The sequence below is a fragment of the Lynx rufus genome, unplaced genomic scaffold (assembly GCF_022079265.1).
Source record: "Lynx rufus isolate CCGP_SWC_20201006 ecotype Redwood Valley unplaced genomic scaffold, mLynRuf1.p SCAF_4, whole genome shotgun sequence".
NCBI classification, from domain to species: Eukaryota; Metazoa; Chordata; class Mammalia; order Carnivora; family Felidae; genus Lynx; species Lynx rufus.
This window is the reverse complement of record NW_025814856.1, coordinates 12,146,309-12,418,873: the sequence shown is the minus strand read 5'-3', so window position 1 is coordinate 12,418,873 and position 272,565 is coordinate 12,146,309. Positions and strand designations below refer to the sequence as shown.

Genomic DNA, 272,565 nt, shown 5'->3' with positions numbered 1-272,565 from the left:
TTCTGCACCTGTGGTTCTTGGTTGGCCAACCTTGGTGGAAGCCACAAGGCCAAGATGTTGAAAGCCACAAAGTCAAACTGTTGTGCCCCCAGGCTTCTAATGTGTGACCTATGTTTCACAGCCCTTGCCCCCGCTCAGGTCTAACTAACTGCCTACTCCATCATTCCCAGACACAATTAGGTTTTTTTAATGAGATATAAAGTATTTAATACGGTAACATGCTTTTACACCCCTCTGGGGGGAAAATACGAAAAAATAGGGAACAAGGTATTATCTACTCTAACATATTTTTCGGTTTTCTGCAATATCACGGGTTGGCCCACTGTCTGGTTTTTATATGCATAAATGATTGAAGGGAGGGAAAAAAAATAAAGAGTATTTAGTGACGTGTGAAAAGTATGCCACATTTGAATGTCGATGCCCATAAGAAACAAACATCTTGGAAAAGATGACCCAATAATGAGATACAGGAGGAAACTAACCATGGCTCCCCTAGAAATACCCCAGTTTCCTAGTACTTAGGAGGAATGTAGGTTCAAAACCTGGAGAGTTCCCTGGGTGAAATTTGAAACTGGACCCCACACTCAGAGGGCAAGGAGAAAGAAGTCAACTACTCTAGATTGGTAGAGGGCAGGGTTTTTGTTGTTGTTGTTTTGTTTTAAGTTGTTTTTGTTTTTTGAGAGGCAGAGAGAGAGAATTCCTGCCCATGAACATGCAGGAGAAGGAGAGAGGGAGGGAGGGAGTGAGTCCCAAGCAGGCTCCACACTGTCAGCACAGAGCCTGGTGCGGGGCTCGAACCCATGAGCTGTGAGGTCATGACCTGAGACAAAGTCAGCCACAACTAACTGAGCCACCCAGGCGCCCCGGGAGATGGTAGTCCCTTAATAAGGAGGGGATTTACACAGGAGGCTAGTCTTCAGTAGCTGTAAGACAAGTAGATCTCCTTACCGCCCCCCCACCCCACCCCAGAATCTTAAAAGTTCATATAGAGGCCTTAACTGGGTTCAGTCACATACAGTGTCCGGAAAGGCTCAACAACACCTTACTCTCTCAAGGCAGATCCTTGAAAATAGCTCTCACTGTGGGAGTGGTGAGCAGAACATACATTCCAAGGACAGGGGAGGGGGTTAGGAGCCTCTGATTGCCTGGTTCCACCTCAAGGGTCAACTGGCAATCACATCCTCTTGGTGACCTCCTCTAACCCTCCACCCCTCCTGACCAGCTCTTACAGTCCTACACTTCCCCAAACCACAGATTTATTAAGTCCCTTAGCATGGGGGTGGGATCATTCAGGAGATTCACTTGTGTGTCTTCATCTGCTTTAACAAAGATGATACATTGATAGACTCATCAAGTACGAACACACAACATTCTGCTCGGATAATGGCACAGGTGCCTCTTTGCAAGGCAGTCATAATACCCAAGGCCATTCTAATCTGGAGGACAGATTTTCTCATTAGAGACATTTCAGTGTTCAATGGGACAGGCTTTGTCGGGTAAACTTAGTAAGGGCTTCTATGCCTGCTAGAACTTCCTTCAGGCCAGTGGAGGGAACAAATATGGCAGCCGAGGGGTCATACCAGTGGAAAACAACGTGCCCTTCTGGGCTTACGGAGAGAGAGATTGATAACTTTGGTTACTGTGGGTCAGAGTTTGGGGAAAACCCAGGGGGTCGCGGCCCCACCACCCAGGAGGAAGCCGAGCCAAAGATCTGTGCCTCACACCCCCTGGGTCCCATCTGGAATTATCCGGTTGATACCTGGGTGGCATAACAGTGCCAAACCAGCCGCGATCCTTCAGAGTGACAGAACGGCTCCATCCCAGGTCCCTGCTACACTTGGTTTGATTCTGTTTAGAGTGGTGTTTTTCTGTTCCCGAGCCCACGAGTGCTCCACTGTCTCTAACCCAGGGTAAGCCACATTGAAGCCACACGGGGCCATCCCACATCTGCGCGAAACCACCTAATGGCTCTGAGAGTGGTGTTTTGGGGACCCTTCCGGTCGGCGGTCTGATGGGCTGCCCGTCTGACTGACTTGACAGAAGAAGAACGCCCGTGCCCGGTGTTATTGATCGTGTCAGTAACCGGTCGGGTTTCTGGATCGGTGCTGGTAATATCCGCTGAATTATGAGCACCTGTCCTCGTTTGTGCTCCCTTAATGTACTGCTCTAATGCCTTCCGATCCCCTCCCTGGAGTAGTGGGGGGGGGGGCACATCACGGGCTGGGTACACCACGACAATCCTGACAAGCTAAAGGGCAGCCGCCTGCATCCCCAACCGTTTGGACTGTATTCCTTTGCCAGGCACGCAAGTGGGTCCTCTCTAGAAAGGTATTTCCATCAGGTGCCTATCCCGTGAGCGGACACCACGGGAGCAGTAGGAGTCTAAGGTCAAGAAGACAGATATTTTGTAGAAACTCGTATGGGGAACCCTTCTCGTTAATGTGACTGCAGCTAGGGGGCGCCTGGGCGCCGTTAAGCGTCCCAACTCTTGATTTCAGCTGCGGTCCTGATCTCGTGGGTTTGTGGGATCGAGCCCCCGCATCGGGCTGACAGCGCGGAGCCTGCTTGGGATTCTCCCTCTCTCCCTCTCTTTCTCTCTCTGCCCCTCCCCAGCTTGCTCTCGCTCCCTCTCTCTCAAAATTTAAAAAAAAAAAATGTTTTTAAATATGTGACTGTGGCTTCAGGAACTTGATCAGGTTGTGCGCACCATGCAGGTTGGCGGGGGGAGGCAGCACTGTCAGGCGTGGGGAGATGGACGGGGGGCAGGATGTGCTAGACCAGGGTCCCCGTCTTCTCCCCTTTCCCAGTGGGGACTGGGCAGCTCCCCCCCGACCCAGGGTGTGAAATAACTCTCCAACCCTGGCTGGATGTCCCATCACACATCTCGTAGATAAATGCCTCTCCCCGGGCGTGATGGGACTCGGTGTCCTCCTCAGCCCAGCACGTTGATGTACAGGGAGAGTCAGGGTGACAGCTCTCCCCTGAGACTCCCACACCTTTACGATATTGGGTGCTTTGACAGGGGTCCCCAGTCTGGCATATGGGGCAATTGGTTGTTCATTCCAATCCATTAAGCCTGGGACGGCACTTTGGCCACCTGGCCAAGGTGGTTTGACCTATTGGTAATTTCATCTGCTGCTTTAATATTTCATTCTTCCTTTTACCAATCCTGCTGCTTGTGGGTTACACAGGAGGCGGAACCTCCATTCGCTGTAATGTTCTTTTGCTCAGTCTCACACATCATGACTCTTAAAATGCGACCCCAGCCACTTGTCTGTTTGGTGAGGGTATCCACACATCATACTCAGTGTACTCAGTGTTCTCTAATCCCCTAAGGGTGGCAGCCTGGTTTGCGTGGTGACAAGGGAAAGCTTGGATCAGAGCAGACACAATGACCACACAACCCAAGCCATAGTTAAGACCCTCCCTCAGAGGGAAAGGGCCAATGTAATCAATTTGCCTGTCCCTTACCGGTTGAGAACTCTGATGGATGGCCCCAGACTTTTTTGTCAGTTGCCTTGGGCATTGTTTAGAACACACAGGGCATGATATTACTGCATTAGGGGCGCCCGGGTGGCTCAACGCCTCGGTGGGGTATTCGACTTCGGCTCAGGTCATGATCTCACAGCTCGTGAGTTGGAGCCCCGCATCAGGCTCCGTGCTGACAGCTCAGAGCCTGGAGCCTGCCTCGGATTCTGTGCCTCCCTCTCTCTCTCTCTACCCCTCCTCCGCTCATGCTCTGTCTCTCTCTGTCTCAAAAATAAATACACACTTAAAAAATTTTATGATATTACTGCATTAACCAAGTCACTGGTTCTCAGGAGCAATCTGGTATCCTTGGCAATACAGCATCCCACCCAAGTGCTGCCGTGGCCACTCTTCCCCTGCAGCCAATCTGCTTTATCTACCGAAGGGTCGGTTGCCAGGGCTCATACCTGGGCTAGGGCGTCAGCTTCCTGAATGCCAGGGGGGATTCAGCGCCTTACAAGCCCGGATGTGGGAGACAGTGAGGGTGCCTCAGGCTCCCGCAGGTGAACCCAAACGTCTTTCCACACACCCTGGCCCCGCAAAGGCGTACTCATGGTCATCCACCTCTCAGCTTTCTGTTGCCCAAGCCACAGGGTTCATCCTTTTAAAACAGCCCCAACTATCGGGGCCCCCCGGGTGGCTCCGTCGGTTAAGATCCGACTCTTGATTTTGGCTCCGGTCATGATCTCACGGTTTGTGAGTTCGAGCCCCGCATCGCGCTTTGTGCTGACAGCGTGGAGCCTGCTTGGGATTCCCTCGCTCGTGCTCTCTCTCTTTCTCAAAATAAATAAATAAACATTAAAAAAAAGAAAAATAAATAAAAGAGCCCAACTATCAGCGCAGAAGGGTGAACGGCCTGGGCTCCTGTGTGATCACCAGCCAAACGGCTCCGAGGTCAGCCCACTGGCTTCTGTGGTTTGTTCCCGTTTCCACCCAGATGGTGTCAGTGTTGAGCTGAATAGTGGCTGCAGCTCCCGTGGGTAGGTTGCCCCGACTAGACTAGACCCATCTGTATACCAGGCATCAGCAGAAATGTGCCACTCTCCTTACGGGCCTTGGGGCCACCACGGGACCAGGGGTGGGGGCACTTGGAAGATCTAGGTCCTCTACAGGGCCTAGAGGCACCCTCTTTCTGGTGGGCTGGTAGATAGGGTGCTCCAGCACTGTCAGTCGGCTTGCCTTAGTCGAAGTGGGAGTTTGAGCCAGGACAGAGGTGAGTCCGTGGGCCCTATTCTCAACCTGCCCCTTGACAGGCAGGGAAGTTCCTCCCACGACACGCTGTCCCTTCGTGAGAGGCTCAACGCGAAGGAGCACAGTGTATACACCTGGGAGCTGTTGCTCTTTGGGGCATATCGGATTTCTGCCCCTTCCACGGCCGAGACCAAAGTCCTAGGGCATTCTCTCCTTCTGTTGTCTCTGGCACAGCGGCCCAACCCAGACTCTGTGGAGTCACAGGCACGTCTAACTCAGACAGTAGCCTTGCTTGGGAGCTGCCCAGAGCCTTCGTTGGCTTCATGAGTAGCTTTGCCTTCTCCAAGGCCGCTTTTGCCTGGATCCCCAGTCCCACATGGGCCCTCTCTTTACCAGGCAGTATAAGGGACGGAGGAAAACGATGCCAGAGAGGGAATAAAGGTCCTCCTAACCCCTCCAAAGGCCTGCCCCTCTTTCACCTTAGGAGCTGGACCGGCTCGCAACATGTCAATAACAGCTTCTGGGACAATGCGCATCTTACCCAACCAAGTGACTCCCAAAAACTTCGTGGCGGTGCCTGGGCCTCGAGTTTCCTGTAGGTTCACCACCCATCCTCCCACTCACGGATGGTTCCAGGGAAGCCTGTAGAGGGTTCTGCAGCAGAGGCAGGTCTTTACATGTCAACATCATGTCATCAGTGTAACGGGCCCGTTTTCTGATGTGAGGAGCGAGATCGGGGACAGGTCTTGGGCTACCATCCCGTGACAGGTGGCGGGGCTGGCAGACAGCCCTGGGAAGCCGCTGCAAGGTCCGCTGTTGTCCCTCCCACGTGAAGGCAAATTGACTTCACGTCTAGTGGGCAGAGGTACACTGGGAAAGGCATTTGGTGAGTCTGGAGTGGCATGATACACAACCGGGACCATGGCCGAGCTAACATGGTGGCAATGTCGGGGGACAACGCCTTGTTCAATTCTCAACCGTCTGCCATGAGCATCTGGTTTTTTTCTACCAGCCGTACTGGACCAGTAGGAATCGAAATAGAAAGCGCTGGGGGCAAGGGGCACCATACCAACTTGGTGAAGTTCTTGGACAGTCCGTCAGGCAACTGACCGTTTCACAGCATCACTCTTTCCTGGGGGTGGCTGGCTTACTGGTTCCCAGTTGGTATTTCCCCTCAGCGCTGGTTTGGTAACTCTAACCCAGAGGCAGACTTCACTGTTAGAGGTTCGCAGACTTTGACCTTGTAGGCTGTCCGTGCCCAGGATGTTCTCTGGTACTGGAGAAATAAAAACCTCACATTCTCATGGGGGGAGAACTCTCAATCTGCAGGGTCAAAGAGAAGGAGCTGGAAAACACCTGAGGGTCACCACGTGTTAGAGCACCTCCAGCTCCAGTACCCACCAGAGATGTCAACTTCTGTTTGTTTCTGGGCGACCAGTAAAGAATGAGCTCACTATGGGGCCTCCAAGTGCCCCCACAACCCTCACCTAGAGGTACTCTTGGCCTGCATCCTGTGGCCAGGCTGTGGGAGGCAACCCACCCTGACTAGGCCTGTATCCCCGAGGCCTCTGCTGGAGCAGCGAGGGGCATCAAGGATGGGAGGGTCAGGCTGGGCAGATCCGAACCGTTGTTCGGGGTTGAAGGCTTTCCACAGGCCAGCCGGCACAGCACGATTTTGCCGACCCGTCTTTCCAGGTGGGGTCCTGACAGCAATGAGGTCAAGCCATATTTGCCTCCAGGTTACCTTTATTGGACCCTCTACTATCAATTGGAATAGTCTTTTGGCTTCTTGGTCTCCCTCTCTGTCTTGGGTCTTTCCCACACCCTCTACCCATTCTCGGGATTTGTCAGTTTCCCCAGATCAGCAATGGATTGGCCCAGTGTCATACATGTCTTGTCCCACAGCGCACCTGGGTGGCTCAGAGGGTTAAGCATCCAACTCTTGATCTCAGGTCGGGTCATGATCTCACAGTTCGTGAGATCGAGGTCCTGTGCTAATAACTCGGAGCCTGCTTGGGATTCTCTCTCTCTCTCTCTCTCTGCCTCTCTCTCCCTCCCTCAAAATAAGTAAGTAAACTTAAAAACTTTATCTTGGCCTACAGCTAGGCTCAGCATGGGTATCACTGTCCCATGGTAGGTTCTGGAAGGGGACCGGAAAATTTTAGCTTTCATTCCTGCAGTGACTGACTGGGGCCCGATCAGGGCCTTCAGAGAGAGGGGTATTGAGAGGCCTGAGAAAACTGAAACTTAAAAGCTTAAGTTACGGGAAACTGAAACCTAACCAAGCATAACCAGCTTGTTCCGATTCTGTACAATTGCTTGGCGCGCCCGTGTATTCCTGATCAATCATTGTTGCTTGGCACATCCGTGTACTCCTGATCAATCATTGTGATACCCGTACCCCCGGTTGTGGTCTGACCTAAAGGCAGGAACCAATCGAATACTGCTAAGTGTCCAACTTTAAACACCAACCAATCGCAGCTCTGTAACTGTGGAAAATTCCTGATTTCCCCATGACTTGTTTGTACCTGTCTATAAAAGGGGTGTAAAAACCTCTCTCGGGGCCTCTTAGCATCACCGGCAACGAGGGCGCAGAGGTCCAGGTTCGAACCTGCAATAAATGACCCTTGCTGCTTAGTTTTGACTCTGGACTCTGGTGGTTCGTTTTTGGGGGTCTCTTAGACTCTGGGCGTTTCAGTATAAATGTCCTGTCTCCTTCCCAACTCCCTAAGCATTTGCTGTACCTCTTCTACAGATTTCCAGGGCCCCGTGCCCAGGGAGGTCCCCCTCATTTGGCCGAGCCTCCCTGCAGGCTAGAATAATCTAATCTAGAAGGGAGTGAGTACCTGAGTTCCCTGGGCATCACCCAGGTGCTACCAGAGGGCAGGGAGTGTGCTGGTGGTGCTGCTCGTTTTCTCTGAGTCCTGCCCAGTAAGAGAAATGCTATCGCCCCCTGGATCTCATAGGCGCACCACCCATGCCTGGAGACTTTCCCTGGCCTTTTGCTGGAACTTGGCAGCTATACCTATAAACAGGCCCAGTGGGAGTATATTCGCTCCTTTTTTTTTTTGTAATGTTTATTTTTGAGAGTGAGAGAGCAGGGGAGGGGCAGAGAGAGGGTGAGAGAGAGAATCCCAAGCAGGTTCCGCACTGTCCTCGCAGAGCCCGGCGGGGGCCTCGAACTCAAACCGTGAGACCGTGACCTGGGCCCCAAACCACGAGTCGGAAACTTAACAGACTGAGCCGCCCAGGCGCCCCCAGAGTATATCCGCTTATCATGTACATTTCTGGAATTGGGGCGCTGCCCCACTGGCTGGGGCTGCCCTTGCTTTCCTTGGTGTTCAGGGTCCCCGACACGCTGCCTGCACCCTCCCAGCGACGCAAAACGGCTGCTAAGGCCTCCAACTTAAGTATCCTGCCGTCCCACCTCGTCTGCCAGCCCCTAAGCCGGCAGTCCCTGCGCATTCTTTAACCTCAGCTGTCCCTCCAACCTTGTGACTCAGGGGCCGGCGCGCGCAGCCGCAGTGGAGCCCAGCCCACCGCGCTTCCTTCCTCCGCCACCGCGCGGCGTGCCGGTCACACCGGCCAGCATTTTCGGGGCGTCCCCATACTCACATGACAGTCCACAAGCATCTGACAGAGGAGCCATGCCCCCCCCCCCATCCCAAACGGGTCGATGGCCAACTCTGGGTTGTCCCTGCAGGTGCCTCTGTCCCAAGGCCCATTGTTCTGGTCTCCTGGCCGCCTTCTAGCTGTTGTCTCCCCACCTCCGGAGCTGGGGAGCTGCCTGGGTGAGATCTGAAATGGCCCCCAGACCCGGAGGGCAGGGAGGGACTGAAGAAAGAGGCAGGCAGCTCCAGATCGTAGGAAGCAGGTTAAATAAGGAGGGAAACTCCCTCATGAGGCTTGTCTGGGGAGGCAGCGGGGTGGGTAACTCTCTTCGCCCGCCCGCCAGAATCCTAAGGGTTTCTACAAGAGACCTCAACACGGATACAGATGGATGGGCTCAACGACACCTTGCTCTCTCTCAAGGTTGTGTCCTCGAGGTGGTTCCTAATGTGGGGAAAATGGGCAGAAGGTACATGCCAGGGATAGGGGAGGGGGCGAGAAGCCTCCAAGTGCCTGGGCCCGGCTCATTGGTCAACCAACCTTCCCCTTCGTGACCTTCCCCAGTCCAACCAGCCAACCTTCGTGACCTTCCCCAGTGTGAAATGTGCTTTGAATGCCAACATTCAGCCCTGGGGCCAGGTGAGAGGCCGGGACTGAGAAGCTGGTGCTGACTGGACCGTGGACCCAGGGCAGTGGCCGCAGCGGGTGGGGGCCGCCTCGGAGCCGGCCTGCCCTGTGGCAGAGGAAGGCCTGAGAGCCAGGGACGGGAAGTGGCTGGAAGGACACAGGCGCGTCGGACACGTGGAGAGACGAGCATCCACTCCCTGCAGGGGCAGGAACAGACTGAATTCTGGATTCCTCTTTAGGGAAAGTGAGAGTCAGGGAGACACATATCCCCGGGGACCCACTAACCACATCCCTGGGAATTCGGTCTAAGGAAAGAACACACTGGATCCACAACTTATCAAAGGATGACACGGACGGACGGACAGACAGGGCAGTGGGGAGGAGTCGAGCGCTGAGCTCAGTGCCTTTTCACTTGCGCCTTGCCCCTGTCCTCAGAGCAGCTGGGACAGCCGCCGTCACAGCCATCCTACAAGCAGGCAGGCCCGGCGGGTGCAGGAGCTGGCCCAGGGCCAAGCGGGCCGAGCCCAGCGGCCTCCGAACCTGTACCAGGACCGGGCCAGGGCTTCTCCGGGGTCGTTCTCTGTGGCGGGGCAGTCCTGGGCGCGGGAGGGCACTGACCAGCATTCCTGGTCTCCACCCACCCGATGCCAGTAGTGCCCCTCCACTCAACCCTAATACGAAGTTTGTGACAATCAAAACTGTCTCCAGGGGCGCCTGGGTGGCTCAGCCAGTTAAGCATCCAACTGGATTTCGGTTCACAGTTTGTGAGTTCGAGCCCTGCATCTATCTCTGCACTGACAGGTGGAGCCTGCTTGGGATTCTCTCTCTGTCCCTCCCCTGCTCGTGCTGGCTCGCTCTCTCTTTCAAAATAAAGCAATAAACTTCAGAAAAAACAAAAACAGAAAACTGCAGACAACGCCAAATGTCCCCTGGGGGCAGAACTGCCCCTGAGTGAGGACCCTTGGGCCAGCGCCTTCCTACCGGGCTGGAGAGGACCCACCCAGGGCTATGCACAACTGAAAACACCTCAAAAGTAAGGCATTTAGTCAGCTCAGTGAAATACTTGTGTAGTTTAATGAACAGAAATAAAACACCTGAGGGGCCCCTGGGCGGCTCAGTTGGTTAAGTGCCAGACTTCAGCTCAGGTGATGATCTCACAGTTTGTGGGTTCGAGCCCCGCGTTGGCCTCTGTGGTGACAGCTCGGGGCCTGGAGCCTGCTTCCGATTCTGTGTCTCCCTATCTCTCTCTGCCCCTCCCCTGCTTGTGCTCTGTTTCTCTCTCTCTCTCAAAAATAAATAAACATTTTTTAAAAATTAAAAAAAAAAAAACAGCTGAGTGAAGGGAGCAGGATTGAAGATGACCTTAAGAAGTTTTTTTCGGGGCTCCTGGGTGGCTCAATCGGTTAAGCGTCTGACTTTGGCTCAGGTCATGATCTCGCTGTTCATGAGTTCGAGCCCCACATAAGGCTCTGTGCTAACAGCTCAGAGCCTGGAGCCTGCTTCGGATTCTGTGTCTCCCTCTCTCTGCCCCTTCCCCACTCAATCTCTGTCTCTCTCTCAAAAATAAAGAAATGTTTAAAAAAATTTTTTTTAATAAAAAAAAGAAGTTTGTTTCTTCAGTGTCCCTACATTATCCTGTCAAGATTAAGCACAAAAAGTGGCATCTGGGTGGCTCAGTCGGTTGAGCATCCAACTCTTTTTAAATTAAATGTTTTTATTTATTTATTTTGAGAGAGAGAGAGAGAGAGAAGGGGGGAGGGGCAGAGAGAGAAGGAGAGAGAATCCCAAGCAGGCCCTGTGCCATCAGCTCAGACGCGGGGCTTGATCCCAGGAAGCGCAAGATCATGACCTGAGCCACACTGAGAGTCAGATGCTCAAGCGACTGAGCCACCCAGGTGCCCCTGAGCATCTGACTCGTGATCTCAGCTCAGGTCTTAATCTCAGGATCGTGAGTTTAAGCCCCATGTTGGGCTCCATGCTGGGTATAGAGGAAGGAAGGAAGGAAGGAAGGAAGGAAGGAAGGAAGGAAGGAAGGAGAGAGAGAGAGGAAGAAAGAAAGGAAGAGGGGGAGGGAGGGAGGGAGGAAAAAGAAAGAAAAAGAAAAGAAAGGGAGGGAGGAAGGAAGAGAGAAAGAGGAAGGAAGGAAGGGAAAGAGGGAGGGAGGGAGGAAGGAAAAGGAGAGGAGAGAAGAGAAAAAAGAAAAGAAAAAGAGGGAAGGAGGGAGGGAGGAAGGAAGGAAGGGGGAGGGACGGAGGAAAAAGAAAGAAAGAAAAAAGAAAGGGAGGGAGGAAGGAAGAGAGAAAGAGGAAGGAAGGGAAAGAGGAAGGGAGGAAGGAAGGAAAAGAGAGGAGAGAAGAGAAAAAAAAGAGGGAAGGGGGGGAGGAGGGAGGAAGGAAGGGAGAGGGGGAGGGAGGGAGGAAAAAGAAAAGAAAGGGAGGGAGGAAGGAAGAGAGGAAGGAAGGAAGGAAGGAAGGAAGGAAAAGAGAGGAGAGAAGAGAAAAAAGAAAAGAAAAAGAGGGAAGGGGGGAGGAGGGAGGGAGGGAGGGAGGAAGGAAGGAAGGAAGGAAGGAAGGAAGGAAGGAAGGAAGGAAAAGATTAACCACAAAAAGAAAAAGTCCTGTTTGTGCTTCTCCCTCCTGCCCAGGATGTGGGCTTAGGCATGGGCTGCACACCCTGACTTCCTTCCACGGGGCGCCACACCGAAAGGGGGCAGAGAGTAACTTCACAGTGGAGACACCTGACGGAGGCCACCTCAGCCCGGTGGTCAAGGTCAACATCGTAGTGAAAAGTCACGCTGACGCATGTGCCCTGGACACAGTGCGCCAAGAAGGACACCTCACCTCTGCGGTCCTCCCCCAAACTGTCACCCCTAGGCCAACCATGGAAAAACACCAGACAAATCCCAACTGGGGAGCATCTTACAAAACACCTGACCAGTCCTCAAAACTGTCAAGGTCTTCAAGAGCAAGAAAGCCCGAAACTGTTTTTCAGCCCAGAAGAGCCTAAGGAGGTGTGGCAACTAAATGTAACCTGGGGTCCTGGGTCCAAAAGAGGACATTAAGAAAAACTGAGGGAATCTGAATAGCGTATAGACTTTAGTTACTAATAATGTAAGACGTTAGTTATCAGTATTGGTTCAGTCATTATAACAGGGGTGCCATAGACCTGGAAGATGTTAAAAGGAGGAGAAACTGGAATTGGAGCATATGGAACATTTTTGTACCGTCTTCGCTATTTTTCTGCAAATCCAAAACTATTCTAAGATAAAATGATCCTTTAAAAAAAAAAAAAAGTAACAAGGCTAAAATCAGAAAAATGGCAGCCCGTTTCCACTGGAATTTTAGAGGGAAAAACTTACTGTTTGCCAGGGCCAGGGCCAGAGCAAGGGGAGTAAGGCACTCGCATCAGCTGCAGAAATTAAGGGCGCACCAAAAGGTTCTATTATCAATCACACCCATTTTACAGCTGCAGAAACCGAGGCTGAGAGGAAATCACTCGCCCAGGTCCTACAAGGGCTCTTCGCCCACAACCTCGGCCTCTGACCTGCAGTTGTGGTCCCGAGCCGACCCCAAAGTTTGAAGGCCAGGGCAGGGCAAAGTCAGCTTTGCCAAGGGTCACGTGTTTGCACTTAGGGGCCTGGCCAGGGTGGGAGACCCCTCCTCAAGGGGCTTCAGCAAGATCCCCCCATTCTTTGTTATTTGGCTGCTGAGTCCAGCCCCTTCTGAGGCCTCTCCCTGGACCCCCGACACTCCCCGGGCACTTTGGGTTCACCGTATCCCAAATGGTCCAGGTTGTCTTTCCTCAGAATGGCCGTATTTCTGTGTTACCCACCTTTCTTCCTGCCCTGCATCCATTGAGCGCCTACTGGACACCGAAGCACTTTGCTAGAAACTCCTCACTGGCCCCTACTGACGAGGCCGCTCCTGTTATTGCCCCACTTTACAGATGACAAAATGGAGGTTCAGAGGGTTTACTTGGTGCCCTGGGATAGAGAGACAGAATCTAGAAGTCGGAGCCTATTTCCTGCTGGAGCCAGGACAGGGACCTGGGCGACTTTATTTGTTGGCTGTGGCGGCCCCTGGTGGCCAAGTTGAGAACTGCGGCCTGCGCGGAGGGCGGGGTCGGAGGGTGGGGGGCATCCAGAGCCTCTCTGGGCTTGGGCTTTCATTTTCCCAGCCTCCAGTCCCTCCTCAGACACCCTGCATGGTTTCCTATAGTCCCCTCGGTGGGCCCAGGGACGCTAAGTGAGCCCCGGCTGGGTCATCACGGAGACCCCTAAACACAATATCCAGCCTGTTGGGTCAGAGCCAGGCCCTGCCCCCAGTCTTCCACACACCTCTCAGCCTCAGTTTCTCCGGCTTGAGGCTGAATCAACGGCAGCTTCTGCCTCCTCAGGTCCTGGTACACGTGAACAGCAGGCTGGCATGCACCAGACGCCCCGTAACTGCAGCTGTCACCCTCAGTTACCTGCAGGGGAGGTGCAGGAACTTGAGATGGGGTGTCCCAGGCAGCCCTAGCTCTCCGCCCACAGGAACTCATTTGCGGACACCAAGCCAGAAAAGCTCAAGGTTTTAATTCAGCACAAATAACCCACCTCTTCCCTGGGAAATAGAAACTGAAAGCCGAAACTTCTGCCTGCAAATACCCACTCGAGAGCCTCCAGGTCAAAGGATTCTCTCGAGCCTTTGTCATTGGCCAGGACGGCCGTTGTGTTAATAAGGGGGCAGCCTCAGCCAATAGGACGTCCCAGCACCCCCCTAGCTCCTGCCCAAACTCACTCATTCAGGGGCAGATCTAGAGGCACCTGCTTTTTACCACTATTGGCCTGTGCCCAGGACTGACTACTCAGAGTCAATGGTGCCAGGTCGGAGTCTTGGGTGGCAGGGGTGGCTGGTGGGCTTGCTGATCCTGGCGGTGCTGGGTCTGACCGTGGCCCTGATCATCTTTGTTGTCAAGGCCAACAGCAAAGCCTGCAAGGATGGCCTCCTAGCAGAGGAGGAGTGTCACAGTGTCACCCGCCTCCTGGAGGTCCAGCTAACCCAAGCCTGGGAAGGCTTACTGAGGAACGAGGTCCAGGCTGCCACCTGCAACGAGACTGTGGTAAGCTACTGCAGTTCCTGGAGAGGCCCCCCCCCGCCGTGCTTGGGTGGTCCCCACCGGTCTAGATGGAGATAAAGACAGACCTTGAAACTGCCCCTGGACCCTCATATAGGGACCTGAGTCCCAATAACCCCCCATCAGGCTTTGGGGACCTCTGAATTCTCTCAGCAGTGCTGGTGTGGGGCAGGGCCTTAAAACTCCTTGTAGCATCCAAATCGGGTGTGTCAGTATCCCCTTTAGGATGTGCAAAAACCTCCAGCCTGCTGTGGGGGGGCTAGAAACTCCTCTTGGCACCAGTCCTGTGTAGCAGAGATCCCATCTAGGTGTTGGGATGGGAAGGGGCTCTTTATACATCCACTGAATGAGAGAGAGACTTTGAAACTTTCATTTGGGTCCGATATGGGGGACCTTGAAACTCCCGCTGACGTCTAACTTGGGCTCAGAAATCCCCCTGTGTTCTGGGCTAGAGGGGACCTCTAAATCTTGGGCAAAAAGAGGCCTAGGAGTTTCTCCTAGGGTTTGGGCATAGGGAGCCTCCAAATTCCCACGTTGGGGGCCTCAAACCCCCTATTTCGAGGATCACATCCTTAGCGGCCCTGGGAGGATGGGAGGTTGTGGCCATACTTGGAGGCGGAAGACTGGGGTGCAGGGAGGATCGGAGGTGAATCTGAAAGGGGTTTGGACCTGGACCCCTCTGAACCTAGGGCCTGGGGAGGGAGTCTGGGGCCCTGGTCAGCAGCCCCCCCTCTAGGCCAGAACCCCAGTCTCTAGCCCTCCCCTGTGTCCCAGGTAACCCTGTTGGCTTCCCTGGAGATGGAGAAGGCCCAGAGCCAGGAGTGGCTCGCGAAAGGGGAGGAGCTTCGGGGTGAGAAAGCACAAAACTTTCCAAGGAGACGGATTCGGAGGGATGGGTCAAGTATTGAAGAGGGGAGAGGGAGGGCCCCAGGGTTGGGGTCGCTAGGGAGCTGCCAGAAAAAGCCAGTGGAGGGTGTGAAAGGAGGACCTCAGGTTTCCAAGATGGGGAGGCATGGGGGCGGGGCGGAGGCGGTCTTAGGTCCCAGGATGGAGCCCGGTGAAGGACGGTGCCACTGTGCTGACAGGTTCCCCCCCACCCCACCCCGCCGTTTCTCTCCCACCTTAGGAGAGATTGAGGAGTTGAAGCACAAGTTGCAGAACGCTTCGGTGGAGGCGGAAAGACTGAGGTTGGCGCCACGCCCCCCCCGACCACGCCCCGTCCTACCCCCGTCCTACCCCGAGACCCCGGACCCCCTTTGCACGCGAAGTTTGAATCCCATCCTTGCCCCTCTGGTCCTACAAGCCCCTCTCCTCCCCACTGACTTGGTGCGGGGGGAGAGGGGAGATTCTGAGGGGCGACGAGGCTAGAGCTGGTGGCAATCAGTCCCGGGCGGTTGCCTGAGTCGTGCCCACATCTTCCCCCAGAAAAGGGGCTGAGACCTCGAGCAAGAAAAAGGAAATCGCGTCTGCCAGCTCCTTGAAAGCGCTCAGCCCCTTGGTGGTCTCTGTGCACCTGCTCCTGGCCTTCGTTGCTCTGCTGGCCTGAGGTCCCTGCGGGTAAGAAGGGGGCGGCCTGGGGTAGAAGAAAGCTGGGGACGGAAAGGAGGGAGTCCAGGATGAGCCAGGATTTGGGGAGGCGGCCTGCCTGCACAGGGAGGGGTTTGGGGGAGGGAGAGAGCGCTCCCTGAGTGGGGAGGAGGCCTGGGGCCCGAGGTGAGGCTTAGGGAGGGGGCGGGGCGTCTTTTGTTCCCCTTCAGTCCACCCTGAGTCCCTCTTATGATGCCTCTTAGGCCACAGTCTGGACTGGTCCGTTCCTGCTCTGCTTTTCCCTTGGAGGCTTGACCTGACCTGACCGGTTCTGAAGAGGCCACGCTGTGGCACAGTCAGGGGAAGGGGGGGGGGCAGGCAGCAGCTGGAGGTACACGGAGAAGCCTTGAGGTTGGACAAGCAGGGGAGCTGGCCCAGGGCTGCCTCCCCCTCGGGCCTCCCCGCCCCCTCCCCCTTGCAGCGCTGGGCAGGGCATGGGATGGGGAGACCTGCTTCTTGCTGTCACGGTTTCTGGAAGCTCACTGTCCTCTGAGGTCTTTGACCTCCTTAAAAAGTAAACACCCCTCGGGGCGCCTGAGTGGCGCAGTCGGTTAAGCATCCGACTTCAGCCAGGTCACGATCTCGCGGTCCGTGAGTTCGAGCCCCGCGCTGACGGCTCAGAGCCTGGAGCCTGTTTCCGATTCTGTGTCTCCCTCTCTCTCTGCCCCTCCCCCGTTCATGCTCTGTCTCTCTCTCTCTGTCCCAAAAATAAATAAAAGTAAACACCCCTTCCGGGGAGAAAGACATTGCTCTGAAGTTCTCGGAGTGCCATTGTGTCACCCCGCTGCGTCTGGGCCCTGTCCTGCAGGCAAATGTGGACACCCACAGACATCCACACCAAATGCTGCTCCAGAATGTTCCCAGGAACCCCTAGGGTTTGGGCAGGCAGCATCCCACCGCCTCCCTGGCCCTCCTCAGTGGGACTGTCTTAAAGGACTGTATGTACACCCTCACCAGCTGTGCGCGGGGCAATCTATTCTTGCTCTCCTATCTACTCTCACTTCCTCACTGGACTGGATCTTCCGAGGCGTGTCCCAGTAAGGAAACCGAGGCTGTGACGGGGGACATCCTTTTGTACTTTCCAACCCCATCCCACAGAAAATTCGGGGCTGGTACTCAAACCTAGATCTGCAGACACACACACGCCAGGTCTTTGTCACAAGGCTCGCCCCCGCCCCAAACTCCTATTCATCCTGCAGTGCCCCACTCTGGGAACCCCTCCTACAGAGAGTCCCTCTGCTTCTTCAACATTGAGAGCTGTTGTCCCGATAGACTCTTCATCTGCTTTCTGGGATCCTCGCAGGCTCTACAAAGCCTTCCTCCTCTGTTACCTCCCTTTCTCCAAGTTCTGCTGGAATCCCAACCGTTGTCCAGGCGGCTTCCTGCCCTTGGCACAGGAGCCAGGACCTTTGTGTCTAGCAGCACTGCTGACTTTTGAGCTGGATTGTTCTCTGTGGTGCTGGGGGATCTTGAACAACGCCCCTGGCCTCCATCCACCAGACGCCTGTGCCCCTACCGCCGGGCGGCGACGACACAGATTGCCTTCGGGCATTACCAAGTTCCCCATGGGGGTGCAGACTCCCTTCCTGTGAGAACCTCTGCTCTAGAAGCGGAGATTCTGGTCTTCCTCCTCTCTTGTGTCCCCAGCTCGCAGGAGGGCTCAGGAGGTTGCTTTATGATGACCAAGTCATTTCACCCGTGTGAAATGACAAGTGCCTGGATTTGCTCGGGATTTCTCAGCTGCTCGAGCAATCGAAACTCCCGATGCCCAGAAGCAAACCCTTCTCGCGGGACCCGGGGCCTCCCCCCACCTGTTACCGCAGCCCATCGCCGGACGGGCTCACATTCAAGAGACAAGTTTTGATTGGAAAGGAATATGAGTCTCGTTCTGGAGGCCGGCCACCTGGGGAGAAGGCCGACTCTTGTCCAAAAGGCAACTCCGAGGTTTCTGCCCGGCCCAGAGATTTTTAAAGGGATTGAGGACACAGTTAATCAGTTAAGGGAGTGCGGGGGCCTGTGACAATTCTTAATTATGTGCCATCTCGATGGTGCCAGCTACAGACCTTGCTAGTGTGGTGCTCAGAGGTTGTGCAAGGGATCCTGGTTCCTTGGTGCCCCGGGTGGGGGGGGGGAAGGGGAGCAGGGGAGGTGCTAGAGGGTTTGGGTCCTTGGTGCCCAGGGTGGTGCAGAAGCGCTCTGTTCTTTCTGGGAAAGAACGCATGATCTATAAATATACAAAGAAAGCCTTAGTTAATCATTCACATGGGCTCAGCATTCTCTTGCAAAAATTTAATGACTACTAGGGTGGCCTGCGGGCCCACCCACCTCTGTCCTCAACTCCCGCCCCCCGAGCTGCGTTTCGATGATAAAGGGGGACAGGCTTGCCCAACATGATGGACTCAACCCGTTCAGAACATTTCTCCTCCCAAGCCCCTATACGTGGCTGAGTATAAACTTCTCTCCCTCCTAAAGACGCCCCTGTAGGGGCCAAGATGGGCCACTTTGGCAGGAAGACTATTTTGAGATAAAAAGCAATCACGCGGCGCCTGGCTGGCTCCATCAGGAGAGCACGCGACTCTTGGCCGCGGGCTCGTGATTTCGAGGCCCACGTCAGGCGTAGAGCCTACTTGAAAAAAGAAACTAAAATAAAAAATAAAAAGCAATCAGGGGCGCCCGGGTGGCTCAGTCAGTGAAGCGGCCAACTTCGACTCAGGCCATGATCTCACGGTTCGAGAGTCCGGGCCCCACGCTGGGCTCTGCGCTGACAGCGTGGGCGCCTGCTTGGGATTCTCTCTCCCTCTCTCTCTCTCTCTCTGCCCCCCCACTTGCGCTCTCGCTCTCAAAAGAAATAAAGAGACTTTAAAAATAAATAAATAATAAAAAGCAATCAAAGCCCAGCAGATTCAGGAAAAGCTCTGTCCTCCCCCCGCCCCCCCCCCCCGCAACTGACTAAAAAGAATTTAAATAGAGGACCCGCTCCAGGAAGAGAGCTATCACCACAGATGAAAATATCATACTAGACATGATGTTCACTAGATGTGGTAGACAGGAACTGAGCAAGGCCTCTTTGACCCGAAATCCTCTGTGTCCCATTGTTTCTGAGTGGCCCAGTGCCGGAAGCCAAGCTCTCCAACCAGCCTGATGGCAGGGCCCGGGCGGTGGACGGATCGGTGGACGGATCGGGACTGCACGGCGGCCCACGGACAGTGAAGCTTCTTGTACTCCCGCTTTTTATGTAATTTGGCCTTAGCGTTGGTCAGGGCAGCCCCCCCACCAATGAAAGCACCTGGGGATTTGTCGGTTGGGGAATTGCCCGCGACACGCCCCCCCTTCCCCCCGGGAAGAGAACCATTGGGGAAAGAAACAAGATTCCGCAGGGAAATTATGCCGCCCCACATGCAGCCCTTGCCACCCCCTATAAAGACTCCTCTGCCTAAAGGAAGGATAGCCTCCTACATTTCCCAGCCGAGGAGGGGGACAAATGGGTTCGAAATCCCCACTCCGGCGACAAAGGAATGTATCCGTGGATACAAGTTACTCCAACCCCTAGGCCCACTTGGCCCCCAGGAGGCATTCCAGGTGATAGAAGGACCTGGTGGGTTGAGGTACAGAATGGTTCATTAGTTCCTAGGTATCCGTTGTCTCTCTGGGAGCGCATAAGGCGTGGGTTCCCGGGGCCCTCTTGGCTCCCTCCCGGCACCCCAGACCAAAGCGAATACTTCTGTTCCTTGTACCGCAAATGGTTCAAAGGAACAATCAAGAAGCCATGTCCTTGTAAACGCTCCATTTGAGGCGCTAAATGACCTTTGAGTGTCGAGAGCTAGATGACCTTTCGTGAAAACGGCAAAGCAAATGCTTTAGAGACCGTAGATAAGCGTAGATACATAATGAAAGCAGTATGAAGAAATCAACCAATAAGCAAAGGGCAGGAGGGAACGTTACAGGAAAATAATCATGACGTTCCTTAACGGGTGATCGCACAAAGGGACGTTTCTAGAATTAGGTCACGCCGAGAAACAGAGAACGCGCGCTACAAGGAAATCGCTAACAAACACAATGCCATGTTCGCCACAATAAAGCGGCCAGGCTAACACGCTGCTGTTGTCTGCATCCATTTGTTATTTTTGCCGACGACGTTCATCCTTCGGGAACCCCTGCACCTGCTGGGGCTGGACCCCGGCAGCCCAGCACGTATTTGTTTACTAAACGTTCACTCTTTTTCATCTTCCTGTGACTTGTGTTCCTTCCCTTTGAAGTCCCAGACCCCTACCCTCTTCCTCTCTTCAGTTTAGAATGACTTCTAGGGGCACCTGGGTGGCTCAGTCGGTAAAGCGGCGGACTTCAGCTCAGGTCATGATCTCGCGGTCCGTGAGTTCGAGCCCCGCGTCGGGCTCTGTGCTGACCGCTCAGAGACTGGAGCCTGTTTCAGATTCTGTGTCTCCCTCTCTCTCTGCCCCTCTCCCGTTCATGCTTTGTCTCTCTCTGTCTCAAAAATAAATAAATGTTAAAAAAAAAAAAAAAGGGGGCGCCTGGGTGGCGCAGTCGGTTAAGCGTCCGACTTCAGCCAGGTCACGATCTCGCGGTCCGGGAGTTCGAGCCCCGCGTCAGGCTCTGGGCTGATGGCTCAGAGCCTGGAGCCTGTTTCCGATTCTGTGTCTCCCTCTCTCTCTGCCCCTCCCCCGTTCATGCTGTCTCTCTCTGTCCCAAAAATAAATAAACGTTGAAAAAAAAAAATTAAAAAAAAAAAAAAAAAAAAAAGAATGACTTCTATACCCGGGACGCCAGCGTGGCTCAGTCAGTTAAGAGTCCAACTCTTGATTGCGTCTTAATTCAGTCAGTTAAGGGTCCAACCCAGCTCAGGTTGTAATCTCACGGGTTCGCGAGTTCGAGCCCAGAGTCAGGCTCCGTTCTGACAGCGCGGAGCCGGCTGGAAACTCTCTCTCTCTCTCTCTGTCCACCTCCCCGCTCTCCCTCTCTCTCAAATAAATAAACTTAAAAAAAAAAAAAAAAGGCATAGAATGACATAGATACCTGATTTTGCCTGGCTTTGGAATTTCCCTGTGTGGATTCCCCATATGTATGAAATTAAACTTTATGTTCTCTTGTTACTCTGTCTCGTGTCAGTTTGATTCTTAGTCTGGCTAGAAAGAGGTAGAAGGGGGCAGGAAATTCTTACTCCCTGATAGCCCCCTTTTTTCCCTCACTGCCTGTGACTCAGCGGGGCCCTGAGAAGTCAGTCTTGCAAGTCTGTGGGGTTCCGGCTTCAGCAGGAATCTCCCAGTGGTCAGCGGCTGCTGTGTGACCCTGCCCTGCGACCGGGCCTCTCTGGGCTCTGGTTTCTTTCATGTGGAATGGGGGCAACGGGGAAGGGAGGACACTGAGCTTCTAGTTCACAGTCTCCACTCAGCTCACATTTCACATTTACTGCATAACTACTGTGTGCCAGGCCCTCGCAGTGACAGTGATAAGGACACGTGCGTGGGCTTTGCTTTTAGGAGCTCACCCAGTCGGGTGGCGGAGGTGATGTGGTTTTTGGAGTGGTGAGCGTCCGGTGCTGAACGGCCAAGAAAGAACTCTTGAAGACGTCTTTGGTGCAAAAAGGTGACCTCATTAAAGCACAGGGACAGGACCCGCGGGCAGAAAGAGCCCACACTGGGGTTGTGAGGAGTGACTGATTATATACTATGGAGTGGGGGGAGGTAAAGGCAAAAGAGAGTCCTTTAAAAGGACTTTCACAGGCTAACGAGGGCTTTTTTGTTTTTTAATTTGGAGAGAGAGAGAGAGAAACCCAAGCAGGTTATTCTGAGCTGTCAGTGCAGAGCCCCATGGGGGGCTTGAACTCATGAGCTATGAGATCATGACCTGAGCTGAAACCAAGAGGTGACTTGCCCAACCGACTGAGCTCCCCAGGGCCCCCCAAAGAGGACTCTTAAGATACCAGAGGCCTTGCTATTGTCAGGCTGAGGTTGTGTTTCCTCTAGTAAGGCATTAACATTAAGACAGTAGGAAGTTCCTGGAGAAATGTTTCACTCTGAATTTGCCTCAAGTATTTGTCAGTGGGCTGCAGGTTATAAGGAAACTCAATTTTATTTACCATTTCCTTCCTGCCTTTGTTCCCCACCTCACTATGGAGGAGAGGGTGGTGTTGGGGCTCCAGGAAACGGAGTCTACAGTCTACGGGTTTCTGGAGATTAGGCTGTTGATAAGATTGCCTTTTTCTTGTAATTCACTAAGACATCTGTAAACCGATGGGGACTCCCGTCCTGCGGACTGAGATCGCTAGCAGTTAACCATCAGGTTTTCCCATTCCTTTGTTCTTGGGCAACCGGGGGTGCCCGAGGAATGTCACCCGTGTCCCACCCTGGGTTGTTGAGGGGGGGCGGTTTGCAGGGTGTCAGCGTGCCTTATGCTCCCCCATCGGCTGGGAATCGAACACCTAAAATGCAAAATTACAAGAAGAGCAGAGACAGTCGAAAGGGGCCTGAGTTAGTGATGAGGACGAAGGATCAGGTACTCCTGGCTGCCTTAAAGCGAAGAGAAAGAGAGGGGCGCCTGGGTGGCGCAGTCGGTTAAGCGTCCGACTTCAGCCAGGTCACGATCTCGCGGTCCGTGAGTTCGAGCCCCGCGTCAGGCTCTGGGATGATGGCTCAGAGCCTGGAGCCTGTTTCCGATTCTGTGTCTCCCTCTCTCTCTGTCCCTCCCCCATTCATGCTCTGTCTCTCTCTGTCCCAAAAATAAATAAACGTTGAAAAAAAAATTAAAAAAAAAAAAAAGCGAAGAGAAAGAGAAAGCCTGATGGTTAACTGCTAGAGATCTCAGTCCTGCAGGGCAGGAGTCCCCATCGGTTTACAGATGTCTTAGTGAATTACAAGAAACAGGCAATCTTATCAACAGCCTAATCTCCAGAAACCCGTAGACTCCGTTTCCTCGAGCCCCAACACCACCCTCCCCTCCGTAGCGAGGTGGCGAACAAAGGCAGGAAGGAAATGGTAAATAAAATTCAGTTTCCTTATAACCTGCAGCCCGTTGACATACTAGAGGCAGGCAGAGTAAGACATTTCTACAGAACTCCCTACTGTCTTCATGTTAATGCCTTACTAGGGGAAAAAACAACCTCGGCTTGACAATAGCCGGGCCTGTGGTATCTTGGGAGCCCTCTTTAAGCACGTGGAAGTCATTCTAGGTGTTGTTAGGAAAACGCCGTTTATTTACTGTTTAGCAAAACTTCAGTCGTGAGACCCTTCAGATGTATACCAGGGGCCGTATGCTTGGAGTATGATTGCCAGCATAGACTTGGGGGCTAAGGATATAGGAGGTTCGCGAAGGAATTTTTATGTGTTTAAGGAGCCTCACAGGATCCTGGGGGGTCAGGATAATGTGAAGCCAAGGTTGTCTTTTGCCCCCAGCAAAGTGTCATCGTCAAGGCAGCTGAGCTCCTAGAGGAAGGTCGCTCTGCCCGTTTCAAGGACTCGCCAACGGGCCGCAGGCAGTAAGGGAATTTCATTTTTCATTTGCCTTAGTTTCCCACATCGCCGGGGCAAGCACTTAGACCCCCCCTTACGTCTCGATGATATTAGGGCTCCAGGAAATGGAGTCTATAGGCTTCTGGAGATTAGGCTATGGATAAGACTGCCTTTTTCTTGCAGTTTATTAAGTTCCCCACAAATTGAAGGAGACACCTGTCCTGCATGCTGTGATGTCTATAAGTCAACCACTCGTTTCTCTTTCCTTTCCTTTGTTCTTGGGCTCGAGGCAAACGGGGCTGGAGCTGATTTACAGTGTCAGATCGCCCCCTGGCTGCCTAGTGGAGAAGGGGCTGGGAGTTGGGACCTATCCCCTCCAGCGTCTCACCCTCTCTGGCCCTCGCAGCCAGTCCCAGAAAGTGTGGCAGCTTGAGCCAGGCAGACCTCCGTCGGTCGTGTAGCCTCGCGTCTTTCAGCCTCAGTTTTTCCACGAAAAAACCCTTGCCGTGGGCCCCGCATGCAAATGGGCGCTTTGTGAGGATGGGCTCACATGGTTCCCACTAAGCCCGACGGGGCAGGAGCCAGAGCACCCCCACTTCAGTGGGGGAGACTGAGGATGAGAGGACAGCACGTGCTGTGCCGGGCACATGCGATGCGGAGGCAGAACTGGCCCTGGGCGCGGGTAGCCTAGGCTGGCCCCTGGCGGGGGTCCAGCCCCTCCCAACGCACTCGGGAAGCCACGGCCGGGCAGGGCGGAGCCGTGGGTGTCCCTGGCGCCCCAAGGTGCCAATTAAATGCTCGTGGCTGTCTGGGGCCAGAGCTGTGGACGGAGGCATGGCCGAGCTGGGGCCAGAGCCGGGACGCGCCTGGCGGGTGCTAGCCCTGTGCGGGGCTGCGGTGTTCCTGGCGGCCGCGGCAGCCGGCGGGGCCCTGCTGGCCTGGAATCTGGCCTCCTCGGCCTCCCGGGGACCTCGCTGCCCAGAGGCAGGTGCCAACGCCACGGCGCCCCCCAGGGACCTGGCGCCAGAGGTCGAGGAGCTGCGGCGCCAGCTGGCAGAGGCTACCCAACGCCAGGAGGCCCTGGCCAGACAGCTGAACCAGGCCAACCGTGTCCGTCGGGAGCTGGAGGAGGCACTAAGGGCCTGTGAGGGCCGCCAGGTAGGCGGGCAGGGTGGGAGACTGGGGAATCCAGAATCGGGGGAGAGGGCCTGCACACACAACCCCAGGGTTGCCCCCCACCCCCACCCCATGCATTCGTCTCCCTAATTCTTCACCCGAGAGTGGCACCGTCATCCCTTCCAAATCCTACTGGTTCCCCCTTAAGTCTCCCTGCTGACCAAGGAGGCCCCATGATTCTCTGCCATTTGCCTAGTAGATGGTGGTGGCTAGAAGCCCCAGACCCCTGAGTCCACCTGGGGAGACCCTGTGCTAACCCTCCCCCTGGGTGCCCACTCAACCTCCCCCAGCCAGTGTCCAGCAGCCCTATTTCCAGAGAGGGACATTCATGTCACCTGTAATTAGGAGGCTAAAGTTGGCCTCTTGGGGGAGGTACTGGCCAGGTCCTCCCTTTTCCTCCAGCCACCCCTTCACAAACTCTCTCTTAACCCTTCCCAGCCCTGGGCCTTGCAAAAGAACCATTCTCAAAGTCCCAATCTTTCATTTACTACTGTGGATCTCTGGGTACCAGGCCCAGCAGGGGCTGGGCAGTGTGAATTTTAGAAATCAAAACAGACCTCCACCCTTTACCTGCCTGCCCGAGGGAAGGGCCCCAAGCCGCCGAGGTCAAGCGCAGCCTGCTCTGGGTTCAAATTCTGGCTCTGCCCCTCAGTGGAAGATGTTCTGAGGAGGCCAGGCCAGTTGTTTCGAAGAACGTCTCACAGAGGTGAGGAAGCATACTCCAGAAACCCAGTCATTGTCAACCACCGGATTGGCTTGTGTTGGTTTGAAACCCCAGGGAGTCTAGATGTAGCTGGGACCGGGACCGCAGAGCTAAACGGTTTCCACATTCGGTGGCTTCAGGTGGGGGGCGGTGGGCCCCGGGCAGAGCAGCGGTCACCACTCGGAACCCCAGGCCACTTCTGTTTTACAACCACAGGAGCCCCAAAGGGCATTGCAAGTAATGCTCAGGGAACGGAGTCACCAGGGTCAGTTCAGTCCTCCCCAGAAAGAGGGGAGACTTCACTTCTCTCCTGGCACCCCGCCCCTCCTTACTTCCTCTCCACTCCCCAGGGCCGGCTTCAGACCCAACTGATGACCCTGAAGACTGAGATCGAGGAGGCGAAGGCACAGGGGACCCAGATGGGGGCTGAGAACGGGGCGCTCACAGGTGTGTTGGGGCGCAAGGGGTGGCCAGGGCTAAGGGTGGGAGGGGCCAAAAAGGTTCCTAGTTATGCAAATGACATGCACAAGTGCAAACGTAATGTAAACGACATGCAAATAAACGCGAAAACTTACGAGGGAAATGCACGTCACACTCACAAAGGCCACGCAAATGTCAGAAACACAACGCAAATGCAACCAAATACGCAAACGCCACTTACACGACTCCCAAAAGCAACACAAGCCTATGAAGAGCTCTGCAAATGACACGTAAAGGTCATGCAACCAGCGCACACACTTAATTCAAATAAGGCAAGGCTGCAAACAGTATGCAGACTGTAAAAAACTCCCAACGCCGGCGTTAGGCGGGCGGGAGCGAGGTCTCGGACCTGACCGGGCTCCCTGGACCCGCAGAAGCGCTGGCGCGCTGGGAGGCGGCGGCCACGGAGTCTGCGCGGCGGCTGGACGAGGCACAGCAGCGCGCACGCGCGGCCGAGGCCGAGGGCGAAGCTTGCGCGGCCCGGGAGGCGGCGCTGCGCGAACGCGCGTGAGTGAAGGGCGGGGCCGGGGGCGGTGGACGGGTGCGGCGCGTGGCCAATGGCTGCGCAAGACTTCGTTCTTTCGGCCCAGCGTCGCCTGGTGGGGAAGGAGGGGAAGGGTCCCCGGGGATGGAGCAGCAGCCTGGCCGTGTGGGCGGGGCCTTGGGGTGTCGCGTGACAAGAAGGTCAAAGACGGGATCCCGGAGTTGGAACCTAGGGGTGGTCAAGGATGTAGGCTGTCTGGGGGCTGGACTCCCCAGGCTGGGGCCGGCACTCCGGAGGCATGAGTCCCTGGGGTCGGGCGCGCGTAGAGGAAGGGCGAGGAGCGGAAGAGAAAGACGCGAGTAAAAGGAAGTACCGAGGGCGAGGACGGGGGTTCTGGAGGCTGAGCTCCTGGAAAAGGGGATGGGAGGCCCTGAGGAGGGGTCCCGGGAATGGCTGGGGGTGGAGAAAGGTTAGGGGAGCTGGGGATCTCTTGGGAGTGGGGTTCTCAGGAAAGATGGAAGAGTACTGGGGGGAGGGTCTCGGGGGCGGGGATCCAGGTGCTGATGGACCCCTCCCCACTTCCTGTCAGTAAAGCCCTGGAAGCCGAGATGGGCCCCCAGCGCAGAGTGCCGCACCCCCGATCCCGCTCCGGGTCCCGACCGCGACCCAGCCCCCGCTCACGTTCTCGCCCAAGAACTTCGGGGGGCTGCCGGCGGCCGGCGCGGCGCGCTCGAGGGTGAGTCGGCCCCTAGCAGGATGAGGGCCCGAGGCCGGGAGGGCACACAATGTGGCGGCCCTGCTGGGACCCATATAGAGGTGTCCACGCTGGATGAGATGCCCAGTCGACAGCCATCAACGCTCAGCTTTGGACCCAGGAGCCACTCTGAACGGAATCTACAGAAAGGAGACTCGACTCTCTCTCCCCAACCAACTAATGCTTTTTTTACAGATGGGGAAACTAAGGCCCATTCGATGACCCAATGAGATAGTGCTGATTTGGGACTTCAGTCCCTTCTGATGACAGTGTTGCTTCATCCCACAGGCATGAAGAGTTAGGGTCCAGCCCTGGCTCAGGAGTGACCTGGAAGGGTCACTTCTCCTCTCTGGGCCTCAGTTTACCTTGTCTGTGTATCGAGTGATTAGAATCATGTTTGGCGAGCCAGCCTATCCTTGACAACACAGACCGACCAAGATGGCACAATGGGAAAACTACAGACCCCTCTAGCTATGAGGAGGGTACAGAAGTCCCACATGGAATTTTAGCAAAAGAGAATTAAGCACCACATTTTAAAAATACATCACAACGAAGGGGCCTTATACCTGAGATGCAGGGATGGCTCAATATTCAGAAGTCTGCTAATAAGATTTACCATGGTGATGGATCAAACGAGAAAAGTTCTGAAAAGGCCTCAAAATGAGGGCGAACGTGAGGATGACCACTGTGGAGTATTTAATATTGTTCTGGAGGTACTAGCCAACGCACTTAGAGAAGAAAAAGAAAGAAGGGGTACGGATAGTAGGAGAGTGGTAAGGAAATTACAGTTTGGATCGTAGGTAAGCCCTGTTTACATAGGTCAAAAATAATAGAAATACCAACAATTCCATATGGCTCAATTTCACATTAATTTCGTCTTTTACCTTATATTCGACATACCTTCAGACTTACAGAAAAACTGGAGGATTAGTACAAAGAATTCCTGGGTATTCTTTATCCAGATTCCACAAACATTAGTTACCACCTTTGCTTTATTCTTCTTCCTCTCTCTGAACCTCTTCTGAAAAACACACACAAACGATGTCTCATTACCCATAACAGTTGAGTATGCATTTCCTAAAAACAAGGACATTCTCCCACATAATCACAGTACAATGATGAACATCAGGAAGTGGACATTGATAAAACACCATTATCTAATCTACAGACTTTAATCAGACTTTGCCAACTGTTCTCATAATGTCCTTTATAACAAAAGAATATCCTGGCTCACACATTGTATTTGTCAGGTCTTCTAGCTCTTTTAATCTGGAACATTTCTCAGTATGTCTTTGCCTTTTATGACGTTGGCGTTTTTTAAAGGCCCAAGGCAGTCATTTTCTGGTGTCCTAATTTGGGTTTCTGTGATGTTTCTGTAAGATTAGTTTCAGGTTGGCATTTTGGGCAGGAAAGCCTTGGAAGCAATTTAACATAATTTTACCTGCTGGTAGTATGGTTTTATATAGAGAAAACCCAAGAGAACTAACTGAAACTTTCTTAGATCTATTTCATATAGTTACTTATCTCCAGGAATAAACTAATTTCCTTCTTACATAAAGAGCTCTTATCAATTAATTTTTCAAAAAACAGCTCAGTAGAAAAATGGGCAAAGAATATAGACAGTCATTTCATAGAAATATGCAAAAAAAAAAAAAAAAGCGACCAACCTCTTTCCTAGAAAAGAATTGCAAATTGAAATGACAAGGTGGTACCACTTTCTACCCATTAGTCTGGCAAAAATGAAAACGAGCAAATCGCAAAGTACCATGTGCTGGCACTGCTGTGGAGAAACAAGTAATCCCACATGGTGCTAGTGAGAGAGCCCGGTGGTACAACCACTTGGAAGGGCAATTTTCTAGAACCTCTCAAAAAAGTAAAAATAGTATACATCCTTTGACCCATCAATTCCCCTTCTAGAAATTTTTCTACAACCATATTTACATGGGTACAAAATTACGGACCAGGGGCACCTGGCTGGCTCGGTCTGTAGAGCACACTCTTGATCTACAGGTTATGAGTTCAAGCCCCAGAGCCTACTTATAAAGAAAGAAAGAAAGAAAGAAAGAAAGAAAGAAAGAAAGAAAAAGAAATTAGATTGATGGACAAAATACAATGCAGAACCCTGGGTTGGATCCTGGCACAGAAAAACACTTAGTGAGAAGGTCAAATAAAGTCTAGAGTATAATTATTTTAATGCACTAGAGTTAATTTCTTAGTTTGGACAAATAAAATTTGGATGCCATGGTGTCAAAGAACTTGGCCATGGAAGAAGTTCAGTGATGGCTGTTCAGGGGCTCTGTTCTATCTCTGCAACTGTTCTGTAAATCTAAAGTTATTCCAAAAGAAAAGGTTTACTTTTTAAAAAGAGACTAAGGGGGGGGGGGGCGAGGACATTTGTTATCACATTCTTGGTCATTGTTAAAAATTGGAAACAACCTCAATGTCTTCCGGCTGGTGACTGTTATAAATGAGTGTCCATCCATCCATAGAGTGGGATACTATGCACTCTTTAAGGTGACAAAGCAAATCTCCGAGATACATTAATGTAAAAAGCAGGAGAGTGATAATTGGTGTGCATTTTTCAAAATGCAGGGACGAAGAGAATTTTACCCAAATAACTCTGAAGGAAACACTGGTCACCGACTTTGGGTCAGGTAGTACCTGCTGAGAGCTAGGAGCGAGGGGGCTAGAGGGCTGGGCTGGGGTGGAGGGCTGGGGGGTGGGGGGGACAGTCTCTTGTTTCTCTGTATGCCCTTTTGTAAAGTTTGCATTTTTTAAATTTTTTTAATGTTTATTTTTGAGACAGAGGGAGACGGGGGTGGGGGCAGAGAGAGAGGGAGACACAGAATCTGAAACAGGCTCCAGGTTCAGCACAGAGCCCGATGTGGGGCTCGAACCCACGAACCGTGAGATGATCATGACCTGAGCCGAAGTCGGACGCCTAACCGACTGAGCCACCCAGGCGCCCCCTGTAAAGTTTGCATTTTGAAAACCATGCACCTGTATGACATTTAAAATGATTAAACTTTGTTTTAAAAAATTCCTAAGAGGCTGGTAATTGAGGGCGGTAGAAGCCCTCGGAACTCTTTCCCCCACCTCATCCAGCCCTGCTCATTACCCCCACTACCACCCTGGGGTTTAGACGTGCCGGATCTGGGGCTTTACCTGGGAGGGGCCCACGTGGAGGGGGAATTGGAGGGTCAACTCCCGAGGAGCAAGTGCGGCTGAGGGGAGGAAGGTCCAATCGCTTAGTTCTGCTGACAGCCACCAGGGGTCGCCCCAACTTGCTCACCCGATTGCTGCCCTCGAAGGCTTCAGCGGGAGAGGTTAAGGGTGGTTCTGAAAGCTGCCCTCACCCCTCCCCCAACTCTGGCGTCAATCCAGAAGTGTGCAGGAAGTGGCTTCTTCTGGAGTCAAGCAGAGCTGGAGACCAGGAGACTGATCTTGCTTTGTCTGACTTAAGACCCCTTCACTGGGTCGCTGTGGGATCCAAGGGTAAAAGGGCTGGGCTCAGGGGTGTAAACGGCGCATAAAACATCATTATTACCAACTTACTCTGCGGGCTTCATCTTGGCCATACCACCAGACCCCTGAAAATCAGTTTTGGGGAGGGAGGGAAATAGGGAGCCAAGGCAGGTGTGTGAGCAGGAATGGCAGTTAGATCTGGTGTCAGAAAGAATTGGGAAGAAAGAGAGGACACAGACTGAGCGAGGGCTTTGAACCTCCAGGGTGTAGGTGAGGTTTGAGGGTGACTTGGGGAGAACAAGCCCAGTCCCCCGCCCCTCCTTGCGCTGAGGATCCCTCAGCTGCCCAGGGAAGTAAACAGCGCTCCTTGCTGGGACCTGCCTCCTGGACCCCCATCTGTTCCCACCTCACAGGGCCAGTCTTTGACCTGCCTTTGCTCTGTTCTGCCTCCCACTCTCTAATTATCCCTCCAAGTCTCTGTCTCTCTGTCTCCAAGTCTCTCTCTCTCTGTCTCTTTCTTTCTCTTTTTTAAATGTTTATTTTTGAGAGAGGGAGAGAGACAGCAGGGGAGAGGCAGAGAGGGGGACAGAGGATCCAAAGTGGGCTCTGCACTGACAGCAGAGAGCCCGACGTGGGGCTCGAACTCACAAACCTTGAGATCCTGACCTGAGCTGGAGTCGGAGGACGTTTAACCAACTGAGCCACCCAGGAGCCCCTCTGAGTCTCTGTCTCTCTTTATCTGTCCCCGCCCTTATCACCATCACCTCCTAGGTCCCTGCCCTGGCTTCCCATCCCTGGAGTCCCCCTCCTGTGGCTGCGGTGACAGTAGGAGGGGACAGAAATGGGAAACCTCGGAGCGGCTGCAGGAGAAGCAGGCTGGGACAGCAGGAGCCTGACTCGGTCAACCCCCCAGTCCCAGGTAAGAAAGTGGGGTGCCTTTTATCAGCCAGTAACAGGGAGGCCCAGAGGGGACGGGGCTCCTCCTCGGTCACCTCCAAAAGCACAAAACTTAATTTTCATTTGAATTTAACCAAACACACCGATAGTAAAAGTGGAGGGTTTTTTGGATTTCACTGAAATGGTTCTTCACTAGAAATATTATTTTCCTTTTTTTTTAAATGTTTATTTTTTAAAGGTTTTTTTGTTCTATTTTGTTTTAAGGTTTTATTTTTTATTTTTTTTTTTTTAATATTTATTTATTTTTGAGAGAGAAAGAGAGCATGAGCAGGGGAGGAACAGACAGAGAGGGAGACAGAGAATCCGAAGCAGGCTCCGGGCTCTGAGCTGTCAGCACACAGCCTGATGTGGGACTTGAACTCACGAACCATGAGATCATGACCTGAGCTAAAGTCAGACGCTTAACTGACTGAGCCATCCAGGCGCCCCAGGTGTTTATTTATTTTTAAGAGAGAGAGAGAGAGAGCACGAGGGGGTGGGGGTGCAGAGAGAGAGGGAGACACAGAATCTGAAGCAAGCTCCGGGCTCTGAGCTGTCAGCACAGAGCCCGACATGGGGCTCAAACTCACAGACTGCAAGATCATGACCTGAGCCGAAGTCGGACGCTTAACTGACTGAGCCACCCCGGCACCCCAAGAAATATTACTTTCTTAAGGACCTTCCTGAAGTTCTGTGAGAGTTTTTAAAAATCTTGCATCTTCTTGAGAACGTCAGTGTCAGTTTCTCGTAGTGACACAAAGTTGACTTCCTCATGACACTTCCCTTCTCTGCCCAAACCCACAAATAAAACCAAATGGATTGTTTTTAATTTAGACAACAACAACAACAGCAACAAAACATTGAAAATCCAAGCCTGATTTCGTGATGACCCTCCCAGGGGAATTCGGAAGGGTTCATGGGCAAAATTTCCTGTGAACATGACAAATTGTTTTTGGGAAAAAACCGAACGCTCACATCAGGACCGATGCATTTGACCTCTTGTGAATCGAAGGATCCGTCACTCGCTTCCTCCCTCTGGGATTTTCTGGCCAGGGACACGTGCAAAATGTGTCCAGAAAGCCTGTTTTTGGAGATTTTAGCCACTGCTGGCAGAAATGTCAATGGAAACAACCTTTGGAGGACAAACTGGTGACAAGCTATCAAAATAGAAGATGTGACTGCTCTGGGTCCCAGCAGTTTCATTTGGGGGGGATCTGATATTAAATCTTACTTTGTTCACAGAAGCAAATAATTTAGAAACAGTCTAAATGCCCATTGATAATTACCGTGGTAATGTATGCGGTGAAAACCTAAGCATCAGGCAAAAGGAATCAACTAATCTGGAAGATATTATGTTGAGCAACAAGAGGAAGTTTCATCTGTACTTTCTCCATTAAAAAAAAAAATCCAGATAATAGAACAAATTATTTGAAAAAGAAATATTGCAAAATCAAAGATGTGAGCTCAAATTACCAAAAAGAAACAGAACGTTGTTTTTGAGCTTGATACAAACGACATTAGTATGTCTATTTAAAACTCTATTCCAGGTCAGGGCACCTGGGTGGCTCAGTCGGTTCAGCGTCCAACTTCAGCTCAGGTCGTGATCTCGCGGTTTGTGAGTTTGGGCCCCGCGTCGGGCTCTGTGCGGACAGCTCGGAGCCTGGAGCCTGATTCAGATTCTGGGCCTCCCTCTCTCTCTGCCCCTCCCCTGCTTGTGCTCTGTCTCTCTCTCAAATATAAATGAAACATTAAAAAAAGTTGTGTCCAACTCTTGATTTTGGCCCAGGTCGTCATGTCACAGCTTGTGAGGTCAAGCCCCGCGTCCAGCACTCTTGACATTCTCTCTCCTTCTCTCTCTGCCCCTCCTCCTCTGTTCTCTCTCTCTGTCTCTCTCACTCTCTCAAAATAAATGAATAAAACATTAAAAAAAATAAAAATAAAACTCTGTTTCTTATACTGTGACACTTACTCAAAACTGTACCACTGGGTCTAGGGTGGCTTTTTCTTGAAAATTGTTTTAATGTTTGTTTATTTATTTTTGAGAAAGAGAGGGAGGGAGGGGCAGACACAGAGGGAGACAGAGAATCCCAAGTGGGCTCCTCATTGTCAGCGTGGAGCCCGATTTGGAGTCCAGACTCATGAACCGTGAGATCACGACCTGAGCCAAAATCAAGAGTCTGGACGCTTAACCGACGGGGCCACCCAGGCGCCCCTCTACGGTGGCTTTTTAATTTTCTGGGAATTTATGGTTTGCCTTCTTTTTCCTTGACAATAGATGTCAGGCTCAATATGTCATGAAGGGCAGCCAGGATCTCAAGTACCTACGGAGACTGTCACACCTGCTGATGTTGGCCCCACCACTGCCCCCCCCCCAGGTCTGAGCATCTCCCGCTGGACCCACATTCCCCGGGCCGGACCCCTGTCCTGCCCTTTGTCCCCCAGTGCTCTCACAGGCCCCGAGCACCTGTACTTGGAGGCAGCGCCCCTCCCCCGCATATCAGTTTCTCCGCCCGGCATCAGAGGTGACACAAGACCCAGCCTCTGTGGCCTTAAAAAAAAAGTCCCGCCACTTATTAAGGTTGAACGTGTGCCAGGCGCCGTGACAAATATTTCCACACCTGGCTGCGTCGCCTCCGCTTTAGACAAGAGGAAACTGAGGCTGAAGGAAGGAAAGTCACTCGTCTGAGGTCACGCAGCAGTAGGGGGCACAGCCAGACCCGAACCCCAGAGCCCTAAATGGAAGCCGCGGGTCCACTCTGCCGACGCGGCCTCCCACCCTGTTCCAGGGGACTCGGGTGGGCCTGGCCAACCCAGAGAAATAGCTGGTTGGGCACCACTTGCAGCCCCCAACCCTCCTCCCCCCCACTCGCCGCTGGGAAGGGTCCGGAATCAGGAATCACCGGGTAGCTGCAAAGGCCAAAGGTCAGACAGGGGTTTCCTGCCTCCCCCTGGGAACTTCCTCTGTCCCAATCCAACTTCTGCCTCTGTGACGAACACCACCCTGGAGGACCCCCTCCCCGCCGTCAACTACCCCCAACTCCGTTGCCCTGGCCGACGGGGGGGGGGGGATGGGTCCTTCCCCCCCCCCTTGCCCTCCCCCCCACCGCACGCACACGGGCAGTATACAGCGATTGTGTTGTGGTCCAGCCTTCTTGCCACCTGCCGGCCCCTTGCCCGCCCCCCTCCATCCCTCCCTCCTACCAGCCTTGACCCCATGGAGCCAGGGGGCCGTGTCCCACGGTGTCTCCCTAAGACTCAGGGTCCCTCACGGCCAAGCCTGAGGCTAACGCCTCATCCAGCATGGAGCTCCTGGTTCTGGGGGAATGGACAGGAGGATGCACCCAGAATCCTTTGCTCTTGGTCCCCGAATTCCCTTGACGCCCACCTGGAGATGACCCACAGTGAAGTTCAATGCCCACCTATCTGGCACTGCCCCTTCACCGTCTCCCAGAGCCCCGAAATAACGCTCCCAGCACGAAACGATAGTAATAATAACGATGGCAAACCCTTTCTTACGGCCGCCCCCCCCCCCCTCCGGCCCGGTGACCAACCGGGGACGCCACCCATACCCCGTCTCACAGAGGCAGAAACTGAGAAGGGGCAGCAGAAGCCCCTCACTGGAGCTCGCTTGGGCGAGCCTTCCCTCCCAGCTCCAAGTTCACTGCGGCTTATGCTGCTGCTCCCAGAGCACTTATGAAGCACCTATGGGAGCCGGGGCGTCGACTGGGCTGACAGCTTGGGGAGCCTGGGCCATTGCCATCCATGGGTCAGCCCCTCCCCGGCCCGGGGAAGCACTACTGTGACCAGTACCTACTGTGCGCCTGGCCCCGGGGGCCAAGCACCCCAGCCGACTCAGCTCCCCATTTAGACACACCTCTGCAGCCAGCCCGCGGGGTGGGGGAGGTAAGTCCGACTCTGTGCACCAACGGCGTGAGACCCCCAGACGGTCCCTTCACCTCCCCGTGCCTCAGTTTCCTCCTCCGCACGATACAGGGGCCACGACCTGAGATCCTGGGCGGCAAGCGCTGAGAACGGCGCTGGGCCCGGAGCAAGGGCAAGGTGGAGAGAGAGAGACCGAGGCTCGGAGCGGCCGAGGAAGCCCCCCCCCCCCTCTCGTCACCCGGCTGGCGCCCCCGCCCGGCGGGAGCGTCAGAAGTCCAGCGGGGGGAGGGGGGGGCGCGGCCCCTCCCTTCACAGCCAGGGTGGGAGTGTCGTGATAACCCGCAGCCCCCACTTCCTCCCGGCCAGGAAGGAGCCAGGCAGAGGAAGTATTAAGAGGAGTAATATAAACACTCCCCCCACCCCCCGTGGCAGGGTGCAGAGGGGGCAGCGGCCGCCACCCGGACGGAGCAGGCCACGCCGGGCGGGCAGCGGGCGCTTGCACACGATGGGGCTGGCGGCGGAGCACGGCGCGTACTCCCGGGAGGGGGGCGGCCCGAGGGGCTGCTGGTACTACCTGCGCTACTTTTTCCTCTTTGTGTCGCTCATTCAGTTCCTCATCATCCTGGGCCTCGTCCTCTTCATGGTCTACGGCAACGTGCACGTGAGCACGGAATCCAACCTGCAGGCCACCGAGCGCCGGGCCGAGGGCCTGTACAGCCAGCTCGTGGGGCTCACGGCCTCCCAGGCCAACCTGTCCAAGGAGCTCAACCTCACCTCCCGCACCAAGGACACGGTCATGCAGCTGCTGGGGAGCGCCCGCCGCGATCTGGACCGGATCAACGCCAGCTTCCGCCAGTGCCAGGCTGACCGGGTAAGGCCGCCCGCCGGGCCGGACACGCGCCCCGGGGACCCTGGGCAGGTTCCCGTCCGCTCATCCGAGCTGCGGGGTCCTCACCCACGCGCCAGAGACCGTCACAGACGCTGTATTGCACGTGAGGAGCCCGGGGGGGCTTGTTAGTACGAGTATATCCCACACGAGGTTCGGGACACACTTATACTAAGACCGTGGGCTCGCTCTCCCTCTGGAATTTAAGGTTACATTTTTTTTTAGAGGTTTATTTATTTTTGAGAGACAGAGTGAGACGGAGCATGAGCGGGGGAGGGGCAGAGAGAGAGAGAGGGAGACACAGATCGGAGGCAGGCTCCGGGCTCCGAGCTGTCGGCACAGAGCCCGACCCGGGGCTCGGACTCACGGACCGCGAGATCGTGACCTGAGCCGAAGTCGGACCCTTAACCGACTGAGCCGCCCAGGCGGCCCCTGGAATTTAAGTTTAACTGGGCATCCTCACTGAATTGGCGGCAGCAACCCTGGGCCCATGACTTAATACGCGCGAAGCGCTCGGAATGTTCCAGCACACACCAGCTGCAAATAAGAACCAGTTAGATAAAAACTCAGAGCGTTCGGTTCCTACTAAGAAGTACGAACAGCTCTGCCTTATGCCGGGAAATGTCCCTCCGGGGGGCACATGTGGGCGTCTAGTCAGGGAATTGGCCCACTCGTTTCATCCAAGACACGCACCGCCATCCGGTCTGGGAGCCGTCGGGATCGTGAGGTTTTAGACACACGCATCCCGGAATCTGAACTCCCCCGTCATAGAAAATTAGAAGCCTAAGAACGTGGATCTTTACAACGATTAAATTTGAAAAACACAGTTGTTGTTTTTCTTTAATCCCCTTCGTGTTGACAAATGCCTCTGGACTGGAACAGTTTAGGGTTTTCTCCAAGGACCCTAGGGTTTCCCTAGTTTCAGGTCCCCTGCCCCTCGCCCCGGAGGGGCGCCCTGATGCCGGGGAGTATCTCTGCCCCCACCCCCACCGTGGCAGCCCCAGGTATGTGACGTTGGTGTTTCTGGGTCCTGGCCGTGCTGAGAAACAGGATTTTTCTTAAATTCTCTTCCAGTGCAACTGCATTTCTGGCCCTGAGATCCCGGAAGATAAAAGAGAATTTAACTCACTGATATATTTTTTAAAAACGTGTTCATCTCCCCTGCTTGTTTCTTTTTTTCTTTCTTTCTTTCTTTCTTTCTTTCTTTCTTATCCCATCTTATCCCATCTTATGTTATCCCACCTCATCTTATCTTATCTTATCTAGAGAGAATGTGAGTAGGGGGAGAGGGGAGAGGGAGAGAGAGAGACAATCTTAAGCAGGTCCCACATTCGGCGACACAGGGCTCGATCCCACACCCTGAGCTTTCCGCCCCTCCTTGTCCTTGCTCCTTTGGAGGCTGGCCCTATGCTAATGGGATCGGGGTCAAGGCAGAAATCGCTCTGGGACCTCCAGTGACTTCTGTTTTCAGAAATCTTAACTGCAAAAGAGGAAAATCTGTAGAAATCAAGAGTCAGACGCTAAACCAACTGAGCCACCCAGGCACCCCTAACTCCATGATATTTTTAGGGTCCGCTCTGTCCTGTCCGTGTCAAGGCAACGGGACCCTCACCTGGCACATGGGGTCTGGAAGCAGCACCCCGGGACCCCCTTTTATCGCTTCCTCCAACTGGAGAAAAACCTCTTCCTCGTTTCGTGTTTGGATCCAACTCACTTTGCTGAAACGTGCAAATCTTCCTCTTCTGTGACTAAGATTTCTGTTCTCTGATCCCCATTAGCATAGGGCCAGCTTCCAAAGGAATAGGACAAGAGGTGGCAGGAAGGTAAACTTCCTGCATTCTTTATATTTTTACCTGTTATATTTCTGCAGAGGATTCTGGTCCAAAGTTTGGAAAGCACACCTTGTTAAGTTGTAAAAACCTCCTTTAAAAACAGCTTTATCGAGATATGATTCATATGCTCTACAAGTCGCACATTAAAAATGTACAGTTCGGGGGCGCCTGGGTGGCGCAGTCGGTTAAGCGTCCGACTTCAGCCAGGTCATGATCTCGCGGTCCGTGAGTTCGAGCCCCGCGTCGGGCTCTGGGCTGATGGCTCAGAGCCTGGAGCCTGTTTCCGATTCTGTGTCTCCCTCTCTCTCTGCCCCTCCCCCCCTTCATGCTCTGTCTCTCTCTGTCCCAAAAATAAATAAACGTTGAAAAATAAAATGCAACAAAAGTTTAAAAAAAAAATGTACAGTTCGGGGGCATCTGGGTGGCTCAGTCGGTTAAGCACCCGACTTCAGCTCAGGTCATGATCTCAGGGTTTGCGAGTTCAAGCCCCGCGTCGGGCTCTGCGCTGACAGCTCGGAGCCTGGAGCCTGCTTCGGAGTCTGTGTCTCCCTCCCTTTCTGCCCCTCCCCCGCTCTCGCTCTGTCTCTTTCTCTCTCTCTCAAAAATAAGTAACCATTAAAAAATCTTTTTAAAGCATACAGTTCAATAATTCTTAGTACCTTCACAGAGTTGGGCGATCATCCCAACTGATTTTGGAACGTTTTCATCACCCCAAAAAGATACCCCATCCCCATAAGTCACTCCCCCACCCCTCCTCCCCCAGCCCCTTGCAACCACTCATCTGCTTTCTGTCTCTGTGAATTTGCTTGTTCTGGACATTTTGTATAAATGGGATCAGACAACACGTGGCCTTTTGTGTCTGGCTCCTATCATCCGGCACGATGTTTTGAAGGTTCACCCGAGCGCGTGTCAGTGCCTCGTTCCTTTTTGTGGCTGAGCAACATTCCATTCTGTGGATGGACCACGTTTTGTTCATTCACCTGTTGATGGACACTTGGGTTGTTTCTGCCTTTTGGTGGTTGTGATAGGCGCTGCTGTGAACGTGCACGTGGAGGTTTTTGTGTGGATGTTTGCTTCAGTGTCTCTCGGGTCTACGCCTAAGAGTGGAATTGCTGGGTCACGTGACAGTTCCCTGCTTAACATTTTGAGGAACTGCCGGGCTGTTTTCCAAGGCCGCTGCCCCATGTTTTACATATTCCAACCAGTACCGTCTGAGAATTCTCCTTTCTCCACACCCTCACCAACGCTCGTCACTGCCCGCTCTTGTTTTCCATTTCATTGATAACCATCCTCATGGCTGTAAGGGGGTCTCTCATCGTGGTTTTCATTTGCCTTTCCCTGAGGAGTGATAATGGTGAGTATATTTTCATGCGCTTGTCGACCACGTGTGTATCTTCTTTGGAGAAATGTTTCCGTTGCTTTGCCCATTTTTCAATTATCTTTTTATTACCGATCCACAAGAGTTTACTTTTATACATTCTGGATACCCGGTCCTCTCATCAGATACACGCTTTGCAAATATTTCCTCCCGTCGAAGGGTTGTTTTTTCCCTTTCTCTTTTTTAAATTGGAGCATAATTGACATACAATGTTACGTCAGTCTCGGGTATACAACTTAGTGATGTGATGGTCTTTTCCTAAAAACAAAAGTTTTTAATTTTGATGAAGTTCTCTTTACCTGTTTTCTCTTTGTTTGTGCTTTGGGTGTCACACCTAAGAAACCATTGGCAAATCCAAGGTCATGCGGAGTTAACACGTACATTTTCTTCTAAAGAGTTTTGTAGCTTTAGGTCTTATGTTTGGGTCATTGAGCCATTTTGAGTTAATTGTTGTATATGGTGTGAGGTAGGGGTCCAAATTCATTCCTTAACATGGGGAGATCTAGCTGTGCCGGCTCCATTTTTGAAAAGACTCTTCTCCATGAATGATTTTGGCACCTGTATTAATTTTCTTTTTTTGTTTTCTTTTTTCTATTATTTTTTAAAGTTTATTTATTTATTCTGAGAGAGAGAGGAAGAGAAAGAGAAAGAGAGCGTGCAAGCGAGGGATGGGCAGAGAGAGAGGAAGAGGGAGAGAATCCCAAGCAGGCTCGGGTCATGATCTCACCGTTCATGAGTTCAAGCTCCACTTTGGGTGAACCCTGCTTCTCTCTCTCTCTCTCCCCATCTCTGTCTTCTTCTCTTCCTCTCTCTCTGCGCCTCATGGGATTCTCTCTCTCTCTCTACCCCTCGCTCACCTGCGCCCTCTCTCCCTCAATAAAGTAAAATATAGAAAGATAAAACATAATTCGTTGGCCGTACATGTGAATTAATGTTTTCAAGGTTCATCCAAGTTGCAGCAGGTGTGAGTGCTTCATTCCTTTCTATGGCCCAATAGTATTAACTGTTAACAACTTTTTTTTTTTAATTTAATTTTGAGAGAGAGAAAGAACAGGAGCAGGGGAGGGGCAGAGAGAGAAAATCCCACTCTCCACACTGTCAGCCTGGAGCCCCACACGAGGCTCGGACTCATGAACCGCGAGATCATGACCTGAGCTGAAACCGAGAGTCGGACACTCAACCGACTGAGCCCCCCGGGCGCCCCAGTTACCGACTTTGAAAGATGCGACCAGCATCCCCCATAAAGGAGTCACGCCCTTGCGAACTGGGTCAACCCAGGCCACCCGGGTGTGGGATCTGGGGCCCCAGCCCGGAGGGTCTGGGCAGCCCAGGAGCAAGGGGACCCGCGGGGGCTGGACCGTGAGCTCTGCCCCGTGTCCCGTCTGGTCAGGTGATCTCCATGAACAACGAGCGGTATATGGCAGCCATCATCCTGAGTGAGAAGGAATGTCAAGAGCAGCTGAAGGAAGCTAACAAGAGCTCCGATGGTGAGTCGTCTGGGCGGCGGGGAGCCAGGGTGGTAGACCCCTCGCCCGGCCTCTCGGACCCCCCTCCCCGCCCCCCCCGCCCCCTCCCCCGACCTTCCCGAGGTGTTTTCTCCTGCACCTGTAGCCTTGCTCCTGGCGCTGAACCAGAAGGCCAAGATGCTGGAGGTGGAACTGGCGAAGGAGAAGCAGGTGTGCGCCAAAGACAAGGAGGGCCTGGCGCTGAACAAGCGGCTGGTGGAGGAGCAGCTGGCCGAGTGTGGCAAGGCCCGGGAGCAGCAGCGGCAGGAGCGACAGCTGGCCGAGGATCGCCTGCAGAAGGTGCAGACCCTCTGCCTCCCGCTGGACAAGGACAAGTTTGAGACGGAGCTGCGGAACCTCTGGCGGGACTCCATCATCCCGCGCACCCTGGACACCATGGGCTACAACCTGTACCACCCTCTCGGCTCCGAGCTGACCTCCATCCGGAGGACCTGCGACCACATGCCCGCCCTCATGAGCACCAAGGTGGACGAGCTGGCCCGGAGCCTGCGGGCCGGCATCGAGCGCGTGGCCCGCGAGAGCTCGGACGTCCAGCGCCAGAAGCTGGAGGTCGAGCGGAGCCTGCAGGCCACTCAGGCGGCCAAGGAGAAGGCGGAGAAGGAGGCCCAGGCCCGAGAGGCCAAGCTCCAGGCCGAATGCGCCCGGCAGACCCAGCTAGCCCTGGAGGAGAAGGCGGCTCTGCGGAAGGAGCGAGACAGCCTGGCAAAGGAGCTGGAGGAGAAGAAGCGGGAGGCAGAGCACCTCAAGATGCAGCTGGCCGTCAGCCGCTCCACCTTGGACGCCTGCATCAAGGCCAAGGTGGGCTGGAGGGATTCAGGTTGTACTGGGGTCAGGCCTGCGGGCCCTGGTGGAGGCGATGTCGAACCCGGGCTCGAGGCGAGCCTCCCAGCCTGGGTCCGGTTAGTTAGGACTCACTCGAGAGATTCAATGACATAAGACCGGGGTGGGGTTTGGAGTCTGGAATGACCCTGAGAAAGGATTAAGGAGCGGGGTTGAGTTTTGGAGGACGGGTGGACCTCGAAATGGGTGCAGGGGGGAGAACTGGGAATTCACGGTGGGGGGGGGGTCGCTGTCAAGGTCGCGAGGTGTCTGAGGTGAAGGTTGCGGGGGTGATGGCTCAGGTTGGGAGTTAGACTGAAGGTTAGGGCAGGTCTGGGGGAAGGCTTGCTGTGGAGACAGAGCTTGTGTTTGGGTCAAGATGAGTTCTTAGCGACCGCTGTGTTTAGAGTCGGTTTGGGTTAACGTTAGGGTTCCATCGAAGCCTTCGGTGGTCTTGGAATTGGTAGAATTGGGGTCGTGCCGGATGCGGATTGTGAAGAAAGGTTAAAAGTTAAGTCAGGGGTCGCATGCAGGGCGGCCGGTGGGTCTCACATTGGGTGAGGGGTGAGTACAGGGTGTCAGTGGGTGGCTGGTAGGGTTGCTTGGGGTTCCAGGGAGAGTCTGGGGTCTCAAGTTGAGTTGGGGTGCGTGGGGCATTGGGAAACCATGGTGGAGCCCAGGGCTGGGCTGGGGCCATGGCTTAGGGGGCAGATTTTTCATAGCAACCAGGTCTAAGGGATGGGTTGGGGTCAGGGTTGGTTGTAAAGTTCCGGTTGGATCAAGTTTGTCATTAGGATTGGGTTTAGATGAGGCTTTGGGTCTAAGGAAGGTTCTGTTTTCCTGTTGGGATTGGATTTTAGGTGATTGAGTTTAGAGCTGGCTTTGGATTTCGGGTTCGGGGGGATTGGCTCAGTTGGGGTCATGGATTGGGATTCATTGGGTTGGCACTGAGGCAGTAATGGAGACTGAGGCAGGCCACAGTGGGGTCTCTGGGGGGCTTCTGAGGGAAGCCAGTCCCTGGAGTCCCCAGTCACTTGAGCGCAGGTGGGTGCAGGTGATCGGACATCCATTGATGTGAGGGTCCCTCTCTGGTATCGGTGTCCCTGCTCTGGAAGGAACTCAGCTCCAGGTACTACGGGGCATGAAGGAACAGGAGCCTCCCTGGCCCTCTGGTTCAGGGGGTCCCGGCTTCTGCCGACCTCCCTCTGTCTCTCTTCCCACAGTCGCAGCCGATACCTGGACCAAGACCTGTGGGCCCTGCCCCCAACCCCCAGCCCATCGGTAAGTGACAGAAGGCAGAGCCGGGAAGGGGTCGGGGGCGATCCTTTCCGCTCTTTATCCCATCTCAGCCCTGCCGGCCCATCCTTAGCCCAGGGTTGGGCCAGTTGGGTGGACCTGACCCCTTCCTCTCACGGCAGACCCAGCTGGCCTCGAGGAATTCAAGAGAAGGATCCTGGAATCCCAGAGGCTTCCCGCAGGGGCTGCAGCCCCATCCAGGTGAGGCACTGGCAGACTGGGACGGTTCAGTCTCAGGGCTTCAGAGGAGGATGGGAACAGGACTACGGGTGGAGGGAGGCTCATCTCACACTCTCGCTTGCTGCTTCCTTAATTGAGCGCCTTCTGTCTACCAGGTAACACAGCCAGGGAGTGGCGGGCCTGGGACACGAACCCAGGCTGTTGGACTCCAGGCAGGCCAGGGAGGGCCTTTGAGCTGGGGGATGGGGGTGAGCTGGTTTGGGGACGGGCAGAAGCCACAGTGCTCCCGGTGACATCTTGAAGAGCCAGGGTCAAGGCTCAGAGGCCAGACTAGGGTGGGGAGGGAGGCTGGAGCCGAGGAAGGGAGGAAGGAGGAGAGCGAGGTCAGGAGAGAGACCCTGGGCCTCTCGCCCCACCTCTCTGAGCCTCTCTCTCTCTACCTCTGCAAAAACGGAAGTCTCTGAAGTCAAGGGCACGGAGACTCTCTGCCACCTGTAAAGTGCCGTCCACAAGTGCCTAACACAAGGGGCCGGGGGTTGCAGCAGGGGCGCTTCAAGATACCCCGCACACGCTCAGGTCAGGGCCCGATGCCCGTGCCGCCCTCACCACCTCCCAGACCACAGCCGGCGCATCAAAGGGAAGGTGACTCAGACCCCCGCCCCAAGAACCATCCCGTGGTCGCTCCCAGGTGGTGGCCACGCTTCCGTTCAGGACCACATCGCAGACCAAGGAGTCAGCGACTGGCACTGCCGTTCCCAGTTTAGGACCCGGGGCTCCGGGACACCCCTGGGGGTTCTAAGTCAGATCCCACCGACCCCAAGCCGGCGTCAGGCCTTGGCGACCAGTAGACTTCTGGGTCTGTGGTCAAATCCCAGGGCTTCTCCGCATCCAGCTCTATCTCCACTGTGCCTTTTCTTAGCTACCCCCTCCGACGGGGAGCTCATCTTCTCGCAGAACTTGTCCCTTTGCTCCAGATGGCTCTCGGCCTGGGAGGGATCCCTTAGCCTCAGGCAGCCTGCGGAGAGGAAAGCAAGAGCTGGAGAGAAGACCCTGTTCCAAGCAAACAGTTTTCCTCTCTCCATCTTGGCCTAAAGCCATCATGGCAAGGAAGGAGGTTCTATTATTATCCCCACTTCTCAGAGGAGGGAACTGAGGCCCCAGGGAAGTGACCAGCCCCGGGGTTATGCGTCAGTGAGTCAGGGCCAGAGCCAGGCTCCGGGCCCAAGCCTGTCCTAACTGCAAAAGGGGAAGCTCTTGACACTGTTTACCCCAAAAGACATCCCCCTGCAGAGAAGACAATGAGTAGTTAAGCCAGGCCCCTCCTGTTTCTTTCTGCCCGGGCTCAGGAAGGGCCTCTTGTTCTGGGCTCTAGCCTTGATTTGCCTTCCGCTGAGAAAGAGGCCATCAGCTCTGGATTGGGAGTCCCAGTGAGGCCAGGCACATCTGAATTTTAATGTGTATTTATTTTTGAGAAAGAGAGACAGAGTGTGAGCGGGGGAGGGGCAGAGAGAGAGGGAGACACAGACTCCGAAGCAGGCTCCAGGCTCCGAGTTGTCAGCACAGAACCCAACACGGGGCTCAAACCCACGGACCGTGAGATCGTGACCTGAGCCGAAGTCAGACGCTTAACCCACTGAGCCACCCAGGCGTCTCAGGCACGTCTGATTTTTAAATCCGTCCAACCGGGGGCCAGGTCTGAGGTCCAGCATCAAATCATCCACCGCCTGATCGGGAGAATCACTTTCATTTCCACCCTTACTCCTTCTGAGCCTTGAGGAAGTCTCTGGGGGTGCTAACAGGCCCTAACGCCTCCCACTTGTGGGGATACCTGCGTTCCCAGGGCCGGGGCAAACCCACAGCCCAGCATCAGCTGGACCTGAGCACAAGGTCTTGCTTTTTCACTGGATGTTTTTTTATTTAAAGTTTTATTTATTTTGAGAGAAAGGATTCTGCACCGTCAGCACAGAGCCTGATGCGGGGCTCGAACCCACGAACTGTGAGATCATGATCTGAGCCAAAACCAACTGTCAGATGCTTAGCCGACTGGGCCACCCAGGGGCCCCATCCCTGGACATTTTTTTCAGTATTTATTTTTCAGAGAGAGAGAGAGAGAGAGAGAAACAGAGCATGAGTGGGGGAGGGGCAGAGAGAGAGAGAGAGAGAGAGAGTAAGACAGAGAGAGAGAGGGAGACACAGAATCTGAAGCAGGCTCCAGGCTCCGAGCTGTCAGCACAGAGCCCGACACGGGGCTCGAACTCATGGACCATGAGATCATGACCTGAGCGGGTCGGACGCTTAACCAACTGAGCCACCCAGGCGGCCCCATCGTTAGACATTTTTAAGTCACATTCTCTTGATGACAAGTGCACTAGTTTTCCTTTTTACCTGATGAGACTGTGTCCTGTGGGTGTCAATTGATTCCCACGCGCGCACACACAGTGGATGTGAAAACAAGTAAGTAAATATCGGGGCAGGGGCTAAGGGGCTGGATAAAGCGAAAGCGGAAGGCTGAAGATGGGAGTCCAGCCCCGGCCCTGAGCCGGGCACGGGGCGAGTGTCACTCAAGTCCATTGCCATCACTGTTGTGATTTGTTTCATTTATTCAACCCGGATGCCTTGAGCAGCGGCTGGGTGATGAGAACACAAGGAGGAATGAGGCATGGAAGCCCCCCCCTCCCCTTGTGGGGCTCACAGTCTAGCGGGGGAGACAGATCGCAAACCTGATGCGTGAGATGTCGTTGTGGGGCCCCTTGGCCATGGGCGAGGCAGAAAAGGGATGAGATGGCGTGAGGAGGTGAGAATTTTCCGCAGGAGGGGGCGCCTGGGTGGCTCAGTTAAGCATCTGACTCTTGATTTTGGCTCAGGTCACGATCTCACAGTTCGTGGGTTCGAGCCCTGCATCGGGCTCTGTGCTGACGGTGGGGAGCCTGCTTGGGATTCTCTGTCTCCCTCTCCCTCTCTGCCCCGCCCCTACTCGTGCTCTCTCCCTCTCTCTCTCTCAAAATAAATAAATAAGCTTTAAAAAAAATTAAAGAATTTTCCACAGGAGGCCAGGCAGGCTTCTCTGCCCCACGTGAGGATGATGACCTTTGGGCAAAGAACTAGAAAGGTGAGGGAGGAGCCATGGAGAGTGGTGAGCCAGGCAGGGAGCACAGCCTGTGCAAAGGCCCTGAGACAGGACCGACCGTGCGTGGTGAGGCTCGAGCACAGTGATCCAGGGGGTGAGTAGGAGGTGAGGAGGGGCGGGGGGCACAGATCAGGCAGGGCCTTGTGGGTGCGGTGAGAACTTCGGGAGCCCCGGCACAGCAGCGAGCAGAGAAGGACATGACCGGACTCAGGTGTTCACAGGGACCCCCCCCCGCCCCCGTCACTGTCGAGAGGTGGAGGCGGCAGCCGAGGAACGTGAGGCTGCTGGGGCCCCAGGGAAGAGCCAGGGAAGGAAGGGAGGGGGCCAGCGGAAGCAGGACTTGGCTGAGGCCCCCTCCTCCCCGACCAGGAAACAGCCTCTGAGCCAACCCCTGACCCCTCACGAGAACCTCACTGAGGCCAAGGAGGGGAAGGGCATCCCAGACGGCAGGATGGCTCCTGCCGAGGCCAGGCCGTTGGGGAGGGGTGAAGTGACAGCTCTTGAAGTTTCTGACGTGGGGGACTGCTGCGGACAGAGTGGGTGGAGCCCGGAATGCCAGGTAGAAAGGATCTGGCTTTGTCGTCTCGAGGGCACTGGGGACCAGGGAGAGCGTGTGAGTCGGGGCAGGCCCGCTGGAGAAACCTTGGGCCGCTTCAACGGAGACAAAGGAGGGAGACTGAGACCCTGTCTGCGGGGTGCGGGGTGTGGACAGGGGCTTTGAGGTAAACTCCCGGGATCCCCCGGGCCTTACGGAACAAAGGTGAAAGTCAGGCCGCAGCAGAGGCCGGGAGGCCAGAAGGTGGCTTCTCCGAGCACTGTCTCGGGAAGGCCGAACCCCAAAAGAGCTGAAGAATCCTTAGGAGCAAGAGCGGGCCTGGGGTGGGAGGAGGCCGGCCCAGGCGAGGTTTGTCCTTCCGTCTGTCTGACTATTGTATCACCCTCTCCTTCCTGCCTTAGTGGCTGAGGAGGCTCCAGGCCCTGAGGACCGAGGCGTGGCCCCGACTGGCCAGTCTGCGGACACGACGCCGTGAGCCACCCCCGGCACAGGCCGGGAGCCCGGGCCGCACACAGACCAAAGTGGGCGCCCTTGGCCTGCACCCCGCGCTCGCCCTTCCCCACGCCCCCCCCACCGCAGCCTCCGCTACTCCCTCACGGGCCCACACCCGCACCACGCGACCCCTCCCCCGCCCCTGGATGCTGCAGGATGTCCCGGACCCACGGCACACAGATGTAACCGTGATGTCACGAGCCGACGGCATCGCGCAAAAGCACGGCACAGACACCGGGAGGACATCATACACACACACACACACACACACACGCACAGGCGCGCACGCTTCCTGCCCCCCCTCCCCCCCCCGCACAATGCCACACCCCTCCGACGCACACGGGCCGTGGCACCCACAGCGCCCCGCTTGTCTGCACGTGCCTGTGTCCCCACCGCACCGCCCTCCCAATTTTCTTGTCTCCTGACTCTTCCTCACCCCCAGGGTGCCAGGCCTAGGGAAGTGAGAACGGGAAAACATGAGTCTCCATCCCCCCCCCCCCCGAGTCCCCAAGCACCGGGTCCCAGGGCAGATGTCACCCACTGGCCCCATCGTAGCCCATGGGGGCAGCTGTCCCTCCCTCGGTCCCTCTCCCCCCCCCCCCATACCCAGCGCTGCCTGTGGCCCATATAAATATGTTAGTGGCACGAAATAAATATTATTGAATCCTTTCAAAGACTCCAGAGTGGCGATTTCTGCTTGGCGACAAGGGAGGAAAGACTGAGAGCTGGAGAAACCCCTCCCCGCCGTCCCAAGGCCAGAAGAGCCCACAAACTAGAGCAAGCCTGGGGTGACACCACATTCCCTCAAGGTATAGGCATCACCGTGCGTGAAGAGAAATGGCAAAAGTCATAGTCAATGAGGGTTTCACGAAACGGCCACGCCGGCCCACACCGTGACAGCTTTGTGAGTTGTTTCTTTAAAATAGCAGACGTTTAAAAAGCAGTTCCTTAAAAACCAGATGACCCATCTGTAGCTTTCCTCTTCCTAGGATTTGCAAAGATGCCCCCCAAGTTACTGCCAATTTAGTCCGTGGGGGGAAGCAGGGAACAGTACGTTAGTGGAACACAGGGAAATCACGTTGTTCCCAGGAGACTGGAGGGAAAAAAAGCTAAAAAGCCGTAATACGCCCTGCTGGTGAAGATGTAGGGAAAGGGCACTTTCCTATGGGACTGGCAGAAAGGCAAATCTCACGGTGGCCCTTCTGGAAATCAGTTTGGTGACATTTAATAAAAGTAAAAGTGCACAAACCCTTTGATTCAGCGGTCCCATTCCTGGGACTTTATCCCTGAGGAGTAAAACCTCCAGGAAACCAAGCAAATGGCCATCAGTAGAAAAATGGCCTAAAAGTTGTGGTCGAGAATCTCAACTTGTCGGCTCATCCCCCCCGCCCCCCAACCTTCCCCACTGCCTCAGCCTTGATTCCCTCTCAGCCCACCCCCTGGGACCCTACACAGGGAGGGGATGAGTCACAAGGAACCAGGGCTGGCGACGCAAAGCTTAAAGCAGGCTAGTCAGGAGGGACAAAGGAGCGACATTTCCTGGATACGGAAACTCGGGTGAGAGACGACCTACTGCAGGAAACACTCGGCTGGGGCCCCGCCAAGCCAGGGCAGGGGGGTCAGCCAGGCCAGGCCGCCCAGACGGGCCAGTCTGGAGGCCCCAAGGAAGCGAGGACGTCCCTGACCCTAAGCCTACTGCCTGGGTAGCTAGAGACCTGGAGAGGACGCTGACACCCGCCAGTCCCAGCAACCACAGGATGTCTGAGTTTGGGTTCCGGGGCCAGACATCCCTGGATTCAAATCTTGACTCCGTTGGTCTCAGCCTCCCTCTTCTCATCTGAGAAATAATCATTCTAAACTTTCTGGACACGTGGGCACAGGTCTGACTTTTGGTTGGTCTCTCCCATCCAGAGCATCCCAGGATGTCATCCCTCCAGCTGGCCCCCACTCCCAGCCCTGCTGGTCCAGAGAGACCTTTCCATCATGGGATCTGACCATGTCCCTCTCTGGCTCACACACCCTCCATGGCTCCCCATTACCCTGGGAACAAAGTCCAGCTGCTCATCGGCTCTTATGTCCCTCCCCTCACCCTCACTCCCACCTCCAATGCGGCTCTTGCCTCCAGCTGCCCTGGACCTTTAATTCTCTGGCTAAAGAGTATCTCTTAATTTGTGCTGTCAGATTACAACGCCTTTTTCTTGGCAAATTCTTCTTTCTCCAAGGCCCGCCCCCAGAGATCCCTCCTCCGGGCAGCCCTCCTGATTGCCCCAGATATAGCCCTTGCTCCCCCTGGGGGAATCCCCAGCTCCGTCCCTCCTTTTTATAGACCCAGAACATGTAGCTCTGACTCCCCCGAGTTGGTGGCTCCCCCAGGGGCAGGACAGGGACTGAGTACCTATCAGGGAGCATTTGGCAGACGCCCTCCCTGACTCTGTGGCCCAGCCACCGGGAGAGGTTCTGACTCTTTAGGGATTTCCTGTGACCTCTATAAATAACCCCCATGGCTGCTTCCCACAAACCGCCTCACCCTTCTTGGAAAAAAAAGGACTGTAGCCAAGGACCTCAGTCCAGCTGTGTGCCAGGGCCCGGGGGAGGTGGGTGGGGCCCAGGCATCCTGCCCCAAGAGTGTCTCTCTCCCCACCCAGACCCCGCTCACGCCTCCTGGGAGCCCTCCAGCCCTCCCCATGTGGAGGACATCGGGACCCCCCACCCCCACCAGACCTATGGTATTGCTTCTCATCTCTGGGCATCGGTTCGTATTTCCGAAAAACAGGCATAATAGCGACATTCACGGACACCTAAACCTCACGGAGTGACCCTTTCCCTCCGGGAGCCTCCCATGCTGGGGCAGCCCCAGATGGCCACACAAGCAAACAAATCAGTAGTGACATATTGCAGTGAAGTCCGTGAAGACACGGGGTCAGGGGGCCCCCGTCGGTTGAGTGGCGGGAGAATTCTCTTCATACCCTGTGTTGGCCCTGGATACCTCCCAGGCTCTGCTCACGTGCCCCCTGAAACCTGAGAGCTAGTATCTTCAATCATTGGAGGCAGGACCCTTTCTCTGATTCTGGAGAAGATCCTGACCCTATTGAAGATTCAGTTTCTGCCAGTGGCAGGGGAAGTTAACCGTTTACCTGCTGCCACAGGGGTGTGGAAGCCTGGATCGCTGAGTCCTTAGAGGGCAGGAGCTTTGATAGGAGTTGCCAGGACGGCCTTTTGTTGGAGCAAGGCGCCCCCTGCTGGTCCATCACCAACATATCAGGCCGCTGGGCATCCCCGAATCAAAGGCCTCAACGCCAATTCAAAGGGACACATGCGGGGCGCCTGGGTGGCTCAGTCGGTTGACCTTCCGACTTCGGCTCAGGTCAAGATCTCACGGTCTGTGAGTTCGAGCCCCGCGTCTGGCTCTGGGCTGACAGCTCAGAGCCTGGAGCCTGTGCAGATTCTGTGTCTCTGACCCTCCCCCACTCGTGCTCTGTCTCTGTCTCAAAAATAAATAAACATTAAAAGTAAATAAAAAAAAACCAGCAACAAAGGGACACCTGCGCCCCTATGTTTATAGCAGCATTATCTACAGCAGCCAAATCATGGAAGCAGCCCAAGGGTCCATCCATAGATGAATGGATAAAAAGAGAAGTGGTATTTATACGTATATGATGGAATATCATTCGGCCACAAATTTTTGCGACAACACAGATGGAGTTAGAGATTACAACGCTAAGTGAAACAACTCAGAGGAAGACAAATACCACATGATCTCACTCGCGTGTGGAATCTAAGAAACAAAACAAACGAGCAGAGGAAAAACGAGAGACAGAGAGACAAAGTAAGAGACAGACTCTTAAGTGGAGAGAACAAACTGATGGCTACCAGAGGGGAAGTGGGGGAGGGGAGGGGAGGGGAAGGGTAAACGAGGGGATGGGGATTCAAGAGTACATTGACCGCGGTGAGCACTGAGTGATGTATAGAATTGTCAGATCACTATGTTGCACACCTAATATATATATATATATATATATATGTAAATATATTATATATGTAAATATATATTATATATGTAAATATATATATTATATATGTAAATATATATTATATATATGTAAATATATTATATATGTAAATATATGTAAATGTATATTATATATGTAAATATATATTATATATATGTAAATATATATTATATATATGTAAATATATATAATATATATGTAAATATATATTATATATATGTAAATATATATTATATATTATAACTAATATAACACCGTGTGTTAACTGTACTGGAATTAAAATGAAAAAACTTGATTCAAGGGGCACGTGGGTGGCTCAGTTGGTTGAGCATCTGACTTCGGCTCAGGTCACAATCTCGTGGTTCGTGAGTTCGAGCCCCGCGTCAGGCTCTCTGCTGTCGGCCTGTCAGTGCAGAGTCTGCTTCGGATCCTCTGCTCCTCCCCCCCCCCCCACTTTCTGCCCCTCTTCTGCTTGCACTCTCCCAAAAATTAATAAATTAAAAAAAAAAAAAAGACTCCAAGGCCTCATTATCAGTCAGATCCTCCCTCTCCTCCTCCGCCCATCTCCCTCCTCCTTCCCCCTCACACACTGCTTCCGCCATACCGGCCACCTGACTGCGGCTTGAACGCACCATGGCGCTCCTACCTCAGGACCTTTGCACATGCTGTGCCCCCTTTCACCGATCTCCTCCATCTGGCTTCCATCTCACCATTCAGCTGTCAGTACAAACGTCACCTCTGTACGGCGGCCTGCCTTCAAGCCCCTGACCTGGCAGGACTCGTGATCACAAGTTCACACAGCGGCCATCAGCCGTCACTGTTAAGGAACGATGGCTCTAACGAGGGCAGGGGCAATGACTGCAACAATTGTTCCCCTCTGTGTTCCCAGCATCCTGCACTCAGCCTGTTGCACAGAAGGCCCGCAGGGCACTCAGATCGGGAGTCCACCAGCTGGGTGCAAATCCCAAAGCTGGGGACCTCCAGCAACTAGCTACTCTTCTCTGAGACTCAGTTTCCTCGTCCGTAAAACTATAACAAAACACTCACCGCCTTGTGCTGTTAGGAAAACCCAATGAAATGATGTGCACGATTCTAGCACACAGCAGGGGCTTGATAAGTCACTGAGGGAATGAAGCTTTTGGAAGGAACAGGGACCCGGGACCTTGCAAGTCTCTTAACATGTAAGAGGCGGGGCACCCGGGTGGCTCAGTCTGTTAAGCATTGACTCTTGATTGTGGCTCAGCTCATGATCTCACGGTTGTGAGATTAAGCCCACATCAGGTTCTGCGCTGAGAGTGAAGCCTGCTTGGGATTCTTTCTCCCTCTCTCTCTGTGCCTCCTCCACTTGTACTCTCTCTCTCTCTCTCTAAACAAACATACATACATACATACATACATTTAAAATATAAGAGGCTAAGGGGCGCCTGGCTGGCTCGGTCGGTCGAGTGTCTGGCTCTTGGTTTTGGCTCAGGTCATGATCTCCTGGTTGGTCCATAAGTTCGAGCCCTGTGTTGGGCTCTGCGCTGACAGCGTGGAGCCTGCTTGGGATTCTCTGTCTCCCTTTTTCTCTCTGCCCTTCCCCTGCTCATCCACGTGCACTCGCTCGCTCTCTCTCCAAAATATTTTTTAAAAAGCGTCTTTAAAATATAAGAGTCTAAGCTTTAAGGTTAATACTAAATAAGGAAATGACAACTTCCAAAACAATAAACACATACTGTCTGTACAAAATACAAAACGTATATTTTATGGGTGTATCCACAAGTATGCAAAAGAGCAGAGAAATTTTGGGAGGACACAAGTTAAGCTGTGACCCCAAGGGATGTGGGGGGACGGAGTCTTCCGTGTTTAAGCATTTCTGAATCACCTGAATTTTTTATATGCCTTTGGTATTTGCAAAATAAATTAAAAACCACAAAGCAAAGAACTCTGAGGCCCTCCACCTCCATCCCAGCCTTCCACCCCTGCTCCTCCAGCATCAGGCACCCAAAGCGGTTCCACTCCAGAGCGGCTTGAACCCCTGGCATGTCCCTGCAAGGGAATCTGGCTGGCCGTAGCTTGGTCACCGCCAGCCACAGCGAGCTCACCACCTCTGAAGACAGCGGCTTTGCTTCATTGTTCTGGAGTCAGGTTCTTCCCCCAGGGATGGAGAGTCTCACTTGGCCTCAGCTATTCCCACATGCTTCAAGGCTTCTGGGCATCCACTCTGCCTGGCTGAGAGCTCCAGGGGTCCCCTCACTTGCCCACGCAGAAGTCCCGGAAGATGATATCCAGGATCTCCTCAGTGCCCCCTCCACCGGTGATGCGGGCCAGGTGCCCCCGGGCGAGTCGCAGAGCCTCAGCAGCCAGGGCCAGGTCCTTAGTCTGCGTGTAGTGGCCAAGAGCGTCCAGGCAGCCCTGTAGGTGATGCTGGTGCCTTGCACGCGTCAGGAGCGGTGGGCCTGTGGACGGGTCCCCACACCTAGAGGGGACAAAGGATGTGATCTCTCAACTTTCACAACTACCATTGGCAGGGGGAGGATCGTTTGCATTTTGTAGATACAGAAAACGGGCCTGGGCGTGGCGGGGTGGGCAGGTACACGTCCAAAGCCAGAAGCTCAGCCGTGACTTGAACTTGGGTTGAAGGAGGGTGTGGGAAAGGGGGAGGGGATGGGCGCTCACACTTGGGCCAGCTCCTTCCTCAGCGCCTCCAGGAGGCCATCCAGCCCCTCTCCGGTCAAGCAGGACAGCAGCAGGTGCGGGGGCAGGTTGGGACTGGGGTCGGGGCCGCCTGGAGGCAGTAAGTCCGATTTGTTCAGCACCAGCAGGAGGCGCTGGCTGTTCCCATTGGGGCTCCCAGCTCCTGCGGGGGCGACAACGGTGTCCAGGAAGTTGCAGCTGGACGGAGAGGCCAGGTCAGAAGCATCCAGCACGGCTAGAATGAGGTCAGCCTGCTCAAGCCTGGGGGAACAGCGAGAACCAACTGAGCAGTGACCCCAGAGTTGAATAATTAAGGGCACGGGGGGAGGGTGGGGCACGAGCAGAGGCTGAATTTAAATCGCCGTCCTCCCCACGTCAGAGTCCCCACTGAGCTGAGCAGCCTCTCCGGATTCGGGAGGGATATAAAATAAATGCAGCCAGGAGAACCGGGAGTGCCTGCTTCCCCATCCCGCCACCCTACCCGCCTACCTCTCCCGGGCGCGCCGCACGCCCTCCTGCTCCACGGGCCCAGCGCCCTCCCGCAACCCCGCCGTGTCGCTCAGCAGCGCCGGGAACCCGGCCAGGTCCACGGGGGTCTCCAGCACGTCGCGGGTGGTCCCGGGTTCCGGAGACACTATGGACACAGGCTTCCGGCCTGGGACGGCGTGGAGAGGAGGGGTTATCACCAAGGAGGCGGGGCGGAGGCGATGGAGCCCCTCCCTCGGGCTCCACCTCCTGGCGAGGCGGACTTTTCATCCTCCCGGCTCCTCCCCCAACATCTGAACAGCTCAGTTCCCCAGCTCCCGGCCCCGCCCCCAACACTAGGCCCCGCCCCCGCCCGCCACGCACTGAGTAGGTTCACCAGGCTGCTCTTGCCAGCGTTGGGGGGTCCTGCGACCACTACGTGCGCCCCTGAGCGAAGCCTCTGCCCGCGCCTGGCATCTCGAAGATGTGCGCCCAGTGCCAGCTGCAGCTCCCGCACTTCGCTGTTAGCTGTGGATGGAAGAAAGCAGAGGGGAGGGAGTGAGGGGGCCTCCGGGGGCTGAGATACCAGATGTCCCCATCCCTTGGAGGACCCACCTTGCTCCAGGACGCCCTCCTCCAGGTTGTCATCCTCACCAAAGTCGATATAGGCCTCCACATGAGCCAGGGCCTGGGGTGGGGGGAGAGGGGGCAGTGGTGTGGCCACCCAGGAACCCACCCTCCAGTGTGCCCAGGTCCAGCCTGACCTAAGGGACCGGATCGGAGACTCCTGCAATGAGGAAGCTCTCACGCACAGGTTGGGCAGGTCGGGCCGGAAATGGACGAATAGGGGGGCTTGCCTTAGTGAGGGTCCTGGCCCAGCCGTGACAGAGGTGGCCCAGTTCTCCGTCCAGCTGTCTCAGCGCCTGCCGCCGCTGCGCCTCGGTTTCCGCATGAATTAGATCCGCCAGCCCCTCCACCTCGGTCAGGCTCAGCTTCCCGTGGGCGAATGCCCGTCTGGTGAACTCCCCGGCCTCCGCTGGCCGCAGCCCTGGCACGCTACCTGCGGGAAGGTCCTGGGTCCTGAGCCTCCCGGCCCCCACCCTGGGTCCTGAGCTTCACTGGCAGAGCCGGACCTCGAACCCAAGGCTGCAAACTCACCCAGGGCCTGCAGGACGCCACTCACCACCGCCGGGCCTCCATGCACGTGGAACTCGGCGCAGTCCTCACCCGTGAAACTTTGGGGACCTAGTGCGGCGAGATGGGAGTCGAGGAGAGTACGGCTAGGCAAACGCCTGGAGGGGGGAAACTGGGTCACGAGAGCTACAGCAGGTTCGGGATCTGGAGCCCCTCACCTGGGAACCAGAGCACCAGCGCGCGATCCAACGGCTCCCCGGAACGGGGGTGGCTGAGCAGGCGCAGGCAGGCGCTGCGAGCCGGGGGCAAGTCCCGGGGCGCCGTGAGGCTCCGGAGGGCGTGGCCGCTGGCGGGGCCGCTGGTTCGGATCACCGCGATGCCGCAGCGGCCGTGGCCGGAACTCAGCGCGAAGATAGTGGCCCCGGAACCGGGGACCGAGACGCCGCTGCCCTGGCGCGTGCACGGTCTGGGACTGGAGAGGAGGAGAATCAGTGCATCTGGGAGGCTCTTGTGGCAGAGTGGGAGGTGGATAGAGGGCTCGACGGTCGGGAGATGCCCCAGGCGGAGGGTCTGCGGCTGGAGGATGGGCAGATTGGAGCGTCTGAGGCCAGACCCGATTGAGGTCTCTGAGAGCAATAATTGACTCAGATGTGGGCTCTGCGGCAGGGGCATGGATATATATTGTGAAGCTGAGGGGGCTGATATCAAAGTGTGACTCTGAGGCCAATGCGCGACCCAGATGTGGGCTCTGCGGCAGGGGGATGAACAGATTGGAGCTTGGAAAAATGCGAAAGGTGGTTCGCCGCAGGGAACTGGGCCCTCAGATCCCAGGGAGAGGGTTTGAGCCCAAGCAGCACCCCACGCTGTCACACCCCTTTCCCTTATCGCCCCACCTGCGAGGCCCACGTGCGGCCCGGGCTACCAGGGTCCACAGCCCCCGCCACATGGATTCACAACCGGCGATCCGCCTACCCTCTCAGCCTGGGTGACTTCTAGTCCTGACAGGAGGCCCCGCCTACTCCGCGGCGTGACTGGTAAAATGCTCAACGATTCCCGATCATCATTGGGCCCCTTAGAAGACGTACTGCCCACTCACTGAAGATCTTCGTTTCTATTGGCTGGTGACAGGGCAAGAGGCGGGGAGGGGCTGCACGCGGGGGTGCCGCGAAATGGCGTTCCCCCGGCAACCTTAGACCGAATTTTTAGGATCCTAGAATAGTGAGAATCCGAGACACCGGAAATGAAGGGTGGGAGGAAGAACCACGCATGGCCCAGGGCCGTGGGAATTACACCGAGACGAGGGTTCGAGTCCCATATTTTCCATTGGGCCACTCCAAAGCTTTAGGCGACGCAAGAGATCTCAGGGGCGCAGACGGAAGGGGTCCGGGGAACTCACGCCCTGGCCCTGGTAAAGTCTAGTCCAAATCTCTGGGAAGATTCCTACATGTGTTCTCAGAACTCTCCAAGTTTCTCGCCCCTCCCCCAGCTTTCGCTCCCGCCGTTCCCTCCTCCTCGGATACCCTTCTTCATTTGACAAACTCCTCCTCAGACCCTAGCTCCAAGGTCCCCTCCGACCGGACGCCTTTCTGGAATCCCCAGCACTGCTCTCTCTGCCCTCTGGGCTTTTCCGGCCCAGGCCTGCTCCTGCAGAGCTGAGAATCCGGTCTCCGGTGTGTCCCTGGCTCCCCGAAAGCCAGAAAGGGGAATCTCAGGGATTACTTTCAGGTTAACCCAGGACAGCACAGGACCGCGGAATAAAGCGCTGATGGAGGAATTCCAGGCACTGGCTGGGCGGGGTCTCCGCGGGCGCTTTCGCACGGCCAATTCTCTGGTTCTTGGACGGAGCGGGCGGGCGGCGCTCTCACAATTTTGGGAAGAAACTGTCGGACCGGCTAAACCCTGCCTCGACCCGCTCAACTTTTTCATTTGTAAAAGAGGGACGAATGCGGACACTCGCCGTCTCCGCGTTGTTCCATCTGTCACAAGTATACATCAAGCGCCACCTGTGCGCCAAGAACCAGAAAGGGTCCCTGCCCTCCCTGGGCTCTCCGTCTAACAGAAGAGGCTACACAGAATGGTCAGCGGTCTGGATGCCAGACAAATTACAGGACGCCCAGTTAAATGTAAATTTTAGATAAACAACCAATAAAGTTTTGGTGTAACTATGGCCCATGTAATATTTGGGACATACTAAAAATGTATTTATTCGTTTGTCAGAAGTTCATTCACATTTAACTGGAAAGACTGTCCTTTTGTTTGCTAAACTTGGCAACTCTATCGGGTCCTCTCTGAGGAGGTGACGTCGTCAGGGGTCCAGGGGTTAACTGGACGGAGAGGGCGCGACGAGTGCCCCATGTAAGTGAACGGCTCAAGCTAAGACTCAGAGGCAGAACCTGCTGTAACTACGTGCTCGTCTTCTGTGGCGAAGTTATTGCTACCTGGAATCTCCCCCGACCCGGCCCGCCCCCTCCCACGTCCAGCCGTAGTCAAATCACGCCCAACTCAGATTCCAAACCCCGCACTTGCAGATGGGGAAACTAAGGCTGGGAGGCGGAGAATCCAGGCCCGGGGCGGGCGGGGACGAGACCCAGAATATGACGCGGGCAGGGACAAGGAAGAGAATGCACCTTTGGTGCGGGCGGAGACGAGCACCAGAGAGCGAAGTGGGCGGGCGAGAACAAAATCCAGAAAACAACACGGGCGGAGTCGAGAACCCAAGAGCGACGTGCGCGGGGACGAGAAGGAGAATCGAGGTTCCGCGCGGGCGGAGACGAGAAGCAGCGCTCGGGCACGCGGGGACGGCGGCCGGCGCGGGCGGGCGCGGCCTTTGTCTCCACCTCCAGCGCGCTCCGCGGCTGCACCGGCCCGATGAGCCCGCGGCCCCCCGGCGCTCGGGCCGCCCGCAGCCCCTGACCTGACCTGCCCTCGCCATGGCCGAAGCCACCTCCAACGCCGGGGGCACGTCCCTGGAGGGCGAGCGTGGCAAGAGGCCCCCGCCTGAGGGCGAGCCTGCAGCCCCGGCGTCCGGAGTTCTGGGTATGTGTGCGGCGGCTGGATCTGACAGGGTTGCAGGTGCCTGGGGTGCGCACGGCGGTTGGACCGGGAGGGGATTGGGGTCAGCTGTCCCAGGCCTGGAGTCCAGTCGAGGGGCCGGTTCTCCGGGCACTGCGGCTGCGGCGGGGCTAGAGCGGCTGGGAAGATGCAGGGGGCGGGGGTCCCAGAGCAGAGACGCGGACACGCCCCTCTGAGAGCCCCGGCCTGGGGCCGAGCCCAGTCACCCCTTGAGCTACCGGATCGCAGCCCGGCAGGGGTGCGCTCGAAAGAGCCACTCCGCAGAGGATACAAAATCATACGGTCCTGGGTTCGAATCCCAGCTCGCCTTTGTGACCTTGGGTGCGTGACTTAAACGCCCCGGTCCTCAGTTTCCTCACCTGTGAAATGGGGATAAGAACCGCGCCCAGCTCTGAGGACGCGCTGACATGATGTGGTGTAGCGCTCAGGGCTGCTAGTGAGCGCCCCATCGATCGTGGTTTTGGAGGCGGAGCTGGGCCTCAAGAATGAGTAAGATTTGTAAGGGAGGACCTGGGGGAAGGGCATTTCTGGAGGAGGGCCTGGCTGGTGCAAGGACACGGAGGGAAGGAAATAAGCCGAGGCCAGAGCTTGCAGGCCACTGAATGCCATGCTGAGTGCTGAGGAGCCCTGGAGAGTGTATGAGCAAGGGCCAGGGCTGGAGGGACTGAACCAGAGGCTGGGGTCCTGGTCTGGGAGTGGCCTGACCTGGGCCCTGCCCCACCTGCCCCCTAGACAAGCTTTTTGGGAAGCGGCTCCTGCAGGCTGGTCGCTACCTGGTGTCCCACAAGGCGTGGATGAAGACGGTGCCCACGGAGAACTGCGATGTGCTGATGACCTTTCCAGGTACTTGTGCCCACTGCCCTGGGCTCCCCTGAGCCGGGCCACCCTGAGTAGGAGTGTGTAAGAAGCCTCAGACCCCTTGTGACAAGAGCCATCAGTCCCTGTGCCCCTTGGCAGACACGACTGATGACCACACGCTGCTATGGCTGCTGAACCACATCCGCGTGGGCATCCCCGAGCTCATCGTACAAGTCCGCCACCACCGCCACACGCGTGCCTATGCCTTCTTCGTCACCGCCACGTATGAGAGGCGAGTCTCTGTCCCTAGCCTCTCGCTGACCCGGCTCCCCAGCTCCCCACCCTTCCAAGCACTAACTGTGAGGTCTAGCGCCCTGCATTTGTCCCAGCTGGCTGCCAGGTATACCAACCCTAGCTCCAGGAAGGTGAGCCAGGGCCTCTCCATGATGCCACCTCCCTGTCTCCCTGGCAGCCTGCTTCGAGGAGCCGACGAGCTGGGTCTGCGCAAAGCAGTGAAGGCCGAGTTTGGCGGGGGCACCCGCGGCTTCTCCTGCGAGGAGGACTTCATCTACGAGAATGTGGAGAGTGAGCTGCGCTTCTTCACCTCCCAGGTGCGGCCAGCTCTGGCTCCCAGTGTGCATCCCTAGCCCTTGGGCTGCTGCTCCCTGTGCTCAAACCCTGTCCCCTGCAGGAACGCCAGAGCATCATCCGCTTCTGGCTGCAGAACCTGCGAGCCAAGCAGGGCGAGGCACTACACAACGTGCGCTTCCTGGAGGACCAGCCAATCAGTGAGTGGGCGGGACCAACCTCCAATCACACGTGGGGAGTTGGGTGGGGCTATTAGAGGACAGCCTATCAACGTAAGAGGGCGGGGCCTAGAGCCAACTGATCAAAGGCTAGTGAAGAGTTGGGTGGGGCCTGGAGGCATCAGTCAATGAGGTGAAGGGGTGTGGCCTTAACTAAGAGGTGGGGCTTACTCCCTGGGAGGCTGGTCCCTGAGAAACCTTTTTCTGGGTCTAGCATAAGGTAGGGGCAGGACCATGGACAGCACTCCATGCACTGGGTGGTGCGGCCCTGGGCCTCAGTTTCCTCTCCAAGAGACCAGCTACCCCAAGTTCACCTCCTGACGCCAACTTTGCACCAATCCTCAGACGTTCGGAGCAGTGACCTGAGGCCAAATGGCTTTATTTAAAAACAGGGTTCTACACTGGCCCCACCCTACCAGGTTTCCTGCATCCTCTCCTGCCTGCCTCTGCACCTCCAAATTCTGGAGGAGAACTAGATAATCTGTCCACTCAGAACTTCTCTCCTGGGAAGGGCCCCTGCAGACTTAAAAGCAGGGAAAAGCTGGGACATGGGTTTTGGCCAAGGGGGCTAGCCAGGTCAGGCAGAGGCAGAAGGGCGGGCCTCACGCATTCTTGTCCCCCAACAGTCCCTGAGCTGGCAGCCCGCGGGATCATCCAGCAGGTGTTCCCGGTCCATGAGCAGCGCATCCTGAACCGCCTCATGAAGTCGTGGGTGCAAGCTGTGTGTGAAAACCAGCCTCTAGGTGTGGCCCCAGGCTGGGGGGGTGTGTGTGTGCGGGAGTCTCCGGAGCAGGCAGAGCTGACCAGAACACCCCCCACCCCGCCCCCGCTGTGTGCCCCTGGCAGATGACATCTGTGACTACTTCGGAGTAAAGATTGCCATGTACTTTGCCTGGCTGGGTTTCTACACATCAGCGATGGTATACCCAGCCGTCTTTGGCTCTGTCCTGTACACGTTTACGGAGGCTGATCAGGTGCTGGGAGTGGGCTGGGCAGGGGCTGGGGTACCTGAGACACCCTCCTTCCTGGGCCAACCTGGCCAACAGCTCAGCCCTCCGCCATCCCCAGACAAGCCGGGATGTATCGTGTGTGGTTTTTGCCCTCTTCAACGTGGTCTGGTCAACCCTGTTCTTGGAGGAGTGGAAACGGAGGGGGGCGGAGCTGGCCTACAAATGGGGGACGCTGGACTCACCTGGGGAAGCAGTGGAGGAGCCACGGCCCCAGTTCAGGGTCAGTCGTGGGTGTCTGGGTCCAAGGACTCCCAAGAATGAGAGGTGGAGGTGGGGGGCCACTGCAGGGACAAAGACAAGATGTGAAGTGGGGCTACGGCATCAGAAAGGGTGTGCCACGTCCGGGGATCTGCATGCTCGGAAGGGGAGGGGTGGGAAAATGCATTTAAGGGCCTGGGAAAGGTGTGCTGGGTCTGGGGGAGGGGGGGGAAGCGTCACCACAGAGGTAAAGGCATGGTGGATGGAAATGGAGTTCAGAGCACTGGGAAGGGTGTGTGGGGCAGGGTGCACCTCTGGCCTCACGCTGAGCCCCACCCCCACCCTCTGCCAGGGTATCCGGCGCATCAGCCCTGTGACACGGGCTGAGGAGTTCTACTACCCACCCTGGAAGCGGCTGCTTTTCCAGCTGCTCGTGAGTCTCCCCTTGTGCCTCACCTGCCTGGCCTGTGTGTTCCTGCTCATGCTCGGCTGCTTCCAGCTGCAGGTGACCTCTGGCCTCCCCCCCCGCCCAACCCCAGCCCCGGCCTTGGCCCTGACCAGACAGCCACCTGCCCGGGTCCACCCCCCAAGCTGAGCCCAGACGCTGGGGTGACCTGTACAACCTCCGCCCCTGCAGGAGCTGGTGCTGAGCGTGAAAGGGCTGCCTCGTCTTGCCCGCTTCCTGCCCAAGGTCGTGCTGGCCCTGCTGGTCAGCGTGAGCGCAGAGGGCTACAAGAAGCTCGCCATCTGGCTCAACGACATGGGTACGCCCTGCAAGGGGAGGTCCCGCTGCCCTGGGGAGGAAGGTCCTCACTGGCCTTCAGGCTCCCCGCTGCTCTCAGGGGGCCTGGGCCACCTCCTCACTCACCCCCTCGGCCCCCAGAGAATTACCGGCTGGAGAGCGCCTATGAGAAGCACCTCATCATCAAAGTCGTCCTGGTGAGTGGCGGCCAGCAGGCGGGCAGTGGGGGTGGCCTACATGGGGCACAGGGGGGGCTCCTGGGGTCAAATTTGCTTGCCTGTCTGCTTCCCACAGTTCCAGTTTGTCAACTCATACCTGAGCCTCTTCTACATTGGCTTCTACCTCAAGGACATGGAGCGCTTGAAAGAGGTGAGACCCCAGCCCACGGCAGTGCCCCCCCACAATGGCGGCCAGTGGGGGGCCGGACTTGGCCAAGGGGTCCACGGGCTTTCCAGCCCCTCCCCCCCCTCCTCCATCCTTCTCTCTCTGTCCGTCCGTCCGTCCGTGTGTCCTCTCTCTGCCTGTCACCCATCCCCCATCTGTCCGTCCACCTGTCCGTCGGTCCCTCCACAGCTCCTGCTCGTCCTGTCCCTGTCCCAGAGCCTCGAGCGGCAGCTTCGGGCGGTGCTGGTCCCGCTCGCGGCCCTGCGGTTCCGCCTGCTCCTCCTCTCCCTCCGGGGCCTCCTGCTCGTGGCCCGGGCCAAAGTATGGGCAGGTGGCGAGCCCACAGGGTCTCGCCGGGGTGGGCAGTGTGGCTATGCTTGGGGCCTCACGCTGAGCCAAGGGTGCATGTTCCCAGGGGCTGGGGCTCTGCTGATGGGGTGCAGATGGCAGGGGCCTCTTGAGGCCCTGGGCACCAGCTGAGCTCCTGGGCAGTGCTGCAAGCAGGGGACCTTGAGCCACGGCAGGATGAGACATGCATTACAACCCCAGGAGGTTGGCTAGGAGCACTGGCCTGCCAGGCTGTGGTCTTTGGCAGATGAGTGGTGGTAGAGGCTGAGTGCTGGGGTCTCCATGTCCTGGGACATCCAGAGGGGTGGCTTTAGCAATTGGGCTCAGGGCATGTGTCTGGAAGCTTGCTCCTGGAAGGCGGGTGCCCAGTCCCAGCAGCCTGTCCCGGTGCCCGGGGCCTCGCCCGCCCCCCACGTGGCCTCTCTCCACCCCCTTCCTGCCCCCAGATGCTGGCCACTCTGCTGATCACCCGCCAGTTCCTCCAGAACGTGCGTGAGGTCCTGCAGCCGCACCTGTACCGGCGGCTGGGCCGTGGCGAGCTTGGCCTGCAGGCTGCCTGGGAGCTGGCCCGTGCCCTGCTTGGCCTGCTGAGCCTCCAGCGCCCTGCACCCCGCCGCCTTGAACCCCAGGCCGAAGAGGGTGGCGGAGGCGGCAGCGGGGGCCGCAGGTGCCTCAGTGGGGGCTGTGGGGCACCTGAGGAGGAGGAGGAGGCTACCGTGGAGCGGCGGCCTGCAGGGGAAGGTGGGGAGATGGGGGATGGGCCCCGGGGAGGCAAGGAGGAAGAAGAGGAGGAGGAGGAGGATGAGGAGGAGGAGGAGGAGGAGGAAGATGAGGAGGAGGAGGGTGAGGAGAGCGGCCTCCTTGACTGTGGGCTCCGGCTGAAGAAGGTCAGCTTTGCTGAACGGGGGGCCGGGCGGCGGCGACCTGGCCCAGAGGCCCTCCTGGAGGAGGGGAGCCCCACTATGGTGGAGAAGGGGCTGGAGCCGGGAGTATTCACACTGGCTGAAGAAGACGATGAGGCCGAAGGGGCTCCCGGCAGTCCCGAGCGGGAGCCTCCGGCCGTCCTGCTCCGCCGGGCTGGGGGCGAGGGCCGTGACCAGGGGCCAGACGGGGGCCCAGACCCGGAGCCAGGTTCGGGCGACTCAGCCCGGAGGCAGCGGCGACAGAATCGGTCATCCTGGATTGACCCACCCGAGGAGGAGCACTCACCCCAGCTTACCCAGGCTGAGCTTGAGAGCTGTATGAAGAAGTATGAGGTGAGGAGGGGTCTGAGGGCCCAGGTGAGGCCCTCCCAGGGGCAGGGCCTGGGGTCTGAGGGGGGAGGTGGGAAGGGTGCGATAAAATGGGGCCCTGGATGTGGTCAGGAACTTCCTGGAGGGGGAGCTCTGGGTCCATTCAGGATCATCGGAGGAAGGCAAGGCTTGAGAGAGAGGAAGGTAGTCTAAGGGAGGAGGCATTCTGGTCTGAGGGAGGGCCCAAGGCCACACCCAGGCACCGCCCCGCCCCCTGCAGGACACGTTCCAGGACTACCAGGAGATGTTCGTGCAGTTCGGCTATGTGGTACTCTTCTCGTCTGCCTTCCCCCTGGCCGCTCTGTGCGCCCTGGTCAACAACCTCATCGAGATCCGAAGCGACGCCCTCAAGCTGTGCACGGGGCTGCAGCGGCCCTTCGGGCAACGGGTTGAGAGCATCGGCCAGTGGCAGGTGTGGGGGCGGCCAAGGACTCTGAGCCGAGGCCCCGAGGGAGTCCGGGTGCGCTGGGGAGGGGCAGGAGGCCCCGGGAAAGGGCGGCTGGACCCCACCGGAGCCCCCCCACCCCCACCCCGCGTGTTCCCCTGCAGAAGGTGATGGAGGCCATGGGTGTCCTGGCAATCGTGGTCAACTGCTACCTGATCGGCCAGTGTGGGCAGCTGCAGCGCCTCTTCCCCTGGCTCAGCCCCGAAGCGGCCATCGTGTCTGTGGTGGTGCTCGAGGTGGGGCTGGTGGCCGGGGAGGGGGGCGGGGCGGGGGGAGGAGCTGGGGGGGCCGCAGGGCGTCCGGAGCCTGCAGCCTCTTCCTCGCCTGTTGTCTCAGCACTTCGCTCTGCTCCTCAAGTACCTCATCCACGTGGCCATCCCCGACATCCCAGGCTGGGTGGCCGAGGAGATGGCCAAGCTTGAGTACCAGCGCCGGGAGGCCTTCAAGGTACACTTTGGGGGGGGGGGACATTGGTGCGGCGCTGGGCTTGGTCTACTCCTTCACTCGGTGGGGCTTCTCCACCTCGCCCGGCTGGCTGGCGGCCGGGTTCTTAGCAGGAGGGAAGATGTGTGGAGCCCAGTGTAATAATTAGCACTCCGCACCGGCCGGTCCCCTCCCGGAATCCTGGTGGCGTCCAGCAGCAGGCTGGCACTTGTGAACATTTAGTCATCGGCCAGCTCACCGGCGGTGTCCCGTTTGGGGCCAGGGACACAGCTGATGCTTCCTAGAAGCCCGGCTTCTGCCACATTCCTCAGAAAGCTGCAGAGTGGGCCAAGGAGCTCACCAGCGCCGGGCGGCGCTCTCCACAATGACCGAGATGGCCTCTGTCTGCGCTGCCTGGGTGGCCCCTGGCTCCGGGCGGCCAACGGGTACTTGAAATGGGGCCGCTACAGCTGAGAGGCGGAATTTGCATCGCACTTTATTTTGTCTTGCCATTTTATTCGAATTATTGAAACCGACGTTGACAAAGCCACGTGGGGCTACAGGCTCCTGGACTGGCCGGCGTGGAGTCTGGCCTGTGCCACACATGACTCTATCGCTGGTTCTCCAGAAGGCAGGGGACAGTCAAGAACCAATATGTGTTTACCCCCTTTCTCAATTCTTTTTTTTTTTTTTTTAATGTTTGTTTCTTTAGTTCTAGAGAGAGAGAAGAGGATAGAGAGCAAGTGGGGGAGGGGCAATGAGAGGGAGACAGGGAATCCCAAACAGGCTCCGTGCTGTCAGTGTGCCCGATGTGGGGCTCAGACCCACGAACCGAAACCAAGAGTTGGATGCTTCACCAACTGAGCCCCCCCAGTCGGTTCTCCTGTCAATTCTCAGAAATTCTCTTCTCGATTCTCAGAAAGCACTGGCATGAATCCGGGAATGCAGTTGGTGCCTAATAAGGGGTTAGATCTCTCCCTACTACCTCAGAGAGCCACAGGGTGGGCTCGGGGATGCAAATGGTACCCAAAAAGTGTTTAGATCTCTCCCCACTTCCACAGAAAGCCCCAGTGTGGGTCCAGGAATGCAGCTGGTGCCCAGTAAGTGTTTGGATCTCTCTCGGCTTCTGCAGGGTGCACCAGCATGGGCCTGGGCAGGGGGGGGGGCTCACGCACCTTTTCTGCCCAGTCCCTTTAATGGCTCTCTTCTGCCCACAGAGACACGAACGCCAGGCCCAGCACCGCTATCAGCAGCAGCAGCGGCGGCGGCGGGAGGAGGAGGAGCGCCAGCGCCACGCGGAGCACCATGCCCGGCGAGAGCGCGATGCCAGCGGCCGGGAGGAGCCTCGGGCCGAAGGCTCAGGGCTGGACCCTGCTGCCCCTGAGAAGGCCTCTGCCAAGGCCAAGGGCAGTGGGGCAGGCGGCCACGGGCAAGAGCGGCCCAAGCGCCCGGGGTCCTTGCTGGCACCCAACAACGTCATGAAGCTGAAACAGATCATCCCGCTGCAGGGCAAGTTCCTGTCGTCTGGGGCCGCATCCTCACTGGCCAGCGCGGGGGCTGGCCCTGCCGCCCGGCCACCCCCTGCCCAGTCACCCACGGGTAGCGACACCCGCCTGCCAGCCTTCCTCAGCTTCAAGTTCCTCAAGTCGCCTGAGACACGGCGGGACCCAGAGCGTAGCCACTCACCGCCCAAGGCCTTCCACGCTGGCAAGCTCTTTCCTTTCGGTGGGGCCCGGGCTGACGCCGGGTCCAACGGGGCAGGTGGGCAGGCCCGGCTGGATGGGACCCCCAGCGGCGGAGGAGGCCGAGCCCAGCGGAGTGGGCCGGCGGACGAGGCTGCGGCTGAGGAGCCGGACGCCCCCCGGCCTGAAGAGGAAGGCTCAGGTCACAAGCTTTAACTCGGGGGTGGGGACTCTGGGCTGGGCTTTGCGGGAAGGGGTGGGGTGGCCAGGCCTGGGGAGAGGGGCTGAAGGGGACAGAGGAGGCCCGGTCTCTGTACCGGTTGGGAACCTGGGTACGCGGTACGTGGAGCCTCTCAGTCAAAGCCTGCTCAGTATCTCCGGGACCCTTGACAGCCAAAGCCCCCTGTCCCGGCGGCCCTCCCGGGGCACCCTGCCCTCCATGCTCTGGTGCCAGGAGAGATGCAGGAGGCTTCTTCCCCACCTGGCCCAGCCTCTCCTGCCCCTATGAGACCCCACACCCAGCTCATTCTGGGGGGACTGGACCCCCCCCCCAGGCCTCTATGCAAGTCCCTAACCTGCAGCCCTGCTGTTCAGGGAGGCCTTCCTTGGAGGTGGGGGCCAGGGCTGCCTACCCAGGGAGCTTGGCGTGCTCGGCCACAGGCTGCACCCGGATTCGCGCCGAGCAGAGGTGCAAGCCTCGTGCCCACCCGCCCCCTCCCCCCCCCCCCAGCCCACCTTGCTAGCCCCAACCCCAGCCCAACCCAGCTCCAGGCTCCAGCAGCTCATCCCCCAGGGAGCCCAAGAGGTGGCAGCTGCAACACCAGGGACGCAGGTCAGAAATCAGAGGGACTTCCTCAGACTGTCCCCTCCCCCCCGTGACGGGGAGGGGCCCAGTGCCCAGAGGCAGGGGATGCACCGGAAGACGCCCACCCCTTGTCACTGATCAGAAGCAATAAGGCCCTCGAGGTGCCTGGAAGCCCGGGAGGGAGCGCGGGCAGGGTCCGAGCGGGGTCCGGCGGCGGGGGCGGCACCCCCCCGGAACGGCCCCTCTCGCCTCCGCAGGGACAGCGCTGGCCCCCGTGGGCGCCCCTGCCCTCCGCACCCGCCGCAGCCGGAGCCCCGCGCCGCCGCCGCCGCCGCCAACGCCGCTGCCCCGGCCCCCGACGCCGCCCGCAGGCTGCTGGCAGTGGGACGGGCCGTGGGGCTGCGGGGGCGAGGGCGCCGCCCCCCGCCAGGCCCCCGCCCCCGCCGCCGCCGAGTGCCCGCCCTGCGCCCTCGCCGGGCCCCCGCCCGCCCCGCAGCCCCTGCCGGGGGACGCCAGCTTCTACAGCCTCCCGCCCCCGCCGCTGCCGCCCACCTCCGAGCCCCCGGAGCCCCCGGCGCCCTCGCCCAGCCCCAGCCCCAGCCCCCAGGCCGTGTGCTGGCCCAGCGGCTGGCATTAGCTCCACCCGCCCGCCCTGCCTTCCTGTTCTCATATGCAATATCAGTCGTGGACCGGGGCGGCGGCCGCCACCCAGAAAACGCGCTTCGGCTCGACGGCCCCCAGTATTGGCTGCCCCATCCTGGGGCAGGGCCGGGGGCCGGGCCCACCCCTCCCCCCCCATCTGCCGTTTTCCTTTCGACCGGGATGGGGGAAAGGAAACCCCCCAAAACCAACAGAAAACACACAGAATAGGCGATTATTTATTTGTTTTTAATTTATTTTGTCATATTTTTGTAAAACGGCAGAAATGCAATAAAAAGTATATTTCAACAGTGCCCGAGGACAGAGCGGTGGAAGGGAGGGGGTCAGGGGGCCCAGTGACTTGTAGTTGGCGCCGGCTTTTTGGGGACCTAGCAGGCCTAGGGTGGGTGCCCCTCCCATCCTGTGACCCTTGGGGGCCTCCTCCTAAGAACTGGGTCTTGAGGCCACAGATGGAAAACTCCAGACTGCGCCAACTCTGAGACGGCCCAGATTTGGGGGCCGAGTCCAGGCCTGGGGCCCCTGGGAGGAGCTGCAGAGCCTGAGGCCCTGGCTTCAGCTTCCTAGACAAAGGAAGACATCTCGAAAGTGTTGAAAGGACTCAGCAGTTTGGGTGCCAGGCCCAGGTCCTGAGTTGGCCTCGGCCCTGCAGGGTGAGAGGTGACACGGTCCTCTAGGCCGCACTTTCTGGGATAACTGCCTCCCAGGCTGCCATCTGAGGAGCCAGAGCAGTGAAAGGAACTTGGGGTATGAAAATCGGAAGGCACCTGGCACCCGAGTCTCGATGTTGAGGGGATGGCACTTTTGGGGATGCCATTGGGGAGTGGCCAGGATGCCCCACTGTGGGATTGCTGTCAGACCCAAGCTGCTGGGACTCTTTGTTGCGTGGTCAGGGAAGGGACGCGGCCCCTCCCCCTCAAGCATGTCCACATCCAAAGGCTCAGAGCTTGATGGGCCCTGCCCCGTGGCTGAAGGAGACCAGGGGGAGCCAGTGTGAGTCAGGGGCACTTTGGAGGGCTGTGAAAGAGAAACCGGGGTTCACTGGAGGCAGGAGAGCAGCCTGTGCAAAGGCACAGAGGTGAGGGAAGGCAGAGTTTGGTGTCTGAAGGAGCAGAGGAGTAAGGGGCGGTCCCAGAGGCAGGAGAGCTGGGCAGAGGCTGGCTGAGGGAAACCTGCACCAGGGAGACCACAGGGAGGCCTAGGTGGGCCATGGCCACGGGACCCCTGCCCAAGCCGTGGCTGACACTGACAGAGTAACCCAGTCCCTCACAGGGGAACCGAGGCCACAGAGACGAGGGCAGGGGTGCCACCGGCTCTCACTATCCCATACACTTTGAAGCTGGAGTCACCACGTGCCTGCCTAGGTCAGACCAACCCCTGAGACTGGGGATTCCAAGGAGTCTGAGAGCCTCTGGGGACTCAGTCCACCACAGCAGCACCGAGAGCAAGCTTGCATCTTGTGAGCACCTGCCTTGTGACCACAGGGACTCAACACAGGCGTAAATGCCACCCAAAGCTGGGAGGAAAAGCCCCTTGGCCCCACAGGGCACAGCTCGGTGCTGACCCCCAGAACCTTCCACCGTGGGAGGCGCCGGGCGGCCCAGGCTGGAGCAGTCTGGCTCAGGCAGGGACCTCCACGGTGATAATCTGGTGGCACCCCACAAAGCCTGGCATTCCTTCCAGCTCCACAGCCGAACCCCTCACCGCCCTCAAGGCTGTAGCGCTCAGCTCCCAGGCCACGGCCCCCACTTGGGGCTGGTGGGTGGGGAGAAGCAGCGTTCCCCCTGGCCTCAGGCCCAGTGTTTGAGGCCTCAAACCTTCTGCCTGGAGCCTGAATGCCCTCTACGTCTCCAAGCTCGGGCCCAAACCCAGCCTGGCTGACAGCCCGCCAGTGGCTGTGTAACTTGCTGACCGACAGCTCCGGGGCTGGGCATTCCTCAGAGCTCCATGTGCCTCGTCTCTGAACCAGGGGCGCTCAAGGCCATGCCACCTGGGCGGTCTCCATAGTGGCCGGTGGGCACACCACCCTGACTCAAGGCATCCAGGGTGTGGGGCTGACCACAGTTATGTCCTTGGCAACACGGACCATCTCTCAGGGGTGTCCTGGTCCTCCGGGACACCTTGACAGGTGAGGCATGGGGGGTGGGTCCAGGCAGGTCTTGGCTCTGAGCGAGGCGGCCACAGCAGGCCCGTGAGAGAATCCAGTGGGTCCCAGGGCCCCGGCATGTGGGGGGGGCCCTCTTGGCTCCTCTTGGTGGTGATGAGACGACTCTCAGTGACTCCGTCCTCTGGGGCTGAGGCATACGGAGCCGAGACGCGAGGTCGAGTAGGAAAGATCCTTTTATTGGGGTGGACACGGAGCACGCACTAGTCCATGATAAAATGACTTAAGAGAAAGATCCGGAAATGCCGACTTCTCCCCCTGGCACACATTCAGAGCAAAGCCTGGGCACGACACAGGTCCAAGCCAAGTCTGTAAGGCCCGGACTGGAGAGCAGGAGCAGAGAGAAGGGCTCCCACGCATGCTGCCGGGCCACAGCAGGGCCCCGGCTCTAGGCCCTTGCAGACACGCTCTGGTTTTTCCGGAGGAGAACTGGGGGCTTGTGGGGGCACAAAGGGGGTTCTGGGGGGGAGGGGTTGTGAATAACAATGTTTTTTAAAAAGCATCTACCAACATCACACTACTGGGTCTGACGTCCCCTTTAACCATCGCTTGGTACATTTTACAGCATAAATAAAAACTCAAGGAAAATAAATACATCGGCTCCTATGAGGTTGGAAGTGGTATGGATTGTAGGGCGGGGGGCGGGCCGGTGGGGGGCAGGGTGGGGGGCGCTTACACAAGGCGGGCGGGCGAGGAGCAGACAAGACAGGAGGCGCCTGTGGGGAGCGAGAGTCTTAAGTGTCCTCGTGCATGTCCGGGCTGTCGGTCCGTGCGACCTTGCGGGGGGGCGCCGAGCTCTCACCCTCAAGGTCCACTTGCTCCTGGTCTCTCTTCTTGGCGGCGTTCTGAGAGGCAGGGCAAAAGGGGGGGCGTGTAAGTCTTCATCTGGGTGAGCCCCTGAAAACCTGCTGCCAGGCCTGCAGCTGGGCACTCAGCCCAGGGCCTCCCCTGCCTGCCTGCCGGACCGCCCCGGGCTAAGCCACAGTCTTCGGGACCGCCAGCCTCAGACTGCCAGGCATTTCCCGGGCCCTGTGAGGAGTCACCACGGCCGGCCATGACCCACGCTCTGCACGGAACACTCTGGGGAATAAGCCACCCAGCCAGAGGGCAAAGAGCACCCATGAGCCACCCAGGGAAGGCGTGCATTGCCACGGAAGAGGAAAGCAGGCCTGTGTGGGAAAATCTCCTTTCCCCCACGGTGGGAACCCAGGTCTGCCGGGGCTGGGGAGGAGGACAGGGTGGGCCACGCAGCTGAGATTTTCAGAGCAGTCACTTCATCATGGGGTCCTCCTCCAACCTCACCCACAGCAGGCCGCTGTCTGATGCTCAGTGTTAGGCAAAACCCCCCAGACTGACTGTGTTGCAGAACGCACGCGAGTTTTCATTAAAGAAAAAGAAAAAAATGTCCTGTGTAAAAATGCAGCCTCGGGATGGGGGTGGCAAGACCTTTCACTGCAACTACACCCTGTTGTGTTGCCTGGAATTTTTTTTTTTTTTTAATGTTTAGTTATTTTTGAGAGAGAGAGAGAGAGAGAGAGTGCGAGCAGGGGAGAGGCAGAGAGAGGGAGACAGAAGATCTGAAGTGGGCTCTGTGCTGACAGCAGAGAGCCCAATGCGGGCTCGAACTCACAAACCACAAGATCATGACCCGAGCTAAAGTCAGACACTTAACCGCCCGAGCCGCCCAGGCGCCCCATATTGCCTGGAACTTTAATCATGTGACATTTCACCATTAAACAAAGATTTTCGGCAATAACACTGAAGTCTGTTTGCTGCCCGGGCCACGCTGGCAGGCTGTGGAGAGCCAGGCCTCAGCGGCAGTCAGGCCTCTGTACCTCCTGACAAGCTCCTACCCATCCCTGAACGCCAGAACCGTATGGCCTTGGCACGCCGTTCACTGCTCTGAAATGTTCTTCCCTCCCCTAGACTGCCTGGCAAACTGCTATTCAGCCACCAAACATCCCCCACTCAGAGCCCCTCTGCTGGCCATCACCGTTGCCATGAGTTCCGGCACCTGACCCCAGGCACCTTACCTTTTTGTCCCATTGCTGATGTAGGTAGCGCAAAAGGATGTTTGTCTTTTCTGTCACAATGACTGAGGAGAAAAGGCGGAGAAAGTTGCAGGAAGAGGCTGCAGGTGGCCCAGCCCCCACCCCGGCCTGCGCTGCCCCTCCCAGGACAGGCCCTCGCCCCTCCCTGGTCTCCAGCCTGGCTCTGCCTGGGTGACTGCGTGGGGACTCCGAGTCTGCACCCCCAGCACGGGAGAGCTCGGGAAGCCTGGTGCTTTTGCTCCAACACACAGCTACTACCGGGGGCCTGAGCCGGCTGCTCCAGCTGGGCCCCTGCTTCCTAGGGAGCCCCGGGACCTCCGCCGCACTTGGGGCTCCACCCCCAGGTCGGGGAAGGAAACCCGGTACACGGGTCCAGGCAGACCAGGAACACAGACCTATACAGCTGTGCCCCGGTGAGCACAGGACCCACCCAGCAAGGTCCAGGTAGGTTCCTTTCACAATTAAAATAAAACACAACCACGATAACCTTCAGGTCGTCCTGCTCTGCGCGCTCTGTGCCTTTCTCTGCGGGCCCCTCCACCTGGCCGCCCCCCTCCCTGAGCTGCCCACCCCAGGCTGGGCGGGGACCCCTCCCCACAGTACGCGGCTCAGGGTCTGCGACGCGGTGCTGGCAGGGGACACCCAGACTCATGGGAGGTGAAGGGGAGGGGGCCGGCGAGCAGCAGATGAGAGCTGACGAGGGCCCCCTCGGGGCCGCATGTGGACGCCAGCATGTGGAGATCAGGAGGCTCCCGGAGAAAGCCAGGCTTCCAGCTGCTGACAGGCATCCCGGAGCTCACCACCCGCACCGCCCTGGGGCCCTTCCCCTCGGCAGCCAGGCTGAGACAGGCTGACAGAGGCCACTTACTCTGTTCAGATGGGTACTCCCGCGTGGGCAGGTAGACTGAGGGACGACGGTTCTGCAGGAGAGTCGGGGAGTGAGGAGAGCAGGCAGGCTGACTGGGGTCCCCCACCCCTCACCTGGGCACCCACCCTCCCACAAAGACAACGGTGTGCAAGGATGTGGGCGGGGCTGGGCTCGAAGACCAGCCTGTGTTCCCGGTGGGACCTCACGGTGTGTCCACGTCGTGCCCTGCCCCCGCCCCCCCCCACCCCGGCAGCTCCAGAACCACTCCCGGCACCCGGAACGCGTACTCACCGAAGCTTTGCACACAGAGTCGGCGTGAAATCGACTAAAATTGCTTTTGTTGTAGACAGGCAGGCCTTTCAAAAAATCTGCCTAGAAGACAGGGAAGATGGTAAGTGAGACAGGGCAGCAGGTCGGGCCATCCCTGGGGTGCCCGTGGGACTGGACTTCCAGCTGACTTCCAGTTTCCTTCCTCAGGTCCTCCCGTGACGTTTTCCAGAATGCACCCTTAAGCTGGCTACCTGAGGTGCACACTGTTGGGACCAGAAAAAAGTAGCCCTGGGATAAGTGAGCGTTCTCTTCTGGGGTCCTCACAACAGCCCTGTAACCAGCTGAGAGGGGGGAGAATGGAGGCTGAGCAAGGAACAGGGCAGGGAGTCGAACCCGGGCCCAGACCTTCCCTCTGTGCTTGCTGAATATTAAACACCTGGTCTCGTTTCCACATATCCACCATCCCAGAGACCTGGGATGGAAAAGGGCTTGGCTACCCTAAAAAACCCTGTGGGCCAGAGTGACCGTAAACAGGGGTGGGGGAGCAGGGCCCTGGGTGAAGGGGAGAGGGCAGCCGGGACACAGGCTGCTGCTGTACGGACACGGGAACCCAGGGTCAAATGAGCTCCCAAGTCCTAAGAAAACTCAGAAATCCAAGTCTTAGCACGCCGTCACCAGGTTGTTCAAGGTGGCTGGGCTTTTCAGAAAATGCTGTGTGGACCGAAGCAGACAGGTCTGTGAACAAGAGTCAGCTTAGGGGTTGCTCCTGGGGTCCACCGAACTGGAGGCCACCCCGCGAAGGGAGAATGGCCCGTCCGTGGCACGGAGCCAGGCCCGTGCGGCTGCCGGGAGCCAGCACCAGAATTCATTCACGGCCCTGACCTATCGAAAGTCCTTCTTCTCTGACACTTTGGCATGAGCTGGGCAGGAAAGGGTGAGCTTTCTGGAGGGGAAAGGCCCTGATTCTGGGAAGGAAGTGACTCTCAGCCATAAGACGGGGGCGATAAAGGCCAGCGAGAGCCAGGTCCACCTCAGGAAACTGAGGCACGAGAGCCTGAGGGATGCTTGGGGAAGGATGATGGCCAAAAGTTTGGGGTGACTTCTTAGCAGAACAGGAGGGCGGCACTGTCATCAAGCCTGGAGTGGGGCAGGTGGGCAGGGGTCCTCACATGGCCCGCCAGGGGCTGGAGTCACCCCATAATAAAGACGAGGAAATGGAGGCAGAAAGGTCACGTGGTCCTCATCTGCGTTCACCCAGCCCCACCAAGAAAACAAGAAACCAGATTTTACCCAGGTTCACCCAACCTCAGAGGCCAAGCGCCTTGTTTACACGACATGCCAGTGCCTCAGTTTCCCTTCCTGAAAACCAAGGCCTCAGAGGCCCTGCAGGTCACATTAACCCTCCCTTGGGAGATCCATCCGCATACCTGAGCCAGAGCTCAGCAACGTCAGGGAAGCAGCTGTCCAGGTGATGCCCCCCACCCTCTAGGGCAGGTGAGAGCAGGTGTTCCCACCTCTGTAGGGCCCAGCCCTCCCTCTCCTGGGCCCTAGCGAGACCTCGGCGGCACGGACCAGCTAGGGAAGCTGGGGTGTGGGTCAGCCTCCCCCACCCACTCAGGAGGCGTGACGTCTGGGTGATCCACTGCCCCGGAGCCAGGTCAAAGCCCCTCAAATTTGCCTCCTCCATCCCAGGACCCCTGCCCCAATTCCACCCCAGACGGCAGAGCCAAATTCATCCATCCAGCAAGGTTTTCCTCAGGCTCCTACTATGTGGCAGGCCCTGCACCAGGCAGCGGGGCCCTGGGGGGGAAGGCACAACAGACCCGCTCTCGGCCCTGGGAAGCACGGAGTACACAGGGACACAGGTGAGACTCGAAGAGCTGGTGAGTGCTGAGTGGCCATGAGGACAGGGTGTCGGGAGGGGACTGTGAGATCCAGGACAGCACTGGGGAAAGCTGTGACTGATTTGGGGGCTCAGGAAGGGCTGCCCAGAGGCAATGATGCAGGCACTGAGACCTGAAGGGTGACGAGGGGCTCCTGTCCCTGCTCAAGCCCCTCCAAAGCCCTGGCTCGGCTTGGCCCATGCTGTCCTCCTGCCACAAAGCCCCTCCATCTGTGCTGGTCCTGGGCCACCCTCGCAGAGTGCCCCTCCCTTCTCCATGCCGGAAACAGCCACCAACCTCTCTGCTCAGCTCCAAACCCCCTCGGCCCCTTCCCTCTCCCCACGCCTTGAGAACCTCTGCTAGAGCCAAAATCACACCCCGATGAGGTCACTCGTTTCTATGTCCATCTCCCTCGCTGGACTGGCTCCTCCCTGAGGGCAGAGGGCAGGGCAGGGCTGTCTCCATCCTGGACCCCTGGCAGGGCTCACATGGAGCCAGGTGGCAGAGTGGTGAGAGGTGCAGAAACCCCACAACCTGCACTCAATCCTGGTCGGGGCCCTCATTGGCTGGGTGACCTGGGGCAAGTGGCCCCCCAGCCCAGGAAAGAGTTTCTCACAGAGCTCCCCTGAAGGCCAGCTGTTAGCATCAGTGTGTCTGTGCTGAATAAATGAATGAAGATGGGATGACCGGTACTTCCTGTCAGCCAAGCAGGAAAACAAGGCCTCGGGCACAGGAGAGAAATCCTCACGCCAGCCGGCCAAATCCTAGCCAAAGCTGGGCCCAGAAGCTGTGCACCTGGCTCAGCAGACAGTCACCGAACATGTGTGTGCCATCCCCAGGCAGGCAGTCCACCAGTGAACCCACCCAAAGAGAGAGGAAAAGAAATAATGTGCCAAGAGAGGAGAGACAAGGGGCCTCCTGAAGTCAGGAAGGGCTCCTCTGAGGGGGTGATGTTCACAGGAGAAAGAACATTCCAGGCAGAAGGAGCAACAGATGCAAAGGCCCTGGGGTGGAAGGGACTCAGAGTGTGGGGACATGAAAACAAGGACAGTGTGGCTGGAGCTGGCAGAAGAGATGAGAAGAGTAGAGATGAGATCACAGAGGTAGACGGGGCCTTGGGGGCGAGGGGGCAGCTGGGGTCTCATCTGGGTTACAAGAAACCCCCAGAGTGGGGCACCTGGGTGGCTCAGTCGGTTAAACATCAGACTTCGGCTCAGGTCAAGATCTCACGGGTTCCTGAGTTGGAGCCCCACTTGGGGCTCTCTGCCTTCAGCGCCGAGCCTGCTTCAGATCCTCTGTTCCCACCCACGCCCGCCCCTCCCCTGCTCAGACTCCTGCACAAACTTTCCCTCTCTCTCTCAAAAATAAATAAACATTGAAAAAGAAAGAAAGAAAGAAAGAAAGAAAAAGAAAGAAAGAAAGAAAGAAACCCCTAGAGTATCTTATATGCTAGAAAGTGGTATAATGAGATTTACATTTTAAGTTACAAGCTTGCTCTGGTTCTGGGTGAATTACAGGCTGCCGGGGCGGGGGAGGGGGGGTGGGCATGATGGAGGTAAGGTTACCAGGGAAGAGGCTGGGGCGGGCGTCCAGACAAGTGGTGGCAGGGCCTAGACCAGGGTAGGGAACTGTGGACGAATTCATGATGCAAAGATCCTAGAGGCAAAGCCATCAGAACTTCTTATGGACTGGACGTGGGGGACGAGATTGCAGCAATGAATCAAGGGACAACACCCAGGCTTGGGGACCCACATGCTAAGGACCCACTTTCCCCTCTCCTACTTCTTTTGCCTATCCCTCACCACATCCCGTGGGTTGTGGGCTCGGGCCCTGGGTCCAGGGACCACGGGGTTTTGACTTGCCCTGCAAAAGCTTGCATCACCTCTGTCAGCTCTGGGGTGGGGGTGGGGCCTTCAGCACAACTCTGATGCCAAGTCACCATCCCCCTCTGCAGGCTGGGGGACGGACCCCAAAGAACCACTATAACCAAAGCCAGGATGAGCGCATGGCCCAACCAGCTGGCATTATTCCCACCTCAAGATGAGAAGCCAGCTGGGAGAAGATGTCACCAGCCCCAAGTCACCCAGCTCATCTGTTGAGCGTTCACTGTCCTAAGCCCTTCACGAAATCAGTTCTCTCAATTGTCACAACTCTATCAAGTCTGCACTATTGCTACCTCCATTTAACGTAGAAAGGCCTGGGATCGGAGAGATGAAGTTGCTCCCTCCTAGGGGCAGGTCCGGGCCCGGAATCCTGGGGGTGGGATCAGGGCTCTGGGGGACCTGGGCAGTCTGTGATGTCGCACTTCCTTTGGCTACAAAGCCCCACATGTCACGAAGTCAAGCCCCCTCCCCCGCCCCAACGCCCAGGCCAGCTTCCCAAATCCTCATGAACTGGAGACACCCAAGCCGGGGAAGCTGAGGACAAGGCCTGAAATGGGGGGTCTCGGGAGACCCCATCCCCACCCCCACCGATTTCCGGGGGAGCACCGACCCGGAAATGAATGGGTTGTCAGGGCCTGGAAGCCTACATGGGGTCAGGGGTCGGAGAGAAGGAGCTGGGGTGGGGTCAGCAGGAAGCTCACAGCAGGGTCCCGAGGTTGAAGGTTATAGGGCAGAGCGAGAGGCGGGGCGGGGCCTGAGGGGGCCGGGCTGGGAGGTGAGGGGCTTCAGGGATTACTAAAGGTGGGTGGGCCCGCGGCGCCATTTTGTCGAACGGAGGGGGAGTACGGGCCCGGCAGCCTCTCTCACCATCTTCTGTTTCCTCCGTCGCTGCCTCAGCCACCGCCTCAGCCACCGCCGCCGCCACCACAGCCGCCTTCTTAGCCGCCGCCGCACAGTAACTTCCAGCCACGGCACAGCCCACACTGATGGCGCCGCCGCCCCCCCTCATTGGCTTGCACTCTAGCCCCGCCCCAGGGATAGCGGCCTCTGCGCGCTTCCATTGGCCAGATCCCACTAAGTCACGCGTCCATTGGCCACCACACCTCCTCCTTTGGTGGTCAAGTTCGGTTGAGGAAGCAAAACCCCGCCCGGGAATTGGAGGCGAAGGCGCAAAATCCGGAAGTGGGCGGAGGCCGTGCCCTCGAAGTCTCTTGGGATTTGTAGTCCACAACTCGGGGAGGTTCCGCTAGTCTCTCGACTTTCTAGCGTTTACTTCACTTTTTCATGTGGTGGCTCATGGAGTTTCCACAGCAGCCCCGGAAGACAGGGACCCACCGTAACACTCCCAGCCTCCTCCCCAGGGTCCTAACCTGTTAACAGATCTAAACTGTTCTGCACTTGCTGCTTAATATCTTTCAACTGACAGCTCAGATTCTCTTGTCCAAATGCCCCCGTGGCTCCCCAGTCCCCCAGGGATACAGTCCCATCTCCCTGGCCCCGAATTTTGGAACCCTCCGGCATCTCTCAGGCACCTTTTATCTTGACACCTGGGTCTAATCCCTTCTCCCTTTGGGCCCGCCCAGATCCTGGTACTTCTCCCAGGAAGCCTTCTCTGATTTCATTCTTCCCAAGTCTAAGCCAGGCACTTCCTCTAGAGTCCCACAGCCCTCGCAGTCCTCCTCTCAGCCCTGACTCCGCTGTCTCCGAGCTGCCTGGGTACAAATCAAGTGCTCCTACCCTGCCCACCAGACTGATAGCCTGCCAAGGACAAGGACCCGACACCCAGTACATAGGAAATACTCAGTAGTATTAAGTGGAAACTATGAAGTATTACTATTCCAACAACACAGCAAAGGAGAAACAAGCACCTCAATTCATAGAAGCCAAATGAGCCTCAGAGGGTTAAGGCCTTTGCTCAAGGTCATACAACGCATCCCCAAGGAGCAAGTGAATTCCAACACCAACCCCCTCCCCACAAGCCTCCCCAGACCTGTGGAAAATTATGACAGGTAGAAGACAAATGGAAATTCGGACATTTATTAGACACTTAATGGTATTAAGGAACAACGTTAACCATTTTTTTAGGTGTGAAAAGTTGTTTTGGTTATGTTCTTAAAAGGCCTGTCACCAGGCCTGGAGTGTTTAAAAAGGCTTTTTCTAGAAGAGATGCATTCTGATATACTTACAGAAGAAATAACCCGATGCCTGAGATTTGCTCCAAAATAACACAGGAGGGGGCAGGTGGGTTGTGGGTAACTGGTGGTCAGAGCTGTGTACAGAGTACACGGGGTTCACTGTGCTATTCAGTGGGCTGTTGCCGTGTGTTCAAAATTCTTCCTAATTCAAAAATCGTAGAAAGGGACTAGGTCTGACTTCCTACTCCCACTCTCAGTCCAGCCCCAGACTTCTCCCCCTGGGCCAACCCCACAATTTGAGGTGCACGCATGTCTGAGTCGTCCGGGCTCCCCACAAAAGCAACAGCAAGAGAGGTCCCAGGAGAGACAAAGGCTTTAATGGGGGTCCCGCGGTCGGCGTCGCAATCCTCAATGGCTCAGAGACTTCCGGCCTTTGTGCATGCGGCGAAGGATGACCTGGACGCCGGCCGGCGTGCTCAAGCGCCGGATCCAGCCGTGTTTGTGCTTGCGTTTGATGTTGCTCGGCTGATACTCGTTCCCGCGCGCCTTTCCCCGGTTCTGCTGTGCGGCGAGGAGTCCCCAGGCGTCGGGGAGTCCCAGCCAGGCCCGGGGCTGGAGCCACCTGCGGGGGTAGAGAGACGGTGCGAAAGGTCAGAGGGGGAGCTCTGTGACTTCGGCGTGACGCTCAACCAGTCTGGAGCCTCGGCTTCCCTATCCGTGCCGGGACGGAGCCTGGCTGCAAGAGGCGCTCCATAAAGGCGCAAGGCGTTGGCAAGTCATGTTGTCCGTATACAGCTGGCACCAGCGCCGGACACCGCCGTTACTTCCAAATTTGGGGAACGATCCCCGTAAGGACTCACCTCAGGCGGCCCAACTGGCGACCTAGGGATCCGACCAAGAAAGCCATGTCCAGCCGCCCGTCGCGCGGTCCCCACGCCGGCTATTCCAAAGCTTACAGGCTCTGCCGCTGCAGTGCGAAAACTTATGGGAAATGTAGTTTCTCCTACAGCGGAGCCCAATGGCCACCGGGTCCTCCTGGAGCTGCAGTTCTGCGCCTGCGTCCCATCTGTGTGCGCGTCCTTGCCGGCAAGGGAGTGTACTTCTTCATGTCGACCAACAGGTGGCAGACGAACGGCACCTCTTCGGCATGCGCCTGCGTACAAGACGTTGCTGGGAGCCGTCGTTCCTTCTCCCGTCGACCAGCAGAGGGTGCCGGGAGGTGACCGTGGGCGCAGCTGGGGGCAGCCTCAGGAAACGGCTGGTTGATCCTCCTTCCCCAGCAGGAGGCAGGCAGATGGCACACAGCTGGCTGGCAGCATTTCTAAGGGCCCAGCCAAGTCTCTGCTCTTTGGCGGGGTGCCCAGGAGACCTGAATTGATGTTGGCCGGATGTCCTTGGGGTGGTCCCTGCCCCTCTCGGGGATTCAGTTTCTCAGTGTAAAACTCATGCGTTTCAAGCTTGCCCTTGGTGGTGGCTCCATTCAGGCCCTAGAAAATTTTTTTCTAATACTCATATCTGAGCCCTTTCCCTTCTCACACAGCTTCTATGGCTCCCCATTGCCCCACGAAAAATACCCAGCTCCTCTGGCAAGCATATGAAGCCCTCCATACACACACACACACACACACACACACACACACACACACACACACACAATAAATTTCAGCGACACTTTCCAATGCCTGATGTTCCCCTATTCATCTCCCCCGTCCCCATTCATCTTTTAAAATCCTCGGATATTTTCCTCTTCCCCAACCCCCTCCCTCCCTTTGGCCCAACCGTGCCCCTGTATAGCTCTCCCCAGACTCTCCCCAAAGCCCAGGGACCCCTCAAGGGCCAGGCTTGGGGCTAAGTCGCTGCAGGCTCCCCAGAATCTCCCAACTTGGAGGGCCCAGAGAGGGGCGAAGGGGACTGTTTACTGCATGAATCAACTGTAGTCTCCCAGGAGCACCCTGAGTGGGCAAGAGTGGGTGGTGGGACCTAATCCAGCTCTGGCAGCAAATTCCAGGAGCTGGGAGTGGGCAAGGAATGGTTAACCCCTTGTCCTCTGAAGTCCATCCTACCTGCACCATCACTTAGCAAACCACTACTAAGTGAGTAGTATTATACTACTAAACCAGTACAATAATCGTGTCAATAATGTATTGAGCACTTATCGTGCTGGGTGTTTTTAGCTGCATAGCAAACTCAGGGGATTAATTTCATAGAGAAATAAGGAGTCTCAGAAAAGTGGCTGGCCCAAGGTCACATATCAACAAAGGGCAGAGACTGAATTTGAACCTTGGGATCTCTGACTCCAGCTGGGACCACGGAGTCACCGGTTAAATTGACCAACGGTTAAACTGGCTCGTCTGTGAAATTCCAATTCATCTGTTTAAAGGTTTAACGAATAATAATTTCCAGAACTTGATATCACAAAGCCGTGGTTTTAAGTCCACTTCTGCCCTACAGTCCCACATCTTGCCTTGTGACTTTGTGCCCTTCATGAGCCTCAGTTTCCCCACCTGAAATTGGAAAGATCTGGGAACCTCTAGAACAGAAAGGTCAGCACAGAGAGAGGACCATGGGGCCCCCTTTGGAGGGTACAGGGCAGTTTGGAGGCAGAGGCTAGCCGAGGGGATCCTCTTCGCAGTAAAGAGCTCCAGCTGCTACCTCCCAGGAGCTCCGCAGACCCCGGTTTGGGCCCCCTTCTCGGCCTTGGGGCCAGGCCCAATCCCTCCCTCCACCTTGTTAAGCCCCTAAAGGGGGCGGGGTCGTTACTTCATGAGCCCGCCTCCATCCCCGAGCTGCGGCCTATGATTGGCAGTCTAACTAGGCCAGGTCGGTTCATAGCTGTGATTGGCCGAGGTGCCTGACCGTCGGCATGCGGCCCTCCCCCCCGGAGAGAGAATTAAAGGGCCGGCTCTCTGAGCGGCCGCGGGATGCCCCCGCGCTGACCGCCGTGGGCCCGAGGCTGCCCGCGTAGACGCGCCTGGGTCGACCCCGTGCCACCATGTAAAACGGCGCCGCAGGCGGACGCAGGATTCTCCGCCCGGGACCCCTCCGCCCTGCCCTGGGCTACGGGGCCCTCGATGAGGTGAGCGGGGAGTGGGCTCTGGGAGGGGGGACACGAGGTCCCCGGGGCTTCCACTTCGGAAGGGGGTGTGCACAAAGCCAGTGCTCGGGCTCTTAGGAACCCACAGAGCCCCAGTGGCCTCAACCCCGCCGCAGGGCTGACTAGCAACGGAGAGGCAGGGATCTGCCTCTGGGGAGGGGACCTGGCGTGGCGCATTTGCGTCCCCCTCCGCAATCCAGGGTTGGGATCTCAGTGGAGTGAGAGGCGAGACCTGCTCCCCCTCTATCATCAAGTCTGGGCCATCACAGGCCGTGCCTTTGGCATGTCTTATCCCCAGGGCTCACAGGATGGGGACGGGGGTGGGGGGGGAGGGGTTCGTCCCATCTCCAGGCCCTAGACAATGGGGGTGCGCTGCACGGGTATCCCCCTTGAGTTATGTAACAGCCTGTGGTTGCCATGGACACGGAGGGGGGGGGGAGCCCAGGGAGCAGGATGGAGGCCTGGAGGCCCCCAGGGAGGGTTTTACCTTCTCCATCCTCATCACCTTTGGGGATTGTGTGTCAGACCCCCCAGAAACCAGAGCACTGACTGGGGGTCGGGGGGTGGGGGGGCGTACAGAGTGTCCGGGCTTCAGCTTGTCCCTCTGTGAAACAGACCCAGTCTGGGTCTTGGGGAGCTGGACAAGGCCTTTTGGAGCTCAGTCCCTAACTCCCTCCCTGAGGGCCTCACCTTTCAGGAGCCAGGTTCAGAGGCCTGGGATGGGGGCTCGCTGGAATCTGCACCTTTTTAGATGCCTTCAGAAGCATAAAGTAAGTTAGTGAGAGTGTGTGCATGAATGGATGGATGGATGGATGAGTGAATGAGTGAATGAATGAATGAATGAATGAATAGGCTTAGGAAGCCATAACTGCTATAATCCTCAACTGGGGGGGGGGGGGGTCCTCATTTGCTACAATGTCTCCTCCTCCAAGAAGCATCCCCTGACTATACCACCTTCCCTATGGACACCTCTTGGGGTCAGCCATAGCCAGGTCCTTCTCTCCAGGATAGACTAGGTTAGCCCAGGAGGGTGGCCAGCCACCATGCAGGCACTGACTAGACTAAACATCTTGGTGCTTGACTGGCTGTCGCCCTCCAAACACTGGGGGCCAGAAGGTACCTCCTAGCGCAGCTCACCTGCCCCAGGTGCAGGGATTGGGTGCTGTGGGGGTGGAGGGTTCCTCATGTAGATGACCCCTGAGATGGATGTGGCCCCACTTCCAGGACACGCCATGCTGACCGGGGTGACCGACGGGATCTTCTGCTGCCTACTGGGCGCACCCCCCAACGCTGTGGGGCCGCTGGAGAGCGTCGAGTCCAGTGATGGCTACACCTTTGTGGAGGTCAAGCCTGGCCGTGTGCTGCGGGTGAAGCATGCCGGGCCTGCTCCAGCCCCCAACCCACCTCCACCACTGCCAGATGCTGCCCAGGGGGACCGGTCTGGCTTGGTCCGCTGCCAGCGCCGCATTACCGTGTACCGCAACGGGCGGTTGCTGGTGGAGAACCTGGGCCGGGCACCCCGTGCTGACCTCCTGCACGGGCAGAATGGCTCCGGGGAGCCGCCGGCCGCCCTAGAGGTGGAGCTGGCGGACCCGGCAGGCAGTGACGGCCGCTCGGGCTCGGGCAGCGCCGGAAGTGGCAGTGGTGGCCGCCGGCGGCGAACCCGGCGCCCCAAGCGCACCATCCACATTGACTGTGAGAAGCGCATCACAAGCTGCAAAGGTGCCCAGGCCGATGTGGTGCTCTTTTTCATCCACGGTGTGGGCGGCTCCCTGGCCATCTGGAAGGAGCAGCTGGACTTCTTTGTGCGCCTGGGCTACGAGGTGGTGGCACCCGATCTGGCCGGTCACGGGGCCAGCTCCGCGCCCCAGGTGGCCGCAGCCTACACCTTCTATGCGCTGGCGGAGGACATGCGCGCCATCTTTAAGCGTTACGCCAAGAAGCGCAACGTGCTCATTGGACATTCTTACGGGTGAGCCGACGCTGGGGCGGGGACGGGGGTGAGAGATGGGGGGGGGGCGGGGGCGGCCAGGACGGGACACCCCCCCGCCAAAACGCTGCTTCCTCTCCTTGAAAAAATCTCGTTAACATCTGTAACAAGATAGGGATTGCCGCCACTGCTATCGTTTCATATTGTTTTAAAGCAGTGTTTCTGAGCCCCGGCACCGCTGGTATCTTGGGTTAGGTCTTTCTTCTCTGTGAGGGGCTTTCATGTGGCTGTTGGATGTGTGGCAGCGGCATCCCTAGCCTCTCTACCCGCTGGTTGCCACTGGCGCAACGGCCTGGTGATGTTCATGACAATCTGAAGCGTCTTCAAATATTGCCCCGGGTCCCCTGGCCGGCAGAATCACCCCTGGCTGAGAACCACTGTCTTCAAGTTCAAAAAGCAGTTGCTCTGAAGACCCCAAGGCCTCCAAGGAAGGGCTAATTAGAATCCTGTAAAGTCTTTTTCCAAGGACGCGGGTTGCTGTAATTTTCACTCTCCCTTAAAGGGGTGACAGATAATACCATCTAGCATTTAGGTGAGTGCTCACTCCATTGGAGACTGGACCTTGGTGCCTGATCACTGCCAAGGGGTACTATTCTCTCCTTTTTCTTTTTTTTAATAATTTTTGTGAACGTTTATTCATTTTTGAGAAAGAGAGAGAGCGTGAGCAGGGGAGGGGCAGAGAGAGAGAGACACACACACAGAATCTAAGCTGTCAGCACAGAGCCTGACGTGGGGCCCAGACCCACGAACCGTGAGATCATGACCTGAGCCGAAGTCGGACACTTACTGGACTGAGCCACCCTGGCACAGTTAAGCCCACCTCACTCTTGATCGCATCCTGTCCCTCTTTACAGCAAGGGTTGGCAAGTTTTTTCTCCATGGGCCAGAGAGTAAACATTTTAGGTTTGCAGGACGTATGGTCATCTCTGTTGGAACTTTACAACTCTACTTTTGCTATAGCAAAAAGAGCAGCCATAATTGTTTTTTTTTTGTTTTTTCCAACGTTTATTTATTTTTGGGACAGAGAGAGACAGAGCATGAACGGGGGAGGGGCAGAGAGAGAGGGAGACACAGAACCGGAAACAGGCTCCAGGCTCTGAGCCATCAGCCCAGAGCCCGACGCGGGGCTCGAACTCACGGACCGCGAGATCGCGACCTGGCTGAAGTCGGACGCTCAACCGACTGCGCCACCCAGGCGCCCCAAGAGCAGCCATAATTGTAAACCAATGGGTGTGGCTGTGTTCCGGTAAAACTTTATTTGCTAAATAATTTACAAATGTACCCAATGGTGAACTTAGTTACTAGTTTACTGGTTTACAAAACAGAATGGCTATAGCCCACAGGAACTGGGCCGCTGGGGGCTCTCTCTTCAGGCTGCACCTCTCCCCCTGCATAAGGCAGGCTGACGTGCCACGTTCAGAAGCTGGAGACAGACTATCCTTAAAGGGAAGGGATACATAGCAAACAGGGACCTTCTCTGGGAAACCAAAGGATTTCATCGGATTGCTTCCTTAACACTTGACAATAAGTAACTCTTACCCCTTTGGGGGTCATGGTGGCTTTGAGGATCTGAGGAAAGTTCTGGATTTGGATCTTCTCTCCAAAAAAGAAGAAAAAAGAATTTACCCTCAACACATATATAGTTTTACAATTTGGGGGCATTTCAAATGCCACACCCATCCCTCCCATCCAGTGCCCATGGGCCCCCGGGGAGGAATGTTGGCCCTCGAGGACCTGCCTCTGAGTGAGGGAGGGCATTAACTCCCTCACTTACTGTATCCTGCTGACTCCCACCCTTCAACCCTCCCCACCACCCCCCTCCCCACCGACAGTGTCTCCTTCTGCACGTTCCTGGCACATGAGTACCCAGACCTGGTGCACAAGGTGATCATGATCAACGGCGGGGGCCCCACGGCATTGGAACCCAGCTTCTGTTCCATCTTCAACATGCCCACGTGCGTCCTGCACTGCCTGTCACCCTGCCTGGCTTGGAGCTTTCTCAAGTGAGTGACCCTGGCCCTGGCCGACCCTGGCATCTCCCTGAGTTGGGTGGGAGGGGGGGGGCTGTACTGCTGGACTGGCATTGGGGGGCACCCCTGGTGGCCCAAGCTGGCATGAGGGCTCCAGGAATGCCTCCCCACCACCAGGGCCGGCTTTGCCCGCCAAGGAGCCAAAGAGAAGCAGCTGCTAAAAGAGGGCAACGCGTTCAATGTGTCGTCCTTCGTTCTGCGAGCCATGATGAGCGGGCAGTACTGGCCTGAAGGTGATGAGGTCTACCATGCTGAGCTCACTGTGCCTGTCCTGCTCGTCCATGGCATGCACGACAAGTTTGTGCCGGTGGAGGAAGACCAGCGCATGGCTGAGGTAGGGCCTTGGCACCCTGGCCCCCACACCCCGCAGATCCCCCTGTGTGTGCACCCCAGGTGGACTCTGCCTTGTGCTCCAGCCCCAGGAAACTGAGAGCTAAGATTAAGGGAGGAATCCAGAACGTGGGGCTGCCCTGGACAGGTATTAGGTTACGTGCTTTCCCCATTGCACATCAAAGGTGCTCTTTACCGCTGGGGTTGGTATAAGTGACCAGGGACGCAATACAGAATTCTGGGAGAGGGTGGGCCAGAGGATCTTTAGGTCAGAGACTACCAGGAAAGTGTTATGGGATCCCCAGCACTTGGAATAGCTCTGGACCAGCAGTTCTGAACCAGCAAGGATTCTGGCCCCCGGGGGACATCAGAAATGTCTGCGGCCTTTTTTTTTTTTTTTTTTAATGTTTATTTACTTTTGAGAGAGAGACAGAGCACAAGCCGGGGAGGGGCAGAGAGAGAGAGGGAGACACAGAATCCGAAGCAGGCTCCGGGCTCCCAGCCGTCAGCACAGAGCCCGACACGGGGCTCGAACCCACCTGAGATCATGGCCTGAGCCAAAGTCGGACGCCCAACCGACTGAGCCACCCGGGTGCCCCTGAAATGTCCGCAGACTTTTCTGGTTGCCATGAATGGGGAGGAGGGGCTTTTGCCATCTGGTGGGTGGATGCCAGAGATGCTGCTCAACATCCTTTGATGAACAGAATGGCTTCACGGTAAAGAATGATTCCCTAACAAGTGTCAGGAATGCCAAAGTTAAGGTTTCCGGCATGAGAGACCTTGCCTTTCTGTCTGTCTCAGGGATTATCACCCAGCACTGAATTTGCTCCCTACGGACATGAGGCAGTGTCTGGAGGCTTTTTAAAGTTGTCACACTGTGGACTGAGGGGAGTGAGACACTGCTAACTGGCATCTAGTGGGTCAAGGCCAGGGACGATGCTCAACATCCCACAGGGCATGGGACACAGCCCCCACCACGGAGAATGATCTGGCCCTAAATGTCAGTAGTGCTGGGGTTGAGAAAGCCTGCTCTGGACGTATCGTAGGCACCTAATAAATGTTGAATGAATACTGAGTCGAGCTCCACTGGGGCGGCAGGCAATTCTCTGCGTCCAGCTTGGATGGAAGTAGAGGGATGAAGGGTAGAGCATAGGAGGGACTTCCTAACGCTGCAGGCGTGGTGTGGGGGTGGGCTTGGGTGCCCCACGAGGCACCATTCTACGTTGGCCACCCTGAGCCTGTGCCCCTCCCCGCAGATCCTGCTGCTGGCCTTCCTGAAGCTCATTGATGAAGGCAGCCACATGGTGATGCTGGAGTGTCCGGAGACGGTCAACACACTCCTCCATGAATTCCTGCTCTGGGAGCCCGAGCCCTCGCCCAAGGCCCTGCCCGAGCCCCTGCCCGCGCCCCCAGAAGAGAAGAAGTAGCCGCTGGGCCGGCCGGGCATCGGGCATCGCTTGGTAAGCCGCGGAGCAGCAGGAGGAAGCCAGGAGCAGCCCCACGTCCGCCGCGCGGACCACCTGGGCGGGCTGTTCGCTCCGGTGGGCGGAGTCAGGGCAGGGAGACGCCCCCAGGCCGGCTGGGTGGGGCACGGCATTCTCCGGAGCCAAGTGGATACACCGGTCTCCGCTTCCATCCTGCCGGACCCATCGGTGTTTGGGGCCGCAGCCAGAACCCCCGTGGAGGATGACCTTGTACAGAAGTCCCTGCCCCTCAACGCCACGGCCGAGGCAGGCCCCCCCACCCCCTCTCTGTCTTCCGTGTCAGCCGTGCTTGATCCTGGGACCCTCGGGGCCCCGCCTCATTGCCCGAGACCCCCCCCCACCCCCATTTCTTGGCGCTGGGAGCTATTGTTGCCCAAGGGAGAGGGGAGGGATGGGGGGGGGGGGGCTGGCGCCACTGAACCTGCACATCTCAACTTGTAACTCAATAAAAAGAAGCGACAATCTGAGTCTCCGGACCTGTGCTGGGTGACCGCAGGGCAGGGTCGTCCTGAGCCTGAGTTTCCCCATCTTGCAGGCTGGGCTGATGAGGGTTCCACCCACTCAGAGATGAACTGCAGAGAAGTAAGGGCGTTGGCTGGCCAGGCTTACTTCCCGAGTTCTCCCTCCCTCCTCAGAATGCAGGGGCTTCTTGGGCAGTATTCCCAGAGCAGAGACAGGTGGTGAGCTCCCCGTCCTTGGAAGGCAGGAGGCCGTCCAACTGAGGTTCATACAGCGGTTAAGGTGAGGATCAGTAGATGTTGCGTGGGTTGCAGTAGCCATAATTGAGTGCCACCTGTATACAAAGCTCTGTGCCAAGTGCCTGACACCATATTCGTTGAGTTCCTTTTATCCCACGCTACAGGGCAACTTGGTACCTTTTACTCTCCATCCACTTTATCTTCCAACTTGGTTTAAGGCCACTTTTGTCGTGAAGAATTTTTATGTTGGAGCCAATGAATCTGTCTTTTTTCATTTTTGGCAGAAGGATTTCTTCTATATTTTCGTACTTTTTTCTTTTTAGTTTATTTACTTATTTTGAGAGAGAGAGAGCAGGAGCGGTGGGGGGGGGGGGGCAGAGAAAGGAGAGAGCGAGAGAATCCCAAGCAGGCTCTGCGTGATCTGAGCTGAAATCCGGAGTCAGATGCTTAACTGAAACATCCAAGCGCCCACTCCTCTATATTCTTCTTTTTTTTTAATGTCTATTTTTAAGAAAGAGCCAAGGCACATCTGCGCACACTTGAAGGAAGGAGGAGCGGAGGGGGAGGAAGAGGGAGAGGGAGAGAGAGGATCCGAAGTGGGCTCTGCGCTGACAGCTGAGAGCCCCACGTGGGGCTCAAACCCACAAACCCTGAGATCATGACCTGAGCCAAAGTGATTGCTCAAGGGACTGAGCCACCCAGGCGCCCCTCCTCTGTATTTTCTAATGTGTCTCGAGGCTTGTGTGGACGGTGAGGGGAGAGCATTGTCCCTTTAGTTACTGCATCTTTGGTCCTTTCCCCACTGGTTTGTGAGCCCACCTTTAGTTTAGCGTGGGGTTCTGGTTGAGACAGTGTTCCCCCCCCTAGCAAATTCTGGAGACATGTTTTATTGCCACAACTGGGGATGGGAGGAAGTGGGTGAAGCCCAGGGATGCTGTCCTGACATCCTACAATGCACAGGACGGCCCCTACTGCAAAGAATAATTTGGCCTCAAATGACACTAGGGTCCACCTTGGGAAACCCTGTTAGACAAAGCCCATCTCTTTGGGGTCTTTTTGGGGGGTGGGGGTGGGGTCTCTGGATTCTTTCCCAGTGACTTCTTGGTGAATTCCTGGGCATATGGCACACTTTTCATTGCTATCACTTTACCAAGAGACTTGGGTCTGGGAGCCCTCCGGGTCTTACACGTGAGGAACGAGAAGCTTAGAGAAGTTTCTTTGGTTCGGTTAAAATGGTTGAGTCCCCCCACTCACACACAAAATGGTAGAGCCCGACCCACTCCAGAGGCCCGGCCCCTAATTACCACACCAGCCACACCCCACGAGTAGCCAGGGGCTCAGCCCTCAGGAATCGAGGCGGGTGGGAACCTCAGCGCAGGTTACCTCCCGCCCCCTTCAGGACCTGGTTCGCTGAGCCACGATGATGGGCAGGGGAATCAACCCAATGAGGCGGCGGATCCTCCCAAATCTAAATACACCGAAAGCTTGAAGAAGCTACTTCTGGAAACTAAAATGATCCCGCCAACACCTCACCAGGATGACAGCTTGGCATTTACTAAAGCTCTAAGCATATGTGAAGTCTGATGTGGTACAGCATCGCCAGGAAGTGGCGGTTAGTTATTCCGTTTTACGGTGGAAGAAACAGTGGCAGAGAAACAATGTCCGGAGGCCCGAGTTGCACAGCTATCCTGGGGAGGGCTGGTCGCTCACCCACACACCCTGTCGACCTCCCCAGCTCTGCCCACATATCACCACACACAGCCGGCCCCTGGAGAGCATCATGGCACCTCCCTTCCCCAAGAGACTTTCCACCAGGGCAGACGGGCTGCCTCTGGCTCAGTGCCGGGCTCTGAACCACACATTGCACTGCATGGCTTCGTTTACTCCCATCTCCACAATGACCCTCTGAGGTGGCACTCCTCACTGTCCCCACTGTACAAAGTAAGGAAACTGAGCCTCAGAGCGACAAATTCCCCAGTCCATCCCACACGTGAGTCCCCTGCGTCTGGGAGATAAAATCGGACTGTACAGACGGGACCAAACTGCCAAAGCATGTTCGGAAGCACTAGAACATTCCAAAGAACTTCTGCTTCCCTATTTGTCCTCCTCCCATGACAGGAAGCTCATTACCTCTCCAGCAGGTCCATCTGTAACAAAGTCCTCCCTCAGCTTGAGGGGGGGATATGCCATGCTGCCTGCCCCCCCACCCTCCGGGCTGCGTGCTGGAGATGGGGGGCTGATGTCGGCATGGGGCAGCTGAAACATTCAAACACCCCGATCTCTACCTAGGCTGGAGGGTCAAGTCCCCAGTACTCCGCCGCGGGCCTGGATGTCCTGGGGCCGCAGCTCTCGCTCACCCTCGGCCAAGAAGACAAGGAGGGCGCGGTGCAGCAGATGCACCCCCAAGCGGCGTCGCCGGGTGGGTGGCCAGCTCGCCACCACTCCATAGCAGTGTCCTTGTCTCTGGTTGGTCAGTGTCTGGATGCCTGGAGAGATTAGGGGTGAGGTCACAGGGGCATCCTTGGAACCCCCTGGCAGAAGTGACAGTGAACCCACTGCATATTACCCTTAAGCAGGGACAAACCAAAAGAGCAAAATATGTGCACATGAAGGTACACAGTTGGTGCTCAATAATTGCTCTTTGGCTGAATGAATGAACAGCTCTGAGAGGAAAGGGGTGAGGGAATCAGTAGATCAAGTGCCCCTCATGTGACTCCCCCCACCTCACAAGTCAGGCACCTACCTAGAGCATCCACAAGACACGCCTCTCGAGTATAAGCCTCCACAGCAACCACATGTTGGAAGCAATGCAGGGAGACAACACCACGACCACTGGCCCAGATGTCCAAGATCTGGCGCACTTTGGGGCAGGCCTAGTGGGCCAGGGTGGGGTCAGGGACTGTCCTCCAATCCCCTCCTTCCTTAACCTCCCCAAGACCCAGCTGCCCCTGCCATGACCCTGATCTATATCCTCACACCTGCTTTCTTGGCTGTCGACGGTGGCTGAGGGCCTCCCAGAGGTGGACATCTGGCCGGGCCCGTGTCCCTTTCCCCACATAGAAGATGGCATGGACAAAAGTCCGAAGGCGTTCAGCTGGGGTCAGTGAGAAGGCTCGGGCTGGCAGGTCCTGAGTCTCCCTGGATGAAAGGGGTCACTCAGAGAGGAAGAAGTGATGACAGCTGCCCCGGAAACAGTTTCTAAGTTCGCAAAGCAACTCGAATCCGAGTCCAGTGAGCCCCTTCCAGGGCAGAGAGCGGTGGATGCTCTCCAAGGACACTCAGTAGCTTGAATGGGGTCTAACCAACCTTTTATAGATAAAGGAGCTGATGACCAGACAGGGCTGGTGCCCCTTTTAAAGATACAAAGCAGGGGCGCCTGGGTGGCTCAGTGGGTGAAGCACCCAGTTCTTTGATTTCGGCTCAGGTCGTGATCTCACAGTTTGTGAGATGGAGCCCTACATCAGACTCTGCACTGACAGCGCAGAGCCAGTTTGGAATTTTCTCTCTCCCTCTCGCTCTGCCCCTCCCCCACTTGCACGTGCGCATGCACTCTCTCTTTCTCTCTCTCTCAAAATAAACAAATAAATATTAAAGATACAAAGCAAAGGGGCGCCTGGGTGGCTTAGTTGGTTGAGTGTCTGGCTCTTGATTTTGGCTCAGGTCATGATCTCACGGTTCGTGGGTTCCAGTCCCACGTCAGACTCTGTGCTGACAGTGTGGAGCCTGCTTGGTATCCTCTCTCTCCCTCTCTCTCTGCCCCTACTCTATTTGCACTTGCTCTTTCTCTCTCTCTCAGAATAAATACACTTAAAAAGAAAAGGATACAAAGCAGACCAATCCCAGAATTTTCTATCCCTGCCCCAAGTACCTGGGGTCCAGCAGCAGATACGTGAAGCTGGACTTCACGACCCCCTCCCTCCACCTTCTCTTGGGGTCAGGCCGCTCAAACTGCTGGGCAAGCACATCCTCATCTGCCTGGGCATCTGGGATACAGCCTGTCCGCAGGGCTTCGGCCAGCTCTGGGCTGTGCCCTGAAAAGTCTGAGCCTGGGGCGGGCAGGGTGTGTGTGTGGGGGAAACTGAGTCAAGGCAGACAAATGAAGGGGTTGTTCCCAGACATAAAGTATAAAGGAGGGAGGACCGAGAGCCAGGGGTCTCCAGGGATCCCTGGAAGTTCCTTGGACTCTGGATGCCCAGAACAGACTAACCAGGAGCAGCACGGGCTTCTTCCAGCCGTCGGAGGCGGTACGTCCGAGTGAAGGGTGTGATGGGGCCAGGGTTCTTGCCAAGTGCTCGGAGCCCTCGAAGTATCTCCAGGTCTGTCATGGCAGGGACTGGAGGGCACCAGCGAGAGGGGACAGGGTCCCTGCCCCCTGTGGAGCTCGCCTCATCCTCTGTCAGCCAGAGGGCAGCCACATCACTGTCGGGGGACAACTCTTCGTCTTTCAGGAAGTGAACATGGGGGAGTCCAGGCAGTGGCTCCCGAGGGGGGCTCTGCGCAGGGCTCCGGTCGGGGAGGGCTACGGGGGAGGGGGAGGCATCTGGCGAAGTCAGAGTCAGGGCCTGCAGACAGGTATTTAGTTCTGCCTCCCTGTCTGCCGCAGCAGCTCGATGTACCAGCTGTGGGGTACCTGGGGACCTTGGCGTCCTCTGGGAAGGTCGAATAGTAGGCATGAGTCTCTGCTTGGTCTGGGGAGATGACCTAGCCCAGGAGGAGGTGTGCGGGGCTGGGTCTTCAGTTCCAGAAGCTTCAATCGCGGTGACAAAGGAGGCATCAGAGCTGCAGTCCCACTGTCCTGGGTGGTACTCCAAGCTGCTATCCTTGTCAGCAATCTCAGGGCGGGCCAGGTGGCGGGGGAGTCTGGGGCCAGCTTCCAGGCCTATGTCCCTGCCATCACTCCTGCCCAGTGCTATGAAGCCCAGCGTCACATTGGGAAGTCCAGAGGGGCTGGCGTCCAGCCCCTTTCCCCAGGGGTTTGGGCCTGAAGTAGGGGATGAGAGGGAGGGTCAGAGAGGAAGGGTGAAGCGAGCCAGAGCCAGAGATGGGGGTTGGATCAGACAGAAAGAGTCGCAGGGAGGAGGGAAAGAATCGGAGGCAGACGGTTTACCGGCCGCACCGCGTGTGAGCCAGAACCAGAGAGCGGTCATCAGAGAGACACGCAAAACTAGATCAGAGATTAAGCCCCGAGGACGCGCAGGCGCCACCCACCGCCAGGCTCGGGCTCAGGCTCAGGCTCCTGGCTCTCTGCCCGGGTCCGGGTCGATGTCTGCGTCCGAGTCTGGAGTGCCCGAAGGACGTGTGCGCAATCCTGGTGCCCCTGCTGCTCCGCCAGGTCCAGCGGCCCGAGTCCGTCCTGCGGCGGCTTGGTCAGCAGGGGGCACCCGAGGCCCTTTTCCCTCCCTTCCTCGCTCCCTCCGGGTCCGCCCCGCCACTGAGGGCGCTGGGCTCCCACCTGGTCGCGCAGCGTCGGGTCCGCTCCATGGCCCAGCAGCAGCTCCAGGCCGCGGCGACAGCCCCAGGCGGCAGCCACGTGCAGCGGCGTGAGCGCCTCGACCGATCTGGGGCAGGAGCGGAGGAGAGGTCAGCGGAAGAGGGAATGAGATCTCCGCCTCCGGACCCCGGAGACCGGGCTCTCGGCCCCCTATCTCCACCGCCCCCCACCCCACCCCCCAGCCTGAGACACCACTCTTGGATCCTAGACACTGCACCCTCGGCCAGACTCAAACCTCTGCTCTCTGACCCTAGATAGAGCTCCTACCGCCAGATCCGAATCTTTGATCCCTACTTGGCCCGAGCGCAACCTCCCATCCCACCCTCAATCTGGCACCGTAGCCTCCGCCCTTGGATCTTTAGGAACCCGCCCCCAAGTCCCCAAGCCCCACCCTTGGGCTCCGAGTCTCCGCCCCCGGGCTGTGAGATGCCCTCTCCAGGACTCCCAGTTCTCGCCCTTGGATTCGGGAAATCCCTCCCCTGCGCGGATCACTCCGCCCCGGGTACGGGCCCCGCCTCACCGAGCGTTAGCATCCCCGCCCCGGTGCAGTAGGGCCTCCAGGCAGCGCAGACCGCGCGAGTGCCGGGCTCTAGCCGCCAGGTGCATGGCTGCCACGCCATCCGCGAGCACCAGGTTGGGGTCCGCGCCGCGGCGCAGCAGTTCTTCCACGGCCCTACGGACTGGGAGGTCAGAGTGGACCACGACCCTCGCCCCACCCCCCGGCCCGCCCAGCCCTCGCCCTCACCGCGGCTCCTCCTCCCGCAGCGCTGCCCGCAGCCGTCGCGCCAGGCCGGCCGCCGCGGCCATGCCCGGGATGCCCCGGGGCCCTGCCGCCCTGCCCGTCAATTTCGAACTTCCCGCGGCTCCCTTGTGCGCACGCGCCGCTCCACCCCTCGCCTCCGGTCTCCGGATGCCTCCGGAGCGTAGTGTCCCCAGCGGAGCGGAGCTACGGCGCACCCGCGTCCACATCAGGGTTCGGGACTTCTAGTGCCTGCGGGGGCCCGCGACACCGAGTGGCGCTCAAGCAGGGTCTGGGGCCGCCGATAAGGACCCGGGCGGGTGGAGGCCACCGAGGGTGTCATTATCTCCTCTCAAAAGCGGGGAAATGCGAACGCACCCTGACGGAGGAGGTGGAGCTGCGTCCCGGGCCCAGAGGTGCCCACATGCCACTGTGTCTCCTGGAACGTTTTGCCCAGGCGGGCTCCACCGACGGACACGACCCAGATACCACGTAAGGTTTCAATTAACAGCTCCCACCTCCATGTCCGTGTCGCCCGTTTTCACTCCTGGGGAAACAGGAGTCCGTTACTTTGGAGTGCCGGCCGCTGAGGGCCTTCATTTTCCCATCTGCAAAATGGGAGAATAATCCCTTCCAGGCTGGTGTGAAATTGAACGGGTTTCACCACAGGGATCTGGTACATAGGTGCCCAATAAATGCTCATACGGAGGAAAAGCTGGGTTTTTTGTTTTTTTTCTTTTTTTTAATATAAGAATCTAGCTGCTAGGGGCACCTGGGTGGCTCACTCCGTTAATCGTGGGACTTTCAGCTCCCGTCATGATCTCCTGGTCAATGAGTTCCAGCCCCTTGGGCTCTGCACTGACTGCTCAGAGCCTGGAGCCCTGCTTTGGATTGTGTCTCCCTCGCTTTCTGCCCCTCCCCCACTCATGCTCCGTCTCTCATTCACAGTCGCTTATTATCCAGGAAGATAATTGAATCGTAGACCTGTTGTGTGTCTCTGGTCTCCCTTTCTCTGGAAAAAACCCGTATTATTTCTTGAAAGAGCAGTAATCCCGTGGCAGAACAGAGGCATGGCCAACCGGAGCATCTCACAACTCTGGCCCACGACTGGCCCAACTGTAAGGTTACCTAACCCAGGCAAGACCAGTCACATGGAGGTGTTGGGAGCCCTTGCTTCACCTGGGCTGTAGTTTGGGAAACAGTCACAGCCATCACATCCCTTTCCATGGTTTGGGAGAAGAGCAGGGCACACTGAACTCCAATCACGCAAGACAGTTCGGCCCACCCCAGTGGCATTATTGTCTCAACAAGTGAATGCAGCCTGGCCTGAAGCTGCACTTCGCTTTTCGTCTACAAGAACCTGGCCACTCCCTTCTGTTCAGTGGGTAGGTTTTCTGTCACTTGCAACCAAAAAGATCCCAGAACACAAGGTAACTGTTGTGGAGCTGGGTTAGGGATTCTCAGATTTTTACTTTGATGATCAAAACACACAAAGAAGAACAAAAATTACAGTTCACAAACTGGCGACGGGATGTGGGCTGGAAAACACCGGGAATGGGTGCCCAGGGTCCCTGGGATGCTTCCTGGAATCTTGAGTTTCTTGCCAGGGCCCCCAGGTGCCCCGGGAGCCTCCTGGAACCCTCCCCACCAGGGTGCCACAGAGCCTGGTTTGAGAACCATTCTCCAAGCCAAGGGTTTCGCTGCACAGGAAGGCTGAGAGGCACGGGGATGGTTCAGACAGTGGCTTCAACCTCAGTGGCTTCATCGTCCTCCTCCAGCAGGCTGTAGGAGGCGTGACTCTGGCAGGGCCGCTGCAGTGGGTGAGCCAGCAGCTTAGCCATACAGTTGTGCAGCTCAAGGGCTGGCCCAGCCAGCGCCACCTCATACTTGTAGCTGGTCCCCTTGGTGTCCAGGCTGCCCATGAAGGCAAACATGTCCTGTGGGGCCAGAGAGGGGCTGTTCAGGCAGAGGTTCCCCTGACGGACCCTCTCTGCCCCTGGAGGGCTTCCCTGAGGAGGGGGCATCAGAGATAGGTTCCGAAGGATGAAGAGGCGTTTGCCAGAAAGAAAGCATTCCCACAGTCAGCAAATGTTCCCTGCCACCCACCCAGTGTTAGGGACTCCAGGAGGTCTCAGGCCTGGAGCCCCCAGTCTGGAGAAGCACAGTTGGATGCAGACTACCGCCAGCCCCCACGCTAATCATCCCTGACGAACAGAGACTTTTGGTCTGGGTGCCGAGGCAGCAGTAGGAGCCAGTCTCAACTCCGCCTGTTCACAGTTGGGTAAACTGAGGCTCAGAGGGAAATAGCCTATTCAAGGTCCTACAGCTAGGTCAGGGCTGGGATATAAAGGACCAGCAGGGCCTGGGAAGGCAGGGAGGGAAGGGTGCTCCAAGCACAGGGCCCTGTGAGAGCAAAGGCAGAAAGAGAGAAGCAGGAGAAGCTAAGGATGAGGTGGGCAGGACCCTACGTGCTCAAGGGGCCACCGTCGCAACGGCCCCCGCTAGCTCACGGCAGCCAGGCAGAAATGGTTGTGGAATGACTAAATGACCACACGCAGCAGGGCCAGGGCTCCAGGGCTGCAAAATGGAGGTGGGATTCCCTAGGCCCAGGGCAGGGGGGTTCTGAGACACCCCATCTACACCGACCTGCCACCCACACGCACGACGGCCTCTCACCTTCCAGCTCATTTCCTCCTCTTTCTCGTCGGCGCCATTGTGGATGTAAACAACATCGAAGAAGAAATACGGGCACTGGAACATTTTCTGCAGCAGAACAGCAGCCTTCAGGCCTCGAGTCACCCCATGCCCCTATGACAGTTCCCCAGCCTCTGTCCTGGACTCTGAGAACCTGCCTATAGGCACCCAGCTCTCGTGATCAGGAAGTCCCTCCTCGTGGCTAGCCACCACTCTGGTGGCTGCATATATCCCTCCCTCCCCCGGGCCTCACTCACCTTCATGGGCTCCGTCAGGGAGAACTGGGGCTGGCAGGGCGGACGGCTATAGACCAGGATGGTGCGGACCACGTATGGGGGCGGAATTGTCTGCACATTCTCCGTGACTGGCAGCTCAGTCTTCTGCTGGCTGCGTAATGGAGGGTGGGGGACAGGTCAGAGCACTGGGGATCCACCCTTCTCGTCACCCTCAGAGAGCCCAGGCCTTCAATGGGCATGCAAAGCCCCACATGACCCTTCCCAAGTTCACTGCTGCCTCTGAGCCTTCCCACGTGTTGTTCCTTCTGCCTCCCCAGCCTCACCCTTCTGCCTGACCTCTCCTGCTCTATCAGGGAGACTTCGCTGACCCCAAAGCTGGAGCCTGCTCTGACCACCCTCACGATCCTGAACATCCCCCCCCGCATTGCTGACCTCAGGTGCACCTGTCCCACCAAGCCAGAAGACTCTAAGGCAGGGACCCAATCTTATCTGCTAGGTTAGCACCAAGGTCCCCCATCGGCCACAGCTGGATCTCACGTTAGGCAGAGGGCATTAGGCAGACAGAGGGCTGATGTCTTTAATATGTGAAAAGAAAATCTGATCATTAATAAGAAAAAAGCTGACACCTCCCTAGGAAGATAGGCAAAGGGGACCAACAGACAAATCACTGCAGGAACACTGACTGGCTTACAAATGAATGAAAAAAAAGGCTCAGGGAAAAGCACAGCGAAAGCAACAGGTGGCCTCTTGCCACCATCAGACAGAACCTTCAGCAGCGCGAACAACCCCGGTGCCGGGGGAGGTCCACAGGGCTGGTTTCCTGGGAAGGTTCTCTGGCAGAGCCTAGCAGGTTAAAAATACACACCCCTTTGATCCAGCATGACTTCCACTGAGTATTTACAGGACAGCTTCACTGGCAAAATTTGCTGAGACAGTTGTACCAGGTTAATCACGACGGAAGAGGCAAGACAAGGTCCATACCCATTTTAGGGGGCTGGGGAAAACAGGGGTTGGACTACTAGGACCCATAAGCTAAACTTGGTTTTTACGTCTTTAAAGGGCTGGGGGGAAAATTCAAAAGTAGAACATTTTGCGACACGTGGAAATGACATGAAATTCAAAGTCCAGTGTTCATCAGTAAGGTTTTTTTGGTACACGGCCACAGCCGCCTGGGATAGGTATGGTTTGTGACCGGTTTCAGATTACTCCAGCAGAATCAGAGTCACTGTGACAGAGACCACATGGCCTGCAAAGCCGGAAATGTTTCCTGTCTGGCCCTTTACGGACACTTTGCTGCCCCCTGGATTAAAACAACGGTATGGGGGACCTCAGGGCCGTCGCAGACTAAAATGGAAGGCGAGATGAGGGGAAGGCAGTACTTACATGAGGCTGAAGAGACCTTCCAGATCTGGCAGGGGTGCTAAGGAGAAGGCTGGTGGCAGAGCATGGGCAGAGCATCACCCTGGTGACAGGAGAGCCTGAGCACCTTCACACCTGCTGGGTACCACGGTGCAGGAGACATGCTGTGTGACCCTGGCCCAGTCACTTGCCCTGTCTGAGCCTGTTTTCCCTCCGCATAGATCACAAAGCAGACAGCCACCACTGGATGCCCTGAAAACCCTGGGTGACTCAAAGTTCCTCTTTCCCTCCCAGCCAGGGCAGCTGTCCTCACAATGAGAGCCATGGGTGGGGTGTCCCCATTCCCTATCTCCTGACACTCAGCATTGTTTTCTTTTTTTTTTTTTTAAACATTTATTTATTTATTATTGAAAAAGAGAGAGAGAGCGTGAGCAGGGGAAGGGCAGAGAGAGAAGAAGACACAGAATCCGAAGCAGGCTCCAGACTCTGAGCTGTCAGCACAGAGCCCGACACGGGGCTCAAACTCACAAACCGCGAGATCATGGCCTGAGCCGAAGTCGGACGCTTAACCGACTGAGCCGCCCAGGCGCCCCACAGCATTGTTTTCTAACTTATTTTCTATCTAAGTTTTGGGCTGCATGTGAGCCTTTTGTGTTCAAATTAACATAAAATGTGCCCAGGTTGGGGGAGTTATAACGGTGATTGTGACTTTTCAGTCACGTATTGCCATTTATTGAGCACCAACTGTATACTTGGTCCTGCACAGAATGCTCCACACCACGAGCGTGGTTTTGACATCTAGAGTCTAAATCAGCCTTTTTTTCCTTTTTCTTCTTTTCTGTATTATGACTTTAACAGCAGGGGAGCCTGGGTGGCTCCGTCGGTTGAGCGTCCGACTTCGGCTCAGATCTTGATTGCGTGGTTCGTGAGTTCGAGCCCCGCGTCGGGCTCTGTGCTGACAGCTCGGAGCCTGGAGGCTGCTTCGGATCCTGGGTCTCCCTCTCTCCCTCTGCTAGTCCCCTGCTCGCTCGTGCTCTCTCTCTCAAAAATACACACGTTACCTTAACGGCAACCCTAGGGGGAAGAAGGTTTTGTGCCTCCCGTTTTACAGAGGGATGAAAACACTGAGGTGCGAGGTTACTTGCCCAAGTTTGTAGTGACACAACCGGGGGGGTCTGGACCCGAGCCGGACTTCTGGGGGTTCCAAGACAACAGAACAGCCCAGCCCCCGCCACAGGGCACCCTGCCTGGAAGGATACCAAAGGTGGAGCAGGAAGCCGTCTCTAGGTCGTAGAGGCAACTGCAGAGTTCGCGGGGATCAGAGGTCAGGCCGGACAGCTGCGGGGAAGCACAAGCCTCAGCGAGGTACTTCCCCACCCCCGGGGAGCCCCTAGGCGCCCCGATCCCTGCCCCAGCCTCACCCAGGCGATGTCATCATTCACCACCACCAGTGCGAATTCGTGACTCTTGTCGATCTTGTGTTTTGTCCGCACAAACATCTCAATCATCTTCTGGGAGACGTTGAGGGCGTTGGTTTTGGAGCTGGGGAGGCAGAGAGAGTTAAGGCAAGGCCTCCTGGCCTGGAGGGTGTCGCCTCACCTGCCAATCCTAGGGAACCCTCCGCTAACTCCAGGATTAGGCACTGGAGGCCCAGGTATTGCCGCGGGGAGGAGGCAGAGCCCAGGCACCCCTCTCCAGCTTCTGCCCTCTCCAAATGGCTTCCCCTGGCCAGCCTGGGTCTCACAATGGATCTGCATGAGGTCTCCCCCAGACTTTCACTCGGCCACAGATGTTTAGGGAGAGCAGTGAGGGGAAGGCAGGCTTGTCCTCAATATCCCCCAGGACTCCTCAGACCCCATCCAGGCCCTGCCACCCAGCCCCACAGAGACTCAGTTGCTCAAGCCACGGGCTTCGGGGTCAGCTAGGCCTGGGTCTGAATCCTGGCTCTGCCTTTTCGCTGTGAGGTCTTGAGCAAGTCACTTTTACTTCTCAGAGCTTCTGAGTCATTGCTGTGACGTGGGTGGCACATGACAGCTCTCACATGCTTGAAACAGAGCCCTGACGGGCTGTGCTCTATTGTTATCAGGTGTCATTGCTACTCTGATGGCGCCGAGCCCCAAGCCAGGCCAAGCTGTGTGGGTCTCAGAGAGGAAGCCCTGAGTTTTCTGGGCTCAGCCCCAAGCCGCGGCTGCGCATTCAAGCCCCCAAATGCTCCTCTCACCCATTGAAGGACTCCAGCTTTGACAGCGACATTTCTTCTGACAGGTCCAGGCAGATGATCTGCAAGAAGGTTGGAGGGAGGTGACGGCACTGTGCCTGGACATTAACCCCGGCCCGCACGGCACGGGCCCTCTCTAAGCAGCTCTCTCTGAAAAGGTGGTATGATGGACCCGCCCCAGTTCTCAGCCAAGCAATCTACTTTGGAAGATAGCAGTTCAGGGGAAACTAGCCTAGGAGTCCGGGTTTATGAGGGCATCAATGAGCCAGCGAATGTCTGGTATAGCGGGTTGAATTGAGTCCCATCCCCCACAAAGACACGCCCTATAAGAATGTGACTTGTTTTGAAATTAGGGTATTTGCTGATGGAACGAAGACAAAGGTCTTGCGATAAGATAAAGATCCTGATTCAATAAGTGTCCTTATAAGAGAAAGAAGACTCCAACAGACAGGAAGGCTGTGTGAAAGACAGAGATTGGAGGGATGTGGCCACAAGCCAAAGAATGTGTGGAGCCCCCAAGGACCGGAAGAGGCAAGGAAGGATCTTTCCCTACAGCCTCCAGAGGGAGTATGGCCCTACCCATACCTTGATATCAGACTTCTGGCCTCCAGAATAGTGAGAGGATAGATTTCTGTTGTGCTAAGTCATCCAGCCTGTGGTAATTTGTTGTGGCAGCTCTAGAAAACGCCTACGAAGTGACTGTTTGCAGAGTGACTCCCAAAAGGCAAGAACGTTAAACCTACGGTTCCCTAACACCTCGTAGCCACAGGCCAAGCCCCACACTTACCACCTTCTCTGGACAGTTGACCCTTGGCGTCCGCACCTGGACTTCGGGGGCTGTCGGGGGCACCTGCCAGGGCTTGGGGCCAGCTCCGGGAGGATTGGGAGTCCCATCGTCAGCACTGGCCGCCTCACCCTCACCCTCGCTGCGGCTGCCCACGCTGGCCTGGGCCCCCAGTGCCCGGTCCTCAGCCCCCTCAGGATTGGAGCGTGTACGGGGCCTGGGCTCCACAGACTCTTCCTCTTCCTCTTCCTCCTCCTCTTCCTCCTCTTCCTCAGTGGGGCTGCTGGGCTCTGCCACCTCCATGGCCCCTGAGTGGCTGGATGGAGTAGGGTTGGGGGAAGCCAGGTTCCTCCCCTTAGGGGTTTTAAAAACATTTGGTTACTGGGCAGGACGCGGCACGAACTGCCTAATGACTAAAACTCACTCCTCTCTGGCCTCAGTTTCCTCATCTGTGGAATGGGGTGCCGGGCATCCACTCTGACTTCAGGTAACGATCTCCCATTTTTTCTGCAGAGATAACCCCGCCCCTCTCCTTGGCCAATGAACAATGCTGGCCACCACGAATGGCTCAGAGATGCGACATGACCCAACACAGGTCAGTGAGGGGCCTCTCTGGGACTTCCAATAGTGCCATTAGGGAAGAGGGATTCGTTAGAGTTGCAGAGCTAGGAGGGCAGAAGTCAAGAGCTGCCAGGAGTCTCTTTTGCCTCCAAGCAGCCCTCCTGAAGTGCTGCTCACCCAGAGAACGGCAGCTGTATCTCTGCCCACCCGGGTCCAGCTATGCCTGTGGGAAACTGAATACAGGAAACTTCATTTAAAATGGAGTGCAGAAGCCAAAAGGGGGCGCTCTCACGCGCTACTACAAAGGTAGACCCCAACCGCAAGAGAGAGACCTCGCATTCCCAACAGGAAGACTGCATTTTACTAACCCTGCAAGAAAATGAAAGATTTTCTCAGTGCCTGGCCAACAGCCCAGCCAATGACAGACTGTCATAACTTAGCCAGTGAAAAGCCACTAAACTGCAAATTCCCAGTGTACTCTGATGGATTTTGGGGTTTTAACAGCCCCCCCAATTCCCCTTTCCTCTATAAAAGAGCACTCCTCTCCTTTGTTCTGGGCTTGCCTAAGGTTTTGCTATAGCTCCTGTATTCTGCATTGCAATTCTCTGCTACTCCCAAACCTCTTTTTGCTGGTAAAATAACTGACAGTTTTCATTTTAAGGTGAAGAGAATAATTAGCTGGGGTGGGCCTGGCTGGCTCAGTGGGTAGAGCGTGCGTGCACTCTTGATCTTGGGGTTGTGGGTTGGGGACCCACGCTGGGTGGAGCGATTACTTAAAATTAATTTCTTTTTTAAAAAAAGGTTTATTTATCTATTTTGAGAGAGAGGAGGGGGAGGAGCAGAGAGAGAGAGGGAAAGAGACGGGGAGACAGAGAATCACAAGTGGACGCCACATTCAGCACGGAGCCGGTCGTAGGGCCTGATCTCATGAACCAAGAGATCATGACCTAAGCCGAAATCAAGAGTGGGAGGCTTAACCGACTGAGCCACCCAGGTGCCCCCTTAAAAAAAAAAAACAAAAAAAGGACAAAGAAAAATAATTAAATAGTAATAATTACCTCTGGGTTCGTCTCCAGGGGACAGTGGGCTGTCTAGAGGGTGTCTGCACAAAGGAAGGGCAAGAATCTAGTTGTTAAAGGTCCCTGAGGATGGACACCAACAGTTTCCCTGTCTGGGCGTGGGTGTGGGCTGATGTCCCTGTGGTCTCTGTGCGCCTTGCAACCCCCACAATCTCTAAGGAAAACAATGCTTTAGCTTCAGCAAGACAGATGGACGAGAAACCAGAAAACTGCAGGAGAAACCAGAGCTGAAGGCGGAAGCCTCAGGAAAGGCTAGGGGCTGGACCTCTAGGGACTGGACCGCAAGCACCCAACCGCTTCTCACCGTAGCCGGAGCCTCCCTCCAACTCAGTCGAGCGCTGGCTAGGAAGCCGCCATCTTTCGCAGCCCGGAAGTAGTGCTGCGCGGGCGCGACGCCTCCTGGGAAATGTAGTCCAGCAAGCCGTCAGGCGAGCGGACGGCCGAACTGGGGAAAGGCTGGTGAGCCTTGAAAGCTGATAGGCTGGGGCTGTGCTAGGGGGTGGGGCTTGGAATGTGATTGGTTAAAGGAAGAATAGCCAGAGCTTTTATGTTTCTGGCCGAATCAGGTACACTGGTCAGCGCTTCTACCTGATAGGTTGGAACAAGGCCTAGTGAAGTGGGGCTTTCAATAGAATCGGCTCACAGGGAGGGAGAAGGCCACTTGCAATGTGATAAACTGAACACAGGTGACTTGGGCGGGATTTAGAAGACGAGGTGGGGCTGATTGGTGATTTGTGGAGCTGACCTAGCCCTCAATGAGGGGCGGGTTTTTGCAGACCGAGGTGGGCGTGGCCCAGGCGCCAGGCCCTTCCCAGTTACTTAATTCTGTTCCTTATTCTACAGACCTTTGAGCCCAAACTATTTCAAACCACCCTTTCTTCTTCATGCGCACTCCTCCTCTTACCCCCATAACCATTTTTTTTTAAAAAAAGATTGTCATTTGCTTTTCTTTGTACTTTTTAAGATGTTTATTCATTTATTTTGAGAGAGAGAGAGAGAGAGAGGGAATCCCAAAGAGTCTCTGCAGTGTCAGAGCAGAGCTGGAATGGGGCTCCATCTCATGAACCGTAAGATCATGACCTGAGCCGAAATCAAGTTGGATGCTTAACCAGCTGAGCCACCCAGGCACCCCAGTCCCAAACAATTTAAAACCCACTTTGAAGGGGGGCGCCTGGGTGGCTTAGTCGGTTAAGCGTCCAACTTCGGCTCAGGTCATATCTCAGTTTGTGGGTTCCAGCCCCGCGTTGGGCTCTGTGCTGACAGCTCAGAGCTTGGAGCCTGCTTCATATTCTGTCTGTCTCTCTCTCTCTCGGCCCCTCACCCACTTGTGCTCTGTTTCACTCTCTCTGTCAAAAATAAATAAACGTTAAAAAATTAAAAGGAAAAACACGCTTTGAGGAGCACCTGGGTGGGTCAGTTGGTTAGGTGTCAGACTTTTTTTTTTTTTTTTTTTTTTTTCCTAAGCGTCAGACTCTTGATTTCAGCTCAGATCATGATCTCATGGTTTGTGAGTTCTTTGAGCCCGGCGTGGAACTCCTCACTGACAGTGCAGAGCCTGCTTGGGATTCTCTCTCTCTCTCCCTCTCTCTCTGCTCCTCCCCCGCTTGCACTCTCTTTCTGAAAATAAATAAACTTAAAAAAAAACAAACAAACCACGAGCATCAGTTTCTGTGTGTGTGTGTGTGTGTGTGTGTGTGTGTGTGTGTGTGTGTAAAAGGGTCAGTTAAACCTGCCCTCATAAGCCAGGCTCCAGTGATTGACATCCAGGAGGAGCTATGTAAGCTGAGTCTTCAAGAATGGAGAACTTGCCAGAAAAACAAGAGAATGAAAGGCATTCCGGAAAGAAGGAACCACCTTCGCAAAGATCCGGAGGCTTGCAAGAACTTTGGAGTGGCAGAGCCTTTAAACAGGTTAATATGGCTGGAGCAGAGGCTAAGAGCACAGATTTCAATGTGCCTGGGTGCCCCCAAGGAAGGGTGTTTCAGGCAGAGATTACAGCATAACCAAAGGTCCTGGGGTATAAGGATTGTGAACCTTCGACTGTTTACAGAGGAGAGGGGGGTCGTCGTGGCTAAAGCATGGAGTATACAAGGGTGCAGGCAGCAGGCGTAATTGTTAAGGGCCTCGAAAGCCAGGTAGAAGAGCCTGAAATATTTCCCAAGGGCAATGGGGAGTCATGGATGGTGTGTGAGCAGAGGAGGTGAACAATGAGGTCTCTGTCTCTGGGACCTGGGTAGGGAAGGGAGTGGAGGGGTGGCTGGAGACTCCAGGGAGGGAGCTGGGCTGGCATCCAGGTGGGAGGGGAGAGGCTTGGGCTCTTATAATGGATGGAGATGAGGAGGGCCTTTGGAGACGGATGCAGGGAAAATGGGCAGGATGTAGGGACTATCTGGGCTCTGAGGAATCCAACATTTACACAGGAGAAACGGCAGCTGATGGGAGAAAGCAGAGATGGGAGGGCCAGGGAGGTAGGGAACAAGTGGAAATATTACAATTCAGTTCCTGGGTGATTCTTGGCCATGCGCAAATTGCTTGTTAAAATTTCCATGACATCGTAGGAAAATGCTATGATTACTGCCCCCCCTCCCCGCACACATTTTACAGATAAGAAAACTGAGGCTCAGAGGTGGAGGAGACTCGAGATGAGATCAGAGGCTGAGGTGAGGAGTAGCTGACACCTCAGGAGCCGGACACGTGTCCCCAGCTGATGGGACGGGAGGAAGCTGATGCCCTTGAGGAGGAAACAGCACAATAACAAGTCACATGACCAGGGGAGGGGGCTTCCTGTTTCCTGGCCCCTCCCGAGCCGAGCCAGCCTTGGCCAGCCCAGGTCTCAGCAGGCAGTGGTCAGAGCTACCCCAAGAATGTCCAGGGATTTGGCCTGCTGGCCAAGGTGCTCCCAGAGGCACAGAGGACTACAATTTGAGCAGGCTGAGGGGACCCAATCCCAAGATTGGGGCCTCTGGCTCAAAAGAGCCCTGGGGAGGAGAAGCGACTCTTGAAGTTGTTAAGCCAGGCCCCGACTGGGGAGCACAGAGGGAGTGAAAGATAAAGGAGGCAGAGGAGAAGAGGAGGTCAGAACAATTTTTGGAGATCGTGAGCTGCCTGTCAAGGGAGGCATTCAAATGCGCCAAATCAACATCGATAACCCAAGATCCCTTCCGAAGGGAGGAAATCAATGCCCATTTCACAGAAGAAGAAATTAAGGCTACCCAGGAGAGCCAGGACAAGAGCTGAGATCAGGCGGTGGTTTTAGGGGGAGAGGAAGAAGTTAGACCCGGAGGCCTGACTTCTGGACAGCAATGAGTTTCCGGGCCACACGACCCCGAAGCCGGCGAGGGAGGCACGCTCCACCTGTAAGTGCTCCCCTCCCTGCCACACCCGGCTCTTTGGGGCCACTCGTAGCCCTGCCCGGCTTCAGAGCTTGGTCCCGTGGGTCATTTTCAGGGGGAGCTGGTTCCTGTGGCGGAGAGTTCAGAGGAGGCCGAGGCCGCCGGCGGGAGTCCTGAGCCGGGCCCTGTGCCATCTCAGGAGAGCTTCAAGCCAAAGCCGCCGGGGCCAGAGGCAGAGGCCAGGGGGCAGGGCTTGGGGGGCAGGTAAGGCCCGCTTGGTCTGTGCTCCCCACTCTAGCTCCGGTACAATTTCCCTACCCCTAGGTCCGCCCGTGTTCCTCCCTTGCTCACACACATGCCATAGCTTCCCATTGTCCTCGTCAGCCCAACTTTCGAGGCCCTGGATAATACAGCCCCCGTGACGACCCCATTTCCAGAATCTTCCTTGTCTCACCTGACCACAGGCCCACCAAAGAGGCTGAAGAGAACTCTAACAGAGGACCGGCCCCATCTCTCAAGGGACCCCATGGGCCTGCAGAGGAAGGCCACCAGGCCACAGATGTAGCCCCACGGCCCGGGGAGCTGGTCCCCCCCAGGCCTGGAGCCTCTGATGTGTTTCAGATTCTCCAGCATGCCCTGAGCTCGCTGGAGGCTGCTGCTGCGGCCTGGCACCGCCGGCCCCCAAGCTGTCCTGGGCCTGTGGAGGCAGAGGACAGAAGTGAGGCAGGACCAAAGCCCTGCCTGGAGGAGGAGGGGGCAGGGGCTTGCCAGAGGGAGGCAGCCCGCCTGGCAGAGAGGAATGCCTGGCTGCGATTGGCCCTGGGCAGCCGAGAAGAGGAGCTGATTCGCGTGCAGGCCTCCGTGCAGGCCATCCAGGCTGAAAAGGACACGTTGCAGAGGGAGGTGAGTGGGGGAGCTCTGCCTCCCAGAGCTCTCTAAGGGGGGTGGGGGGTGCGCCTGGCATAGGCAACGTTCAATCATTAGCTCCTTAGAAAAACTTTTATGGTGGAAACCAATTTGACAATAAATTTCATATATTGAAAAAAAAATAGTCAAAGGACAAAAAAAAAAAAAAAAAGAAAAACTTTTATGGAGGGGCTTCTGGGTGGTTCAGTTGGTTAAGTGACCAACTTCAGCTCAGATCATGATCTCACAGGTTCATGAGTTCGAGCCCCACACTGGGTTCTCTGCTGTCGGCACAGAGCCTGCTTCGGATCCTCTCTCTCTCTCTCTCTCTCTGCACCTCCCCCACTCGTGCGCGCGCATGCTCCCTCTCAAAAATAAATACCCATTTAGGGGTGCCGGTGAGTTCGAGCCCCGCTTTTTTTTTTTTTAATTTTTTTTTCAACGTTTATTTATTTTTGGGACAGAGAGAGACAGAGCATGAACGGGGGAGGGGCAGAGAGAGAGGGAGACACAGAATCGGAAACAGGCTCCAGGCTCTGAGCCATCAGCCCAGAGCCTGACGCGGGGCTCGAACTCCCGGACCGCGAGATCGTGACCTGGCTGAAGTCGGACGCTTAACCGACTGCGCCACCCAGGCGCCCCAAGCCCCGCTTTTTTAAAATTAAGAATAAAAATAAAAAGAAATAAACTTAAAAAAAGAAAAAAAGAAAAACTTTCATAGAGCATTGACTGCTGGGCCCTGAGTAAATAAAACTCCCTTGCCTTCTTAGTTCAGGTGATACCCCCTGAGCAGGTGACACTTGAATGAGGAGGTAAGGGAGGAGCCATGCAAGGATCTGGGGAAAGAGCATGCCAGGCAGAGCAGGAACCCCCTCCCTGGGGCAGGAGTGTGAGTCAAGGAACTGTGAGGAGGGGCGCCTGGGTGGCTCAGTGGGTTGGGCGTCGGACTTCAGCTCAGGTCATGATCTCACCATAGGTGGGTTTGAGCCCCGCGTGGGGCCCTTGTGCTGACAGCTCAGAGCCTGGAGCCTGCTTGGGATTCTGGGTCTCCCTCTCTCTCTGCCCCTCCCCCGCTCATGCTCTGTCTCTCTCGGTCTCAAAAATAAATAAAACATTAAAAAAATTAAAAAAAAAAAAGCAACTGTGAAGAGGCCAAGGGGAGGGCAGACTGGTGATGGGGGCAGATTTGTAGGGTCTCGGGGATGCTGGGAGTTGAGCTTTCGCTCTCTGAGCCCGCGGGGATCCTGGAGGATTTTTCTGAGCAAAAAGGGGCGGGACCTGATGGTGCGTTCACAGGCGCCCTCTGGCGGCCACGGGGGGAACAGTCTGTGGGAGGGGCGAGGGCGGACTCCTGGAGATCCAGGAGGCACTGGTCCAGACACCAGATGGTGGAAATTGTGGAGGCGGCCCGAAGTGGGCAGATACTGGGTGGTGTGGAAGGTGTTGCTGGCAGGTTTGGGTCTGAAAGCTAGAGAAGGGTTGAGGACAAGTCCTGGTTTGGGAGCCCGCGGGGCTGGAGAGGAGAAATGGGCATGCTGCAGGAGGGGCAGGTGTGGTGGGAGGGGGACCAGAAGCTGTTTGGGTCCTAACGAGCACCAGGCACCCATGAGCCACCCATGTGGGGCCATCAAAGAGACAGTTCTGTGTCTGAGTCCGGGGCTCAGGGGAGATGTCAGGGTAGGAGAAACACATTTGGGCCTCTTTAGCATGTGGATGCAATCTAACGCCATGTGGCTGAAAGAGATCGTGGGAAACAGGTCCTCAACTCGGGCAGGACCCGGTGGCAAGATGTGGGACTGCCAGAGCCCAGCCTGAGGGGTGGGGCCCACTTCCTGGCTGGGAAAGAAAATCCCCCCTCCACATTCCTCTCCCCACCCCCACCACCTCTGGCAGCCACCCCTCTGATCTCTGGATCAGTGAGTTTGATGTTCCGTCTTCTTTTGTTTGCGATTTCACATAGAAGTGAGGTCATAAAGTATTTGCCTTTCTCTGTCTGACTTATTTCACTTAGCATAATGCCCTCAAGGTCCATCCATGTTGTTGCAAATAGCAAGATTTCCTTCTTCTTTTTTTTTTTTTTTTTTTAAGATTTTATTTTTAGGGCCACCTGGGTGGCTCAGTCAGTTGAGCGTCCCATTCTTGATTTCAGCTCAGGTCATGATCCTGGGGTCTTGGGATCATGCTCAGCATGGAGCCTGCTTAAGACTTTCTCTCTCCCTCCCTCTGCCCCTCTTCCCTGTTTGTTTGCTCTCTTAAGAAAGGGGGGGGGGCGCCTGGGTGGCTCAGTCGGTTAAGCGACTTTGGCTCAGGTCATGGTCTCGAGGTTCGTGGGTTCGAGCCCTGCATCGGGCTCTGTGCTGACAGCTCAGAGCCTGGAGCCTGCCTCGGATTCTATGTCTCCCTCTCTGCCCCTGCCATGTTCATGCTCTGTTTCTCTCTGTCTCAAAAATAAATAATTTTTTTTTAAAAAGGAGGGGCACCTGGGTGGCTCAGTCGGTTAAAGCATCCGACTTCGGCTCAGGTCATGGTCTCCTAGTTCATGGGTTCGAGCCCTACGTCCGGCTCTGTGCTGACAGCTCAGAGCCTGGAGCCTGCTTCGGATTCTGTGTGTGTGTGTGTGTCTCCCTCTCTCCCTGCCCCTTCCCGACTCTCTCTCAAAAATCAACATTAAAAAATGTATATTTAAAAAAAATGGTTTTATTTTTACATAATATCTTGACCCAACGTGGAGCTCAAACTCACCACCCTGAGACCAAGAGTCATAGGCTCCACCGACTGAGTCAGCCAGACACCCCTCCTTCTTTTTAAGGCCAAATACTATTCCACTGTTTATACACCAGCTCTTTAGCCATTCATCTGCTACTGATCGCCTGGGCTGCAGTGAACATAGGGGCACAGATATCTTTTCCAGTTACTTTTTTCATTTTCTTCACACAAATACCCAGAAGTGGAATAGCTAATCGTGTGATAGTTCTACCCTTAATTTTTCTTTTCTTTTCTTTTTTTTTTTAATGTTTATTTATTTTTGAAAGAGAGCGCACGCATGGGGACATGTGAGCGAAGGAGGGGCAGAGAGAGAAGGAAACACAGAATCTGAAGCAGGCTCCAGGCTCTGTGCTGATGGCTCAGAGCCCGACATGGGGGTTGAACTCACCAGCCGTGAGATCGTGACCTGAGCTGAGGTTGGATGGTTAACCGACTGAGCCACCCAGGCACCTCTCCCAGGAACACTTCTTAAGGAGGACTGGGCCACAGGGGGTCAGTCCACTAAGCGCCCAACTCTTGACTTTGGCTCAGGTCATGACCTCGTGGTTGGTGAGATTGAACCCCATGTTGGGCTCTGTGTTGGCAGTGCAGTGCCTGCTTGGAATTCTCTGTCCCTCTTCCTCTCTTTCTGACTCTCCCGTGCACGAATGTGCTCGCTCTCTCTCTCACAAAATAAATAAGCTTAAAAAAAGGGGGGGGGGCTGCTGGGTGGTTGGAGTCTCCAGGCCTAACCTACTCCATCCTCCTTTCCCACTCACCCCCAGGTTCAGGAGCTCCAGGATTCCCTGATGAGGCTGGAGCCCTTTCCACTTCCCTCCCGTGGCCAAGCAGGTGGCTCGGGCAGTGGCTCCAGCAGTTCTGGGGTAGATGAAGAGCCCTGGGGGACTCAGGTGAGTGTGGGAAGCTCAAAACCACAATCTTGAGATCTGTGGGATTTGGAGCAGTGAGACTGAAATCCTGGTCATGCAATCCAGTAGCTTCTGGGCTTGCAAAAGGCCGAAATCCGTGATTCTGGGCTCTCAATGACAATCCGGGTGAATCAAGTAACCTCTTTCTGGCAGGACCCCTTCTCCCTGGCTCACCCCCTGCTCCGGCGCCTCCGGAGTGATTCCAGCACTCAGATGTTTGGGCCTCTCCGCACTCAACCCCTCGCCCCCGAGGTGCGCATCATGGAAAGCCAGACGGAACAGCTCCAGGGGTAAGGGCCACCCGTGCTGAGCTCGTAAGGGCACCGCTTCCTTCCCGGCTGACCTATAAGCCCCAGTCTGGAGCTGGAATGGAGTGGGGAGGAGGATGGCAGTCAGTTGGGTCCTGGCTGCCCTGCGGGGCCTCTCACGTCCCCCCTTCCCTAACTTCGGAGGCAGGAGCATCGAGAAGCTCAAGTGTTTCAACCATCTGCTGTCAGCTGTGCTGCAGGGGTACAAGGGCCGGTGTGAAGCCCTCAGCATGCAGCTGGGCCAGCGGGAGGCTGAAGCCACAGCCCTGCGTCTGGCCTTGCAGTACAGGTCAGTGCATCCCACCCATGGTATCACTGGTGTGGAAGGGAATGGGCACGCCCAGGAGGAACCCCCATCCCAGAGAGAGTCAGGACCCTTGCAGGGAAAGCACTTTCCCCCTTAGTCCCAGGGTGCTGAAGGAGTTTACATGCTCCCAGGGGTGGGGGCTGGGGGACGAAGTGAAGGATCCAGGAGCAAGTGGGGACGTCACCCACGCAAGATGGAGCCAGGGGTCCCAGAGCACTCAGAATCAGTGTCTCACAGTGAGCACTGTGAGGAGGCGTATGGAGTCCTGCTCACTCTCCGGGAGGCAGATTCGGGAGCAAGAGAGGAAGCCCCTATGAGGGACCTGGAGGTGGCTGAGAAGGAGGCTCAGAGGCTGCTGGCACACGAGGAGGCTGCCATGGATGGAGGGGCACCACGGAATCCACAGCCAAGGTACCCCTGGGAACCTTGAGAACCGGGAGGGCCAGTGAGTGGGGTTCTTATTAGAGAATGGGCCTCCCACAGCTGGCTTCGTGTTGGGGTTTGGCCTGGCCGTGCCCAGCAAAGTTGGTGTAGGGGCTCTCTGTGGTTGGTTGGCATGAGGCCGGAGTACAGCTGGCTGGTGGCTACTCAAGAAAGTTGGCATGGGTGGTTGACAGCCACTGGGATTGGTATAGGACCCACCAGGATGGCTTGTTGATGGATGACGGTGCCTACTGATTAGAACTGGCATGATGGTGTTTAATGGGGTTGGCTTGATGCTGGTACGCGTGGGGGTTAGCATGATGTTGCCAAATAGAGTCGGCCAGCTGAGCAATGGTACCCATTGTGTTGGCGTGATGGCATCCATCATGTTGGCCTAAGTGATAGGGCCTATTGAGTTGGTGTGGTGGCTTCCACTACGATGGCATGAGCAACAGTAATCATTGACACGATGGTGTTCACTACATTGTCTTGATGAATAATGGTGCCCATTGGGGTTTATATTATGTGTCCGCCATGTTGGTATAACAGCACTCACCACAGACGGCATAGAATCCATCACGGTCCGTAAGATGGAAGAAGGCAAAGCCCACCAGGGTTGGCATGAAGTTAGCACAACTATGGCCACAAGTGTTGACATTAGACCCCTCTTCGGTTTCCTGTAGCCCCGAGGGCAGCAGTGTGGATCGGCCCACACCACAGGAGCTGGCTACCCAGCTCTGGGGCTATGTCCAGCGTCTCCAGGAGCGCCGTGCTCTGGTGAAGATTCCCCCAGAGCCTGGCCCAACCTTGGCACCCATGCCCGCTGTGCCCCATGCGGAGGCCATGGTGCAGGCCATTCTGGGGACCCAGCCTGGCCCAGTCCTACCCCGGTTGGAGAAGATGCAGATCCAGCAGGACCTGGCGGCCACACGGGTACACATGGGCAGCGGGCACCGTGTCGGTCTTTTCTGGTGGGACAAAGCCCTTTGCTGAGGCTTAGAGGGAGGATTGGGGGACCAAGTAGCAAAGGAGAGTTCTACCTGGCTGGGGGCAGACTTCCTGGAGGGAAGGGAATTGGAGCCTGGGATTTTGAGGGATGAATAGGACTTTGTCTTCTGGAATTCAGTGTCTCAGAAGATTCTGAATGTAGCTTTCCCAAATTGCCTTCTTATGGAAAGGAGATGGTGGCAGGGGGACGTAGTCTGAGGTTTACACCCTGGCATGAAAGATCTGAGGTTCTAGAGTTGGAGAAACTCCAGACCCTTCCTGAGATGCCACTTGACCTCGTCTAAGATATTTGTGCTCTCTGAACGACGATTTCTATAGCTGTCGTTTTTAGGAGATGATAGTTCCCACCATACAAGATCATGGTGAGGGTTTGAGTTCTTGCCTGACCAGTCCTCACTGGGTGCCTCCTGGGCCCTCAGTTTCCCCAGATCCCAGAGGCCCAAATTCTCTGCCCACCTCTTGTTCTCTCAGGAGACTCTGGCAGAACTGATGCTGCGGCTACAGTTGATGAGGCGGGAGAAGCGGGGTCTGGAGCTGAAGGACGCTGCCCTCCGGGCCCAGGGCCCAGCCCATGTGCTCCTGCTAGAGCAGCTGCGGTGGGAACAGGCCCAGCTCCGGACCGGTGGGGCCAACAGTAGTGGTGGGGACAGCAGTGGAGGCGGGAGCAGTGGAGACGAAGAGGAGTCGTCTCAGGTGAGTGGCCCTTCCTGGACCTGGTGGGGATAGCCATATACTGCTGGCTATGTGGCCCTGGTCAATCCCAGACTCCTCTGAGCCTCGGCTTGCATTTCTGCACAAAGAAATGTGTTGAACGGTTAGAGCACATGTCAAAGTTTAGGGGAGCCTGGCTGGCTCAGTCGGTTAAGCGTCCAACTTCAGCTCAGGTCATGATCTCACGGTGCATGGGTTCAAGCCCCACATCGGGCTCTGTGCTGACAGCTCAGAACCTGGAGCCTGCTTCCGATTCTGTGTCTCCCCCTGTCTCTGCTGCTTCCCTCTCTGCTCACGCTCCGTCTCTCTCTTAAAAATAAATAAACGTTAAAAAAAAATGCATGTCAAAGTTCATACCTGTACCTTGGGTTTTTGTTTTGTTTTGTTTTCTCTGAAGGTCTGGAGCCCAATAAGCCCCAAGGCGTTTAGCGTCTTCCACTCAAACCTGTACCTCCTGCTTCCCACCCCCAGGGTTATTCATACTCTGCCGGCGTTGCCACTCCAACAGCCCCAGCCCACGCTTCGTGTCTTCTTAAATTTTTGGCTCTAGCCCTGAGGACTTCCCTTTTGCCCCTTCCTATCTAATCATGTCTGTCCTCTGCTTAAAGCCTTCAGCAGCTTATAGAACCCTCCTTTGGATCGTCTCTGCTACCTCCAAGCCTTTGTAGGTGCTGTGCCCCCGCCAGGAACACTGGGCATCTCCCTCTTTGTCTAATTAAGCCCATGATCTCTTGCAGGTCTGTGCTCAGATATCACCTGCCTCCAGATGAGATTCCCCGTTAGGGAGTCATTTTGTCCTAATTAGGGTTTCTCATCAGACTGGGGGCTTCGTGAGGGCAGGGGCTGTGGCTGCCACAGCCTGGGTGACTTCAACGTCCGGCCTGGGCTGAACACACGCTCCACCTGAGCCAATGTCACTTTCCTCCCTTCTGCCTCCCACAGGGCCCTCCAGCCGTTCTTGGTGGCAGCAGGGGCATTGATGGAGGCCAGGCGGGCAAAGCGCAGGGCCCGGAGATTCTAGCCCAGGAACTAGCAGCGTCACTTCACCGGTGTGTGTCTCGGTCCCGGGCTGGGACGGATGGGTTGGGCGGGTCTATGTGAGAATCCCCGGGGGCACTGTGTGCCGCAGAGGGCGGGGCATCCATCTGCATACAGGTGTGTTCACCTGGGAATACAGGTGGGTAGGTGGAGGGAAGGAAGACTGGATTGGCTCTGGCCATGAGCTCCTCTCTCCTCACCCCTGCACCAGGGCCCTGAGCCTGCGGGAGCAGCTGCAGTCTCTGCGGGAGGAACTGGAACAGGTGGCTCAGAAGGGGCGAGCCAGACGTGCTCAGAGTGCCGAGCTGAACAACGATTTATGCAAGGCTCACAGGTGGGTCTCCCTTCCCTGTACTCCCCCCCACTCCCCGCCCCGTGACCTCAGAAGTGTCCCTGGCTCTCTCTGGCCTGCAGCCTTCCCCTGTAAGGTAGGTGGCAGGTCCAATCCATCCCGTGTCTCTCCCGATACCCAGTGTTTGCCGGCCCCTTTCTGAACGGGACCCCAGGAACACTCAGGCTCAGAGAGCTCCCGTCTGGTGCTGGGAACACATACCTCCTGATTTGGTGGGAGGGGGGGCTGTTTCCTGGCTCAGCCTACTCATCCCCTCCAGTGCCCTGGTCCTGGCCTTCCGAGGTGCCCACCGGAAGCAGGAGGAGCAACGGAGGAAGCTGGAACAGCAGGTGGCACTAATGGAGGTTCGACAGGCAGAGGAATTGGAAGTGCTAGAAGCCACCGTAAGGGCGCTGGGGAGGCCCAGACCATCTTGTCCACCTCCCCGGCTGGGAGAGACCTTTCTGTAGGCCCCATTCTGGCTGTGTCTGGGTGTACCAGACAATTAGGGCAGGCCACATCATAAACTGTCCTGGAGTGATACTATATCATGTGTGACCTTGAATGTCGGGACGTGTTGGGTGGGATGGGACACTTGGGCGTCTGGAACCTGATGGAGGGGTGGCTGGGCATTTGGGAAGGGCTCCAGGTCTTTGGCCTGGCACCACGTGGCATGTGAATGTGATACGTCAGCGGGATCATGCCAGAGGTCATGACAGACCTAGGGCTGGCTCAAGGATTCAGGGGTCAGTGAGGCTACATTGCCAGAACTGAAATGCCAACACTCAGCTGCCTCCAGAAGCCCTGGGAGGGGTTCACGGGGAGATGCTGGGTTTGGCCTGGCAGATGCTCCCAAGAGGAAAAGGCCCACATCTCAGAAGGAAGACTGAGGGCCTATGGGTTCAAGGTGTAGAAAATTTGCTGGAAGAGTAATCGCTCCCAAAGGTGGAGGAGGAATCAGAGGGCTTTGGAACTTGTATTCAAAGAATACGGAGCTAAGTAAGATAAAGGGCTTTGGGGTTGGGGGCACAGCAAAAGCAAAAACCTGTAAGTGGTTACTCAGGGACAAGGACTAACTAAGAGAGGGCACACAAGGGTGGGCAGGGAGACACATCTCGCCCTTCAGGGACTGGAAGGCCCCTGGCCTGGCTAAATGCCAGCTTTCACCTGCCGGCGGCGTTGGGAGCTGTGTCAGGTTAATTGCAGGCAGCTAATTAGCATGTCGTTTGCATAGGCCACACCTCCTGGAGAGGGGGCTTAGGTGAGACCGGCCTGCCAGATTACTGGCCAGCTATTCCCCTCCTGGGTAAAGGCTGAAACCCAAGCCGCGGATTGGGAAGGTTTTCATCCCCAGCCTGGTGATGGTGATTCCCAGCCCACACCTGTGCAGGCGTGTACGGTGACCGCCTTTCCCAAGGGAGGGCAAGGTGGGCCCGGGACCGACTTCAGGCCCGTCAGGGGCCTGGACTCAACCCGGTCTTCCTGACACACAACTCCTCAGGGATCACTGGCGCTGGTGACCTTCGGACCGTGCAGTCTCTCTGGACGACACCCAGCTTTGAAGAAAGCAGGGAAACTGAGGAGGGCAAGGTCCTGAGGAGGGTCAGAGGAGCCGACCTTATCCCCTTTTGTCTGTGGCCAAGAGTGCAAGAGTGACTTCAAGCCCCCCAGTCCCACCAGTTTGCCCGCGGTAGGGGGAGGGCGCAAAGGGAGGCAAGGTCACCTGTTGAAGGGTGGGGAATGAGTTCGCGCTGTTGGAGGGGTCTGGGGCTGGTTCTCAGGCCGCCGGGAGCCGGGTCTGGCCGTTCCCACGGGTGCCCCCTCGGCAGATGGGCCCTGGCCTCTTTGTCCGCGGTCCGCAGCCGCCGCAAGGTCAAATGTCACCGCGGGGCCGCGGGCAGGGGTCAAGGGGGCGGGGCCGGACTTCGACCCACCCCCAGGAGGGCCCCAGGGGTTCAGGGGCCCTGGCGCTACTAGGGAGGGCCCAGGCGGCCGCCAAGCGGTTGGACCAACGGGAGGTTCTAGGATCTGCAGCGGATATTTCCCTAGTCTCCAAAACGGCCCCAGACGGCCACTTCTGAGCCTCACCTCCCCTGGACTCTTGTCCCTCAAACCCCAGGTCCCTGCCCCCTGCCCTCTCCAGCCCCTCTTCTGAGTCGCTTCCCGGGACCTTCTCTCCCTTCCGAGATGTAACCTCTCCAACCAAGAATCCTGGAAAGCCCAGAACAGGGACCTAGGACCCCTGCCCTCACCCCAAAAAACCAGCCAGCACCTCCACATTCCCAGGCAGCCCAGAAACAAATGGTCCTCTCTAACCATCCAGACCCTCTCCTCCAGCAGGGCTTACAAGGGCAGAGAATTCCACTCTAGTCGGTCCCACGGAAAGTCCTTGCTCATGTCTAACTCCAGTCCTTCTTGCTTCCTGTACTTGCTAAAACCTCCTCTAGCTTGCACCCAGCCAGATTCTCCCTGGGAGGTCCAGAGGCCCGGGGCTGGGTGTGTGGTGCCTGGCTTTTACAGAACCTTGGTATCCTCTTAAATGTTGCATGATCTCCAAGCTCTCCCCAACCCCCCACCCAAGGTGTCCCCTCAGATGTAATCTGGAGAAGGGGATACCCTTTCCCATGGCCCTTTCCAGCGAGGGGAGGGGAGGGGGCAGAGGGCAGTTCTCCTGCCCCAAAGCCCTCAGAGGCCCAGCCACGTGCCCTGGTGTCCAGCTCTGGGCCCAGGGCCCAGGGCCCAGGGCAGGGCAGAAGATAAGGCCTACAACTGGACCTGCGGGACTCCAAGGTGAAAGGTCACCGTAGGAAGGGCTTTTCCAGCTGGTTAAATGTTAACAGGCCCAGAGCTAGAGGCTCAGGCTTCCCCAGCCCAGGGCTGCCTGGGCAGGAGTTGGGGTGGGGGCACGACAAAGAAAGGGTGCTTAATAAATGTTGGCCGGCCCAACGGGTTGGGGGGGGGGCGGTGGGGTGGGGAGAGGAAGCCAGGGATGGGTGGGGGGAGTCTGTAAGCCAGCTGCAACTGAGAGGCTCCAGGGAGCCTGGAAGAGACATCTGCAGTCCAGCCGGTGGCCTGGCCAAGCCCTTTATGTGAAGCACAGAAAAGGAAATTAAAGAGGAAAAGGGGCAGGCCGCAGTAGGGATGGTGGGCATTCCTGCTGCCTCCTGCCTCCCGCCTAGCTGGGCGGGTGGGTGCCCTGCCCCCAGAGGCCTAAAATTCTGGAGGGGGCCCCTGACCTCGCGTCCCCGCAGGCCGCAGACCACGACATCCCTTGGCCCTGGAGATTTCCAGCACCAGGTGTTAGCTCAAGCTGAGAAAGGGTGGGGTGGGGGTCGGACGCGGCGACTTTCTGGAAGAGGAAGCAAACACAATCCATCAAGCAACTGTGCAAAGAAATGCCCCAGGGTGTGTGTGTGTGTGTGTGTGTGTGTGTGTGTGTGTGTGTGTGCTGCGCAGGGGCGTGCCCCCCGGGTGCAATTGGCCCCCCATTATTGCTTCTGCGGGGAATGGAGGGGTAAGGTTCTGAGGGGCTCCTCGAGGGCGGTTGAGCGACGCATCGTCCAAGGCCGGAGGTGGAGGGGAGGGCTTTGGAGAGACATCTTGGCGAGGCTGCGGAAGGGCAGAGGGCAGCGGCGGCCCAGGCTCCTGCCGCGGCCCGGCAGGGGTTAAGGCTGGAGTCGGGCGAGGGCGGGGGTAGGGGGAGAAGGAGGGGGGGGGAGGGTCAGGCCGAGCGGCCCCGTGCTCCGCCCTCGCCCCTCCCGCCTGCCCGGGCGCCGGGCGCCGAGCGAGGCCACCCATGCCCTTATAAGGGTGGCCGTCGCCGGGGCAACGAGCGCCCGCCCCCAGCCCGCGGCGCGCGCCCCTGCCCCCGCCCCCGCCCCCCGCCCGCCCCGCGAATGGAACGTTGTGTGTCAAACCGGCCGCAGCGCGAGGCCGGCGCGCGGGGTCGGCGGCGGCGGCGAGAGCGAGGCTCGGGCCCAGGCGCAGGCCCAGGCCGGGCAGGCGCGGCCGCAGAGGGGGCGGCAGCTCGGGAAGCGCCGGACCGCAGCCTTGCAGGCCCCGAGCGGCCGCCTGGGGACCCGGGGAGGCCAGGGGGCGCGGCGACCGGCCCCGGCGCGCGCCTGCCGCCCCTCCCCCGCGCAGCGGGCGGCCGCGTAACTTGCGGCCAAACTTTCCCCCCGGCCTCCCGCGCTCAGATGGCGGGCCGCTAAGTTGGCCGCAGCCCCCAGCCAAGCGGCGGCCAGGCCAGAGGGCGCCCCCTGCGCAGCCTGGGCCGGGCCATGGCCCGCGCGCCCCCGCCGGGGCCCCAGGGCGGCGGGGCGCGAGTCCCCGGGGCCCCCGGCTCGCGCCTCTAGTGCGCCCCCCCTCGGCCCCAGGCCCGGCCCCGCGCACGCGTGGGAAAGTTGGCCTGGAACCGGCCCGACCAGTTCTGCCTGGGCGCGCGGACCGGCCGCAGGAAGTTGGTGCAAAACTTTTTTGGGGGGTGCAGCCGGTGCCCCCCGCGCGCCGGGCCCGGATGCGTGCCGGGTAGGGTCCCCCCGGGCCGAGAGGGGTGCCCGGAGGGAGGAGCACGGAGGGGGCGCCCCGGCCCCGCTGCCCTGGGGCTATGGCCATGGTGACCGGCGGCTGGGGCGGCCCCGGCAGCGGCGGCGGCGACACGAACGGCGTGGATAAGGCGGGCGGCTACCCGCGCGCGGCCGAGGAAGACTCGGCCTCACCTCCCGGCGCCGCCAGCGACGCTGAGCCGGGCGACGAAGAGCGGCCAGGGCTGCAGGTGGACTGCGTGGTGTGCGGGGACAAGTCGAGCGGCAAGCACTACGGCGTCTTCACCTGCGAGGGCTGCAAGAGCTTCTTCAAGCGGAGCATCCGCCGCAACCTCAGCTACACCTGCCGGTGAGCCCCCTATCAGCGCACCGCCGCTGTGCACCCGGCCCCGGCTTGAGCCGGGCCTCTGACCTGCTCGGTCACCTTGGGCCTGGCGCTGACCTTCCCTGGGCCTCCACTCCCCCTCTTAGATAGGGGCACAGCCCCCTCTCCCCACCTCCATTCCATTCCTGGGATTGTGTATACAGTCGGCGCTGTATCGATGCAGGTCCCCCCCCCCCCCCGTCAGGTGGTCCCTTGCGGCTTCCGCCTCAGTTCATTGCTCCTTCTCCCTCCCTCCCTTTTCTCCGGAGAGGGGTGATCTCCGCGCGGGGAGGGGTTGGGGGTGCTGTCAGGGGTGGGGCCCTAACCCCAGGGCATCCCTTCTCTTGGGGATCTCGGTGCGCAGGGGACCCCTCGGGAATCGAACGTGGAACTTGGACTGTGGAGCTCGCAGCGTCCAGGGGCCATTGTCTGCGGCCGCGCGGATCGATACGGCGCGCCCTTGGGGTCAAATATCACTTCCAAAGTCGCCCTGGCCACCGAGGCGGCGGCGGCGGCGGGAGCGAGGCCGGGGTGGCACAGGGCGGCCTCTTTCGCATGAGGAGCCCTGCTGTGGGGAGAGATGGGCTTGTCCATCCGGGGGGGACTCCCCCCACCCTGCGCTCACCCTGGGCCTTGGGTCACCGGAAACCGCCGCTGCAGGGCTGGGAGGGCGGCGGGATTTGACCACACCTCGGCTGCTCCAACCCTCCCCCCACCAGGAGTGGGTGCAGACCTGGGGCTGCTGGAAAATCCCTGAAACTTCAGTCGTCTCTGACAGGGTGGGGGTGAATGTTTCCAAGAAGGAGCCCTGGGCTGTCCTGGGTTGGAGTCCCCGCTGACAGGGTGTGGCCTTGCTAGTTTCTTTGGTTGGCGCTGAGGTTGGGTGTCTAGCCCAGGGCCCTCTTCCTATCGCTCTTCCTTGAGTGCCCTTTTGCTCCGTTGACAGGCTCCTACTCTGCTTCCCAGCATGAACATGCATAGGCTCTGCCGAGCCAGTATGGAGAGTCCCATTTTCCAGATGTGCAAAACTGAGGCCCACAGAGGTCCCGGCACTGCCCTGGCAGGGGAGTGCACTGGCAGGGGAGAGACCCTGCCCCATGTGGGGCTTAGCAAGGGGAACTGGGGTTGGGAAGAGGGTAGGAGCTGAGTCCTGGTCAGGGTGTCCCCGGGGAGAGGGCAACCGATGGAGGGCTTGTTGGTGAGGCCGAAGGGCGGGGCCCCAGGTCCCAGAGGCTGGAGTTTGGCCCCAGGTCTGCGGTCAGGGCCTTGTCTGGGGTAGCTCTGTGTGTGTGTGTGTGTGTGTGTGTGTGTGTGTGTGTGTGTGTGTGAGCTGGCTTACTCCCTCCTCCAGTGCTAACTGGGCCACCAGACTTTGGCCTCATTCTTGTTGCTGGAATAACTGCCTGATCTCTGGCCAGGTCTTTGGGGAGGGCAAGGGAGGAGCTTAGGTGGTTTTAGGGTCCCAGGGGCTCTCTGAGGGTGGGAGCGGGGAGCACCAAGACAGGGGAGGGGGGAGTTGTTTGGGGCCGGCAGGTTCTTCAGAAGCTCTGCACTGCGTGGCCTGGTGAAGTCACTGCTCCTCTCTGAGCCTCAGATAGATTCAGCAAGGTTCCCTCAGGGCCTCGCCTGGGTGATTTGATGCCAGTCCCCCAAAGAGACCCCAGCTCCAATCCCAGCTCTCTTCCAGCCTGGAGGAGACACAGTGAGACACAGACACTCTCTGCCTGTGGAGTCTGGGCTGGGTCAGAGGGAGGGGACGGGTCTGAAGTCCCAGGACGGAGCGAGGGGCTCTACCCGAGGTTCAGGGAGGGCTGCCTGGAGGAGGCCCGTGGAAGGTGAACCTTGAAGCAGGAGGGGCTTGGCAGGTAGAGGAGGTGAAGGGCACTCCCGCAGAGAGCATGGCCCAGACACACACTCAGTGGCAGGTTAGGGGAGCAGCATTGTAGGTGGAGACCACCCAGGCATGGGAGAAGTTAGAGCTGAGTGGATCTGAAGTGCTGGCCTGAGGGTGACAGGGAACCAAGGAGGGTATGTGGGCAAGGGAGGGCAGTGATCAAATTGGACCAAAGGCCAGAAGCCCAGGGAGGAGGCTGAGCTGGGTCATGGGGTTGGGCAGAGCCTGTGCTCTTTAGGGGGGATAACAGGTGGAACTTACCGTTGCCCCGTCTGGAGGGACAGGAGGTCTGTCCCAACCCCACAGCTGGGGAAGTTGAGGCAGAAGCTTCAGGACCTCCCCTGAGGTCAGGGGCCCTGAGCTGGGCCCCTGCCTGCCTGCCCTAGGCCTAGCTGTTTCCACCCGGCTGCCCAGGACCCTCCCACTGCCTGCCTGCTGGGCTTTGTTCTGGTTCTGCCTGAGCTCCCTCCACCCTACCAGGGCCTCTTCCTGGGGGCTCAGGCCAGGCAGCAGACAGAGGCCCTGGCTTAGAAGCTGGTGCTTTGGGATCTGGGTCCTTGGAGACCCCCAGGGCCTCAGCTCTCCTGAGCCTGCCATTGAAGCGCCCCAGCACGAGCTTGGGTCCTGATGCCCTCCCCAAAGGCCCCCCAGATTCCCCCGGACACAGTGCATCCCACGTGGAGTGGGCATCGGGCCTCCCATTTCCAGATGAGGCAACTGAAGTTGGCGGAGAAGTTGCCGCCCCATGGTTGGGGCTGCGTGTCTTTAGCTGAGATGTGTTTGCTTTTCAACTCGATTGAACGTTTGTTTCACTCTGTGACTGTCGCTGGGTATCCTCTTGGTGCCCAGATGGGACGCTAGGGGTGTCTGCCCCAGGTCTGGGCCTTGGAGAGCCCTGAGTCCGGGATAGAGAGACACAGAAGGAGCGCAGGGGCTGGGGGCCAAGGGGAGGAAGTGCTGGGGAAATTTGAAAAACAAGGGCCCGAACCTTCCTGCTCGGGACTGACCCTGGATGGGGAGCTCATGGTCTTGCAAGGCGGGGCCACCTTCCCCTCCCTGGAACCGGCAGTTATCCCTGAGGGCCACCCAGAAGAAGCTTCTCAGGCTCAGCTGGGAGTTGGAAGGTCTTCCCAGAGGAGGTGTGGGGTCTTCAAGGGAAGAGAGGAGTTCATTCGTTCGTTCACTCATTCATTTATTCATTGATGGTGGTCTTGTGCAGGGTGATAATACTGGGGCCCTACTGTGCCCATACCAGGATCGGCCCTGGCCTGGCCCCTAGTCTCTTAGTTAACTCACAAAGCCTGGCTCCCTGTCCGCGTACCTTTGCCGTTCTGACATTGCCTTTGGGACAAAGACCCCACCCCTTGGGCCAGCAATGAGCAAGTAACTATGAAACTGGGCTTTGGTATTTTTACATTTCCAACCTTTTGCTCTTGTGCACTCTCTGCCTGGAGTCGCCTCTCTGTTCTGGGGAACTAACTTCTGGGCAGCCTTCACAACCCCGTGCCAACACACCCTCCCGAGCGGGCCATTCTCCTTTGCCATAGACTCCATTCGTCGCCACCTGCTCCCAGCTGCCCTTCTCCCCTTTGCAGGCTTAGCCTCTGTGCCCCTGTGGGGATATCTGCGCAGCCTGGGGTACGGGGGCGCTGGTATTTCTGGGGCGTAGCCCTCCACGGTGGCTTACGGGGTGGCTCAGGGAGCAGGATGTGGGTGTCACGGCGACCCTCCCGCCTGCCTGTAGGTCTAACCGTGACTGCCAGATTGACCAGCATCACCGGAACCAGTGCCAATACTGTCGCCTGAAGAAGTGCTTCCGGGTGGGCATGAGGAAGGAGGGTGAGTACCCGCTGGTGTGGGACAGGCAGAGGGTGAACCAGCAGCCCTCCCCTCTCTTCCCTCTCTCGGGGGCCTGGGAGCCATGGAGGGTGGGGTCTGGCGCCTGTTAACCTTGTTACCACCGATCCCAAGATCCTGTGGGCCTCAGTCTGGCCCCGGGGCTGGAGGAATCCGATTATCCGTGGTCACCTGGCGGCCGCGGCGGAACTGGGGACGCGAGGGACACCCTGATTCAGGCCCATGTTAGGACTGTTCTGCTCCCCAGCTCCTCTTCTCCAGGCCTCCTGGCCTCGGAGTCACATTCCTTGGTCCTGACACCTTGGTGGCTCCTTTGCCCCCTAGGTGGCCAACGCATTCCGAATAAGGATGTGTTGTTTGTTTTGTTTTGTGTTGTTTTGTTTTGTTTTGATTGCTTTCCTCCATCCTCCACTCCTGGCTTTGTGTTTGCCCAAGGCAGGAACTCGCCGATTAAGGCAAAGGGCAGCTTACCCTTCCGCCTGACCCGGGGCACTGGGAGCCAGAGGGAGGCTCGGCCCCTTGTTTCTGCCCTGGGGACTTGAGTGGACACGTGCCGGGCAGCTGGGTCCAGACCTGGACCAAGCACTCTTAGAATTCAGTTGGAATCCAGAGACTTCCACATGGAGCCTGGTGGGCTTGGGAGCTAAATCTGGCTCATTGGACCAGAATCCCAGGCTGGGCTTCCTGTCTCGGCCCCGGACTCTCATGGGCCAGTTTGGCAATTCTCCCCTGCATCTTGAATCTCTCCTGCTCTAAAGTTGGTTTCTTCTCTGCTGGCCTCCGTGCGAGAAGCTGGCAATGGCTGCTCAGTCTTTCCCTTAAAACTGATTACTCTCTTTGGTCCTGCTAAATTTGGAGACGGTTTGCACCACCCCCACAACCTGGATTTTGCCTCCACTTGTTCATTTGACCCAAACTGCTGATACACCTCAGATCTCCAAAGTCTCAGGAGTGGGAAGTAATCATGATCCCAGCTCATGCCCCAAGCACAGTCCTATCTCAGGGCCTTTGCACAGGCTGTGCCTTCTGCCTGGAGCACCCCAGATGCCTGCATGGCTTCCTTACTGCTTTTAAGATTTGCTTAAAGGACACCTCCTCAGAGAAGCCCTCCTGATTACTCTTCACCGGCCCCCTCTATTTTGCACCATCTGCCTTGCTCTGTAATTTACTTGCTCTCCCACCGGAATACATATCTACTCTTTGAGGGCAGGGACTTCTGTCTGTCTTCTTTTCTGACATATTCCCAGGGCCTAGAACACAGAGGGTACTTAATAAACGTTTTTTGGCTTGAATTTACTACCCGTTTAGCCCTTACTATATGCCTAGTGCTGTTCTAAGCAAGTTAGGTAGATTCTCATTAATTTAGTGATTGGTGTCATCACCGGTATTACCACCTGCATCGTACAGATGGGGAAACTGAGCACAGAGAGCAGAGAAGTGAGGCTGTTCGCTAGGGTCAGAGCAGTAGAGTTGGTTGGAGACTCGAACCCATGCAGTGTGGGCTGAATGAAGAGGAAGGGCTGGGGAAGGGGTTCTCAGGAAGTAGGAACAGTAAGTGCAAAGGCTCTGAGGTAGGAACAAGGCTGGGTGATGGATGAATGCTGGAGGTAGGGTTTAGAACTGAGCGAGCAAAGAGGGAAGGAGCAGGTCACTCCCTGGGGGCCAGGATGTTGAGCTGGGATTCACTCTCTGGCCTCATCCAGCTACACCCTTACGATAGTGGATCCTGAGACTTAGAAGTCACGTGGAGCCTCCAGCCTAAGCCCTCACTTCCCAGCTCAGCTCTACTAGCCCCTGGCTCCCACCCACATTCTGTTCCCCACTCATTCCATGGCTGGTTGACCAGGAGTTCATGGAGAGGAGACAGGGCATGCCAGCTCATTAAAAGATCATTACCTAGTTTCTGTCTGGCCCTCAGCTCAGTCTGCCCCTCCGTCCCACCCGTCCTGGCACAGGTCAGGTGAGCATGTGGCCGCCCCGCCTCCTCTTTGTGCCTCAGTTTCCTTCTTCCCATCTACCTGAATCTTGGGGACACTGACTGAAGCCAGCAGCGGGTTCTCCCCTCTTAATGGGCAAGATAGTAATTTAATATTTATTGAGCACCTACTATGTAGGGTAGGACTCCACTCCTGGGGTCACTGCAGACCAAGGAGACCTGCCCTAGGGAGCCATGACCTGGGGGTGGGGGTGGGGTTGGGAGCTAGAGAAAAGATCCCATCTCCATAGGAGAGATCACTTGCTTAAGGATAGGCTGGCCAGGAGCCCTGAGTAGTGTGAAGGTGACCCCTCTCTGGCCCCATTATCAGTTCCAGACTCCCATGATTGACAGATGGATGGATCAAGCCTCCATGGCTGCTGAGTGGAGCTCACACCGTCCAGAGGGAGGGGGCCAGGCATGAATTAGTCTTTATCTAATGGTCCCATCCCAACCCCCCCCATGCTCCTCTGCACGAAGTGGGGGTGGGAGCGGTGGCTGGACCGGGGCTTAGGCTGAGGGCACAGGGCAGAGCAGGGTGGGGCCTGCAGGACCCAGGACGGGGGGGTCCCTGGTCTCCCAATAAACTGTGCACCCATGGGGTGGGGTTGGAGGTCCAGGGAGAACCTGGGTGTGGGGAGCCTTTGAGGGGAGGGGTTGAGTGACCCTCTGATGACTTTATCTTTCCCCCTGTTTTCCTCCCCACCTCCCCCCCCCCATGACTCTGGATACCCACTTTCCCTCTTGTTCCTTCCCTCCCTCTCCTCCCTCTTCCTGCCACCTCCCTCTTCCCTCTCTGGCCTCTCAATGTCCCTCAATCCCTTTCCCGTACCCTTTGTCGCCATTCCACCTCCCGGATCCCCCTCCCCCCTCCCCTCCCGGTTCCCTGCGGCGGCGGCGGCGGCGGCTTGGGGGCACCTATCTCTCCTCCCTCTGCTCCTGCCCCCTTCCCTTCCCTCCTTCCCATCTCCATTCAATCCCCGCAGCCGTGCAGCGCGGCCGCATCCCGCACTCCCTGCCCGGCGCCGTGGCCGCCTCCTCCGGCAGCCCCCCGGGCTCGGCGCTGGCGGCGGCGGCGGGCGGAGACCTTTTCCCCGGACAGCCGGTGTCGGAGCTGATCGCGCAGCTGCTGCGCGCCGAGCCCTACCCCGCGGCGGCCGGGCGCTTCGGCGCGGGCGCGGCGGGCGCGTTCGGCGCCGGGGGCGGCGCGGCGGGCGCCGTGCTGGGCATCGACAACGTGTGCGAGCTGGCGGCGCGGCTGCTCTTCAGCACCGTGGAGTGGGCGCGCCACGCGCCCTTCTTCCCCGAGCTGCCCGTGGCCGACCAGGTGGCGCTGCTGCGCCTCAGCTGGAGCGAGCTCTTCGTGCTGAACGCGGCGCAGGCTGCGCTGCCCCTGCACACGGCGCCGCTGCTGGCCGCCGCCGGTCTGCACGCCGCGCCCATGGCCGCCGAGCGCGCCGTGGCCTTCATGGACCAGGTGCGCGCCTTCCAGGAGCAGGTGGACAAGCTGGGCCGCCTGCAGGTCGACTCGGCCGAGTACGGCTGCCTCAAGGCCATCGCGCTCTTCACGCCCGGTGAGACGCGCTCCGATGCGCTCCGGCTGGAGCAGGCGGTCTCCGAGGCCGCGGGAGGGTGGGGGGCGACCCGGACCTTGACCCCGGCCCCCATAGCCCTCCACTCCCTGACCCTCGGGCTGCCGGACCTGGCGCCCTGCACATGCCTGAGCTTTGATGGGGGACAGTGGAGGAGGTGATGCAGGCAGGGTGGCCCCCTGATGCCCCCACCCCCCTGATCCCAGGTCTCCCTAAGAACCCAGAGCTGGGCCTGGACCCGTGACTCAAGTCCCCACAGCCTCTCTCCCTGATTCCCAGGCTCCCTGAGACTCCCGCCTTCCACCCCCTCATCAAGGTGCTTTTCGTGCTGAGGACAGAATGAGAGGTGGGGGGGATGCGGGAGGCAGGTCCCCGACACCTGGTTCTGGCCCGAAGTCCCTGATCTTTGTCCTCCCCAACTCCTGACCCTCTTGTGCCCCAACTCCTGACCTTTTTCTTCCCTCTTACTGCGCAGCTGTGGAGGGCTGCCTGGCAGGGATACCCTGACAACTGGTTCTGGCCTCCCCTGAGCTTTCCACTCCTCGATTCCTGGGCCCCCAGACTTCTGACCCAGGGCTCCCAAACTGCCCCCGAGGCGCCTCCTGGCAGCCGGGTCGTCTGGGATTGCCTTGGGATTAGGCAGGGGCTGGTTTTGGAGTCCCTCCCACTGTAGGCGGGGCTAGGGCGGGGCTGTTCCAATACCTTCCTAGTCATTAGTTAACTGGCTTAGTAAAGTCCTACCTTAGTCCAAAGACTGGTGGCATAGCTGGCTCTGCTCTCTGGAAGGTTCCGGATCCCACTAGGTGTCTTCATGGGGTCAGGAATGCAAGAACCAGACCCAGACCATTCTGAGAGGTGGCTTTCATTTGATAAATATGGCTTTGCCCCTCTTTCCGCCAGAATATTCTTTTTCTGCCCCATCCTTCACGGGGCTCCAATTTAGATGCTGTCACATTCACTGACACCCCAGGCCCCCTGTCCGAATATTCTCCCTGGGCTTTGCCTTCTTTCCCAACTCCCCTCCCCAGCTTCTCTTCCCCTTGAGCCCGATTAGAACTTGTCACCCTGCCAAAGGCCTGTCTGAGCTTCTCTATCCTTTCTTGACACGTCACTGCCCACCCTCCTGTGTTATTGTCCCCAGTTGAGGCCACCTCAGTCTCTCTTGAGGACTGACACTGCCTGAGATATCCTATTTGTGCCTCAGGCCTCCGTTTCCCACCTCCTGAGTGCCCCCCTCCCTCCACACCCAGAGCCCTGAGTGGTACCCCCCAGTCACCCCCTGGAGCCTTGCGTTTTCCTGCCACTTCCCACCCATCTGACCTTGCCCATGTCTCCCCAGATGCCTGCGGCCTCTCGGACCCAGCACACGTGGAAAGCCTGCAGGAGAAGGCGCAGGTGGCCCTCACCGAGTACGTGCGGGCCCAGTACCCGTCCCAGCCGCAGCGTTTTGGGCGTCTGCTGCTGCGGCTCCCCGCCCTGCGTGCTGTCCCCGCCTCCCTCATCTCCCAGTTGTTTTTCATGCGCCTGGTGGGCAAGACGCCCATCGAGACGCTGATCCGAGACATGCTGCTGTCAGGAAGTACCTTCAACTGGCCTTATGGCTCAGGCCAGTGACTTCACGGGGCCCGGTGCGCTGTGGCTGGGTCTGCAGACCTCAAGGGATACGGATGCTTCGGCCTCGGGCGGGGCCCCCCAGCGGAGGACCCTGGCTTCTCTTCTCAGACTCCTATTTTTTAAAGACTGTGAAATGTTTGTCTTCTCTGTTTTTTAAATGATCACGAAACCAAAAAGAGAGTGCTTGTCTAGGCGCCAGCCCCGGCCTCCTCAGAACTCCTGGCCAAAATAAGAAGGGGAGGGACTGAGGGCTCCCCTCCTGGGACAGCCTGTAGCTCAGCGCCCCAAGCACGAACTTTTGGGACGGTGGGGGTTGGCTTCCCTGGTGTGATGGACAAAGGCCTGGTGGCTGGACTAGCTGGGCGGCCGCAGCCGGGCAGGGGTAGTATCTATCAGGCAGACCCTCTGGACACGTAATCCACGTTGGACACTACATGATGAATGAATCAAGGCCAATAATAAAGCTATTTCCTAACTGCACGGCCTCCATCATCTATCTTCCCGAGGGGAGGGGAGATTGGGGGGCGGCCTACCATGGCCACCTGCTCCCAGCCTCCTGGAACACCCACAGCCTAACGACAGCCCTACTTGCTGGTTTTTTTTTTTTTTTTTTGGTACGGTTTTGTGGGAAACAAGCCGGGGGCGGGGAGGGGACCCCCGTGGTCAGCTAGTGAGTCCGTAGGAGCTGAGTACTAAATACTGCAGATGGCTCGGGTTCAGATTCAGGCCCTGGCCTATGAAGGTAAGCCTCATAGATTCACACACGCCCTGGACCAAACACCTTACTGTTAACCTTTGGTCAGCCTTTGATCATGGTGTCTGAGCCCTGGTGTTCTCTGGAGAAACATTCGGGGTGGTTCTGCCACCTGATCTCAGCCTAGACAGTGCCCACAGCAGTTGGTTCAGGGAGGGCACGGGGCCCAGAACCGGCCACTGAGACTTGATGGCGGGATTTGGAAGCTGTAACTGAAAGCAGAGACAAAAGAGGAAGACCCAACTTCCCAGGATGCCTTTGAAGCCCCTGGATCAAGCCATTCCTGAAACCTTTCGGTGCATCCGTTCCACGATCCGAGATTTACTCTTTGGGGCCCGAGTCAGTCTGAGTTTGGTTTCTTCTCACATGTAACTAAAAAACTGTTTCAGAGATTGGCATTTGGAAGGTGGGACAGCCAAGGACAAACTGAAACGTGGACTTAGGTCGATGTGGGGAGAGGCAAGGCACCATGGACCTTGCCATCCTGGTCTCAGAAGTTTGTGGCTCGGCCCTGGTGGCAAAGGCGCCTGTGGGGTTGACTGCCAGGACTGTGGCTCTAGGGGTGGGTAGTTAGGGCCTAGATGGCAGAGGCAGGAGGGTGGCACTCTTGGCTCTGCTGAGGTCTTGTCGGGAAGACAAAGATGCCCCTGTGAAAACGGGGAAGAACTCTGGTCTTGCCCCACAGGCTGGGCCTGTGCTCAGCCCTTAAACCTCCTCCAAAAGGCTTCCCATTAGCACCCAGCCTCCTTCACATCCATATTGTTGGAGGCCTGGGAAGTTGAATCTGTCTCCTGTGGAATAAAGGAGGGTCTCGTGGGTATGCTCTGCCCTCCGACGGGACTAAAGTAGGTACGGGGTGGAGAGGATACTAGGCTCCCATCAGAGGGTGGGCTGTTTCGGCCCCGAGTCGGCATCTCCCATGATGTCCTGCAGGTAAGCGAATGTCACTCCCGTTGGGCTGGACAGCGATGCTCTGTTAGATTCACAGGACATCTGAGAACTGAGCAGGACCATTCTGTCCGTCCTGCTCTCCAGTCCCTGGGCCAGAGACCTGGATGTCTGTCTCGGCCTGACTGCAGAACTCCTACTCCTCTTACAAAACCCCACCCATATGGCCCTTGAAGACGACATCTTGAGGCTCTGGTTAAGACTGTCATCCAGCCTTTTGTTATTCCTCTTACCACACCGGGCCCAGGCCCATGGTCCCTGAGCGTAGAGACTCCATGACTACTGGTTCTGGGACTGAGGACTCGGCGACTGAGTGGCTGACCCTGCCTTCCCTGCCTGTAGTATGCCTCCCTGATCGTCCCCATCCCCTTTGCTCCCCTGGCACCCCAGCCCTCACCCACCCTACTCAGGGCCCGGCATGGGGTGGGCACCCTGCGACTCTCTCCCAGAGCCAGGCACAAGAGCTGTATTCACACAGTGCCTGGCATCAGTCACTGCCCGGCCTACAGTGCCCCGGTTGAAGCTGAGATTTTTAAGGGCTCATGTATCCGGGGTGGCCTCGGGGACTCCAGCAGGGCTCCTGGGCTGAGTCCGCCCCCTTCAGGAGGTCCCCAGTACTGCACCACATGAATTTTGTATCACGACCACGGAGCAAGACTAGGGAAGGTCCTCTGCCAGTCCTGCCTCTGTTACTGGACCTGCCGAGACTTGTGGCTCCCGGGGCTCCCCTAGACCAGGCCTGGCTGAGCAGGTGATGCCGGATGTCAGCCCCTCAGCTTCCCACCAGAAGACCACATGCGGTTCTTGGAGGAGAGGGAGCTCTCCGGACAGACAAGGGTTCACAGCCTGCCTGGACAAGTCTCTTTTCCAGAACCTTGAGTTTTTAACTCTGGAAAATGGAGTAACGATTGTTTTGGTGACAACTGAGTGAAATCAGGAATGTTAAACGGCTGTACACAGTAGGCATTTAATAAATGTTTATTACACTGGGATGGAAATGAGGAAAGACCTGCTTCCAGGGGATGGGCTGAGATCTGGGCTCAGGGCCTGGGGTCCCAGAGGAGGTTCTGGAAGGCTTCCTGGAAGAGGGGGCCATCAGAGCTAGGTCTCAAGGGCTGAGGCATTTGCAAAAGCTACCCCAGGAAGGGGTAGCAGCAGGAGCTAAGGCCAGGAGGTAGGAAGAGAGGCAAGGGCAGGGCGGACCCCCCACCCTGATGTGTCCCTCTGCCTGTCTGCCGGGGCGCTCAGAAGTACACGGAACTCTTCTGGTCTCCTTGCTCATCAAATTTCTGGATCTGTATCTTGAGGTGCCTTAGTTTGCCCTTCAGGTAGTGGCAGCGAGCCTGCTTGTCCAGGAAGCTGGGGTCCTGGGCAGGGCAAGAGCCAGGAAAGTCCTTGTAGCAGTCTGGCTTATGGCCTTCAGCTGCTCAACCCTCTGCCTTTTCCTCTCTGAGCCTCAGTCTTCTTTCCTTGAAACTGGGCACACTGAGCCTCATGGGAACGTCATGGGTGCAAAGCCCAGGCTATGGGATTCAGGAGGCATGACTCACCGTCTGTTTCTTCTTAAATTCCCTCCAGACTCGGGCGGCAAGTTGGGCCTCCTTCTGCAAGTGGAAAGGGGAGGGGTGGGGTGTGGTGGCTCACAGAATGCTGAACCCAAGGAGGGATGGGGAAACTGAGGCTCAGATGGACAAAGTGACCCGTCTAGTGAGGACTTCAAGGGCTCACTTTGGCCCCGTGCTGTGGTGCCCACCCAGCCTAGAGGAGAAAGAGGCCCAGGGACCTGGACCCAGGGGGTGTCCCAGAGGCCAGGGTCCATCACCGGGAAGGGCTGTGGGGCGGGGGTTTCTCCCGCCGCTGACCTGGCTTCGGGGCCTCGGCAGTGAGTTCAGCAAGGTCTCCAGCTGTCGGAGTTTTGCCCGGGCACAGCCCACCTCTTGCTGGAGCTCCAAGAACTCTGTGTACTGGTCCTGGAAGACTGCAACATAGCGGCTCCGTTCCCTCTCACTCCTCACTTGTGGGTACTTACTGCGGGGTTCAAGTGGGTCAGAGTATGAGTGTGAAGAACCCGTCCCACTCCCCCAATCCGTTTAATTTGTTTTCCTTTGCCCATGTTGGGCTCCCTGCCCCCCACACCCCTTTTCTTTTCTCTTCTTACTATCTGGTAAACTTTTATCCACTTGTCAAAGCCCCAGCCTCAGTGCACCTTCCCTGTTCCCAGGCATCAGGAACAACGTGGGGGACACTCACAGCTCATAGTCGGGCACTGGGTGGGGCCTTGGCCTAGGCCCCCCAGGGATGGCTTCAATAGGCTTCTTGGTGCCCAAGAGGGCCCGGGAGGGCAGTTCATCCTCAAACACAATCTTCTTGGGTCTGGCCCTGTGGGCTCCTGGTTGAGGCTCGCACAGAGCGCGGGGAGGGCTGGTATCCTGGACTGGAGGCACCAGTCGCTGCAGGTGCCGCAGGAATCATGGTTTGGAGTTAACCAGGGTATGGGGAAGCCGGAATCCCTCAAACGGCGGGGAAGGAATCTTTTGCCTAGGTTCGGCCTGGGAGCCCTCCTCCCGTCCAGACTCACCGGGGGTCCAGGGCCAGGCGGGCGGGTCTGCAGATCCCCCCGATAGCCGCTGGTCTTGGGGCTCTCCCGGGTAGGCATCCGCCTCGGGGAGGCGCCGCTCGGGCGTCCCTGGGGCGGCGGGCGGGTCTTGCGAGGGACGCCGCGGCCCGCGCGTGGCGGGGGTGGTCGGCGAGCTGCCTGTGGACGCGACAGAAGGACGCGCCTGGAGGCGGGCAAGGTCGGACGACGCACCGGCAGATGGACCGGGAGCGGCCAACTCTCCGCGGACCCGCGAGCTCGCAGGCTCCGTTGCTATTTGCATAGACGCGCTCGATTGGCTCTCAGAGCAGCCCGCCCCTGGCTGCGTAACCCGGAAAAGCACTACTCCCGTGACGTCACCGCGTACCCTGAGCCGGCCAGGCTCCAGTTAACCCCCGAGAAGCCGCAGCCTCGCCCACTACGGCGCGTGAAGCCCTCGGACACCGCCCCCGAGAAGCCCCCCCCCCCCCCCGGGACCTCCGCCCCAGCGGCAGTCCGCAGGGACCGCTCCCGTCCGGGGTCACCTGTCCCAGCGTCCGGGTCTCCGAGCCTGGGTCCGCTCCCGGAGAGGCGCCTGAGTCCCGGTTGTGCATTAACTTCTAAGGCTGGACACAACCGGAGGGGTCGCTTCACAGGGCGGGGCGGGTCCTAGCGGGATTGGGCGGGGTGGGGGCGGGGCCCGGCGATGAGGGAAGCGGATCCTCCTTTGTTTTTTTTTTATTTTTTATTTTTTTTTTTTAATTTTTTTTCGGATCCTCCTTTGAATCGCAGGTTCGAGTCCAACCGAGCCGGTGACTCACCTCCGACTCTCAGTTTTTTGGCCTGAAACACCGGTGGTTTTGGCAAACTTGTACTTATCTACTTACTCAGAAATTATATTTTAAAACTATTTCTCTAATCACTAGATTATTATTCTCTGACCCGCTGTAAGAGAAATACTGGTTTTCCTACAACTTTTGTAACTCCAGTGCTATTATGGTTTCCCACAAGTATGTTTTCAGAGTTTTAAGTCTTGACTCATCTGGTGAGAGAAAAAGCCCAGAAACGATTTGTCTGTTTTCTTGCAAATTTGTTGTTGTTGATTTTTGGGAGCTCTTTGTTTAGCAAGGATGGCGCTCAACCAAATAGCGTGTCTTTTCCTTTTACTATTATAAGCGAGGTCTTTCAATAAGTTTACTTTTTTTTTCCCATGAGGGAAACTAAGTATTCGTAAGTCCTTTTCTGTTTTACTTAATTCTCTTAACTGAAACAGCTTTTTTATTTGGGTTTTTCATGTAGGCAGTCGTATCATCCGCAGATAACTCTGCCTTTTTTTCTCATTTCTTCTTTCTTGTCTAGTTGTATTGACCAGCACTTCCAGACAAATCTCTGGGGGAGTTGGGTGAACTGTGGGCCTCCCCCCACCTCCCCCTTCCTCACTTTGATGGCAGAATTGCCTGTATTTATTCATTAAGTTCAATGCTGTCTTTGGCTTGAGATTTTTTTTTTTTTTCAACGTTTATTTATTTTTGGGACAGAGAGAGACAGAGCATGAACGGGGGAGGGGCAGAGAGAGAGGGAGACACAGAATCGGAAACAGGCTCCAGGCTCCGAGCCATCAGCCCAGAGCCTGACGCGGGGCTCGAACTCACGGACCGCGAGATCGTGACCTGGCTGAAGTCGGACGCTTAACCGACTGCGCCACCCAGGCGCCCCTGGCTTGAGATTTTTCAGTTAAATGAGGGGAATATCTATCTTTGCCTAATGTTTATTGAGAGATGTTGAGTAATGGACACCGTACGGTCCAAAGTGCCATTGATTCACCCCATGATTTTGTTTCCTGATGTGTTAATGTGGCTATGTTGACCCATCTCTGCAACTTAGGTGTGAGCCTTCTTAAGATCTGTTTTTTAACCCCCAATTTTATTTTTAAGTAATCTCTACACCCAGTGTGGGACTCGAACTCACAAACCTGAGATCAAGGGTTGCGTGCTCTACTGAGCCAACCTGGTGCTCCTTAAGATCTATTTAAAAAAAAAAATTTTTTTTTCTAACGTTTATTTATTTTTGAGAAGAGAGAGACAGAGCATGAGCGGGGGAGGAGAGAGGAAGAGGGAGACACAGAATCCGAAGCAGGCTCCAGGCTCCGAGCTGTCAGCACAGAGCCCGACATGGGGCTCGAACTCACGGACCGCGAGATCATGACCCGAGCTGAAGTCGGATGCTCAACTGACTGAGCCACCCTGGCGCCCCAATCATCTTCAGTTTCAAGGAAAGCCCAGCACTGACACTCCCTCCTCCAGGCCGACCTCCAGGCATAGCCCCATTTCTCCCCCACCTTCCCCTTGATCCCACAGGGCTGAAGGCACTGTTGGCCTTTGACTCTATCAGACCGGAGGCTCCTGGGGCTTCTTGGGACCTGGCCTTTTGCAGTGTGGGGTAGGTACCAGGGGGGAATACGAGGGGGATGGTCCTCTGAGTCCCTTCCCAGACTGACCTTCCTCTCCGGCTCGTGCATCCTCTGTGGCTCTCAGGAACCTCCAAAGACCCTCCCATATTGTTGCCTAGCCCAAAGGGCACCCGTGAACATGGGTGGAGGGCAGACGGATGCGGGGGGCCAGCACAGGTCTTTATTTGAGTTTGGGCATGATGCGGATGAAGAGGACCATGCTGATGAAGATGAAGCAGACGATAACGAGCATGGCCCAGAGCAGCCAGTTGACCGACTTCTGCGTGTGTTGCTCCAGCCGCTCCGACTCCGTCTTCAGCTTCTCCAGGTTCTGGTCAGCCATCTTGAGTGAGTGTGACAGGGTCTGTGGGGCAGGTGGGGAGAGTGTCAGCGGGACTGCAGCCAAGCGTGGCCTCTCACCACCACCCTGGGGTAAGTCCCCTCCTCTTGGCCCTGGCTGGTACTGCGCCCTCTGCTGGGAAGTCCCCTTTTGCCTTCTGTCAGACTCCTTGATCCAACAAAGCCCTGGCCCCCATGCCCCTCTGCTGGGAAGCCTTGTCTGGCGTCCCAGGGCGGAGGCTGAAAAGGCCCCACAGTCCTCACACCTGGTTGTCCTTCTTAATGACGCTCTGGGCGGCCAGTGTGTTGGTCTTGAGGCTCCGGGCCAGGCCTAGCATCTCCTCTGCCAGCTTCTCCTGGAGGTTCTGATGTCGCTGCAGGACGAGGTCTAGTTCGGCGGCCGACTGTTTCTCATCCCCTGGCCTGGGCCCTGCCACCCCACTGCCCTCACACGTGGGCGGACAGGCGGGCGTGGGATAGGAAGAGACCAACATGTTCCCAAGGAATCCAGAGGTTATGGCTCCGGCCACGGCCCTCCTTGGGCCTCAGTTTTCCCCTTCTTTACTTTGGCTTTTAGGAAGAACATCCCCACAAGTGGCTTCTGATCGATGGTTTAGATGCTTGTGGTGGCCCTCATGGTTTGGTGCCTCAGTGGCCCAAGGTTCATCCAGCCCCCCATACTGCCCCCCCCCCCCAGTGCTCCCCAAGGGCTGAAGACACTCACGTTCTCTTCCTCACATCCAGCTCGGGCTCTGTAAGTGAAAAAGGCCAAGCAGGAAGAAGGAGAGGATTGGTTTCCCGTTTTCCAACTTCTTGATCATCGCTTGTGCTGTGTCTGCTACTCATAATGTTGTTTCCTGTCTTGTCTGCTGCCCAGTGAGCTCCTGATCATGCTTCAAAGCTCTAGGTCAAATGCCCTCTCTTTTAAGAAGTTTTCCTCATCCTTATCTGGGCTCCCCCAGGCCCCAGGTCCCTCTGCTAGCCTAACCTGTGGGCTGGGTGTATCCGGCTTTATTTCCTCTGGGGCCCATCTCCTCTGTCCTGGCACCCCCATCAGGCTTAACTAGGTGATGCCCCTGGGGATGTGCTCCCTGGGCTGTGAAGACCGTGGAGGAGGCAGGTGAAAGAGGCAGCACATGTCTAGTCCCAGACAGTTAAGCCTCAAGTCCTGTTTTATTCAGGTTGACTCACCTCCAGCAGAGTCCTATGGGAAAAAGAGAGAGGTATGAAGAAGTCACCTACCTGGTAATGCCCCCAAACTGTCCTTTCTGCTCTCAGAAACTCCCCACTCTTAGTCAGGGCCCTGGGCAAGTCCTATGACCTCTGTGCCTCAGTTTCTTCATATTGAGGGTTTACCTGACCCACGTAAAGTGTTCAAAAGGACACCTGTCATCCTACTTTACAGGTGAAAAAACTCGTCCACTTGTGGCAAGATGAGATAAACTCAGTCTGTCTGTGGCAAACTTGTCTATCTGTTGCTCTGGGCCAACTCTGGGGCTTAACGAGATAGGTGCCATTTTCACCTTGTACCAAACTCCTAGATATCTAGCAAAGTCCTGTCTAGGCCCTTCTGTTGGGAAGCCTACTGTGGGCCCAGGGTGGAGGCTGTTGGGCCCCTTAGGGTCCCTGCACCTGCCAGGGTGGGGTTGTTCTGCTACGCACAGGCACTAATCTCCTGTCCCTGACCAAAGGGTTCCCAGGGATCAGGGAGAAAGCCCTACCGTGCCTAGAAGCTCACTCCGCATTTCGCTGGTGTACCGTGCCCGGGACTGCAGATGCACTGTCTTCGTGGCGGGTACCCGCTCCTTGGCTGTGGTTGGTACACGGCCAGGGGCCAGGAACTGGTTGGCTAGTGCTTTCTCTGAGGAGGAGGTCTGCAGAAGAGGGAAAAGGGGTCACCGGACGGGCAGGTCCTGGGCAGGTGAGCATGATGAGGGCGGAGGAAGTAGAGTACCCCTGCTCACCAGCTTCTCTGCCTGCAGCATCCCCTTCAGGAAATCTACCTTGCGGGAATATTCATTGATCACCTCGGAGGCCGGTTTGCTGGAAGGTGAGAAGAGGAAAAAGAAAACCTGCCCACTGCCTCCAGTTCTGGGAAGGGTGTCAGCAGGGGCTGGAGCCCAGGGATTCCCCAACAGGGGCTGGCCTTCAGGCCCCGACTCCCATCCCTGATTTGAAGCCCCTGTAGCCGCCGGCACTCACCTTGCCTGGGTTTTCAGGGCCTGCAGCATGTCCTCGAGAGCTCCCACGTACTGGGGAGGGAAAGTGGGGTGTAAGCCTGGTTCCCCCCCCCCCCACATCCTCCCACTAATAACGCTCAAAGGTGGGGTGGTCAGAGCCATCAAGGGGCGGGACCAGGACGGGGGCAGGACTGAAAAGGGAGGAGCCACGTCCCAGGGGGGCGGGGCCAGCTGAGCTTCAGGGAAGGGGGCGGGAGTTGCAGGTGGACGTGGCGGAGCCGACCGGAAGGGGCGTGGCCAGAGCGGCTGTTGGGACTGGAGAGTCGGGCCCGGTGGCCGTCAGCCCCGTAGGCCGCCTTCTGGGAGTCGAGTTGTACTCGGAAGTACAGGTTTCCCTCACCTTTTCCAGACGCCACTCGTCCGGGTCCCGCTTCTCCGCTGCCATCGTTTCGCAGCGGCAGAGCAGCCGCACCAGGTTCAGCTCCAGTCTCGACGCTGCCATCCCCTCTCGGCGGTACCCGGTCCCTTCCGCCGGCGCCATCTTGGAAAAGGTCGGAAGCGCCCTCGTTTTGACCTCTTCCGGTCGCGTCCGCCCCTCGCTCGCTGTTCCATCTTTGTTTGGGGCGGAAGTAACGTCTTATTTCAAGGAGGGGCGCTGTGCTGCCCATGTTTATTCAGGACTGAATCGCTTTTTTTTTTTTCCCCCTCGCAGGCGTCTTAGCTCTTCCGGGAGGGTTGAAAGGACCGGATCCTTCGAGGTCAGGTCCATGTGCAATATACGTCCTCTGCTTATTCTTTTCTTTCTGATCGGAATTCCTTCCCCCACACCCACTCCTGTTTGGGTTCTTCTCATACTGAGCTCTTCCGTATCCATGCAGCCTTCCCGGTTCTTCCTGGGGTACGGCCCTGGGACTAAGGAATCCAAGGCTTAGGGGCCCATCCAGTTTGTGATTATGTTCTTCCGGGTCTGACGCTGACTCCCCCCCCCCCCCCCCCCCGGGGCCTTGAGCGAGGTTTAATTTTTCTGGGCTCGGTTCCTCCTTTGGGTGGAACTTTGGGTGGTGTGACAAAGCCTGCCTCCAGGGGAACATTAGCTAGCCCTGGGGTGAGAGGTGGGGCGGGGTCGCCCCTAACCCACCTGGCCTCATGGAGAGAACCCCACCTGGGTCCCCAGCCCTCCAGCTGAAGCCCATTCTGTGAGCTCCTCCCACCCCAGGCTTGCAGACCGGGTGAGGAGGGGGGACTTTAGAGGGACTAGAGCCTGGCATGCAGCCCTCATCCATCTTCCCACTCCTCACGTCACTTGTGTCCTGTTCACACCTGTGGGCCTGGTGTTCTCGAGAAATACTATGGAGGAGAGGAAACCCAGGGTAGATGAAGGAATCCAGGGGGCAGATGAGGCAGGTTCTGAATCCCAGCCCTGTCCCATCCCAAATACGTGGCCTTGGACAAGCCTCTCCACTCTCCCTCATGTGCAGTCTGGACTAGGGTTCTTCACTGTCCCCCACCCCACCCCCATGGGCCCCACCTGCCAGCAGGTTCCCACAACTGCCCATCTGATTTGCAGCCTGGGAGCTGGTCTGAGAGGGGATGGTGGGGGTGTGTGGTTTCTAGCTCTGTTGGGCTCACCAGGAACCGATCCCTTCATAGGGCAGATGGCCCCTACAGCTGACATTTAAGCCCTACCTGGGGAGAGGCTGGGTGCTGAAACAGGGCACCAGGAGGCAGCTCCCAGGACAACAGGCTCTGCCAGCCCCTCACCCCCATTTCCAGATCAATTAACAAGCCCTTCCAGCAAACCCACCACTCTAGCGCCCGGAGTGCGTGTGAAATTCCAGCAGCAGCATTTGCGGGACAATCGAGGCAGGTCCTCCCAGACCGGGGGGCACATCCCCCTGCCTTGCACCCCTTTTGGCTGAGGTCACAGGGTGGACCCCTCCCCCGCCCCACCTGCCAACCCCTGCTCCTCCAACTCTGAACCAGTCCGAGCAGGAATTGCACGCAAACACTTTTCAGGCACTTTTTATTTCACACGGCTCGTGGGGCACCTGGGGCACCTCTCGTACCAGACCTGTGGCCGTGTGTCTGGGGAGCGACCCAGGCCTGAGAGAGGAAGCCCCACTCCGGAGATTCCCCAGACCGTCACTGTTGACCAGTAGGAATGTACAACCCCAGGCCTTGCCCTCCCTGCCGGTGAGTGGTCCTGAGTCGCGGCTCCTGTTCGCCACACAGAACAGGCGGCGTGCCAAGGATGGCCTCCTCCAGCCTCCTGAGTCCAGGGCGTGGTGGACAGAAGAGTGACGGCCACATTCAAGTCTCCCTGGGATGTGAGGTCTGTGGTGCTGCGGGCGGAGGCTGCCTACCACCCTGTGTCCTGACTCCAACCACCAGCCTTGATCCCCAGAGAGGCTCCAACGCTCCCTCAAGTGCATGCCCGCCAGGTGGCCGGTTGCCAGCTGGGCCACAGGAGGAGTCTGAGACGGACTTGGGGCAGTCAGGTGCCCCAAGGGTCCAAATCCCCTGTGCACGGTCCTGGCCCTCAGACCACGGGCCCCGAGCCGTCCTCAGTGCGAGTCTGGGCCTCCTCCGTGTGGCGGCTGTTGCGGGCTTTGCTCCAAAGACTCATGTCCAGGTTACAAGGGCGATGCAGGGCGTTAATATAAAAGTTTGTACATACACGTATAAAAAACAATTTGGTCTCTTGTTAAGGCTGTTACAGTTTGAAGTTATGTAAACCACGCACGAAGAAACAGTTACCATAAAAACAAAAAGGGAGGTGGGAGATGCCAGGCTGCCCACCATGATTTGGTGCTCTGGGTGGGCGTGTCTGTGTGATGTGGGGGCCCAGCCAGGGCGACAGGGCCTCGGCTGGCCTCTCCCCGCCTGGACTCTGCACTCGGAGCAGAGGCCCACCTCACATTGCTTTCGGAGCTTTTCATTCGGAATCCTTCTCGGCCAGATGCTGGCTCTGCAGCTCACACCCAGCTCCGGCACTGGGTCGTCCTCAGACACGCGGCCCCTGGCACTGTGTGGGCCCTCAGCCGTTGGCCTGGCCCGGGGTGGGGGGCAGGCAGTAGGTCGGGGGGTCCGAGTACCTCCGCTTGGCCCCGGGAGGCTGGGCGTCCTCGTCCGGGGGCTCCCGAGTGCCCCGCGCGGGCAGGTGCGTGCCGGGTGTGATATACACAGAGTGCACCTGGTCCGGGCGGCGGGCGGGCGGCTCTCGGCGCCTCACTAGGGCAGCACCCTCCTGGGCACCCGGTGCCCGGCCAGGGAGGTGGGAGGGTAGGCCGGGTGGGAGCTTGATGTTGGCTGTGGGCATGATGGGGGTCCGCCGGGGGGTCTTCACTCTGACCGTCACGAAGGACGACGGCCTTCGTCGTGGAGGGGCGGCTGCCACGGGGAGGGGGCTCAGGGCGGGCGCGCCGGGGCTGGGGAGAGCAGGCGCGGGGGGCCCTTTTGAGAGACAGACGGCAGGGTTACTGCAGCTTCAGGGCCAGTAGATGGACCCTTGCCCCAGGGCCTGCCGGTGGTGGACACGGGAAGGAGAAAAGCAGACGCCGCCTTAATACTGACCTTCTGAGGCCCCCCGCCCGGCCCGCTCTTCCAACAGGCTCTCGGTGCTGGCCGACGTTTCCGAGTCCAGGTTTTCCTCGTCGGAGCCCCGAGGGTCCAGCTCCGGCAGCCGGTAGGTGATGTCCTCCCTGGGGATGAGGGGGTCACGGTGTCTAAGGCTGTTCCCAAGGTGAAAGACCACCCCTCCAGAGTGCCAGCCGCCGGGTAGGGGGCAGAACAGGCCTTCCTGGTCCTGGATGGGAGTCCCTGCTCCCAGCACCCCCAACACCCGTCCCCAAATCACACCTGGCCCGGAGAAACTCATGGGAGGGATGTGTCAGGCTGCTGAGGGAAGGCCCTGTACTGAGCTAGTGACCTGCTTCTGCCTCAGGGCCTTTGCAAGTGTTGTTCCCCCTGCCTGGAGTGCCCTACCTTGTTCCTAAGACTAGGGTGGCCAGGTGGCCCGGGTCACACCTGTTCTCCTGGCATGTTAATGGTGCCCTATTCACACGTCTTGGCGGGACGACAGATTGGTTGGTCACTCCAGCTAAGACCAACTTCCAGGCAAAGTTTGGGCATTACCCCTCTGCTGCCCCTTCTTTCTTTGTGGGCCACCACGGTTCCCGCTGGCCAAGTGTGGGGTTTAAACAGAGCCCTAGGCTGCGTGTTAGGACAGCAGCACCCCACAAGGTGGGTACGGGATGGCGGGAACGAGCCTAGCCCGTCAGCCTCCTAACAGCCAGGTCCGCTATGGCAGAGGGGCCTGGGGCTGGGGGCCGGACGGCAGAGCCGAGGGCAGGAAGGGGGCGGAGACACTTGCTTCTCCTCCTTGATGGACTGGATCCGCTCAATGAGGATCTCCTTCTCGCGGTCCTCGTCACCGCTGGGCACTTCCTCTTCTGGCAGCACCCCGAGGTCCTCCAGGCCGCCCACACTGCTTCCCCGGGTCTTGGGGCTCTTGTTCTGCAACAGACAAACGGCAGGTCTGGCTGGCCCCTCTGGACGGTGGGCTCAGTGCTCACGGGACGGAGAGGGTGGTGTGAACGGCTCTGGGAGAGATTAGTTCTGATGTGGAAGGGTGGGCTTAGTGAGGCTGCTCCGGGGATCAGGTGGGGACCGAGTGGCTGGTGCTCGGCTGATTAGTCATCCTCAGCGCAGGTGGGCAGCAGGCGACGGGCCTCCCCCAGCATGCACTTCCAGAAGGTTAGGACACGCTCAGTCTATCCTAGGAGACCACGGGCACGAGGTGAACCCAGCATGCACCACGCCCGGAGACATGCAGGGTGGGCCCGCGGAACATGTACATACCAGGACCCCCTCATAGGGAGACGAAAACCCCAGTTTGAGAGGCCACGGCTGGGAAAGAGATGAACAGAGGGTGACCACACAGGGCCACGATCACCACACGGGTGTAAGTCACGGGCACCGGAGCCACATCTGGCTGCGGGGACAAGGATGGGGTCCTCCCCCGGGAGCCCCAGACCTGCCTCCCCCTCAGCCCCCACCCCCACTGTAGGGCCACTTCTGCTGTGGGAAGTCTTCCCCGTAGGCGGGGCTGGTGGATGACCTGAGCCATCACCAAGCGGGTGCCAGGTCCCCTGCTGCCCTTTGAGGGGCAGTCGGCATGAGGCTGGGGGGAGGGAGGCGGTCGTTTAGCCGATGTGGGGGACCTGGCTCCCAACCTTGCTCCCATGAGGCCCCTGGCCAGGCAGCTTGTGGCCGAGGGTGGGCAGGGAGCGCAAGGAGTGATGGCGTGAGGCCCCGCCCCACGCCCAAGCCCCGCCCACCGGCCCGCCCACTCCTCCACTCACAGTGTTCTGTTGCAGGAGGGAGAGTCTGCGGAAGGCGATGCTCTCCGCGGCTTCCAGCTGGCTGATCTCCTCCATCTTCACCTTGTACTTCCTCATCTGTTCCTTGATCAGCATCTCCACGCACCTGCGGAGAAGGTGACTCAGTCACTGCCCCAGGACGGCCAGCGTCAGGGCCTGGCGTCTAGACAGGCACTGGCCGGAGACTGGGGCACGGCGGCCAGGCAGAGATCCAGAGACCAGGCAGGGCCACAGACACAGCCGTGGGCTGTGTCATCTTGGTGCCAGCTCACCGTGTGACCTCGTGCGGCTCACTCCACCTCCCTGAGCCTGAGCCTCGGACTCAACCAGCCTGGTTTGAAGGAGGAAGTACAGTACGCGGATCAGAGTGAACCGATCCCTCGTAGTCACCCTGCAGGGTGGGGGTTCTCCCACCTCCCGTGGAAGCATGAGGAACGGGGAGGCTGGGCGATTTGTCACAGGGGCCGCGGGCAAGCAACCCCAAGGGCTCCAGAAGGTGCACTGTGAGTGGTTAAGTGTGTGGGGGGCTCAGCCTGCAGTGGTCGGTGGGGGGAGGGCGGGCAGCTCAGCCCGGAGAAAGAATCACAGCTCAGGTCTCCCGACATCTCGACCACATGAGGAGAAAAGGAGCAAAGAGTGTGGCGGAAGAGGCCGGAAGGAACTCTGTCAACACCACGCAGCTACTGGGGTAGCGTCAGGGCCACCCAAGAAACCGCCTAGGGTGACACGTTCTTATTTTTACAATTCGAAGCCTAAACAATGTCCTCTCGGTCGCTGATGTCTACCGACTTTCTTCGGAGTTCTTCTGAAGAACTCTGAAAACTTTTGAAGATCGTGCGGTGGGGAGAAGGGGAAGAAACCCCCAGGCCACTGCTTCTTTTCCTGACGGCTCTCGTTGCTAACCAGAGGCCGAGAACACGGGGCTTTGCCGTCTGCCCCTCGCCCTGCAACTGGAGACGAGGGCTTTCTCCTCCTTTTTGTGTTCTCCAGCCTCAAAGGCATTCGGAAGTGGTGCCCCAGCTGCCGGAGGAGACAGCGCGGGGGCCCTGGCGCCTGGCACTCACGTGGTGACCTTGAGGACATCCTTCATGCTGGTCAGTGGGTCTGAGTTGTCAGGGCAGCGCAGGAGGCAGGGTGCGAAGATGATAGCGAGAGCACTGGGCGACATGCGGTTCACGTCCTCGAGCAGGGCCACCCTGCGTGGTGAGCGGCAGTTAGGGGTGGCCAGGGAGCCCCGAGACTGGAGGCCAGGACCCTGGGGCTGCTGCCAGGAAAAGTGCCTCCAGACCCTGGAGGTGGAGGGTAGCACCTCGCTTCCATGGGGCAGAGAGCCACCGCAGGAGAGCGTGGGGGGCCCCTCCCCGACCCCCGCCCCCAACCCGGGCCCGGGGCCTGGGGTGCAACCACCAGAGAACGCTGGCCCAGGGAACACTGTGGCGGGGCTCCTGACGGGGACCCCCACCCCACGAGAGCAGGTGGCAGGCACTTGCTTGACGAGGTGGAAGATGAGCCGCTCCAATGAGTTGTGGTTGGCCTCCGGCAGGTGCTCCAGGACGGTGTAGATGGCGGCCAGCTGCTCCTGCTTTCCCGGCAGCTCTGGAAGGGCCCAGGGCGTCAGCTCCCCACAGCGCTGGCCCCCACCACGTTCCCGGGGCGCAGGGGAGCCCCCCGCCACGTGGGGCCAGAGGCAGGGCCACAATAGGGGTCCTGGCCCTGCCCTAGGCTGGGGACCCGCACCGGGCCGGCTGCTTTGAGCCTTGGCTTCTCAGCTGTGCCTCCCCGATTAGCCGCAGTGAGCGCGCATGGTTCCGACCCTGGCTGTGGCCACCTGCCCTGCCCTCGCTGCTGCCGTGGGACTCACCTACGGCTCGGAGGAAGTCGCCGTACTGGGCAAAAGTCATGAGGGGCTCAGGCAGCTCCCGAAGCCACTGCTTGAGCACTCCGGTGATGGCATGGATGGGGAAGTTCTCCAGCTTGACGGCCGCGGGGTCTGCGGGGAGGCGGGGGGCGGGGCTGGTGAGCGCAGGCAGGGGGGCTGTGCCCCAGCCCCCTCGTGCCCACTCCCCCCGGACACCCACCTGTCTGCAGTGCCTGTCGGAGCTCCCGCGTGCGGTTGGCAGCGCCCGACTTGCGGTAGAGGCCCTCGGTGTACAGGCCGTGCATCTCCACATGTTCCAGAAGCTTCTCCAGCACAACAGGCACTGAGGCCTTGTCACTGGTCAGGCTGTCCACGCACACGCCGAAGTGGCCCGGCTCGGCGCCTGGCTCGCTCTGCAGTACCAGAGGTGGGGGGGGGGGGGGGCGGTGGTCAGGACTCCTGTGTGGGCTCAACCCTCCCTGCCCCTCATGCCTCCCACAGGCTGCTGGGGGCGCCCGGCTGGGGAGGTGAGCTTGCTGGCCGCTGGGCAGGGGCTCCCCCTGCGGAGCGGCCCCAGCTGCCTCAGGGTGGTTGGTCCTGCTTCCGCTGCAGCTCCAGTGCTTGGGACCCTGCCTCCCTCACGCAGAGTTGGGGACGCCCTCCTGGGTGTCGGGCGGGGCAGGGCTGGGGGTCTGAGACGCACGTATAAGCCCAGTCCTGTCTCAGGGGACCCCGAGGGGCTCTGACAGAACAGGGGCTGCAAACCAGCCCCTCGTCTGACACCCTACGCTGGCCTGGCACCAAGCACACCCTCTCCTCCGCATCGCTCGGGAGGGCCTCCCCTAGGTGTTCCGGAAAGTTCCCGGCCCGCTCACCTTTCTCCTGCATGCGTAGGGGCAGTAGGTCTGAATCTTGGGCACACACTTCTTGTGGCAGGTCATCTTGCACACTAGGAGGTAAGGGGGGGGGGTGGTCACAGATGATGCATCGAGGACCCTGGTTTCCCAAGGCCGCCTGCCCTGTCGGCCAGGGACCCGCTGACCAGCTTCTAAATTGGAGTCCTACGAATCCCTGCCCTGATGCCCAGGCGAGGAAGCCACGTGGGCAGATGTTCACAGCTGGTGACTGCAGCCTCAGAGCCCGGCCGGCAGGACAGGAGCAAGGGCTCGGGAGGGGGGAGGTGGGGGGCAGGGGCATACTTGAGAGAGGAAATTGGCTGAGACCAAAAAGGAGAGGGCAGCCAGTGTCCTTGTCTCAGGACGGTGACAACTGCCTGGGTATTTTTTTTTTTTTAACATTCTTATTTATTTTTGAGAGAGCGTGAGCGGGGGAGGGGCAGAGAGAAAGGGAGACACAGAATCAGAAGCACTGCCTGGGTATTTGTGATGGACATGAGGGGACAGATCGCTCTTTACACAGGGACTGAGGAGGCAGGAGACCCCGGGCAGAAGAGAGAGAGGCCCAGGGAGAGAAAGCTGATCCCTGCAGGAAAATATAACTGCCAGAGACCGACTGACCCGGCCCCGGCCTCCTGCCATCTGGGTCATCCTGGGCTGTATGTTTCTCGGGGCTCCTGTGGGACTGACTGACCTCGCCTGGCACATGAGGGAGGGACTCGGGGGGCCGAGAGAGGCGCTGGAGTTCAGGCAGCAGGGGCAGTGTGTTGACGGGCTTGGAGGAAGGACGTGGGGTAACCTGCCGAGGTGGAGGGCAGGCTGCAGAGGTGGCTGGGGGCCTCAGGGCTGGCTGAGAATCGGGATCTGCCCCAGGGTGACAGTGGGAGGTCTGAGTGCGTGAGGTGTGGCGAGGGCAGTGTTCCAGAAAGATCCACCCTGTCGCTCGAGTGAAGGCCCTGGTGCAGAGTGAGGGGTTGGGGACATGGTGGGGGATCAGGGGGCTTGGTAGGAGGGTCCCAGGGCAAGGTGAGGGTCAGGGGGTGCAGCAGGTGAGCCAAAGATGTTGTGGAGGGTTCTTGGGCACGGGGAAGGGTCAGGGGCTGCAGTGGGAGGGTCCGGAGGTGTGGTGGAGGGTGGGGGGGAGACAAAGTGAAGGGTCAGGGGGAGTGGTGACAGCGTTAGGGGATGCGGGGGGGTTGGGGCACTCACCGCTGCAGAGCAGGGCCTTGTCCATGAGCCAGATGTAGGAGAGACACTGCTCACACGACTGAGGGATGCTCACCTGGTAGCTGGCGAATACGTGCCCATTGTGTTGCTGGACCTGGGGGCGGTGGAGGAGGGCGCTGAGCGGCGAGGGCAGACCCTCCACGGTCTCACCACGGGGCCGCCCAGCGTGCACGCGGCCCGTGGCATATTGGGGCCGAGGTTCCCATTCACGGCCGGGTTCCCTAGGGCTGGGCGGGAAAACACGCTCACACACACACTCTCTCGCACGCGTGCAAATACTCACAGCGCGGTCCTGCTTCCGCTTCTTCTTCTGGGCTTTGCTCGGCTGTGAGGGGGCACAGAGGCGAAGTCTGTGTGGGCCCCGGGAGCGCCCCCGCCTGCCCCCGTCCCCGAAGCCGCGCCACCAACCTTGGGCGGCTCGAAGTCATTCTTGGTGTGTCCGCGGGTGAACTCGTCGAGCAGCGACTGGAAAAGGTTGAGGACCAAGTTGGTGTCCTTCTCCCCCCGCTCGGCCGCCAGGTTGTTCACGACAATCTGGTAGTTCTCCATCAGGTCCTTGTAGCCGACGTGGATCTTGCCATTCTGCAGGGATGCAGGTGTGACCCGGGGGGGAAAGACAGAAGGGGGAGGCGCCCGGGAGAGGCCATGGGGATCCCCACAGGGGCCCTCGCCAGGGCTGGGGGCTGCACGTACGGGGACAGAGTACATGGTTTTGAGGTTGCTCCTGAACTTCTCGGTGGCTTCGATGAATAAACTCTCAATGGGGGTCTTCTGGGAGCGCAGGTCGTTTATCTGCAGGAAGAAAGAGGTGCGCTGACCCTGAGTGACCTCAGGTTTTGCATCTGATTGGTGGCTCTTCCGCTCTGTCCCAAGTCCTTCCCTGGCTCCTCTGGGAAAAAATCCAGGCCCTCTGGCTAATCCCGGTCTTTCCAGTCCCCTTAGTTTGGGTTTACAGCACCCAACATTTGGGGCTGGATCACACTAGGGGCTGTTGATCAGCACCCCTGGACCCCACGCCCCAGATGCCAGTAGCACTCCCCAGTCAGGACAGTCAAAAATGTCTGCAGATGTCCCAGAGTGTCCCCTGGGGCAGGACCATCTCTGGTTGAAAACCACTGGTCTAGCTGGGGCCCTTCCTGCCAGCCCTCACAGGCACTTAACACCGATTACTAATTCAGCTCCACTGTAGACACTAAGCACTCAATCAGCACCTGCCCTGAGACCCAACGTGTTTCGTTAAAAGTGTATTTTTTTTTTCCTTTTAAATTTCTAATGTTTATTTTTGGGAGAGAGACAGGGCATAAGCGGGGGAGGGTTGGAGAGAGAGGGAGACACGGAATCCGAAGCGGGCTCCGGGCTCTGAGCGGTCAACACAGAGCCTGATGCGGGGCTCGAACTTACAAACTGTGAGATCATGACCTGAGCCGAAGTTGGGTGCCCAACCGACTGAGCCACCCAGGTGCCCCGGTTCTACATTTTCTGTGCAGTCCCTGTATTAAGACCCGCTGACCTTTTTTTTTTTTTTTTTTAAAGTAAGCTCCATGCCCAACGTGGGGCTTGAACCCATGACCCTGAGATCAAGAGTCACATGCTCTACCGCCTGAGCCAGCACCTCAAGACCCACTGAGTTTTTACACGAGATGTAAACATCTGTGGTGAGCAACAGGAACACCGGCTGCAGGTGTTCTCACGTGAGCCCAGGGAGGGGGGGGGGGTCTCATCTCGTTTCCGGAACTTTCTGTGCCGGAACTGTGCACCTGGATTTTCTGTTCCCGGCGCACAAAGGGCTGTGGTGTGGCGGCTCAGAAAACGGCCGGGTGGTGAAAACCCTTCTGGGGAGGCCCAGCTCTGACACTGTGTGTCCCCCCCCGACCCTGTACGTGCCCCTGGGTAACCCACCTTGTTGAGCAGGAACTCATCCAGGTACTTGAGCTCGTTGGCGTTGGTGATCTGGCGGAACACCGACTCCCGCCACTTCTCTGACACCGTGATTCTGCCGATCTTAAGGTTTCGGTTCTTCTTCCCTTTGCCTCCTGGCTCCTTGGCGTGCTTCTCCCCGGCTGCGTGGCGGTGCTGGTGGCTGGAGGAGGCTGGAGGGAGAAGGAGCAGCTGGTGAGGTGGGTGCTGGGGGAGGCAGGGTCACACACACAGAGAACCAGGACCCTGCCCTGCCGTGAACCGGGGTCTGCAGCCAGAAAGTGCCCTGGTGGGGCTGGGACCAGCCCTGAAGCCCTGTGCCCAAGGCCCCACCTGGAGGTAGCACACGTCCCCTGGGACCCTGGCGGCTCCACCATCCATCCCTGAGGCTGCCAGCAACCAACCTTCTAGATTCTTCTTGGTGGCAGCAGCTTCCGGCACCGTGTGCCCTGGCACTGTGTTCTCAGTTTCCTCCACACCCTCCAGGCTGGCTTTTTTATCCTTGTTTTTGTGCAAGAAAAGTCTTTTAAAAGTGGATCTGTAGGGGAAAGTAAGGGGTTTCATTTAAGCCTCTGGAAATGACCACGGAAGCAAGGCTGAAGGAAAGGTCCTCTTACTTATAAAGAGAAAAAATAACGCTTTTCTTGGTTGTCAACACAATGAGATGCTACTAAAAATGAGATTGATTTGTGTGAACTGACAAGGGGGGGTCAGGTGAAAAAGCAAGATGCAGGGAAGCCACCACAACATGACCCCATTCTCATTAAAAAAAAAAAAAATAGAACTTACCCTCTGCCCCCTTAATGTGTTTTTACGGGCCCAAGTTTCAGGGGGAAAAATCAAATACATGCCAAATCATACACTGAATGGTGTGCCCCCCAAAAGATGTGTCCATGTGCTAAATAACGCTCAGGACCTGGGCGTGTGACTTTATTTGGGAAAAGGGTCTTTGCAGGGGTGCCGGTGGCTCAGTCGGTTAAGTGTCTCACTCTTGGTTTTGGCTCAGGTCATGACCTCGTGGTTTCTTTCTTTCTTTTTTTTATTTTTATGTTTATGTTTATTCATTTTTGAAAGACAGAGAGAGACAGAGCACAAGCAGGGGAGGGGCAGAGAGAAGGGGAGACACAGAATCCGAAGCAGACTCCAGGCTCTGAACTGTCAGCACAGAGCCCAACGCGGGGCTCGAACTCACAGACGGCGAGATCATGACCTGAGCCGGAGTCGGCTGCTCGACCTACTGAGCCACCCAGGCGCCCCAAAGACCTCGTGGTTTCTTGAATGTGAGCCCCGCGTCAGGCTCCACGCTGGCAGCAAGGGGCCCGCTTGGGATTCTTTCCCCGCCCCCCGCCGACTTGTACTGTCTCTGTAGATCTCAAAAAAAAAAGTCTCTGCAGATGTGACTAAGTTCTATGTGCCACGATCTGAATGTCTTTGTCGCCCCAAATTCGTATGCTGAAATCTAATCCCCAGTGTGATGGTATTAGGGGGCTGATTAGATCACGGGGGTAGAGTCCCTATAAATGGGACTAACACCCTTACAAAAAGGGCCCCAGGGAGTTCCCTTGCCCTTCCTGCCACATGAGGCCCCAGTGAGAAGATGCCATCTGTGAACCAGGAAGTGGCCCCCACCACATACTGCATCTCCTGGTACCTTGGTCTTGAACTCCTAGCCCCCAGAACCGTAAGAAACACATGTAGTTCAAGCCACTTAGTCTGTGGTAGTTTTGTTAGAGCAGACGCTAAATGAAGCACTTGGAGCTGAGACCATCCGGAATACCCAGTTGGGCCTTAAAACCAGTGACAAGTATCCTCATAAGAGACAGAGAAAGAGAAAACACAGAGGAGAGAAGAATGTCAGAGAGAGAAGACAGGGGCGGAGATGGGCTGATGCAGCCACAAGCCAAGGACACCCGGAGCCCCCAGGAACCGGAAGAGGCGAGGAAGGGCCCTTCCCCAGGGCCGTCCGAGGGAGCTGCCCTGCGGACACCCTGATCTCGGACTCGTGGCCGCCAGGACTGTGAGAAGTGAATTCCAGTTGTTGGAAGCCCCCCTGGTTTGTGGGGCTTCGTTCTGCCTGCCTCTCCAAGCCTGTGCCGGCCCTTCCTCCGCCTCCCGTCTCTGCGTTAGGATCAAAGCCCCGCCCGTCCCATGGCCCATCCTCTCTGCTCTGTGATGGAACCATCCGGAGCACTTCTGTGGAGCTTTCTGGGGACAGAGTCTTGGCCCAGTTTCTTCCATCCCAGGACCCAGGAGGGGTTTCTAAGGTAGGGGGGGCTGGATTTGGATACCATAACAAGTCAAACGGAAACCGTCTCTCTGTGGACCCAGAGGAGGGGACCCAGAGTGGCCCCAGACTTTAGTGGGAGTCATCAGGCTGGCGAGTGGCCACGCTGGCACATGAGGGGGGCGTGACCTGGGCTCTGTGAGGGATCTCTCATCCCAGGCTGAGCGAACACCTGCCCCACCGTGCATCCTAACTGCCGTCAGTTCAGGAGACCAGACTGCTCTGAGATGGGAGGCCGTGGCAGGGACCCTGGGCATCCCCTGGTGACTTGAGCCACCTCCAGACCCCACACTTACTTAGAGTCTGCCTGGGAGCCTGGGGACAGCCCGGAATCTGTGCCGGCAGAAGCGTCGCCCGACTTCTTCTTCTGGACGGCCAGCTTCTTGGTGCCGGCCTCCCCGTCCACCGTTTCTGTAGAAGGCTGCCAGAGAACAGTGCTGGGTGAGCAAAGGCAGGCAGGACCTGCTGGAGGGAAAGCGGGGGTGCTCCGCTCCCCGTGCACTCCACCGACTTCCCTTCTCTTTTACGTTGCCCTTCGGGCAGGGCCAGGGCGCCCCGGGCAGAAGCGGGTTTGGCCCCTGAGAGGTGGCAGCCGCAGCCTGAAGCTTTACCTGAGTCTTGGTGTGGGACGGGGACAGGAGGAGCTTGGAGACGTCGCTCGTGGATAAGGAAATGCGCCTCTCCCTGTGAGATCACAGAAACGTGGCTTTTATTTACAAGAGCGAGTTGGACAGTTTTGGTGGTCCCGACTTGGGTGGGAGGGGACCAGGGACGCCGCTGGGTGCTCCCCAGTGTGCCGGACGGCCCAGCCCAGACAAGGAGCCCGACACAGGTGTCAGTGTGCGAGGCCCAGAAAGCCCGACCTAACAGCCCACATCTTCCTCTGGCCCTTTTGCCCTCTGGCCAAGCAGGTCTCTGGGAGGTCGGGCTGGCGACTCGGGAGTCATCGGTATGCAGCTGACTAAGGGTCAAGAGTTGGGCCCCTCTTCAATTCCTGGGTGAGCGCGATCACCCCTAATCTCTGCCGAGGAAACAGAAACCCAGGCAGGCCTGGGAGTGGGGTGTTGCCCCGAGACGCTGCTTCCCACGAAGCCAGGGGATTTCTGTGTGAACACAGCTCGCTGTGGCGGGGGCCTCAGGGTCCCAGCTGGCCCCAGGCTCAGCGGCTCCTGCCAGATGCCTCCCCTCCACCTTCCTCTGCCCCCTCTCCCTCCGTCCTCAGGGCTCCCACACTCAGAGCCACTCACATGTTTTTGGGACGTGCGGCACTGCCCTGGTCCTGCGGCCAGGAATCTGCGTGTCCCTCCGCCCTGCCCGCCCAACCCAGCCTGGCACCCCGGGTGTCCAGACAAAGGAGGGCCCGGGGCTTACTCACTCTGTGGGTGTGAGAGTGGCCTCCGTAGCCCGGTACCGCTCGCTGAGGTCCAGGGACTGGCTCAGCATGGTGCTGGAACTGGCAGCCATGAGCTTCTTGCCCCGCCAGAGCTCCACGGCGCTGGCCAGCCGCTCAGAGTCCGGGTCCCGGTACCGCTGGATCTGGGTGGAGCCTCCGGGGCTCTCGGGCCTGTCCTGTGCCCTCAGGTCACCACCCAGCTTGCTCTTGTCCTTGGGAGTCTCGGGGGTGGTGCTGGGCGTGGGCTCGCCGACCCTATTGTCCAAGGCTAGGCTGGTTGGCCGTTCCACGTGGCCAGGCGTTGGGTCCCCACCCTGGGGCACCTTCGGGGTTTCTCCGGGCAGCTGGCCGGCTGGCACAGCCTGCGGTGGCTCCTCCGGCTGCTGCTTAAAAGCGTTCTCTGCCTCCGTCCCCAAGTCTGAAAGGGTTTCGTCTTCTCTGCTCTCCTTTCTGTCTTCTGTGAGGCTCTCTTGCTCGAGGATGGCCCTTCCAGAAGGCTCTCTGAGAGCAATCTCTTCCTTGCAGGACTGGATGTGTTTGTTCTGGAGCTTCACGTGCTCCAGCCCTCTCTGCCGCCGTGACTCGCGCTTCTCTCGGCTGCTGGGCACCTTCTCGTGACTTTCAGCCGTGTTCTTCTGGGGTGCGGGAGGTTTCTCCAGGCTGGGGACCTCCTCCGGTGGGGAGCTCTCTGCCAGGGGCTCATCGCTTGGCCACACCTCGGGCTCCACTACCGAAGGCTCCCTGTCCTCCGATGGTTCCGGGCCCTGCCTGGGCACCTGCTCCTGCTCGGCCACCTGGCCCGGCCCTCCCTCCAGGGTTTCTTCCCTCAGGGCTTGCTGGGCCTCCCTCTCCTTCTCTTCAGCCTTCTGCTTCTCTGCGACCATCTGCCTGAAGCTGGTGTGAGGCGTTAAGGGGGAAATTTCAGGAACAAACATGCATGCCACCTCCAGAACCCACGCAGGGCATCAGGGGCCCCTGTGCCACCCATGGGCTAGGGGCCAGGCTCTGCCTCTGTTAAATGGGGTAACCCTGGCCCTCGGAGAGGCTTCTGGAAATGTGGAAACTCCTCAGCTACGAAAGGGGGATACAGGAGGTGGCCCCTTATTGTCATGGCCACCTCTGCCCTGGGTCTCCCTACTGTGGGAAGGATCTGTTAAGAAATCCCTGAGTTCCTTTGGGGTCCCTGGCTGGGTGGACGCCTGAGATTCACGTATAAGAATGGGGCAAGGGGAACCGGCTATGGGCTGGTCCTAACAACCTGAACCCTCCACCTCTGAAGCCAAGTGTTTCATTAAGGGGCCCAGGGCGGGCAGGTGCAGCGAAGGGGGGGGGGGGGTTGGTCTCCGGTGGAGAGCCAGCCTGGCCAGCAGTGACCTCTGTCTTCATCTACAGGTGCTGCCCACCAGCCCTGGAGCATCTCTCTCTCTGGGGCCGCGCGTGCCCAGACGGCTAGACTCCGCCAGCCCCTCCCGGCTTCCCTGCGCCTAGAATCACGTCCTGATGGCTCCACTGGCCAGAAGCCATCTCAGGCAGCTCTCGGGCAGGTGGAACGTTCGGGGCTGGGGGGAGCTGGGGGGCGAAGGGGGGCCTGGCTCTGCTCACCTCTTGCGCTGCAGGTGACCCCGGCAGAGGCTCTGCAGGCGGACGATACTCTGTCTCTGGTGCCGGTAGGCCACCCGTTGCCGGTAGCCCCTCCACGCAGCCTGGAGGTACACAGCGGCCTGCGTCCTCTCCAGCGTCCGGCGGACACGGTAGGACCGCCAGCAGGCCTGGGGGCGGAGCGGGCATTCAGGGACCCGGCACGTGGGACCCCCCCCCCCGCCGGCTGCCCCTACCCCCAGCCCTGCAGGGGGCCGCCCGGTACCTGGATGGCGACGGCCGCCTGCCTCATCTGCAGGAAGTGGCGGCGTTCCAGCACCATCCGGAACCAGCTCTGGAGGAGCAGGATCTTCCGCACGACCTCCCGGTGCAGCGTCTCCTGCAGGGCTTGCCGCTCGGTCTCCTTCAGGAAAACCTGGCGGGCGGGGGTGGGGGTGGGGGGGCACAGGAGGGGTCAGCACAGCCCCCAGAATCCCCGTGCCCGGGAGGTCTCTGCACAGCCCACCCCGGAAGGGCGTGAGACCACGCTGGCGTGCTGACTGACCCGACCACGGGGAGCTTTTTAATACGGTGAGAGAATTCACGTAACGTGAAACTAACCATTTCAGTGCAAACAGTTCAATGGCATTTGGTACGTTCGTGACAATGGTGCAAACATCGTTACTGTCTGGCTCAGTGGAACATTTCCACCACCCCCAGGAGAGGCCCATACCCATTAGCGGTCATCCCCCTGGCCCTCTCCCCCAGCCCCTGGCCACCACTAATCTGCTTTCTCTGGATTTGCCTGTTCTGGATGTTTCATATACGTGGGATCACACACTACAGGCTTTTGTGTCTGGCTTCTTCTCTCGCTCACAACGTTGTCAAGGTTCCATCCATATCATAACCTGGATCAGAGCCGTACCACATTGCATTGTATGGATGGCCCGCGTGTTTTGAATCTTCTTTCTACCTTCCGGCTATTGTGACTCGTGCCCCTATGAACACGCGTGTATGAGGATTTGTTGGGACGCTTTGTTTCCAGGTCTTTTGGGTCCATACATGCGGACGGAATTGCTGGGTCACGTGGTAACTCTAGGACTGCCTTGCTGGGGAACTGTGCGGGGACTTTTCACATGAGATGAAGCCCTAACGGGAGCTGACCTTACCGCTGTTGGACGGGGACAGTGGCTGGTGCCACAACATTAAGAAGCGTCCAGCATGTACCTAGAGGTGGGAGACGGCGTCTGGAAGGAGCACAAGGGAATGAGACCTTCTGCCAGACATTAAGAGGTACCAACTGGCCCCTGAGCCCCCTGCAGTAACCCTAGGCTATGTGTGAGGAAGCAGGAAAACGGGAGTGATGTCTGGGCCCCGCCCCTTAGAGGCACCCTTTGCCTTCTGGGAAGAAATAGGCGCCGGGCCCCAAAAAAGACACTTCCGCAGCAGAGTCCCTTGTCTTTCAGGCCGTGGGAGGACCCTGTGGACGCTGGAAGCCCCCCCGAGGGGCTGGAGTCCTGACCTTGGTCTTCCCGATCTGGTAGCTCCTCTTGTCTATGTCCATCTTTTCCAGCAGGGCAGAGATGACCTCCCTGCAGGGCTGGGCGTTCTTGGGCAGCAGCACCTGGAACTGCTCCGTGAAATCCTGGGGGATTGGGGCCAAGAAAAGAGAATCTCTGCTGAGTGCTCCCGCCACCAGCAAGGATATGATGCTCCAGCGACTCCCAAATTTCCGAAGCCGGGACCTGGTTTGACCGGAATGGCACTGACCAAGCTAAAATCTCGGACTCTCTGCAGCAGCCTAAAGCTTAGGAAAGACTGCCACACACACAGAGCACCAGGGTCTTTCAGCCACTTGGTGAGTGGCTCTCCAGGGCCTACTGGGGGCTGGCATAGTTGGGGGGCATGGCCAGGAGACAGGGCTGCCTTTGGGGGGGCTCACGGTCTATGGCTCGTTGGAGGGCTGAGTCATAGCTGGAGATACAGAGCTTTTAAGTAAACAATTAGGCCAAATTTTTAGGAACAAAGCATTAGTGAAATACACTAGCATTTCTTCCCGCTTCTGGGATTTTCCTTTTTCTACTTATACAGGGTCAGAGAGATGCTATTTCCATTCTGCGGATGAGAAAAAGGAGGCAGGCCATGATGCAGCCATGTCCCCGAGGCCATATGGGGACAGCTGGATTGGGGACCAGGTGCCACTGGCTTCAGGCCCGGGGCTCACGTCAGTGCTCATACAGGTGGTGCCAGTTCAGGGCACGAGCGAGGGGTTCTCAACCTAGGCCAGCTTATCACCGGGGACATGTGGCGATGTCGGGAGACATCCAGGGTTCTCCCAACTTGGGAGCGGTGGGTGTTACTGACATCGAGTGGGTGGAGACCCAGGGATGCTGCTCAACATCCCATAATGCACAGGGCAGCCCCTGCAGCGAATGACCTGGTGGCCCTCAGTGTCAATGGTACCGCAGGTGAGAAACTGCTTTAGCAATTTGGTCTTTGCCAACTTGAGGTTAGTAATGATCCTTTGTGGGTTTTTTTCTTCTTGTTCTTTCTCCTTTTTTTTTAAGTTTATTTATCTTGAGAGAGAGAGACAGAGACAGAGAGCGCGTGCACATGCATAAACACACGTGGCGAAGTGGCAGAGAGGGAGAGAATCCCAAGCAGGCTCTGCACCATTAGCGTGGAGCCTGATGTGGGGCTCGAACTCAAACCATGAGATCGTGACCAGAGCTGAAGTCGGACGTCTAACCGACTGAGCCACCCAGGCGTCTCTGATCCTTTTGTGTTTCTCAAAAGCCCAGGGAGCCATCTATGAAGTCATCACCTCCTGGGGCTCAGTTTCCGCACTGGCAGAACAGAAGCCAGGACCGCCTGCTGTTGGTTTGGCAGAATAAAAGAGATGGGTATAAAAGCGTCTGTCGCCGAAGATGCTCAACAGAGGGCAGAGCTGTGCAGGGATCTGCTCCTGTCATTCCCTCTTCCCGGCTTGGCTTTACAACTCTGTATCCTTCCAGGCTTGGCCTGGGCCCAGCCACCTCTTCCAAGAAAACTTGCTCCCTCTCCCCACCCCGACCTCTGAAATGACTGGTATAAATGCCAACAGGGCCGGAGCGGAGAAGCTCTGGCACAGAGTAACCCCCTGGGCTCATGTTCCAGAGAAGCGCTCTCTCTCAAAGAGGGAGGTGGCCAGCCCTCTGCCCTGTCACGACGGCCACGAGTGTGTGGCTTACCTGGAACGTGTACTTGGCACTGTAGCCTGACCTCCGGATCCGCACCGTCTCCAGCATGCCCGTGTAGCGTAGCTGCTGCAGCACCAGCTCGTCGTCAAAACACAGCTCTTTCTGAAACGGGATATGAGCCATCAGGACAGGTGCCAGCTGCGGGACAATCAAGCGTCGGCAGCCGGGGATGGGGATCTGTAGGCACGAGACCCTGTAGGATTCTGGACATGAGCATGGTCCGGGAGCCCACACGGGCCCCCCCGGCTGGTCAGAATGTCCCCAGCACGGCAGCCGCGGGCACCTGGAGGACCCTTCTTTCCTTGTTCCAGACATTCTTTTTGGAATCAAGAGCTGGGGCTGCTCGGCACTGGTGCTTAAGGTATTCATCTCTTCTGGAAAATCTGGCGTCTGAGCTGCTCTATTCCCTGGTGTCTGGGAGACAGATGCCATTTCTCACTGCTCAATTTAGGATAATTTGCTGCGAAGAGTTATTTCTTAAGGACTCCAATCAAAACCTGCGTTGAGCTCGTACTCTGTGCCAGGCCCTGGGGTAAACACTAAGGATTTGGCCAAGAGGGGAATAAGGTCTGGAGGTGGGAGCCAGGCGCATACGTGAATGGGGCAGACACTGCCTGGGCCCCCCTGGGAAGTGTCCAACAGGAGAGGGGACCCTGGGCCAGGTCCTGAGGAGGGAATAGGCAGGAGGAGGAGGGCGGGGAGCAGCCAGGTAAGGGCCCAGGAGAGGACGGTCCCAGGAGCAGGGGAGAGCCAGGGAAACGGGAAGAGTAGAGACAAAGGGGGTAGGTCCAGATCCTGAAGAGCCCCCAGCCAAGCTCCCAAGGGGGCAGAATGGCCAGTGGACCCCTGGGGCAAAGGAAGCCTGGGAGTGAGGGCTGAGCGCACTACTAGGGCCCCCAATGGTGCTCCACGGAGTCTTTCCAGAAGCCTTCAGATCAAATGAACAGCAGCCTCTATGCTTCTGCCGTGTGATCTCACCCTCTCCCTTCTGCTACATTTTCTGCACTGGATGATCCGGGGATGTACTGACACGCTTGACCTGTCCCTTCTTGAGCAAACCTCTGGGGCCCCTCCATGTTCCAGACGATGTCGCTGCTTCTGGTTGGCCACCTGGCTGCCCTCGGCAGGCTATTTACCGTTCCTGGAACCTGGCTGAACACTTGGTTCCTTGAGGCTTTTCATGGCCCCCAAGAGGCCACGGCAACACAGGAATACCCCCCGCTGAGCCACCAGACCTTGGCCTTCACTTCCCCAAGACACTGGAGCTACTCACCTTCTCGGCATTAGAGCGGATGCAGCGGATAAAGAAGGGCTCCGCCTTCCCCAGTGTCTCCAGGAGCTTGTTAAGGGACGTCTGGGGAAAGAGGGAGAAGGTCTTGAGCTGGGACCGCCCCCCCCCGCCCCCAAGAGGCACGCTGCTCAGTGGGAGGGGACCCAGGTCACTTGCTGGCATCAGTAGTGATGCAGGACACGGGAGGTTGTAGGTGGACATTCTGACTAGAGGCTGAACTACCTCTGGGAGCCCCAAGAGAGCTGTAGGGTCCCCAGAGCTGACAGCTGTCATCTTCCCAGGGTCTCCTAGCTCTTTGTCTCAGCAGAAGTGTTAGGGGGAGTGGCACCAAACTTCTGGGCATTTAAAATGCTAGACAGCTTCAGAAAGAAACACAGATACAGTGACTTTGGTCTTTGGCCTGCTATTTACAAAAAGGATTTTCAGGAGCTTCCAGGTGAGGTAATTTGCCAAAAAGGCCAAGGTGGGCACAAAAGACTCAGATTGAAAAAGAGGAAAGGGACAAAAAAGCTGATGGTGAGGGTTAGCGGCAGCCATTGAGCCCCCTTAAAAAAAAAATGTCTCTGAGCTTCCTGGCAACCACGGAGAAAAGGGAAACATGATGTACCATCATAACACGTTAATCCGTTATTTTAACTCAATGGTTCAAAACAGGGGTGATTCTGCCTCACCTCCAGAGCACATGGCCATGACTGGGAACATTTTTGGTTGCCACAACTGGAAGATGCTACTGTGCATCCCAGAATGCACAGGATGACCCCCACCGTGGAGGAGGATGATCCAGCCCCAAATGTCAAACAATGCTGAGGCCAGGAAGCCCTAGGGTACAAATTTGTTGGGTCTGTCGTGGCCAAGTCACAAGCGCATCGGGTTGAGTCTAGCGTCACCTCTGGCCTCTCTAGGCTGCCCACCTGGAACTGGGCGCTGATGCTCGGCGGTTTCTTTTTCTTGTGTAGGTGCAGCAGGGACTTGGTGGTGCGATCGTGCAGTGTCATGCTGATGATGAGCTTCAGTGACTTGGAGTCCAGCAGGTTCTAGGACAGACACATGGGGGTCTGGCCTGCCCTCCTGGGGTCCCAGTGGGCACTGGGAGGCATCGTAGATGCCCCAGAGCCAGGACTGTGTTCCGGGGGGGGGGGGGGAGGGCAGTTCTTGGGATCAGTCTCGGGACAGGGCTGCTGGAGGGTAGGGGATGGTGGGCCTGGCGGGAGGCGGGGACCGCCCTGGGGCCGAACCTGGGCTTTACCCTGCACATGGTGCTGGCTCTGGAAGGACTGATTACAGCCTCTTTGGCAGCCCGAGTGCCCAGAAGCCAAGGGCTCCAGCGTGCCACCTCCCTCCTGTCGAGCTCCAGGACCGCCAAGTCTCCTGCACTTCTGCATGAGCTTATCCGGCTGGTCTGGTCCCCCCACACTTAGTAGCAGCTGACAAGAGGAATAGCACCGTCCCATCCGCTGGATGCACTGAGGGGTTTTTCTCACTTTTGCAGACTTCCCGATCCGTCCGCACACCGTGTGTGGAGACTAGACAGAGGCTGGGTGCACTTCGGCCAAGGCCGGCTACTGGGGTCTTGGCTCCTGGCCCCCTTCCTGGTGGGGCTTCCTCTCCCAGACAGGCCAGGAAGGTGCTGCACCCTGTCCCGCCCTCCGGAGGGGACTCGTAGCTAAAGACCCCCAAAGTGGGGGTAGGACAGAAGGGTCCCATTGCCTCTGGGCAGGAAAAGCTCTGTGGTGCTGTTCACACCCCGAGGCTCCTGTGGGATGAGGCCGAGCCCACCTCCTCGCTCAGTTCCCCCGCCCCAGCCTGCTTCTCCCCTCCACACGCTTCTGCAAATATCCTACCCCCATCACGTGCCCTGCTTCCGGGAAACCCAAAGACAGCTCCAAATCATTTCCACGCGAGCACTTATTTTTGGAGGGGAGTGGGGGGCAGGGGGTGATGGTGGGAAGAGGAAGGGACTGCAAAGCTGGAGAAGTTAAAAGTGCCTCCTCCCCCTCTCCCCCTCCCATTTTCCTCCCATTTTCCGGAAGGCAGGTTGAGCCAGGCGCTCTCAAGACAGGCAAAAGCAAGGAGGTGGCCTCGGACGGTGTCGCGAACGTTTACCTTTGGAATGAGCTGCTTTTGTTTGATACCTTTACTTTTCCTGTCAAAATATTAAAAATGGTTTTGTGAACAGAGGGAACACGGTGTCCATAGGTTTGGGTTAGTTCAGCAAGCCACGCCTTGCGGGTTAGAGGGAGTGGAGTGAGAGCAGAGAAAGCACAGTCGGGAGGCACAAGTGCAACGAGGCGCCCCCCCGCCCCCCGCCACCGAAGCCCCAGCGGGCCCTCCCTGCGCACGTGTGGGGTGCTTCTGTAGCTGGACGTGAACTTTACCGGGCCAGCGGCGGCCCCCGAAGCGGCAGGGGCATCTAGCCTGGGGCCACTCGGATGTCCGGGGGGCAAGAGGGGCTGCTGGTGATCGGTAGGGCAGAACGTGCATCTGTACGGGGCCAGCTACAGATCTCAAAAAGTGCCCCAAACGGAGCTTTGAGGGACCCCGTGTGATTCTGACGCCGTCCGGGAGTCCTGGCTTTATTCGCTACACGTTGGGAAATGCCAAGTAGGCCCACAGAGCCTCTTTGGGACCCCCTGGCAAGTGGAGCGGGGGGTGTCTGCCCTGCAAAGAGCTGCAATGGGGTTTGGGTAGGAGTGCTTTTCAGGCTCACGATGGTGGGAAGGAAAAAAACAAATGCCAATCTTTGGGGGCAAGGGAAGGGGCACGGTAGGCCCCTCACTCTCAGACACTTTACGGAAACCTTGCAGGCGAAAGAAAAGTTTTTTGTAACTTGCGGGGCGGCTCGCTTTGGAAAGCAGCCGAGGAGAGGGTGCCCCACAGATCAGCAAGACGCTTGGCTGTGAGCTTCGCTGTGCGTCAGGTGCCACCTCGATCCCCAGGAATGAAAACGGATTTGAAAACCGGTGCCCTTGCGGGCACAAGCTCTGCTCTCCGCCGGCTCGGGCCCGGAACGGCCACGGGCGTCCCACCAACCGAGGCGGCCGCCCGCCAGGTGCTCTGAGAGTCGTGACCCTTGCTTTGGACACAGAGGCCGAGACCTCAGAGCACTCAGGCCACATGGCGGGTTAGCCAGAGCGAGACCGCGTCCAAACCTAGTTTGTGTGGCTTCTGGGCCCTTCCTACCACGTCGCACTGCTGTCCACACAGAGCAGGGCCACAGAGGCTCCGCTTCTGACAGCTTTTTTACAAGCGTACGGTGGCAGGAGGTAGGGAAAGACGAGGCCTGCTCTCTGCACGCCTGGGTGCAGAACAAGAGACGCTTTGTGGGAGGGGCGTTCCTGCAAAGCTGCGCCGGGAGCTGGCAAGGGCTAGGGGCACAGGGCAGACGCTGGGGCAGGCGTGTTACGAGCGCCATTGAGCAAAGGCTGGTGTACAAACGGAGCCACGAGACGTCACATTGGCAGCGGCCGACTCAGCATTACGGGCAGCCCGCAGGCCGGGGGTCCTGGGAGAGAGGGGGGGGGCGGCCGTTGCACTTGTTGCGGGGTCAGGGGGACAGGGAGGGAGGCGCCGCAGCCTTGGGGGGGACTCACAGGATGAAGGTGCGGGGTTTCTGGAGCCGACTGAGGGACTGGAGAAGCCTACGGGGGTCCTCACCCTGCCAGGGCAATCCTTTGATGGTCTTGATGATTTGGTCATGCAAATCGCTGAGAGTGGGGAGGGGGAGGGGCGCAGTGACAGGGAGAAGACCGAGTTAGAGCAGCAGGCCCGCCACCTTGGGGTCCCCAGCACGGTCGGGACCCTCCCCAGGCCACTGGAGCCGAAACATGCAGCTGGCGAGTGTGTGCGCCACGGTCTCTCCATCCTGCACTGGGGAGGGGGGGGCGGGGTTCGGCCAAGAGTGGCTCCCCCTTCTCTGGGAGGGCCAGGGTCGCTCCAGGCAGAATGGGTTTTGCAACCTGGAGGCTCAGATCACTGAAAAAGGCCTCACGTAGAACAGGCTTCTGCAATCTGTGACGAGGCATCAGGGGCTACTGAAAAGAAAGGACCAGAGGGTGCCGGTGGGAGGTAGCCCCTCGGTTTTTCTTGATGATTCTGTGGCCACCCGTCAACCTCCGTGTCGGCTTCGAGAAAGGCCTCAGGAGGAGCGGACCAGGATTCGCACGGTGGTTCTCCACCAGCGGCTTGAGATGTTACCCTCCGGGCAAGGCATTTATGTTTTGGAGACATAAATGGTTGACATTTATGGTTGTCATGACTTGGGGCGGGGGGGGGGGGGGGCGGTGCTCCTGGCATCTGGCCAGGATGCTGCTCGACCCCCTCCAGTACAAGGGACGGTCCCACCACAGAGAGTGGCCCGGCCCAGTGGTGAGGGTGGGAAACCCTAGTTGAAGGAGATCTTTGCCCCAAAGAAGTCAATCTCATTCACTTCCTTTTGTTCAATTCCTGGGGGTTCAGGGCGGGGCATATGTTCCGGGCCCACACTTCGGCACCAACGCGTGAGAACAAGAATGGATCAGAGATGAAAATCAGATGCTCTGAAAGTGAGGATTCATGAAGGATGTCTAGATGACAAATGTCCTCATGGGGTTTCTGGGAACGAGGTGCCGGTGACTGCGGGAGGAGTCGGGAGGTTCTGGTTTTGTTTTGTTTCTTTCTAAAAATTCCTCATTCCAGTTATTTCAAATACATGTTTAAGCTCTGGGCAGTTGGCCTGGAAAGACCCCGATCGGCAGTCCCCTGTCTGTGTTCCATGCACCATGCCTAGGGCCTGGACAGCCACACTTACCTCTGCTCCCTCGCCCTCCAGGGAGGCACAGAGCAAAGACAACAGAGGGGTCACATTTCACCTCCACCCCCTGAGCGGTCAGCGCAGCGCCCAGAGCTCTGGACAAGGCCTATGGCTTCAACCCGCATTCCCCTCCCTGCTTCCCGACCCCGCTAAATCTGGCTAGAGTGCTCCCAGCAGGTCCCGGCACCCCCTTAGCCTGCGGATTCCCACTCCTGGCCCTGGACGCCACGCTGAGCGCCTGGGGACGGCGGCTCCTCTGTGTGCCTTCCTGGTCTCGGGTTCGAAGGCCCTTGCTTCTCCTTACTTCTTGCTTTCATAGAAAGCAATGATGTGTCCTCAAAAGCGTTAATATCGAACCTGTGTAAACTAAACGCGTTCCTGGAGTGGGGACCCGCAGCCTAGGGGCCAGGCCCTGGGGAGACTGGCGTCACTTCAGCGAATGTGGGTCAGGGGCCACGTTCGGTCTTTGTGGTGGGGGGAAAACACACAAGCAAATAAAGAGAGGTGTTCGTTTTTCTCTTGCCCCCTTTTGGGTGAAAAAGCGGATTTAAAAATGTACCTCGTAAAATCAGGAAAAGGACACGCGGTGCTTTCAGACAAATGACTTAGGGTCACTTGCCTCGGTAGCTAGTTCCACCTCCAACGCATACGTTGTTATGAATCTCTTGAAGAGGTTTTTGTTGTGAAGGGCTCAAACATAAAATGATCTTTTCAAGTTTCAATATTTACTGGCCTGCTCCTTGGGTATTTGTGAGTGTTGAGAAAGAGGTTGGGAACTTGGCTGCCGCAGGGCCTTTGCATGTGCCGCCCACACCTGCCAGCACACCCTGCCTGCCTCGTCTGGCTCAACTGGTCCCTTCTCAGTACAGCCTGCCTGGCTCTCTCAAGGCACCAGAAGTGTCCCTCCCCTGGCTTTGTCATTGCCTTGGATGTCTGTCCAGTATGGCCTATTTTTTTTTTTTGTAACCCCACCTTCCTGAGAGTACTCGCTGCTCACTTCTACATTCAGTACAAACTGGGGTATGTGGGAGGCCCGTGGCCACAAAATACCCTCATCCTCTTGCGTGCAATGACGGATACTGTGTTTCTGATGGCACATGAAGTAACTCGGCATATCTCTTTCAGGACACCCCGGCCAGCCTAGGGCAGGATGTGTTCTTCAATCAAGCCTGTTGCTCGGTGCAACCAGCAGCTTCTCGGCCCCACCCGCCAATGGCCATGACCGGCCGTGAAAAGAATCCTTTGTAAAGTGAGCCGTGCAACATCTCCCGAAGGCAGCTGATGCATGGAAGCCTGTCTTTCTGTGTGCAGAAAAGCGGCAACCAGATGCCATTTGTTTCTGCGTCCTTTTTGATTCACGTGGCAGTTGAGTTCCTTATCCAGGTCAACCCCAACCTGGGTTCAGGGTGTAGGGTTTCTGGCATTGTTTGAAACAATTACTGCCACGGCATACTAGCTTCGGTTTGGACAAATCAAGGTCTCGCTCACCGGTACAGTTTTTCCGACGGGGTGCTGGGTCCTCTCTGCTGCTCTCCCAGGTGACTGTGGGTGCCGGGGCTGCCCAGACCTGCTGGGGACACAGAGCAGAGGGAGTTGGAGGCGGGGGTTGCCTGGGGACTTGAAGGCCTTTGTCTTTTTCACAAAGGCTTTGATCCCGACTTAACTCATTAAAAACAAACAAAAAAACCCCCCAAAACACGGGTGCCGGGCTGACTCAGTCAGTCGGGTGTGCAACTCTTGATCGTGGGGTTGTGAGTTTGAGCCCCCACGCTGGGTGTAGTGATTACTTAAAAATAAAATCTTAAAAAAAAAAAACCCAAAACAAAAATAATCTCTCAAATTTGGGCAGAGCAGGGAACTATGAAGTGTTTGATCCCCCTCAAACAGCACTATTTAGTCCCTTTCTAAAAAAATGTTTTTTTACTTATTTTTGAGAGGGTGCAAGCCAGAGGGGGGGGGGGGAGGGAGGGGAATAGACAGCAACGAGCCCGACGCGGGGCTCGAACTCACGGACCGCGAGATCGTGGCCTGAGCCGAAGTTGGACGCTCGAGCCACTGAGTCACCCAGGGGCCCCTATTCCTACTTCTCATAAAGGCTCGATCCTCTCGATCCTCCTTCTAATCAAGGCCCTTTGTCAAATGGAACCCCGTGGCTGGGATCTGGGGCCGAGCTCCCTGGGGGGGGGGGCACTCAGCTGTTGTGGGCCTTGGGTCGTCCCTACAGAAGAACAGGAACGTGACTTCCTGCCTTGAGAGGATGGGGAGAATGAATTACACACCCCGGTGCGGAATTTCTGTTTGGGACGATCAGAGCTCTGGAGCAACACGGAGGTGGTGATGGCCACACGACACGGTGAATGTGCCAAAACACACACAACTGTACATTTTAAAATGGACTGAGGGTCCCCCTCTGGACGGTGACACGTGGGCCCCTCCTACCTGCGGCCTTCTCCGCCCTCTCGGCCCGCAGGCGCCCGGCCTCCCGGAGCACAGCCATGGCCCGGATGGCGGCCCGGAGCACAGCCCAGCGGAACACGGCCACGGGGTCCATGCCGATGAGCTCCCGCACGTAGGAGCTGTCGCTGCCCCGCAGGAGGGCCACGATGTCCGGCCGCATGTAGTCCATGTTCTTTTCCCGGAAGTCCTGGTGGGGGAAGGAGGTGGGTGGTCACTCGCCTGTGACCGCCAAGGTCCTGGGGGCCTGGTGGGGCGGGGCCCATCTCCACAACACACAGGCGGGTCCTGTCCCCAGGGCCTTTGACGGTAAGAGCCAGGGATTTGGGGCTGGGTCTGACGGTCCTGGACCCTCGCTCCGCACAATCTGATCAAGGGGATGGACCGAGCAGACGCCAGGAGGTAAGGGGCCTCCAGGGCATCCCCCCGTCCCTGTCCTGCCTCCCCGGCAGAGAAGGACCAGAGTGGTCACGGCAACGGACAGACGCGTACCTTGATCTGGTATTTCACTTTCCCCGCAAAGTGCTGAATGATGAACGCTGGCTCCATGACGGGGGTGCCAAGGAAGTACCTGTTGTCTTCATGCTGCTGCTTGAACTTGGCCAGCAGCGTCTGGCTCGTGGCATGGGGAAAGCTGGGAGGAGGATTGGGAGCTTTTAGCTGCAGGAATAGCGGCGATCGCTGGCTCTGCATCTCTCACGGGCCCTCTGTGGGTGAGGCCAGGGCCCTGGTGGCCCACGGGAACATTCGGCGCAGGCAAGACTGGGACGCGGGCCTCACCGCGGGCGGCTCCCAGGCATAATCCCAGGATGGGACTTCTGGTCTCAGATCTGTCTGTATCTGGATGCTGTGTTGTGGAGGGGGTCTTGCCCGCGCTCCCCTGTCATAGGGAGGGGCTGGGAGATGAGGGTGCCGCAGGGGGGGGGCAGGGAGGGCAGAATGAGGGACCTGTTGTAGCTGGCTATTTCTGCCCCCCAGGGAGGGAATGCTGCAGCTGGCTTTGACCCACCCTGCCGCTGCCCAGCCGCATCGCAAACGCAGGCTAAGCAATGTGGCTGACTCCCAGTGCTGAACTCCACGACTTAATGGGGGTGGGGTGGCGGAGGGGGAGGGTCTGCGGCTATGAAGCACATGGTTTCCAGGGCCGGTGAAAAGGTATGGAGTGAGGAACCTGCTCACCCAGGTGAAAAAACAAAAATACCGGTTTTGGGGCACCTGGGTGGCTCAGTCGGCTAAGTGCCCGACTTCAGCTCAGGTCACGGTCTCGCGGTCCGTGAGTTCGATCCCCGCGTCGGGGCTCTGCGCTGACGGCTGGGAGCCTGCGGCCTGCTTGGGATTCTGTGTCTCCCTCTCTCTCTCTCTCTGCCCCTCCCCTGCTCACACTCTCTCTCAGAAATAAACATTAGGGGCGCCTGGGTGGCGCAGTCGGTTGAGCGTCCGACTTCAGCCAGGTCACGATCTCGCGGTCCGTGAGTTCGAGCCCCGCGTCGGGCTCTGGGCTGATGGCTCAGAGCCTGGAGCCTGTTTCCGATTCTGTGTCTCCCTCTCTCTCTGCCCCTCCCCTGTTCATGCTCTGTCTCTCTCTGTCCCAAAAATAAATAAATGTTGAAAAAAAAAAATTAAAAAAAAAAAAGAAATAAACATTAAAAATTAAAAAAAAAAAAAATACCGGTTTCCCGTGCTATTTTAGAAAATCCCAACCAATGCAAAAAAAAAAAAAAAAAAAAAAAATCGACGATGAACAAAAACAGCAAGATTTTAAACAAAGACAGATCGGACCCTGCTCAGCCCAGCCCTGCCTTACATCCAGATCCAGCTCTGGGTTTCCCGGGAGTGACGAGCTAGCCCTTCCTAGTACCCTGTCTCTTCTTTCACCTAAACATTCTCTCCCTGGACCCCAGTTATGAACGGAGGTGTCTGTCCCCTGTCCCAGATGGGGACTTGGTCTGAGGCAGGAGGTGAGCCTGATTCCACCCAGCCCCGCAGGGGCTTCAGAAGCAGACGAGTGGTTGATAAGAAGTTGGTGACAGAAAGATGTGTCCACATCCTGACCCTTGGAGCCTGGGAAAGTGACTTTATTCAGAAACAGGGTCTTTATGAATATAATTAGTAATTCAGATGAGGTCTTTAGGGTGGTGGATTGGAATATCTATTTATTTAAAAGTTTATTTATGGGGCATCTGGGTGGCTCAGTCGGTTAAGCCTCTGACTTTGGCTCAGGTCACCATCTCGCGGTTCGTGAGTTCAAGCCCCGCGTCGGGCTCTGTGCTGACAGCTTGGAGCCTGGAGCCTGCTTCGGGTTCTGTGTCTCTGTCCGTCTCTCTCTCTGCCCCTCATCTGCTTACAATCTGTCTCTCTCTCAAAAATAAACATTAAAAAAATAGTTTATTTATTTATTTTGGGAGAGAAAGAGTAAAAGTGGGGGAGGAGCGAAAAGAGACGGAGAGAGAATCCCAAGCCGGTCCTGCGCGGTCGAGTGCAGAGTAAGAGAGTCGGGGCTCAAACTCACAACCCAAAACCAAGAGTCAGATGCTCCACCGAGCCCCTGGAATCTTTCTAAGAAGAGGAGACGAGACAAAGACAGAAGAGAGGGTGCCGTGACCACAGAGACAGAGATCAGGGTGATGTGGCCGCGAGCCAAGGAATGCCTGGGGCCCCCGGAAGCTGGGAGAGGTGAGGAAGGATCCTCCCCTAGAAGGTCTGGAAGGAGCACAGCCCTGCCACCACCTTGATTTCGGCCCACTGATGCTGATTTTGCACTTCTGGCCTCCGGGACTGGGAGAGAGTATGTTTCTGCTGTTTCAAGCTGCCTGAACTTTGTGGTCATTACAGGAGCTGCAGGAAGCGAATTCGGTGAGTGAATTTTGGGGACTCCAGCTAGGTGACCAAGCGGGAGGCACTTTACAAACAAAGTTTCCAGCATTCACTGTGTCCCGTGGACGAGGGGGTGCCAGGCTTATCGGTAAATCCGGCATCTGGGCCCCGGATTCCGTACACTGCCCTTTCCTACGATGCATCACCCCGGAGCCCAGTTTCTAGACTCGGGCCCCAGGTCCCTTTCTTAAGAACTCCCAGGTGCAGGTGTGTTTCAGAGTTCAGCGACTGCACGTGTTAACATTTCTGTGATGACCACTACGTGCATGGATAGGTCAGGATTTGTGGTTAAGTGAGTCGGACGAACTCAGAAGTTCTCGGGGACGGTGTGGATTCAGGGTGAGGCTCCAGGGGCTCGGGAACCAGCTCTGTGCGGGCACCGGGCCGTGGACACTTACTTGCTCTCTTCGTCCAGCAGATAGAAGAGCCCAGTGGGTTTCTTGCTGATCAGATGGATGCAGCCGACGTTATCCGTATAGTCAATGTTGTGCCATGAGATCCCTTCGCTCTGGTATTCCTCCTGCGGGGGTTCGGCGGTTAGCTGAGAATGTCACTATCTCATGGCTACGTGCGTGTTTACATAGTACACGTTGTATATACACATATTTACGTATGCGTGTACCTATTTACACATACACATGTAAATAACACAATACATGTTAAGATAGCAACGGAGATCTATTAGTTATTGCGAAAGCACTAGTAACAGGAAACAAGAATGCACGTGTTTAAACATCCATCACATAAGATGCTTAAGATTGCACTTAAAACGTCCCAGGGGGTCAGTGAACTTTCTCTGTAAAGGGCCGTGGTAACGTGTTAAGCTTTATGAGCTAGACGGAGTCGGTCACGATTCTGCTGTTACAATGTCAAAGAGGCCACAGGTGATAGGTAACCAAGTGGGTGTGGCCATGTGCCAATAAAGGTTTATTTACAACAATTGGCCGTGGGGCCAGATTCGACCTGTGAGTTACCATTTGCTGGCCTCTGCTGTGGAACTGCAATGTCCAATAATGCGAGTGACCTACGTTAACTTCAAATTTTCTTATCACAGTTAAAAATGTAAGGGGAGGCTGGGTGGCTCAGTCGGTTAAGTGTCCGACTTCAGCTCAGGTCATGATCTCACAGTTTGTGGGTTTGAGCCCCGCATCAGGCTCTGGGCTGACAGCTCAGAGCCTGGAGCGCCTGCTTCGGATTCTGTGTCTCCCGCTCTCTGCCCCTCCCTTGCTCTCTCTCTCTCTCGCTCTCTCTCAAAAATAAATAAACATTAAAAAAAAAAAAAACGTAAAAAGAAACTGGTGAAGTTAACGTTAATAATACACTTCATTTAGACCCAATATATCCAAACTACGGTCCTGTCAACGTGTAAGCAATGTAAAAGATACTGATGAGGCGTTTTGTGTTTATAATCTTTTTCTTCCGCACTACGTGTTTGCAATTGGCAGTGTTTCACTCTTGCCACACGCCTCAATTTGGACCAGCCGCATTTCGAGTGCTCAACAGCCAGAAAGAAAGTGTAATAGTAAAATCTGCTAGATATTTATGTAAACCCATCATTTTTTTCCCCCCTGACAGAATCATCAGTGTAAAGGATAAATACATGGGTAAAGACTGAGTGTTTGGTAGGGAAGAGACAGGTAAATACATGGTAAATGGCTGAGTGTTTGGTAGGGAAGAGACAGGTAAGCCAGACTGACAATATTCTTGACCAAAGCAGATCCTTCCAGGGCCACTGCACTGCTCTCCCATTGAATGGATTTTCGCATCTGAGCCGAGGGATGGTGCAAAATTGCCCCATGGACAAAAATATCCCTAAGGTCTGCCTCATCCAAGGCTGGGCAGGATTTTCCCACACTTTCTCTTTTGCAGAGAAAAATCCCAGGGCTGGTTCATCCACAAACTGGGCCCCGAGGGAGATCCCGGCTCTGGCTCCTTCTGTCCCCGCCTTGGGCTGCACAGGCAACAAGACGGCCTTTCCTTACCTGTTCCAGTTTGAAAATGTGCTGGTTGAAATAATACTGAAGCTGCTCGTTGGCATAGTTGATGCAGAACTGTTCAAAGCTGTTCCTCTCGAAGTCTTCAAATCCGAATATGTCGAGGACCCCGATGGACAAGCACTGGGAAGACAGAGAAAATGGTTATTGCTGGTGCATCCTCCCGTGAAGCGCCCTGTTTGGCTGCGAGGGCTCTGTGCTCGGCCGGACACTCTGCTGTTGCTGCCTTGGAATCCGTAACATGCGCACAAGGGGCCCCGTGTGTTCGTGGTGCACTGGGCCCTCTGCACTGCACCCCATCGGGTTCCTTGGGCCTGCCCCTCGGAGAAACCCGCCTCTCACCCGATACCACCCAGAGCCGCCTCGGTTCCCGACATCGCAGGCCATCTGCCGAAGATGTGCGACACTGAGCACGCGGCCTTCCCCGGCCCTGCCTGGTGGAGCAGGCAGGGGTGGGGGCTCTCACCGAGACACATTCTTCCATGTCTTTCTTGTTGAGGAGGGCGTGGTTGATCCGCAGCACGATCCAGTCGAACAGGGCGCTGTACAGGGACTTGGCCATGGAGTCGCGGGCAGTGATGGCCTGTGGGCACGAAGCAGAGAGTGTCATACCTTGATGAGGTGGGCCCCGGGCCGCACCACGCCGAAGTCTGCACTCGCTGGAAAATCCAGGATGTGACAATAAACGCCCAACTCATCAGACACGCCTCCTCTCACTTTACACACCTCAGTCAGCGTGGACTCCCTGAGGCGAGGCGTGAACTATGAAGCCGGCAGCCTAAGGTTTAGCAAAGGCTGTCTCTCCAGCAGCCTGGGGACTAAGGATGTGACACAGGCTCAGGGAGGGCGCCCGGCCTGCCCGTGGGGACAACCAGCCAAGAGGCCGAACTGGGCTTAAAGCCAGGTCCCCTGCGGTTCTGGGAGCATCATGGGGATGCCATCGTGTGCATAAAAGCAGTAATGCCTTTTAAATTAAAAAAAACAAAAGGGGTGTCTGGGTGGCTCCGTCGGTTGAGCGTCGGACTTCGGCCCAGGTCATGATCTCACAGTCCGTGAGTTCGAGCCCCGCGTCGGGCTCTGTGCTGACAGCTCGGAGCCTGGAGCCTGCTTCGGATTCTGTGTCTCCCTCTCCTTCTGCCCCTCCCCTGCTCACACTCTGACTCTCTCTGACTTTCAATAATAGATAAACATTAAAAAAAATTTTTTTAAATTAGTTTAGGGGTGTCTGGGTGGCTCAGTCTGTTAAGCGTCCGACTTCTGCTCAGGTCATGATCTCATGGTTTGTGGGTTTGAGCCCCGCGTCGGGCTCTGTGCTGACAGCTCGGAGCCTGGAGCCTGCTTCGGATTCTGTGTCTCCCTCTCTCTCTGCCCCATCCCCGCTCATGCTCTGTCTCTCTCTGTCTTAAAAATAAGTAAAACATTAAAAAAAAAAAGAGGTTTATTGAGGTCTAATTTGCATACGAGAAATAAGAAATTCCTTCTCTGTATGTACTCAGATCTAAGTTGCGACAGATGTACCTGGCTGCAATTAAGATATACAACACATGGCTTTCCTGGGTGGTTGTGGAAATGGGGCCACGAGGCCCACGCCTGGCACCTTGCCCTTGGCGTTGAGCCCCTAAGGGCTAGCGGCGCCGCTGGGGTCTCGGGTGTCCTGTAGCAACTTTCACATAACATTGCAGGGTACCTTTGCCCGTGGGGGCTCAGAATGTCCACGGTGCCTGTTTAAGATGCCCACGCGGCCTCCACCACCAACTAAAAATCCCCCCAGTGGCTAGGTACTTTCCTGCGGCCATCCAAGCGGCAGGTCCCATCGCTCTTGACATGTAAAAATGCAAGAAAACCACATTGCCGGGAAGATATCTTGGCTGGGGCAAAGGCCAGAGAGAGAGGTGCCTTATCAAGATTTAGGGACCCACGTAATGGTTGTAAAAGTCATGCTCTAGCCTGGGGGGGGGGTCAACTATCTTAAATGCTGGCTACAAGGTCAGTAGTTTCCGATAGGAGGGCCAGACGGTCTGTGTTGTGATGGCCCAGCTCTGCCCGTGCAGTAGGAAAGCAGCACCGAAAAAAATGGGTGTGGCTGTGTGCCCCTGAAACTTTATTTACAAAAGCGGGCGGTGGGCTGGATTTGGCCTGCGGGCTGCAGGTGGCCGTCCTCTGCTAGTGAAAACCAGCATGGGAACACCAAGACAAACACGTGCTTCAGATGGTGTGTCTCCCTCTCTCTCTGCCCCTCCTGTGGTCATGCTCTCTCTCACTCTCTTTCAAAAATAAATAAAAACATTCAAAAAAATTTTAGAGAGAGAGAAAGAAGGAGAGCATGTGCGCAAGCAGGGGGGAGGGGCAGAGGGAGAGAGAGAGAGAGAGAGAGAGAGAGAGAAAGAATCTTAAGCAGGCTCCGTCGTCAGCGCGAAGGCTGATGCGGGGCTCGATCCCAAGACCCCAGGACCATAACTTGAGCTGAAGTCGAGAGGCAGATGCTCAACCAACGGAGCCACCCAGGCGCCTCCTCCTCTGTCACTTTAAACATCGGAAAAAGACTATCCAGGCTGGCTGTTTCCAAAGCCCCCACCCTAAGTCATGGTTTGGGCCCTGGTGCCCCGTGAGAGCCCAGGGTGGCGCTCACCTCGCTGAGACTGTAGGGAAGGATGAGTTTGTCATTGGCCGTCACGGTTTTTCTTTTGGTCAGAACCTCCACCAGGATTTCTCGCTTCACCTGTTTCGAAGTCCAGGAGAGAGAGAAAGGGACGGGGGATAGAGGGCTTGTTGGGCAGGTCCTCCTGTCACCGAGGAAGGTGAGAGAAGGACCCCCAGCTGCTGTACCGAAAGCGTGCCTCCGCCCACCCTGTGCTGTGTGCTATGCTCGCTGGGTTTCAGAACCGTTACTCCCACAGGCTCGATGGCCCTGGGAGTATGGTCACACGGGCCCAGGTGTCACTGCGGGCCCGTGTGCAGCCTGCCAACCTGCATTTATAGATGTCGCTGAAGGCGTGGGCTCCTGGCCTGTTCCCTCCTGACCACCAAGCCCCCTCCACAAGCTAGAGGCGGGGGGTTGAGTGCCGGTGGATAAGGGACTGGCAGGTCCAATGAGAAAATGACCTTGCTGATCAAAGTATGGCTTTAAAGGGCCTTTCACAAGAGGGGCTGATGTGGGAGGCAGCCATGCCCAGGAGGCAGTCCTTTAAAAATAAAGAAGGGATGCCCTTGAGGGCATTACGCTGAGTGAAATAAATCACACAGAGCAAAACGAGTACCGTATGATCTCACTCGTATGTGGAATCTAAAAAAAAACAAAAACACACACCAAAAAAACCCCCCAAACTGGAATGATGTGTGGTGACAGATGTTAACGAGACTTATTGTGGTAATCATTTTGCAATACATACAAATAGCGGATCATTATGTTGCAACCTGAAACTAACGCGATGTTGGAGGGCAATTATACTTCACTTAAAGAGAGAGAGAGAGAAAAACAGAAACGAGGAAGAGGCTTTGTACAGATGGCGGGGAGGAAGCAGGCGGACAAGCCCTGGCTCACAGAAGCGCAGCCACCACGGCCGAGCCCAGCAAGCAGTACCTTCAGGAGCTGTGACAGCGTGTCCAGCACCTCAGGGGGCCCGACCTCCAGACCTTCGTCTCGGCCCGTGGCTCTCTTCTTGTACGTGACATTGCCCAGGTACAGGATGGCAGAGAGGACGGAAAAAATCCTGGGGGAGCAAAGGAGCCTGGGTTGGGGACGTTTCCAGAGTCGTAAGACGACAGAAGCTTCCAGCCAATTGGGCTGAATTCGTAAAACCAGCCAGGTCCAGTCAGAACATACGAAGTTTAAAAAAAAAAACAAAAAACGTCCAATCTCATGGTCAGGGACCCTTTGTGGAACGTACGTGACTTCGGAGGCAGATAGCACACCTCCCCCCTCTCCCCCCAGTGGGGGGGGGGTTGGTTACAAACTTTTTGTATGGAGGCCTAACATGCATGAAAAAAAAATTCCAAAAACTACGTCACCATGCATAAAGAACAGGCAAAGAAAGCAAACAACTCTCAAGCGCAGAGCTTGATGAACCGTCGCAAAATATACGCAGCCCTGTAACTAGCACTCAGAGCAAGGGACAGAACATTCCAGGCACTGGAACCCACCCCAGGCCCTGCAGAGGAACTGCTGTCCTCGTAGCGAATGCTGTCCGTGAACTGGATGTCACGGACACGACATGAACGGAACGGATGTTCCGTCCGCGAACGGATATGTACTTGTATCCGGCCTGTCACTGGAACACTGTGGTGCGTGGGGGGGGGGGAGGGGGCTACGCATGTTACCGCGTATAGACCTGGCTTGTGCATTCTTGGCATCTCAGCCTTGGCACTGCTGATGTGCGCGACCAAATCATTCTTTGCTGCGGAGGGCTGTCCCCTGCACCGTGGGGTGCCTCCGCCTACGAGATGCTGGTATAGCATTGTCCCTCCTCCCCCACCCCTACACAGTGTGATAACCAAAAATGTCTCCAGATAACGGCGCCCCGGGAGAAGACCAGTGCTGTGTGTGGAGTCCAGAGGTCCGCAATCTATGGTCCGTTATCGTCCGGCCTCTGAGCTGAGAATGGTTAAGTTTTTAAGAGTATGGTTAAGAAACTAAACACAACCCAGAGAAGAACGTGTAACAGGGACCGTCTGGCCCTCAAAATGGAAAATTTTACTATCTGACCCTTTACAGAAAGTTTGCCAACCTCTGCACCATATATAGCTGTTTATTTATTTAATCTCCTGCTGGTGGGCATTTGTGTGTGTGTGTGTGTGTGTGTGTGTGTGTGGCGGGGGGGGCGGAATTCAATCTTTTTGGCTGTTAATAACGAGCCTGTCGTGTGCGTGTTTTTGAGCACACGTGCGCATTTAGTTGTGCACACACAGCTCTGGTAGAGCCTGCAAACACTTTTCCAAGGTGGCTGGCCTGACGTGTGCCCTTCCAGAAGCGGGCAAGCGCTCCCGCTGGGTGTACTGGCCATCGGGCAGGTGTGGAGAAGGCCCCCGTGTGGCTTCCAAAAACAATCAAAAAAAATTTTTAATTGTGGCAAAAATACACGGCAGGGAACATTCAGGACCTTAACCACGTTTAAGTGTTGTTGGGAGAAAGCCCCGTGGTCTTGTGTCTCCCAACGACTAATGACGAGCGAGCCCCTCCTCCTGTGCCCATCATCACCAGGCAGCCCTCCTTAGTGCCTTAGTTCCTGCTGGGCCATCAGTCAGCTCTCAGGAAGTGCCCGGTAAGGTGTGTGTGTGTGTGGGGGGGGGGTGTCCTCGAAGGAGAAGGTGGGCCGGCCGGCCCACCCGCCCACTTACTGCTTCTTGGTGGCAGGGAGGAAGCCCACCATCTCCATGGCCTGCTTGAGTCTTTCAAAGTCATGCTTCAGGTCTTCTCCATCTTCGATCTTCAAGTTATGCTGGAAAACAGTCAGTGGCACGCTGGGTATTTCTGGGCCGGTGAGGGTGGCGTGCAAGAAGGATTTTGGCTGGAACCGAGGGGGCAGGGCTCGGGACACGGGGGATGAATGGGCCCCTTTATGCCGCCTCCCTCTGGGCCGCCTCGGAGTCTGTTCGGAGGCCCAGCGAGGGCCCGGGCAGACAGCCTCCGACCGCCCGGTGGCGCGTAAACAGCCCATGGGGAACAGAGGCAGCGTTTGTGGCCGGGGCTCGGGGCTGTTTACCTGGTTGAGGTAGAAATAATCTTCAGGCTGCTTGAGCTGAAATTCTTGACGCTCTTCCTCGCTGACCCCAAGTAACAAGTAATAAAACACGTGGTAGTTCCTGTGGGTCCGAATGGGGAGGAAAAATGCGTTTTGGGGGGCCAAGCAGCAGTTACGCTTCAAGCCGCTACTAATACCGTTTATGGGAAGGAGGGCGCCTCGAACACGTACAAATTTGAGACAATACGTCGACTCCCGTTACGTCTTGAGAAGAAAATGAAGCTGTGAGCTTTGCCAGTGACTACGTTTCTGGGGCTGGGGGGCGGGGGCATTACTCTGGGGAAAAGCCCGGGGGAGGCACAAAAATAAGGGCGAAAGGTGGCTTTCAGGAGGTAGGAGTGCAAAGCTCGCGGCCACAGAGCGGCTCACTCTGGGGAGACGGGCCGCTGCCTCCCGTGGGGCCAAGCCACCTGCTTCTCTCCTTTGTGCGGGAAGAAGGCGGATACGGCGGGTCACTGAGAAAATTTCCTCTTACCTCTCGTCCTTCTCTTGAGAGACCAGGCGAGACTTTTCCAGCAGGTATTTTTCCACCACAGCCCTGTCATTAAAAGGAAAAAAAAAAAAATGAAGGGAGAAAATGTTACCTTTTGATACGCTTTTCTGGAAGGAACGGGTGTCGTCTGTTACACCATCAAGACGCCAGCTGTGGACTAACTTCCTTTGACCCAAGGTAAACCACGGGCGCCTAAATCACCTCTAGAAATACGATCAGCCTACGGGCGCCCGGATGGCCCAGGTGTCTTGACTCTTGTCAGGTCGTGATCCCAGGGTTGTGGGGTCGAGCCCCTCGTTGCGCTCTGCACTGAGCATGGAGCCTGCTCGGGATTCTCTCTCTCTCCGCCCCTCTCTTCCTTGTGTGTGCACACATGCGTGTGCTCTCTCTTAAACATTAAAAAAAGAGAGATTCTCTCTCCGCCCCTCCCCCCCCGAAAAAAAAAATCTAACTATAAGATGATAACAGGTTCATTTTCTACTTTTTCTACAGCTTTATTACCGATACAGACCGCGCATGCTTCAACTGGGTGATTTTTGACTGGATCCTTTCGTAATCTACACATTTTCTTTCGAGAGCTTTACCAGCGGTCCCTGATGTACGACAAGCGAAAAGCGTGTGAACTGGTGACTGGTGGTGACACCTGTGTGCCCGCCACCATGACCAAGCTTCCTGGGCCTTGGTCATCCCTCCCTGCCTCCCACCCCACCCCGAAACAGCCACCGATCGGCTCCGCTCTAGATTAGTTTGCATTTTCTAGAATTTGAAAGAAATACGAGCATTCGGTATATATACTGTGTCTGCCTTGTCACCTCGGCCCAATGATTCTCGGATTCAGCCACATGGGGGCATGTACCAGAACTCCATTCCTTCTTATGGCTGGACCCGCCACATTGCGTCGGCCTGTTCATCAGCCCAGGGACGTTTGAATGTTTGCTGTGTGGCCCTAGGGCAGGGGCCAGGGACCTCTTCTGCCATACTCTGAATGCTGACAGCAGTAATGGCGAATTTTCCTTCAGCATCCTTCTTTTCTGTTAGTTTATTTACTTATTTTGAGGAGACAGAGAAAGCGCAGGCGCGAGTGGGGGGAGAGGCAGAGAGAGGGAGGAGAGAGAGAATTCCAAGCAGGCTCTGAGCTGTCAGCGAAAAGCCTGATGGGGGGCTCGAACTCATGAACCGTGAGATTGTGACCTGAGCCGAAGTCGGACGCTCAACTGACTGAGCCACCCACACACCCCAGCATCTACTACTTTCTAAGCACTGGTTTGCAAGGATTAGGTGCCCTGAATCCTTCCACCCGGGGGGGCGGGCACTGTGGCTTCCACTGATAGATGAGGTACTAAAAACTGAAGAGGCCACATGTTGCCTGGGACTCCACAGGAGGGAAGTGGCCTGGCGGGGACCCAAGCCTACATTGGCCCTGCTCCCTGCACACTCTCTGGGGCCAGAGGGGCTGGTCTTTCACGGGTTCCACCATCACCACGGGTGGGAGCTGGAGGGCTCTGCAGGCAACCCTTGTTTGAGCCTCTTGTGTTTTTAACTTTCTTTTTTTTTTAATGTTTTATTTATTTATTAAAAAAAATTTTTTTTTAACGTTTTATTTATTTTTGAGACAGGGAGAGACAGAGCATGAACAGGGGAGAGTCAGACAGAGAGAGACACAGAATCTGAAACAGGCTCCAGGCTCTGAGCTGTCAGCACAGAGCCTGACGCGGGGCTCAAACTCATGGACCGAGAGATCATGACCTGAGCCGAAGTCGGCCGCTTAACCGACTGAGCCACCCAGGCGCCCCTTTATTTATTTTTTTAAAAAGAGAAACAGAGATAGAGCATGAGCAGGGGAAGGGTGGAGAGAGAGAGGGAGACACAGAATCGGAAGCAGGCTCCAGGGTCCGAGCTGTCGGCACAGAGCCTGACGCGGGGCTCGAACTCATGAGCTGTGAGATCATGACCGGAGCTGAAGTCCGATGCTCAACCGACTGAGCCACCTAGGAGCCCCGGAGCCCACTGCGTTTTACAGGAGAGGCAGCTGGTGGCCGAGGGGTGGCAGGGTGGGGGGGTGGGGGCAGCACCGGGCCTCTGATCCAGGGCTTTCTGGAGGCCACCTGCCTCTCTCTTCAGGACAACAGTCTTCTGTCTGCAGCCTTGCCTGGGACACATGCACACAAAACATGCACGGGTGGGGCTCCACGGGCTCAGCCTGTGTCCTCTCTTCTTTCAAGCCCATGTTTTTTCTATTTCTTGCCCCAGCTAGTAACTATTTTAGTTATCGGTGGTTTGTTCTCCTGGGGAGGGAGGCTGCATCTGGTTCTAGAATCAGACTCCTGTTTGAATCTACCCCTGTGGCCAATTCCCTGTGCTGTGTCAGCGTAAGGGGAGGACAGTGACCCCTCACTGGCACTGAGTTGTCATTTGACGATGACAGCCCCTTCCCTTTCCTGATCATTTTTGAGGCCCCAGGCCCCTATGGCGGGTTTGTAGGGGGCCAGCGATCCCCCGACACGGAGCCACTGAACCCACAGGAAGACGAGGCCTTGCAGATTGGGGAACTGGAAGAAGCCTTGGACTGTCCCTGACCCTTAGCCTCCATAGGAAATGGCACTGAGAAGTGTCACCTCCCCAAAAGCAGAACCGGGTCTGGGCCTGCTCTTCTCCAGCTGGCCATGGCCACTCCCCGGACAGGAAGTGCACCTCCTCCTTGGAGCGTGGGCAGGCCATGGTCATGGGCCGAGGTGGGACTTCCTCTCCTGAATCTGAGGCCACACATACGACTTTCAGAAGTTGGTCTCTAAGATCCTGCCACCGAGGCCTCTGGCCCTGAGCTTGACGGGAGGCTGTGGCAGGAAGAGCAGGCTGTACCAGTTAGCGGAGGGCCAGCCCTTGCTGGCGTACTGGGGCGCGAACGGTGGCCCCCAGAAGCAATGTCCACTTGGACCCTGTGAATGTCACCTTATTTGGAAAAGGGGTCTTTGGAGATGCGATTAAGGGAAGGATCTGGAGATACGATCATCCTCCATGATCAGGGTGAACCCTGAATCCAAGGACAAATGTCCTGAAAGGTAGAAGAGAATCACCGAGAGACACAGAGGAGAAGGCCACGTGATGCCACGTGGAAGCAGAGATTGGGGTGATGTGGCCATAAGCCAAGACAGGCCTGGGGTCACCAGAAGCTGCAAGAGGGGCATGAAGAACCCTCTCCCGTGGCCTCCGGAGGGAGTGCTGTCCTGCCTACGTCTTGATTTCTGTACCTTCAGGGCTGGGAGACAACAGACTCCTGTTGTTCTGAGCCCCCGGTTCGTGGCACTTTGTTAAGGCAGCCCCAGGACACCAAACACAGGCCACACAGGGGAGTGAGCTGGGAGCAAGGGCTCTAGTGTCTGGCCCACGGCTGCAGAGCCAGTCTGGGACCCAGGAAAACATGAGGCAGCCTTCTGGCGTCTCTGGTCCCCTGACGGAGCCCCCAGGGCTGTAGACAAGGTATAATTCTGGGCATCTCTGGCTGCAACGTGGGTGGGTGGCGGTGCCCGTGGAGGGGCCCAGCAGTGCTGGGTGGGGGGACCGCTGGATGGTCTGTGGGGGGGGGGGGGCTGAGGAGCCACAAGAGAAGTGTCATTACTGGGGGGTCCCTCACCCATACCACCGGCCCCGGGAGCCAGTGGGAAAAAGCCAGAGGCTGAAGGACTCGGGAAAACAACATTCCTGCTTGTGTCTTGAATACGAACTGGCATTTGAAACGATCATCGGTCAGGTGAGAGGGACAGAAGAACCTATATAATTTGGACCCTATCCCCGGGCCCTGCCACTTGAGGACTTCTCCATTCCCGAAATGCCGGAGCCTTCCCTAGGCCTCTAGTCCTGCTGCTTAGCTCTCCCCACATCGAACATTTGGGGCTTCTCACCCCGCTGCTCAGAGCATCACCTGGAACGGGTGTAAATCTGCCGCCACTGCAGACCCTCACATCAGTATGTGGAAGCAGAGGGGCGCCTGGGGGGCTCAGTCGGTTGAGCGTCCGACTTTGGCTCAGGGCATGATCTTGAGGTTGACGAGTTCGAGCCCCGCGTCAGGCTCCGTGCTGACGGCTCAGAGCCTGGAGCCTGCTTCGGATTCTGTGTCTCCCTCTCTCTCTGCCCCTCCCCCGCTCATGCTCTGTCTCTGTCTCAAAAATAAATAAACATTAAAAAAAAATTAAAAAAAAGAATGTGGAAGCAGGGAGGATCCCTTTGAATAACCTTGGATTGTGCCAAGATGCCTTTTTTTTTTTTTTTTTTTCCACTTTGAGAGAGTTTTATTGGCAAGGGCGCCTGTGTGGCTCAGTCGGTGAAGCGTCCAACTTCGGCTCAGGTCATGATCTCATGGTTCGTGAGTTCAAGTCCCACATTGGGCTCTCTGTCAGTGCAGAGCTCACTTCACATCCTCTGTCCATCCCCCTCTCTCTGCCCTGCCCTTGCTTGCTCTCTCTCTCTCTCAAAAATAAAATTAAAAAAAAAAGAGTTTTATTGGCCCATAAGACCTTTGCATAGTAAAAAATACCCAAAACACTGTGTAGTATTCAATCACAATTACGTTTTAACCAACTGCAACTACCCAGAATGCTTTTTTTTTTCAGAATATATACTTAAAAAAAATTTTTTTTTTAACGTTTATTCATTTTTGAGAGACACAGAGAGACAGAGTGTGAGCAGGGGTGGGGCAGAGAGAGAGGGAGACACAGAATCTGAAGCAGGCTCCAGGCTCCGAGCTATCAGCACAGAGCTGGACGCAGGGTGCAAACCCATGAACTCTGAGATCATGACATGAGCCTCCCAGGCGCCCCCAGAATATATACTTTTTAAACAAGAAATCCTTCAGAACAGAATTCTTAAATGACATGGCTTAAATACTATGACAAAACAGATAATTCCTTATCACGTTAATTTGCTGCACACAACTGCCAGATATTTTCATAAGCATAACTGCTACACAGAGTGTAAATGAGCACGATTTCAACGTTGTACATATAGCTAAGGTAACCATGCCTCCAGAACTCACATTTTTGGCACAAAATGCTGGTCTGTTTTAACTTCCACCAGGCAATCAACTTCACAGCCCAGTTACCACCCACCCACTCACCCATCTACCTGATCCATCCATCCATCCATGAATCCATCAACCTACAAACTCAGCCACCTATGAATTTATCCATCTAGCAAGAGCCTATCCACCTCCCCACCTCCCCAATCCATGAATCTATCCATCCAAGCATCCATCCATCCATCCATCCATCCATCCATCCATCCATCCATCACCCATCCAATGAATCCATCCACCCACCCATGAATCTATGCATCTATCCATTCACCCACATACCCAAGAATCTATCCATCTACCCATCTACCCACACACCCATGGATCTATCCATGAATCTATCTCCCCTTCCTCCCTCCCTCCTGTCTAGCCATCTACCCACCCTTGAGTACTTCCCTGGACAACCGCTTCAACTCGCTACCCAGCATTACGTCTTTTACGTCTTCTCCTGGCTAAAGGGGCACACGTTTGGCAAACTCCACGGTCCGCATCAGCTTTGCCTGTGGTATCTCCAGAGCCACCAAATTCAAAACCTCACCAAGACCAAGACATAGCTTGGCGTGTCCTTGCCAGTTCTTGGCAGACTAGCACCTTCAGGTCATTGTACTTGCTTCTTGGGCATCGGGGCCCATGCTCCATGACCGGGGGACAGAGGTCCCGCCCCTCCTGCACCTACACCTCCCACTTTGACCCACAGTTCAGATCTTCACATCAATGACTTCGGAAAAAAAAAAAATCACATTTGCGTCTCCGTACGATCCACACGTGTCTGCACGGCCGTAATGTCAACACTGAGCTCCCAGGCTGGCTCTTCCTTACAGGGATGCCCCAGGACCCCAGACCAAGGCTGGTGGTACACGGCTAGATGCCTACCAACTCACCCTCTCACGATGCCACTCTCCAGGTAGTTGACTTGGATGAATTTCCCAAATCGACTGGAATTGTTGTTGTGGGCTGTTTTGGCATTCCCAAAAGCCTGTGAGGAAAACGGAAGCAGGTTTTCAGATCACGAGGATGAAATGTCTACACGCGCCTCAGCCTGGAGCCTCGGAGGTCCCCCTGGGCGCCGTGGACGCTCATTTGGCTGAAGTCACCCGGCGGCCCGAGAACTGGAGACCCCGAAGGTGTGAGGCCCAGGTGGGCTGCACCATACTTAACGCTTTATCTCTGGGTTTGGGTTGGGTGAGGGAGGTTCAAGTGTTAAGTCTCGGACGTGAAAAAGGCCAATCAGCGGCATCCTTTTTCAGTTACAATTGTTCATACGGTGAACTCTGGCCCGTGGGCTAAATCCAGTCTGCTGCTTATTTTTGTACTGCCTGTGAGCCAAGAGTGGTTTTTACATTTGTAAATCATTAAAAAAAGAACAAAAAACAAAAAAAAAAACCCAAGAAGAATATTATTTCCTGACACATGAAAATCCTATTCACATTTTCGTGTCTGTAAATGAAATTTTATTGGTGGGTAGCCAGGCCCGCTCATTTATGGATCTTTCACGGCTGCTTCTATACCGTTAACAGCAGAGTAGCCACGAGAGAGACCTGCGGGCCTGCAGAGCTGAAAATATTTACTATCTGGCCCTTTCTGAAAGGAGGTTGCTGGGCCCTGGGCTGAGATGGGCGCTGGGCTCCAGAAGAATATGAGGTTGGGTAGGAGGAAGCAGATGTGGAGACACGTCCCATCCTGGAGGGGGTTCTGTAATTCTGTGGGATGGCAAGCCAGTTCACGGCAAATTTTTTCAAAGTTTATTTCTTTTGAGAGAGAGAGAGGGAGCAGGCAGGCACAATGGAGGGGGAGGGGGAGAGAGACGCAACCCCGAGCAGGCTCCGCACTGTCAGCGCAGAGACCGACTTGGGGCTCGAACTCATGAACCGTCAGCCAAAACCGAGAGTCGGCCACTTAACCGACTGAGCCACCCACGCGCCCTGGAGAGCTTTTTGACTGGAGTAAAACTAGCATAACACAAACTTAACCGTTTTAAAATAAACAATTCAGTGGCATTTAGGACGTTCCCAGTGTTGTGTAACTGTCACCTCTGTCTCATTCCAGAACATTTCCATCACCCCAAAAGGAGACCCCATCCCCATTAGAACTCACTTCCCACCCCCCCCTCCTGCCTCCTCCAGCCCCCGACAGCCATCAATCTGCTTTCTGCCTCTATGGAATTGCCTGTTCGGGACATTTCACCTAGGTGGGAGCATACATACATCATGTGGCTTTTTTGTCTGGTGTCCCTCACTCCGCATGATGCTTTTGGGGTTCATTCTCATTGTGGCACGAATCAGGGCTTTATTTCCAATACATAAAGGAAAGTATGAATAGTGCATGGAGTCTGTGACTCAGTGGGGTCCCCCTGGAACCTCCTAAGGGTCCACCACCCAGATTAAGACAAAGCACACACCCTGCCCAGGTTTTTGGGGTGCCCCCCTTTCCATGAGGTATCCAACAGCCCTAAGGGGTGAACAGGCAGGGGGAACATATGATAAAACCTTGGGGGAACGCAGGGCAGGGAAGAAGAAGGTGCTGGGGGGGGTGTTTTCCCTGTTTTCAGGGAGAAAGACACTGGCAGAGGTGGGGGCCACGGGGCTGGGCAGATGAGGAGAGAAAGGCAGAACTGGTCATGGAGACTGGCGCTCAGCTGTCCAAGCCCTTGTGTCTCCAGGCGCCAAAGAAGGGGTGACATGGGGTGGGGTGATGCCCCACTCACACACAGAAAGGGAAGCCTGGTGGCCACAAGGAGGGTGTCAGGCCAACAATGTTCCAGTTTGAGAAGGCTGAGCTGTGTGGAAGGCTGGGAAGGCGTGAGGGCAGCGGGAAGGAAGTGGCGAGGCCACTGTCAAGGTCTGCAGGGGTTTGGGGGCGGAGTGTAGGTGTGTGAGGGTCCGGTGGGCCAGGGGGATGAGGGCAGGGCAGGGAGAGGTGGAGAGGCTCGCAGGGGACTCAGGGACCGGGAGACGTGCCCACACGGAGAGCAAGCAGGATTTTCTTAAAGGCTTCATTCTGCAGAGAAATGGATGTAGCAGATCTCCGATCAGAGCTTCTGGTGTCGCGATGTGAAGGCCCCACGAAGAAGCGTCTGCCAGGACACTTCCTTTGAGAACGGCTCCAATCAGCAGAGCCCGGAACCAGGACAGCGGCACCGGGCTGTCAGGTGCCTGGCAGATGGGGATCACAGGACAAGCAACTTCCTGCCCCACTGCCCCAGGGGCTCCAGACCCCAAGAATGGGCCCTGCTGAAAGACCTGAGGCCAAGTCACCCAGCAGGAGAGGAACGATGAAGGAGGTGCCCCAGGGAGGCAACCTGGCCCAGTACTGGAAATGGGGGCTCTGCTCGGGGCAGGGGTGGCGGCTGGGCACTTTTGGGGTTGGGGGGGCTCCCCACGGCCTCATGGAGGCAGAACCCAGTCTGAGGAGGCACTTTCCCAAGTCAGCGGCCACAGGGGCCCCTTCTCGTCTTCACAAATGCTTCCTTAGGACGTGTCCATTGGCCGGGTTTTGAAAGCCTTCGAGAGCTGAGTTAAACACACGGGCTCTTCAGCCAGTGGGAACCACCAGGTCCTGACGTGTCACTGAGCTGCCGGCCCAGTGGCTGGGTGACAACAGCCTGGGGCCAGGTCTGGGACTGCCTGCTCTCCCAAGTGTCTGTGGAACCCAGCGCAGGGTCCCCAGCCTCGGCACTGCTGATCCTCGGGGCTGGATCCTTCTCAGCGGTGGGACCGTCCGTGTGCTGTTGGGTCCTGAGCAGCATCCTTGGCCTCCACCTGCCAGAGGCCAGCAGCATCGGCGACAACCGAAAATGTCCCCAGAGCTGGCTGAACTGTCAGGTAGCCCTGCTATATACAGAGGGAGGTACGACGGGTCTGCAAGGCTGGGTGGTCGAGGGCTCTGCGGGCCCTTCATCCCGTCCCGAGGGTCCCCACGTGCACTGCAAGCCTGTGGAGTCCTGTGAGGAAGCAAACTGTCTTTCTAGGTTGAATCCCTTGCTCCCCCCAGTTCGGCCTTGGGATCGTGTTTTGTTTGTTTGTTTGTTTGTTTGTTTGGAATAAAGCCCATAGACTCCGCAAGTTCTGCTCTGGGAATCAGCGGGCAGTGGGTCCGCTGCCTCCCTTCATCCCTTACGAGACCCTGCGGGGTGGCATCGGAGCGGAGGACGGGCCAGGGCCCTCCCCCTGCGCCAAACGAAAACAAACGCAGTGAGCAAGCCCTCCTGCCTAACTACGAGCAGATGGGGAAGCGATGCCCGAGCCTGTGTGGGCTCCTTCCCCCGGGGACCAGGCCTCTTTCTGTGCTGCGGCCCCTGTAGTCGGGGCCCCGCTACAGAAGCTCACCAACAATGTGCACGCACAGCCCAAGAGCCCACAGCCGTCCCCCTTTTGAACTCGGGACAAGTCTCTGTGGGATTTCTAAGGAAACAGGGCTGGCGTCCTGGGGACCGCAAGAGGGAAAGTCTTCGGGATGTGAGGGCCCACCAGCCCCGTGCAGCCCAGGCTTTGGTGTGGGGGTGGGGGGGGGGTGGGCAGTGACCTCATGTGTCTGGTATGCGGTCTCAGAACACTGCGACTTTTCAAAGCCAGTCTAAAAATATCCGGTTGCCGCTATTATACGTCCGAGGAGGAGGAAATGCCGGCCTGGCGCGCGCGGCCAGGGGAACTATTATGTAGCTGCTCTGGGGGCTGGACCGGTGCACGCACGGGCTCAGAGCGCAAGACGGCACAAGGGAGGACGGTGTGCATGGTGGTCATGTGGGGCCCGGGGTGGATGGGGGGGGGAGGAAGCTGGATCAGGGTGCCAGCAATGATGCGATGTGATCTGGCATGGGGGCTGCGGAGACCACATGCTAATGCTGCCTTCCCACCAGGCCAGAAAACCCACAGCGCTGGCAAAATGCTATGGGAGAACAGGCCTCTCCTTTCCTGGACACATTTTCCACCCCCCTCCTAATATAACATAAAAGTACACATCTCTAATACAAGTTGCACACTTTGGGAAGAAAAAAATAAAAAGGAAGGAATCCTGATAGAAGAAGAAACCCATTAAGAGACGACTCTGTAATTTAAAATTCTCCAGGCACGGTTTTTAGGTCACACTAACAAAGGAGCAGCACCCCCGCCCTCCCTCTGATGGGGCAGATGACACCTGGGCCCGGGGAGGGGGGCATGGTGTGCCCACCAGGCCACCGTCCCCCCCCCCCCCCCCCCCCCGCCAAGGATGCCAAGAGCTGGAGGCCATCTGATTTTCTTCCAACTGTCCTGATCTTTGAGGTTCCTCTTTTGGGAAATTCAAAAAGGTTTCTTAATTTGGAGATATCGAGGCAGAGCCTCTCACTTAGGCAGAAATTTTAGAAGACACCTTTTCTATTGAAACAGGATGCCTCTGCTCCTGGCTGAGACGCGTGGTAAACATTTTAGGAAGGATGGTGATAGGATCACAGAACGACCCGTGGGGAGTCCAGTCCCACGCCAGGCGCGATTGGAGCTTCTGGCTCTTTCTTCTGCTCTAAGAGACACCTGTGCCAACCCCCATTTCAGAAGAGGAAACCGAGGCACAGAGAGGCCTGCCGACCTCCCCGAAGTCTGAGAGCAGGCAGGCGGTGGACGTGACCCTGGGTTGGAACCCAGTGTCCTCGTTCCCAGGCCATGCCCCATGCATTGGCCCCCTCAGTCCCCACAGCCTGGGCTCCCTCTTCAGACCTATTGTTGGTGCCTGCCTGTTCCAGCTGAGGCCGCTCCCCCCGGGCCTGGTGACCAGGCAGGTGGATTCCCGAGCCCCTTCTGAGCTTACAACCCTGGTCTCTTGTGCATCCCGCACAAAAACCAAACAAGTCTCGATGGACCGTATCAGGCGAACACCGTTTTACTTTCAGATTTCAAAACCTGAAAGCCCCATGCGATGAGCTCACGAAGGCAAACGCACTTGCCCACCTCCCGTATTGACAGGTGAGCCCCAAGGAGGGATTTCCCCTGTTGAGAAGTCCCCCAGGATCCCTGCCCGGGGTGGCTGTCCTTCCAGCCAGGCTGAGGCGGCCCAACCCAAGATAACTCTGCTGCTCCCAGATTTACTTGTGGCCATTCTTTCTCAGCGGAAAGTTCTAGCTTACTCTAACGGCTTTGTCTTGGTTGCGGGGTTGGCCTTCTCTGTTCTCCTGATCTTCTAGCCACAGGGACGACCTCACTTCCCAAGTGTTTGTGAGGCTTTGCACATAAGTTCTCATTCACTCATTCGTTCACCCATCCATCCACTTGACAATTTGTTGACTGGCTGCTGTGTGCCTGGAACTGTTCTAGCTTCAGAGAGCACCCTCCGTGATGGGGGTCTGAAGGGGATGCCTGCACGTCCGTGGATCGGGGGTCACCATTTCTAGGAGCCCCCCGATCCGCCCAAGCAGGGTGGGCTGCCCACCGCCTTTTGTGGCCTTCCTGCTGCCCCTCCCTCTGCAATGCCACCTCTGGGTGAAGCCTCCGTCCCTGCCTCAGACCACGAGCCACACAGGGCTTCCGGATCTCTCGTGTCCAAGCCAAGACTGGGCGTGGGGACGGAGGAGTGGCTGGGGTTGCAGGCAGAGGCTGAAGTCGGTAAAAGAACATCAGCGTATCTTAGGCAACAATGAAACCCAAAGATGGGGTCGAAAGAGACTGTCCCTCGCTTGCTGGCCTGCGGGAGCCGTCTTGATCGCGTCGTTGGTGGGGGCGGAGAACGCGACACCGAGATCAACTGGAAGCTGGTGCTGGCATGGTGGGACCAGACTTCTTTTGCTAGATGTTTCAGGCATACTTTCTATGTGAAACAGCGCTTGGCCTGCACCCACTGACGGGTTGTGCCCGTCTGGGGACACAGACAACAGTTATACATGGCAAGAGGCACCCGGAGGTGTCCCGTGGGCTCGACGGAGCACAGAAGTGCCACAGGTAGTGTCTCTGCCCAGATGGTCCATGGACGGAGGACCCTGGTGGGGACTGATCTGCCAGGTCTGCTGAGCAAACGGCCCGGTGGCGTCCACTTGAACCTGGGGCTTTCCGGTGTGGAAATGCTCGGAAAATAACCCTGCGTGGGGTGGAGGGCTATTGCTGGCAGAAAGCCCAGGAAAACAGCTCTGTCTGCAGGGGATTCCAGTGGGTCCTGGTGGCTGTGGGGGAGGGCTGCAGGCCCAAGGCTACCATCAGCAGGTGCCAACTGGGGGGGAGGGGCAAATTAGTTCAAAGCTCTTGGGTTTCAGATTCCTCTCCAATAAAATGAGGGAGAGAACCTCTGACTTCCCAGGGTGTTTAAAGATGAAGTGAGACTGTGCGAACCATGGGCAGGCAAACTTGTTCTGTGAGGGGCCACGTACTAAAGATTGGGGCTTTGTCAAAGCGACTCAATTCTGCCACTGCAGGCCGAGGCAGTGACAGAGGCTCTGTACACGACTGGAACATGGCTGTGCAGAGGACCCCCTCCTGATGCCCGGCAGGGTAGGGCGGCCGTGGGCACGGACTTCTCTTCAAGTTGGCAACTTATAGCCTGTTTCTGTACAGTCTGCGTGCTAAGAATGGTTTTCACGTTTTTAAACACTTGTTAAAAAGGGCGCCTGGGTGGCTCAGTCGGTTAAGCGTCCGACTTCGGCTCAGGTCACGCTCTCGCGGTCCGTGAGTTCGAGCCCCGCGTCGGGCTCTGGGCTGATGGCTCGGAGCCTGGAGCCTGCTTCCGGTTCTGTGTCTCCCTCTCTCTCTGCCCCTCCCCCGTTCATGCTCTGTCTCAAAAATAAATAAACATTAAAAAAAAATTCAAAAAAAATTAAACACTTGTTAAAACAAATAAAAAAGAACATTTAAGAACATGTGAAAACGATACGAAATTCACCTTCCGGTGTCCATGAATAAAGTTCTGTCTAGCGCACAGCCATGTCCCATGTCTGTTAACATACGGTCTGTGCCCGTTCTCGGACTACAGCGGCAGAGCTGAAAGTGACCCGGGGGTCCTTCATGAGACAAGCGTGCCGGCCACTGTTCTGGGGGCCCTCAGGCACATGGACGCTCAGACACAGGGTGGGTGAGCATCGTCTGGATGGATCGGTCTCCCCGGGCACAGCAAGGACACAGAGAAACAGGACCTTAAAGCACGGAGGGCCGGACAGGCCCGCAAGGTCCCAGGAAGTACAGAAGTAAGAAGTACAACTAAAGCGATTCCCACAGAACTGCCATGTGGGGAGCAGTGGAGGGGGTGGCCAGTTCTCGGGAGGGAAGATGCCAGGGGAGGACAAGGATGACGATGGGGGGGAGGGTGGTAATGCTGGTGAGAGGAGGGGGCCATGGGGTGGGAGACAGGAGCCTCCTCGTCACTGCCAGCCTGCCCAGGAGGCACAGCTGACTCAGGGGGCCTGCAGGTATGGGGCAGGAAGTGGAGGCTTTCCAGGTCCCTGCTGAAACCCTGCCTCTGCCTGGATTCTGTTCCCTTCCTGTTGCCCATGGGTCTTGGGGGCAACCAGCAGCTCTTATCAACAGCCAGCTGCTGGATGGATGGGCAAATGGACAGCAGGCATTTGCAGAGAGCCGAGGGATGATGGGATGTGACTCTCACCCTACCTCCGTGTCCCCAGTTTCTCACAGGCTCTGTCACTCTTATCTGGACTGGCACCAACGATCAGCCACAGACCTGGCCAGAAACACTGAAAACCAGCAAGGGCTCCTAGGGGGACCAAACCAAGGTCCTGGGGGACCGGAACAAGGAGGAGGAAGAACAGGACGAGGGGGAGGAGAAAACCAAGTATGAAACAAGTTATCGTATCTCATATTTCACTACATTTTTGTTTAGGTTATAATGAAACCATGTGCTAGATCACAGAAAGACTAAAGAACAGATCAAGCTTTGATAGGGAGAGGACTTGCTTGGTTCCTATTGCACCAAAATATTTGAGGAATTCATCAATTTCCCCGCAGGCTCATCTTATCTGTTGTGACAGCCAAATCATTCTCTTGGGGGTTTACTTGGTCCTTTTTCTCAGGTTTTAGAGCTGGGAAATTAAGTCACTTTCATTTGTTCATATTTATGAATGTAAAGTGCTTATGGCTATGAATTGTCCTCTTGGTACTGCTTTAAAGGGTCTTGTGGATTCTGATAATACATAGTTTTGGTCATTGATTTTTAGAAAATCTGTAATTTTGATTTATAGATCCCCCTTCATCCAGGAGTTAACAGAGACTTATGATTTATTTTTCAAAAAAATCTCCATGTGGAAGGGCCTTTAAAAAATTAATTTCTGGGGGTGCTTGTGTAGCTCAGTCGGTTAAGCATCCAACTTGGGCTCAGGTCATGATCTCACAGTTCGTGGGTTTGAGCCCCACATCCAACTCTGTGCTGACAGCTCAGGGCCTGGAGACTGCTGTGTCTCCCCCCTCTCTGTCCCTGCCCCACTCGCGCTCTGTCTTTCAAAAATAAACATTAAAAATTTTTTTAAAAATTAATTTCTAGTTTTATTCCATTGTTAAAGGTACTGCTTGTAGTGTTCCTACTTGTGGAAGTTCTAGATGCTTTCTCCGTGGCCTGATATAGGAATGAGTTTTGTGAATGCTCCATAAGTACTTAAGATTTACTCTCATATCACAGTCAAGGATTTGTGATATGGCCACAGATCTGTCTCAATACATGGTTTGGGCATATTACATGCCTGTGATTTGCTGTCCACTCAAATAGCCTCTTGCTATGTGTTCATATCTGTTTCTCCTGGTGTTTTCTATAATTTTCACTTTGTAATGACAGCATCTGTATTGTCTGGTGCAGACATTGGCAACTATTATACCTTAAGTGTAAACTGAGGCTTTTGGCTTTATGATGAATGTCGTCACATGTAACCTTCAGAGCCCCGAGCTCTGCCTTCTCCGTGTCCATGGACTGCAGCTCTCTTTGCTCCTGTTTCTATCTGCCTGCTACATCTGGGCCTGTTTTTTTCATTCTTAGCACCCTGAACCACTTTGATTTAGGCGTGTCTTCTTCATAAACCACAAGTCGAACTCAGCTTGGTGAGCCAAGCTGAAAATCCTCTCCCTTTAGTAGGCAGATTTCACCCGGTCACATTTAACAGCACGACAGACTCGTTTCCTCCTGAAGCTCAGACTGCCATCATTAGCTCCCTTCCCCACCTGCTGCTCATGGAGGTGACCGAAGTCACTCATGAGTGACTGAAGTCGGAGCAAAATCCGGGTCACGTGAGGACGTCCTGGAATCCTGAACCTTTTCAACCTCACTTTGCAACTGATTTGCATGGCGTTTGTGTAGCGGGACGTACCCAGGAGAGAGCACGCTGACAGGAGAGCGTGAGTAGAGGACTTGTTCTGTAAGTGGGCAGTTCATTATGGAAGGTTTCATCTTGGGAGGACAACGACTTCCCTACCCAATTCCCAAACAGCATGCACTCGGGTGGCAATCGTGAGAACAGTGAGGGCTTTTGGTACTTTTTACGCAGCAAAACCAAGCATTTGCACGCGTGAGGGAAGGTGAGCTCCCACGGGTGGGCTGGGGGGTCTCCGGAGCATCCCTCCACCCTTGTGGAGGCACTACGGACTCTCTCCACATCCCTGGAGAAGGGGTTGCCTTTGACCCCATCCCCCATCCCTGGGGTGGGCGAACCTGTTATCTTGGGGCTCCCCTGCTTATAGGAGGGGGGAGTTAGTCAGAATTGCCAATGAGTCACCACTACTGTGCCACTCTGGTGGGTTGGGGAGACGGAAAGAAAGAAAAAGTTGAGACCCCAAGTATGAGCTGTGGGAGCTTGGTAGAGATAAGAGTCTTGGGCCCCATCCCAAACCTGCAGAATTTCTGGAAAGGCCAAGGAATCTAAATTCTTAAGCCAGAGCCTGAGAGGGTTCTTCTGATTCATGGTAGGATAAGAACTATGGCTTTAGGATTTATTATGAAAATGACGTATCTCGGGGGAGAAACAAAGCAAGAGAATGTCTACTTACACTCCCCTCTTTCCTGGACGTCTGGAGTACAGGTCTCAAGAGTCAAGGGCAGAATGGAGCAAAATACTTGGGTGTTCAATGCACTTGGTTTAATCAGACTGCTTTCCTGACGTTTAGCCCTGAGAGAAGGGCAGCTTTCATACTACAGGGCTTTGCCAGGATTGGCCACTCCCCACCTGCACCCCGACCCCAGGCAGGTCCAGCCCCTGTCCCACTCGACAACCTTGTTCTGCCAGGCACGGTAAGGTGGAGGGGTGAGGGACGCCTTTGTGATGATGGTGCCCGAACAGGCACAGGAGGAGGGATCCTTGTTGAGAACTCCTGGCTTTGGACCCACACAGCTCTGAGAAGCAAGGGCTTGTCTGGGAAACACCCCTGGCAGGGGGCTGTGCTGTGTGCCCAGACAGGCCTGGATCAGAAGCCGCTGCTCGGGACGCCGCCCTGGTTGTCCGACACTGTCACCTGCAGACAGCAGCGGGGCTACTGTGGCCAGGGTCCTGACCGTAGCGGAAAATATTTCAGAGGAAGAGACAAGGATGTGGAGGCAGCGAGCATATGGGTGATGGAGGAAAGGACCCAAGAAGACCACTGGTGATGGCTCTGCCCGACAGAAACGGGGAAGCGGGAGAGGGTGGAGGTGCGTGCGGTCCAAATTCACTGTGCCAGGATCTTACCTATCTGAGGTTTACTTTGAACATTTCATTGAGGTGGTGGGAACTTATCTAAGCCCAGGGTCTGCAAACTATGTCCCACAGGCCAAATCTGGCTGAATGAATTTTTTTTTTTTAATTTAAAGTTTCTTTATTTTGACAGAGACAGAGAGAGCATGCGCAGGGTAGGGGCAGAGAGAGGGAGAGAGAGAGAATCCCAGGCAGGCGCTGCACCGTCAGCACAGAGCCCGATGCGGGGCTCGAACTCATGAAACCACGAGATCATGACCTGAGCAGAAATCAAGAGTCGGATGCTTAACCGACTGAGCCACCCAGGCGCCCCTGGCTGAATGACTTCTTACCAAAAATATGAACTTTTAATTGTAGAATAGTTTCGGATTTATGAAAAGCAATATAGAAGAATATTCCAGCAAAATTCCCGAGTACCTCACAGCTTCCCTGTTAACCCTACATTTGTCACAATTAACAAACCAATATTAAGTTATTAGTGATTAAGTTCATGCTCTATTCAGATGTCCTCAGTTTTTCCCTAATGTCCCTTCTCTGTTCCAGGATCCCCTATCACATTCAGTCATCCTGTCTCCTTGATGTCTCCGTACAAAGTTTCTCAGACTTTCCTTGTTTTTGAGATCTGACCAGTTTCGAGGAGGATTGGTTGGGTATTTTGCAGGCGACCCCTCAGTGTGAGTCTGTCTGATGCTTCTCTCCAGATGCACCACCTGTTTTTTATAAATAGCTCTATGGGCACGTGGCCCCACCCATTCATGTATGTATTATCTGTGTCTGCTTTTGCTCTTTGAGGGCAATGTTCCATAACTGATAGAGGCTGCATGGTCCTAAAATCTGGAAATGTTGACTACGGGGCCTTTGACGGAATCAGCTTGCAGAACTGTGGTCCAAGCCTCTCTACAAGGGCAGCGGCCTCATCCAGGATATGTACCCTGGAGTGACCACCGCTGACCCACTCTGGCCAATTTTACTATCACTCGGCCCCTGGAGTTTCAGCAATTGGCATAATGGGTGTTCAAAGTGGGCTTCCATGGATGGAAAAGTGGGCTGGACAACACATTTTTGAGACATTTGCCTCCCTTAAGAAATTCCTTCTAAGCGTCCTGTGGCCTCTTCTTGAGGGATGGGGCTCAGGGACATGGAGACACTCCAGTGTGCCCGAAGCCACCAAAGAGGTCAGAGCCAGTAGAACGACCTCTAGGATGTCTGGGCTCCTGTCTGCTAAGAAACGGTGTCTGTAAATTTCATCTGGGACTTGTGCTCATTATCACCCTCCCTGGTCTGGCTACTGATGGCAGCAAGGTGCGAGATCTATGGGAGGGAATCAGGGAGGGGACGTGGCAGGTCCCCATGGGGAGTTCCAGATGTGTAGAGCCCCACTCTGCATTTCTGTTTCAATTGTGAAGTCCCTATGACATAAAAGTCACCATTTTAACGATTTTTAATGTGTAATTCAGGGGCATGTGGTATGTTCACCATGTTGTGCAACTGTCACCTCTAGCTAGTTCCAGAACATTTCATCACCCCAAAAGAAGGACCCCCCACCCCCATGAGCAGTCACTCCCTGCCCCCCTCCCCAGATTAGCCGATCACTACTTTCTGTCCCTATGGACTTGTCTGTTCTGGACATATATAGATGGGATTACAGAATATGTGGCCTTTTGTAACGTGGCTTCTTTCATTCACCTTTGCTGCTCTCGTGACCCTTTCCACGGAGTCTCCCCACGAGGCATCCTCCTCACCTTGGTGTTACGGTGACCTCATCTCAGCACACACTTAATCCCTGCTCTTTCAGAGCTGGGGCTATCAAACTGGACTAGCTTGCTGTTAGAAACAAACAGCCCTTGGGGCGCCTGGCTGGCTCAGTTGGTTCGGCGTCCGACTTCGGCTCAGGTTATGATCTCACGGTCTGTGAGTTCGAGCCCTGCGTCGTGCTCTGCCCTGACAGCTCAGAGCCTGGAACCTGCTTCCGATTCTGTGTTTCCCTCTCTCTCTGCCCTACTGCCGCTCGTGCTCTGTCTCTCTCAAAAATTAAATATTTAAAAAAATATATTTTCTAAACAATAATAATAATAATAAAAATTAAAAAAGAAACAAACAGCCCTGGAACACCAAATGGCCTCAGGATGTGGGGTGGCGGGAGCTCTGCTGGCATGACTCTGCTGATCATGTGACATTCTGGACCTCTGGCTTTCCCAGAAGGCCTTGGGGTGGGACTCAGCTAGATTACTGGGGGCAAGAGCCTTCTAGACTGAGGATGTAATGCATGCAAAGGCCCTGGGGTCAGAGATCAGCAGGCAGAGCAGAGATGCACACTTGCCGCAGGTCACACAGCACGTGGCAGCTCCCGTCTTCCTGGCCTCCTGGCAGGGGCTGGCTCTGGGCCCTGAAGTCCTACGGGTGGTAAATTATGGTGGAACGGGGTGCGGTCACAGGCTGAAGGGCAGGAACTGGTCCGGGCACTTCGGTAGAACGAAAGGTGTTCCCTCAGGGGCCGCATGTCCTTGTCATCTTCTCTCTCTCACAATCTTCCCCACATTCATACCTCCAATGAGTACCTTTGTCCAGGTAGTAGCTCCAGAGCCCCAGGCTGGATTTTTAACTGCATATCCTAGAGGCCCCTCAACTACAGCAGATTCCTCGGCCTTGGCACTGCATTTGGGGCCAGATCATTTGTGTGTGTGTGTGTGTGTGTGTGTGTGTGTGTGTGGTGGGGGCTGTCGGGGGCTGTCCTGCACGCTGTAGGACCTTGAACAGCAGCATCCCTGGCTTCGACCCTCTAGATGCCGGTTTGCAGTGTTATCACACGCGCCCTTGGGGCAGGATCGCGCCAGATGAGGACCAAGCCTTAAACTCCATTAAAAAATCAGCTACCCCGGGGATCCCCGGGTCCCAGAGATCCATTTAGCCAGGAAAGGCTACAGGCCTGTGTCTGTTGCTGCCACGTGGTGTGCTAGTCTCCCCTCCACCTAAAAGGAAGTGGTCAGCAACCCCATGCTGGGGTCACAGGGCTGGTCAGTAGCTGGGCAGGTGACCGAGAGCCTCAGGCTCAAGGGGCCTCAGGTAAGTGGAGCCTTGCAGGGCTTGGCCTTGGAAGTTGGCTGTGGCCAGCGGGTGGCTGACCGACACGGGGGGAATTTCAGAGGGCAGCTTCCCAGAGATGCTGGGGATGGGACACTGGAGTCCCTCCATCCTGGGTAATCGCGAGGAAACAAATTGGCTGCCAGGCCATGTGGCTGCATTGCCCAGCTGTGCTCCCGCCCCAGACAGCAAGGCAGATGTAGCTGATAGATGGCCTGACACTCCCCTGCCCCGTCCAGTCCTGGTGCAGCCAAGTATTCAGAACCTTCCGAAAGGGCGGTGGCTGTGGCAGGGGTGTCCCGGGCCCCAGCTACGCTTTGCCTTTTAATCAACTTTTTCCGTAAATCCCAAAGAGGCCTTTCTGGGTGCTTAAAATACAACCCATAATTTTCACTTTTCTCTTAGATGCGGCGTTCCCAAAAATATATAAGTTCCCCTTTTGTCTAAAATACCCTTAGATGGTTGCAAAGGGTCAGGGATCTGCACTTTTTCTATGCAGAGACCAGAAAGGCAGCCTCGCGGGTCTGCAGGGCCCAGGGAGGACAGAGAGCGACAGCGAGCCCCGGCATCTGGATGGCCACCCCTTCCGCAGCATTCCCCCCCCCCCAAACCCTGCCATAGGACACACGGTCCTCTGCTGACATCCTCTTATCACTCTGCAGCTGGGCTGAGTCCCACCTCCCCCCCCCGCCGGGCCACGAGAGTCTAGTCCTCATGCTCCTCTCTCTGGCTGAGTCACCCCCACCCCCCACCCCCGCTCCAGCTGTGAGCTCCAGTGTGTCTGTGTGGGCACACATCTGACATCTCGGATGCTAGCTTCCTCCAGGGATGCCTCAGCCCTGGGTACACACTTCCGACCTGGCCTTGTCAAGCTCTAGCACCTTCCCCGAAACCGGGGGATCCAGGGGTTATGGGGGAGGGTCCAGGTGACACCGGGGTCTCACTCAGCGTCCTCCTCCCACTATGACCCTGGCAGGTGGTGTGGCCTTGCAGGCAGGGTGCAGGAGGTCTCAGGGCCTGGGGTGTGGCTGGAGACCCTCCAAGGGCCCTCCGTGAGGGTACAAGGCTGGGAGGAGGACCCACACAGCCCCCGGCACCCTCAGCCAGAGCTCAGATGCGCTGGCTGTAAAAACATGCCCAGTGGCCCGTGGGACCCAGAGCGGGTGAGGAGGACAGCAAGAAGCCTGAGCAGAGCGCTAGGGTGGAGCCGGCCCTGCTGGACTTTACGGGACATCTGCATCTCAGTCTTCCTTTCCCGGCCCCCCCAAACCGCTCTGAGACTCTACAGTTCTGCCTCCAACTCTGACGTGCGCGTCCCCCCCACCCCCACGCCAACCTAGCCTCCAACGCCCGCTGGGCCTCCTACAATTCAACTCAATTCTGATGCCGCTGACCCTGAGACAGCGTCACATCTCACGGGTTAAGGGCTCAGTCCCATAAAGGCTGCATCCTGCCCCCTTCAGATGCCAACTGAAAGCCAGGTTGTTATCCACGCTTCTGACCAACTGGTTATCAGTCAGAAGTTCCTACGAATCCCTCTTTGGGTCTAATTAGTTTGCAAGAGTGATTCACGGAACTTGGGAAACCAGTTTACTCACTCCATTTCCAGTTTCTTGTAAAACGATGTAACTCAGGAATGGCCAGATGGAGGAGACGTACAGGGCAGGGTGTGTGGGAAGGGGCGCGGAGCTCCCATGCCCTCTGGGTGTGCCACCCCCCAACCCCCAGCACATCCATGTGTTCACCAATCCAGAAGCTCTCTGAACTCCCTCCTTCTGGGTTTTTATGGGGGCTTCATAAAATACGTACGACTGATTAAATCACTGGCCGTTGGTGACTGTTCTTTTTTTTAATGTTTATTTTGAGAGGGACAGCAAGAGAGTGTGTCTGCGCAGGAGGGGAAGGGGCAGAGAGGGAAAGAGAGAATCCCAAGCAGGCTCTGGTGCTGTCGGAGCAGAGCCCAACGTGGGGCTTGATCCCATGAACCACAAGATCATGACCCGAGCCCAAAATCAAGAGTTGGACACTTAACCAACTGAGTCACCCAAGCCGGTTTTGATTTCAACTTCCAGCTCCTCTCCCCTCCCCAAAGGTCAGGGACACAGGGCTGAAGTTCCAACCCTTTAATCACACGGCTGGCTCTGTTGGTAACCAGCCCCCATCCCTAGATGCCTTCCAAAAGCCACCTCATTAACATAACACAACCGTATTATCCTTATCACTTAGGAAATTCTTAAGGTTCTAGCAGTTCTGTGCCAGGAACAAGAGGAAAACCAAATATATATTTCTTACTATAAATCACAGTATCACAGACCCCCCCCCCCCCGCGGGTAGATGTTTATGAACACGTGCTTATACCTGGTATGGATACAAATGCAGAAAGATTTGAGCTGGTGATGCCAGTTCACCAACGAGGGTAAGAATCTGGTTTCCTATATTTGGGTATGGGGAGCTGAGCAGAAGGTGAGAAGAGGGCATGAAGAAAGTTGTGGAAAGTTCCAGAATGTTCCATGTGAACGTAGAGGTATGAGGGGTCAGCAAACCTCTCCTATAAAGGGCCAGGTGATAAACAGTGTTGGTTTTGTGGGCTATACGGTGTCTCTGTTGCAAAGGCTCTGCTCTGCCTTTGTGAAAGGCAGCGTGAAAGCTACCACAGACTATAGGTAAATGAGGGAGCGTGGCTATGTGCCAATAAAACTTTATTTATAGAAACCGGCTCTGGCGGATTTAACTCGTGGGCTGGAGTTTGCCAATCCCCGGTATATACAAAAAGAAATTATACTTCAAATAAGGAAAATGATACTAATAAAAAAAAAAATGAAGCATTAGGCGAAAAGAGCAAAGACAAGCACCTACGGAGTAGAACCAAAAGCAATAATAAAATGCGTCACAGTTTTGCCAAAACGGGGCAGATAACCACGCATGCTCCCCAGCAGCAAAAACCACCATGGTGGCCCTGGCTTGTTTCCTGTCGGGGAGACGCTTAAAAGAGACATAAACCAAACCACAGCCAACACCTGCCATTATGTTCAGGAAGCCGCACCAGGAGGACAGGGGTGGAGGGGTGATAAAATTCCAGAGCTCTGGAAGCAGTACTAACTGCCTCGGGAAACTGCTCATGTGCTTTCAAGAAGTTCCTCTGCAGGAACACATAGGGAGCGGGTGACTTCTCCGCTCTGGGGGGGGCCTCAGACTGGGCAGCTCCATTCTTCGGTATCGACAAGCAGCTCTTAAAATATCATTTTAAAATGTCACTCAGAGTCTGCCTGGAAGGCCAAACCCAAGTGCTTGAGCGGCGACAAAGCCACGAGATTTCTGGGCGTAGGGCAGGGGCGGGGGGGGGGGATGGGGGCAGTGACCCATTTGCTTGGCTCTGGCTGTTCTCAGGGCAAGAAACAGCACCAGCCTCCTCTTTCCGGGAACGACTGAGAAAGCCAGCAGGAGACTGCTTCCCTGCCTGCCAGCCGCCCTCGGTGCTGGTGCTGAATATAGTTGGGTTGATGTGGAAGTACAACGACATAATGTTACCAAAATAATATCTGTAGCCATTTAGGCATGAAACGTCTGTGACACCGACACCGACAGTGTTCTTTGCATGCAATCAACCTAAAACTTATTCTCCATGGGGGCAATTCTGCCCTGCCAGGGGGACACTTCGTGAGGCCTGGACACATTTTGGGTTATCCTGACTGCCTTAGGGACTCCTACCCGCACGCGACGGGCTGAGACCCGGGCCGCTGCTCGACATCCTGCAGTGCGTAGGATGGCCCTTCCAACAGAGAGTGCTCTGGCCCCAGGTCGGTGGCGTGGAGGCACAGCCTTTGTCTCTGCGTGTTTCTGTCTGCGAGGTCTGAAGCCGACCCCCCCACGTGCCTTATTCGTCCTCTTGTCCCCTGTGTGATCCGCCCTGCCTTGTCTCCCTCCTGCTCTGGGTTCTGACTTCGGCTCCTACCTTACCTTCAGGCCACTCTACTGACCCGGGCCCCCCTACCCCAACTACTTCCCGAAACATCCTGAGGGAGGCCACACGGGGGACAGAAGCAGCCAGAGATTTGATTCCTTGCTCTGTGGAGTTGCCCAGGGTGGGCCCACCTCCCCCACGGGCTCCCAGTAGCTTGGCCTCCAGACCACACTGCACCTTCCCTCATTCTTGCACCACTGGATCTCCCTACGATGCCCATTTTCCCAAGATCCCACCCCTGGCTCTCCCTTTCTCTCCCCTGTTGATGGGTGACTCTGATGTTCGCATCTGTGACCTTCTAGCCACCCGGCCTTGAAGGTGGCTCAGGATAGCTCGAGCCTTGACTGCTGGCTGGGGTGTAGGGGATGACTTCTGGGAGATCTTGGTCTGCCCCCTCCCCCCTGGCCAAGCTGCACGCCCATTCCAGCTCACCCCCAGCTCAGGAGTGTCTGGTGACTCCAGCCCAAGGCCCAAGGTGGCCTGTGTACCCAGACTTGGCCTGGACTTATCTGATCAGCATACTTCCCTCCAGAGTGTTCTATGCTGCTGCCCGAGACCCTCTCTCACCCAAGCCCCACCCCCTACCAGCTGCTAACCTTCCCCTCAACACACCAAAAGAACAAGTGGTCTTAGGACTGTCTGAAACACCTGCGTTCAAGTAATGCAGACACAACCAGGCTTTTGGGCCCTGAGATCTGGGAACTGGATGGGCATCGGATAAAGACTCCCGGCCCAAGCACTTCTCTTGCTGCAAATGCTCTGGCTCTCCTTTGTGGGTGGGCAACGCCAGCGACCTTCCTCCTTCCTCCCTATCCTGAGCCTCCTTCCTGCTGAGGCCCATGCCCTGAAGCGGGTCCCTGGAGGCCTGTCCTTGGCCACCTGCTCCTTTCTCAAACCCTCATTCCTCCTGGCAAGCCCAGCTCCCCCCGTGGCTAACACACGCTAGGGATGAGCGCCTGGCCAGGAGGCACCCCAGCTGGTCATCTGCCCTTGGCCTCTCTCCCTGTGCTGCGTGCTGGGTCATGCGACCGGACAAACCCTAAGGCCCAGCAAGCCCTGGGGTCAAGAGGTCTTTGCGCTGCTTGTGCTCAGGTCTGCCCTGGGTGAAATACCCTGGATGGCAGTCCACACCAGCACCCAGCTCCAGGCAGCCCTGTGCGGCCGCTTCTGACCCTGTCCCATCCTGACACCTTGGCTCCGGAAGCCCAACAGCATGCATAAATGCTCTCGTCTGCTTCCGGAGGCCTTGGGCAGCTTGCCCTATGTGTTCACTGCCCCTGTTCCTGAGCGCCAGCCTCTCTCTGACTGCCAGCCTCTTAGCAGGTGCAGCAGGCACATAGAGATGACAAACACAGACAGGCCGACCTAGGCGTGTCTACCTGTCCTACCCTGCCCTCCCAGGGGAGCCTGCATTTCCAGAGTAGGCTGCTGGCCAGGCTTTGCTTGCCTCCCGTTGGCATGGCTCCGTCAACCCTGAGAGTCTCCAGTGGGATCGCCTTCACGTGCGCCCCTCCCCTCTACCCTCCTGTCACTGACGGGGTAACGCTGGCCTGGCCGGGGAGGAAACCCAACTGCAGACTCAGCAGGCACAAAGGAACGGAGCCCTGAGGTAGCTGGTGAGGGAGAAACACAGTGCAGCCTCATCCGCAGGATGGAAGTGCTGCTCGGCCACAGAAAGGAACGAAGCACTGACTCACGCCACAAGGTGGGTGAACCTCGGAAACACCGTGCCGAGTGAAAGAAGCCAGACACAAAAGGCCACGCGGTGTATGATTCCGTTTATAGGAAACGTCCAGAGCAGGCAGATCCATAGAGACAGAAAGCAGACTGGTGGTTGCCAGGGGCCGGGGCAGGGGATGGGGAATGGCTGCTCATGGTGTATCTTCTTGGGGGGATGGAAATGTTCCGGAACTAGATAGAGGTGGTGGCTGTTCAACACGGTGAATGTACTGAATAGTACCGAATTGCACGCTTGAAATGGGTGAATTATGTCTCAATAAAGAGCTTAAATAGAAACCCTAACTGCAGGGGTGCCTGGGTGGCTCAGCCGGTTAAGCGTCTGACTCTTGATTTTGGCTCAGGTCACGATCTCACGGTTTGTGAGTTTGAGCCCCACATCCGGCTCTGCACTGACAGAGGGGAGCCTGCTTGGGATTCTCTTGCTCTCTCTGTTCCTCCCCTGCTCACTTGCTCTCTCTCTCTCAAAAAAAAAAAAAAAAAAAAGAAAGAAACCCTAACTGCAGAGGCATACACCTGTTTCTGGAACCTTCTATCGGGGTCACCCTGGCTGAGTGGCTTCACCTGTGTGCCCTCACCACTGGGCTGGCCCATCCGTGCAATTGTGGGAATGAAGGATATAGTCTGGGCAGGTGTCCCTGAGAGCAAAGGGTAGGGAGGACGATGGCATGCAGTCCTGGGTGGACTGAACTGGTGCAGATGGATGGTAGTAGGAACAGACCCAGTAGTCCGGTGGGTGGAGGGGGGCTGGGAGCTGTCTGGAGTCACAGGAGACTGGGTTTGTGGGCCCCAAAGGGGGCTGGGGCTCAGGACTGAAGTGGGCATAGATGCCAGTCCCAGGACTGGCTCCTTCAGCGCCCCCGGAAGTGGGTGAGGGGCAGCAGTGAGCTCCAGGACCCCCTTGGTCCCACATCACGCTGAACCAGGTCACCGGCCTCCCACAGGTGTGCCAGATGGTTCAGGGTGTCACCATCTCTCAGCCAGGATCCTGTGTCTGCATGCATGGGCCAGGCCGCGGTAGCTACATGAAGGTCCCGAACCCCAGCAAGCAGCGGCCTTTGGCTGCTTGGGAAAATGGCCTGGCCAGCAAGCATCCTTGTTTCATTTCTGCTTTCAAAATTAAAACTCTGTGTGCATCAGCAAACGCTGGTGGCAACTGTCACAGTTCAGGACAGATGAAGAGAGCCGCCTCAGCCCTGATGCTGAGGTCTGTGGGCCCAGGGAGAGGAGCGTGCCTGGGCATGCTTTGTGGCCAGCCCAGTGGCCGACGCCTCAGTTGCCCGTGTCTAGAGTCGGCAGGTTCTCTGAGGGCACCCAGGGTGGGCAATGGACCCCGGCACACAGGAAGGAGGACCCCGGCCACTCGCTGCCCTAGCGAGCCTGCCTTCTGCAACTTCGGTGTTTCTTTCTTTTTCCCTACCTTCAGTACATCTGAGCCGAAACAACAGTCCTGCACAAATGTCACGCTTCTAGAGGCAGTTTGGGGGCCGGGCTGCAGGGGGGCAGAGCACGGCCGAGTGACATCGTGTGAAATGGTGACAATAAGTGACAGTAACAGTTAACTGCAGGGGCGGGCGGATCAGCTGATTGGAACCGGCTTTCCACAGTGCCCCCTTCCTGTTTTCTGGTCAGAATTGCATAGCGAGGCTGCAACCCACAAGTGGGGGGAGCGGCCTGGCGACACCCAAACCTCAAAACAACTCAACTTCTCCTTTCAGGGAGCTGAGAAAAAGTCCCAAAGGCCACAGGACGTGTCGATCTTTGGCCTTCTACAGCCCCTGGGGCTGAGGAAATCTCTCGTGAAGACAGAGACGTACCATGAACTCAGGCTCAGACTCAGGCCAGGTTCCAACCACGGTCCAGCCATGGCTGCCTGTGGTGTGGCCTGGGGAACCCAGACCGTAGCGGGTTGACTTGTGCCCCCTTGAGAGGTATGCCTGAGTCCTGATCCCTGGAACCTGTGAAGGAGACCTTATTTGGAAATAGGGTTTCTGCAGATGTAATTAAAATAAAGATCTTGAGGTGAGATCATCCTGGGTTTGGGGTGGGTCCTAAATCCAGTGACAAGGATCCTTATACGAGGAAGTAAATCAGAGACACAGCGACACAGAGGGAAGAAGGCCATGTGAAGGCAGAGGCAGAAAACGGAGAGGTGCTACCACAAGCCAAGGAACACCAAAGGACTGTCGGTGGCCACCAGAGCCAGGAGAGGGCCAGGGACAGATTCTCCTTCAGAGCCTGCAGGAGGAACCCACCAAGCCCACAACCTGATTGTGGACTTCTGACCTCCGGGACCGTGACAGAATTAATTCCTGCTTGTTTTAAGCGCACCCCCCCCCCCACCCCGTCCCCACACCCGTTGGTGGCGCTTTGTGATGGCAGCCCCAGGACACTTGCACACCAGCATGCCCCTCCGGGACCCTGTTTCCTCATCTTTAAAATGGGCAGAAGTGTTGTCAAGGACCCCAACGGATGGAAAGTGTACCCGAAGGCACAACAACAAATTATTCCTGTTATTAGAAAGTGACTCTTGGCGTTTTGCTCAGACTGGCTGGAACTTGTGAACAATTTCTCAACGGTCGGGGCTGGAAATAAACAGCTTGGTCTCGTGGGATCCGGAGCTGTGACTCTGAGACAGTTGTTCTCATCTGGGGGATAATCTGCCCCCATGGGACACTTAGTAATGTCTGGGGACATTTTCGGTTGTCACATCTGGGGGGAGACGGTGCCAGTGGCATCTGGGGGGCGGAGGCCAGGAGCACCGCTCGACAGCCCGCAGCGCACAGGATGACCCACCGGGCAGTGACCTGGCCCCGGGCGCCAGTGGTGCTTTGGCCGAGAAAGCCCAGCTCTACACTACAACAATCTTCTCCCTTTCCAAACGGTCGCCCCAGGAAGCACGTTTATGGCCGTGACGTGGACTTGGCTCAAGCCTGTTTTGGAAGCCAGCGTGGGCACCGCCCTCCAGGAGCTCCTAACCGCTGGGGAAACTTGGCCTTGCTGGCTCACGCCGCCGAGGCTGGAGGGAGGCAGCAGGGCGGGGTCGGAGGCATCTGACTCATGAGGTGCAGACACCAGGCAAGGAGGGTGACTAACGGCCCTCGAAGAATGTGCCAGAATCCCTTGGGGCAACTGCAGGGGAAGAGCTCCCAGGACAACCGCTGCGCAAGGGCGGCCCTCAGAGAAGAAGGCAGCGAGGCTGCCAGCTCTATGTCCAACAGGGGGTTGCTGTGGGTGGGCCTGTCTCCTAACCCGTCCGTGTGCTGAGCCCTGTGGACGTAGCCTTCTTTGGAAACGGGGTCTTTGCTGACGTAATTAGTTAGGGTGAGGTCATCCTGGAGTCGGGTGGGCCCCAAATCCAACGACTGGTGTCTTTATCGGAAGGGAAGGGCCACGTGACAACAGAGGCAGAGATTAGGGTGACGCGGCCACAAGCCAAGGAACGCCGGAGCCTCATGCTCAGGAAGCTGGAAGAGGTGACGAAGGACCCTCTCCCAGAGCCTTGAGAGGGGCCGGGCCCTGCTGGACACCTTGCACTCAGACTTCTGTGAGAAAAAGGCTTCCGTTGTTTTAAGCCACCCGGGTTTGCGGTAATTTGTTATGGCAGCCGTGGGACCTCACCCCGGTGCCGGGGATGGTCCTCAGCTAGAAAAGGAAATGGCACCGTGACGTCACTCCTGCCTCTTCACTGTGTTGCGCTGAGACCTCGGGGCTTGGCGTCCACACCGAGCACGGGCAGATCTACCTGCCTGCCCGGTTCAGTGAGGGGTAAATGCTTGATTTGGCCAATGCTGCGTCTGCCCTCTTGTTTACGTACTTAACTTCTAACATCGCCAGTGGCCTGCTCCATTCTACCTGGGACCGCAGAGCCAGGCACTGCTGCTTTGGCCTGGGGTGCCTGTCGTGGCCACGGACTGTCGCCACGAGGCCGCGGGATCACCGGGAGCTTCGCTGACGCTAAGTTCCGGAGCTGGGATGGAGCCAGACCGACCGATGGACGCCCTTCGTAGCTCCGTCACACGAACCCTCCCTGCAGCATACAGGGTCCCAAACGATCTGCCCGTCACTCCCCTATCACCTCCCTGTCCTCACTGCCTCTTGCCCTGGCCCTTTCTTGTGCCCTCCAGGCCCCAACACGCCAGGCTCAGTCTAGCCTCCGAGGCTTTGTGCTGGCCGTGCCCTCCGTCTAGATGCCGTGTGGCTCACCTGACCTCCTTCTGGGCCCAGCTCAGCACCACCTCTCACCCCCTGTCCCCTTAACCCTTCTTCCTTGGGCATGCCTGCCGTCCTGGCTGGCACTCAGCTCGCACACGAGGTCTGCTGTTTGTTTCGCTGCCTGCCGCCTCATTGCTGGGATGACCGCTCTGCGAGGGTAGGCTCTGTGTCGATTTGGGCCACCGCACAGCCCAGTGCCTAGAACGGTGGCTGGCATGTGGCAGATGTGCACGCAGAGTATTTGCAGAAAGAACAGACGATCTGAACAGAGGAGGCGACAACACGCGCAGGGTACACAGCTTTAAAAGGAAACACGCGATGTGGCTGATCCCTCAGTAGTTTTTAAAACGCTTGCACAAAAAACGATGGCTGGGGCGCCTGGGTGGCGCAGTCGGTTAAGCGTCCGACTTCAGCCAGGTCACGATCTCGCGGTCCGGGAGTTCGAGCCCCGCGTCGGGCTCTGGGCTGATGGCTCAGAGCCTGGAGCCTGTTTCCGATTCTGTGTCTCCCTCTCTCTCTGCCCCTCCCCCGTTCATGCTCTGTCTCTCTCTGTCCCAAAAATAAATAAACGTTGGAAAAAAAAAAAAAAAAAAAAAAAACGATGGCTGATCTCTATGTTACGGGTATAGGAGACGAAACAGGCCGGATATACGTGCTGGCACAGGGCCAGACTGGACAACCCCAATTAACTTCTTGCTGGTGATCTCGGACATCGTCAGGGGGGAAGAGGAACCGAAATGTGTTCGGCAGGTGTAGGCTAGATGCGCTTTCAGTGAATTTGCATGGCAGCAGAGTGGCTGTGTCAGGCCTTAGGCTTGGCGGGGAGGGAGGATCAACCAGAGGCTGGAGGTCAACACTTCAGGGTGGGTAGGCCCCCACCCCCCTACTCTGCGAAAGGAGGGTCTGGGGTCCTGTGGTTGGACAGACTATAACACACCCAGATGGTGCGGTATTAGTCCGCAAGATGAAGAAACGAGCTCTTAAGCCACGAAGGAACCTCAAATGTGTGTTACTAAGCGAAAGAAGCTGGTCTGGAAAGGCTACGGCCAGTACGAATCCAACTCTATGGCATCCAGGAAAAGGCAAAGCTATGGAGCCAGTAGAGGGATCAGGGGCTGCCAGGGCTGGGGGGAGGGATGAGTAGGCCGGAGGACTTGAGGGAAGTGGAGTTACTCTGTATGACGGGGTATTGGCACATAGTTGGTGACGCCGTGCCTTTCTCCAAACCCACAGAATATGCAACACCAAGAGTGAACCCCAGTGTAAATAATGGACTTGAGTTAATAATCGTATGTCAACACTGGCTCATCTACTACAACAAACGTAACATGCTAACGTAAGACGTTAATAACGGGGAAAGTGGGGGTGCCCGGGTGGACGGTTAAGCGTCTGACTTCGGCTCAGGTCATGATCTCCCGGTTCAGGGGGTCGGGCCCCACGTCGGGCTCTGTGCCGACAGCTCAGGGCCCGGAGCCTGCTTCGGATTCTGTGTCTCCTTCCCTCTGCCCCTCCCCTGCTCATGCTCTGTTGCTCTCTGTCTCTCAAAATAAATTTAAAAAAAAAAAAATTTTTTTTTTCCAATTTCAAGAAAAACATAATGGGGAAAGTGTGGAGAGTGAGGGGATAAGTGGGCATTCTCTGTACTGTGTGGCTCAATATTTCTATAAACCCAAACGCTCTAAGAAATATAACTTCCATCGTTATATTTAATAAAACTTAATTATTTAGAAACAATTCTGACACAATCTACTTAGAGGAAAAAAGAGCAGAGCCCTGAACTCCAAACCCACAGGCACAGACCCCCGGGCCCATGCGTTGTCCCAGCCCTCACCGGGTGACGAAAGTTACACCGTGATCTGAGACATGGATGCATCTGGCACCAAGACCCCAAGAGTGAGGTGGTCCTTGCCACTGCCCCTGCATCCAAAGGGCTCAGTCACAATGATGCACCAACGGCTTCTGTGGGGTCTGGCCGATGGAGACGTCAGATGGAGGGTGGAGGGGGCTTCCTCACCCACCGCCTTTATGGTGATGCCAGGAGGCCCCCTCTCTTGGCCTCACTGTCCCCTAGCCCCCCAGGCCCGCACCCCGCCTTGCCGGTTTCCTTCCGAACACAGGCTCCATTGCCGAAAACACCCTGTCACGAACTGTTCAGTTTGGACATGCCGTCCTTTTCTTTCTGGAACTGGAGTATAGATCACCGCCCGCCCGGTAGAGATTAACAGTGTATTAATCAGGCCCTTTATTCCCTACAAGCTGATGCTTTGATATCAGGAGGCCTGGCCGGCCCTGAAGGCACTGCCCCTCCCCTAGGCTAGCTAATTCTTGAGAGCAAAGGACTCACCCGTGAGTGTGCCTCGCCTAGGCAAGCCAACCATGCCAGGGCCCATGCTGCCACCACTTGTTACCAGAGCCACCTTCCCCCGCCCTGATCACCCCGGGGGCCGAGTACCAGGCAAGTAGCGCAGCCCCTACCTCCCGGAGCCCCCGGAATTCTCCAGCCTGGCTAATTCTAAGCCTGCCCACCCCGGCTCCCCCGTTGCTTCCCGTGAAAACCACAACAGAGACCGTGCCCATGGTTTCTCCTCGCTCCAGCCCCGGTGCTTCCCGGCGTGGCCCTGCGTGGCCGGCCGAGCCCACCCTCCCCGCCCCGCCCCATTTCCAGGACACCCGGAGTATAAGAAACGGTCTTCTCCACAGCAGTGGTCCTGGCGCAGCTGGACGGGAGTAACACCCACGCGTTAGCAAGAGCGACACCTCACCTCCAGCACGGGGCCGGCGCCCAGGATGGTCCTCTCGACGCCGCTGGCGTAGCCCTTCTGGCTGAGCGCGGTGAGGCAGTGGATCAGGAAGTTGGTGCTCTGCGTCTTGCCCGAGCCGCTCTCGCCCGAGATCACGATGCACTGATTGACGTGCTTCCGGAGCATGGCGTAGTAGGCCACGTCGGCCAGCGCGAACACATGCGGCTCCAGCTTGCCCAGCTGCTGGTTCTCGTACATCTTCACGTACTTGGGGTTGTAGATGGGGAGGAACTTGAAGGGATTGACGGCCACCAGGATGCTCCCCGCGTACGTGTAGATCTTCTGCTGTAGGAAGCGGTGCCTGAGGTTCTTCAGGAGGTTCTCCTCGGTCAGCTCGGGGAGGTTGCACAGGTCGTCAAAGTCCGCCTGCGGCCGGGGCAGGAGGCCGCGCTCCACCAGGCGCCGCGTGGCCGTGGCCTGCGACACCAGCTGCATGTGCACGTACTGGATGGTGCCGTCCGCGTTGCGCTCCTGCAGCAGGAAGTAGTAGCCGTCCTCCTGCGGGTGCTCGTCCTGGGCCCGCCGCGGCCACAGCAGCACGCGGTGCACGGGCGAGTCGTTGGCATCCAGCACCCATTCCTCCCCACCGGTCTCCTTCACCTCCACCAGCACGTAGCACTTGGTGCCATCCAGCTGGAGGCTGGCGATGGCATCCTGGATGACGTCGGACGTGGTGCTGTCCTTGGTGGCGGTCACGCGGCACGAGGCCTGGCTCTCGCTGGTGGCCAGCTGCGGGTAGATGTGCAGGTGGTAGGCCGCCTGCCCCCCGCGGCCGGAGCTGCCTGCCTCGTTCACACTCATCCTGCCGCTGGCCTGGCCTCAGCATGCCTCCCGGGCTCGGGGCGCGCGTCCTGGAGCTGGAAGGGAGAGGGTGGCATGGTCAGAGTGGTCGTGGTGGGGGGGGGGGGGGACACGGTCACCCAACCCTCGGCCGACAGTCTCAGACCCGCGGCCGGATGGACTTCCCTGCCCCTAACAGGGCTCTCTCGAAAAGCAAGAAGGGGGCGCCTGGGTGGCTCAGTCGGTTGGAACGTCCGTCCGACTCTGACTCAGGTCACGATCTCGTGGGTTCGGGAGTTCCAGCCCCGCATCCGGCTCGCTGAAGCTGTCAGCGCTGAGCCCGCCCGCTTTGGATCCTCTGTCCCCCTCTCTCTCTGCCCCTCCCTCCCCTGCTCGCAGTCTCTCCAAAAAAAAAGAAAAAGAAAAAAAAAGGCAAGAAGGGTAGAAGAGCCTCTGTCTGTCCTTAAATGTGACCCCTGATCCAAGGTTTGTGACTCCTGCAGAGTGACATCACCAGATTCCTGCCCCCCCCAACCCCCAAGGTCAAACTCTTCCCCTGGAGTTTGCTTCATCCCGGCCCCCCCCCCCCCACCCCGAGTCAGCATCTTAGACCCTCAAGTCCAATGGCCATAACTATCTCTCAGTTAAGCCCTTCCCGGCCCACATCCTTCCTGGCCTCTCCCCTCTGATAGAACCTCCCCAGAAGATCCCCAAGTTCCCCTGCGGGCCTTGGTTATGTCCCCAAAACACACGAGGGGCAGCAAGAGGCACGTTGGGTTGAGCAAGACTGAACCTGCCCCCAAACCTACAGATTCCGAAACCCCACAGAGGAGGACTAAGGTGGGGAGAGCCCCCCAAAACTCATTTGAGAGAACTGCTCAGACTGCATTTGCTTCTAGAACCCACAACCTCACTCTAATCATGACAGTACCATCAGACACACCTAGACAGATCAGGGGCATCCTACAGGCCACCTGGCCAGCCTTCCCCAAGACCGCCGAGGTCTTAAGCAACACAGAAAGACGGAGGAACCACCCAGACAGGAGGAGACTGGGGACATGTGGCAACCACGTGCAGTGGGTTCCCTGGACGGGGTCCTCAACCAGACAGAGGACATGAATGGAAGGACTGGTGACATCCACATAACATCAGGAGGTTGGTTAAAAGCCGTGTACCAACGTCCATTTCTTACTTGTATAAACACACCCCGATAATGTAAGATATTTACATTTGGGGAAGCTGGGGGAGGGGCATAGGGGGCTCTTGTACTGTCTCTGCAACTTTTCCATAGATCTAAAGTAACTCCAATAGAAAAAGTTCATTTAAAAAACAAACGAAACCTCATTTGCTTCTTCAGACATCGCAGGAAAAAGAGACCACGCAGCCAACGCTGGCAACAGTTCATTTTGTGTCTTGGAGCAAGAGGCACGCACGCAGCATGGGTCATGTGTGGGCTCGGTGTGTGCCACGTAAGCGTAGCTGAGGATACAAAGATGAACCAGACCTTGGTTCAAAGCCCAGCGGGAGCAGCTGGTAGGCAAACAAATGTGAGTGCATCAGCCGCGCCAGCAAGAAGTTACTATCCTCGAGAGCCAGAGAAGGCTTTAGCGGAGTGGCAACATCTAAGAGGGGTTCTGAAGGATGAAGAGGAGTTCGTTCGACAGGAAGGCAAAAAGAGGGAGGAGGGTATGGAAGGCCCGCCCCTTGTTTTTGGAAATAAAGTTTCATTGGAATGTAGTCCATTCGTTTACACATCATCTACGGTCGCTTTTGTTGTAACAATCGAACTGAATAGTTGTGAAAGCCTGTAACCTTGAGGCCCAGAAAGCCAAACATACTCATTTTCCAGTCCTTTACAGAAAAAGGTAACTGAAAACAACAACAGCAACAACAACAACAAATAGAAAAGAAAAAGTTTGCTGACCTGTACCCTAGAAGGAAGTGTGACTCAGCACCCTGAGCTTGAGGGCCCGCTGGAGGCTGAGATGATTCGGACTCTGGGAAACCAAGTCCTGCAGCATGTGGGCAGGGCAGGGGAAGGAGAGGCTAAACAAAACTATACATTACGAAGCTGTTACAATAGTTCACAGTGGCCAGCTGTAGCTAGTGGCAACAGGTAGGAGGGTCCGGGGTGGGGGGAGGCGGGAATATTTATTTTTTTAAACTTTCTCCAAAATTAAGTAATTTTGGTGAAATTTTCTCCCAGTTTAACAAATGTCACATGTACGTCAACAAAACCTGGATTGTTCTTTATGCGGTATGTAGGGACCTGTGAACGTTTCTCCGTGTCATAAAATACGCCTTGAAACATGATTTTTTTTTTTTTTTAATTTTTTTAACGTTTATTTTTGAGACAGAGAGAGACAGAGCATGAACGGGGGAGGGGCAGAGAGAGAGGGAGACACAGAATCGGAAGCAGGCTCCAGGCTCTGAGCCATCAGCACAGAGCCCGACACGGGGCTCGAACCCACGGACCGCAAGATCGTGACCCGAGCCGAAGTCGGACGCTCAACCGACTGAGCCACCCAGGCGCCCCATGATTTTTTTTTTTTAAATTTGAGAGAGAGCGAGCGAGCAGGGGAAGGGCAGAGGGAGAGAGAGAGAGAGAGAGAGAGAGAGAGAGAGAGAGAGAGAGAGAACCTTAAGCAGGCCCTATGCTCACCGCAGAGCCTGCCACAGGGTTTGATCCCACAACCCTGGGAACCTCACCTGAGCCAAAATGAAGAGTCGGATGCTCAACCAACTGAGCCATCCAGGCGCCTGCAACATGATTTTTAATGATGTCGCTGTACACAGAGAAATTGTGAAGCGTGTGATCCTTCTGTTACCAATGGGCAGTTGGTTTCTGATTTCCTGGACACACATCTTTATGCGTAACTCTGAGCATCTCCCTGGGATTGATGCATTTATGCAGGGTTAGCAGATAAATAGATACCAACATTGCTAAGGGTCTTCAAACAGCCACAGTATACTGCAGAGACTGTATTAGATTACGTGGCCCATCTAGTTGGGACCTCACTTGGCAATTTCTTTAGAAGTTAGTTATACAACTAGCATGTGACCCAGCAGTTCCCCTCCTAGCATCACTCAAGAGAAACGAAGCAGATTCCCCTAGAGGGATTGGACACGAATGTGCTTTGTGGCATCTTTTCTAAGAGCTCCAAACTGGAAACAACCCGAAAGTTTATCGACCAGCGAATGGACGAACAAACCGGCCGCACAACGAAACGCTACTCGGCCACAAGGCGGGACCAACCTCTAATCCTCAGAACAGCATGGAACAACACGGAACAATCTCAGGATCTGTGTGCTGAGAGAAAGAAAGAAGACAACCAAAAAAAATACGCACAGACCCAACAGTTCCGCTCCTAGGTACAGACCTGAAAGAACTGAAAGTAGCTGTTCAAAGAAATGCTCGTACACGCGTGTTCACAGCAGCACGATTCACAACAGCTGAAAGGTGGAAACGACCCAAGGGTCCAACAGCTGATGAGTGAACAGAATGTGGTCCATCCACACAGGGGAATACTACTCAGCCACAAAAAGGAACGAAGCCCTGATACATGCCACGATATGGATGAGCCTTGAAAACACCGTTGAAAGAAGCCAGACACGAAAGGCCGCACAGTGTATGATCCCGTTTATTTTTATTTTTATTTTATTTTTTTTTGTATGAGCCCATTTAAATGAAACATCCAGAGCAGCAAATCCATCGAGGCAGGAAGCAGATCGGTGGTTGCCAGAGGCCGGAGGCAGACAGGTGGAGGGAAGAGGAAGTGACTGCTAAAGGGGAGGGGGTTTCCTTTCAGGGAATGAAATTGTTCGGCAGCCAGAGAGAGGTGAAAGTTGCACAACACTGACGATATATTAACCACCACTGAATTGCACACTTCAACATGGTGAATTCTACGTTATGTGAATTTCACCTCTGTGAAGGTTTTTTTTTTTTTAAGGTTATTTATCTTTAATCTCTACAGCCAACGTGGGGCTCAAACTCACAACCCCGAGATCAAGAGTCGTACGTTCTTCTGACTGAGCTAGTCAGGCGCCTGCAAATTCAATACAGTTGTAAAAAGAGTGTATACAGTATGATTCCACATATATATAATTCTAGAAAACGCAGACTATAGAGACAGAAAGTCGACCACTGGCTGCTTGGGGGGGAGGGGGCAGGTTGGGACGACAAAGGAGCCCAGGGAGACTTTTGGGGTGATGAATGTGTTTACTATCTTGGTTGTGGTGGTGGGCTCATGAGTGTTTACGTGTGCCACAACTCCCCAAATTGCACGCTTTAAAGAAGTGTAGTTTACAGTATATTGGCTGCAGTTAATAAAGCTCTTTTTAAAACATATATATTGTTGCGGCCCCTGGCTGGCTCAGTCGGTTAGGTGTCCGACTTCGGCCCAGGTCCTGATCTCACAGTCCGTGGGTTCGAGCTCCACGTCGGGCTCTGTGCTGACAGCTCAGAGCCTGGAGCCTGCTTCAGATTCTGTCTCTCTCTTCCTCTCTGCCCCACCCTAGCTCATGCTCTCTCTCTCTCTTTCTCTCAAAAATAAACATTAAAAAAATTAAAAAATATATATATTATTATTTAAGTTTATTTATTTGGAGAGAGAGTGGGGGAGGGGCAGAGGGAGAGAGAATCCCAAGCAGGCTCCACAGTGTCAGGTTGGAGCCCGACTCAGGGCTTGAACTCACAAACTGTGAGATCATGGCCTGAGCCAAGACTGAGTTGGGCGCTTAACCGAGAGCCACCCAGGGGCTCCAATAACGCTCTAAAAATTACATGCATTACAAAGGAACCCAGTCCCCCAGGAAAGCATCTTTTCAAAACTTCTTGCTTTCTTTCCAAAATGTCCAACCCGTGAGCCCCGTCACGGTGTTCCTCGGATGCCACAGTGGACAAGGGGTAGGGAACCTGTGTCAGGTGTTCAGAGTGCCAGCTGCCCTCCTGGCTGTCCCCCGACTGCAGGAGGACATTTACAGGCAGCACCGCGCCCGCCGCGGAAGGTGGAGAGTGTATGAGCTTCCAGGTCGCGGATGTGCACCTTAATCGCAGCCACGCGAACGCACACACGTGCTCATGAGCACACAACACGCGCAGACACGGACACACGTGGGCAGGCACACTCTTCCATACGGACACACCCACACACGTGCACACACACACCAAAGCACATGCACAAGCACGGACACACCCGCGTGCAGTTTCATACGAACACTCCTACACACACACACACACACACACACACACACACACACGGCACCTTAACGCAAACACGTGCACACACACACACACACACACACACACACACACACACGGCACCTTAACGCAAACACGTGCACACACACACACACATTCACAGAGCCAGGGCTTCAGACACAGCTGGCCCCTTCTGGCACTTGTGCAGACACAGCTGATGTGCGCCACAATTTTGGGGGGGGGGGCCAGCTCACAGACTCGGGGCTCTGGACGGTCTCACGTCCAAGTGCAGGGATGTGGGTGGTGGGAAGGTCACACGGATGCACCTGCTTTCTCCTCCCAGCAGACACTGACCTAGGTGAGGAGGCATCAGAGCCCGCCGATGTCACCTCGCTCTTGCTCACGAGGCCTCCCTTCCCAGCCCTGGAAAGGGTCTGGTCAAAGCCAGAATGGGCTAAGGGCCGCATGGCCGGCTGCCCTCAGTGCCACCCTGTCCTCCAGAGCCAGTGAATCATCAGGTGCCGTCACAGCCCCACAGGGGATGTTTGTAGCCCTGGGCCCCTTGGTGTGGGGAGCAGAAGACAACCGCATGCTCAGAGACTGGGGGCCATGCGGGCAGTCACAGGACCAGCTGATGTGTGCTCCACCCCTCTAGGCCAGGAGGAAGGAGATAAGACTCGCTCAGGGTAGCTGCTGACCACCAGGGCTGCAAGGAGGGGAGGGGTAACCAAAGAGTAGGGGAGCGAGGGACAGATAGCATCTGGGGCCCCTTGCAGGAGTCCCCACAGGGCCCACCTGCCCCACGCAGGCCCACCACATCCACTTCCTGGGAAAGTCCTCTGTCTTGGACCTGTCTTGGGGCCCTCCCTGTCCAGCCTGGCCTCACCTGGCCCTTTTCCCCAAGGAGCCTGCGCTCTCCTTCCCCCCCTGCCCCTTCCCCGGTCATCTGGGGCAGGACCCTCCCATTGAAATGGCTCATGTGCCTGAAAACCAAAGACACTAATAAATCCTTTTCCAGCTTAGGGAAAAGCCTGGTTGCCTCCTCACTTCCACGTGACTTGGAGCTAGCCCTTCCTACTCCCACCTGTCCCTCAAGTCGCCATCCCCCCCCCCCCTGCCCCCCACTGTAAAAATCGCGGTGCCTCTCCCCAAAGATGCCACCGAGCTCCCACCAGTCACATCGGCTGGCCACTGGCTTCTCCTGGTTCTGCTCGCTTGCTCTGTAGCCCCCGGGGATGGAGGCATCACCTGCACCTGCTCTTGTGCAGGGGACCCCCCGCCCAGGCTCTGCCCCCTGGGGCCCGTCCACTCTGCTGAATGCTCCTAGGGCCACACTCCACCCCCAGCCCACCACAGCCACCTCTCCTGGGCCCCAAACACCCAGAAGGCTTGTTCCCTACTCCCCCCCCCACCACCCCCACATCCTCCCTGACCACATCCTGACTGCTGTCACCGTGTCCCCAGAACTGTCCTCTTCTCACCAGCCAATCAGGAGGGACCCCCTGGCAGCACTGGTCTAGGTGTGCGTGTCCCAGCACAGAGTCCCTCGAAGGCACCCCACGGCCAGCCCTCAGAGCCCCTGGTCATCGGGCCTGATTCAACATGGCCACCCGTTGGTTTCTGGAAACACTCCAGCCACTGCCCACCCAACCAGAACCTTGCAGGGCTTCTCCAGGCCAATCAGGGACACGCTGCCCAAAGCCCCTGACCCCCAGCAGAAAGCCTAGTTCTCCTGGCCTGGGCTGTTTCCCTGCGAGACACCAGCCCCGCCTTCACCACAGGCCTGGAGGGCCAGCCACCCACCCGCTCCCAGGCACCCTGCCCCCTCTTTCCCTCCTCTGTACCTCAGATGAGGGGCTCGCCCCACCCCGGGGGGCTGTCCTTGTCCCCTCAGGTCAGAAGGCTCCTTGAGCCTCTCCACCGGCTCTAGGACGGCTCTGCTCTCAGGGCAAAATCTCAGGGTGCACTGTGTCCCCAACAACAGAAGCACAGACCAAGAGTTCCCTTGTTCCTCCGTGTGCTGTATCATTTCCCCTACAACACCGCGCTGGTAGGATTCGCTCTGCGTTCTCGCTTCGACGGCCCCCGATCCGATCCATTCTGCCCCAGCGACTTCCCGAGAGCCTCACCCAGGCGAGAGTATGGGTGTGGGGCAATACGAGGGTGCTTGCCTCACAGCTTCCTCGCTGGCACCAAGTGTTAATATTTTTCTCAACCCACAGGCATCAGTGGGCACAAAAGAGCATCTTGTCATTGACATTCCTTCGGCTGTCAGGCGGGGCTTCAAAAAAAATTTTGTGTCATGAGCAGCTATTTTTCTGTTTCTGTTAAGTTGCTCACGTCCTTTGTCCATTTTGTTTGTTTGTTTGTTTTTTTCCTCCTGCTCATTGCTTTGGAACAGCTCTTTGTATAGGAAGGGTATTGATGGTTTGTCAGGGTCAAGGACACTTGGCTTCCACTTCCGGTGTTTTGGGGATACAAATGTTATATTTTCCAGGCAGTGGATCTGTGGGTCATTTCTTTCATGTCTGTTGCCTCGTCCTCTCCCAGGTCTGATTAACATGGAATCGTACTTTTTGTCTGTACCCCTCTCCTTCCCTGGACTTATTCTTTACGTTGAAACTCTCATCCATCTGGAAATTATTTGGGTGGTGTGGGAGTTTTCCTAGGGCCGCTGTGATAAAGTACTACAGACGAGATGGTTTAAAACAACAGAAATTCATTGTCTCACGTTTCTGGGTGAGTCCAAAATCAAGGTGTTGGCAGGCAGGGCTGGCTCCTTCTGGAAGCTCTGAGGGAGAATCCTTCCCATGCTTCCCCCCAGCTTCTAGCAGCTTCTGCCAACTCTTAGCGTTCCTTGGCTTGTATGTGCGTCACTCTGATCTCCTCATCCATCATCACGTGGTCCTTTCCTGTCTCTGCGTCCTCTCCTCTTCTTCTAGAGATGCCGGTTACTGGATTCAAGATGAGTTCATCCTGAAACCTTTAACTTACCATATCTGCCAAGACCTTATTTCCCATCGAGGTCACGTTCTGAGAGGTCCCAGGTGGATATGAATTTGTGGGGGACACAAGTCAACCCAGAATAGTGTGGGAGGTGAAATGGGGATCCAGATGATCTCTTTCCTTAAAGAATCCTCTCCCTTGACCAGGGAGTCTCTTTAGTTTGTTAAATACAGTATATGAATTGACATGCGTGGGTCTGCTTCCGGGCTGTCAATGCCTGTGAGGTGCCATGTTGTTTTGATGAACACAGCTCCAAGGGACATTCTTAAATGATGACATCTCTCTTGGAGGGGGTAGGCCATTTTCTCTGGCTTCTGATTGCACCTTCCTCATTGAGTCTTAATGGAGCCTGAGATCTGGAAGTTGGTCACACTGTGGCTTGAAGGTCCTGGTCACAAGTGGATATGAAACCTGTGCCCCAAGAATCTCCAGCCTGTGCCCAGAACGAAAGGAAGTACGTCTGGGGCTGAGGGAGGGGGGACGGCTCAGCCAACCGGCGACCGCAGGCTGCAGCTATGCTGGGGGCAGCAGGTCCCAAAAACTTGCGTGTTCACCCTTACTCTGAACCGTAACGCCGTTCTACCCTCCAGGTGACGCTCACTGAAGCACTCACAAGTGTGAGAAGGGGGAAGTGAGACCCATCTCTCCGCACTGATTCGATCTGTCTACCCGGGCCTTCACGGGAGAGATGTGCCCTCATCACCGGATGGAAATCGAGCTGCCAGGTGAGAAAACTGGCCCCTGGAAGAGCCAAATGGTGGAAGCAAAATGCCCGTCGAAGCATGAGTGGAGAAATAAAATGTGGTCTGTTCACCCGGTGGAATATTACTCAGCCATAAACAGGAACAAGCACTGGCATGCACTACAACGTGGGTGGGCCTTAAGAACGTCGTGCTCAGTGAAAGAAGCCAGACACAAAAGGCCACACGTTGTGAGATTCCATCTACGTGAAACGTCCAGAACAGGCAAACCCATAGAGACGGCAGAAGGCAGAGCGGCAGTTGCCAGGGGCCAAGGGAGGGATGCTTCCTTCCGGGGGAGACGGAAATGGTCCACAACTAGACAGAGGTGGGGGTTGCACAACATGTCCACTCGATGCAGCTAACGCGAATCCTCACGTTATGTGCACTTTACCACAGTTAAGAGAGATTCCTGCTGAAAAACCCGAGCCGTGGAAAATTAAAGGGCTTTGCAAACACCACACAAGGTATACTTTCTGCACTGTGAAAAGACGTGGACCTCAATTCAGGGCCTTTCTCTTATGTTCTTGGAGGAAGGAGGTGCAGGCAAAGTGGCGGGGGGGTGGGCACACAACCAAAACTCAGGCCCTGATTGGGGGCCGGGGGAGTGGGACAAATGTGAATGAGCTGCTCTCAAGGCCCGGCCAAGGCCCCGTGCTCAAAAATGCAAGGTTCTGCCTATCAGCTTGGCGAATAATTCGGAATTTACTGGAAAATAAGGCGGACAGGGCCTCCAGAAAGTGTAGTGTAGCTGCTTCGTTTATATAAGGCCATAATTTGCAGCCACATGTTTATCAGATGAAATCACTCTCCAGCTAAAAGGAGAAGGCCAGCATTACAGCAAGATCGTTTAGGAAACGCCACTTAACAACTCTGGGCGCCTCCATTTTCCAACGCTCGCTTCCTGGAGCCTGTGGAGGCTTTTTAAGAAGAGATGATCACGTGAAATTATCTTCAAGACGGACACGCTGAGAAACAGGCACAAACTGAGCATATTTCTCAGGTGTGGCAGCTCGGAGCCGGAGGATGGCTTAGGGTTTACGTAGGGGTGATGCGGCCACAAGCCGAGGAACGCCAGGAAGCTCCCAGAGGCTGGAAGAGGCAGGGAAGGAAGGATCCCCTTGTCCCCCTGGCCTCTGGATCCTCTGGAGGAAGCAGGTCCCCACTGATGTCTGGATTCTGGACTTCTGGACTCCAGAACTTCAAGAGAATAAATTCCTTAATTTTTTTAAATGTTTATTTATTTTTGAGAGAGAGACAGAGACTAAGCAGGGGAAGGATAGAGAGTGACTCAGAATCTGAAGCAGGCTGCAGGCTCTGAGCTGTCAGCACAGAGCCCAACACGGGGCTCGAACCCACGAATGTGAGATCATGACCTGAGCCGAAGTAGGACGCTTAACTGACTGGGCCACCCATGCACCCCATTAATTTTTTTTTTTTAATGTTTATTCATTTTTGAGAGACGGAGCACGAGTGGGGAAGAGGCAGAGAGAGAGGGAGACACAGAAGCTGAAGCAGGCTCCAGGCTCTGAGCTGTCAGCACAGAGCCCAACGCGGGGCTCGAACCCACGAACTGTGAGATCATGACCTGAGCCGAAGTCAGACGTTTAACTGACTGAGCCACCCAGGCAGCCCAAGAGAATACATTTCTATTCTTTAAGCCACTGGGTTTGTGGTACCTCAGACCACAGTTTACGGCAGCCCCAGAACACGAATCCAGGTGCCCAGGGCAGAAGATACCAGATGCTCCGAGCAAGGCGCTGATACAGAAGGACCACTGCCTTTCTTCCGTCTGCTCTGAATACCCCCTCCCCGGCCCCCCCCCCCCCCAGAAGCCCATCCCAAATGCTCTCGCACAACTGTCCCTTTCTTCCCTAAGTCCTGCGCTCCAACCTTCCAGTCTGGACCAACCGGTCTGAGCCCTGGAGAGAGCCCCTCCCTCGGGCATATGCTGGGGCAGCATGTTCTATTCTATTGGTTCAGCTGCCCTCAGGGCTGACACAGGCTGTTTGCTCTCCCTGGGGTCTGTGACTACCTCTCCCACCCCCTCTGAAAAAGAACAGGCTGTCTTTTTCCAATGTCCCGCTCGTCAACAAGTGTTTCTCCAGACGTGGATATGCAGAGGTGAAGGAGGCCAAAGGGCTCTGGCCTTTAGGAAGGCTGATGACAAACCAACCTATGAGCAAAGAGGCATTTCCAACAGGGACAGCTCTCGGGAAAGGAAAAATCCCGCGTGGTATTACACCAGTGGTTCTCACCCAAGGGCAATGCTGCGCTGCCCCAGCGGACCTCCCCTCCGATTGGAGGCTGGAGACGTTTTGGTCGCCACCGCTGGGGGAGGGGGGAGGTACCAGGGCATGTGGCGGATGGAGGCCAGGGATGCCGCTCAACATCCTACCGTGTACAGGATGGCCCCCACCGTGAAGAATGATCCGGCCCCCGGACGTCAGCAGTGCGGCCACGGGGACAGAAACTGACCAGGGCAGGGTGGTCATCCTGGATGAACCAGGAGGCAGAGAAGCACTCATCAGAGATGGTTGCTGATGCCTGTGCAGTGGGAGGGGGCACACGGACTGAGCTCCTGGGGAGGGCCGCCTAGGCGAGGGCGGTGAGCGCCAAGGGCAGGGGCAGCTGGGGCTGGTCTCAGAACAAGGAGACCAGTGTGGCCAGCAGGGCCGAGGCTGGAGGGGGGAAGGGCTGAGGTCAGGAAGGTCAGATCCCGCAGGGCCTTGCGAACGTGGGACGGGACGGATGGAGTTTCAATTTTCATGCAAGTCTGATAGGGAGCCTGGCTGGTTGGAAGCAGTGAGAACCAGGACAAGAGTGACATCTGGAAGGGGTCAGCTAGGCTGTATGTGGCAGGTGGACTGTGGGATGGGGGCGGCGGGGGGGGGGGGTGGTTGTTGTTGGTCCACAGCTCCAGCAGGTGTCTGGGGCTAGGAGGGAGGGGATTGCTGGTGGCTGTGGTCGGGCCATAGCCTGACACAGGACAGTTCCGGTTACAGGGGGAAGTAAGACAGGCTTTCAAGGTCCTGTGGGGACCCGCGCTTCAGATCCTTCCCTGGTGACCAGTGGGCTCCCTAAATGGAGACTCGGAAGGCTCCCAGGGAAGAAGGTTGAGATGGGCCGAAGAGACCCCTTTGGGGGTCCCTCTCCAAATCACACAGTCCCCCTGCCGCCATGCCCAGGCAGAAACACACAAAAGCCCTGCTTGAGACCTTGGCTGAGAGGCCCCTGGAAAAGGAGGGGCCGCACCCTGCCCCACTCTGCTCTTAAAGGCAGTCTGGATCCTCACGGACCTCAGGCGGGGCTCGAGGGGCTTCTGTGCCAGCCCTTCACAAGGGACAGAGCGGGCCCACTCCTCGGCCTAAGTGCCCCGTATGGGTCAGCCACCTGGGCCCGTGGGAATCCCCCGCCTCGGGGCCAAGTCCCTGTGGAGCCCCCTGTCGCAGTGGGGACACTTCGCCTGGGGAGCAAGTCCTGCCCCACTGGTGGCCCACGGAGCCATTAGCCTACGGGAACCTGGAACAAAGCAGCTCCTCACTTAACCTCTCCAAAGACTCAGACGAGCTGTTGTCGTCCCCTCAAAATCCACATCGCCTGCCACCAGGAGCCCCGCGTGGCTGTGGTTTCTTCAACGACACACCCCCTTCGACTCGATCCTTCCGGCGGCCCACTGGTTTTCGCTTCAAAATGGCATTTTGTTCTGATAAAACTCTTCCTTTGAACACGACTTACTGGCGTAGAATCCACAGATCACACGGCTCACGCCTTGGGAGCGCCTGGGACAGCAGTCTGTACTATGGTCAGACGCCTGCCATCACCACCCCATCCGCTTCAGAACATTCCCACCCGACAGAGAGACCACGGATCCTCTGTCCTGCCAACAAGACCCTCAAGCCCCATCCTTGTTTTCTGTTCCCGTGGAACTGGCTTCGTTACTGATCACCAACCACACTGGCCCCTCCCTGTGTGTGGCCGCAGGGCGGGCAGCCTCCAGAGTCGCCTCCTCTCCTCCACCTGTGACCCAGGGCCTCGTGGCCTTCATCTGGGCAAGGGCTCCTCCTGGTCACAAAGTCCATCCCCTGGCCCAGTTTCTGCCGTGATGATCCTGGTTACACTTCTGGACCCAGTGAGATGTCCCAGGCAGCCCACAGCCGAGGGTTTTGCCTTGTCAGCATCTTTGGCGACAGCCCCCAACTGGCTCCCCTCCCAGCCTATCTACGCATCACCACAGGGCAGGGGCAAAGGTGTCCCTGTGGGCCAGTCACAGGTTTGACACACAGTGTCTCAGCCACCTCTTCTTGCCCTGGAGCTCAGCATTCTTTCAGGCCCTCCTCTCTCCCAGGCCAACTGTGGCCCCGGGGGACATCTGGCAATGACAGGAGACATACCTTTGTGATTGTTCCCACCCGGGGAAGGGGGAGCTACTGGCATCCAGGGGGGTAGAGACCAGGGATGCTGCCCGGTACCCTACAAGGCACAGAACAGTCCCCACCACCGAGAGTGACCCGGCCCTACATGTCAGCAGTGCTGAGGTCAAGAAACACTGTGTTCATCAGTTGGAAAAAAATATTGATTTAGGTCCCTAACTCATAGACACACCAGAATAAATTCCTGGGGACTTAGATGGTACAAGCCAGGGTGATCCCTCCTAAGGATTGCTTTTTGCTGAATGATTTTCAGATCTTCCAGAAACTTTTTTTGTCCAATTATCTATGGCAACGGGCTGGTCCCAAAGTCATTTTGGTTCAGCAACAGAGTCGTTTTTAGATCCCCCTCCCGTGACCATGGCAACAACGGGGCCAGATTCCCTCCTGGCGTCTGTGAGATACCTCCTCTCTCCCTCCCCACTTGGTGCATTTACATGAACGCAGCATCCTAGGACCTCTATTAATTAACTGAAGTTAATTAATGTGTTAATTTTTTTTTTGAGAGAGAGAGAGAGAGATGGAGAGTGAGCCAGGGAGGGGCAGAGAGAGAGAGGGAGACAAATCCCAAGATGTGGGCCTCAAACTCGCGAACCGTGAGATCACGACCTGAGGCGAAGTCAAGAGTAGATGCTTAACCGACTGAGCCACCCAGGCGCCCCTAGTAACATAATGACAGGACACGAAGTCTCCTAGACTCCACAGAACCCCTAAACCAATGGTTCTCATTCTGGGGTTGACTTTTCTCTGAGGGGACACCTGGCAATATGTGGAAACATTTTAGCCTATCACGACTCGGGGGGTGGGAGGGTTGCTCCGCATCCAGTGGGTGGACAGATCAGGGACGCTGTTCAACACGCACGGGACAGTCCCCACCACAGAGAAGGACCCAGCTCAGGTGTCCCCAATACCGAGGCTGAGAAACCGTGCTTTAAATAAGAGCAAAGTTCACACACTTTGGGGTGTCCCCAGGGCCTCCCAGGCACAGCAGACATCAGCAAGATTCCAAGCCCAAGTTCACCTCCTGCACAATATTCAGAACGAGGGAGCGAGAGCGAGCCGGCCTTGTCGGGGGACCACGCCAGCTGCGGGGGCCTACGGACACCTGCCCCAGCCAGTTCAGGCTCCTTTCTCTACCTGACACCCCGTCCCTTAGCTTCCGTGCCTTCATCTTGGCTCCCTGCTAAGCCAGCAGGCAGACTCCTCGGGGACCACCTAGGGGAGACACGGGCTTCCCAAGGGTCTAAGGGCTGGGCTCGCCTCTTGCACTTTTTTTGTGCCACCTGTTCTCCCACTAGCTCCTGATAAATAGCATCTCCACGTATAGGCGAGGATCCCAGGGATCTTCCCAAGCAGTGGCCGGAGACCCTGCTCACCAGGAAATGAAAGCCCCGGGTGCATCCCAGAAACCTGAGAAGCGACATCTCAAATGTCACCCCTCCACTCCCTCTGTTCCACCCATCCTAGGACGGGATGGAGATGCTCAGAGAGACGAGCAGGAGGACCGGGGCAAAGCCCCAGTGGGCCTGCCGCTGACGCACTGCTCTGACTACACTTGCAAGGATGCGGTGGCATCGGCCTCCGAGGGAGACGACCTTTGCCAGGGCTTGCTGGGGGAAGCTCTCGTGTGTCCCTCTTCCTCCGCCAACAAGCCCTGACCGGGTCACAAGCTCGCCGGGTGCTGGGCGCCTCTCCACGGGCATGACTCCTGACATCTGCACTTGGGGGAAAGAGGCGAGGGCCGTTCTGCTCTCACGGTAACCCTGAAAGCCAGCTCTGCACCTGCCTCGTTAACCCTTTTTGCTGAATGATTTTCAGATCTTCCGGAAACTTTTGTCAAATCAGCTATGGCAGCAGCTGGTCCCAAAGTCATTTTGGTTCATTAACAGAGTCGCTCTTAGATCCCCCTCCTGTGACTGTAGCCAACACTGAGGCCAGAGACCTCCGTGCGCCCCCGATCACAAATCTTCACCAGCCCCCAGGTGGGCACACACAGTCTCCCAGGCCTGGTTCTAAATACACCCCTGGTAAAGTCCCACGAGATCCGCTCTTCCCGAGCCGGGTCCTTGTCTGTCTACTGTCACCCCAAACGTAAGGACGTGTGCGAGATCTGGAAGATTCCTAATGGGATGCTTCCAAACTTGATGTGGCCAACTTGGCCACCTCCCTTAAAACGTTTCTTTAAATGAGTGAGACCCAACAAGATGAACTCTATCGGTGTGACTGTTCGTCCAAAATTGCTTCACTAAATAAAGACGGAACTTTTCCCTTACCCAGTGTTATGGGCTGAAGTGGGTTCCACCCACCTCCGCACCCCAATTCCTCATGTTGAAGTCCTACTCCCCAGTGCTCCAGAATGCGACTGGATTTGGAGATAGAGTCTTTAAAGAGATGGTTAAGTTAAAATGAAGTTATTAGGGTGGGCCTGATCCAACAGGACTCCTGTCCTGACAAGAGGAGATTAGGACACAGACACAGAAGGAAGAAACCAACCGTGCCAACACCTTGATCTTGGGCTTCCAGATCTGTGAGACAATGCATTTCTGTTGCTCGAGCAGCCTGGTCTGTGGTTCTTTGTCACAGTGGCCCTGGGAGATTCGTACACCCAGCAGAGACAGAAATGAAATGCCTGTAGCTGGGTCCCCTCTCGCACATGCAACCCTGCTGAAGCAGGGCAGAGCTAGGGTATAAACGAATGAGTCAGACCTGGACAGCTTATTCATTGCTCCGACTAACCCGCAGGCCGAACCCTTGAATCACTACTTTATTTATCATCAGCCACGGGCTCAGAAAGTCTCGACGAGGAAATGAGTAGAACCCAAACTCATCGGCTGTGTCTCTGAGACGTGCCTAATCGCCGAGGCCCCTTCTGGGCCAAACTGAAAAGAGGTAGAGTGACAGGGCCCGTCGGGGACCCGGTGGTGCTCAGACAGAGCCCTTTGTTCTGCTATGCTGTCCGTCCGGAGGAGGGCAGAGAGAAGGGCCTGTCTTGCTCTGCGGGGAGGCCGAGCAGGGGCTGCCTGGCACAGTTGGTCAGGGATGCTGGGCACACAAAGGGCTGGTGGATGGGGACTGGTGGGGGAGGGCAATGTTCAGAAGGGGTCGGGCGGCCCCAGAACGTGCTGTTTCCTCCCGTGGAGTTAAAGCAGCTATGGCATGGCTGGGGAACAAGCAGAGAAGGACGCACAAAGAGCAAAAGCTAGAGAGTCTGTGCTTGAGGACGGACCGGCGTCTGGGGCCAAGAGCCACGCTGATCTGGGGCCACCTCCAAAGTCGCTCTCGAGAAGAGAATCTAATACCCCTAATCTCGGAAGAAAACCAGTAGTTTGTTCTGAGATGAGGGACAGTTCCTGCAGAAATCCAGGTCAGTTGTAAGACAAAGAGAAGACAACGGCATCTGCTGTCCCAGTGAGCGAAGATGGCCCTGGCTCACCTCTTGGTCCTCCTCTGCTGTCCATTCTTGGGGCACGCTGCCTAACTCCCCCTCAGTCCTTTCCCAACCGTGCCTCCTTTTTATCAGGACTCTAGATTAAGAACTGACCAGACGGCAGAATTCAGTTGCTGGCCGCTCTACCCCACGCCTGCCCTTGGCTGCCGTTCCCTGGGAGCAGATCAAACACCAAAGAGTCACCGAGGCAAAGGTAGGCCTGGGGCAATAACCAGATTTCACCCCAGAGCGGTGGTTCTTGAGACCCAAGAAACCCACAGCCACATCTGGTGGGCACAACTTGAGGGGTATTATTGACCTCTAGTGGGTGGAGACCAAGGATGCTGCTTGCTATCCCTGTAATGCGTGGGGTGGCTTCCACAGCAAAAAATAACCCAGCCCCAAATGTCAATGGTGCTGCAGCTGAGAAACATGCTCTAGCAGTTTGGTCTTTGCCAGTTGAAGGTTTCTAATGACCCTTCATGTTTCTGGAAAGCCCAGGGGACCATCTCTGAAGTCACCACTTGCCTGAGCTTCAGTTTCCACACTGAGAAAAGAGGAACCCAGACCGCTTACGGCTGGTTGGCAGAATAAAAGAGATGGGTATAAAAGCTTCCGACACAGAAGATGCTCAATAAAGAGCAGAGCTGTGCAGGGATCTGCTCATGCAATTCCTTCTTCCTGGCTTGACTGAACACCTCCATATCCTTCAAGGCCTGGCTTGGACCCTGCCACTTCTTCCAAGGAAACCTGCCAGAACTCCCCCAAACCCCAAAGCTTGCACTGCTTATCCCTGATTCTGTCTTCACAACTTCCTGCGCCACCTCTGTTGCTGCACTGACCACGCACTCTGAATTTCATCATTCCTCGGGGAGGGAGAACACTAGAATGTCCCTCCTCCAGGGCATGAGGGCTCATCTCTGTCCCTGGGGCCTAGCCCCCAGTGCTGGAAGGATCAGCCCTGGCTTAACTGAACTCTAAGCTCACCCAAGACACAACTTTGGGGGGGAGACAAGGAAAGGGAAGTGGCAAGTTAACAAGCCCCTGTTGGGGACAGAAAACAGACCACACAGCCAAACAGAAAGGGGACATTCCCAAGTCTCCACCCTCTTCTCCGAGCCAGAGGCCTGGAACTGAGAGAGGGTCTCAGGGACGACTTCCAACCAGAAAGATGCAGCTGAAGCTCGGGGAACAGGTGTAACGTGCAAAAGCAAAGGTGGAATTTGTGGAATTTTCCACGTGGAAGATAAAGGAGCAGTAAAAAGATCGTCTTTTGGATACAAACCATACAATGGAAAGTTGAACAAAACTGGGATCACTGAAGTCAGGGGCTGCATAAAATACGAGGAGGCTGTATGCCAGAGACACTAAGGTTATCGAAAAGGGCTTGGGTTTTAAGGTTGAGAAATGCTGATTGAGGCCAATCCATTCATTTTGCAGGTGAAGACACAGACAAAGAGACTTGACCAAGGTCAGGACCCCAGACACAGGACCCTCCGTGAAAGTCTGCCTGGCTGCGCTCCAGGGAGACAACGACCAGGGCCATGCAACCAGAAGATTCCAGTCCTGTTCATTGGGGGGGGGGGGGGGGGGCATCCTGGCCAGGGCAAGCCCACACTGAATGTCTGTAGAAGGCATGACTTTGGGCTCTGACAATGTGTCCTGGGGCAAGCAAGGCCAAAAGCTACCTTCCATAAGGGCCAGAACATTCTGGAAGTAAAGGGAGCAGATATCTCTCTGTGGCCCTCTTTACATTCCATCTACCCAGATTCATCTCCTGAATGAGCTATAAACCCAGACTCCCCAGCCCTTCTGGCAGATGCCGGACAAGGATCCCCCACAGTTGGGAAAGAAGAGAAATTAATGCTGATTAAAACCGCCCAGTGCAAGGCCCTTGCCAGAGCCGGCCCATCGGACGATGAAACAACTTCCCAGCTCAGATGCCCAAGGGGCCCCCCCACTGCTCCTGGATGCCTTAAGAGACTGGAGCCTCCAAGGCCAGAATACACCTCAGAAAGGTAGGAGCTGGGACCCTCCACCTGCAAGACACAATGTCCCCACCAGCTCCCACCTCAGACAAAGAGGTGTGAGTGAGAGAGGCTTTCCCTTAAAGTCCCCTAGCCTACAGGGCGCCCGGGAGAGAAGGGAGAGGAGGGAGCGCATGTGGGCTGGCTGCCGCCGTGGCTGCCCTGCCTCTCCCCGGCTGTGAGCTCAGCCGCCGCCGGGGGACAGATTTCCTGTATGTCGTTTTACCCATTTAAGTCCAAGGATGCAACTCCGAGGAGGTGGTGACAGCTTAGCACACGCGTTCCCTCCCCCCTAAACCCAGTTCCGGGCCCCCAACGAGGTCCGGAGTCTCCTTCTTTGCTCCCTGGGACCCCAGGGCTCCAGCCAGCCCTGTCTTAGCAGAGTGGTGTGGTTTTCCAAATACCAGAACACCAGCCTAGAGGGCACTGGGACTCGCTCCGGTTACCCGGTGGTTGGGGATGAAGTCGGGAAATAGGAGAATCCAGAGAGAAAGGGGACCCCCCAAATGATATGGGCTGCACCCCAATGTCTGTACAGGGCCACTCTTGTCCTTTCCTCTCCTCTCTATCCCCCCCACCCCAACTGGCCCTCAGTTCTTGCCACAGTTTTTTCCCCCTCTCCCCTCTCCCATCCCCCATTTCCCCCCTCCCCATTCCGCCGGCCTCCACACCAGGGAGTTCAGACCTCCAGGATTTGAGCACCCACTGAATCCCAGGCGCCTCCCTCCCCCAGGAACCATTCCCTACCCCGTCCACCGAAGGCAGACGGTCCCAGGCCGTCCTATACCGTTTCCCTCAATCGCATCTCAGCTGTCCCCCCACCGGCCTTGCCCCACGTCCCCAGCCTGGGCCTCTCAACCCCGCCTCCTTGCCTCCCCGCTCCTAGCCCCGTTTCCTGCGACCCCCCAACTACCACTAAAGCCACGTCCTCCAGAGAAGCTGCTCAAAGCCACAAGACCTGCTCCCTCCCCATCCGTAAACTCCCTCACCAGGCCCTTCCCATCAACTTTCTCCTCAACCATCCCGCTCCCACCCCATCGCCAGCAACCCCTTCACGACCCCCAAGCTCGTTCCCGCTCCCTCGACTCCTGCCTTCGCGCCTCCTCCCATTAATCCTCAGCTCCGTATCCTCCAAGGCAGCCCGCCAATGCGAGCCTGGAGATCGAGCCCCCAACCCGCGGCCGCCGCCACTCACCTTGGCCTCGGCCGCCGCGCGCCGCCGGTCCCGGGCCGGGTCCCCGCCCGGCCGCCCGCCCGACCGACCGCCCACCACTGGTCGGGCCGCTCCGCCCCGCCGCGCCCGCCGCTCCCCCGCGCGCTCCCGCTTCCGGGTTTCGGAGGGGCGGGGCTGGGGCGTGACGCCAGAGCGCCGCAGGGCGGAGCGTCCCGAAGACCCGCCTCCTCCCTACGGGCCCCGGCCACCGCCTCCTGCCTCTGGTGGGTGAAACCAAGTGTGAGGGGAACACAGCGAGGCGCGCGAGCCGGGTTCGCCCGCTGCACCCGCAGGCACGCTCCCCGAGGTCCGTGGCCACCCCTCCTATGGCGCCGCAATATGGCCCGGTCCGGAGCGAGGGGGCGGGCACACGGACTTGAAGAGCCGGCCTTTGAGTTAAAGGCGGGAAATGGCGGATTCGTCGGGGCGCAGTGCTGGGTGAGTTGAGGCGCAGCGGGCCTGGATTTTGTCGGTGCCGGCGAGAAGGCCATGGCCGGGAGCTGGTGGGGGAGGGCCAGCAGCGTTGGGGGTTGGGGATTTGATCCCTTCTGGGCCCACCGAGGGTGCACAGGCTCGGGGAGGCGGGGTGCGGCCTCTGCGCATGCTCGGGAGCGTGGGCGCGGAACTGGACCTTGAATCCCGAGTCAGTTATGTGGGTGCGGGGCGAGCCTTGGGTAGTGGCTTAACCTTTCTGTGCTTCCGCCTTCCTCCCCTGCGAAATCGGCGGAATGACGCCGCCGCTCGATCTTGTAGGCCTTGTGTGAAACTGAAAAGCTCTTACAACAGTGCGTGGCTCCTGAATGTGATCTGGGGTTATTACAGTTAACGTTTTGTAGTGGACAGTGCTGGGCCACTAAACTATCTCCTTTAATCTTTCCAGTCTCTTTTTTTCTAAGCATCCCATTTACAGGTGACATAATAGAGGCTCAGGGAGGGAAGGTCATTTGTCACAGCAGGAACAAGAGAGACAGACTTTGAACACTTGGCGGTGCCAGGTGTGATGCTTGGGCTGGGTTTGTTTTATTTGTGCTTTCGGCCCATGTTTATTGTTCCAGTGCAAATTGAAGTTAAATAGGCCGACTGAAATCGGTTGGGTTTTCTCCACCCTCCGTTATCCTGAGATTCCCATTAGTCTCTCCGACGTTTTGGGGGGGAGGGGGGTGGTACCAGAGGCTGGCACAGGTGCAATGAACTCCCCTCCCCACATTCAGTTTGACTCCAGAGCCCTAGCTCTGACCCCATAGGGAATCTTTGCTCTGTCCCTTGCCAGCTCTGAGACTTGCCAGGGGTGACCTGTTCAAACCCTCAGGTCCTCGTCTGGAAAACAAGGATAAAGCAGGCCAACAGTGAGGTGGTTGTAGGATTGGGAGGATTTTGCGAAGGAGCAGAGCTTCCGGCACCTAGTGAGAATTTGTGAGGTTGCCTCTCCCCACTGTGGCCCAGCACCGACTTGGGGTCCTCAGAACCTGCCACACAGGAGGTGGCTGCCGTGAGCTGAACAGGTCACTTTGTGACCAGTGGGGCTTGTGTCCTGATGTCAGCAGGGGTTACAGCACCAGGCCCCTGCCCTGCCCCGCCCCTCAATGTGCACCTTCCGAGTTGCTGGTCTCTGTTCGTGGCATTCCCCCTTGCCCAGACGGGACACCTGGGAGGCATCGCTGACTCTCCTGATTCAAGGTTCCCTCTCCCCCATGACATCAGGCTTCATTCTTTCTTTCCTTAAATAGAGATGAAAGGCACATAACATCAAATTAACCATTTTAAAGCAAGCGATTTAATGGCCTGAAGACCTTCACAAGGGTGCAGCCACCAACTCTGTCTAGTTCTAGAACATTTTCACCAGCCCAGAAGGAAACTTTGTATGTATTTGCAGTCACTCCCCGTTCTTCCTGCAGCCTGCTGCCCCTGACAACCACCAATCAGCTTTCTGTCTCACTCCCCTGCTCTGGACTTTTCAGATGGAATCATACAAAATGTTGCCTTATGTGCCTGGCTTCTTTTACCTAGGATAATATATATACTTTTAAAAGGTTTATTTATTGAAGTAATCTCTACCCCCATTGTGGGGCTCGAACTCAAGAGTCGCATGCCCCATCGACTGAACCCAGCCAGGTGCCCCCAGGATAATATTTTTGAGATTCATCCATTTTAGCATGCATCAGTACGTCCTTTTAGGGCTGAATAACATTCAGGGTTCCTTGTTTTCTGGCAGGAACCTGTGGCCCATGAAGCAGAAGATATTTACTGTCTGGCCCTTTACAGAGAAAGGTTACCAGTAAGGAGCCTATAGAAATAGATCTGAGCCTTTAAGCTGGGAAGTCAGGACTCTGCCAGCCCAGCCCAGCCCAGCCCAGGTTTCTCTCCTCCTGATCCTGTATCCCTGCCTGGGTTCCCTGCAAAGCCATAGTGCTGATCAGTTTCCATTTCGACATCATTCTTCTCTGCCCTGTGCCCTTGGCCTTGTTGATCCCTGTCTCTGGACGTCCTTCGCCATGAACCTGAGCAAACAGGGCTTTGTCTCTCGCCTACCCCCCACCTCTTTGCCTGTCCGGGGCACTCTTCACATTGCCTGATGGGAAAACGCTGTTTTTGCCTCTCAGGAAGGAGCTCCGTCTCCCTTTACCAGGTGGCATCAGGCGCATACAGTTGGCACTTAAACGCCTGATGAATTAATGAACCCCTGACCGAAGTTGAGATCTTTGAGGCTTGGCAAACATGCTCATTCTTCTCACTCTTACCCCTCTGGGCCCTCCTCAGCTTCGGCCGGGCAGGGGCTCTGTGTCTGTGTTCCAGTGAAGGTGGCCCGGACTCGCGGACATCAGGGTGCCAGGACTGGGTTGTCCCGAGGAAGCCCAGGCTCCTCGCTGCCTTCCCTGAGCCTAGCCAACTATGTTAACAAGACCCCCATCTGCCTCTTCTAGGAAGCCTTCCTCAGGGGGCCCCGGTACTCCTAGTGGCGCTAAGATGAAAGGAAGCAGAACACAAGGTGAGCAAAATTGCAAGCTACCTCACGATCCAGTTTCAGAAAGTGCTTTTGGGGAAGAAAAGCCCGGGCCGGAGCAGGGAAGCTGGGACTTTATTTCACACACACCTTCGTGTGATGCTGAATCTGGTCACCCAGCCCTGCAGCCAGGGGTGCGGCAGGTCCCGGCGGACGTCATCCAGGGCAGCGGGCCCTTCCAGCCGTGGGGGGGCGCGTCACGGGCTGTGCGCAGGACTCGCCACTAGGAAGTGTGGGTGAGGAGAGCGTGAGCCGAACTTGTTATTGAACCATGGAGTCTCCGTTTCTTCTCTGTAAGCGCCTCGGGGGCGTGCCCACATCTGGGGTCCCCGTGTGGGTCTGCAGTCACTGCTCACAGCCTCCCTTGACTCTTGGCAGTCAGTGCCACTTGGGGCAGTAGACTGGAGGATCCCCCTCGTCGGAGCTCAAGCCTCTGATACAGTGAACTGTTTTCCTCCAAGTGTGCTGTGGGCCAGTGCAGAGTTAGAGCAGAATTCCAGTTCCAAGGGACTGGAGGTTCATACGCTACAGTGCTGCTCGATGATCTCGTCTCTAACGTTTATTATGTTTACACGTGGTCTGGTTCTTGAACGCAAATTATATCCTTCGTCACAATACTGCTTCTGTGGAGAATCCACCCCTGTTTAAAACAAACATGTACATTTTAGTTTCTGGAAACTTGAAACTGCTTGTCAGAGATGTTCAAGGAACCCCAGGCCTCCGATCCTTCCAGAGGAGCAAAACCCTTTGCTGATGGTGTTGGACTGAAAGCAGGATGGTTTCCTGTGCTTAGAAGTGGGGGGGGGGGTGTTCTTTGCCCTGATCCTCACTTGACGTCCAGCGGCAGACCCTTGGTGTATCTTGATTTTTCTCTCCCGGCCCCTGCCTGTTCTTGGCCTTGACCCTTAATGCCTCCTGCCCGATCGTCTGAGCCCGCTCACCCCGCTCTGCCCGATCGTCTGAGCCCGCTCACCCCGCTCACCCCGTGGCTCTTCCATATCCAGGGCTCACTCGGGGCAACCACTAGCTCCTCGTCCAGCTCCATGCTCCCCATGAACTCTGGATGTACCTCCTTTCCACTCAGGGTTGTGGCCGCATCTCCAGCCCCAGTGAAAGATGAAATCCTGGCATGAAGATCCGGTTGAGATCACCGTGTCACTTAACCAAGTTGTCAAACTGTGTGATGTTAATCGTGTCACTCTTTCTGGGTCTCTTCAGTAAAAAGGGGACATCTCTGAGCTCTGGGTGTACCTAGAAAAAGTGTAGAATCGTGCACTGGATGCCTGGCTGAGCACCTACTCCCTACTGGGCAGTGGCATTTAGCCTTGAGCAAACCAAACTGGCTGCGCATCAGATGGAGAAGTAAGGAGACATGGGGTGTGTTGGACCTTGTGGATAGAACAGGATGTGGGTGGCTTCCTGGTCCAAGGGAGGTGCTGGGCTGAGCGGAGCTGGGAAGGAGGGCAGGTGCAGGCACGTGCCTGCTGGTTGGAGGGACAGCAAAAGTGGTCACGGTGGCAGGAACAGGAGTGAGGGCAGCGAGGTGGGAATATGAGATGCGCGAGGTGCCCAGAGGCGCTCAGGCTTTACCAGCTAATGGATCTGCAAGGCAGCCCATTCTCAGCCACCAAGGGGGCAGCCGGCCAGGAGGACACGGGGTATTTTAGGGAGGAGGGTGCCAGCAAGTGCTGTGCTCAGAGTGAGGACTAAGAATTGGTTGGTGGGCTTTGGGGCGGGGAGATCTCAGCGGTCTTGCCGAAAGGGGTTTCTTTGGTGCAGTGGTGATCGGGAAAGCCAGACTGGACCGGAGTGGGATTCAGGAGAGAGGAGAGGAAGAGGAGCTGGCATCGTAAAGGGGAGTGGAGAAGTGGGGGGAGAGGGTCTAGGTGGAGGGAGAAATAATGGCAGGAAGACCACTGGAGAGGGGGACTGGGATTGGGGAGCGGGGGTGAGGGCCGGGCTCTGGCACCTAGAGTGGAGGGTTTGCTTTACCCCAAAGCACAGAGGTCCCTCCACGTGGTGGGGCCGGGATATGGCCCTGAACTTGGGAGGCTGCTGGATTGCTGAGGTGGGAGGGTCTCCTGGGGCTGCTTCTGTCTTGCCAGTGAAGTGGAATCTGGTCCCTGGCTAACTGGAGGGATGGGCCCCCTGTGGGAAGTGGGAGGAGAAAGTGCAAGGGAGGGTCCGGCGGGGGGGGGGGGGGAGACAGAGCAGAGGACTGTGCGTGGTCACTGGGGCTGTTGAGAGACACCCCCTTGCTGCCACAGAGCAGCAGGAAGGGTGCCTGGGGCTGCGCTGTCACCAAGATGTATGGCTTGGTGCTGAGCATGGCTCCCGAGCAGTCCTAAGCTAGGTAAGGGGGTAAAGAGGCATGAAAGTCCTGTACCATGAGTGGGTCAGACACAGACCTGGGTGAAGGAAGGGGTGGTTGGGGTCTTGACCGCAGGGAGTGAGCTGGGAAAGACAGGAGGAGGCAAATACATGCCCCTCTGTGGAAAGTCTTGCTTCCTGTCCCTTCCCTGCCCCTGAATCCACTTTCTGCTTTGAGCTTATTCCCTCATATTCCTCCATCATAGCTCCTGCAGCTCTCTGGGGCTCTGTCCCTAGCCCAGCGACTTGGATGCCGCAAGTATCCCATCCATGTTGTTGTATACAGTTGGTGTCCCATACATGCTCGAGGATGCCAAAGGACAGGATCTGAGAGGAGCAAGGAGGAACAGTTCTGCTGCCCCTGCTGTTGATGGGGGGGGGGGTTGGTGAGGGGGCATAGTACCGGGCTCTCCATGGCGGGGGGGGGGGGCCAGTTCTCACACTCCACTGTTGTAGTTTTGTTATAAACCAACAACGTGTCCCCCACAGGTGGAAGAGTGGTTGAGTCCCGATACCTGCAGTACGAGAAGAAAACCACCAAAAAGGTAACGACTGTTTTTTGAACGTTCTGAATAGAGTTCCGTCAGAACTTGGAATTCTGACACAAGTCACGTGAGCCAGGCACAGCACGGTCCCCGAACAAGCCTTTCGGGGATTTCACCCAGCAGCCTCTGTGATTGTCTCGTCCTTCGTTCCCAGTCTTGAGTCTCTTTTGTGAGCGGCGGTCTCTCTGAGGATCCCCTTTGCAAAGACATGACCTCGATTGAAACCTGAAATTGTTCCTGCCTTTCAACCTGATAATTCCTTTCTGGATTCTGTCCTGAAACAGTTCTGTCGGGTGCCCAGCACACAGTCTTTGGCCTTGGCGGGTATTTATAGAATTTTAAGTTTATTTATTTTGAGAACTAAGGTGAGAGCAGGGGAGGGGCAGAGAGGGAGGGAGAGCGAGAAAATCCCAAGCAAGCTTCGCACTGTCAGTGCAGAGCCTGATGCAGGGCTCAAACTCACAAACTGCAAGATCATGACCTGAGCTAAAATCAAGAAGAGTCAGACGCTCAACCAACTGAGCCACCTAGGTGCCCCCTTGACTGGTGTTTGAAAAACACCTACTGGGTCTTCGAGAAGGACTACATACATAAACAAACTTAAGTAATAGTGTGACTTAAGATCCAACTTGAGGAAAAAGGAAACCTTTTCACAAACTGATGTCACTCCTTGGGCGTGGTTTGTTGTTTTCAACAGACTTAGTTTTTTTTTTTTTTTTTTTTTAGAGGAGTTTTAGGTTCACAGCAAAATTGAGCAGAAATCCAGAGATTTCCCGTAGAATCCCTGCCCCACACCCTCACAGCCTCCCTGGTCAACACCCCCCGACCAGAGAGATGCACATTTGCAACTGATGAACCTACACGGACACGTCATCAGCCAGAGTGATTTTGTTGAAGTGATTTTCAACAAAAGATCACAGTCCATGCCTCATAATTTTAATGTCACCTTGCAGACTTGTTTACAGCACCCTATGTGTCTCCCTGCTGACGTAGTTTCCATCTCTAAGAGCTTGTCCATTTTCTTTCTTCTTTTTTTTTTTTTTTTTTCCCATCTCTTAACATACAGTTTACGTAGAGTAAGGCGTCACTCTCCAGCCTACAGTTCTGCGAGTTTGGGCAAAAATTCACCCAGTCACAGACACACCACAGTCAAGATACTGAATAGTCTGTCACTCCCAAGATCCTTTGGTGCTCCAATGAAGCCAGCCCCACTGCATCCCAGGCGGTTACCTGTTTCTGTTTCTGTAGCCTTGCCTTTTCCGGAAGGTCATTTAAAAGGTGTCACACGGGATGCAGCCTCTTGCGTCTGGCCTCTTTCACATAAAGGAGAGGAGGTCTCTCCCTGTGGTTGCCTGTCACAGTGAGTGTTGGTTCCTTCTGATGGCTGAAGAATGTTCCATGCTGTGTTTAGCGTTTGCGAGGGAAGGACATTTGATTTGATTCCCATTTTGAGCAATTGTGAACAAAGCCACCTCAAACATTCCTGTTGTGGGATTCCGTGTAGATGCGTTCTCGGGTCTCCCAGGAGAGGAATTGTAGGGTAGGTGTATTTTTGGCTTCGTAGGAAACTGCTCACCTGTTACCCAAAGTGGCTCCAGGTCTTTATATGGCCATCAACCACAGCGGAGAGTTCCAGTCAGTACTTTTGAGATGGAAACCATTCTGGTGGGTGTGAAGTGGTATCTTATGGTTTTAATTTACGTTTTCCTTAACAACCACTGATCTTGAGAATTTTTTCTTTTTTTTTTTTTAATTTTTTTTTTTTAACGTTTATTTATTTTTGAGACAGAGAGAGACAGAGCATGAACGGGGGGAGGGTCAGAGAGAGGGAGACACAGAATCCGAAGCAGGCTCCAGGCTCTGAGCTGTCAGCACAGAGCCCGACGCGGGGCTCGAACTCACGGACCACGAGATCACGACCTGAGCCAAAGTCAGACACTTAACCGACTGAGCCACCCAGGCGCCCCTGATCTTGAGTATTTTTTCATGTGCTTACTGGCCATTCCTGTATCTTTGTTGGTGTGTTCTTTCAGATCTTTTACCCGTTTTTAAATTGGGTTGTTTTCTCATTGTTGAGTTTGGAGAACTCTTTCTCTCCCCTGGGCCCCAACCCTTTATGGTGATTTTCAGATATTTTCTCCTAGTGTGTAGCTTGTCTTGTCCTTCTCTGTAGGGTCTTTTGAGGAGAATTGAATCCTCAATTTTGATGAAGTCCATCTTAATGGATTTCTGCTTTTATGGGCCATGCTGTTGGTATCTCACCTAAGAAATCTTCGCCTAACGCAAGATCACAAAGGTTTTCTCCCATGTTTTCTTCTATGACTTCTATAGTTTTAGATTTTACATTTGGGTCTGTGATCCAGTTTGAATTAATTTTGGTATCTGGTGTGATAATGGAATTGAAGTTCATTTTTAAGTGTATGGATGTCCTCTTGTTCCATTGGTTGAAAGGACCTTCCTTCTGCCATTGTATTGTCACCACCTCTGTTGACAAGCACTTGACGTTTTTTGTATGCATCACTTCTGGATTCCATTTTTTCCCATTGATCTACATGTCCTTAAGCCAGTTCCAGATGCCAAGCTTACTGTAGTCTCTAAATCAGTTAGTGCGAATTCTCCCACTCTATTCGCCAAACACTGGTTCTCCTAGTCCCTTTGCTTTTCTATGTAAGTTTTAGACTTCGCTTGCCGTTTTCTACCAAAATTTCTGCTGGGATCTTGAATGTATTGAATCTGCGCATCAGTTTAGGGAGGATAGCATCCTAAAAACACCAAGCCTTTCAATGTATGGATGTGGTACACCTATCCATTTATTTGGTCATGTTGGCCTTCCTTTCCTTATAGGCCTTCCCTATATTTTGTTAGGTTTATACCTAAGTATCTGGTGGTTTTTAGTGCTGCTATACGTGATACTGTGTTTTCTTTTTCTTTTTTTTTTTTAATTTTTATTTATTTTTGAGAAAGAGACAAGGCAAGTGGGGGAGGGGCAGAGAGAGAGGGAGACACAGAATCCGAAGCAGGCTCCAGGCTCTGAGCTGTCAGCACAGAGCCCCACGTGGGGCTCGAACCCACAAACTGTGAGATCATGATGTGAGCCGAGGTCAGACGCTTAACCAACTGAGCCACCCAGGCACCCCTTTCTTTTTTTATAAATGAAGACATTGGTTTTTAATTTGAGGTACGATTGACATAAGTTATATTAGTTTCAGGTATACAACATAATGATTCAGCATTTGTATATGTTGCAAAATGGTTGCCCCAGTAAATCTAGTCAATACCTATCACCATACATAGCTTTGTTTTTTTCTTACTGAGAACTTTCATATAGTACTGTCTCTGAATTTCACTTTGCAGATTTGTTCATTGCTAGAAATGAGCTTTTTTTTTTAAAAAAAAAATTTTTTTTTTAACGTTTATTTATTTTTGGGACAGAGAGAGACAGAGCATGAACGGGGGAGGGGCAGAGAGAGAGGGAGACACAGAATCGGAAGCAGGCTCCAGGCTCTGAGCCATCAGCCCAGAGCCCGACGCGGGGCTCGAACTCACGAACTGCGAGATCGTGACCTGAGCTGAAGTCGGACGCTTAACCGACTGAGCCACCCAGGCGCCCCGAGAAATGAGCTTTTTTTATGTTGACCCTGTATCCTGCAATCTTGCTAAATAAACTTTATTAGTTTGAGTAGCGTTTGGGATTTTCTTTGTAAATCATGTCATGTCTGTAAGAAGAGAGTTTTACTTCTTGCTTTTTGATCTGTTTACCTTTTATTTTTTATTCTGGGACCTCCAGTAGGGGGTTGAATAGGAGTGGTGTCTACGCATTGAAATATTCTTGCTCTTTACGAGATTTTCTTTTTGCTTGTATGTTATTGTAATGGTTTGCCAACTCTGCATGCCTTTTTTTTTTAATGTTTTGGAGATTAATACCTGTACAAAACTTTTATTTTTCCTGATGACTGAAGTAATATGTTGTTTGTCTAAAACTGGCAAATGCAGGGCAGGGGGGAGGCATCTGGCTGGTTCAGTTGGTAGAGCACGTGTGACTCTGGATATCAGGGTCGTGAGTTCGATCCCCATGATGGGCACGGAGCCTACTTAAATAAAATAAAATAAAAATCTTGTAAATACTATAAAGCATGTAGAATATCAGTCAACTGGAACCTGCCATGCCAGAGATAATCCTTGGTACACTTGTTGGTGTTTTCCTATATTCTGTACATGTGAGGGTATCCTTTTTGACAAAATTAGTTCATCCTGTGTATATGATAATTACAGGTCAGAACTCTTTTTGTCAACGCCTTGCTTCCAAGTAATAGCAGGTGCAAATTGCACGGACCATGAAGGGGCCCCTTCTCGTGCAGGGGAGGTGTCTTTTGCCCTAAATGTCATGTGTTCCCCTAACAGGCTTCTGCAGCAGATGCATTAAAGACCAGTGGGAAGATGCCTGAAGGTGCAAGGAGAGTCCACCTGCTCCAGAAGAGCAAAGGTGTGTAAAGATGGAGGAGGTTGGGAGACAGCTCTGAAGTCCATTCAGTAAGGGATGAACACGGTGGTGAATTTTGTTTTCAAGTACGCTAAAGTCAACCTCCCTCTTTCTGGGAAGCGTCAGAAGCAGCAGCTAGTTAAAGTGTTTCCGTGTGAGGACAAATTTGCAGCATGTGGGGAGCTGTAGGGAAATGGCAGGGGGAAAGGGGAGGTTACGTCCTGTATGGCCCCGGAGAAGAGCCACCTTTCCAACATGGCGCTTCCTTGGTCACATGACTATTTCTTGGGTGGGACTTCCAGAAGCAAGACTCAGAAGGGGCGTGAGGCCTCATCTTCCTGTCTCTCACCACCTTGGGTTAGGTCTTCTTCGTAATGGTATCCCCTGACCCGTTCTAGAAGCTGTCCCCAAAGTGATACGAAAACCTTGCAGTTTTCCTGATTGTCAACATAGGTGTTCCTTGTAAAAAAGAATGGAAAGTGGACAAGGAGGGTGGAAACTCCCTCGTGACCCCCCACTCAGATCGTCACTGTGTATTAGGTGTTCCGTTGTAATCCATGTGCCCATCCTGGACTCTGGGAAGGCCTCTCCCCAGGCGCTTCCTCCAGCTCCTCACGTGCCCACTTCTCCAGCGATCACCGGCAGCTCTTTGGCATGAAAGCAGCTGACAAAAAGCAAAACCGTTTCTTGGCCCATGCCTCCTTGTTCAAAACGGCAACAGCTTTGAGTCTCATCGTTAAAAATGAAGTACAGTTGACCTTTGAACAACACGAGTTTGAACCGCCTGGGTGTACTTATATGCGGGTTTGTCATAGTGCAGTGGCGTGAACGTATTTTATCTCGTGACTTCCTTAACGTTTCCTTTTCTCTAGCTTACTTTGTCGTAAGGATGCAGTACGTATAAGAACGTACATAGAAGAGCGATACAGCGTGTGTAAGGATGCCGTGTATAATACATACAACATAGAAAATACACGCTAACTGACTTTATTTTGTCAGTAGGGCCTCCGGTCAACAGCAGTAGTTACATTTTGGGGGCTTGAAAATTTGCTGGTCCTGGTCTAGATGTTTGTCAGCATTTGTGCTGTTCTTGACCCGGGGGCATGACTGAGAAACAGCACGTGAAACTGGGGCCGGCTCTCTGGTCTCTCCTCATGCAGTTGGATTGAGGGCCGTGGGTCAAGCCGGGAAGGCTGGAGTACAACCCAGAGGGGTCAGAAATGGGGCTGGCCACATCCGGGGGCGCCTGGGTGGCTCAGTCTGTTGAGCGTCCAACTTCGGCTCAGGTCATGATCTCACGGTTTGTGAGTTCGAGCCCCGCGTCGGGCCGTCTGCTGTCAGCACGGAGCCCCCTTTGGATCCTCTGTCTCCGTCCACCCCACCTCCCCCACCTCTGCCCTTCCCCTGGGCACGCTCTCTCTCAAAAATAAATAAACATTGCGCTCGCTTCGGCAGCACATATACTAAAAAATAAATACACATTAAGGAAAAAAGCATAACCATGATAATTAAGAGAGACTGCTTATTCGAGCTCCACCGTCTAGCTCCCTAGGAGATTACTTTTCTCAGTGGAAATGCTGTCTGTACACGTGGCTGACAAAACCTATAACCAGTGCAAAAACAATAGCAATAAAAAGTCTCATCTCCCCCTCACCCACGAGGTCAATCGATTTTTGTTTCTCTAGAACTTTTCAAAAATCCTAACAAAGGGCGGCATACCCCACAGATTGTCATTTCGCCCTGTTTATCTCCACATACTCATTTCCTCAACTTCACAGCTGCTCATTAAAATTTTTTTTTTAACATTTATTTAGTTTTGAGAGAGAGAGAGGGAGAGAGAGACAGACAGACAGACGGAGCATGAGTGGGGGAGGGGCAGAGAGAGAGGGAGACACAGAATCTGAAACAGGCTCCAGGCTCTGAGCTGTCAGCACAGAGCCCGATGCGGGGCTCGAACTCACGGACCGCGAGATCGTGACCTGGCTGAAGTCGGCCGCTTAACCGACTGAGCCACCCAGGCGCTCCTCACGGCTGCTCATTAAATCACTTTCTGTTTAGTTCCTAACACGACAGAGAATTCCACATACTGTCTGTTCGTTTTGCAGCCCGCTGGAGCCCTTGCCTAGTTGAAGCCCGCAGTACCCCAGGGCCCATTTTAGACGGTGTAAGGCATAATTTCCCAGTTTTAAATAGAGGTAAAGATGAAGGGAACTCCCAGGGAAGATGAACAGTCCAGAAGCTGCTGGAGAAAGAAGGGAAAAACACAGGGAAGGACAAGTACGTGGCGCGTACCAGACTTCCTACCCAGAACACAGCATTTTTTTTTATTAAGCTACGCAGAAAGGCTTATAAAGCCTGCGTCTCATTTCTAGTTCTACTTAGAAATCCATTCAACCCGCTGGCTGGGAAGTTGCAAAGCTTTCTCAGCCTTCGGTGCTGCTCACCTCCCAAGAAGCTGAGTTTTTGGAAGCAGGTGGTAGCATCCAGAGAGGTTGCCGGCTTCCCGGCGGAGGCGTGCATTACCTTGCAGACCGTGCTGACCTCTGGGGGTTCTCCCTGGGCCCACAGACAGCAGTGGCATTGGGAAAGGAGACCTGCAGTCCACGTTGCTGGAAGGGCACGGCACCGCCCCGCCTGACCTGGACCTCTCGGCCATCAATGGTAAGCCGTCCGCCCTGCCCCTGCTTTCCCTAGCGGGGGGTTGTCCCAGTCGGCTTCCGAAGGAAGCTCCTCTCACCTTCAAAATGCTCTCCTTGGCCTTAGACAAAAGCATGGTTAGAAAGACTCCGCAGTTAGAAAAAACGATGTCAAAGAAAACTGAGTCGACGTCCTTTTCGGCTTCACAGAAGAAGAGCCCAGTAAGTGTCCGAAATGAAAGGGAAGCTACTCAGTCAGAGAAAGCTGATACCAGCTCCTGCCCCATTCAGGTGCCACTCGAGGCCCTGAGGCTTTATGACTGAACAAGCCAGCCGTGTGTTTTAGGACAAACCGGAGACCACGCGTGTTCTCAGAATGTTCCTAGAGCTTACGTTTCCCCAAGTACACATACAGGAGTAGTTACGAATGCAAGATCGCGTGAAAAATGAGATTTGGGGCCTTATTTGCTGATGCCGTGCTCGGGGAGGCCCGGGGCCAGGCCGTGTCCCCAGGGGAGGACAGCTGGGCTGCAGTCTCACAGGGGTGGGAGGCCCGAGACCTGGTTCCAGTGCGGCGGTGACCGGATGGGTGCCCCCTGGCTGGCCCTTCACCAGCCAGCCACGGGAGGGAGCCAGACCTTCCTCTGCCTTCTCCCAGAGTGCCCAAAAAGACTAAACTGGAAAGTAGACACAGCGGGTTGACCTACAGAATCCTCAAACCCCTGAACTGAGTAAAGTTTGTAAAGGTTAGGTTTCTGCCCCTCTGGGGGAGAGAGCTAGATTTATACCAATTCGTCGGCAACCAAAAATGTCTTTTTCTCACCCTCGAGGGCCCGTCTGAGTCGATGGAAATGATGGAATCCCAAACGTTGCTCCTGACTCTACTGGCCGTAAAGGTGAGAACGGAGCCTCGTTCCCGCGTGATGTGGGTGGAAGGTGGCCTTTGTCAGCCGCAGAGAGGAGTTTCCTCCGGCCTGAGCTCTTGTTGCACACTCAACAGATGGAGAACAACCTGGTTCCATTCGAAGAAAAGGCAGAAAGAAACTTATTACTAATGTGCAAAGAGAGGGAGAAGCTGCAGAAAAAGGCCCACGAGCTGAAGCGCAAACTTCTCCTCTGTCAGAGGAAGCGGGAGCTGGCAGACATCCTAGACGCTCAGGTCAGCGGTGACTGGTCTCCGAGCCACGTGTCCCGGAGGGGTGGTCCCGGCGGGGAAGTTGGAGGGACTGTTGATGGTACGTGTCACTGCCGCCGGGTGCTCACTCTGCAGCCAGCTTTTTTTTTTTAATTTTTTTTTTTTAACATTTATTTATTTTTGAGACAGAGACAGAGCATGAATGGGGGGAGGGCCAGAGAGAGAGAGGGAGACACAGAATCTGAAGCAGACTCCAGGCTCTGAGCTGTCAGCACAGAGCCTGATGCGGGGCTCGAACTCACGCACCTTGAGATCGTGACCTGAGCGAAGTCGGACGCTCAACCGACTGAGCCACCCAGGCGCCCCTGCGGCCAGCTTTTGACACCGCTGGGTGTCAGTCTGTGACAGCTTCTAAGAGGACGGGGCTGTGACATCAAGTACCAACCAGCCGCAGGGACCTGTCCCTTCATCACACACGTGCACGTATTCTTTAGGCACCTGTCGCTTGTGCTCAGTGACACGAAGATGCAGTCCAGGCCTCCCTGCAGGGCCAGGGTGCTGGTGGGAGACGAGGTCTTGGTGCCGTGTGGTCAGCACTGGGACAGAGCCCTGGGAATGAGAAAACTTGAGTGGCGGAGAGGCAGAGAGGGAGAGAGAGAGAGACAGAGAGAGAATCCCAAGCAGGCTCTGCACCATCAGCGCAGAGCCTGATGCATGTCTCGAACTCTGATCAGGGCCCACTTACCCTAATGACTTCATCTTAACTCCCGTTACTTCTGTGAAGACCCTGTCTCCAAATCAGGTCGTGTTCTGAGGTGCTGGGGGTTGGGACATCAACAGAGGAATTTGGGGGAACGCGATCAGCCCATAATACCGTGTGTGTGTGTGTGTGTGTGTGTGTGTGTGTGTGTGAAACAGAACACCCTGCGGCCAGGCCCTGTCCTAAGATCGAGGTCTCAGTTCTCATGGAACTCACAGTGTTAGGAAAAGGAAAGACAAGTAAGCAAATGTGTCCTTACAACCCCCCACGAGGACCCTGACAGCATGTATGAAGGAGAAGGGGGTTGCTGGGGTAGTCTTACAAGGGGGCAGACATTTCAGCTCAATTCTCTGAAGCAGGAGGGCCCAAGCTCCCTAGGGTGAGGGCCTGGTCCTGGAATGTTCTGGAAACCATGTTCATAGGCGGCCTGGGCCACTTTGCTGTCGGCTGAGCCTTTGGAGAGCCGCCACACCCACGTAAGCTTCCTGGAGGATTCCTTAGGAGATTCTGAAAGAACGGCGTGTCTTCACCTCACACGGACCGTTGGACTCCCCAAGTGCGCGACTGAGTCTTGTCTGACAAAGCTTGTTCCCTCCTGCCTGCAGATTGAGATGCTCAGCCCCTACGAGGCTGTGGCCGAGCGCTTTAAGGAGCAGTACAAGACGTTCGCGACGGCCCTGGACACCACGAGGCATGAGCTTCCGGTGAAATCAATCCACCTGGACGGGGACGGGCAGCAGTTCTTAGGTAGGAAACAGGGTGGCTCCTGGACAGGGAGCGGGTCCAGCGAGTGGCCCGTGCGTGTCGGCACTCCTTGTGTGCCAGCCACCTTTATCCGCTTGTGTCGCGTCACGCGGATGGCGCATCCCTCATCAGATGGCAGAGGACACGGGGGCCGGCAGAGCTGGGGTTTGTTGAGAGTTGTGCCCCAAGTGAGGACCGTGCTGGGATTTGAACCCGGGTCGGTGGAACGGGCCAGTAATTCCCAGCCCTGCTGGAAGGCACTCCTGGGGAGCAGCTGTAATCCCCTGAGACTGGGGGCGGGTCTCTTCAGACCTGCTGATCCCCTGCCCGTCCTGCCTTCTCAGCAGCTCCGTGGGATCCCTCGCTTGCCTAGGCTTCCCGCCTAACCCTTTGAAGAAATCAGCAGGTGTGCAGAGTGCCGTGCTCAGTCTTAAAATTCTCTTTAGAGCAAGTATCCTCCCCAAACAAGTTTTCAGCCGTCCTGGAATCCGGTCATTTCCAGGCAGGGCCCTTGCCAGCCATCTAAGTATGTTTTGTCTGAGGCTGATGTACTAGGACATCTCCACCTAAAATCGGATGGACTTTCCTTACAGAACTTTCCATAGACACAGTTCAAGGTCACAGAGGGTGTTGCTGAATTGGTAATCTCGGACAGAGATGGTTTTTAATCCAGCTTTTCCTAGTATGAAATAGGAAGCCAGTGGCATGGAGTCTTAAGGAAGGAGCCTCGTGGAGCACTTCTCTGTGTGCAGGCGTCCGGTTTTAGGATTACCGCAGTGGCCACGCACGCCTGTGGCTCCTGGACTCCGCCTCTCATAAGTGCCATGGGTGGTTGCCAGGAGTTGGGGTCGGGGAGTGTACGAGTGTCCTGTGGCTCCTGGAATCAGTGACAAACTGGGCAGCTTAAAACAATAGAAACGTATTCCCATCAGTTCAGGGTCCCGAAGTCTGAAATCAAGGCCTCAGCCGAGCTGGACCTTTCTAGAGGCTCTGAGGGAAGAGGCGTTCCATGCCTGTCTCCTGGCTTCTGGTGTTGCCCCCGGTTCTTGGCTTTCCTTGGCTGGTGACAGCTTCACTGCGGTCCACTCCACCTGTGTCTTCGTACAGCCTTGCCCTTGAGCATTCCACTTCTGAATTCCCCTCTTCTTAGAAGGATGCCGGGTACCGATCAGACCCTGCCCTGTGACCTCATTCTAACTCAGTTATGTCTACCAAGACTCCATTTCCAGGGAGGTCACATTCACAGGCACTTGAGATTAGGTCCTGAACGTGTCTTTTGGAGAGGATGCAATTCAGACCCCCATTAGAAGTATTAAGAGGTCAGGTGTTTGGAAAAACCCTTCTTGAGGTCTCAGGCTGTTACTGTGTGCAGTTGTGACGTGTGTACAGGTGTGTGTGCCAGAAGCGGACAGGTGCTGGTCTCCTTAGAGCAGGTGGGACACAGCGTGGATACAGGCTGCTGTCTCGTGGGTGGGGGCACAGAGATCCTGGGAACGGAGAGAGGGAACCACGGGCTTGGGTTTAAGTCGCTCGTAGCACAGACTTCCTTGGCCTTTTGCGTAGGTTTCTGTTGAGGACATCGAAGGGGCTTTCCAGGTCTGTTCCAGTGACTGCCTGCATGGCGGACAAGCCTGACCCATGATCTCAGGCCGCCATGATCTCCGGCAAAGGGGCACAGAGGCGGTACCAGCACGTGAATGTCGCCCTCCACCCGATCCTCTCTGCCTTTGAGCTTCACGATGCGATGCGAGCCTAAGAGCATTCCAGTGAACGCGAAAAATCTAAGCTGCCCAGCCTTCACATCCATTGCTTGGGGCACCTTGAAACCCTTGGCTGACCCTCCCTTCTCCCCTCCAGACAGTTTGCAGCGTGAATTGACGACCACATGCCACCTGCTGGGAGAACTTGGGATCGGCAGTTTAGAAGAAAATTTGAAAGCTCTGAACCTGCTGAGCGAACTCCAGGAAATGACCCAAAAGAAGGATCTAGAGCTCCGAAGGTATTTCAGAAAAGATTTTAAGTTGGGAGCAGCTTGCCACACTCAGGAGAGCAGGCAGCTGTGGTTTTGCAGAGGCCAAGGGTGCAGGGGTCCACTGAGGCGGGGGGAGGGGGGGTGGGGGGGTGGATAAAGCACCTCCCAAGTCAGTGCAAACCCCTGTGTGCGTTCTCCAGCAGACGTGGGAGAAAGGGGGCACTGACAGCCCGAGCCCTTTACTTCCTCAGAGTGACAGCACTCCGGGTGCCCTTGGACCGGCTGTTCACGCTTTAAGTGTCTCCTGGGGTGATCTTAGAACTTGTTACTGGAGTGTAAATGCATGTAGAACAGGCACAGGCCTTGGCAGTATAGCCCGATGGGTTTCACATGCGTGTGCCCCAGGTGCCAGCTCCCCCACCGGCATCTTCCCCACAGGGGATTTTCTTCTCTCTGGGGCTTTCCTTCTCTTCTTTGCTATAAGAATCTTGTGGTGTTCTCCTTTGTGATGTTCAGTTTACTTCCTGAAATGCCTAGAACGCTGGAAAGGTACCCTTGAAGAACAGCCGGGTGCATACTGGGGCATTTGCTGCCCCTGTACGTGCCCTGAGATTGAAGGGGGACCCATCAGAGGGCTCCAGATTATAAGGGTCTCAGGTTCGGCTGGCCGGATACGCTCCTTTAGTGTGGATTTCCCCGCCATCGTGTATGCTGCGTGAAGACCACCCGGTTCCTTTGTGGCGTGGTTCCTGACACGGCGTCAGTGTTCCCGAGATCATCTTTTATGCCTGCCCAGTCCTGTTCTTACAGGCGTCTCTGGGCTCTGTTCAGACGGAGCTTCCCGCGTTTTCCCACGAACACACAGGAAGTAACCCCTTTCCCCACACCGCAGCCGTGAAGGCTGAGGTGCCCCGGCTGTCTGGCTCTTGGGCACAGAGAGCGAAAAGGCCTCACCTGCCCTGTTGTTTCTGCAGGAGCTTTGCCCAGGTGCTGGAACTCTCTGCCGAGGCAAGTAAAGAGGCGGCCTTGATCAACCAGGAGGCCTGGGAAGAGACCCAGGGCCTCACGGCCTCCAGCCAGTGGTATTTCAATCAAGAAGGCGCCTGCGGGGAAACTCCGGGACACGTCAGGCCTCCGCTCTTGCTGGCCACGAGTGAGCCGCGCACAGTGTGAATCTGTGTGCAGGCCGTGTCCCCTGACACAGCTGGGGACCTCTGCAAACTGTTGGGAAGAAAGCCCGTCCCCTGCCACTTGCTCAGGGCACACGTGTGCTATGGTGGCACATGTGTGATGCTCTGGGAGCTCAAGCACTTTAGACGCTAATTCAGCAGAATAGCTGTTTTGTATGAGCATATCGCCTGACATTTAAAAAATAAAACTTTTGCAATCGTGCCTTAGTTTCTACTTAAGCGGCCAGTGGAAGGCACGCGGTATCTTAAGTTCTAAACAGCTGGTTCTGAGCCTCGGGACGACGTCTGGGACGTCAGGGGTGTTTCACTTGCAGGGTGATTTCACGTCCTTCAGTGATTGGGCTGCTTCTGTCTACTGTCCGACAGCAAGTTGGAAGTTGGAAGTTCTCCACCCAGTCCAGAATCCCAGCACTGTTTGTTGCTGGACGCGCAGACGGGCTTTTGCCATAAGCTGCGGTCCACACCCCACACCCAGGAAGGCGCAGAGACTCGGCCCAGCCAGCCCACCAGCCCCTGTCTACACTGCGTGGGCTCTGGCCGTCTTGGTGCTCCCCAGGTAGCGTGCCTCCATTGATGTTTGCTGGTTCCTGTTTACTCGCCTGTGCCACACTCTGGGTACCGGCACGTTCCCCAGAGAGACCCAGTATCCATCCCCATCACGCGTTCGAGTAAGAGAGACACAGCCACTGTCCCTCACGCCGTTCAAACGGGGCCGCTCTTGTTCGGCTCTCACCTTTGTCCCACCGACCCGAGCAGCCTTATCCGGGGCCTCCCCAGCAGGTTTGGATTTATAGCTGCGGGCAGACCTGGGGAGACGTCCTAGCCGTTCTGTCAAACAGCCAGTGACTGAGACCAGCTCTTCCCATCAAGCCTGTTGAAACGTTGCAGTTTCTGTCCACACGTCCCCCATCATTCTCAGCCTGCACATTCCCAGTCCCTGCGTCCACTCAAAGCCCCCTCTGGGGCTTCCCGTGGAGTTTCTGTATCAGAGTTCCAGGAACTTCTCTCCCAGCCCCTGACCGCTTCCCACCCCCCACCCCCATTTGTGTGCAGAAAGTGTTGGGTCCATAGAAGGGGACACCCAGGAACCCGGGTCCCTTTCTCAGTCGTTACCTGCAGTTACCAACCTGCTTATTGCCCTGCAGGCCCTGTCTCCCCAGTTTTTAACAACCAGTGTTTCCAGTTTGCTATCAAACTGTTACTCTGCGGAGGACCTCTCTCTGCCTGTTGCTGGGTATTATGGGATATAAGCGTGTTCCCGGTCTGATGGAACGTGACTCGGGTCCAAACTCACAAGTTCTGTTCCGGTTCTCCTATAGCACTCTGGGCACCCACGTGTACCACGGGGTAAGCAAAGCCCCTTCAGAATTGGTGTCTCTTCCCGTCAGCACCCTTTTTTTTTTTTTTTTAATCTTTATTTATTATTGAGAGAGGGAGACAGAGTATAAGTGGGGGGTGGGGCAGAGAGAGAGGGAGACACAGAATCCAAAGCAGGCTCCGGGCTCAGAGCTGTCAGCACAGAGCCCGACGTGGGGCTCGAACTCACGAGCCGCGAGATCATGACCTGAGCTGAAGCCGGATACTTGACCAATTGAGCCACCCAGGCGCCCCAGGTATGTCCTATTCTAATGCACCCCTCAGATTCCCATAGTGACTTCCACAGGGCTGTGTCCCGCATGGGCATCCCTTCTATAGGCCGGCTTTCCCTTGCCATTTGCCGGATTCTATGGCCAGTGGCCACGACCCCCGAGTCTAAGACCCCAGAGAGGGGGACTCTTGGTACTGCTTAAGTCTCCCATGGCCGCTGAGAAAAGAGTGCGGTTCAGCCCCCACCGGACTGATTTGTACCTTCTTTGGTGAGAGTGCTGGCCTTCCAGACAGGCCAATAGCTTGGCCATTGTTGTCCATAAGCCGCGCAGCTCCTCGTCAGTTGAGAGCTGCTTATAGGGCACGCTTTTAGTAACGATAGAATCTGGCAGCTGTTCACACGGCTTCACAGCCCGTCCCAGGGGAAAAGAGGCTCCCTGCCCACTCATATCTCTGGTATCTACTCCTTTCATTTCCCCAGTAGCACGGTTGTGCATGGTATTAGTAAAGTGTGGGCATTGCTGTCACCGATAGAGTGTTTCTCCGACACCATCAAAAACACGATGGGAATGGCAGATTTCGAGAATATTTCATATCCTGGGCGCCTGAGTGGCTCAATCAGCTCACCATCTGGCTTCAGCTCAGGTCGTGATCTTACGGTTCGTGAGTGTGAGCCCCGCATCGGGTTCTTTCCCGATCAGGATCCCCAATTCAGATCCTGTGTCCGCGCCCCCCACCTCCCGCCCCCAGTGCCTCCCCCTTCCGTGCACATGCACTCTCTCTGTCAAAAATAAATAAACATTAAAAAAAATATTTCATATCCTTTAGTTACAGAAGCAGGCTTCATTAACCAGAAGTCTGGGAAGAGAACAAGGAAGTCCATTAGTATTTCAAGGGAGAGAGCACCACTGGGAAATCTTGGGGAGAGCTCGAGAGCATGCTCCCCTCAGGTGACAACGTGCTTCGTGCCTCTTGAACCCACACCCAGGCCACGTTCACTAACCCGAGTGAAGACCTCCCTGCAAACAGCTGGGAAAAGCACATTCCTACGACGCTTGTTCAGAGAGGGCTTTTCAGTGATCGGTATGTGATATTCAGTAAACTTGACCACTTTATGCACTTGTTATAGCTATCTGTATGGTCACTGGTTTTTTTTGATACTTTAAAAATGAACCCCTTTTGCTATTCAAGTCTCTGTTTTCTGTGTATAGGGGACTGCTGAAAGTTATGATACCTTTTTAAGTTTACTTACTTTGAGAGAGAGCAGGCGCATGTGAGTGCCCGAGCAGGGGAGGGGCAGAAAGAGAAGGAGCGAGAGAATCCCAAGCAGACTCTGTGCTGTCCGCACAGAGCCCAGCTCGGGGCTGGATCCCACGAACCGTGAGATCATGACCTGAGCCCAAATCGAGAGTTGGACACCTAACCGACTGAGCCGCCCAGGTGCCCCACGATATTGTGACTGATAGTAAGAAATAATATGTTTGGTCTTCACCTGGATTTTGGGCAGAGCTCCTACCACCCTTGCAAACCACTAAGTGATGAGAAGGAAAAAGGTGTATTTTGCTGCTAACCAGGCGACTTTTGGAAAGCCCCTAGGTAACGTAAGGATGGGGAGAACCAACTGTGGTGGTTAGAGGGTTGGAACTTTGAGCCCCACCCGACCCCCAACATCCCCGTCTTCTGGGAGAGGTGAGGGGCTGGTGATTGAGTTCAGTTGCCAAGGGTCAGTGTTTGAATCAGCCATGCTCGTGGGATGAAGCTTCCATAAAACCCCAAAAGGATAGGATTCAGAGAGTGTCTGGTCTGCTTGGTGAGCTTAAGGAGGTGCTGGGAGGGTGCACGTGCAGGGAGGCCATGGAAGCTACATGCCCTTTCCCCCCTACCTTGCCGGACGCATCTATTCTATCAGGCTGTCCCTGAGTCATATCCTTTTATAGTAAATTGGTGATATACTGAATGAGTAAGCAGTTTTTCTTAGTTCTGTGACTCACTCTAGCACGTTAATGGAACTCGAGGGAAGAGGTCGTGGGAACCTCTGATTTTATAGCCCGTCAATCAGAAGCGCGGAGAACAACCTGGACTGGTGATGGGCAGCTGAAGTGGAAGACAGCCTTTTAGGACTGAACCCGGAGGCAGTGGGCGTCACACTGTCTCCGTGTAGGTCGTGCCCGAGTTGAGTTAAATTGTAGGACACTCAGCTGGGCATCCTAGAATTGCTTGGTGTCGTGGAGGGAAAACTCACACATTGTAACTGGTATCAGAATAAGACTTGTGTTGTCTGACACTCTTTGAACAGCCAGTCCTGAGCCTTGGGTATGAGGCTCACTGTGCAGCCTCTGTGTACGATGGGAAGGTTGTGCTCAGAAAATGTTTACATTGGAGGAGGCTTAAAGGGTAGACAGTGTTTTCGTGAATGCACCCATCTAACGCATCCTTTCTGCTTTCCCTCTTCAAACACTGTTAGGGCTGAGGATAAAGAAAAAAAGAGGTTTATTCAAACAAGACGGTGGAAAATAAAGCATGATTATATCGATTGTTGCAGAAAAAGCGCTTTGCAAGATGCAACACCCTTTCATAATAAAAGCGCTCAACAAACCGACTTAGGGAAGCTACCTCAACATAATAAAGGCCATATATGAAGAACCCACAGATCACATCACACGTCATACTCAACATACTCAATAGTGAAAGACTGAAAGCTTTTCCTCTAAAATTAGAAGCAAGGATCTCCACTTTCACCGTTTTTATTAAACATAGTACTATGGAAGTCTCAGCCAGGGCAATGAGGTAAGAAGAATAAAAGCCATCCCAGTAGGAATTGAGGAATTAAAATCACATCTGATTGCAAATGACATGATAGTATACGAAGAATCCTAAAATTCCACACACACACACACACACACACACACACACACACACACACACAACTGTGAGAACTAATAAATGAATTCAGCAAAGTTGCAGGATACAAAATCAACACTCAGAATTCAGTTGTGTTTCTATACACTAACAATGAACAATCCAAAAGGGAAATTAAGAAAATAATCCACTTGCAAGAGGACCACAAAGAATAAAACGCTTAGGAATAAACTTAACCAAGAAAGCAAAAGACGTGTAAACTGAAAACTAGAAAACTTTAGTGAAAGAAAGAAGACACAAATAAATGGAAAGACATCCCATGTTCATAGACTGGAAGTCGTAGTGTTGTTAAGATGTCACTATTACCCTAAGTGATCTATAGATGTAATGAGTCCCTGTCAAAAGGCCAACAGCATTTTTTAAGAGAACGAATAAAATCCTTCCCAAAAATGCATATGGCACCTCAAGGGTAACAAAGTTGGGAGGTCTCAATTTTTTATTTCAAAACTTACTCCAAAGCTACAATAACATAGTATGGTGCTGGCATAAAGACAAACATGTAGAACAATGGAATAGAATAGAGGGCCCAGAAGTAAACCCTCACATATATAGTCAAATTATTTTCAATGAGGGTGCCAAGACCATTCAGTGAAGCAAGAGGAGTCTCTGCAACAAAGGGTGCTGGAAAAACTGGATATCCACATGCAAAAGAATGAAATTGAGGGGCGCCTGGGTGGCTCAGTCGGTTGAGCGTCCAGCTTCAGCTCAGGTCATGATCTCGTGGTCTGTGGGTTCGAGCCCCGCGTCGGGCTCTGTGCTGACAGCTCAGAGCCTGGAGCCTGCTTTGGATTCTGTGTCCCCCCTCTTTCTCTGCCCCTCCCCCACTCATGCTCTGTCTCTCCCTGTCTCAGAAATAAATAAACATTAAAAAAATAAAAAAAGAATGACGCTGACCCCTTACTTAGCACCATACACAAATGGTAACTTAAAATGATCAAAGACCTAAACATTAGACCTAAAAAGACCTAAAATGATAAAACTTAGAAGAAAACGGGGGGGGGGGGCGCCTGGCTGGTTCAGTCAGTAGAATGTGCAACTCTTGATCTCAGGGTTGGGAGTTCGAGCCCCACGTTTGGTGTAGAGATTACTTAAAAAAGAAAAAAAAAAAAAACTAAACAGGGAAAAGCTTCACGACATTGGATTTGGCAAGGATTTCCCGGCTGTGACACCAAAAGCACAGGAAACAAAAGTACAAACAGACAAAGTGGACTGCATCAAAATTTTAAAATTCTGTGCATCAAAGGACATGATGAACAGAATGCAAAGGCAACCTGTGAAATGGTAAACAATATTCACTGAACATATATATGGGAAGGGACTAATGTCCAGAGTACATAAAGAACTCCTGTAACTCAACAACAGCAACCAAAACCCCCCGAAATAATCGAAGGAAGAGACAAAGGACTCGAACCGACCATTCTCCAAATGTGGTACACAAATGGCCAACAAACCTATAAAGATGCTCAACATCATAGTCATAAGGGGAAATGCAGATCAAAACCATAACGAGATACCACCTCACACCCATCCAATGGCTACTATCAAAATGGCAAGTGTTGGCGAAGATGTGAGACGTTCGAACCCTTGTGCGCTATGGGTGGGAATGTAAAAGTGATGTGGCCACTGTGGAAAGCGGTATGATGGTTCCTCAGAAAATTAAGAATATAACCGCCATAGATTCAGCAATTCTACTTTTGGGTATATATCCAAAGGAAATGAAAGCAGGACCTTGAGGAGATTTTTGCACACCCGTGTTCACAGCAACACTCAGAACAGCCAAGATGTGGAAGCAACCCATGTGGCCGTAGGCAGACGGATGGATTAACAAAATGTGACCTATCTACACAGAGGAATATTATTCAACCTTAAAAGAGGAAGGAAATTCTGGCTTATGCCACAGTGTGGATGGACCTTGAGGACATTATGCTAAGTGCAATGAACCAGCCACAAAAGGATAAATACTGTGTGATTCCACTTAATACGAGGCCCCTAGAGTAGTCACGTTCAAAGAGATTGAAGGTAGACGGGGGGGGGGGGGTGCCAGGGACGGGGGTGGGGGAGGGTTGGGGAGTCAGTGCTTCGTGGGGACACAGTTTCAGTTTTGCAAAATGACTGGTTGCATAACAACGTGAATATACTCAACACCACTGAACTGTCTGCTTGGAAGTGGTTAAGATGGTAAATTTCATGCATTTCTCACCACAATAAAAACATGTAAATGATATGGGGAGGGTCATTCTTCACACTCCAGGAGGAAGGTAGAGAAAATAGCGGCAGAAGAAACTGCCAAGATGTGTGTGTGGTGAAGAATTAACCTGGCCTAAGAGAGGTCGGGCCTTTGCTCTTGGCTCTTGGGAGGTGACCTCCAGTCCTCTGGAATGTTCTGCCTGACAAGAATGTGTGTTTGTCTGCGGGTTATGGCCCACAGCATTTCAGTACTGCCTCTGGAGGAGATTGGAGACTGAATGTCAGCCATGTGGGCCATAGATGACCAAGCCCCAACAAAACTGGGCACCAAGGCTCAGGCAAGATCCCTTGGTCGGCAAGATTGGTGCACATTGTCGTGCAGTGTGGTTGGGGGGGAGGAACTGCCATCTGCAACACCCCGGGGAGAGGGTAACTGGGGGCTCCGCATTTGGACCCCCTCTGTGCCCTGCCCCGTGCATCTCTTTCCAGCTTCCAGTGAGTTCTGTGAGCCCCTCTGGTGAATTACCAAACCTGACAATGGTTTAGGTGTCAGATATGAGGACAGTGGTGCTGCCTCTGTGGAAAGCAGTATGGCGGCTCCTCAAAAACTTGGACGTAGAATTACCATGTGACTCAGTCCTTCCAGCCCTAGGTATGGACCTCAAAGAACCGAACACAGAGAACTCAGAGATCCTTGAGCACATCGTTCATAGCAGGACTATCCACCATAGCCAAAAGGTGGAAACAACCCAAATGCCCATCAGTGGGGGAGTGAATGACCAGAATGGGGTGCGTCCAAACAACGGAATATTGGTCCTAAAAAGGAATAAAGCAGGGATATACGCTGCTATGTGGATGAACCCGAAAGAAGCCAGACATAGAAGGTCACAGAGCGTGTATCCATTTGAACATTTCTATGAAATGTCCGGAATAGGTAAATTCATGGAGACAGAAAGCAGGTTAGTGGTCAGGGGCTCGGGGAGGGGGGTGGGGAGGAGTGACTGCTCACGGGGATGGGATTTCCTTCGGGGTGATGAAAGATTCTGGGACTAGATAGAGGTGATGGTTGCACAAGTCTGTAAATATAGTAGAAACCACTTGTAGGGGGTCACATTGTGCCCCCCCCTCCCGCCAAGATACATTCATCTGGACTCACACTGAGACCCTAATTTGGAAAGAAGGCTCTTTGCAGATGTGATTCACATAAGGATCTCAAGGTGAGATCATCTTGGATTGGCAGTGGGTCCTAAATCCAGTAACAGGTGACTGTATACGAAAAGCATAAGGGGAAACAGACACAAGGCACAGAAGAGAAGGCCGTGAGATGAACGAGGCAAGAGGCGGGAATAACGTAGCCAAGGGCTCACGGCAGCCGCCAGAAACCGGGAGCATGGGACGGATTCTCCCTCAGAGCCTCCAGAAAGAATCAACCCCACCCTCACTCTGGTTTTAGTTTGTTTTTTTATTTGTTTGGTTGTTTTTTTTTGTTTTTTGTTTTTTTTTGGCCTCCAGAAGAGTAAATTTCAGTTGTTTTAAGTCTCTCGTTTGTGTGAATTTGTTACGACAGCCTTCGGAAACAATAACACCACCCAACGATACAATTCACAGTGGGCAGCACGCACACATAAGCACACACGTGTGCTTGCATGCACAGACACACACACATACACTCTGCTCCTCCTGCGGCCGTCCACACGGTCCAAACTCCTAGCCCTGAGGGCTGCTGCTGCTCTCTCTGCAGGATGTAAGAGTGTGATCTTCTGCCATATGCACGTTCTTCCCTCTGCTCTTTTTCTTTTCTCTGGCAGGTTTTGGATTATTCATCTTCCCTGTACTTCCCTCCATCTTTTAGCCTCCACTGATGATTGTGAAATTGTGCCTCCCACCGTGTAAAATGGGGGCCGTGGTACATACTGCATGCTTCAGTCGAGCAAGGGCTCCAGAGCACTGCGAAAGGAACAGATGGTGTGTAAAATACCCTCTGTTGTGCCGGGAACTAAACTTAAAAGTATTTAAGGCACCACCGTGCATTGTGAACATGAATCACGTGGGAAGATCGCCGTGATTTCTTACAGGAAAACAGAAGGGGTCAAAATAGTGTGTAGGATACGGAACAGTTTGTGTGGAGGCTTCTAAAAAAAACCTGGAAAGAGAAACAAAAATGTGTGGAGAGACGCGGCCTCCAGGGTTGGGGGTTGGGGACTCTGCGGGAGGAGGGACGCCTGCTTGTTATCCTTTTTGTTGCCTTTTCCACTGCCTTCACATTTCCGTCAAACATTTTCCCATCCGCACTATCACATTTCCACGAGAAATGCGAGCAACGAAGGAAAGCCAGCAGGCTTGTTAATTACCGCCGCTCTAGTGGGTGTCTGGTGGTATCCTTGTGGGTTTGATGTGCATTTCCTTAACGACTGGTGACTGTGGGGCGTCTTTTCAAGTATGTGTCGATCACTTGTGTATCTTCTTTGGAGAACTGCTGTCTTAGTTTGGGTTGCTCTAACAAACAGGCCAGACACTGGGGGGCTTAAACCACAAACATTTATTTCTCAGGCTTGTGGAAAGCTGGGGAGTCTGAGATCGTGTTTGGATTCTTGCTGAGGGCCCTCTTCCTGATTTATAGACAGTCATCTTCTAGGAGCCTGGCAGAAGAGGAGAGAGGTCGTCTCTCTGACGTCTTTTCTTACAAAAAGGCACTAATCACACTCATGAGGCTCCACCCTCGTGACCCAATCACTTCCCAGAGGCCCTGCCTCTTAATACCATCACACGGGGGGATTTAAATTTCAACCCCTGAATTTTTTTTTTTTGGGGGGGACACAAATATGCACTCCATAGCAAATCTCTCTCTCTTTTTTAATGTGTATTTATTTTTGAGACACACACACACACACACACACACACACACACACACGGAGTGCAAGTGGGAGAGGGGCAGAGAGAGAGGAAGACACAGAATCTGAAACAGGTTCTGAGCTGTCAGCACAGAGCCTGACGCGGGGCTCATGAACCGTGAGATCATGTCCTGAGCCAAAGTCGGAAGTTTAACCAACTGAGCCACCCAGGTGCCCGAAAGTATCTCCCCCCCTTTATTTCTTTTAAGTTTATTTATTTATTTTGAGAGAGAGGCAAATATCTCTTCAGATCTTTGTCCATATTTTTTGAAGATTCCATATATAAGTGAGATCATACAGTATTTGTCTTTCTCTGACCTGTTTCACTTAGCATAATGCCCTCAAGATCCATCCATGTGGTCACAAATGGCAGGGCTTCCTTCTTTTTTTATAGCTGAATAATATTCCAATATATATGCATTATATGTGTGTGTATGTATGTCACAATCATATGTGTGTGTATATACACTGCATTTTCTTTATCCATTCATCTATCAGTGAGCACTTAGGTTGTTTCCATGTCGTGGCTATTATAAATAATGCTGCAATGAACTTGAAGGTGCAGATGTCTTTTTGAGTCAGTGATTTTGTTTCCTTTGGATAAATACCGGAAGCGGGGTGGCTGGATCATATGGGTGTCCGATTTTGAATCTTGTGAGAAACCTCCTTACTGTTTGCCACAGTGTGGCTGCCTCCGTTTACACTGTCTCTCTCAAAGGTTCAAAATAGCTAAAGTGAAAGCAGTGAATCACTCACGTACTGTTTAGTAGAAATTGTACACACACCAAAAACATGGTTTGCAAGCCGGGAGCACTCAAACTGAAACACGGGATGAGGCTCGGGGTACATTGCTGTAAAGCAGCTTTTACAGGAAGAAAGCAATGACTGTTTATGCCTCAAGGTGATTGGTTACAATGTTACAATTTTCAGCGGGGCTACGGTCATATCAACCTTGGGAAACAGTTCAAGTTTAACTTACCATTTCCAGAGGCACAAGCAAAGTGATCCAGGTCAAGTTAGCCTTGCAAACTAAGCTGAATTTTAAGCTTTGCTTGCAGGCCTCAACTGGTTCTGTCTCAGGGAACTTTCAACGCCGGTCTCTGTCCTTGATTTTAACACTAGTGCACAGAGACTCCCTTTTCTCCGCACCCTCGCCAACACTTGTTATTTCTTATCTTTTCGATAATAGCCGTTCTGACGAGGCGTGAGGTGGTATCTTGTGGTTTTGATTGGCATTTCCCTGGTGATGAGTGACATTGAGCATCTTTGCGTGGATCTCTGTCCACTTTTAAACTGTGTTTTTTTTTAATTGAGTTGTGAGGGTTCTTTATATATTCTAGATAGAAATCCTTTGTCAGACATATGATTTGCAAATATTTTCTGCCTGTTGTGGGTTGTCTTTTGACCTTCTTGCTGGCGTCCTTTTGAAGCACAAAGTTTTGGGGGCGCCCGGGTGTCTCAGTTAAGCGTTAACTTAACACTCACTCGGTTAAGTGTCCAGCTCTTGGTTTTAGCTCAGGTCATGATCTCGCGGTCCGTGAGTTCGAGCCCCGCGTCGGGCTCTGTGCTGACAGCTCGGAGCCTGGAGCTGCTTCGGAGTCTGTGTCTCCCTCTCTCTCTCTGCCCCTCCCCCCGCTTGCACTCTGTCTCTCTCTCAAAAATAAATACACATTAAAAAAAATAAAAAATAAATGAAGCACAAAGTTTTTAAATTTAAGGAAATCTTGTTTCCTATAACCTATGTGTCCCAAAGGCTGCCTCCCATGCAGGATGCTGGTGGTGTTTCTGGGGGGCAGTGTGCCCCGCTTTGTACACAGCCCCTGTCCGTTTCAGGCTGTGGTTCTCACCGGGGACAGTTCTCCTCCCCGACCCCCAGGGGGCTTTGGGGGATGTGCGGGATATTTTGGGCTGCCACAACTCTTGGGTGGGGGAGGCTACTGGCCCCTAGTGGGTCGGCCCAGGGATGCCGCCTAACATCCTACGATGCACAGGGCAGCCCCCGCCCCCCACCGGCAAAGAATGATCCCGGCCCCAGATGTCCGTAGTACCCAGCTTCGGAACTGCTTGTTTAGGATAATTTCATGAGTGAAGCCCAGTGATTGGTGAGTCTCAGGCGGCAAGATGAAGGCTGTAATTGGGCCCCCTGGTCAGCAAGAGGGGGGGCTGAAGCAGGTGGAGGAGAGGAGACCCAAAGGAAGAAGTCACAGAGAGGCAGCCTTGAGGTCACTTGGGCCTCAAATCGTCCCGGGCGCCCGGGCTGGGAGGTGAGATAGGGCCTCGGTGCTCTGCAAAGTCCTTCTCAGCTGATAGGTGAACAGGGGTCCAGGGGGAGGGGAGCACGGCACCCTCCAGGGGCCACTGTCCGGCCGAGTGTTCACGGAGGAGATGAAATCGGGGCAGTGGACAGAGGGCTCTTCCAGCCTTGCCGTCTGGCTTCAAGGAACTTTGGCCTTCTGGTCCCGTCTTCTGCTGGGGACTCTCCTGGCGGACTCTAGGGGGCAGCAAGGCCCCGGCTCGCCAGTATCCGCGTTTATCAGCCCTCTGGCCAGTTCTGTCAATTCAGATGAAATTGCTTGTGTCTTTGCACGCTCAAAAAAAAAAAAAAAAAAAAAAAAATCAACGTTCACAGATGATATTTGTATTTTACTATTTCTTCTATCTTAGTGGACTTCTGCTGACAGGCTTATTGTAGAAAATTGAGATAATCAAGGGGAGAGTTATCAACCGTCCAGAATTGTCACCAGTAAGACCGGCACGATTCACATTTTGGAGCACAGAATTCCAATCGAATTTCAGACAATACAGAGGGGAAACGTACGTTCGTAACCTGCCTCTCTTTCATCTGTAATATCATGGACATCTTTTTGCGTCAAGTACCCTTGAATGCTTTCACTCTTTTTTTTTTTTTTTAATGTTTATTTTTGAAAGAGAGAGGAAGAGAGAGACACTGAGCATGAGCGGGGGAGGGGGTAGAGAGACACACACACACACACACACACACACACACACACAGAATCTGAAGCAGACTCCAGGCTTTGAGCTGTCAGCACAGAGCCCGACGACCGTGGGGCTTGAACTCACTTGAACTCACAACCCGCAAGATAGGGACCTGCGGGGAAGTCTCCCCCTCCAATGCCATCACTCTTAAAGGCCTAGTGCGCTTTGTTTCACGTTTCGCTGGTGCACCGGGGCATTGTGCCTCTCCTGGAACCCCTCAGCTGAGCATTCTGGATGGTCGCCTGTCCTTGTCCAGCCTGTCCAGCTCTGTAATGTGGAACATTCTAGCACTGGTGGAGGTTTCAATGCTGGGGTTGTCAATCGTCATAGAGAACGCCACATCATGAGAAGATTAGGTCTGTTTGGAGCACTTCCAAGGAGGGAGATTTAAATTTTTTTTTTTTTTTTTTTTTTTTTTTTGCCAAAGAACTTATAAGGCTCAGGCAGACACCTGGTCTTCAGGAAGGATGTGCTTGGGGGCCCCAGTGGGGTGAATGGCAGCCCCCCAGAAGTTACATCCATACCCCGACACCCGGAACCTGGGACTGCCTCCTGGTTTGGAAAAGGGTCTTTGCGGATATAATTAGGTGAGTCTCTTGAGATGAGATCATCCTGGGTCGTCCATGTGGGCCCTAAATCTGATGCCGAGGGTCCTTAAAGGAGAGGCAGAGAGAGACTGAGACGGAGAGGAGGAGAAGGCCTCGTGGAGGCCGAGGCAGAGACTGGGGTGACACGGCCCCAAGCCGAGGACATCAGGAGCCCCCCCGAGCTGGAAGAGGCCAGGGAGGACCCTCCCTCCCCTAGAGCCTTCAGGGGGAGCATAGCCCTGCTGGCACTTTGCTTTCAGACTTTTTGGCGTCCAGAACTGCGAGAAGGCAAATTTCTGTTGTTTTAAGGGGCCCATCTGTGGTTCTTTGCTGCAACAGCCCCAGGAAGCTAATACAGGATCCAGTCAGAGAAACGAAGGGACTTCTGTGTGGAAAAGATGGTGCTGTGACTTTGGCCATGCCGGTTGGTCAGCTCCTGGGGACTCTGCTGCCCCCTGGGCTGACCCCTTTACTGGGGGGATCCTCTGGCCTGAGATTGTCTAGTGAGTTTGGACAGGAAGCAGTTTTCTTTCTTTCTTCTTAAAGACTTTATTTTATTTTTTTGGAGTTTATTTATTTATTTTGAGAGAGAGGAGAGAGAGAGAGAGAGAGAGAGAGAGAGAGAGAGAGAGAATCCCAGGCAGGCTTCGCGCTGTCAGTACAGAGCTCGATGTGGGGCCTGATCTCATGAACCATGAGATCGTGACCTGTGCCGAAGTCGTCAGTCGGACTCAACCGACTGAGCCACCCAGGCTCCCCCGGGAAGTGGTTTTCAGACTCCTCCCCAGGCTGCCTCGAATCTAGGACAAGAACTGTGGCCACCAGGCTCTAAGATGAACCGGGAGATGCAGGGAAGAAACAGCCTGAACCTTCGAGAATGCCTCGATGTGACCGGTTAGAGCTGGATGCAGGCCATCACCTGAGCACTTGCCTTGGCCAGGGGCCTGGGACTATGCCCAGGGGGTCGTGGCCTGGGGAGTGCGAGGCTGTGCTTGGATGCTTGCCCACCGTGCTTGGGTGACAGTGGGCTAAATGCCTCCATCCCCTTGGACTGCACACACACGTCCCCTACAAACGGGGATGGCGACAGCTACTTCCAAGGAAGCCAGCTTCTATACGCAGGCATCCGGCTGGATTTTTGTTTTCTTTTCCTTCGATGAAGGCAGTGTGATAGACTCTCCACGTAGTATTTATCATTTCTAGGGTCTGAAAGTGTACAACCGGGTGGCCTCTGTACCCCCCAATTTTTCATCAACCCCCGCTCATCAAACCGTCACTCCCCACCAGCCCCTGCCCCCAGCCCCTGGTAGCCTCCGTCCTACTTTGGACTCTATGGGTTTGCCTATTCTAGGGACCTTGCATAAGTGGAACCGTGCAGTATTTGTCCTTCTCTGGCTTACTGAACCATAGCTTTTGAACGAGCAAATTAACTATGAAGGGTGGTGTGGCTAAGTCACCTGGCAGGCCCCCACCGACCGCGGGCCCTGGGTTCCCTCCCTTCCTTCCTGTGCCTCATCTCCTGTGGAGAAGCCCTTCTACCCCCCCTGCTCTGTCTCCAGCCCGCATTCCTGCCTTTTAGGCTAATTGGAACTGATTGGGTTCCAGAGAGTTCCGGAAGCCCCCCTCGGCGATCAGAGAGACCCCCGATGTCCCAAGGATTTGCTCAGTGAACTGCCAACCCTGAACAATTAAGAGCATTTGCTGGGATTGTGACCAGACGCTGTGGACCCAGAACTCGGGCCAGGCGCCCTCTCTGCGGACCCAGATTGCATTTGGCTTGTGAACGAACCCAGCATCCAGCTGTCCCCCCACCCCCACAAGGGACCCAGGCCGATGTTCGTCTTTTGTCTTTCTTTGTGTTTTTTTTCCTCCTCCCTGTGCTGAATCACCGGGTTCTGGTTCACGGCTGTCTGAAAGATCCGCTTAATTTTCCTTCTGGGGCGCCTGGGTGGCTCAGTCGGTTAAGCAGCCAACTCTTGATTTCGGCTCAGGTCATGATCTCACGGTTTGTGAGTTCAAGCCCCGTGTTGGGCTCTGCACTGATGGTGTGGAGCCTGCTTGGGAGTCTGTCTCTCTTTCTCTCGGCCCCTCCCCTGCTTGTGCTCTCTCTCTCTCTCTCTTTCTCTCTCTCTCAGAATAAAAATAAATAAACATTAATTTTCTTCTCACAATTGAACATTTTAGCAAAATCAGACTTTTGGGGAGTGCTGTGTTCTCCCACCCCGTGGGTGTCCCCGTGGCCATGAGGTGTCCCCTGCTGATAAGCGTGTGGCCGGCACAGTTCTCCCAGAAACACTTGGTTTGCAGCTGAAGCCTGTTCTCTCTCCTGAATCCAGCAAGGCAGCCGGGAGGTCCAGAAGGGGCATCGGCCGCTGCAGAACACGCCGTCCTCAGTCCCCAAACGCAGGCACATGTGTTTCCTCTCTTGCTGCCCTTTGAGGAGGACACAGCCTCTGTCGTGGGCCGAATTGTGTCCCTCACCAATGCTACTACTGACCCCCGGAATTGCACGACGCGGCCTGATTTGGAAAGAGGGTCTTTTTGGATTTAACCAGGTTAAAATGAGGTCATTAGGCTGGGCCTTGATCCAGTGTGACTAGTGTCCTTAAAAAAAAAAAAAGGCGAAATTTGGACACAGAGAGAAGAGACATGCACAGAAGGAAGACGGGGAGAAGAGGTGGAGGCAGGAGGAGGTAGAGGCAGAGATTGGGGTCACGCGGCACCAGCCAGGGAACGCCAGAGTCCCCAGGGGCCGCAAAAGGCCTGGAAGGATCTGCCCCTAGAGCCTTCAGAGGGAGCATGGCCTTGCTGATACCTTGATTCTGGACTTCTGGCCTCCAGAACTCTGGGGTAATAAATTCCTATTGATTTTGTTTTTTAAAAAAATTTTTTTAAACGTTTATTTATTATTGAGAGACAGAGCATGAACAGGGGAGGGGCCGAGAGACAGGGAGACACAGAATCTGAAGCAGGCTCCAGGCTCTGAGCTGTCAGCCCGGAGCCCGACGCGGGGCTCGAACTCATGAGCCATGAGATCATGACCTGAGCTGAAGTCGGACACTCAACCGACGGAGCCACCCAGGCACCCCAAAATTCCTATTGTTTTATGCCCCCCAGTTTACGGTGCTTTATTCAGTAGCCCAGGACACTCACATCGCAGTAGAAGCCGAGGGCTCCTGAAGCGGCTGACCTTGCAGGTGCCGCTTCCCATCTGAGATGCGACCCAGACCTCAGATGGCACCCTCCAGCCCAAGGCCTGCCCCAGACAAGGGGTCCCCACCCACAGAAACACTCATTCCGACCCCCACCCCCGCCCCACTTCCCATGCTGAGGTTGGCCAGTTTGCTCAGTCAGGACATTTAAAAAATATGTATTTATTTAAGTCATCTCTACACCCAACATGGGGCTTGAACTCACAACGCCGAGATCAAGAGCTGCGTGCTTTTCTGACTGAGCCAGTCAGGCGCCCCCAGGGCATTTTAACACATGGCAACACCAAAGGCAGATTTCGAAGAGGTCCCAGCTATTTTGCCCATTTTTCACGTTCCCAGAAATCCTGTTCTTTTTTTTCTAACTGAAATGCACCTCCCAAACAAGTATTTCTCCCCTATAAAGATTTTCTGTTGGTTCTGGGCCCTTATAAAATATTTTGTGCCTTTGAGAAACATCCCTGTGTTTTAATTTGTATTAGAACAGGGGATATGCTTGTTGCAAAAAGTACGTGAGATCAAGAGGGTCTCTCTAGTTTTCTCTGAGGGTTTGGTGTGGATCCTTTCCAATACGTGTATGTATCTATTTTTATTTTTTTAGAGACGGGGAGAGTGTGTGCAGGGGAGAGTGACAGAGGGGGAGAGAGAGAGCGTGTGTTTTAAGTAGGCGGGCTCAATTCCACGACCCAGGGACCATGACACGAGCCCAAATCGAGAGTCAGACGCTCAACCGATGGAGCCACCCCGGAGCCCCCTGCATATGTATCTTTCCACGGGTGCACGCTTGTTATTCAACCGAAAGGTATTCATGTGCAAAGAAAGATCGCCCAAAGATCCCTGCCTCGTGGGGCTTACCCTGTAGCGAAGGGAGCTAGACAACACACGGTAAACACGGTAAATAAGTTATCTGTTACGTCAGATGGTAGTTCTGTGAACAAGGAACGGAGCTGAGAAAGCTGTGAAGGTGAGGACATCGGGGTGTGAGAGCAGCAACCGTACATCTTACCAAGAAGAGGGTGAGGAGGTTTGCCACGAAGGTATCCAGCTGACGTGTGTTCCAGGCAGCGATAGCAGCCAGTGCAAAGGCCCTGAGGCAAGAGCGCCTGGGTGGGAGGAGGAGCCTTCGGGAGTTTTGGAGCAGAGGAGTGAGTATGTATTCTGCCATCTGTTTTCCAGGACGGGGCTGGGAGACCTGTGGGGGCCGCGTCGTCTAGGCAGGTGATGATGGGGTTCACCTGGGGCAGGACGGCAGAGGTGAGGAAAAATGGCCACATTCTGGAAACTCTTTAAAGATAGAGGCAGCATGACTGCCTCAGAGGCAGCAGGGAGCTGCTGCCCGCAGTTTTTGTCCCGTTCTTCAGTTTCCGTACCAAAATGGAATTATTATCCTCAAATTATTATCCTCAAATTGTGCGGGATGGCCAGGAATTGGCAAACTAGAGCCCCCAGGCCAAAGCGGACCTGCAGCCTGGTTTTGTAAATAAAGTTTCATCGGCACACAGCTACTCTCATTCATTTACACACGGCTTGTGGCCGCTTTCCTTCTCCGATGGGGTTGAGCCGTGAACTTCCTGTACGGGCTATCCCTCACTTTATTGCGCCTCGCTTATGCCGCTGTGCAGATGACATGTTTTTCACAAACTCAAGGTTTGTGGCAACGGCAACCTTGCATTAAGCAAGTCTATCAGCACCGTTTTTCTAACAGTGTTTGCTCATTTTGTATCTGTCTGTCATATTTTGGTAGTTCTCGTGATATTTCGAACCTGTCCGTTATCGTTGTGTTTGTTACGGTGATCTGTGATCAGTGATTACAACTCACTGAAAGCTTAGCACTTTTTAGCATTTATAAAGTATTTAAAATTTTTTTTAATGTTTATTTATTTTTGAGAGAGAGAGAGAGAGAGAGAGAGAGAGAATCCCAAGCAGGCTCCGTGTTGTCAGCACAGAGCCCGACACGGGGCTCCATCTCACGAACCACGAGATCATGTCCTGGGCTGAAATCAAGAGTCGGACGCTTCACCGACTGAGCCACCCAGGCGCCCCCGCCCCCACGTGTCCTTATGAGAGGGAAGCAGAGGACAGTCTCACACAGCATAGGCGATGAGGCCACAGAAGCAAGAGGTTAGAGTAAGGCAGGAAGGGGCCACGAACCTGAAACTCAGGTCACACTGCTTCTATTTCCATCCAGATGCCAGGGAAGGCAAGGACACGAATTCTCCCCTGGAGGCCCCAGAAAAAGGCAGCCTTGTCGACACCTTGACCGTAGCCTGATGCCGCTGACTGCAGACTTCCGGCCTCCAGACCGTAAGGGGATACGTTCGTGTTGTTCCAGCCGCCAGGTTCACGGCAATTTGTTACAACAGCCATGGGAAGCAGATACAGTCGATCCTCGAACAATGAGGGGGGTAGGGCGGCTGACACTCCTTCCCCCCACCATCCCCCTTAGCCCACGGTCAAAAATCTACAGATAACATCCGACTTCCCCGAGACTTAACTGCTAATACCCCACTGGTGACCAGAAGCCTTACCAATAGCACACATAGTCAATTAACCTACACCTCATATGTCACATGTATTCTATCCTGTATTCTTACGATAGAGCAATCTAGAGAAAAGAAGATCTTAGTAAGAAAATCATAAAGAGGATGGGGGCGCCTGGGTGGCTCAGTCGGTTGGGCGTCCGACTTCAGCTCAGGTCAGGATATAATGGTTTGTGGGTTCGAGCCCCGCGTCGGGCTCTGTGCTGACAGCTCAGAGCCTGGAGCCTGCTTCGGATTCTGTGTCTCCCTCTCTCTCCCTGCCCCTTCCCCGCTCACCCTCTGTCTCTCTCTGTCTCTCCAAAATGAATAAACGTTAAAAAAAAATTTAAGGAAAAAAAAAAAGAAAATCATAAGGAGGAGAAAACACATTTACAGTCCTGTACTGTATCGAAACAACTGTGTGTCTTAAGTGGACCCGCCCACGTGAAATGCGTATTGTTCAAGGTCAGCTGTACAGCTGGCCCAGATTGTTCGGCAAGTTGTTCTTTCACTGAACAATCTGTCCTGTATCTTTCCGTGTCAGCCTATCTGGCTCCTCTTTGCTCTTTATATCAGCTACCTGCTATCTCGTCGGGTGGACGTGACCTTGTTTACTTAGTCCTTCTCCCCTCCTGATGGGCATTTAAGGTCCCTCCAAGGTTTCGCTGTTGCCCGGTCCGGTCACAGCTTGGTATGCGAGCGTTCATTAACTGCATTTGGTCTTTTTCCCTCTTTTTGACTGATGAAAAATGACTCATGTGTGTTCCTGATGAAAAGGGCCCTGGGGCTTATCCGCCTCCACCCCCGCCACCCCCTCCTCCCCCCCCCCCCCGCCCTACCCCCACCCCTGGCTCTGCTCCCTCCACGACCGGCCTGGGACCCGTTCCCAAACAGCTCACTCAGCAGATGTTTGATGATTTCAGAAAGCGAGAGGGTCGCGGGTCACGTCCATCACTTCTGTGCAGAGCCCCCTAGGACCGCGCCCCCCGTGCTGCCTGGCGAAGCCGAGTCGGGAGCCTCGCCAACATCGTGACCACACGGGCTTCCACCTTTCTTGTCTCCTCAGTCACTTCCGTAGAGGGCTAGCTCCGCTTACAAAGCAAACAAATATTTTCCTGTCGGCACCACACTTTTCTCCGGAGACCTAAAAGCTTCTGGGCTCCGGGTCCCGGGCTGCCCTGGCCACGGGCCAGCGATTCGCGCGCTCACACAGCAGCATCCCATCCGCTGCGAGAGGCCCGGGGACGCCAGGCCATTAGGATCAACATCCTGGTCTGTCCTGTCCGTGGATCTGGCATCAGGGAGGAACAGGTGAAGGCAGATAAGTGGAGTTCCAAAGGGGGACCTGACCAGTGGCCCAGCCAAAGCGCTTTGCAGTTACTCTGCAAACGAGACATGTTCTTATGGAGTTTCGGAGACACGTTAGGCAAAAAGATGTGTGAAACGACAGGTATCCCTCGCAAAGAGAGACGAGGCTTTATGCGCTTTCCTATCCCAACACCTGTGTCCTGGTGGCTGGAGGGAGTTTGGGGTGCTGCCCGGCCTCGTTCTGAGCTGTTCCCCGTAGCTCGTCTTCACCCCCTTGAATGTCTTGGCATCTCACGTCTCCTTGTGTCTCCTTTGATAACGAGGCATCCGGGTAAGATGTGAGCACTGGAGCCTGAAGACCCTAACTCCAATGGAGGCCGCATTCTCCAGTTCCAGAGCCAGGATTAGGACTCGGACATCATTTGGGGAGGTTGCGGGGGGGAGGGGGGAGGGGGGATGGACTTCAGCTCACTACAGAGGCCAAGCTCAAGATTCCCCAATTCTGGGGCGCCTGGGTGGCTCAGTCGGTTGAGCAACTGACTTCGGCTCAGGTCACGATCTCACGGTTTGTGAGTTTGAGCCCCGCGTCGGGCTCTGTGCTGACAGCTCAGAGCCTGGAACCTGCTTCTGATTCTGTGTCTCCCTCTCTCTCTGCCCTTCCCCTGATCATGCTCTGTCTCTCTCTGTCTCAGAAATAAATAAACATTAAAAAAAATTAAAAAGAAAAGATTCCCCAATTCTAACAGCACCCAACTTTTTACTGACCAAGCTTTCAAAATGGCAAATGAAATAATCGTGGCTATTATAAAACAGATCATTTGCAGATTATTAATGGTAAATAAAGGATCTCTTTCTTAGTGGAAGTATTGTAGACTTAAATTGGGCTCAGTTATACGCTCCTAGTGTAGCAAACAATCAGGGGATGGCTTACTTTGTGTATGAGGGGCAAAAGGTAGTCGGAGCACTAATACCAACAGAGGCTTTAACATTTCTTTGAGATCCTCACAGATTAGTGCATCAGACTGAAAAACAGCCCCTTGCTTTCTTTTGTGTTTTCCTTCCTTCCTTCCTTCCTTCCTTCCTTCCTTCCTTCCTTCCTTCCTTCCTTCCTCCTTCCCTTTCCTTCCCTTTCCTTCCTTCCTTCCTTCCTTCCTTCCTTCCTTCCTTCCTTCCTTCCCTTCCCTTCCCTTCCCTTTTCTTTTCCTTCCTTCCTTCCTTCCTTCCTTCCTTCCTTCCTTCCTTCCTCCCTTCCTCATTCCCTTTCCTTCCCTTCTTCTTTCTTTCTCTCTCTTCTTTCTTTTCCTCCTTCCTTCCTCCTTCCCTTCTCTTTTCTTTTTTCTTTCTTTCCTTCTTCCTCCTTCCCTTTCATTCCCTTCCCTTTTCTTTCTTTCTTTCTTTCTTTCTTTCTTTCTTTCTTTCTTTCTTTCTTTCTTTCTTTCCTTCCTTCCTTCCTTCCTTCTTCCCTTCCCTTCCCTTCCCTTCCCTTCCCTTCCCTTTTCTTTCCCTTCCTTCCTTCCTTCTTTCCTTCCTTCCTTCCTCCCTTCCTCATTCCCTTTCCTTCCCTTCTTCTTTCTTTCTCTCTTTCTCTTCCTTCTTTTCCTCCTTCCTTCCTCCTTCCCTTC

The 272,565-nt window shown here is 55.8% G+C and overlaps 16 protein-coding genes and 2 long non-coding RNA genes across 28 annotated transcripts; 10 read left to right on the top strand and 8 right to left on the bottom strand.

Moving 5' to 3' along the window:
- Nucleotides 1–13,126: 13,126 nt before the first annotated feature.
- On the top strand, nt 13,127–19,753 carry BST2 (bone marrow stromal cell antigen 2). 2 transcript variants are annotated; one of them, XM_047095781.1, is made up of 5 exons: nt 13,127–14,055; nt 14,845–14,920; nt 15,197–15,257; nt 15,496–15,627; nt 18,759–19,753. In XM_047095781.1, exons 1-4 carry the CDS (start codon nt 13,810–13,812, stop codon nt 15,614–15,616), a joined length of 504 nt encoding a protein of 167 aa, XP_046951737.1. In that variant the 5' UTR covers nt 13,127–13,809; the 3' UTR covers nt 15,617–15,627; nt 18,759–19,753. The 2 variants fall into 2 exon arrangements, with proteins under 2 accessions (XP_046951737.1, XP_046951736.1); XM_047095780.1 differs by lacking the exon at nt 18,759–19,753 and adding an exon at nt 15,861–16,258 and having other exon boundaries at nt 13,130–14,055.
- A 4,201-nt stretch (nt 19,754–23,954) lies between these two features.
- On the top strand, nt 23,955–26,703 carry CCDC194 (coiled-coil domain containing 194). Its single transcript, XM_047096682.1, has 4 exons — nt 23,955–24,278; nt 25,350–25,446; nt 25,854–25,986; nt 26,553–26,703. The coding sequence occupies exons 1-4, from the start codon at nt 23,955–23,957 to the stop codon at nt 26,701–26,703; spliced, it is 705 nt and encodes a 234-aa protein (XP_046952638.1).
- Nucleotides 26,704–35,379: 8,676 nt separating this feature from the next.
- Nucleotides 35,380–47,761, top strand: PLVAP (plasmalemma vesicle associated protein). The gene is made up of 6 exons (XM_047097122.1): nt 35,380–35,871; nt 40,487–40,583; nt 40,708–41,420; nt 42,665–42,722; nt 42,860–42,938; nt 47,002–47,761. The coding sequence occupies exons 1-6, from the start codon at nt 35,506–35,508 to the stop codon at nt 47,006–47,008; spliced, it is 1,320 nt and encodes a 439-aa protein (XP_046953078.1). The 5' UTR covers nt 35,380–35,505; the 3' UTR covers nt 47,009–47,761.
- Nucleotides 47,762–52,817: 5,056 nt separating this feature from the next.
- On the bottom strand, nt 52,818–56,344 carry GTPBP3 (GTP binding protein 3, mitochondrial). 2 transcript variants are annotated; one of them, XM_047097150.1, is made up of 9 exons: nt 56,271–56,344; nt 55,596–55,849; nt 55,402–55,488; nt 55,101–55,303; nt 54,859–54,931; nt 54,628–54,771; nt 54,268–54,433; nt 53,761–54,039; nt 52,818–53,560 (listed from the first exon to the last, which is right to left on the bottom strand). In XM_047097150.1, the coding sequence occupies exons 1-9, from the start codon at nt 56,321–56,323 to the stop codon at nt 53,335–53,337; spliced, it is 1,485 nt and encodes a 494-aa protein (XP_046953106.1). In that variant the 5' UTR covers nt 56,324–56,344; the 3' UTR covers nt 52,818–53,334. The 2 variants fall into 2 exon arrangements, with proteins under 2 accessions (XP_046953106.1, XP_046953105.1); XM_047097149.1 differs by having other exon boundaries at nt 54,628–54,931.
- Nucleotides 56,345–58,086: 1,742 nt separating this feature from the next.
- ANO8 (anoctamin 8) lies at nt 58,087–68,353 on the top strand. Its single transcript, XM_047095766.1, has 18 exons — nt 58,087–58,413; nt 59,182–59,292; nt 59,407–59,539; nt 59,720–59,858; nt 59,939–60,035; nt 60,680–60,796; nt 60,900–61,027; nt 61,122–61,283; nt 61,614–61,766; nt 61,899–62,025; nt 62,145–62,200; nt 62,298–62,372; nt 63,182–63,991; nt 64,248–64,439; nt 64,577–64,708; nt 64,809–64,919; nt 66,113–66,779; nt 67,640–68,353. The coding sequence occupies exons 1-18, from the start codon at nt 58,308–58,310 to the stop codon at nt 68,017–68,019; spliced, it is 3,696 nt and encodes a 1,231-aa protein (XP_046951722.1). The 5' UTR covers nt 58,087–58,307; the 3' UTR covers nt 68,020–68,353.
- Nucleotides 68,354–70,361: 2,008 nt separating this feature from the next.
- DDA1 (DET1 and DDB1 associated 1) lies at nt 70,362–78,130 on the bottom strand. Its single transcript, XM_047095767.1, has 5 exons — nt 78,026–78,130; nt 73,414–73,494; nt 73,123–73,174; nt 72,237–72,298; nt 70,362–71,048 (listed from the first exon to the last, which is right to left on the bottom strand). The coding sequence occupies exons 1-5, from the start codon at nt 78,026–78,028 to the stop codon at nt 70,938–70,940; spliced, it is 309 nt and encodes a 102-aa protein (XP_046951723.1). The 5' UTR covers nt 78,029–78,130; the 3' UTR covers nt 70,362–70,937.
- Nucleotides 78,131–79,179: 1,049 nt separating this feature from the next.
- Nucleotides 79,180–80,337, bottom strand: MRPL34 (mitochondrial ribosomal protein L34). Its single transcript, XM_047095771.1, has 2 exons — nt 80,154–80,337; nt 79,180–79,915 (listed from the first exon to the last, which is right to left on the bottom strand). Exons 1-2 carry the CDS (start codon nt 80,198–80,200, stop codon nt 79,702–79,704), a joined length of 261 nt encoding a protein of 86 aa, XP_046951727.1. The 5' UTR covers nt 80,201–80,337; the 3' UTR covers nt 79,180–79,701.
- A 1,864-nt stretch (nt 80,338–82,201) lies between these two features.
- On the top strand, nt 82,202–88,683 carry ABHD8 (abhydrolase domain containing 8). The gene is made up of 5 exons (XM_047096259.1): nt 82,202–82,369; nt 83,612–84,359; nt 86,210–86,380; nt 86,525–86,741; nt 87,994–88,683. The coding sequence occupies exons 2-5, from the start codon at nt 83,620–83,622 to the stop codon at nt 88,162–88,164; spliced, it is 1,299 nt and encodes a 432-aa protein (XP_046952215.1). The 5' UTR covers nt 82,202–82,369; nt 83,612–83,619; the 3' UTR covers nt 88,165–88,683.
- Nucleotides 88,684–90,243: 1,560 nt separating this feature from the next.
- Nucleotides 90,244–95,278, bottom strand: ANKLE1 (ankyrin repeat and LEM domain containing 1). Its single transcript, XM_047096176.1, has 9 exons — nt 95,156–95,278; nt 94,931–95,083; nt 94,372–94,477; nt 94,128–94,272; nt 93,127–93,900; nt 92,788–92,965; nt 91,898–92,057; nt 91,663–91,792; nt 90,244–91,405 (listed from the first exon to the last, which is right to left on the bottom strand). Exons 1-9 carry the CDS (start codon nt 95,215–95,217, stop codon nt 91,218–91,220), a joined length of 1,896 nt encoding a protein of 631 aa, XP_046952132.1. The 5' UTR covers nt 95,218–95,278; the 3' UTR covers nt 90,244–91,217.
- A 1,321-nt stretch (nt 95,279–96,599) lies between these two features.
- Nucleotides 96,600–104,462, bottom strand: BABAM1 (BRISC and BRCA1 A complex member 1). Of its 2 annotated transcripts, none has more exons than XM_047096607.1 (10): nt 104,385–104,462; nt 104,060–104,103; nt 102,444–102,794; nt 101,660–101,718; nt 100,860–100,980; nt 100,698–100,776; nt 99,463–99,487; nt 98,101–98,230; nt 97,826–97,912; nt 96,600–97,086 (listed from the first exon to the last, which is right to left on the bottom strand). In XM_047096607.1, the coding sequence occupies exons 3-10, from the start codon at nt 102,741–102,743 to the stop codon at nt 96,883–96,885; spliced, it is 1,005 nt and encodes a 334-aa protein (XP_046952563.1). In that variant the 5' UTR covers nt 102,744–102,794; nt 104,060–104,103; nt 104,385–104,462; the 3' UTR covers nt 96,600–96,882. The 2 variants fall into 2 exon arrangements, with proteins under 2 accessions (XP_046952563.1, XP_046952564.1); XM_047096608.1 differs by having other exon boundaries at nt 102,444–102,756; nt 104,385–104,456.
- A 2,450-nt stretch (nt 104,463–106,912) lies between these two features.
- USHBP1 (USH1 protein network component harmonin binding protein 1) lies at nt 106,913–116,652 on the top strand. The gene is made up of 12 exons (XM_047095968.1): nt 106,913–107,436; nt 107,528–107,676; nt 107,877–108,315; nt 111,849–111,974; nt 112,146–112,282; nt 112,449–112,589; nt 112,845–113,018; nt 113,714–113,963; nt 114,510–114,731; nt 115,692–115,798; nt 115,999–116,121; nt 116,399–116,652. The coding sequence occupies exons 1-12, from the start codon at nt 107,383–107,385 to the stop codon at nt 116,586–116,588; spliced, it is 2,112 nt and encodes a 703-aa protein (XP_046951924.1). The 5' UTR covers nt 106,913–107,382; the 3' UTR covers nt 116,589–116,652.
- A 3,850-nt stretch (nt 116,653–120,502) lies between these two features.
- Nucleotides 120,503–130,436, top strand: NR2F6 (nuclear receptor subfamily 2 group F member 6). The gene is made up of 4 exons (XM_047097185.1): nt 120,503–121,011; nt 124,665–124,759; nt 127,739–128,326; nt 129,684–130,436. Exons 1-4 carry the CDS (start codon nt 120,725–120,727, stop codon nt 129,956–129,958), a joined length of 1,245 nt encoding a protein of 414 aa, XP_046953141.1. The 5' UTR covers nt 120,503–120,724; the 3' UTR covers nt 129,959–130,436.
- Nucleotides 130,437–132,622: 2,186 nt separating this feature from the next.
- Nucleotides 132,623–134,891, bottom strand: OCEL1 (occludin/ELL domain containing 1). Its single transcript, XM_047095541.1, has 6 exons — nt 134,781–134,891; nt 134,239–134,415; nt 133,911–134,110; nt 133,523–133,688; nt 133,211–133,264; nt 132,623–133,027 (listed from the first exon to the last, which is right to left on the bottom strand). The coding sequence occupies exons 1-6, from the start codon at nt 134,847–134,849 to the stop codon at nt 132,905–132,907; spliced, it is 789 nt and encodes a 262-aa protein (XP_046951497.1). The 5' UTR covers nt 134,850–134,891; the 3' UTR covers nt 132,623–132,904.
- Nucleotides 134,892–136,843: 1,952 nt separating this feature from the next.
- On the bottom strand, nt 136,844–139,754 carry USE1 (unconventional SNARE in the ER 1). Its single transcript, XM_047096889.1, has 8 exons — nt 139,604–139,754; nt 139,226–139,275; nt 138,988–139,066; nt 138,745–138,897; nt 138,215–138,227; nt 137,748–137,775; nt 137,290–137,464; nt 136,844–137,048 (listed from the first exon to the last, which is right to left on the bottom strand). Exons 1-8 carry the CDS (start codon nt 139,742–139,744, stop codon nt 136,866–136,868), a joined length of 822 nt encoding a protein of 273 aa, XP_046952845.1. The 5' UTR covers nt 139,745–139,754; the 3' UTR covers nt 136,844–136,865.
- A 1,455-nt stretch (nt 139,755–141,209) lies between these two features.
- MYO9B (myosin IXB) lies at nt 141,210–231,942 on the bottom strand. 7 transcript variants are annotated; one of them, XM_047097313.1, is made up of 41 exons: nt 218,908–220,540; nt 211,042–211,937; nt 184,556–184,650; nt 178,592–178,654; nt 178,078–178,177; nt 177,713–177,813; nt 175,959–176,088; nt 175,008–175,097; nt 172,845–172,961; nt 172,367–172,501; nt 170,783–170,904; nt 168,003–168,144; nt 167,496–167,700; nt 166,545–166,623; nt 163,858–163,971; nt 162,371–162,410; nt 161,179–161,301; nt 160,250–160,330; nt 158,968–159,078; nt 157,260–157,382; nt 156,024–156,173; nt 155,762–155,928; nt 154,142–155,053; nt 153,378–153,450; nt 153,063–153,187; nt 150,887–151,020; nt 150,465–150,655; nt 149,259–149,357; nt 148,974–149,147; nt 148,849–148,890; nt 148,548–148,659; nt 147,318–147,391; nt 146,663–146,855; nt 146,446–146,574; nt 146,075–146,180; nt 145,649–145,780; nt 144,567–144,690; nt 144,064–144,111; nt 143,576–143,718; nt 142,777–142,904; nt 141,210–142,656 (listed from the first exon to the last, which is right to left on the bottom strand). In XM_047097313.1, exons 2-41 carry the CDS (start codon nt 211,879–211,881, stop codon nt 142,241–142,243), a joined length of 6,483 nt encoding a protein of 2,160 aa, XP_046953269.1. In that variant the 5' UTR covers nt 211,882–211,937; nt 218,908–220,540; the 3' UTR covers nt 141,210–142,240. The 7 variants fall into 7 exon arrangements, with proteins under 7 accessions (XP_046953269.1, XP_046953264.1, XP_046953265.1 ...); XM_047097308.1 differs by lacking the exons at nt 144,064–144,111; nt 218,908–220,540 and adding an exon at nt 231,889–231,942 and having other exon boundaries at nt 166,545–166,626; XM_047097309.1 differs by lacking the exon at nt 144,064–144,111 and having other exon boundaries at nt 218,908–220,534.
- On the top strand, nt 203,684–211,358 carry LOC124524889 (uncharacterized). The gene is made up of 2 exons (XR_006965334.1): nt 203,684–204,032; nt 210,980–211,358. It is a non-coding gene; the product is annotated as an uncharacterized LOC124524889 (long non-coding RNA).
- On the top strand, nt 228,037–230,240 carry LOC124524890 (uncharacterized). Its single transcript, XR_006965335.1, has 3 exons — nt 228,037–228,128; nt 228,760–228,880; nt 230,107–230,240. It is a non-coding gene; the product is annotated as an uncharacterized LOC124524890 (long non-coding RNA).
- A 182-nt stretch (nt 231,943–232,124) lies between the features above and the next one.
- HAUS8 (HAUS augmin like complex subunit 8) lies at nt 232,125–250,941 on the top strand. Of its 2 annotated transcripts, XM_047097314.1 has the most exons (11): nt 232,125–232,344; nt 234,828–234,892; nt 237,767–237,822; nt 242,224–242,305; nt 244,871–244,963; nt 245,066–245,160; nt 245,769–245,834; nt 245,939–246,097; nt 247,439–247,580; nt 249,435–249,576; nt 250,524–250,941. In XM_047097314.1, the coding sequence occupies exons 1-11, from the start codon at nt 232,316–232,318 to the stop codon at nt 250,720–250,722; spliced, it is 1,128 nt and encodes a 375-aa protein (XP_046953270.1). In that variant the 5' UTR covers nt 232,125–232,315; the 3' UTR covers nt 250,723–250,941. The 2 variants fall into 2 exon arrangements, with proteins under 2 accessions (XP_046953270.1, XP_046953271.1); XM_047097315.1 differs by lacking the exon at nt 234,828–234,892 and having other exon boundaries at nt 232,126–232,344.
- Nucleotides 250,942–272,565: the final 21,624 nt, after the last annotated feature.

Coding starts and splice junctions, on each gene's coding strand:
- ANO8 (XM_047095766.1), top strand. CDS start 58,308: ATGGCCGAAGCCACCTCCAACGCCGGGGGCACGTCCCTGGAGGGCGAG. Junction 62,201..62,297: donor TCATCATCAAAGTCGTCCTG/GTGAGTGGCGGC, acceptor TGCTTCCCACAG/TTCCAGTTTGTCAACTCATA. Junction 64,709..64,808: donor TGTCTGTGGTGGTGCTCGAG/GTGGGGCTGGTG, acceptor CTGTTGTCTCAG/CACTTCGCTCTGCTCCTCAA.
- HAUS8 (XM_047097314.1), top strand. CDS start 232,316: ATGGCGGATTCGTCGGGGCGCAGTGCTGG. Junction 232,345..234,827: donor TCGTCGGGGCGCAGTGCTGG/GTGAGTTGAGGC, acceptor TGCCTCTTCTAG/GAAGCCTTCCTCAGGGGGCC. Junction 245,835..245,938: donor TGACTCTACTGGCCGTAAAG/GTGAGAACGGAG, acceptor CACACTCAACAG/ATGGAGAACAACCTGGTTCC.
- DDA1 (XM_047095767.1), bottom strand. Junction 72,299..73,122: donor GGAGTACCCATCTGAACAGA/GTAAGTGGCCTC, acceptor TTTTCTCCTCAG/TCATTGTGACAGAAAAGACA. Junction 71,049..72,236: donor ATCAGCAATGGGACAAAAAG/GTAAGGTGCCTG, acceptor CCTGCCTCTCAG/AACGCCGCCAAGAAGAGAGA.
- NR2F6 (XM_047097185.1), top strand. CDS start 120,725: ATGGCCATGGTGACCGGCGGCTGGGGCGGCCCCGGCAGCGGCGGCGGC. Junction 121,012..124,664: donor AACCTCAGCTACACCTGCCG/GTGAGCCCCCTA, acceptor GCCTGCCTGTAG/GTCTAACCGTGACTGCCAGA. Junction 128,327..129,683: donor CATCGCGCTCTTCACGCCCG/GTGAGACGCGCT, acceptor ATGTCTCCCCAG/ATGCCTGCGGCCTCTCGGAC.
- PLVAP (XM_047097122.1), top strand. CDS start 35,506: ATGGGGCTGGCGGCGGAGCACGGCGCGTACTCCCGGGAGGGGGGCGGC. Junction 40,584..40,707: donor AGCTAACAAGAGCTCCGATG/GTGAGTCGTCTG, acceptor CTGCACCTGTAG/CCTTGCTCCTGGCGCTGAAC. Junction 42,723..42,859: donor CCCCAACCCCCAGCCCATCG/GTAAGTGACAGA, acceptor CTCTCACGGCAG/ACCCAGCTGGCCTCGAGGAA.
- CCDC194 (XM_047096682.1), top strand. CDS start 23,955: ATGGCCGAGCTGGGGCCAGAGCCGGGACGCGCCTGGCGGGTGCTAGCC. Junction 24,279..25,349: donor GGGCCTGTGAGGGCCGCCAG/GTAGGCGGGCAG, acceptor TCCACTCCCCAG/GGCCGGCTTCAGACCCAACT. Junction 25,447..25,853: donor TGAGAACGGGGCGCTCACAG/GTGTGTTGGGGC, acceptor CTGGACCCGCAG/AAGCGCTGGCGCGCTGGGAG.
- BST2 (XM_047095781.1), top strand. CDS start 13,810: ATGGTGCCAGGTCGGAGTCTTGGGTGGCAGGGGTGGCTGGTGGGCTTG. Junction 14,056..14,844: donor CCACCTGCAACGAGACTGTG/GTAAGCTACTGC, acceptor CCTGTGTCCCAG/GTAACCCTGTTGGCTTCCCT. Junction 14,921..15,196: donor GAAAGGGGAGGAGCTTCGGG/GTGAGAAAGCAC, acceptor CTCCCACCTTAG/GAGAGATTGAGGAGTTGAAG.
- OCEL1 (XM_047095541.1), bottom strand. CDS start 134,849: ATGCACAACCGGGACTCAGGCGCCTCTCCGGGAGCGGACCCAGGCTCG. Junction 133,689..133,910: donor CCAGTGCCCGACTATGAGCT/GTGAGTGTCCCC, acceptor TGAACCCCGCAG/TAAGTACCCACAAGTGAGGA. Junction 133,265..133,522: donor TGCCGAGGCCCCGAAGCCAG/GTCAGCGGCGGG, acceptor TTCCACTTGCAG/AAGGAGGCCCAACTTGCCGC.
- ABHD8 (XM_047096259.1), top strand. CDS start 83,620: ATGCTGACCGGGGTGACCGACGGGATCTTCTGCTGCCTACTGGGCGCA. Junction 84,360..86,209: donor CTCATTGGACATTCTTACGG/GTGAGCCGACGC, acceptor CCCCACCGACAG/TGTCTCCTTCTGCACGTTCC. Junction 86,742..87,993: donor AAGACCAGCGCATGGCTGAG/GTAGGGCCTTGG, acceptor CCCTCCCCGCAG/ATCCTGCTGCTGGCCTTCCT.
- MYO9B (XM_047097313.1), bottom strand. CDS start 211,881: ATGAGTGTGAACGAGGCAGGCAGCTCCGGCCGCGGGGGGCAGGCGGCC. Junction 153,451..154,141: donor GCCACTCTCACACCCACAGA/GTGAGTAAGCCC, acceptor GTGATCTCACAG/GGAGAGGCGCATTTCCTTAT. Junction 146,181..146,445: donor CGACTTCCTCCGAGCCGTAG/GTGAGTCCCACG, acceptor GGGCCCTTCCAG/AGCTGCCGGGAAAGCAGGAG.
- BABAM1 (XM_047096607.1), bottom strand. CDS start 102,743: ATGGAGGTGGCAGAGCCCAGCAGCCCCACTGAGGAAGAGGAGGAAGAG. Junction 97,913..98,100: donor CCCTGACGGAGCCCATGAAG/GTGAGTGAGGCC, acceptor GTTCTGCTGCAG/AAAATGTTCCAGTGCCCGTA. Junction 97,087..97,825: donor AGGAGGAAATGAGCTGGAAG/GTGAGAGGCCGT, acceptor CTGGCCCCACAG/GACATGTTTGCCTTCATGGG.
- GTPBP3 (XM_047097149.1), bottom strand. CDS start 56,323: ATGTGGCGGGGGCTGTGGACCCTGGTAGCCCGGGCCGCACGTGGGCCT. Junction 55,489..55,595: donor GCTGGTGCTCTGGTTCCCAG/GTGAGGGGCTCC, acceptor TCGCCGCACTAG/GTCCCCAAAGTTTCACGGGT. Junction 54,932..55,100: donor GGGCCAGGACCCTCACTAAG/GCAAGCCCCCCT, acceptor CCCCCACCCCAG/GCCCTGGCTCATGTGGAGGC.
- USE1 (XM_047096889.1), bottom strand. CDS start 139,744: ATGGCGCCGGCGGAAGGGACCGGGTACCGCCGAGAGGGGATGGCAGCG. Junction 139,276..139,603: donor ACGAGTGGCGTCTGGAAAAG/GTGAGGGAAACC, acceptor TTCCCTCCCCAG/TACGTGGGAGCTCTCGAGGA. Junction 139,067..139,225: donor GCCCTGAAAACCCAGGCAAG/GTGAGTGCCGGC, acceptor CTCACCTTCCAG/CAAACCGGCCTCCGAGGTGA.
- MRPL34 (XM_047095771.1), bottom strand. CDS start 80,200: ATGGCTTTCTTGGTCGGATCCCTAGGTCGCCAGTTGGGCCGCCTGAG. Junction 79,916..80,153: donor CGCCAGTTGGGCCGCCTGAG/GTGAGTCCTTAC, acceptor CTACCCCCGCAG/GTGGCTCCAGCCCCGGGCCT.
- USHBP1 (XM_047095968.1), top strand. CDS start 107,383: ATGAGTTTCCGGGCCACACGACCCCGAAGCCGGCGAGGGAGGCACGCT. Junction 113,964..114,509: donor AGGACCTGGCGGCCACACGG/GTACACATGGGC, acceptor TTGTTCTCTCAG/GAGACTCTGGCAGAACTGAT. Junction 116,122..116,398: donor GATTTATGCAAGGCTCACAG/GTGGGTCTCCCT, acceptor CATCCCCTCCAG/TGCCCTGGTCCTGGCCTTCC.
- ANKLE1 (XM_047096176.1), bottom strand. CDS start 95,217: ATGGCCGCGGCGGCCGGCCTGGCGCGACGGCTGCGGGCAGCGCTGCGG. Junction 94,478..94,930: donor GGCGGGGATGCTAACGCTCG/GTGAGGCGGGGC, acceptor CTCCTGCCCCAG/ATCGGTCGAGGCGCTCACGC. Junction 92,058..92,787: donor TATCTGCTGCTGGACCCCAG/GTACTTGGGGCA, acceptor CCTTTCATCCAG/GGAGACTCAGGACCTGCCAG.